We start from the raw sequence: 279,526 nt of genomic DNA on the forward strand, positions 1-279,526 counted from the left end.
TTACTCTGTATCAGTTACTGTGGGGAAAAAAGTGTGTATTTGAGTGCAGAGAGATCTGGTATTTTCCTCTTGGGCTGGCACCGCAGAAACAGGTAAGGCTTTGGCATACCACACTGTGCCCTCTCTTCTGTCATTTTTCCTTCCACTACAAAAGTGGCATCTTTTTCTTCTCCTTCCACTCCTTTCAGAACTAATAGTCGGTCTCCTTATTTATAGAAATCTTTTAGCTAAATTGCTGTACTTTCGTAGGCTTAAAACTATTATACGAACCCTTTTCAGATATTTGCTGTTCTCAGGTGTCACTCTGTTATGCTTCTGTGGCTGTGCTGAACTCCAGCTATTGAACTCAGCAGGACTGGATGAGCACAACATGGGCAGCTATTACAGCCTCCTGGAGGACTCTCAGGCTGACAGTGAACATCAGTCAAGGGGAAGCAGGAAAAGAGTAGGACAGGGAAGCCCCAGATATCCCTGGAAAGACTGCTCTTGTTAATGTATGTAGTATAACCTGGGAAAAAATAATTTAACACCAAGGTCAAAACTTGAAGATTTCTATTTGCATCTAGGCTTGTTAGGAGTAGTCTGGGCCTTGGAAAGCATCATTAGGACAAAGCTAAGCTTGATGAATTGGCGGCAAAATTGTAGATGAAGTACAAGCTGAAGTACGTTTACACTTGACAGCTAGGTTTAGACCTAGCTCTGTCCACTCAGGAAAGACAGCAGACACACTGGAGAACTAGTGACAAGCAAATTTTGCATAGTTAAACAATCTGTTTTACTGTGGCTTAGTAGGTTTACCCACCTTATTGTCACCAACCAGCCTCAAGAGATGTTTCTGCTGCTATGGTAAGGTCAAGCTCAGAAACAACCAATTTTGTGGCAAACCCTGCAGGGGCACCAAGAATTGGTGCTGGCTTCCAGCAGGAATCCTGTAATCCAACCAAAACATTGATGCTTGAGAGGATCTCTCTGCCATGGAGGGAGCTTCCTCTTGCTCATCCCTCCTTCCTTTTGCGAGTGGTGTCAAGCTGACTCTTTGTGTGGCCTCTCTGAAGGGTGGAAATCACTTAAGGAGGAAGGAACAAGTTGAATGATTGCATTTTTATTACACTTTTTCTTTTCTGAAATCAAAATTAGTTATGTTTTTAAAAGACAATAACCCTAAATGATGAAGAAGAATATTAGCTATGACATTAACCAGGAACACTTGTCTCTTACCACTTCCGCTAGCAAATTTGAAGGCCTGTGGAAGTGTCTCCTATTACTCCAGAGGCCAGTAGTACTTCTCTCCCCAGCGATGTTACAGAGACCTCCAACCCTCTCTGACTTTGACCTGGGTCTGTAACAGATCCTGAGACTGCCTTTCCTAGTTGCACTAATTATCATTAAGAAAATGATATTTTAACATAATGACTTTTTTTTTTTTTTTTTTTTTTACTATTTAATACCATCTTGGTGATTAACAAACATTCCTACCCCATCACCTTTTATTTTCTGAATGCTTCCTATGCTTTTGTACCCATCACAGTTATGACCTTGAAATTTGTTTTTGTTACCCCTATAGATTGCAAACTTACATCCTAAACTTACAATTGAAGTTCTTAAATAAAATATGATAGAATTATCAATGTAATGTAAATCCTGCACTCTATCCTGATGGATCCCAGCCTATATCCTGGTCATATTAGTCAGTCCTATTGCTAACTATATTGCCTACCTGACTGCTCTTCGCATTAATATTGAACAGTCTCTTTCCCTTTTTCAAAGGGGTGTAACTTCTGCCTACTCTGTATTGCCACATTCTCACTTAATTGAATCTCCCTTCTCTAGGTGATAAAAGATTAATTTATCTTGGTGCCTTTTTTTCCTTTTCTTTTCTACTTCTATCCTCTCAGCTCAAACTTTTTCATAGTCAGGCCACACTAAGTCCCGTAATACCAAAACCAAAAAAAAATCATTATCTGGCTTTTGACTAACCTGAAGATTCCTGTTTGGATTTGGTCTATAAATAGCTTTGTTCAAGCAAGATATTGTTCCATTTAGAAAGAATTGCAAATAGTAGAACAAATGGAAATTATTGTCTTATCTAACATTTGTGTCAATGCCCTAGAATTGGCATTAATCTAAATAAATTTAATGATAGTGCTGAGCTATCCTGGCAAAAAACCAAGCAACTACTATGAAGGAAATTGAAGAGGCAGGGGGAAAAAAAAAATTGCTCCAGTCACTGTGTGGATAGCTAGTAACTTGTCTATTGGGTTCTCAGTGCAGAAGAAGATTTTCCTTAGATTAATATTTCCATTGGAAAGAGTGAATATTCAAGTTTCTGCATTTTTTCAAAATCGGATGTCACTTTGTTATAATAGAACTTTTGTGACAGGAGTGTTTCTTAATAACATGTTTTTAGGTAACCACAATGAAACTGATAACTCTCCAAGTGCTATGTAATTTGAAGTTGTGTAATAAAAGCAATATATTTTAGAACTAAATCCAGGAATCTAAACACTGCAAGGATATCTTTCTTTTTTTATTCACAACCATGTCTAGTACGAATATGTTTTTATATCTCATGAGCATTTAAATGCTATGTTCCCATTTCCCCAAACACTACCAGTTTCTTTTTAAGAGCTATTTAACACTAGCCTGCCTTTAAGGATAATAAGATAATACAATATATAAATTGTTCTTACTGTTTATCCAAGGCTTCTAAGCTTTCTTAAAAGAACTGTGTTTCCCAGTGCAGTTGGGTGTTGTAGCCACTTGGGGACATACACTGAAGTATTGGAAAGCTGGAGTGGGTTGCCTGGGCCAGGCCACATGTCAGTGGGAGTGGAAGTCTTTCCCTCCTGGATGGGCTGTTTCAATGCACCTAATCCCCCATGTGGAAGCTGCAAATGCAAATCCAGCTCTAGACTTAAAGACGTTAAATTGAGAATTAATATTGGGGAAGAAAGGCTGTAAGGGGATTTTTTTTCATTCATGTGAAATAAACCCTCCATGCAGTGGCTGATCCAGCTTGATACCCTTAGCAGAAGGGCTGCTGAACAAGCACACTCACTGCTGAGACATTTCTAAAGTTGTTTAATTTTATCACCGGGCCCATGGAATTAGAGGCCAGGAGACAACTGTCAGCTGCTGCTTGTCTGAGTGCGAGCATCGTCAAGAATTGTATGTGCCACTGCAGCCTGTCTGAGCTCTGTAAAGATATGTCAGCTTACAGATGAAAATAATTTTAGCCTAAAGTCTGCGTGTGATGGTGTGGGGTTTGGGGATTTATTATTTTTTTGTAATGCTTCAGGACTGGGAAGGGAAGAAAGGCTGCTTCTTGATGGCATCAGGGCATTGACAAGCCATCACCAGCCGGAACAGTAGTTAGCACCTTTGCAACGCTTTTCAGCATTCAAGTGCTTTACACACATCAGTTAATGTTATTCACCTCTCTTGATTCAGCAACCCTTAATTTTCCTCTCCTCAAGAAAGGGGAACAATTGCCTGATGTGATTGACAGTTTCTTCAGAGCTAGAATTATCTGTACAAAGAGGGAGCTGTGGGTTGGGGTTACTTAACTAAACCTCTCCAATCGCGGTGGACTGAGTGGGCTGGCAGAGCCAGGGCGGCACTGCAACTAGACATGACAGTGCTGCGGCAAAGGCACAGGCAGAAGTTTATTTGGTGGTAGTTGCTGAAGAGAGATTTTAATGCTTTGCACGACTTGCAAAGTTCAAATAGAAATTGTCACTTTTTTTCACAATTAGCCAATGCAATTATATTTCAAGTAGGGAGTACGGGCCGGCCACATGTCTTTACATACTGAGTTAAACTCTGGGTATGAACTTCCTTTGGATGTGGCACTCCTGAAGATAATTGTGAGCTTGAACGGGATTTAAGTGCTGTCTGGAGGCCAAGTGTGCATACACCAATCTACATGAGCAGTGAAAGGGGAGACTGCATGAGAGTGGAAATGTCTGATGTTCTTTGTTAGTAAAAGTCTTGGAAAATTCAGGAGAATGAGAACATTTCCATAGGGTTGTGCTGTTCTGGTTTTTGTTGTTTAAACCATCTAATACAGCCGAGTGCAGAATAGTAGTCCTGCTAACAAATGTGGGAAGCTCAGAACTGAATGAGTCTTTTGTGTGAAATTGTACGAGTAGGTATCTGGTTGTTTTGTTGGGTTTGGGGTTTTGGTGTTGTTTGTTTTTTTTTTTTTTTAAAGTGTAAGCTGAATTTATACTTAGGTATACTATTGGACCATCTCTTACCGTTCAAACCAGTGAATTTTTAGAGTAATTTCTGTCAATTCCCCTGCAGTAATTTCACTCTATCCCTTTCTTTCATTTTTCCCCTGTGGATCTTATCTATAAAGGTACCTGCAGGAAAAATGATCAACAGTGTGGCTAAAATGTTTCTTGGCAGCATTCTTCCCCCCAGTTTTGCAAAAGGCAGTATTTTTCTACCATGTCATGAAAATTCAGGTCACCTGATTGATTACATCTCTTAAAGAACGTGCATTCTGCTTGATCAGCAGGAGGAAGAGAAGATAGTATGGCAGAGCATTTACTTGTGCATGTTCAAAGCTCCTAACAGAAATAGAAGTTAACTTGATTTGACACAATTCTTTGCTCTAGTGAAAGTTTTCCTGCCTGAAGGTTTGGCTTGGCACAAAGATGGGGCTTTACTCTTGACTTTTATGGGGCCAGAGAGGAGAGAAGGAAATTCTTGCAGTATAAGGAAATATGCATAGCTGCTATGTAACCATGCAAAATTAATTTTGCTCTCAATATTTAATACATAATTGGAAAGAAGTCTGCCTCAGAGACTCTGGTTCCCAAGTGGGTAAACTGAAACAACGAAGACTAATCAGTTTATTCCAATAAGAAAATCAAGGTACTCTGCAGAGCCAGATGGAACATGCTTCCTGATATAGTGATAATTAATTAATATTTCACACTTTATTTTCCCTTCACTTAAATTTATCACTTAGTTCCATTCCTTAAAAAGACTAGATATCTATCTGAACCATGTAACTCGCCCAGTGGGATTACTAACCTCATTTTGCAATGAGAAAATTGAGGTTCTCAGGAATAGTCAATGGCTTGCCAAAATCACAGTAACAACTCTGGTCACCCAAATGGCAGTACTGTTGTTTTCCCAGTTCACTTCTTTCTCAGCCTCCTTAAACCTGCTCAATAGTGTCCTGAAAAGCAAGCAGATGTGAGTGGAGTTCACTCTTTCAAGAGTGTGCATAACCCATGAGTTTATTTGCTTTTTAAAAATTTTGCACTTAAACATACTCATTAGAAGTCTTTGTATCAAAAGACAAAATGTCCTGCATTCCACCAGTTCCATCTCTTTCTGTTTTGATACTAATTTATAAAATTGTGTGCTGCTTTCCTCTGTTGATAGCAGTACACTTAATTCAGTTTATCTTTGTGCTTCATCACAGAGCAGCTCAGAATAAAGCCAGTAAATAGTGTGCCAATAAATTAGCCATGACGCCCGTTAGTTTCAAACCTTTTATTAGCAGTAGTCCCTTGAAATTCAGGGAGGGAGGAACTTTCTCCTTTCTGTTAGACGTTTTGTTTTCCAACAAGATTTAACTGTGCTAGGCTGAGGTTTCTCCTCCCTGTGACCTCTGAAGTCTGAGGCAAGTCCTGCCCGACTCCAGCTGATGTCCCGTGTCCCTCCTCCATCAGAACATCTGCTGACTTAGTGTCGCCTGCTCTGGCTTGTTTCCAATCTCCTTCAGCATCCCTCCTTCTCCTGGGAGCTGTCAGTCTGCTCCTGGCATCTGTCCCCTTTTCATTTCTGGAGTGGCAAAGCAAAATATGATATATATTTTTTTTTAATTATTATTTTATCAGTGTCTGCCTTTTGTCAATAAATGGTCCTTACTGAGTTTTAAAGGCATTGCAGCCTTGAAATCATAGAGTTCCCTTCTCCTAAGGAAGGGAATATTTGCTTTACAGGTCCTAATACAGTTCAGTAAAATTCACCCTACTATGTAGCAATTGTACCTCTGGGCAGGAGTGATTTTTCTCACTCTAGGAAGTGTGCCATTGTTTTCAGCAGTTGTTCTTTATTGCTGTATCTGGCTGCGGTTCCGCTGTGAGCTAGATGGGAATCGCAGCTTACAACCACAAACCAGAAGTGGCACTAATCAGTTAATACTTTTTAAGACAGCAGTCTGGCTTTGCCAAAAAAGTAACCTTGTGATTGGTCTAGGTTTAGGTTAGATAGGAAAAAGCCTAGCAGAGAGGCCTCCTATGTTTCTTTTCATTACTACTTTGAACTCTTTGCTTAACTGGTTTTGACCTTGCAACTGTAACGCATGGCTTCCTCTCACAATGCTTGAACCTTTTCTTTATGTTTTACTCATGTTTTCTTGACTCTTCATCATTTGAAGGTTGTTCATAACACAGGAACATAGTTGCTCGCTGGCTGGAACTTTATGCCTTCTTTACATTGCCTGTTTGCAAAATTGAAGACTGACTTTGCTCTAGCACAGCTGTTTTCCAAAGCCAGGTTCTGGCACTGTACTGTTCCTCTCCTCCTCCCTGAGTCTTGTCCTGAAGACCTTCTGCAGCCAAGACCTCCCATCATTTTGTAGATGCTGAGAACATAAGTGTGCCACTGATGCATGTTGCACCTGCCTTATGAATGCTCTTTGTGGTTCTGGTTGGCCTATATCAGAAGAAATATAGTGGAATGGAAATGGCACAGGGGTGGTGAGGATGATTAGATGTAGGAAAAAAATTTTGTAGAAAGAACTACTTAGGCTAGGAGTCTTCAGCCTACAAAAGATACAGCTGAGAGAAGGTACGATACGGGCATATAAAAGAAGTTGGGTGGAAAGGGGAAGTAGAGATCAGCTGTCCAGCACCCTTTCCAATACAAGGGCTAGGGGGAGTCAAGTGAAGGTCAAGTGGTGCAGGGTTAAAGCAAGCAAAAGGAGATGGTTCTTCACACATTGTGCTATTAAGCTGTGAAATTCCTCAACACAGGATGTTGATGCTAAAAATTTATGTGTTTTCAAGGGAAGACCGGAGATTTTCATGGAAAAGAAATCTATCAAAGGCTATAACCACAAAAACATTTTCTTTTGGGTCAGGTAGTCCCTGAGCCTCCATGTATTCAAGCCTGGAAGAATAGTCTGGGAAAGGACTGTTTCTTGCTCTATTCTTGAGCTGTCCTGTAGGCCTCTATTTTTGACTACTGTCAAAGCCAAGATACTGGGTGAGATTCCTCTTTGTTCTGACCTGTCGTTGTTTTTATGTTCTTAAGCATCTCAGCAATGACCCTCAGGAATATAAAACAGAGAAAATAAGCGTGGCATCTTTCTGCAGGATCATGGCAAATGCACAGGCAGTGTAGTTAAGTTTATAGTATCATAAACCAGAGGCTGTTTCAGTATTTCAAATAAAAGTCCACTGGGTCAAATGTTGTCCTGATAGACAGGAGCTATGACACTGAAATCCTTCAGACTGAGAAGGGGAGTAAGCCCAAATCTCTCGACACTCTTACTACTTCTGTACTATGTGAAAGGTGGGCAGTACTGCTGCCTTTTTTTTGAAGGGGTCAAATATTACAGTATTTGACTAGCTTGTTCAGCCAGAACCTGCCAGATGAGAGACTTTAGTGGAAAGATGCTTATAATAAAGTGTCAGGTCAGTAAGAGTGGAGAACTGCAGCACACCTGGGTGTGCAGTTCTAACACACCAGAAAGTTAAGGTTCAAAACCAAATATAATGTCTTGTACAGTTTAGGTGGCAGCTGAATCTACTCTCACTTTTTATTTTCTTCATATCTATTTACATACTTAGTCCCTATCCATACTTAACTTTCAACATTTAGTTTTATTTTATCTAGCTGTTAATTTATCCTAACCCCATTTTACCTGTACAGTTATACATATTTCAAACAATCATTTTAGCATGATAGCAGTTTTGCAATGTTTGTAAAACTGCTTTGAAATCTGATGGAAATGCTACAAGATTTCCACTTATGTTCAGACCATAATTTTTCAGTTAGTTGTACACGTTGTGATATTATTTTTGAACATCAGCCACTGTCCTGCAAGCCTAAGAGGTCAATATGAACTAAATATGGAGGAAAAAAACAAGAAAAAGGTGCCCCATAAGATAAATCTGAACCATTGACTATTAAAAATACTTTGGTGTAGATGGTAACCACTTAAAATGAATTTCTGGTGATGGAAATAATGTTAGCGTACTACTCATTTTATAGTGTTCCTTATGACAAGTTAGAGAAACCATTAGAGTTGTCTCAAACTATTACTTTATTGCTAGCTATTCTACTGTTCATTAATAATCTGGAACTTCCTGCCATGAAGAAATACTTTAATTTTAGAAAATGTCAAAGGAATGAAATTTGAAGCAATTCTTTTACAGGAGTTGGCTTTCTACATGGCAGTTGACAAATGATACTGTGGGATAATTTTTTTTTTTTTACATACATGGAAGTTAAAACCATTCATGAATATCTCGGGAGATTATTCTCATTTAGGGCATTTAATTTCTTCAGTCAAATTCAGAGCACTCTTTAAATGATAACTTGTTCCATAATACAGCTGAGGTTTTAAATATAGTGTATACATTTGTGCACTTTATATGAATATGCTCTTCTGTGCCTTAGCATTTAAAAACTGCAGGCACAGAATAGGATTGCAAAGGTCATTTATGTATAATCTTGTCATAATATACCTTGCAACATGGTGTCAGTCTGGAATCCTGCCTCCACAAATTTCAGCTGGCACAGTTATAAGGAGTCATTTGCCTGCCACTGTGTCATAGGTGCTAAACTAAATTGCAGCATGATTGTGTTTGCTTCCAGTTAAGCCTAGATAATAGGAAATTAGCTCTGCCTCAAAAAAAAAAAAAAAAATCTAATTATTATTATCATCTAAATGATTTAAGAAGCTTGTGGCTATACTAGGATTAAAACCAAGACATCTTGAATCCCCTTTTTCTCCCTTCCTTCCTCTCTGAGGTCTGTAAAGCTACCTGGTTTTGCAGAATTTCTGTTGCTGCATTGATACTGCCCTTTGTGTCTGCTAAAGGGGATTATAGACTAGTCTGCAGTTTGTGGAGTCAGCTACTTTCCAACAGCAATCAGTATGTTTTTAAACAGATGAAGAGGGCATTTAATTAAGATGGAAAATTCGTTGACTTAAAACATAGTCTGAATTTATCAATTGAAAGGGTGAAAATTGCTTCTTTTGATGCTAATGGCACAGCTTATATTGATTTAAGTAGAGCCTTCACCAGAGATGGTTTGTGGGTTTGGGGGGGGTGGGGTGGTTGGTGGTGTTTGGGGTTTTTTTGGTTTCCTTTAAATGGAGCTGATCAGAAGACATCAATTCCATTCTATGGCTATTGTAAGACTTAAGGATTTTACTTTTTTTCTGCAATGAGCAATCCATTTGAAGTGTTCCTACCTGTTTTGAAAATGTCAATCACTTTCCCTTCTTCCAGAAAATGTAGCTGGAGAACTTGAACTATGCAATTTTAACACTGTTGTATCTTCACTATATGATCCAATGGCAGAACCATTTCATCTAAAGTTTCTGATGGTCTCTAGTCTGTAATTCTAAAATACTTGCATATGAAGAAAAGGAAATAATTACACATCAAAAGCAATGGAAAGCAGTTTTGCTACCTGATTTTAGTATGACACTGCTAAGGTGGGCACATTTTCCTTCTTTTAATGTGTATTTCATTAAATAACTCATTTACTTCAATTGCTGTAATCCATTGCTGATGGCACTGGGAGGTCTGAATGTAGGCTTCTTTTTTTTAAAGCATTCTTAAGATGAGTGCATAATTACTCTGGAAAATAAAGATACGCATCTATAGAAAAGATGCAATGACACAGCTATAGTTCCATACTAAAATCTTGTAGATGTGGAATTGCACTAAGATGGAAAATACTTCAGAATCTATTGCAGAGAATTCTAGTCATTTAGATAATCTCTTATGATTGCTGTCAATAAATCTGTTCCGGTCATACTAAAGCTGAGAGCACAAATGTTTGTCGTACAAGTAAGGGATTTTTATTCTTTTTACTCAATGGATATGTGTGAAGTTGAACTATTATGATGATGAATCTTGAATTCCTTTATTTCTGCAGTACTATCCAAAATAGACATATCTTTAATCGCTGGAATCTAGCCCAAGGGTGTCACTGCAAATTGTAGTTTAAGTATTTTGAAACATTAGTTGCAGGTATCATTCTGAAAATAATTGACCTCTTTTCTACTGCTCTCTTATACCAAAATTTACTGATATCCTCCTTTCTTTCTGCCTTGTATTGTTAAAGTAAAAGCTAGAAGAGCAGAAGATAAAAAATAATATGTGGATGGGTGTCACTCAGTAAAAGATTTCTATGTCCAAAGCCAAATGATTTGAGTTGGAAAATCTAGAAATCCTTGCATTATCTCCTTATAGTTGACCTAATTCCAAATCGTACATTTGCAAAATGCCCATAACTTATTTTCTGAGTTTAAGTTCAAAACCAAACCAAGATGTGGCAGAAGAAATCAGCTAGCATGTTGGTAAGAGTAGCAAACATACACCATACCTACTCAACTAGCCAGTGCTTGATTTATCATTCTGTCAGAAGCTTCTTCAAGAGTATTAACGCAGATAGCCATACAACAGAGGTAGATGATTTGTGACACATACAGTTAAAATTTATACCAAAGTGTTTCATATTTATTCTACACCTCTATCCCATATTGATGATAAAGCTAGAACATAAAAGAGGAATTGAGGTTTCACTGGAGGAAATAGTTACGTACTCATACAGTAGAACAGAGTTAATGCATCATCTTTGCAGTGAATTTCATTCGTAGTCATCATGCAACTTCATCGCATCAGTGCAATGAAAACAGTAATTTACCAATTTAGTGGATAACCCATAAAAACTCAAAGGCTCAAACAAGATGTTTCATGTGTTGCATTATTGTCTTTGCTCTTATAGACGAAAACTTCGTTCAGAGTTAAATTATGACATGGGAATGAGAGAAGATGCATATTCTGCATAGAACTGAAGATTAATGGGGTTTCAGCTAAACACTGGAGAAAGTAGTCTACTCCCAAGAATATCATGTAAGGCTAATGGTTGCCTAGCATCATTGAAGACAGCTTTCTCTGAAACAGTAGAGGAATTGCAATAGCTGCAGTATTTTCTGAGCTTCAAACCAGGGCAGACTTCTATTCTAGCCATTACTTGCCATGAGCAGAAGTGAGTGTCATGCTTTCTCTTGGTTTGAGGTGCCTATTGAGCAATAAGCTGGGTTACAAGCAAGACAGTCAACATACTGGCTTAGTTCCCTTGTTTGTTGACTGCCACTGCAAGGAAATATCACAGCCATGATGTCATGTCCTCTTGAGTTGTGTACAGTGAAGGCAGGTACATTTTTTTTAAATATTGAAAAGAAAAACAGTGTTTCCTTTACACTTAGGTTTTCATAATAATGGCATTTGAAAATAATACCGTTCTAGTTTTAAGATGCTTTTTTTTTTTTTAAATCATGCCAGTCTTGAAGTATGACCATCTCAAACAGAATATATTGCTGCTATTTGTCTGGTCCAATGTACCAGAGCATATTCTATCCATTCTTTATATATTTCTAAGGAGCTTTCTTCACCCACACAATTCTTGTATGCTACTCATGGAGAAAGTTGCTCGGAGATCTTAAGTTTTATTTTCAAGTCTGAACAGACTAATAAATTCATGCTCATATCTGGATATTATGTGGGACTGGGAAGTGAAATCTGGTAATACTAAACAGTAACTACTAGAATGAATACTAGGATTTTAAATTGCTCTAATTTTGAAAACTTAGAAATGCTACAATTTCCCACATACCCCAATGTTTAAAAACAGCGTTACATATCCCTGGGAGTTGAAGTCCTTGACAGCTGGGAAAATAAGTTCTCCTCGACAGGCTGGAAGGAACCCAACAAGTGATGTGGCATAAGTGTGTTTCCAATGTGGAGATTTCTGCGTGGAGCCTCTCCACAAGTTGCTCCTGCCCTTGCTGAGAGCTGTGTCAGAGCAGGTATTCTCAGTCTCTTGTTTGACAAGAGGGAGGAAAAATCTAGCACCCATGACTGGGGAGAATAAATGAGCAAAGTTCTCTGTAGCGTTTAATATAATTACAAGAACAAAAACAAACCAAAACACCACCAAACAACCAACCAAAACCACAAAAACCCAAACAGTAGCTTCTATCTCTGCCTACTTTAACTTTTTATCTGTGAAATATAAAATACCAAGTGACTGGAAAACATCATAAAATATGAGTTACAAAGTAACTCAAGAAGAATAAAGCATTTATATACCTTAGAAATAGCCCCAAGCATGAAGTCTGTCTTTATAAATAAATCAGTGGTATTTTTCTTAAACCTAAATTTTAAAACACAGGATGGTGGGGAATCCTGCCAAAATTTTCCATTTACGTTGCCTGAAGTTAGGTATTTAAGAGTCATATCTAGTGGGCTGCTTTCTGGAAGTTTTGAGCTGTGCAACTCTCATCAGATTGGTCAAATGTACAATTTCAGCATTTGCTGCCATCCAAAACTTACTTTACTCGGAACTTGATTTGAAGAAACACCAGAATGTAGCTTGCAGATGCCAGTTATTGAGTAGGAAAAATAGTTTAAGGATCTACTAGACAGTATTTAGAAATGGCTGGCTCTGTTTCTCATACATCTGTTTTAATTATTATGAGGGGACCTCCTGCATATGTTCCCCCTGAAACTTAAGAATATTTAAATTTCTTTCCAAATAGACCCATGATTAGACAGACAATGAGATGCCAAATAAAGTGAATATTACTATATAGACTTTGCTCAGTCATAGATTTACCTAGAATGGTACCCAATTTCTTCATTTTGCTTCCCTTTTCATTCTCCTGTACAGCTTAATGGAAAATTTCCTGTATTAATCAGAGCTCAGTAAAATCAAATACTTCATCAAAAGATATGGTTCATTTCTTTAGTGAGTTATGTTGGTTTTGCTTGAACAATTCTAACCTCGGCTAAGGCTTAGAGATGCAAAGTATCTGAGAATAATTTAATATTGGAGCAGCAAGGGCTGTGTTTTAAATTAGTTCTGGATAATGCTGCATTCACTAACTATTTCCATCAACTTTCAGTTCCTCAGGGAAAGGGTTTACACCAAGTACAGTGCAGACCCCAAAAGCGTTGCATCAATTTGTAATGCTCCCACCTGAAGTGGGACTGAAGGGAATTCAGATTCTGCACTTGTCTGCATAATTAGAACAAATTTTACATTCATACATGCCTAATCTCATGAGTGCTATGTGCGGTCTTCCCAGCCTTCATCCTGCCTCCTGTATTGCTTGCATATCTTCTGTACATGTCCATGTGATTGTGGGCAGGGGGGTTGGATTTGTTTGTATGGTCCTTGTAGAACCTGGCCCAGAAAAGCACAAGATTAGAGAAAAGACTTCTGCTTTCTGTTTCAAAATATGTAATATCTACTCTTTTATTATTTCTTTACACTTAGTTATGCGTTGCTGAGCTCTGTGGTCTCAAACTAGGGCTTGTTTGTGCTTGCTACAGTGTAGGTACAGAGCAATTTAATGACCATAGCTGTCTTTTGCAAAAGCTCTGTTTCCATTTAAACAACGCTTCTGCTGAGTTTAGCTCCATCCAGGTTGTTCCTCACCACTTAAGCTCAACAGATGAGGGGCACTCCAAAACCGCAAGGAAACTGTTTACACAGAGGTGATGCTGTGATTCAGCTAACTCGTTTTTACATAAGTTAATACAACTTTGCTTAGACTTTGGTCTCCCATTTAAAAAAAAAATATGGAAAATGCTACTTTGACATACTGGATCCCTTTGGGATTTTGATATTCAGGGCAGTAGAGTCATTGAATGTTACCTCAGGTGCGAGGGAAACAAATTTGATATTCAGGGCAGTAGAGTCATTGAATGCTACCTCGGGGTGGGAGGGAAACAAATTTATCTGGAATGTACCCAAATGTAAAGAGAAACATGTCTGGTTTGCATTGATGTTTTATTTGATAAATGATCTGCCTTATCTCCCCATTCTTCTATTAGTAGGAAATCATTATCTCATGCAAATGTGTTCTTCCGCTGACATTATGGCTTAAGTAAGCTGGAGTTCATTTCAGATGGCTTTGGCATTTATTGCCTTTTTTACAGAAGTGAAAGAACTCTTTTAAAATCAATTGTTTTGCTGAGATGCACTTGGATTCTCAGCCTCTGAAAAGAGATTTTGACTTAAACTACTCCTGAAGCATTTAGTCTAGATTTTTCCTCTTACTACTTTAGGAATCCTTCATATTTAAAATGGGGTAACTGTTGGACTTGCTTCAGACCAGAGGTCAACCTCATCCAGTGTCCTGCCTGGCAATGGCTGTATCACATGCTTCATGAAGTTTTTCTAGAGTTATCCTTCCCTAGCATGTGGCTAAATCATGTCCTGAAGAGGGACAAATCTCTGAAGAGGGATAAGCATATATCTGTTATCTTAAACTGGACTGTTTACTGAGAAAATGTATTTGTTTTTCAGACTGAAGGAAATAGCATAATCTTAGTAGAAGTATTGGTCCCAGTGTGACATTCAGTAAGGGACGGTCTCTTAATATTAAACAAATGTACTGGACAGAGTTCATTTCCTTCATTATTGCAATGATACAAGCCTTGGATACTAGTGGTGTTCTCTTTGTGTTGTGCCATAGTTTAGGTCCTGTTCACTGACTTTTCTCTAAACCAGTTCCAAGTTAATCATATCTATTAAATAATTTCCCAAGTCTATATTGTAATGTGAGCCTGTTCTGCTGGGCTCATTACTCATTTCTGAGTCTCAACATGAAATAATTTTGTAATATTCCTATTTATATGAAGGATGTGAAATTTGTGTTTTATTTTCTGTATAGACTTTTTCATAGTTACTCATTTATAGTTTTTTTTGGCAAAGTGAGAGCTCTTCTTTCCATGTAACAGCAAGAAATGCATTTGTTCAAGAAACAAACATTTTTAGTTCTTATCTGTAGATATGATGTGAAGAAGCAGCATGCTGTACTAGTTGGATGTAAAATAGTTTTAGCATCATAGACCCTGAAGCAGAGATTTCCTCACCCTATATAAGACAAGTACAAGGCTAAATTCCAGCCCTTCCTGCTTTTAGGGAAAGCTGTAGTACCTTAGCACAGCCTTAAATAATAACTACGCAAAAAAGCAATGCAAATGCTTGAATAGGTAAGACCTAATTTTAACATACACCCATGGAGGCAAGCTTTCTACGCAGCCTTGCCAGCTGTACATATGCTTAGGTTGTCTGAGCACGAGGGAACTGCAGTAAAACTAATAAAAATTAATTCTACTTGATCATGCTGTGTTGATTCCAGAGCTGTCAAAGCCTTGAAAGGTGGCCTTTATTAATGCAAGAGGTTTCTGTTGATTCGTAGAGGAATCCCCAGGTGAGGATATAAGGGCTCTTATGCATTCTTCCCCAGTTGTGGGTTGTCTTTGAAAGGCTGAGGAGAACCTGAGTGGTAGTTTACCTTTTGAAGAGGAAGAGGAAAAAGTATTTGCCTGGGGGAAAGAAAATAAGTGAGGTGGGGCTATGTTTTCTGATTGTAACATTTAGTGCCGCTATAAATTACAGGTCAGATTAGAACATTAAAAAAAAAAAAAAAACAAACAACAAAAAAGCAAATTAAAAAAATGGCCCAGTCATACCTGGAGAAATGGCTTAAACCACTCTTGTTGTTTTTCTTTACTGCAGTTTAGCCTTTGTGTCAGTGTGTAAGCCCCTAGCATGCTTATGGGTAGAGTTTTAGACCTTGGGCTCTGCCACCTGGGAATGCTGATCCAGCAGTCCAGGCCAGAGTCCTGGTGCTCCTTCCTGCACTCCGGAATGGTAAATAGCAGCCAGGTCCTGAGTGGGGCATCGCTTCTTGCACATATGAAGTCAAATTTGGAAGGCAAGTGATGTAAGGAAACTATTCCACCAGCCATCCTCCCATCCTGCTCCTCTTTGTAAATAACCCAAGTCCCTAGCAGGCTTCTGCTATTTCACAGCTCTTCTAATTATTTTTAGTCTTTTTTTCCCATCTCCACCATTGCATTTACTGACAGCTATTTCACCCCAATCTGGCTGCTCAAAATAGAGCCCAAACATGCAAAGGATATTAACTTTAAAAACCTTCTTCCTGTCAGCAGATGCATAAGGTCTTAGGTGAGCAGATTACTGTTTTTTCTCAGTACTCTGTCATGTGAATTCACTGCATGTGATGAAGGAAAATGGGAGCGTACCCTCCACTCTCTTAAAGTATCCAGATGCCCAGCATGCTGGCTCCATCTCTATAAAAGAGTAATGTAATGACTGTCACAAGTAATAGAAGGTAAGGATGTTTTATGTGCTTTTAGTTAAAAAAAAAAAAAAAGTTATTAGAACACTATTAGAAATTACTTGAGGTTTGGGGAAAAACTGGCAGGGAATAGTAATTGTGGAGAAGAAAAAATAATCCAACTTTAATGCAGAAATAAGGTTGACAGGTGGGCCCTGGAGTAGAACTGCCCATACCAACTGGCTACATAGGTTTTGAGGTGGAATAGGATGGACACAAAGCACCTAAAGGTTTTCTAAGCATGTGTGGTAAGCATGCTGGTCTGCATTTCAGTGGTTCTGTAGAAACTCATCTTAAATGGTAAAAAATAAAGAGCAATAAAAAAAGCGGGGACATATCAGTCAGACCAAAAGAAGAAAACAGCATGACAGATTGGCTTAAGTTTAATGAGTTATTGAGAAACTCCTGTGGTAGTTATCACAGAGCTTCAAAATTGCTGAAATATAAATCATATACTGTTATTAATATTTCAGTTGTTCTCACAGGGAACAGGTCTTAATTTTTCAGCGGTGCACCAGTGAAATAGCAAAATCTATTAAACCCTCACTTTCGTCAAATCCTGCCAAAGAAAACCCAAAACACTTTGGAGAAATTGGCCTCTTAAATTTATAGCAAAAACCAATCACAGGAAATTGGCCTCTCTAGTGCTATACACATTAAATGTGTTATGAATCAAAGTCACTAGTAGTTTCTTTTTGAAATGTGAAAAATGCTGCTATAATATTGTGCTTAGAAAAAAAAACCTCAGTTGAAAAGATTCCTCCCTATGGGGAAGTGGTATTAGGGTGAATGTTTTGCTGAGACAGGTTTTACAAATTCTCACCAGGGCAGTAATGGGTTGGAATGAACTCTTGAGGACTCCTGAGAGTTCCTCATAAAATGCCATCAATTTTTAAAATAAATATTGGGAGTACTTCTTTCCCTGAGGTGGGTGGACTTCACTTTCCTAGCTGGAGACTGCTGGAGCATCCTCAGCAGAGATTACATCCCTGAACTTCAGTCTTTGCAGAGCGGCTGTTTGCCTTCAGTGACTTGTGCTCAGATAGCATGTGTTGCAGTGAAAAACAGCCCAGGCAATGAATCCCCCAGGTTCATGTCTATTGAGAGTATCGCAGAGAAAGCATGACAGTCTAAGCCGCTGCTCGTCCTAAAGGCTCAACCCAATAAAAAAAAGAACAAAAGAAAACAGTCCCAGCCTTCTCTTTCTCCCCAAAAGCATACATTTATGCAGTACTTCACATGCCTGGCACATGGCCACCATCTTTGGGTGGGGTTTTTTGTGTGTTTTTCTGTGTGGGGATATTTTGACTGCGTAAACTAGGGAGGGAGAGAAGAGGGTTGCAGCAACAGGGAGGCAGAGATCACGGGAGGTTCAATAGCTTTCTAATTTCTGCTTCTGTTAAGAATAAGGTAGGGTATTTTTGAGACAGCCCATCGGCACTCAGGATACCTAGTTGTCTTTCTGCTGCAGGTATTAGGCAAAGGAAGTTAATAGGAAATATTTGTTTCCTGCTCTGAAAATATTTGGCAGTTACTGCAGTTTCTCACTGACACAAACCTCACAGTTCTTAAAATTTCTTTCTCTTTTTAGTGATGAGAACCTTTTTCCAACTCCTGTTTCTCTACTTTATTGTATCCGTGCATAATTTGTCCCAAACCGGAAATCCACAAGTTAAGTAGATTACCACCTCGATGGTACCGATGAAGGGTCTTCTGTATGCTGGGAAGGAATGGGCTGGTTCTCCCCTTCAGGCCACCGTGTACTGCGAGTGGAGAACGTGAGCTGCAATGACTGAAACGAAACAAGCTTGTGGGGGCTAACCATAAGGGCCAAGCATTCATGCCTCCCAAAGTATCTGAGAAAAACGTAGGGAGGGTTTCTCATTGCTGAGAACAGCTTGAAAAGGCTCCTCTTCCCCTCAAACCAACAGCCAGAAAAATCAAGTCCAGATGACATAAGCCAGCATTTTTTTAGCTCAGATTGTTTTTCCTTTACAGCCTGAATATTTTTTCCCCTTTATTTCTTTACCACATTGTGTTTGCAACCCCAGGAGTTACTCCTGAATTAATATTTCTGTAATGGGGATAAGGATGAAATCCTCAGGATTAAGTATTTCCATTAAATAGCCTAGCAGAGATGCAGAGCTGTTGGTTCTGTTTGTTAGGATTTACATTCGTTTGCAGCAGCTCATGGGATAACATGGGAAGGCCCAGCAGAGCTAGATGCATAACAAAAGGACAGTTTGGATAGGATTAATGTCCCCTAACAAGGGGTGTGTTCAAGGGAGGTATCTAAATCTGAGCTAATCCTCTTAGGCCCCATTTACAGACAAAAGAACTTAAGAGACTTCAAGGCTATAAAGGAGCAATTCAGTTTCCATATTGTGATGGTTACTTTAGGGGGAGATGAGCTGCTGTCATCTTTTTCCCCCACTGACTTTAAAGGGAACTGAGAGCGACTACCTCAGATGTAAATGTTTATACTACAGTGTGTTCGTGTGGTGATATGAATACATGCAAAAGAATATTTTTTTTTTATCTTGGTAACTCTACAACTGTGTTGTTTGGGATTCATAGCACTTTAAGTGAGAGTACAATGTGGTTTTCTAGCTAAATTCTTAGTTTAAGAATGCTCTGTCCTTACTGCACATACCAAACCCAGTCCTAACCTGTGACTTGAGCTCCTGCTCATTCAGTGGTCTAACAACAGTGATAACAAAAAACCTTCCAAAAAGATGACTGTGGCAGATGGTTACACTGAACTAGTTTTACATGAAATATTTTCAATGTTTATTTTCTTTTTTGAAACGAACAAAACCATAAGTTTTTTTTTTTAATAATACTTGGAATAGGAGACTACAGAATCAGATGGCTTTCTTGCTTTTAAGTTCAAACTAGCTACTTCTAAGGAATTCTCTCTTGGATTTTCTTAGCTGTTTGTTTTGAATCAAATGATAACATTTTATTTTAAAAGTAATAAAATAAAAAGGAAAAAGTGTGGCTGTCAGAGTTCAGGTTGCTAATGCAGAGCTTGATTAAAGTACCACATTTTCTTCAGTCTGACACCCACACAGCCGTGTATGTCCCTGTGATGAAAAGAGAGACTATCAGCCCTCAGCTGGATTGCACAGGGTGCTTCTTCACCCCAGAATCTTCAAAAACAGAAGATGGAGAACAAAAAAGAGAGGTTTTCTCATCGCTTTGTTTTTCTTCTGCACTTTGGACTGGGTCTTCAGTCAGTGTAATGACAAAAGAGTTACTAGACACTGTGTTTTTCTTTTGTTCTTCAGTGAATGCTGCCTATGTTGCAGGCTTCATTTAACTAAAAAGTGTGTATGTTTAGTTGATATCATGTTTTAAAACAATTGCCTGTTTCAAGGTAGGAAATAATATGCTGTTTCATTGCATTCTTTAAAATGTGTTTCCAGAATGAAGTGTCGTTTTGCTTTGACAGGCACTAAGACCCACATTTCAGATCCTCCAGGATGGCAGCCTATGAAACACCACTGCAATTCTTCTAAGTCAAAGCTTTCCGGAGTAAATAGGCAAACAGTTTTAAGCTCTCTAATGGTTGCTGCTGGGATGGAGGAAGATCCAGGTTCTGAGTGGCTAAACACACTATGTGGCAACATCTTTTGTTCCACTAGTGGAAGAATGGTGTAGTTCACAACCTGGAGCAATGAGAAGGTAAAAGTCATTTTTAGTCTCTCTGAATACACGAAGGCATTCTTCTCATTTGATGAGTACTTCACTAAAATTTGAGCAAATACATAGAAGCAGCAGATGCTAAAAGCACAGACCTGCAGCTATTATGTATACGTGAAGAGATAATTTTCTGGGTGTAAATGGAGAGTGAGAATTAAATGCATGCCCAACTGTGTGTGTTAGAGACAAAGATGTACATCAAAAGTCAGCTTTATTAGTTAGAAATTGGTGTACCTGTTGTTTCCAGTGGAAGTTTATTTCACTTGCTTGTAGATTATGCTGGATAAGGATTTGGTTTGGGGTGTTATATACATGTTTAGCCCAATGTCTTAGTGAAGTGAGCAGATGATGATACTTGTAGGTAGATGAATATTGTTCCAATGTATAATCATCTTTAAGCTATGTGGGTTAGCATAGAAGAGGTGCTGCAATCATCTGGTAATCAGTGCATTCAGTTATGCATTGGTAGGTCCTTGCAGCCATGTATTGGCTATGTGCACAACGGTTTTAGGAGAGCCTCTTCAGTGTAGCTACCTTAGTACTTAAGATGTGGATTTATTCACGTTACTATAGTGTAGCATTAAAGTCAGACACCGTAAATGGTAATTATGCCCCCCATGCATCTCCTCCTCATACTCTATTTTCCACTTCATCAATACACTCCAGTAATGATATCTCAAGTAATCATTTCTTCAGCATCTCCGCCTGTTCAGCATGTCTAGGTTCAATGTCCTGCATACAAAAATCTGGTGAGAGAATCTGTTGCATTTTCATCTGAAGTGTTTCATCTGCATTATTAAAAGACAAGGTGCCTGCAAACCATAATTCACTGTAATGAAACTTCAGTTAAGTATTGTTCTTATAAGCAAACTACTGTCTTGGGGGACTATTTTAAACTATCTCTGTTTATTCCTGCGAAAATCTGCTTGACCTTTACTTGGAGACATCCCTTACCATTTGACCTGATACAGGCGGGGGGAATCCTGCGAAAAGTCACACTCTTCAGAGCGTGCATCTGTGGTGATCAAATAATTCACACCCTTTTCTCAGCAACAAATCAGTTAGTTGATGTTGAATGTGCCAGACCTATCCAGAGATTTTGGGTAAATTCCTAGACATATTGAAATCAAGGGCTAAGCTTCTTCCACTAACTTCTGTAGGACCAGATTTTTATGCTTGGATGTTCTTGACAGAACACTTTTTTTAGGTACGTGACAACAGTGACATTTAAACACCCGATCTTAAGATTTCCTTGTGAGTTCTCTAGCCCAGCCAACTCCTTTTCCTAGCCAAAAAAGCCTGTCATAGAAGTTAATAAAATATTTAAAGAATAAATGACTAGAGCAACTTACTTGTTGTGAAGTAAGTTTCAGAGAGATTATGAATCCTAGTTCATAATCTGGGTTGCTGCTGTTATTTCTGATTTTTAAATGGAAGACGATTAGCTTCTGTGGTTCTTGACAGCACTGAGAAATCCTGAAGTGTCTGAATGAATGAAGAGAATAGTGCAGTATTACACTGTATTCATTCCTCAGCTGTAACTCAAAAGCAACTTGATTATTTATTTTCCTACTTTCCTCAGGGAGGGGAGAATATGAAATTATGCTTATACCTTGGAAGCTACTAGTGGGTGAGTGATCTTGCCTGATCAGAAGACTGTATAGAGCTTCTAAGGTTCAGCTGTGTCATTTATGGCAGGCAAAATTTCTTGCTTCTCCTAAAATGTAGATAGAGAAGTGGCAAGAGGCTCTATTAGCTGGAGGTTGGGATGGTGTTGATGGCCAGTCTTATGATATATTGGATTTCTAATGCACCATGACATTCACATTTTTTTCCCTGACAATGAAAAGGCTTTTGTTTTTCCTCATGATAACTATTCTTAATTTGAAATAATTAACAAAATCAATGACTGCAACATATTCCACTATTTTTTTTCTCCTGAAATTCATATGAAAGAATATGCAGTTGACTAAAAGGCATACTGAGCTGCAATTTTAAAGCAGTATTAAAATTATCACTCATCTTTGTGTACTTAAGCTGACATCAAACCCAGGATAAGAGGAAGGGTCAATCAGAAAACTTCCAATTATAAAGTAACCTTTGACTGTTCAACTCAGTGAGAAATCTTATGCCAGTTTAAGGCACAATCTTTCAGCAGAATTGTTTCTTTTATTGGACTCTCTCTAAAAGAAGTTTATCTGGACTTATCAGGGAAGGTAATTTGGGATTTTTTTGTGACACATTGCTATTTAAATATACATTATCTGATGATTTCTCTTTTCCAACAAGAAGAGTGTTGGTGCTGTCTAATGTGAACATGATTGCATTGTGATCTGCTGAAGATAAGGTCAGATGCATCGCTAGTTTAGATCAGCACAGCTGTATTTGGCCCAATCTGCACAAGCTGAAGGTACAACTGAAGCATTTACTTGCCAAGTGACACTTCTTTCATCAAAACGCGTACAAATAAGTTCAGTTATGAATACACAGAATAAAATAAACATTGCATGCTCTTCTGTATTCTATCTTAACCAACAGTAAAAGTGAGTGACTAGAATGGCCCTGAACTGTAAATCCAAACAATAATGACCAAGGTGAAGACATGAGTAGGCATTACTTGCTAGCTAATCATCTCCTGAGGAGCTCTAGTCATGGGATGCCTTGGCCTGGAGTCCTCCTGATGCCAGGGGTAAATAACATATCCTGCAGGAATTTCCGTGACAGTAGCACGCACAATTTATGCTAGTCTGACAGCTTGCTTTATATATTCATTAAATGTGCGGTTACTGATCTACTAACAAGGCTTGATTTCCTCCCCCTCGCCCCCAGCACCCTCCCTCCGTAAGCTTTGTAGATCGCATCAGAAATCGTTATTTGCTGGCACAGGGGAGAGTCGGCAGGGATAGATATAAAATCAGGAAACTTGGATCATGCTAGTTTGGGATTTTTGACGTTCTTATGATGGCATTTCAATGGGAAATTTAGGGATGAAGGAGATGCTGAAGATCTGTTTATTGCTACTAGTGGTGCTTGCTATCAAGTTGGTGAGAGGCGGGTTTCTCATCTTCCAACTTTCTGCTGTTATGGAAGACAGTTAATTTCAGTGGTTTTAAATAGCTCGAATAGACTTGCCCAGGGCTTTGTATTGACTAGATTTTGAAAGGTTGATTGGCACCCTACTGAGAATAAAAGCCAGCATAAATGACGCGAGTCTGCAATGTAGCCAGCTGAAACAGACTTTCAGAGTCCAGTCGCTGAACAATCCTTCTGTTGTTGCTCAAGCAAAGAATTCACCAAAGGAGAGCCCAGCTCTGTTCCTAGTGATACAGGAGTGCTGGGCAGCCAGTCGTGGGAGGAAAAGGAGAACAGTTTGAGGAAATGAGCTACGCGCTGGTGCAAATTGGTGTGCTTGCACTGAAGCAGACGGGGCTGTAGTGATATCCCATCCACATAAGAGGGCAAGTGCACCAAAACCCATCAGGCACTCTTTACTGTGGCTTACTACAAAATGTGTTTCCTGCTCTGTTTGAAACATGCTGGCACATCTCCCTGATAGCACAGAGGAGTCTCCTTCCAGATTAAAATGTAGTCTTCTGCAGAGCGGCTGAGAAAATAGATAGGCTCTTGGAGAGCTTTGTCTCCTGGGCTGCTTTTGACCAAATGTTTCACTTGATTCTCCAAAGAACTGAAAAAAAACAACCATTCATCTCTATTTTAATGTTTTGTCTGGATACTTTGTCACTTAGTGTTCAAGAAAATAGCTCATCACACTTACATGTCCTTTTCTCCTTTCCACATCATATTACTTAACACCACTCTGAACCTTCTTCCTCACATCTCCCTCTGATTGGAAAAACTCCCACGGTGGAAGAAGAGTAATTTTTCTTTCTTTCTTTCTTTCTTTTTTTTTTTTTTGAGTTAGAAATCTTTGTGATTGTATTTATGCTTGCTTAGCTGTGCTCCCACTTTGTACAAATGTTACTGCCTGCAAGTGCATAGGCCACTGACTGCCTCCCTGTTTCTGCCCAGTGATTAGAGCTGTCCCAAAATAGATTTCTTCATGCTGGTGGAGCTGTGTGCACACAGAATGCTAGTTTGAAAAATTGGAGTTAACAGCACGCATGGGAAAAGACGGCAGCACACTTGACTCTGTTTTTGTGATCATGTGCAGATGCTGTTCTAAATAATGGTGATAATGAGACTAGGAGAAAAATAATGGTAATGACTGGAAACACAAGACCAGTCCCTTGTGTGCTCCCCATAGTAACACTCTTTGCAAACACTCTTAGAGTGTCAGTCTCATTTCTATACTGTCCCTTCAGAGAGGCAGCCTCATACCCCTTTGCCACAAGAAAACACCAGTGGTTTGTCATTGACTCTTCATCTAGCAAGCGCGCCAGCTATGTTTGCCTATTTTCTTCAACAAATGTTCTCCAGAGAGTAATTTGCTGCTGTGTGCATTGGGGTGCAGGGGCTTGGTAGCTAATGGCTGAGTCATGGTCTCAAGTGAGATTTAGGTTCTCGGCTCTTACTGAGCATCAGAGAGAGCTGAGCACCCAGCTGCCTCTTTTGTCCTTGCAAATATTCCCTCTTGCTAAATGATCTCCTCTTTATCCTTTTCAGCACATTATCATTTTTACTGGATTTTGCTGTGGGTGATAGCAGTTGAGCAGGGCAGGGCATAGGGACAGAATGGATCTAAAGTTAATCATCACATGTGGTCCCACAGCAGAAAAAGGACGAAGTCAGATTTTCTGTAGACTTGCTCCCTGTCACTTGAAGTCTTTGCTGTTGAAGGAGGGCACAATATAAAGTGGAAACTTTCCTTGCAGCTCTCCCACTCCCTGCACTCTCTCTGGCTGTATCTACACCAGTAAGTTAAATAGGACATGTTTCTGAGCACTTGGCCCCAATGGTCCTTGGAGGGATTCCCGTGTGTGTTTTTGACCGTGGCTGACAAAAGCTCTCCCAGAGGTTGTTCAGGAGTCAGTGCAGTACAGGGATCATTCCCACTGGGCAGTTCACTTGTGGGCACCATTTGTAAGGATAAGGGAGCTGAGTAGTGCAAATGGAGGCTGTCCCATGCCCACCGTGTCAGAGAAGAGACCCAGGCACGTCTTGTCAGTGGTGCCTGTGGAGGGCAGGCTGCTGTCTTGCTCTGGGGAGCCCATTCACGGTGTCTCTGTACCAGAGCCAAAGCCTTGCTAGCTTCACCAACGTTGCAGGAAGGGGTCTGGCTGGGTTAGATGAACCTCAGCCACTTCGGGTCCACGTTGTCCAGTAGTACAGGCATGACAGCTGCCCATGGTGATACCTCAAGGCCCATTAAAAGCTGAGGCCAAACAAATCATCCAAGTATTTTTTCCTTCCCTGTAGAAGCACTAATGCTACTAAGATTGCTACCCAGTGACAGCTTTGGCCACCAGATTTTTAAGTTATTGGGAAGGACTAGGAGAACGAAACACATACAAAGCGTGTCAAGTAAACTTTATTTCCTCAGGCCACTGATAAAACCAGAAAAGTTGATACTGCAGATTTATCTTTTAAAAACTCCAATAACAGTTGCTGGAGAAAATGTGCTGACAACTCATGGGTTTTTTGTCTATAATTAATTAGTGCCTAAGAACATTGTATTATTTTTGACAGTCCGCTGAAGTTCTTGAATTGATATTTCTTGCAAATAGCTTCTAAACAGAAGGAATGTATTTACAGTCAGAGTTGATGGATTTGAAATCATGATTAAAATAGATTATTTAATCAGCCAGCAGAAATCTTTTACGTAAATCGTTCTTCTTTTTTTTCTGTTTCATTTGTACTTGCTAGTTATTTTCCAGAAGCAGCATGCATTCTTAGGGCACACATGACTGTTCAAAACATGTTGATTTACAACTCAATAAAGCTTTTGAACTAAAAGCTAAGGTTACTTTGCTAAACTGGTAAATGCACATTATGTAATTGTCTGCATACTTTCATTCCGAATGAATGCATATTAAGTATTCTTAATTTTTAGTATTTTTTTAATTGGTGAGATTTACTGGATGGTTTTTTGTTTTTTAACCTCTGTCTCGTGTCAGACAATCTATGAATAGGAGCTAATGAAAGTGCAATTGAGATTCATGTCAGCAATTTGAATTGTTTTTATTTGATAAACTTAATAACATGCATTCTGCCACAGACAGAAAGTCCATTTAGCCTAGTCTCTTTTTAATACCACCTAATAGCTGATGCCTAGGAAAGAATATAATAATGAGGTAAGCATATAGTAATACTTCCCCAGTGCACTATACTGGTCTCTGGAGATTTGTAGCTTATGGACTATATGAGCCAAATAAGCTTTTCTATGTTTAATAGCCCCTGATAGATATATTTTTCCCTTCCGTTTCTTTGTCTGAATGCTTTATGAACTTGGTAAGATTTTTAGCATCTCTTCCCATAGCAAGTAGTTCCACTGCTGAACTGTGCATCGCATGAAAAAAGCCTCCTTTTGCTGTTTTTATCCTACCACATGCTGGTCTTATTGATTTTATTTTATTTCTATTAGAAGAAACAGTGAACAGTCATTTCCTATTGACTTTCTGCAAGCTAATGAGGATTTTATGGATGCCTGTCATCTCTCCCTCACTTATTTCTCTAGATCCTGACGAGTCCTGGTCTGTTTAATTGTTCTCTGTGTCTTTCATTGTCCTTTTGTCTTTGTCTGTACCTTTTCTGATTGTCCTGCATTTGTTATCATGTAGAGGGAACCTGTTTCACCACTGTTCAAGATGTGAGCGTACCATGCATTCATACAGAAAGCATTCTCTCTAGTTCTTTCTTCTTCTTTAAAGATAGCTTTATTTAATATTAGAGTGCTAGGAATTATTACAGTGCTTTACAGACAGAGGGGAAAAATAAGTTTACCAAAACATATTTTGTGTTCAAAACTAACTGATGCATTCAAGAGCTCAACTATAGTTAGTGAATTGAACTAGCAGTTTTTGGTCATGCACCACTCATATTTTTAGAACTAAAAGTTCTAGAAAAGAAACTTCTGCTGTGTTGTTTTTATATGTTTTTTTTATTTCCTCAAATCCTGGTTGATTTTGTTCAAAGCAGAATGAGTTAGCTTGACACCAGTAAAGATGCGTATGATTTTATTATGGGGATTTGTGTCAGAATGAACTTTTTTCACCTGATCTTTCTGGGAAACAAATGACACCAAGTACCCTTGGAAAGAAGATGCCAGAGTAGTAAGCATCATACTATAAAATAAAATGACAGTTTTCTTACTCCTAATTTCTTAATAGTACGAGAATTTATTCTAGCTCAACCCTGATGGGTCTCTATAGTCTTACTTAACAGAACAGTGTTAACATATCTTTATTAATGTTGCCTCTTTTTAATTTATTCTTCATACCATTAAAATTTGATGCACATGTCAGTATTCATAAAATGTCGCATGTCATTATTTTTAACTTTTAACTATTACAAAAGTCATCATTGCCTGGACACAGTTTAAATATATTGTAACAGTAGACACGTGAAAGCTTTTTTGCTTTAATAATCAATCTTACTAAAAAAAAAAGAAATAGCGGCATAATCTGATGTTCCCCTTGGCAATGAAGTTTGACTCATTTGTATTGCCATAATACATTTTGCAAAGGTTCATGATAGGTTCAGCCGTCTTGTTTTCTTAAGGTTTTTGACAATCAGTGAAATCTTAGCAACGTGATTAATTTTGATAGGACTTTGCACTGACAGAGCTGTGGTCAATGTATGATCTGTCACTAATAGCACCTGATCTCTTGCACGCTGAGAAGTCCAGTACTTACGGTTGTGATTGCTTTCTGTTTCGGTTCCTTAAGGCACCCTTTGCTCAAAGTGGTGCAATCAGTGATGGTGTGATTGCCTCTACATCTAATGAAATGAGAGTGCCAGCTGTATTGTTTTTTGAAGTTATTGCTGTGGTTAAGTAGTGATAGCCATGACAAAGCCACTAGATTTAATTTTTTTGTACCATAACATTTCAATGATGATTTTGTGCCATTGATAGGTGTCAGCTAAGCCTTAGGCAGCTAAGTCCTAGATGTAATAGTTTATTTCAGTGGAACTGTGTAATTCACATCATGTTTCTGGATTTTTTTGCATTGTGCAGCATTCCATCATACACAGCAAACAGCCAAAATCCTTGGTTTCATAGGAGTACATCCATTCCTCTAAACACAACAGTGCAAATATGAATTTGCTACAATCAGACAGTAGAAAGTGTAAAATCAACACTCAATTTTGTTTGACTATAAGCAAGGTAAGATTTTCATGGAGAGAAAATATTTTTATTAGATGAACAGAAATAGTTGTAAGAAACAGGAAAGCTTTCAGGCCCACAAGCCTTCTCTTCTCCTTTATCAATGTAAGAACCCATTGCTCCAAAAATCTCATCCAGAAAGACATATTACAAGCTATGTTACCAATAGGCATGTATAAAATTAAAAACAAACTATCAAACAGGTATTTTATATTTTCTTAAAGAAAATTTTAGCAATGCATTTCCTTTCCAAGGCAAAAACTTTGTATGAATTTTTATCCCTGGGGCAAACCTGCACCGTACTGTATTTAACAGTTTCTCTTTGAATGCTTGCCTTTCTTCCTATTTAGGCTGTGTTGTGCGTGTTAGCTTCAGCTGGGGATTTGAGCTTTGATTATATCTGTGGAGTGTACTGGGATCTACATTTCATCAGCTCTAGGTCACCATGTATAATGAGGGCATTTAGCTGGAGGGTGAATAGACAAGGGAGACAATGGAAAGCGACTTCACTAACCTATTGAATCAGACTGCAAATAAATATCAAATGTTTTGCAATTGTTTTCTTAAGAACTGTGATTATAAGAACATGCACTGGTTTATATCCTGATGAAAAGGTTTTAAGGACAAAGGCTGCTGCTACACGATATAATGGATGAAATATCTGATTTTGTTTCAGTCCGTTCCCATTGCTGGTCTTTGTAATTAGAACCCTGGGCATTGTGTAGAGAAGCTGACCATTTTCAAAACAAGCTGATGCATCTTTTTAAGCATATTAGAGAAGCTTGGTATGGCGTGAAAGCTAGGTATTAATAATAATATGAGAGCTAGATATTGTTATTAATAGTATGACTGTTTACAGTTCTCAAGAATGACTGGCAGGGACAGGTAAGTGAAGAAAGCCATAGCCACTCGCTTCTGAAATCTGTAGACACCTGCTTTGAAGTACCTTGCAGGAGCATCTCAGACTTGTCAGGCTTGCTCTCCAAGTAATGAACCACGTTTCAAGAAGACTGTGTTGAAATAAGGGTCTGATCAATAAGGAGAGTAACATGAATCCTAGTGGTCCGAATAAATTTGGCTTATAGTATTGCCCAGAACTGCCTGAAATACAAATCTCTCCCTTCTCTAAATCTGTCCTTCTTCCTTAGGTTTTTCCCATTCTTGTTCTGCTCTAGCCTTGGGAGCATAAGCAGCAGGATGCTAGAGAGCATGGCTATGTGTTTAAGATCCAAGTTAGGCTGTTTTCCTTCACAGTACCTACGCTGCTCCTTCCCACTCACACGTTGAATGCTGTTTCCCAAGCAGAGTGGCCAGTCCTGCCTACCTTGGGATTCTGCCCCACGATCAGGGTGTTGCTTTTGCCCAAGAGGTTAACAACCCATGCGTTATGCAGTATGGGAAACAGGCAGTGATGTGCTCCAAGCTACTCAGTGGGCCAGATTTATCCCTGCTGTTCCTCTGGGCTCAGAGAGAATGAATTCAGCCCTTTGCTTGCATGTAAAGTCATCAGCTGTTGCACAGGGGTTGCCAATGTCTCTGCTCCTAGTCATTTCAGTGGTATTTTCTTCCCTTACATCAGTCAAAGAATCATTGGCAAGTATTAAAGAGACAGCCCAGTCCCCTTGCCCACACAAAGGATGTCAATAATTAACAAGCTTGTGCATTGAAAGTGAAAAGAGAAATGAGAGGGAAGGAACACATTAATTAACTACCTGAACAATCACTTGTTAGAAAGCTGGATACTAAGGATTTATAAATTTGGCTAGCACCTTCAAGACTTTCAAAACAAAATGATAATGATAAATGAGAGGGACTGTCACAGGGTACAATTAAAGGGATGCAGAAGAATTGTGTTAAGTTTGTATGCGCAGAATATAAATTAGAGTTGTGACGCCATAACAGGTCTCAGTGTGGATGCAGGTCTTTGCAGATGGAGTTCTCTCTCAGTCAAGCTCTTTAGGAAAAATCTGCAATAGGAGTCCAGACTTGCTACTGCAGCTGGTGTGTGCCATGCTGCTAGGCAGAAATCGCAGTCCTGACTTAGGTGTCTCTTTTCCATCTGCTCTGCACCAGGAGCTTTTGGCACCTGAAAATGAGATGCACCAGAATTCTTGTTTTACTAAATCTTTTACATAAAATGCTTGAAGGTTGGTTGTCTAAGTGAGTGCTGTGGCTGCTGGGTGATGTGCTTATTCTTCTATTTCAACAACAGGTATATCTAATGAGGCCATTGAAGTGGGACAGTTTCAACTGCAGTTCAGTAATGCTATTGCAGAATACTCTATAGTGTACTCTTTCTCCAAGACAGATCACGTGCTGTTATTTTCTGCCCATGTTTCTATCTGCTATAGGTTCATTTGAACAGTTTCTTTATCTTCATTGCCATTTTCAAAAAAATTCAATTTAGTACTCTACACAATTTAATTGATAGGTGCTTTCACTCCGGTTTCCAGACCATTACAAAAGTGATAACATGCTCTAGGTGACTTCACGCAGATCATATCAATTGGCTAGGAAAACTGTTAGTCTGCTCATCTCAATGCAGATATATTACATTCGGTATATAAAACCTGTATTTCCTGTTGCACACGGTACCCTACTTAAGTCTAAATTTTGTTGTTTTTTTTTCTTTTGTCCAGCTGAGCAGTATTAATCTACAGCAGGCAGTAAGTAACGCCAGATTGCAGGGGCCCATTGCAAATGGACTTTGATTAAAGTGTGTTTTTGCACAGCCCTTTCACAAGGGTATGTGAAGAAAAGGAGCCACCAGAGGCCTGAATCTAAGGATACAGGTTACCAGATAACAGCCTGTTGCCTGCAAGAAGGAAGATTAGTGAAATAATTGTGAGGTTACGTATACACATTTACTTATTTCAGCTTCAATTGAGACTGCAGCCTTTCTGGACCTTTCATATAGTCTTGAAAAAGCAATACCACAAAGATGTAATAAACTTGCAGACTAAAGCCAAAAGATACGTACAACTTCCCACATCCTGAGAAAAACTACAAAGCTTAACATTTGTGGGTTTGTGGTTTTTTTTTTTTCCCTGAGGCATGCATTTCTCATACAGCCAAGGAGGAAAATTAGGCCACTGTAAAACTCGAGAAAGTATGGGTGTAGCAGAACCAGACAAGTCAAGCAAATTGCAGAGATAAAGAATTCGCCTAAGAAACCCCATCACCAGCAACTGACAGTGCTGTAGCTTAAGGCTCTCTCTCCCCTGACTCATGTTGGTTACGGAGGACAGTGGTTGTTGCCACTTGACAATCTGTCAGAAGGCCACTCTCAAAGTTAATTTATGGTCCCATTCAAGAGACCCATGTTGTCTCCTTAGAGTTTTGCATTTTAATTGTCACTCTTGCTGGAAGTTTTACCAGAGAAGCCAAAAACTAAGTGGACGTGGAGAGCGATTCTCCTCTCCTCCTGGGAACATTTACTCATGTTTTGGTCATAAGACAGCTTTAAATTTCGGGTTAAGATGTGAGCACAAGCTGGACAGGTGTTTGCTTGTGAAGGATATGGTGCATGTAGCACACACTGTACTTGTGCATAGGTGATGCATGTTTTACCATGACTCCTTAGGCTGTTGTGAGCTGCACCAGATGTTGCATTAGTTACATTTCACTTGCCATCTCTGTGTTCTGCATGGCCTCTGTGCTGCAGTTGGTAGTGCAAAGTTGCTTTCCTGTTGGCCATACGATGAGAAGTCTAGACTCTCGACCAACCACTGTTTGGCGAAGTTCTCCAAGTACTTAATTTCCTCCCTTTCCTTTCAAGTTTCTGAGCTAGAGTGTAAATGCGTGAACATGTCATGAGAAAAAAACCTATTTTTGCATTACTTCACACCCAACTAAAACTAGGAAGAACTAGCAAATCTTTCTCGCATGCACACACCCACATCCACGCTTTTCCCTCTCGTCCCTGTGTGCACACTCCTCCTTCGTTCTTGCATAATGCTCTTGCACTAAGAAGAGTGGGTGGGCTGAAATAAACTGCTTGATGCTCATCTGGCCTAAAGAGCTAAATCTTTCAAGATTTCCCATCCCCACTGCTTAATCAATCCACTATTGTTTGTACCACAGTTGATAATCATGTGTACACATCTGTCTTTTCCAAACTGCCCATTTCTGATGTTTACATCAAATAACCAAACCTTATCTGGTGAAGAATTGCAATAATCTTGGGTGTGTAATCAGAGATTTATTCTTCTCACGATCAGTCTTTGAGCAATAGGAAGAAACACCACCTTGCTGTAGCCTCCTAACAGAGAAGCTGCTGTGTCCTTCCACTGTGTGCAAGTATCCATCATACTGACTGTCACAGCAGGAACGTGCTGCTTACCCTCAGCACATTTGCCTGTGTCCTGGTTTCGGCTGGGATAGAGTTAATTTTCTTCTTAGTAGCCGGTACAGTGCTGTGTTTTGGATTTAGTGTGAGAATAATGTTGATAACACTCTGATGTTTTAGTTGTTGCTAAGTAGCGCTTATCTTAAGGATTTTTCAGTTTCGCATGCTCTGCGAGCAAGCAGGTGTGCAAGAAGCTGGGAGGGAGCACGGCCAGGAGAGCTGACTCGAGCTAGCCAAAGGGATATTCCATACCATAGAACGTCATGCTCAATATATAAACTGGGGGGAGTTGGCTGGGAGGGGTGGGTCGCTGCTGGGGCATTGGTCAGTGGGAGAGCAATTGCATTGTGCATCACTGGTTTTTTTCCTTGGGTTTTATTTCTTTTTTTTTTCTCCTTTTTTTGGTTATATTCCTTTTAATTATTATTATTATTATTTTTATTCTTATTATTATATTTTTTATTATTATTGTTAGTATTATATTTTATTTTACTTAAGTTATTAAACTGCTCAAAACTCACGAGTTTTACTTTTTTTCGATTCTCCTCCCCATCCCACTGGGAAGCGGGGAGGAGTGAGCGAGTGGCTGCGTGGTGCTTAGTTGCTGGCTGGGGTTAAACCACAACAGCCTGGCAATCTCGGGCACTTCTCTAGCAACTGGATACATACTTTTATAGAATGAAATCAACTCAACATATATTTGGCTGTCAAGTCTTGTGCCGACAAAAGGAAAATATGAATGAGCCCTCTGCACAGACATAAACAGCTTAGAAGGTAATATTTTCACAGAAAACATAATTTCAATAATTGTGAGACTTTTGTGGCCTCCCAGCTCTAAAAAACACTGGTAGTGTTTCTGGTTTTTCCTCCTACTCACTCCTATTTTTCAGTCGGAAGTCTAATTTGTACGATACCTGTAACACCTCAGGGCTCACTTCATCTTCCTTATTACGCCCACTCTTCATCATTCATGGGGGCTTCAATTATTCTGTTCTGTAGCTTACTACCAAATACAGTGCAAATTTAAGGATACCTGATTAAATAAAAATGGGAAGTGTAGTGGGCTTGCACTGAGCCTTGACAAGCAAAATAGATGTGTTTCTTTCTAATAAAAATACATATAGCCTGTACAGCATCTTCAAAATGTTTTGAAGGCTGTGGAACTTTCTCCTGTGTTAACAAAGGAAAATGTTTTTATCAAAAGCATTAACCATTTTTGAGTGAACATAGCATGTGGAAAAGCTAATGGCATCCCAGCCCTGGAAATCAAAAGCCTCTCTGGGAAACAGCAACACAGACTTTGTTGGCTGTTTTCTGAGGTGCTCAGATGAAGGATTTCCTGAAGTTAAATGTTTATTCTTCCTGCCTATTCTGAGTTTTAACTTCCCTACTGAAACTGCTACCAAAATGTGATAAAAATGCCTGTTGTGATGATCGTTTGGGGTTTTTGATCCTTATGAAGAGAAAAGGCGGGTAGGAGAGACTCTGGCATTTCTACAGCAGGTATGTGAGTGATTTAGATAAGTGTATATTTGTATTTATAAACAAGGATGATCTGCAACCCAGAACTGAAATACTAGTGGAGAGTAAATAGGGAGTTCAGGATTACAGGCAAGGATAGAGATAAAAAGGCATAGTTAAAACTGATGTTGAAACCCATAAGTACACATTGTCCATCCTCCTGTAGTTCAGAGCATGATCACCTTGCAAGATGGTAGCATCTTATAAACTTTCCTGTTAAAATAATATCTTTTCAACTGTGGTCTTTCTCAGTTTTACATCTAACAAGATTATCAGGGGTCTTGTGTGTGCAAAAAAATCTGATCACAAAGTTGAAAAACATAATGGTTGGATCTTGTTTGTTTTCTCAGGAAGCCTGTATGGCAGAATGACTGTTCATGAGAGCTGGATGTGTGTAAAAATGAATCGTGTCTTAAAGTGTGAAAGGCTGCTATTTTTACCTCTCATGCCCGGCATTCGAAGCCTGTTTGGTTTTCCTCCCTGCCACGCCAGCAGGGTCACTGGCCTCAGGGGAGGGCTGGGACATTCTGGGTACAGGCATAAGCTTTTTGGGCTTATGCACAGAGTCATTAGGGTTTGTGGTTTTTTTTCCTCTTTAAATATTACAGGTTTTTAGGAATGCCAGTTTATGGAAGAAGTTATTGAAGCACAGTGTCTGGTTTAAAGCCAGGGTCAATTGCAGAAGTCTGTCTTACCAATTCTTTTTATTTTACGACACCACTCACTTGTCCACCCTGCTGTCCCTCCGTAATGCAATAATCATGGCTCAGAAGACAGAGTAACCACTGCTTTTTCTGGTTAATTGAATCAGATGTTTTCCCCCAGTTGTTGTTTTGTTGTTGTTGTTTTGTTTTAAAGTACGTTAAATTCATTAGACCCCACAGAACATGTTTAGTAGAGGCAGATCCAGCTCAGACCAAATTGAGATAATCATACAGAAATTCTGCAATGTCACCAAAAAAACCCATCTTTAAAAAGGTATTTTAAAGGATTAAGTTGGCTCGTGCCAGGTGTAATGGCCTCTTGTGGGCCTGGACAACCTGCCAAGCACTCACTGCAACAAATACCCTGGCAGGTCACCACCATTTTATGCCACAAATTTAAAACTACTCAGACTTGTCTGTCTGCGCTCAAGTCTGATTTATTCTTTTCCCTCTGTAATTTTCTTCCCAATCTGGAAATGGGGAACAAAGCAGCAAATTTTCATATAATTTAGTTAGTATACAGAGAGATTGCATTTTCTTGAATGAGAAGAGAAAATAGAAAAATTCCTCTATTAAAAAGAAATTTGTCCCAGAGAATCTTTTTTTACAGAGATGCACAGAAAGAGTTGAATTATAAATTTGTCTACTTCGTGATGAATATGACCCAAGAGTACTTCTTCCGTGGGGCTTTAATTTTCGCACCAATAAAATTCTGATCTGTCTTCTCTCCTATATTTGCTACCACACCTTCATCCTTTAAAATGCTGTCTTGACCATCTGCTGCTTCTTTCTTGTAACAAAGAAACAAAGCTCCTTTCCTAGCTCAGGTTTCCAATGCTGCCACTGCACTCTTTGGATCCTTTCTGCTCAGCAAGTTATTTATCTCATTTTGGAGCTACTTTTTATATACCATCAAGCCATTGACCTCTCTCAGAACAATTTTTTTTCATGTGTTATTAGCCATGCTTATAACATGTGCCCAAGAGCCATGAAAAAGGGGTCTTATGTATGGTCAGCACTTTCAAAACAGAATAACCCAAAGAGCATCCAGGGTAAATGGGAAGATGGATACAGAGAGGAGGAATGGGCAAGCACAGCGAACAACATGATGGCACTAATGGGGAGGGTTTTGACATGTTTTGTGTTAAGTAGGGCTGCATAGGTTTAGCAGTCAGCTCCCCTGCTTTGGAGAAGGAAAGGTGGGCAACAGGAGGAAGTGAAATGGAGAGGGACAAGGAAACGGGGTGTCGTGGTTTAACCCCAGCCGGCAGCTAAGCACCACGCAGCCACTCGCTCACTGCCCCCCCACCCCTGGGATGGGGGAGAGAATCAGGAAAAAAAAACTCGTGAGTTGAGATAAAGACAGTTTAATAGGACAGAAAGGAATGAAAAACAATGATAATGATAATAATAATAATATGACAATAGCAATACTAAAAGAATTAAACTATACAAAGCAAGTGGTGCACAATGCAATTGCTCACCACTCATTGACCGATGCCCAGTTAGTTCCCGAGCCGCGATCCCCCCTCCCAGTTAACTCCCCCCAGTTTATATACTGGGCATGATGTCATATGGTATGGAATAGCTCTTTGGCCAGTTTGGGTCAGCTGTCCTGATGGTGTCCCCTCCCAGCTTCTTGTGCCCCTCCAGCCTTCTTGCTGGCTGGGCACGAGAAGCTGAGAAATCCTTGACTTAGTATAAACACTACTTAGCAACAACTGAAAACATCAGTGTGTTATCAACATTATTTTCCTACTAAATCCAAAACACAGCACTATACCAGCTACTAGGAAGAAAATTAACTCTGTCCTAGCCGAAACCAGGACACGGGGGAAGGAGCCAGCACCACCCAGGGACATGCGGGCAGACCTGGGGGGAGCAGTCTGAATTTCCACCCTCCTTGCCTGGCTGCTTTTGCAACTGCTCTTCCTGTAGCTGCAGTCTACAGCCAGACTTTCTCTCTCATCTGTCCCATTTCCTATCAAACGCCTCCACACTTTCTCCTCTGCTCTCCGTTATGCATAGGAGTGCTTTCCACGAAGCTTTGCAAAACTATTAGCGCTCTCCTCCCTGACATTTCTCTCTCGAACTTACCTTTTGCTTGGGGCCCACAAAATTCTTGCTGATTATCAGGCGTTTGGGGGTGCGCGTGTGTGTGCACACGTGTGCATTGGGGGAACAGGATCTCTTCTTGGCTTGAAATTTATAGTGGTTTTTTTGGGCGTTATCCGCAATTGCTTTCTGTATCTGCATGTTGTACCTCAGCTTTACTGTTGTACTGTGAACACTTGTGTGCACAGTGTTATAGTGCGCCTCTGCAGTGCTCATCACAGAGTCTCTCTAGGTACCAACGTACTGTTGTACCTCTAAGAGCTAAAAATTAATACATTTTTTGTCACCTTTTGAACTAGGAAAGATCTCCAGTGCTTTCATAGTCATATTATGCAGTGTAGCTAATCCCTGTGTGGTGTGGATTGAGCTCCTTATTTATTTTCTGCGGAATAAATATTTATCCCTCATTTTCTTGTTTTTACTACACAGCTTTTTCTTTCTTTCCTTCTCCTTATTTTCTCTCTTATTTCTCCCACTTCATGCTTTGACCCTCTTTTCCCTCATTGCAACCTTCTGGGTTGGAGGGAGAGATTTTCTTAGAGTAGTTGGGAAGCTCTTCTGAGATAAATCTGTTTTGTTTATCTTAATTTTAACTCTTCCATTCACACCAGCCCCTTGCCTGCAGGTTCACAAGTCTCCGTCACCACATTGAAGCCCACTTTGGTGGTCCCTCCGTATCATTGATGCAACAGTGTCAGAGAGACTATCTATGTGCTGCTCACTTCTGCCTGCACTCATTAAAGTTCTAATGGTGCTCGTCCATGCCATCTCTCACATCCAGAGGAGGAGGATAACTGATTAACCTGTTCATCCCTCACTAGCAAGGCCTTTCAGATGTGTGTGTGTGTGTGTGTTGGGTTTTAAAGGCTTTATATGAGAATTCCCCTGGTTTTTTCCTATGAAAATCTCTTTCAAATCCCTCAATTGCTAATGAACGTATTTGCTTAGGCCCGTCATTCCATGCTGTTTTCATTTTAACTAGTTGCCTTCCTCAGAGTTAGTCCATGTATCTCTTTGTGATGAAAGAACCTGCATTATATGAAAACTTGCTATTAAATCACATTTTTTGCATTTGAAACTTGATTCTATAAATCCATTTTCTCTGTGTGACATCTCATCTTACAAAGATTAAGTAAACAAGTCCTCCCTACTTTTGGCAAGAAGCAAGGAAAATCAGTGATTACTCAGAAATTCCCCTGGTTCAGGGTCTCCCTTAATTTCATCCCCATTGAATGGTGGCACCATCCATGACTGCAGAGCTCTGCAGTCTTCACAGCGTTTGTTGTGTTCCTCAGCCTCACTTGGTCCATAGGGTCCTGTAGTTTGCTTCTGCAATTGCAGTGCAAGAATTGGAGCCTTTTTTTATAACTATACGGTAGCATGCAATGCTAGAGAGTCAGTTATCTTGCTCACATAATACTCCCATGAAGACTTTTTCAGAAACATCAATAGCATGAAGGACTAGAGGTCAGTCTTATTAACAAAAAGTGTTTTAGTTTAAATCTTGACATGCAAATTACCACCAGCAAGCATGATTAAGCCAAACAAAGAAGGGGCAAAATACAAATATTTTGGGGAAAAAGCATGCAATCCACGAACAGTTGCTTCAGATCACACACATGTTTATATGGCTTGACAGTGGAAGTTCACAAAATATGTGGACAGTATTTGTGTATGGTGGTGTCCACAGTATATGTGGACAGAAGCCTTTGTGTATGACTGAGTTCTCTATTCTTCATTATTCTGTATAAAAGCAATCAGTTCTTAGAAGAAATCTTGGGGTCTTGGGCTTCTTCCTAAAATCCCACACAAAGCCTGATTTTCCTCCTCATGCAATTTTATACCGCCATAATTCCAGTGCTTTCACAGGATGTGATCAATTTTGTGGGAGATGGGGATAAATAATAACTACATCAATTAGATTGCGTTTTTAACCAAGTGAAATGAACCTGGAATTTCAGGTGATCAAGTGAGTCTATTCTTGGTGCTTAAATCCTCCTTAGCTTGCTAATATTTGATATTGGCTTTGAGGACAGCTTTATTTTTATTTTGAATGCAGTGTACAGCAATTCCCAGCATTGTTTTTTACTGGGAGATAAAACCAGCTAAAACAGGTCAAAGAGTCTGTCAAAATGGATAGATTCAGGGTTGAATCTTCCCTATACAAATTCTATCTCTAGCTTCAGATATCCGCACGAAAGAAAAATATGAGCCCTTCCTGACACAAGGTCTTATACCAGAACTGAAACTGCAGCTTCAGGGGTAGGCAACCTATCAACAAATAGACCCAGAGCACTAAGCTTAAATATAATGAGCTATGACATCTGTATCTAATAAGCGCTCTATATTTGTCATATATCGGAAGAAATGGAAAGCGAGACAGTCAAGTCTGAATAATCAAGACTTGGTTTATATGCATTTCATTAGTACTCATATGCAGTCACTGAGAGGTCACATCAAGTCACACTGTTCATCCTGTTATTGAGTTATGGTAAATATTTCTGGGGGATTACAATAAATAAAAGGAGCATTAACTTACGCTACATAGGACTTTGATTTGCATATTTAAAAGTATACAGTACATCTTGATCAGATTAGCTTTGCATGAAGTATTTTTCCATTAAGTGTTTTTTTTTTCTTGCAATGATCTGTCCTGTGAAATTAAAACTGTATTTCTAAGAATCAAGGTGAGAAACCAGATTTGAAAATTCTTGAAATTTGAAGACATTCACAGCTAAATGGGAACTTTCTAGCTCAGGCTCCTTGCCCACCAAATTAGATCTCATGTTAATTTTGCAGATATACAATACTTTTTAGTACTGAGAAACTTCTATACTTTTATGTTTTTTGTAAAATCTGGGCTACTGTATTTACAGTATCCAACATCCTACCGTGACTTGTAAAAATAAATAAATAAATAAAAAATGCACAAAAGTCTTGATGCTAACATCTTTTTATAAATTGGACGTATGCCTGGCTTGCCTGAATGATGGCTGTTGCTGACATGCTTTTTTCCCTAGTCTTTTGGTTCAGTAATGGCTCAATTCCACATCTCTTTCGTCTATAACAAAATCTCGATTGCCTGTTGCATGAGTGCGAGCTGGCCTCATCTCTCATACAGAAACACAACTTCCATTGAAAACGTGAGCTGTGCCCTGGCAGGGAGATAAGCTGAATGCAAACAGACTTCTGATGATTTCAATTCTCCACAAAACCTGTAGATCAAATCCAGCATGATTTTCATAGTCATGGTTTTCAGACTCATGCTTTTGGTTAAAAAAGGTTAAATTTCTCTTCTGCTTCCCTTCTCTTCTCCGCCCCCGTCTCCCCCCCTCGTCTTTTGTCTGTCTTGGCACCTGGCTCTTAAATGCAGTACATCAAACATCTTTTGAAGGGCTCAGAGATTAAAGATTGTAAGTTACAATTAGAACAGCTATAATGATGATCAACTCTTAGTTCCTGCATAATGAATAGGAAAATGAGTTACAGAAGACTCAACTCAAAGCTTTAGCCAAGATGTGAACTGAATCTTTTAAGAGTCACTTTTATATTGTGATTTTGGTTAAAAAAAAAAGAAGGGGGAAACAGCCTGTGATCCTCCTTTTTGCACACTGGACGTTCAGATGATTCGGAGAGTAGGCTCAGACTTTCAGGCGCTTACTCAACATGGAGCATTTCAGAGTTTTGTACTTTCTTACCTGAGACACCTTCAAACTTTAAAGCCTTCTGTCAAGGTGTAGTTAAGTTTTCAAGTGACTGAAATGCATTAATTAGGTATTAGATTGCGGTGAGGGGGAAAGACGTACATTTTTTTTTCCCCCACTGTGAGTGATGGCTGATTCAGGCATGTCAAGTAAGGTGGTTATTGTGAAGTGTGATTGATGTGTCTCGGTCTGTGTTATTATCCGCACCTATATGCAAAAACACGTATTTTGCTTTAAATAGCAAAGGAGAGCCTGCATTGTCACAGTAAACATGATTTTAACAGGATGATGCAGCTGCGTGAGCTTTTAAAGTAATTTTTCCCTCTGAAAAAGGGAGTATGCGTTAGTGTTTTAGGTGGTTTCATATAGCAGCCAACAGATTCTTTTAGCAAGAACTTCAGCTGGTGGCAGTGCTATGGTGTACGTCTTCTCATAAGGAAGGCCATAAGACAAATAAGCTTGCAAAAAATTTGAGTGTAGCTCTGCATGTGGCCAGCAGCAGGGTAGTGCTTGCCAAAGGCTTGCAGAAGGGTCAGCATCCCTGGCTGGAGGTGAGGCAGCAGAGAGTGCTGGGTGGGGGAGGATACCAGGGCCAGTTGATCGGAGTTCAAAATTGATCCTCAAAACTGAGCCAAGACCCATCTGTAATGGAAATAACCAGGGAGCTGTTGTCGTTTCTCACCAGGAAAAATGAGCACCCTTTGCTCTCTGAGGTATAGTAGTGTGTATGTGTCTAAGCCACCTGAGGGTTTTGTATCTGGTTTCCAATTGTGAGACCCCTGTTTGTTTTCTAGAACTACTCAGGACTTGTAAACTTGATTAGTGGTACTGTAAAATGACACCCCCTGTCTGCCCCCAGGAACTAAAATTATTTCAGAGCATTCTGGATATGCTCTGTTTCTTGTGCTGGTAGCTATCTCAGCCCATGTTTATTGGGGAAAAAATGCAGACTGAGTATTTAATATGAGAAAGAATTGTTCTCCCTGATGACTTGCCAGCTATTTGCTCTTTATGTTTATTTCCAGCTATAGCAGGAATGAAATTATGTAGGAAATGATTTACCAACTTTCTGCTAGCATCTGCATCACCTGCCAGCTCAGAGAAATATTTAGAATTACAACTCAGCTGTCCCAAGAGGAAAAACTATGCGTGTCCAAAAGCAACTTTATCTGATTATGGTGCCACTCAGTTTCACCTACAACGAGGAAAACAATTCTCTGCCCAGTTTCCAAAGCATATTGCAATTTTGGTCTGAGTTTTGATAAATGTAACCAGGTTATTGTGTATAGAGATTTTAAAGTGTGAGCAGCAGGCTTCTTATGGGTCCCTGCTCAGCTTTGTGTCCAGCCTTTTATATTTATACATGGTGAACCAGAATAATCTTGGACTTACAAGGTGATTGTAAACATGTACCAGTGAAAGATACCCTTTATGTATTGTGCAGGGGGAGCTTCCACTTTGTTTCCTGCATCTCTATACTAGAAAAGGATTTTCCCTGTCCTCATGAAATTCCCTAGTCTGCAGGAATCATTCACTTGGTTTCAGACCATTCTCCATTACTGAGTCCATGTTTCCATTCACACATCCTAGTTCTTGTACATCTGAATGACGGTTAGCAGGAACGTAAACATGTTAACACATAAATGGTATACCTAGAAGGATACCTCTGAAAAGTAGTTTGGGCTCACCTGTCAGGCACATAATGGATCGGTATGTGGTCCTCCATCTGCAAAAACTTGCCACTAGATTGTTACTCTGTCTGAACACTCCGTAAACAGCTTAGGGCACTTTAATACTTCTCATATTTCTCCCCATTTATGCCCATGTTATCTGGTATGATTGTGTCCCGCATAGCCTCAGTCTTCACTGCATATAATGCATATGATTTAGCCTGACCTCTGGGCTGAATATAAAGGGGTACTATAGTAAAAAATAGAGATTTTTCAGATTCAGGATACCACATTAGTACTTGTAATCCCCAAGTGCTCAAAGAGTAGGTCAATGCCTAGGAAAGGCCTTGAAGTCATCGCTTCTTAGTTCTTTATCTTTGCTGCTGGCACTAAACTGCATGGTAGGACCCCATCATGCACAACATGTGCCAGACTCCTGGTTCTTCCATGCAGGATGTGGCTTAATATTACCAGAGCCTGCATGCCTGGATTTCCTTCTCATGGAATTACAGGAAACCAAGGGATGTCTCATCCCACCATGGAATTAGGATATGTGCAGGTGCAAACCTGACACCAGGGAAGTGCTCACAGGTCGTGTGGTTTTAGACACAGCTTGTACAGCCTTGGGAAATCACCCCAATGCTGTAGAGGACCTGGGTCTTAATCCTTCTATACCTCAGTTTCCCTACCTGTTCAGTATGTGCACTAACACCTCTTTCCTATGTGTGAGGGAACCTCACTATTTAGATTGTGGAGTCCTTAGGTCTCCATCTGAGAAGAAAATCTTGCAATGTTTCTGAAAGAACTACCCACAGCACTGTGAGCTGTTCCTGCTCTAACATTAAGCTTTTATCTTACACAAAAAGGATACAAAAAAGGGGAAACCTATTCCCCCTGCAGATCCTTTCTGTTTGTTAAAGGTGCATCAGCATCCACAGCTCTGCAGGGTTGTGCACAGTAATAATCCTCATTGTGTTCAACTCCAATGCTGTGCAGGGCAACTTGTTGAATAATTATTCCTGAACTAGTTTGACATTTCAAGTGCACAGATTTAAAACATTCAGGAATAAGGAGATCTTTGCTTTTCTTGTCTACCAATTAATTATTTCAAGAATAATCATCCCCCAGAGCCAGGAGGGGGGGAACATAACTGATCACAGCTTGTTGTGCTGTATCGGTCCAGAATCCAAGGCAAGAATCAAAGACTGCTCCTGACACAGCGCTGTAGTCCTTTATTCCACCCTAAATGAAATCCCACTGCAACATCAGTACAATATTTACTTTGTACTGATTGCATCCCAGGCTGCCGAGCAGCGAGCAAGAAGCTAAGAAATCCCCATGCTGATAATAACCCTTGCTTGTCAATTAGATGGCATTAGCAATGACTGCACATTGGTACAATTCCGCTCTGGTCAGATTTTTAGTTTACTTTTTAAACTTCACCTCCATCTTGTGGTCAGGCTAGACATTGCATGCAAGATGGATTGCTCGCTGTTCTTGGCAGTTCTTAAGCCCCAATTTTTCAGGCCTTTTCACCACGCAGCTTGTATCATGGTGTAACTGTATCTATTGTAAATGTGTATTGTTGAGTTTGGGTTTTTTATTCTTTTTTTAGGGGTGGCTGTGTGGGGTTTTTGTTCACCAAAAGCTTGTCTGAGTGTGATACAGTGTCCTGCAGCAAAGCTGTTCTTTTTTTGCAGATGAAGTGAGGCAGACCATCACACAGCAGAGGGAGGTTTCCTGGTGCAGCAGAGCTAACCTAATGACTCTTTCCCACCCAAGCAGCATTCACACTCTTCCTTGTTGCCAGCTCAGACGTGAGGCCCTGCCCACTTCCTTTGTGATACCTTGGCTATTCGTAAGCTATTCATTTTTGTTATTGTAGCACTAATTTTTTCCAGATTAATGAGCCACACAAGAGAAGCGGCACGAGTGAGCTGCCCGCAGGGAGAAGGAGGAGGAGAAGGGAGATGGATGCCTTTTGGCAGCAGAAAGCCATAGTATTAGTTCAGGTGTTAAATGAGATCTCCGTTATCATAGCATCTCTCCGTGGGTCGCCACTGTCCAGTGTCGTGGTTTAACCCCAGCCGGCAACTAAGCACCACGCAGCCGCTCACTCACTCCCCCCCTGGTGGGATGGGGGAGAGAATCGGAAAGGTAAAAGTGAGGAAACTCGTGGGTTGAGGTAGACAGTTTGATAAGTAAAGCAAAAGCTGCGCATGCAAGCAAAGCAAAACAAGGAATTCATTCACTGCTTCCCATCGGCAGGCAGGTGTTCAGCCGTCTCCAGGAAAGCAGGGCTCCATCACATGTAACGGTTACTTGGGAATACAAACGCCATCATTCCGAACGTCCCCCCCTTCCTTCTTCCCCCAGCTTTATATGCTGAGCATGATGTCATATGGTATGGAATATCCCTTTGGTCAGTTGGGGTCAGCTGTCCCGGCTGTGTCCCCTCCCAACTTCTTGTGCACCCCCAGCCTACTCGCTGGTGGGGTGGGTGAGAAGCAGCAAAGGCCTTGACTCTGTGTAAGCACTGCTCAGCAGTAACTAAAACATCCCTGTATTATCAACACTGTTTTCAGCACAAACTCAAAACATAGCCCCACACTTGCTACTGTGAAGAAAATTAACTCTATCCCAGCCCAAACCAGCACATCCAGTGTTTGTTTTCCTCCAGCACAGCTCGCCACCTCCTGAGAAGCCAGTGAGCCCTCTGAGGGTTTCTGAAGGCAGAGAGAAACTCACTTTCCCTCACTTGGGAACATTGAGCCCTGTCCTTCAATATTTCATGACTGATGTATGGGTTAGGAAATTGCTTTTCAATAACGCAGGAAAAAAAGTTAAAAATTAAATATATCTTGTGACTAGAGAGCCTTTATTTTAAAGAGTTACCTACATGGCAGCCATGAAGAGCTATGAAGAGGTATATTTTTTCCATTAGCAGATGAGCTAGCGTTAATGGGTATCTAATTTCTGCTACCATTCTGTTTGTATAAAAGAAAAGTGTGCCTCTCCCTATAGAAAGGTGGTGTAGTCAGTAATTTGTGACTCAGGTTTAAAAAACAATTTTTTTCTCATCAGAAGGCTTGATAATGTAGCAAAAGAAAGGATCAATTAGTTTCCTGATGCTTTAATGATCCAGAAAATAAGATTTAATCAGGTCAATTTATCTTGTCCATGGGTTTTGATCCTGCACCATTAAAGTCAATGGCAGTTTTGTTACTGACTTAAAGATGTGCAAGTTAAAACTTAAATGTGAAAGGATGCCTTATAAAAGGATATTAAAATTGTGGACAACTCACTGAATTACTCATACCAAGTCTCATTAATCAAGTCACAATTGTTAAACCTTTCTATTATGACTGTTTTCTTTCCTGGAAGATTGCAAGTCATAGCCCAGTAACTCAGTTTATATCCTAGAAAATAAATTCTGTTAAAGAAACAATCAGTGTGAAGATGCCTATGACGGGTTGTATTGAACTTGAATTTATCTCCTCATAGTGGTCTATGAATTTATCCTTCCAGTGCCATCTGCATGTGCCTTCTGCAGTACCTGTTCTGTTTTCACTTGTCATGGTTTTAAGTGCCTTTAGTCGTATCTTATTTTATCGCAAATTTGAGGTAATTGTCTCCCTTACAAGAGGCAGTTGTATTTCTGAGAAAGACAACAGAGTATTTGGTTCATTCTTTGGATCTTTGTTAGTGCAAACCTGGCCTTTCTCTGTCAGTTTGGTAAAATGCACAAAATAAAGAGCAAGAATCTGAAATGGGTTTCTGAAAATTATGATGTGTAGTGCAGATGCCACGAGTAGTCACTTTATCGGTACTGTTCCGCACATCATTTTGTCACAATATTTTTAACCATCCTTAAGGAAGAAAACACTGTTCAACTTAACATGCTCAGCTGTTGAATTTGGTAGGGCTCCTTCACCATAACTTACAAAAAGATTGCTCTAAAAGTGAGCTCCAGTGCCCACATTATCGTTTAATTATCCTGAAATAACAGTTTTGTTACTAATTACATAATAGTACCATCCACCCTTTACTGCAATTAAATTTGTAGTGCCTGACTATTAGAAACTGTGTTGTCATAATAAGGGTAGTTTCCTTTATTTGCTTATGCTGAGTTGCAGAATCTATAATTATATGCACGGATCATCAATTTTAGACTTGTTTGTATAATTATAAAGTAATTCAACATGAAAGCAATTTAGGAATATCAGACTATAAAGTACTCTGTCTATTGTGGAGTTGGAATAATTAGTAGATTAGAGGGATGATTATCAGTTAAGAAAGAGCTTCATAATTTTGTAGTAATTTAAATATAAACAAAAAACCCACTTCATGAGTTCAACAGTAGCTTGCCTTGCTTACAATCAAGGATAGTCAGATTTTCAAAGTTACTCAGCTATGTGCACATCCAGAATGATTTTGGGTTGGTCTAGTGTGTTGATAAATTAGCACAGTAATTTCTCCCAGTAATATATTTTATGGACTCTATTCATTGCTGTGAATACAGACATTATTAAACTTATTAACAATACATTTTATTGCTAAAAAATGAGAGGCCAATTAAATATAAACATATATAATTTCTTGATATTCATTGTGCATAGAAGAGAGCTTCTTAGTGAAAGCAAACACTTTATTTGGAAGAACTTGCTAAAAAGCTTGGTATAGAGGAAAGCAGCCATTCTTCCACACATCAGAAAGGTATATCACAAAAAATATAGATATATGAAAGTACATACCCTTAAATGGTCTCAGATCAGACTGCTGGGCTAGATTTTCTGTCTCACAAGAGAGCAGATGCTCTGAACTTTGAGCAGGGCCAGAAGGGTCAGAGCCAGGTGCTTAGCTGGGTACATCAGAAAGCTGTGCCGGTGGGTCTTGCTCCCCATCAGGGCTACCGTGCTGTAACCTCTGGGGTCCCGCTGCTGCAAGCCAGCTGATGCTAATCCTGGCTGCAGAAAGGAGTTTCACCCAGGGCTGACTTCATCCTTCCCCAGCACTGAAGGCAGAGGCAGTGTCCTCTGCTGAGCTATGAAATGCAAGCAGCAACTCTGCTGGTGTCATCCCAAGCAAGTTGTTTGAGCGTTCAGATGTTTTTATGCATTTCCTTGCAAGGATGCTGCTGTTACAAGTCCCTCAGTGGTAGAGTGGTGGTCAGCTTGTTCCTCCTGATGGGGAGCAGAGGATAGAGACCTGCCTGGAAGGAAAAATAAGCTCAGCATTCAGGGACGGATCGTCTTCTCTTTTTTTCTCTTTTTGTTGATATTTCTGTGGCTGCCAGTTGTGGTAGTTGGGTATTCAGAGTGCTTCCCTACCAAAAGGTAGTGCTTGGAGCACACTGGTGCCTCTCCCCCTCATATTCAGTGAAGACAGCTGGGATGACTTGACTCCATTTTGGGGATCCCACAAACGGCTCTGATCACAGGAGACAGGTATTTAGGACCAGATTACAAAACTGTTTGAAGAAAGGATGGTTTCTGTAATTTCCACCTCCAGGGGTAGTGGCTGGAAACGAAGCGCTTCATAGAATTTCTTTTTTTCTCCCCCAAAAGGGAACCATCTTCTATAAGCTTCCATCAGCTTTATTTTTCTTACGTTTTATTTGTCTTACCTAAAATACATAAAAGCAATAAATGTTAAAAAGATAAGCAAATTTCCTTGGATTAATATCATGTTCTACCAACACTGAACTGAAAATTCAAAGGAGCAAAGTGAGCTAAATTCAGCAGAACCTGTAAAACATGGGCAAACATAGCACCATCTCCACAACACATGAAAGGAGATTTGCTTGCAGTGTGATCCATGGCTATTTTTTGTGTTGATGGTGAGATTTTGAGCCTAGATAGGTTATCGCCCAGCTCTGTGTGGTTTGGAAGTGCCACTATGTGCTGGTGTGCCATATAGTTTATGTAGCACTGACATCTAGCGGCAAAAGGCAATATGAACTCCAAGTTGCAGCCCAGCAAACAGGGCTGCAGGAATCTGCATGCTCTTCTCATTCGTAGTGTTTTCATGTATTTTCCAATAAATGCAACATATTGGAAAACTAAACAATCATGGAAGATTTTGGCCTTATTAATGCTGCCACAGGATAAATATTAAGTAATAATTAAAAGCTGATGATAATAAAAACCAAGTAGCAGCTGTTAAGCGGTAATTAAAGTTGAAGGGGGAAAAAAACAAAAATAAAGATGAAGATGCAAATTCAAAGCATTCCTTTCAGCTCTGTCATCTTTCCAAAGTAATTTTCAAGAAAAAATGTTTTGTATGTCCTGATAAAGTTATTGAACACTCACCAATACAACTTTCGGAAATGCTGCAAGGGAGAATTCTCTTCTGCTCTCTCCCTCTTCTAGTTAGAATTAAAAAATGTTAAGAGGTTCATCATCTTTCTTTCCTACCTCTGTTTTTCCCCTCCTCTTTTCTGCTACATTGCCTCCGGTGAGAGTCTCAGGCTTGCAGCTGGCTGTTGTCAGGGCGCTCTGATGATTCCAATAGCAGTACCAAACCCAAGAGCTTAAAATCATGGGACATCCCCCAAAAGACACTAAAACTTCCTGAGGTATTTTTAAATTAAATTTGCAATGCTTTCTATTTGCACTCTGGAGTTTGAGATGTGAGGACTCATATTTTCAGGACTATCCGTACAGTTCCAAGGACTCAGGTTTTGTTTTCTGTACTTTTTTTTCCTCAATAAAATTCAGTCCTGATGCGCTCACCTGGTTCCACAGGCTGGGACCTGCAGAGAGCTGCCAGCTCCTGGGAGAGTCACAGGAGAGCTGCAGCTTGGCTGCACTGAGCATCTGGAGAAATGCAAGTCTCCACACACCCAAACCATCTCTGTGTCTGTACCTTGGTGTTTAACCAGAACCTTGGATTCCTGTAAGAGACAGTCACATCACTTATGGCCCAAAATAACAGTGGCCCTTAGCTGCATCTCACTTTTCTTGAGTGTATGCATAAGATCTTCAGAGAAATTATTCACAGGATAATGTTTCTTATTATTAGTCTCAATAAGTAATAGCTTAAACTCTCTGTGAACTTGCCAGATTTTTATAAGGCAAAAGCTATTTCCTGACAGGCAGAGCTTGTAATTCTTTGATATCTGCTAGGGGGCAACATCTGTTAAATAATGTCATACTTTTCTGTGTGACTAATGCTAAGATCTGTAACAGCGATACAGTGAGGAGGAAGCATGTAATAATTACATACAGAACTTCTGTGCTTGTAGGAGGTAAATAATAAATAACACTGAGATGCATAGAAAGCCGGAAGAACAGCAATGGCCAGAGATCCTGATTGTATTTAGATGAGAAGATGCTAGCTTATAGCTTCACATAGACAAGTATTCATCTGGTAGATGTATGCACAGACAAGTGTTTAACTTTGTCATACAGAGTGCAAACGGACCACACAGGTAAGTCAAATTCTGCACGAATGTAGTTTCCATGCCACAGGCATTGCAGTAAACACTGCTGTACTGCTGCTGCTGCTCAGTGAAGTCTGGTGACTAAATAGCTAAGTCTTTTGCAGAAATTTAGTCTCTTCGCACTGGGTCTTGTAGTCATTTGAAGGCGTAAAATCATTCATTGTAAATGATTCTAATGAGTAAAGTAGGACACCAGAAAACACCTGTTCTGTGCAAGTAAAAAGGTGTTTCATGTTTATTGACCAAGCCATAGAGAGAAAGAGGATTTGTACCCAGGTTTAACACAAGTATAGATCTGATCACAAATTCAAGATCAAAGAAATAAAAAAGACTGCAAGTCTCTTCACAATTCAGAAACTTTATACATAGTAGGGTGCAACAAATGCATGTTAGGTAATACACTTCATTTTCTATCTTTATTAGCATCTTTGACCATTATCTTATGCCAAGCCTATTCTTATGTTTGGGTGATTGTAGCAGTTACAGTATGTCGTATTACCTTCCTACTCATGCTGAACTCCAGTGCATTTCACTTCAGGGAAACTCATAGATGATAAATTTGTTTGAAGTCATTAGACAGCATTGTTTTTATAATACTTGATCATTTATGAAATTCAGGAACACAGGTTCATGTGTTTGTTCTAGGATATGCTCACATGCTGGCAGATGGTTAGCATACCCATCGGGAACATATATTTTATGAGCACTAAACTGGATTTGCAAGAAAGAAAGAAATTCACCACGGAAATAATTCAAGAGAGAAATGGTAGAAATAATTCAGTTTCTTTTATTAAAAAACATTTATCACCACCATATCCTTTTAAAACTAATATACAAGTGTGGGTGCATTTAGCAAAGCATGAATTTTATAAAAGGCAAAACAGGTACAGACGTAAGTGAGTTCTTTTACTTGCCTGAGTAGTCCAATTGAATTCTTTACAGGATACGGGCCCTGGGGAGTGTGATGAGTGGTTTAATTAGTTTTAAACCATCATATTTAATCAAGCACTGTGCGTTTTTAAACTGCTACATTCATTCCACTTCTAGGAAGGCTGTTTCAGATCTTTTTATCGTTAGTAGTTTATGAGACTTTGGAGCACCAGATTCAGTGTGAAGCAAATCTTTTTAATTGAATCACCATGCTCTAAAACTAAATGATTATTCTCAAAGTCAAACCTTAGACTTAAACTCAGCTTACAAGAAGGAAGAGCCATTAGACATTTCTGAGCTAAAATTTTAATTGGGATATGGTTCATCTGCAAAGCAGCCAGAGTTCATTCCATTTATCCCTATGATAAGAAGCTCCAAAAGGCGTACATGATAGGACAGTGGGCAAAAAAAAAGGAAATATACCCATAACAATTAATTTCTTTTTGCTGAACAAATTTTTGAATCAGAGCTGCTATGGGACAACTGAAATGTTTGGTTTACATTTTTATAACTTCATTCATTGAGCAATTATCAAAGCAAAATAATGACATCTTAGCCTCTTACAGTTGTACTAAAAAAGCTTTGATCAATTTAAAGGGAAGAAAAAAGGAGATTAAAGGCTCTTGCTATGTTGTGATTTTTGATTAGATGCAAAGGAAAATACATAAATTACAGCTTTCTTGACCTTCTGTGTGGAAGCAGCACGCTTGCAAGCAAAGAAGCCAGTTTGGGCCATATTCTTTGCTGTGTTAAGCAGGTTTGAGCTCTGCTGATGATATAAAGCCAGTGGGGCAAAGTCTGATTCTTATTTGGACACAGAGACTCTGCTAGAGGCTCCCCACCACTCTCCCCACAAGATACTAAGAGGATCTGGAGCAAGTTCTGTGTCCAAGATTAGACTGCAGCTGTGTGGGGACAAGTAGCCCAGACCTCCTGCAGACCTGCTACCTTCCTTTGTTAGGTGTGTACCTGTTCTTCAGCCCTCCTGTGCAGCATCCCTTGGGGCAGCTCTGGGGCCCTGGAAGTAACCTCTTATTGAAATGATCTGGACATGTCACGTCTCTTAGTGCCCCAATTGTGCTGTTCACAGATTCAAGAAAAGGTATTGGACATTTGAGGTCAGTTTTGATATTCTCTGAAACTGCATGGGCAAAGTGCATGCTTTTTTAACAAGCATGGAGTTAATCTTAAAAATCACTTAATCTGCCTTTTTCACAAGAGGTTTGTATAGTGGATTCCAGGAAAAGTCTTTCAGGGAAGTCTCTCCTTGTTAAATAATGACTGCCACGAAATTTTGAAGCATGAGATCTTATGGTTTTAAAAAGTTTTTTTTTCCTTCCTATTTATAACAATTCTAAATAGCAAATTAGTTTTAAAGAGTCTGCACTGTCTGTAAGAGAAAACAAGAGGCAACTGTTTTTCTTTACCTGATAGATGGCATCACCACACCTAAGTACTTTGGAATGATGTATGGTTATCAGCCTTCAGTCTTTATTAATTGCAGTGGTAATATTATGATAAAACGTAGAAGTTCTGGCGATCTGGAACCTCTTATAGTAGCCTTAGTGCAAACACAGTCCTTGCCTTAAAAAGTTTAGAATCTAAATAGACAAGATGGCTAAGGAGATGAAGGGAAGTGCTTGCTGAGGGAAAGGTAAAGTGACTTGCAGAAAGTCACCCAACTCATTTATAATAGAGCTAAAAATGTACTTCTCGGTGCCCTCAGAACTAGGTGGAGGTTTTCTACCCAGTGACAGATTTAAGGTTTGCTGTCTCACAGTCCTTCTCATCTAGTCTCAGGATTCACAACATTGCAGTAAAATTTATAGTGATTGCTTATACCCCTGGAAGGACTTAAGGTATCGGATCTGAAAACTGCAGGAGTCATATATATGGGAAAGCTGTACTGGGTCACTTTTAGGTGCTTCTAAAATTGTATCAGTCAATTCTCCACCTAGTACATAGAACAGGATGAATAATTCCCCCCCCCCCAAACTCTTAAGCCACTTTGGGTTTTCTGTATATGTGAAATATCCAGTACATGATGGTATGCCTGTGGGCTAAATGTTTTACTGACTTTTGTTAGAAGAAATACAAAGTGAAAGCATCCCAGGTTCATGACTTCATGATAGACTAGCGAGAAGCTCTCCAGCAAAATGGTTTCCTTTTTTCTACCTGCAAATGCTGATTCATCAGAATTACAATATTCTTTGCAAAGAATTCAAAACAGACAAGAAATTACAATGTTCTTTGAAGATAATTCAAAACAGACAAGAAAGCAAGCAAACTTTTGCTGGAAATCTCTCTGGTTTCCTTTGCCTGGTTTCTCAGCATCCTGTGGTCTGCCTCTTAAAGGAGCTGAGAGCGTGGAGCACTGGCAGTGCTGGTTCCCCAGCTCCCAGGCAGGCACCTCCTCTGTTAATACTGCTTGCTTTGGCAATGGGTTATCCTCTCAGCTTATGGCGGGGATGAAGAGCACAGAGGAGAGGAGTGGACCCCCTGGCCAGCCTGACTGGGGGAAGAGGGATGTCACTTGCCTACAAATGAGTCTGTAGACAAGGAGATACAGATGTGTGCAGCAGAATTCTGGCCCGTGATCCTTTTTTTTCTGAGTTGCCTGCGTTCACTAATGCAGAACACCTTTAATGGTTCTTTTTTTGTGGAGAATTGGGGTTTGGGAGAATGAAATACTGGTTTTTTTCTTCCATGGCACAACAAAAGCATACATAAGAAACCTCCACAAGTTGAAATTAGCTTTTTCCCCCCCCGCCCCCGCCAGGGCTCTGCTCAGTGATACATTTACACGTTAGAAAGAGGAAGAGATGATACTCCAATATTCTTCACTCAGATGCAACTCTGGTAGGTGTTGGCTGGGGGAAGACTTTCAGTGTGAAAGATGCTTAGCAGCAGCAAGGTCTGGGACTTGCTGTCAACCACAGAAAAATCAGAAAAATGCAGGCTTCTGAAGAACTCAAAGTCTGCAGGGTGAGGCCCAAATGTTTCACGCTAGCTGCGGAAGGAGGCTTTCCTGAAATACAGGCACTGTGGAGCACGGCTATAAAGCGTTATGTCCTAATGAGCCTGTCTGAAGTCCTGACCAAAAGACCACAAAGGCTTGCTGAGACCAAGGCTACAGCTTGCAGTGCTGTGGAGATTTCAAGATAAAAGAAATCAGGTTTCTGCTGCTGTGAGCTCTCCATCCCCTGCTATGGAGGTACTTCAACCTCTCTTCTTTCCTAACTGGACAATCTATCCTATGCCTCTTTGAGGCACAGTACAGAACCTGAAACCTTTTTGATGTGGTTTTCTGTGTAGTCCCTTAATTTTATTTCTCTCTGAATGAAAACGTAGAGGCAATTTTTTTCCTTTATATATTTTTCTCCCCCAGGTACTGTGGTATGATAATTTTCTATTTAACAGTTTTGGCAACCACCTTGGAATATGCATCACTTCTGCTGTTAAAAAAACAAATCTGTCTTATTAGTAACAAAGTGATCTTGTGGCAATGAGTACAGGAATTCATAAGGCTAAAGTTTTGCTGCGAGGGAAGGGAGGTGACTCTTTGGGTTGACATGGCTGTGGAAGCAACCTCATCAAGTACAGAGCTCCAGGTTCTCGGTAGTGAATGTATAGAAGAGGATGGAGGTTGGGAGCTGGGGCCATAAACCGATAGATGTTTTGCCAAAAGAACAAATAACCCACTACTCTTCTTTGATGTTTAAGTGTTCCTGAGGGGCTTATCTAAAGGATTTGAGAGTCCATTTTCCTGTTGTGGCTGGATGTGTGAATGTGTGTCAATGTTGCCAGGCAAGATCCTTCTCTTAAGACAAGACCTCAAAGACCAAAATCCTTATGTTCATGGTCAGAGATGTTACTGTTTTTTAAAACAGGAATTCTGTACATCTTAAATTCTTGTTTTGTTTGATTTGTCTGGTTGGTTGGTTTGCTTTGACTTCCCTCTTGCCCTTAATAATTGTGGCTTTTTTCTTTGGTCACAGACTGGGATTTAACCTGGGAGGGCTGGCGCACAAGGAGCTTTGATCTGTTCTGTAGCAGCTACTCGTGCATCATACAGTTCTGCACTGTGTGAAAACCCCCTTCAGGGTAGAATCTAATCCTATGGAGATCCCTGCAGGGAGGTTCCTACAGCATCTCCTTGCACCTCCTGTGGAGGTGTGACCTTTTTTTCATTGACAATTTGGGAATTGTTCATATGTGTTGTCATTGATTTGTGGCATATTAGACATCAGCTGTGCAGCTGAATTTAGCTGAGTGGCTTTTTTTGTGTGAGTTCAATTTAGGTTTGGATTTTTTGTTTGATTTCTTTGAATAAATTTAGGAAACCAAAAACCTTAGTGTTATCAATAAGAGAACACTTTCTTTTTTTGAAGTGGGAACATTATTTCTTTAAATTTGAGATTAGAGAAGCGAAAAGGCTGCTTATTGCCAGGATATAGAAGACAAGATGGTCTCATTGCATTGCAAAGGTAGCTTTATGGACAAATTGATGAAGTCTGAGTATTGGTCAAGTTAGTCAGCTTTGACATTTTCCCAAGTGTTGTGCTAATTGTGAGGGTGATCACTGATGTGATGAGCACAGGCCCACTGATGCTGGAGCAATAAATGCTTTTTGACACAGTATTTCAAAAGAGTCACAGCAGGAGGTTGTGGATTGTGCTCTGATTGTACGTAGCAGATAAGGGAAGTTGGGTGGCTTTCAACACCTGAGCAAGGGTCCACAGAATCATTGAATCATAGAATAGTTTGGGTTGGAAGGGACCTTAAAAGCTCATCTAGTCCAACCCCCCTGCAATGAGAAGGGACATCTTCAACTAGATCAGGTTGCTCAGAGCCCTGTCCAACCTGACCTTGAATGTTTCCAGGGATGGGGCATCTACCACTTCTCTAGGCAACTTGTTCCAGTGTTTTCCTACCTTTGTCGTAAAAAATGTCTTCCTGGTATCTAGTGTGGATCTACCCTCTTTTAGTTTAAAACCATTACCCCTTGTCCTATCGCTACGGGCCCTATTAAAAAGTCTGTCTCCATCTTTCTTATAAGCCCCCCTTAAGTACTGAAAGGCCACAGTAAGGTCTCCCCAGAGCCTTCTCTTCTCCAGGCTAAACAACCCCAACTCTCTCAGCCTTTCCTCATAGGATAAGTGTTCCATCCCTCTAATCATTTTTGTGGCCCTCCTCTGGACCTGCTCCAACAGGTCCATGTCTTTCCTGTGCTGAGGGCTCCAGAGCTGGATGCAGGACGCCAGGTGGGGTCTCACCAGAGCGGAATAGAGGGGCAGAATCATCTCCCTCGACCTGCTGGCCACGCTTCTTTTGATGCAGCCCAGGATATGGTTGGCTTTCCGGGCTGCGAGTGCACATTGCTGGCTCATGTCCAGCTTTTCATCCACCAGTACCCCCAAGTCCTTCTCCGCAGGGCTGCTCTCAATTCCTTCATCACCCAGCCTGTATTGATACTGGGGGTTCATGCAACTTAAGAGTGTGGCTGCACATCTCAAAGGGCTACAGACCAAAGGAGGACATGTTAGAGCAGGACAAAAGAGGAATCTCATCTCCCATTAGTTCAGTGGGGTTCCCAAAAACAGTACTCCAGGAGGAATACGTGGGAGGAAGATGTTTCTTTCTAAAGTTGATACCTCCAGCATGGATTGCATCATCTACATTGCATTAATCTTAAGTGAGGTTTTGGTATTGTGTCAGGGTTTTGTATTTACTGGGGAAAAATTTGTGTGGGTTCTTTTGAACATTACTTTTGAAGCGTAAAACTGTTTTTTTTCATTAACTCTGTGCAAGTACTGCAGTCCGTGCTCCCTCAAACGTTAAATATGAGAATAAAAGCTTTTCTCTGAAAAGTTAGAAAGCAGAGATGTATTAAAAATGCCGTAGTATGAATCCAGCTTGGATCTTCGTTCTAAAAGAGCAAAAATTTCATTTTCTCCTCAGTACTGGCAATTGCTGATTCAGCCTCTTTCACCTGTTGTCTGAAGGTTTACTCTCTTTTTTAACGTTTTTTCCATCTTTTTCAACATTTTTTCCATCTTTTTCACAACGCATGGCACATATCTGAACAGGATTTTTTGAACGATTATTAGTTTTGATGTCCTTATGGTAATTTAAGGAAGTCTTAATAGTTTCATACTTTTTCTTCTTTGCTCATATGGTGAATTATTGTAAGTGGCAGTGTGATTATTCATTTCATAGATCAGTCTTTCAGATGGCCCTTTGGTGGGTGTTACGATGAAAAGTGTCTGCTTGATGTTACACTGAATATAGCAGAGATTACTTATGAGCATTTTATTGTGTTTTCTTAGGCATGATCCCTACAGTTTAAGAGGTGCATAAACTGAAAATAGCAAGAAGTGTACTAGGAGGTAGATTTTGCTTGAAGGAGTTGAAGCCAAATGAGCAAGATGGCAGAGGAGCCTGCAGGCTTATTTCAAAACCCCACCTACATCCCTTCCCCTTCTGCGTACGGATTCACACCTGGGATCGGACCCAGGCTCTGGAATTAGTGTATGAGTCAAATCCACGCCTCCTGAAACTGGAGTTCGGATCCAGCCCGTTGGATTTGTTTGTGACAACAAACTCGGCCAGTGCAGCGCTCAATTGCATTTCCATTGGTTACATCTATTCCAAAGGCAGGACACTCCCACAGACTGGCTTTCCAAAATCTCCCTTTTGTAGTGCTCAGATGCCTATTTTTGTCCAGTTAATGGTTGCTGGCTTTTGGTACTGGGAAAAAAAAAGCTTCTGTTCATGAATTTGCTAGAAGGAAGAAAAAAAATTGTTTGCATAAACATTTCTCGCCAACAATCTGAATGTCTCTGGGTACTTTCCTTGTTTAAGAAGCTCAGAGTGATTGGAGTGAGGCATCTTCTGCGCGTGTCTTCTGACAATCTTCTTAAATGGGGGGTGAGAAAAGATTATTCCCTTGATCTCTTTCAGTCCTTAAAAAACCAAAAGAATAATAATTTCTAAGGCATTTTGCTGCTGCACCCACCTGATTCCAGCTCTCTGAAACACTGACCCTCTCAATGCTCACAGCTCTTTGTCAGGTCGCTCAGGCCACAGTTCACAAACACTTAATTCTCCACGGGAGCATGAGATGTATGCAGGCACTGAATATTAAGGGTTTGCCTGAGTGCCATACTGAGCACAGAACTTAAAACCTGTATTTGGAGATTTATTTGTCTCTGCAGCTTCCTAAGCCCTCAGGAATGAGCTCTAACACACAAGGCATGTGTGCTTCACAGACACGTGTTTTGTGCAGCTATTCTCCCTGATCTTGCCTGGTATAGAAGTTACCCAGCATGCAATCAGGGCATGAGGGAAGACCCAGGGAACTACAGACCTGTTAGTCTAACCTCAGTTCCTGGAAAAATCACGGAGATTATACTGGATACTATTGAAAAGCATTTAAAGAATAATGCAATCATCAGGCACAGTCAACACAAAAGTTCACAAAAGGAAAGTCCTGTTTAACTAATTTGATATCCTTCTACGATATAAGGTCACCCGCCTAATGGATGAAGGGAAGGCGGTGGATGTAGTTTTCTGGGTTTTAGTAAGGCTTTTGGTACTGTCCCTCACAGCATCCTTCTGGACAAGTTGTCCAGCTGTGGGATGAGTGGGTTTACGGTGTGCTGGGTGAAGAACTGGCTGAATGGCAGGGTGCAAAGGGTTGCAGTGAATGGGGCTACATCTGGCTGGCGACCGGTCACCAGCCGTGTTCCTCAGGGCTCAGTTCTAGGGCCGGTTCTGTTCAATATATCAACGATCTGGATGCAGGAGTTGAATGCACCCTTAGCAAGTTTGCTGATGATACCAACCTGGGAGGTGCTGTTGACTCTCTTGAGGGACAAGAGGCCTTGCAGAGGGATCTAGATAGATTGGAGCATTGGGCTATGTTTAATGGGATGAAATTTAACAAGTCCAAATGCTGGATCCTGTACCTGGGACGGAGTAACACCAGGCACAAGTACAAATTGGGAGAGGAGTGGCTGGAGAGCAGCCCTGCAGAAAGGGATCTGGGGGTGCTGGTAGACAGCAGGCTCAGTGTGAGTCAGCAGTGTGCCCTGGCAGCCAAGAGGGCAAACCGCGTCCTGGGGTGCATCAAACACAGCATAACCAGCCGGTCAAAAGAGGTGATTATTCGGCTGTATTTAGCATTGGTGCGGCCTCACCTTGAGTACTGTGTGCAGTTCTGGGCCCTGTAATTTAAGAAGGATGTGAAGGTCCTTGAATGCGTCCAGTGGAGGGCAACAAAGCTGGTGACAGGGCTGGAAGGCATGTCCTGTGAGGAGCGGCTAGGGACTTTGGCCTTGTCTAGTTTGGAGAAAATGAGGCTGAGGGGCAACCTCATTGCTCTCTACAGCTTCCTGAGGAGGGGAAGTGGAGAGGGAGGTGCTGAGCTCTTCTCTCTGGGATCCAGTGCCAGGACGCGTGGGAATGGTTCAAAGCTGTGCCAGGGGAGGTTTAGACTGGACATTAGGAAGCATTTCTTTACTGAGAGGGTGGTCAAACACTGGAACAGGCTTTCTGGAGAGGTGGTCGATGCCCCAAGCCTGTCAGTGTTCAGGAGGCATTTGGACAATGCTCTTAATAACATGCTTTAACTTGGTCAGCCCTGAATTGGTCAGGCAGTTGGAGTAGATGATCATTGTAGGTCCCTTCCAACTGAAATAGTCTGTTCTATTCTGTCACTAGGAATAGCATGAAAGTCTATTCTATTTGACTTCAGGGGAGCTGTATTAGGCAAAACGTGGGCCCTGCATGATATTTTCTCTACTCTGTATTGGCTATTTCATTTCCCATTCTCACCTGTCCCCAGAACGTTGCGTTCTGAAGTAGACCATTTTCACCTGGGTTGCATTGCCACCATCCAAAAGAGTGAGCACCTCTCTTCAGCTGCTTTGTTTTATCCTTGGTCCCATTTAAAACCTCCCTTGTTTAACATGCAGCAACTTCTAAAAATACACATATCTTGAAAGGATGTGAGAGATACGGCTGTTTGTGAAAACCACCAGTACAGGCATTTCAGATGCTTCAGATGACCCCTGCATCCACCTCCATGTCAAAGCCAGGTAATAGCTTTGTTATGGTAATCCTGCTTTGCCATTCTCTCTCTCACTCACTACCTTGGCAGCCCAAAATTCAGTGGAACTACTTGCAAGCTAAGGTGAGAGAATTTAACCGAGGTTTTTGCATAGGCAGTTCCAGACCTTCAATGAGATGAGAACAAATTAGTCTGGTCTATATTTAGATTCACTGTTAGGGTAATGTGGATTTTCTTGAACCTCCTCTCATTACAAAGAGCTTTAGGTAAGCATCCCAGAGCTTTTTAAGAAATTCATTCAGTAAAGACACCATGCAAGTCAGTAGATCTACAAAGGGTTAAATTTGGTTCCCAGGTGCTGGCCAGAATTCCTAGCCAAGGTATGGAGATACCCACAGAATAATGAATTCTCCCTGTGGCTTGAACTGTTTTTCTACCATTGCTTTTACATTTGACCTTGATGCAAAGTCTCACCATCTTTGCTTCTTCCTCCTGTTCTTTCTGAATGCCACTTGCTTGGCTCTTGTGTGTCTACAGCCTCTTTTTATAGCAGTCAGCAGAGCTATTGGTCACATTTGATGCTCCTATCTCAAAGGATACTGAGGACCAGCAATCTTTATTCTCCTGCTTTTGTTATGGCTCTGGCTACAGCATCCAGATTGATTGGATGGGGGAGACCCATACATCGTCAAGACAAGCAACTGTGCCTGTACTTTTGCCCTAGTATAGCTGTCTGTGTATTAAAAAGGATGTCATGCACATTTGTGGTTGAACTATGTACTTATTCCTCACATAGACGCGTAGTTATTTCTCTTCTCCCAGAATCATGTGGCCCTTCAATATAGAGAGAGCTACTGCCCTCCTCATTGGGAAGGATTTGGACCAAGCTTGCATTTTTAAGAACTACTGGAATATGTGATAATGAAAATAACTATTCTGAAAATAAGACTGCTTGTATAAAGGGTGTGTGCCATACAGAACTTATGCTTCGCATGATCTGATGTGGCATGGCATCCAAATGCCTTCTGTACAGTATCGTGTCTCAGAGTGGATAGCCGAAACCATGTATGGTGCAAGACTGTGGAAAGTTTCATTTGTATTCATTTATACTACCCATTACATGAAGGTCTTTCTTTGTTAAATTGTTGTACTAAAGTACTGTCTAACAGCCAGGTGGGAATGGGGCTGCAGTGTGGTAGGTGCTGCACAGTGAACCAGCAAGAAGGGAACACCATCAAAACCCGTTCCAGTGACTAGACCTGTAACAGGACTTCAGTACGCACGTTTTTTAAAATTATGGGTTATTCATTAAGAATTATTTAAGATGTGGGTCTGGACACATGTTAGTTGTCAATACTCCTTTGATTTTTAGCCTTAGCTTTCCCTATGGCTTTAGCTGAATAATTTTACTATCCTACCTCAGTGGGCCTATCTGTAAAAGGAGAATTAGTAATCTATGAATTTCAAAGGACTGTTGTAAGGATTGATTGGTTACTCTTTCTGTTGAATGTTTTGGAAAATCAAAGATGTTGTATAGGTATTACTATTGTTTCCAAAGCATTTTTGTTTTGTGAATTTTCTCTGAAATACAGCATTTTTATGCTAGGAATATTTACATTATGGACTTCTTTTTTCTTTTTTTTTTTTTTTTAAACATGCATTTAAGTTGCCTGTGTGAAACACTACATAATATGAACTATATTAGTAAATTACTCAAAGTATTACAGACAAAAGACTGAATTCAGAAACTCGCTCACTATCTTATAGTCCCCTGAAATGCCTCATTACTTAGCGATACTTAATCAAATTTAATCTGCAGTAAATCTCTCTGTGTCATTAAAATTCTGCTAGGCATTACTTTCACATTATTTCTAGGGAGTTTGAAGTAGACAAGGTTTTGGATTTATTTTTTTTAAACGTGTTATACTCAGGAAAGGAAAAATAATTCGATGGGCTTGCTTCACAGAGATACAGCATTAAATATAAGTCTGTCTAGTAAAACTAGGATAAAACACTGCTGTCTCTGTTTCATATATACATTCTGCTATATCTCTACCATGCAGAAACAAAAGACAGTTAGTTTGGACACACTGTACTGAGTTCAGTGAACCCAGTGGAGCTGCACCAAGGATGATGGCTGCCCAAAATGTTCAGCCTTTCTGTGTGGAGCACAGCACGCGACTTCATTCCACGCTGCGGCTTCTCATGGAACCCCAGCTCCCCAAGTCATGTGAACATGCCAGAATCACAGCTGTTTGATGAGGTTTATTTTTAAAGCACAGAAACTAAAAAAAATAGACCAACCACATATAGTGAATCAAACTGCAGTCACACAGAATGCTCTTCTATATTTAGTATCTATAGACTGTTTTTAAAATATTAAGATTTAAGATGTGGGGTTTTTTTAGACTGCGCATGATGAAACCGGCAAGAGGAAACATCTGGTTCTTCAGTAAATGTTGATCCCCTTAATGAGAGTACACCTTGCATTTCTAAGCAGTTGCCAGAAGCAACTAACCTGAGTCACAAGGTAGATGAGGCTGCAGACTGAAAAATTGGGTTGAGGGGAAAACTTCTCTTTACTGGAGCAGACAAGCACAGGCCTCTCAAGATGAAACTGGGCAATGCTGTGTGTCTGGCCACCAAAGATGTTCATGAGATGACCATCAGATGTTGCTTTCCTAACTGTTCAGAAAGTACTCAGTAGCACTAGTCCATTTGACTTCCTGCTTCTTGTTCAGCTAGTGATTTATAGGGGGCAACTGTGGTACATGCTGCTGTCTTTTTCACAAGACAGGTAATAGATTTTGATTCAGATCCCCATTGTATGGACTTTACTCTGGTTTTAAGCTCCCCTTTTTCTCTTTATTGTAAAGGATTCTGTGCCAAAGTGAGATACAAAGTTAAACAAGTGCTATGTGTTCCTTCCAGAGGTCGATAGTTTTAGGACAGTAAAATCACAGAAATCAGTATATTCTGTCAGCTTTCTGCTTTAAGCCTTTTCATACATGCCAGTTTTCATTTAGGTTAGAGTCCAACACCAAATCCATCCCATCCCTGAGTCCCCCCTGAGTTTGGGGACTCCCACTTCCACACCGAAATTTCCAGCAACCCAAGTGGACTTCAATGGCATTTTCTTTTTTCCATTTTTATTGTGAATGTTAATTTCCTGTAGGTTTCCCTGCATGTGCTTTGCAGGGGGTAAGTGGAATGGGTAAGGAAAGGGCGGCTTGCTGGAGAGACGAGAGTGTCAGGGTGGTGTCACACCCAAAGCGGAAAGGTTTTTGGAGAAGAAAAAGGTGCAGGAATCCCAAGAGAGAGCCAGGCCCTGGGTTCAAGTGCTGTCTGCTGGGAGATCAACCCACATTTGTATCACTCTGACCACAGACTTCACCAGCTCAGAATGAGCAAAAAGGTCACGTAAATGGCAGGGTTAGGTATGCACCTTTCCCTCCAGCAGCACCTCTTTTTCCTGAGCTTATTTTCCAGGGCACTGACTTCTCTGGTCACGGCTGTCAGCTGCCCCTCAGCTTCCTCCTCAGTGGAGGATGGCAGTACATAGTGATTGGGGGGCACTTTGGAAGGCTGAAAGATGTGTATTTGAAAGTGCTCCAGGCTGGATTGGATCAGAAGGAAAGTTTCAGAGGGACAGATATCACAGACCAGAAGAGGGGCAAAGTGCTGAGGAGCTGCCCATTCATGCTGTGGGTCTGTGCACCTCCGTTAGTGCCTCTTCCAGCAAGATTCTGGTCTTTGGCTGGCTCTTGGATGGATTTTGGCAGCATCCGTAATACCCCTGACCATAAGGAGAATTATAAGCAAGAGCTGTGTTGTGCAGGGACTTGAATGCAGAGACAAGGCTGCTGGTAGCAGTATGTATTTGGTGTGGGGCATGGGGGAAGGGACATCCTGGGAAAAAGAGAATGAACAATTACATGAATTAATCTGTAAAATCAGTGAATTGGTAAAAATGAAACTGGCTACTTCATTACACGGCTTAAATAGAAAGAAAACAATTAATAAGCAAAACTGTGATCAGGGAAGAAATATTACAAGCAATTTGTGAAAGAAGTTGAAAGTCAGCTAGAAGCAGTCTATCAACTGAAGCAAACGTGGTCCTGGGGGGTGAGGGGAACCTAAGGAGCATGCCTAACCACATGTTGACAGGGAGGGCATGACAGCATCCACCAGAGATGGAGATCTTTTTATTGGGGCTCACATCCGAACACCACACCTGGCCGTGCTGATGGGACATCCAACCCATAGCGGCAGGAGTCTGTCATTACAGTCAGATGCACCACAGCAATGAATCCAAACGCTCATTAAGTTTGGGCAGGGAGGAGGAAGAACTGACTTGGGCTAGGTTTTAAATCAGACACAAACTCCATGGTTGATCCCACCACGACAAAGGCCAAGAGGTCTCTGTGCTGCGCTTGCATTTATAAACAACTCCATGCTAATTTTATTGCGTTCTGCACAATAAAGACTTTCCAGAGCATTATGATGGAGCTGGTCTAACCCAAAATCTCAGATCCAAATATTTTTATCAGATCACTTTAGACTTTATGAAACCCTGAAGTGTTCTCTTGGTTGTGAACAACTTGGAACCTTGGAGAAGGCTTGTATGGGACTTGAATTTGAATTTAAAAGTTTCAACTATTTTTATACTATTGAAACTTCTGGCCCTCCAAATCTGATAAACTCCCATTCATACATATCCTCTTCTCCCCAGCAGCCATTCTGTTATTGAGGGCATGTTGCAGCCTGTTTGCCTGCTTATTTCAAACTTCATGTACTAATGGGTTCCTTTCTAACTTAGGTGAGGCTTACACTACTATATAACTCAGAGTTTTTCTGTGACAGCAAGCCCTGGGTGAGTGCAGACTGGGAGAGTTACAAGCTGCTAATTGCACAAAGATAGTAGTTCCTTGTCATTATTTGGTTTTATTTATCTCTCCACCTCATATGATTTGCAGATCAAAACCCTGAAGAGCTTAGCATGGTTTGAATCCTGTAATTGTGCTGCTGGAGCCATGTGACTGCCTGGCTGAGTAATTCCCTGCAGAAGGAGACACACTGCATGTTACAAAGCTCAACAAATAGTGTTTAAAATGTGAACGAGTGGCAGTAGTATATGATACCCGTGCCACTTTGCCTGAAATCCCCTACTACTGCTGCAGCTGCGTGGAGGCTTGATTTATGGTAGTAAGCTTAGTGGTCTGAGGGGAAGAGAGCATGGGTGGAGAGGGAAGGCTAGCTGGACCTTTGGCTTGTTTCCTCTCCCCTTCGACTACCCTCTGTCTCCAAAACCAGTTTCATCTATCATTTATCAGAACGAATAGTTCCTCAGAGGTCTCAGTGAGGAGGTAGGAATCCCTGCCTTGTGGAGGTAAGGAGCAGTCACCTTCCCCACCGCCGGGGAGCCTAAATCCGTTCTTGCTGTTCTGCAGTGGTCTAAGAATAAGAAAGAGAAAGCAGCTGGCATAAAATATGCAGGGATCTGCTAAAGACCTTCTTCATTTATGGGTAATATATGGGAGGAGGGGAAAGGGCAGATAAAACCCGATTGTTCCCATTTTACAAAAAGCCTCGTGCTGTTTTCAGGATGGTTAATTGCATTGATTGTTCCAACCTCTGTATCTTCCTTTCATACGGGAGCTGGTCATTGAATTGCAACTTGTTTTTCGGCTGGCTGACAGCGGAGGAGAAGGGGCTGTCTGGCACGGCGAGGCTGGATGGGTGTGTGTAGAGCGTGTGCGTTTTCAGAGCACAACGCTTAGGAAGGCTGTTGCTCAGTTGCCGAAAGCACAGCTGTTGCAGAGTGAGGGAAGGAGCCTGGCAGCAGCCTTGTAATCTCTATCAGGTAGGCAAATGCGCAAACCATATGCTTATTCCTGCCTAATTTTATTTCTCAAAGTGGTGGTATTATTAGCGGGTAGCGTTTGGGGTTACAAAGTCCTCTTTTCTGCTCGTGGCAGTCAGATGGGGTTGATGAGGGCAGCTGGGTGTGTTTGCCCAGAAGCCGGTATGTATGAATGAGGAGATCAATAGCTGTGCTAAAAATCACTGAGCCATCTGGGATTTACAGATAGAGGATTGACTTGCAAATCCTACTGAAACTGAGATCTGCAGTAACTGCTGAATAACAGCACATGCGATGGAGGTGGTGTACAAAGTTATCTAGAAGACCTGAAATGGCCTAGTGGTACTTTTCTCAGCCCTCGGTTGCAAAGAAGCTTAGGAAAGGGTGAGAAAATGCTGAGGTAGGGGGAAATAATGTTCTGCTGCTGATTTTTTTTAATCCTGTTGTTGATATGTGATTTTGAACGTACTGCAAGATGATAGAAAATGCAGCTATATTTTACCAGTACCTGGTGGCTACCAAAACCAGTCTCTCTACATCTGCATGCAAACTGGGCAAGCCCATAACCAAGGGGGAGAGGGGGAGAACACAGGCGGAGAGAGGAGAAGAGGCTCATTCAGAAAGATGGCAGAGGATGCACTTGGAAATGGAGTTTAGATTTCAAGTCAGTTTTATGCTTATTCTGTGCTTTGTGATTATGCAGAACTACAGCAGCTGTCAGGCTGCAAAGAGGAGCTAGGGACGAACCGAGATCTGAGACTGGCAAGAAAAAGTGCAGAAACAATCATCTTCTACTGTAGGTGAAGAAGGCAGTGCATTCATAGCAGAGACTGGTCATCTCTCTAGTACCTTTCAGCATGGATTTTAAGTATGGAATTAGTCTTCCATTGATTAGCAGGGATGTTTGCCTGGTTTACTTCACACAAAAAAACTGAGGTACGGGAAAGTGTCCTGTGGGTTTCTGGTCAAGCTGTTCTAAAACATGGCCAGGAATGGAGAGGTTGGTTGCTGGCACAGGATGCCGTGATTATAGACCTGCATAACAGTCAGGTAAATAGATATTCATGGTATGGAGCAAAATGGGTATTCTGCTCTATGTACTTCTCTGCTGTCTTTCATCATGGACAAAAACAGATGTTGAAACTCAGCCATCCATAACCATGCTAGACATCTAAGTAGGAAAATAGTAACATTTGGAGCCTACAAAGACTAAACAACTTGGCCAATGTTGAAGAAGTAGTTTGGAAAAGAACTGGAAATGCAAACCAAATCCCCCAGTGTTTTATCCACTAACCCATTCCAGTAAAGCAAAATAACAGCTTTTCTCTTTTTAATTGTTTTTTTCCTGGCAAGGCATGACCTGACCTTATGTTAGCTTGGATAGTTGCACTGTCCTTCTGTGCTATTCTAGTCTCTAGTTTTAAGAGGTGGTTCTAGTATTTATTTTATGGAGTTGCTGTGTGTAAATTTACATCAGAGAGGGGAAGATTTTGGTGGCGGGTGATGTCATCTCTGAACTACGTATAAGCTAGTTTGTAAATAAACAGGGGAACACAAAATAAAATGTGGTACATGATTGTTAGTCTTCCCTAATAGTGGTATTGCTAACTGTGCTGCGTGTTCCGAGGTTTGTCAGTGTTAACAATATTTGCCGGATCTTTTCCCTGAATTTATTTCTCAGTGGAGATATTCACAGTAAAAAGGCTTCAGGTAAAACTTGGATAAGTAGAAGGCATCCTTCAAATCTGTAGTTGTCATTGGCATCACACAACAGATGTAGTGGTGCTGTGACCTAACTCTGCTGCCCTTGCTGATGTGTTAGCAGAGCTACGCTTACTGCACTGGCCATCCTAAGAAGCAGAGCTGGGCCTTTGTAAACTCACCTCTTTTATTGGGACTGCAACCCTGTTTGTTCTGCTCCCAAAATATAGACCATGGTCAGTTGAAATTGGGAAGCAGTTGGTCTCGTCTTTTGTCTTCTTGGGATGCAGCTACTGGAGAACGTCTCTTCTCCTGTGACTTAGACCACTGAATGGCATCACTCTGCAGGGCAATCTCCCCAGGTAGACACTTAAGGATATAGTCATCACTTGTGTAATGCCATTGTTCAGTGAAATTACAGGGGGCATCTGTGTAGTCAAATATGTTCACAGCTATCAAGGAAGCTCGCTAGACCTAGTCCTATAGATAGCTAAACAGCGTATCACTACAGTATCTTTCAAGGATATTGAAGAAGAAGAAGAAAAAAATATAATTTGGCTATCTTCTTACAAAATCGTTCTCCATGCTCCCCACTCCCAGGAGATCAGAAGTTGAATGATCTGAAACTTATTTCAGCGTAGTCACACTTATTTCCATGTATTACCTCCACTGAGAGCAATAAGAGTTAGGAGTAGATAGCTAGGAAAGCACAGACCTGTTGATTTTCATAAGGGACAGTCAGTCTAATTTAAGATTAGACTGTTAATCTCTGAAGGAATCGTCATGCTTTATTGGATAAATGGTCTGGAAATGAGAACTTTTCCAAGGAAACTGGATGTGATATGTGACAAAGGAAGAAAATGGTCCAACACAATCTTTCATACGTTGATTAGAAGAAAAATTCTGGCTCAACAGAGAAGCTAGGATTTGATAAATCAGATTGAGAAACAAACTAGAATTTACTCATTTTTGCCTTGATCTTCAAGCAATAGACTGCAATAGGTATGTGAGTAAAGTCCAGATTCCTCAACTTCTAATCCTACCACTATCTGTTCCACTGATAGTGGAACAGAAGGTGTCTTCAGCGTTTTTAACAGCCTATCAAGCTGGTAAAGGAGCAAATGTGCCTGTTAGAAGGTCTGTGGTTTAGTATTAACCTGAGAGGGTAAAACAAAAAAAAACCCAACAAAAAAAACCAACCAGAAAAATCTGTGCGGGGTCGTATTTATGAAACAGAATGAGTAGGGGAATCACAGAATCCACTTACAGGTGAAGCGCAGGGCAAACTGTAGCTGTAGCTGTGACACTGACCAGCATTGCAGTATTTCTGCCTCTGAGTAATTCTTGTTTCACCCAGTCTTGGTCTGATAGAGCTATGTAAAATGTCTGTAAGAAATGGCAAAATGTACATGGTTTTCTAGTTCTCTTAACCAGTTGTCAGATTGCCATAGATGCACAATGTTGACAATTTAAGAGAATGCTATGAAATTTTTTGAGTGCAGCTGTAGTGAAATAAACTCTGTTTGCAGGAAGAGAGAGCATTTTTTCAGAGATGAGTGTTGTTTACTAGTTGTTTCCCCTCCCTCATGACAGATGCAAAGAACAAGAAAGATGAGCAGAAGGCCGCACTATGGAATAAGTAATATTCTTGCTTGAAAATAATTTTTGTCACACTTTGAGTTGTTTCAGAACAGTGAAATAGGAAAAAAGTCCCATGTGGTTGCCCAGACTTTACTCAGTACCAAAACAAATTGGAGCATTACTCTCAATTTTCCATGCTGTTTTTCTAAATCTAGTTTTTTAAGGGTCTTCAATTTGAGTTAGACAACTTTTCCCAAAATTATTTTCCAACTTACCAAAATTCATTTTTGGGTAAACCAACACTACTTAGCATCACAGAATAATTTAGGTGAGAAGGGACTTGAGGTTGTCAGGTCACTGAGTTTAATGGTTTAATGTTAAAATGGTGCTCCATTCTGTAGCAGTTCAGTGTAAAAGTAGGCAAGACTTAACTCTTTGGAAAATTTAGATTGTGAGTCTTTAAAGCTGTAGAAGAGATTTGGGAGATTCCCCGTGAAGAGGTACTTTATGCAAAAGCTTTGGGTTTTTTGGGTTTGGCGTTTTTTTTAACTTACGCAGTGGGAAGCTCAGTTTTGCTGAACACTGCAAGGCCAGGCATTCCTAGAGAAATGATGTGTTTTCCAAAATACTCCACCTTCTCCGGATGTAATGGCAGGCTGGGCTGCAGGCCGTACTTTCCATGGTGTGTTTTGCCCTCAGGCACTCAAGTCTGACTGTTCAAGTGTGAATCTAACCCAAAATGTTTTGAAGCATGGAGCATTTGTCTTTTTCATTTTGATAGTTTATATACACTTAGAAATGTATTGGGAAAACACTTAAAAACTAAAAAGCAAAACCCCTTCAATATCCTGCTGGAAAATGATGATCAGGAGAAGCCCTCAGAGTCTGCATGGATTTGATATCAAGTCAGAGCCTTTCCAAGAATGAAAGGGATCTGCATTTGGAGTCAGCGCAATTACACAGGGGATGAATCTGTCTCCCCTTGTACCTTTCCCACCTTTTGCTTAATGTGGGGCAATGAACTAAAACTTGAAACTTGTAGAGCACCGTTCCCACTAGTAGAAATATCTGCAGATTAATCAGGCTGCAGTACTTAACATTAAATCTCACTTATTATAATTGACTGTTATGTCATGCTAATGAGATTTCTTCCAGTTTTACTGTCTGCATGCTGCTGATCCAGACAGCCAAGAGTTTTGGTATTATTTTATGCTCAACTACGCCTTACTGGCTTTTCTTTTTTTTTGGGGGGGGGGGGGGGGGTGGGGGACAGGGACGGGGACGGGGACGGGGACGGACGACGGGACAGGACATGGGCATAGGGAACAGTAGATGACTGTTGAATATTTTATCTGTATCTGAAACAAGTGAATAGGAAAGAAAGGTGTGTGTTTAAGCATATGAGGCTTCTGAGGCATCTTAGTTTTAATTAACAAAAAAAGAACAGAACCTGACAGTAGTGTTGTATCTTTGTTAAATATCCAAAATAAAAAATGACTGAGAATAAGGATGGGGAGTGGAGGGGGGAAGTATCACATTTTTAGGGAAGGAAGAAAATGAAGAAGCAATGGCTTTTTTCTCCTTTCATTTCTGCTACCGTAAGCAGTTATACAGAGTAGGGTGAAAAGATCCAAATGATGTAACTAGCCAAATGTACTTTCTCTGTTTCCCAAAGGCCAAGCTAATCTACTCACTGGAGACCTGACGCAGATGAGAGTTTTATCTCCCAGGGAAAACTTCAGGTCTTGAAATGAGCATTGAAGGAAGGTTGGTGGGATCATTAGCATTGAGAGGCCAGGCCACTCTCTGCCTCTGTGCCCAAGCCGTGACCACCCATACTTTAAATTTATCTGTTTTGCTCTAGTTTTTCATGAACATAATATAACTGCTCACCCCACAGCGAGAAAATGACCCGGGGAGATTTCATCTGTACAGACACGTTTGTGCTTAGGATGTGAAGTGAGCATAGTTCTTTGAGGGGAAAGACGGGCTTAGTGTCCAGGTGACTATTATTTGTTACTGCTATTTTTAAGACAGATCTCAAGTGAGAGTAAATGATTTAGCCATGTTAAACTCGATAGACTTAAGCTATCTCACACTAGCAGTGTATCAAGCTAATTAGTATGGTGTTCTGCATATTTATCTCAGTGTGAAAGAAGCTTTGTCCCATTCACAAGCCATGTAGATGCGGTAGCTCCGAGGCCTAAGCATATAGTCATGAGCAGCAGGAGTGACTAACCTCCACTTAAGAACCCTCCTTTAGGCCTGAGGTAGTGGTTTTCCCCCTTCTGCCAAAACAATAAGCCATCTGCAGAGATAAATAAGTGCTGGCGTCCTTATCAGTTATTTACAGATGCCTTAAATAGCAGAAGCAATGAGAGGCGTTCAGTCTGGATGCCATGGTGTTGAACGGTGATTTGCTAGGGTTTTCACTTAAAAAAAAGAAGTTAAGAAAATGAACCCACCACCACCAATCTAGAGTGGGCCCTAAGACATCTAGCCTTGGAGAACTGGCAGTCTAATGAGGGCAAGGAGAAACCATCTGACAACAATCAAACTGGCAGTGCCAGCAGTTATAGGGGCTGAACAGGGACATTTCTTGCAGGGACCAAACCAGTTTGAATGAACCATGTTTTGAGTCTCTGCTAGCCTTCATTGTAGGCACCGAAACTGCTTACCAGGTCCACAGACTGACCCAGACTACCCTGAGGGATGGACTGCAAACCGGGGGCAGCAAATTCACACTCGGATGGGGCACAGACTGTGCTGTCTGCCATACTCTTTCCTAGTTAGATCAGGATTGTGTCCGTCCCTCATGTAGGTTGCCCAGGAACTTATTTTGTAGGAGAAGTGATTAACTGGCAATCGGCCCTGCATGTGTTCATCTTTTTATTTCTGATGCATAACTTTTCAGGAGAACAGTGTTGGGTTTTTTTACAGCCATTAAAATTGACCTGTTATTTTCAAGTCTTTGAGAACTCCGAGTCATTTTGGAGTGGTTTTGACCTGTTTTGTGTCCGAGCTTTCTTGCTTACAAGCTGCTTTTCCCTGAAAAAGTGCTGTTACAATTGCTGCACTTGCAACCCTGTTTCTGTCGCTTATGTGACTCTCTGTCTCCAGGAGTCACGCTCTGCTGAAACAGAGCTGTTTCTCTGCTGTCTGGTTGTAAAGTCCATGGTGTCATTTCAGAAATTGTATTTAAAGATGGGATTAAAATCGATGGGGTTTAGGCTTACTTTTTCCAAACAATTGCTGTTCTGTTTGTTTGCTAATGTGGCCAGCTGGACACATCTTAAAGGGGGCTGCCTTTTAGAAAATTCTCACCTCTTGCTTTTGAAAATCTTCAAGCTAGGCCCCCATAGTCGCTAGTCATATTTGAAAACTTGGACCTTTGGATTGGCCTTTTTTATTTGTTTTCTTTTTTAAATCATCTTTCTTTGAGACCTCAAGGGAGAGGCAAATTAATCATAATCTGGTGACATTCCATTAGGGAAACAAAATTCTTTTTGAAGTCTCTATGCAATTATTACAGGGAAACTTTCATTGTGTCAAAACCTCAGAGATTAAATGTGATAAGACAGTGAAAAACAATATTCATTTCAAGAATGCAACAAAATATTAAGTTTGTGCTATGAACTAGTTTGTGATACACTTTATTCTCCTTAAAACAGATGCAAATTATCTAGAATGAGGTATTGCATCAGTAGACAAAAGGTATGTGTCTTTGTTTCTCAGGCCAACTTTCTGCGCTATGTGAATGTCCATGTTTGTATAAGAACATAGGTATGGTGCCTTCCTTGTGCTCCCAGCATCTGTAGAGTGTAATTGGCAGGGCACTGGAGAAGATAACTCATTACAACTAATGGTGGAAACTGAAGCAGTAGCTCAGGGAAGTGGGATATTGAGTTCTGCACTGAGTTTGGCACTGAAGGTTGGCAGGGAGGTAGTGAGTGTGGCTGGTGCTCAGAGTGTTTGAAGGGAGGGGACAGGTTGCTGCTGGCTTGCTTTCATCTCATTCCCTCAGGCAGGTAGTAGCATACCTGACAGCCATCTCCAAAGGAGAGTGATAACATGCCATTACTCAGCCTTGTTTAGGGCTCGGAAGAGAGAAATGCTATATTTATAGCTTTCCTAATACATGCCTGTTCTTTTTCATATGCCGGCTTGTCTTTTTTTGAGAGGCTGAGAGAATGTATGTTCTCTGAGCAACGCGCTTGCCATTTGGGGTGCCAAAATAGGGCACATTCCCTGCATCTGAATGGTGTGGCTGTTCCCTTGGTGAAGGCCCTCGCTCCAACCCGCCTGGAAAAGGAGACTCCAGAATGCATGTAAGCTGTTACATTTTTGTCAAAGCAGCAGTGGTTTTCTGACAGCTGTAGGTTGACCCTTCTGCATGCGTCCCAGCAACACAGATCTCTGCCACTTGTAATGAAATGCCCAGTTGCCAGAGGAAGAAGGAGCTGGGCACCAGTTGAAACTCAACAGGAATATTTTCGTTGGCTTTACTGGGCAGGATCTAGAAGTCTACAATCATTGCTTGAAACTGAAATTGCATTCTGGCAACATATAATTGAATGCAGACCTGAGCACTCTTGAGATGATAATGAACCACAAAAGCTTGAGGTACTAGATTATGATGCCAGCTCCTATGATAGGCATCAATTTATCAATTGTCTTGATATAAATGAGTATCTCATACCATGCTAAAATTGTGTTTCTGCAGCAAATCAAAGCTAAACAGTAGGATTCGTGTATAGATAGATAAATCATAGCTATGTAGCAATGCTCCCCGCCCATTTTTCCCCATATTCACAGGGACAGTGAAGTCATTAATCTTTGCTAGTAAGAAGCTTTAAACAAAGAGACAAAAAAGTTAAGGGAAGTATCAACAATCCAGTGTTCCAAGTGAAAAGTGGTTACTGACAGGAGTCCTGTCTTATTTAAGCCACTTCAAAAAGCCAACTGCAAAATGGCAGTTGCATTGCTAGATTGCATCTGCTGTAGTGCAGGGCATGCTTTTTGGCTGGTTAGGTGAGATTCTGCGTGCGGGAAGAGATACATTTTGAGCCTGATTGGGGCTTCAGGTCTCTTTTTGTCAGAAAAAGTGTACCCACAAAGGGGAAAGAGGCACTCTGCAATGCTGAGCCTGCTCCGGAGGGGCTTGGCAGCCACTGGCACTGCAGGGAGGAGTGCTGCTGGGAAGTCGTGCAGGACTTGGGCATACGCTGCCTACCCTGGTATTGTTTCTGCTTGTCTTTTAAATGAAAGTACTGCTTTATAGTTTTTAATGTCCCCCACCACATAATACATTCCCTGTGAAATGTAATGGAAAGTTACTGCTGTAATTAACTCATTGATTGTTTAAAACAATTGCTAATTGTACCTGGCTGGAAAGCTGGGAAGATCTCACTGTCACTAATGTGACTGGATAATTATAGATTTTTCTTTTCATATTTTTTCTGTAAAACATGTTTTCTTTGCAGGAGCTTTTCTTTCTGGCCAGCTAACTTTAAGTTCCCGTGAATGGCAGATGCAGGCTAGCAATCAGCCCTGGGGCAGCAAATGGGATGAAGATATTTCAGACCTCAATAACTCTGCTCCCTTAGGGACACTCTAGGCAAACAATGTATTCATTTTTATATGATGTAATGCACAGAGGCTACTATAAAGCTGTGAAAAACAAAGGTCTCTGCAATAGCAACGAAGTCTATATACCACTGGAAACATCATCTTTGGGAGGCTTCTTCTAAGTGCCAGAATATGGTTCAGTTGTTCTTTTTTAGAAAAGGGAAGAAATAAAGAAAACAAATATCCTGGAAAGCCACCTCTGAGATGCTGCTTCTGCATCTTGGCCTAAGAGCCTGTACACAGCCTGCCACAACCCCCACACATTCGGTATTTCTTTTCAATAGGCAGCGCAGTTGCTAGCCATTACTACAAATCCTGGGGAAGCTGGCAAATGTTAGCTCTTTCATCTTCTGCTTCTCACAGCCAGTTAACAGTATGTCTCCATGGCACAACGTGTTAGCACAGTACTTCTTCCAGATAATATGTTATGCTCCATGCATCCCTGTGCAGCAATGCATTGCTCTCTGTGGATATGTCTCTTTTAAAGCAAATGCAGGTCCTAGGCCTTGGAGTAGTAGCAACTTGCAGCCACTTCTTGCAAAGATATTGGGAGACTTTTTAAGTGAATGTGTCCACAAGGACTGACTGGAGCCACCATAAAAAGCAAGCTACGCTCTTCTGATGTCTATCTTGCAGCCCTATCTCAGACATGCCGTCAATTTGTGCAAACTATTTCTGTATCAGCTCAGTTATTTATCCACAAAATAAGTACCTGTTTGTCTGTCTGTAGTGGGACAAGGACTCTTTCTGAGTCTTTACTATAGTGACTAGCCCTCATATCTTTTCTGAGGCTTCCAGAACATATTGTGATACAATTATAAATAGTAATATTTTCTTTGGGGGCTCTGCGTTTGTTTATGCAGTTTAGCTACGCTTTAGTTATTGGTGTATCTTGAGAGATTTTGCCATTTCAGTGATGGCATAATAATCACCACTGTAATGGGCTTGTGCTACTTAAGGACTGAATTCAGCTATCCTTGCTAGAACTGGGTAGTATATTTTCGTCACTGTGCATCCATAAAATAATATTAACGCCTAAAGCAAGACGTATAGGATGCCTTCTTTACGCAATATAAACTTCAAGGAAATCAAACATTCTCTTTGAATTGAACTCCCCATAGTGTGGCCGGAGAGATTGTGAGTGTTTTTTTCTTTGAAAATTACATCTGTAGTCATGGGTTCACTTGCCTCATACTGAGCAATGCAAAAGACATTATACAACAATATTTGCATGTATTTGCATCCAGTTTAACATGGCAGGGGAGTTTAATTCCACATTAATCTGGGCATTAACTTTATAGTAGTGATTTCATAGCTTTATGGAGGAAGGCAAAGCTGCTGAAGAGTTGACACAGATTCAGTAGGATGTTCTTCCCATAAGATAAGGCCGAAGTGAAATTTCAGTATATACAGGAGGAGAGTTATCAAACAGAAATCAGTCTAGGACATCTGTTTTAGGAAAGGCCTCAAAGTATTGTGGTAAAGGAACACATTTTTGAGGAATGAAGTGTGCCTGGCTTGTTTGTTTGCTTTTCAGGGCGAATGGACTCATGGCGTAGCCTCAGAGCCTTGGCATTCTCAAACCTTAAGGCTGAGAACGCAGCAGCAGACGGGGTCTATTGGGCACAGGAGAAATGTTCTTTGTTGCATTTTTTCCATGAGAGGAAGTGGGAGGGGTTTGCTTATATATATATTATGTATGTATGCTTATATATATATTATGTATTATACATATCTTATAGCCAGAATTTGGTAGTATTCGGTTTTTGCCAAGAAAGTGTATTCTCCAAAGATGCCCAGTTTGACTTAGTTGAATGCATCTAAAAGACAAAATCTGTTGAATGCTTGTTTAAATAATTCTTTACCAGCTTAGTGGGTTGGAAGTACTCCTCCCATTTCCATTTCAATTCTGATATCAATGACTCCCTTTAAAAAGCCTAAGAAGCAACGAAGATTCATTTCCTTAGCCTAGATCTGAATCTAGCCTTAAATACTGTAAGTGTTTGTTTCAATCCAGCTCTGAGAAGAAAAAAGCAGAGGAAGGTATGAATAAATTCTAAAACTTTCTGACCATTTACCAACATTTAAATTCTGTATTTGGATCAAAAATCAGTGCTAGTGACCAGAAATTAAGATTTTAATGCTCTACTCTGAGAAACTACCTTGAGTACAATGAGAGGAAAAAAAAAATTTTAATTGTTAATGGGAGAAGTAGTGCAGGAGATGGTTTTTCAAAATAGCATTGATCAGGACTGTAATTAAATGGCATCTTACAGAAATTAAGAGAAGCTCAGCATAGATTTAGTTTTTAAAGAAAGCTGGGTTTAGAGTGCTCCAGATGTTTTGCTTCAAATACGCTTCATTGACCTGGAATATGAAAGTGTGCCAGCGTACTCACCGGAGCATTGTTAATGCCTCTGGTTGAGTTTGTTTCAGGATCTTTGGTTTGAATTTCAATGTATTTCATTTTGTGAGCACAGTGATCTATAGAGAACGTTTAATTTACAGAGATTAAAATTATACAGGTATACCAAGCATCCAAACACAAAACTTTGCATTATGACTTTTCCCTATTCTGTTTTGGTTTTAACTAAGTCATCCCAAGTGTGTAGATCCATTGTTTCCTGAAAACCTATTTTTGCGAGGCTTGCATTATCAAAAATCTTTATTAGGACAACTGTATTTGAAGAATGTTTTCACATTTTTAAAAGGCCTGTGTCTTATCTGATCTGTCATCCAGGCACCTTTAGTAGCCAAAGATATCAGAAGGCAATGCCTGAAACAATTGAAAAATTACCAAAACCCCTCTGTAATCATCATTAAAATGATAGTTAAACAATATTTTGTTTGTGTTCACCCTATGTACTTTTTTTACTGCCCATCCTGCCAACCAGTAGACAATTGGAAGTTATTCATTTACAGAATGTTGGCAAACAGTTTTAGACCCTTAGGACTAAAAGATGTTGATATTACAGTGTCTGTCATCTCAAACAGTGCCGTGCTTCTCGTCAACAGAGGCAAATGAGTCAGGCTTGCAGCACCTCCTGTGTCTACTGACGCATGGAAGAACCACCCTAAACTTTACAAGTATCTATTAGGCACAGGCAAAGTGTATTTTCTGAGTTGCTTCTGTGAAGCAGTTGAGCTCTGTGTTCTGTATCTGAATGACCACACTCAATTTCAAAACCTGTGAACAAAAACAAAGGTCATGGGCATTGTCCTTCACGCCTCAGGATCCTCAGGACCATGAGTCTTCCTTGCTATTTTCCCAAAAGCTAGCTTTCTCTTGGTAATTGTTTGAACCTGGATGATACGTCATTTTGTCAAACCTAGCATCACCAGCTCTGAAACTGGACAGCTGTAAGCCTTTGGATATCCTGGGGCTATGCATTAGAAATCTTGATGTTTGTAGAAGGGTCCCAATGTCAGCATTACTGTGCATCAAAAATGCTTTGTTACATGCTCAGAGTCAAATGTGTCAGGAGACAATGTAAGGATAATAGATTTATTCAACCCATGGGCTTTTAACGACGGAAGAAAACATCAGAAAGATAAGGTAACAGAACACAGTAGTATATGTGAGAGTAAGGAAGTTCCTTGACTGCTCTAGCAACTCAACTAGCTCCTAATTTTTTCTCCTGAATCAAGCTGCAATCCTTCCCCTTTCCTTTGTTGTCCAAAATGCCCGCTTCTTTCTGTTCTCCTCAGAGGATGGGGGAAGACATAGAAAGAAATGAAGGAAAAGAGATCACCACCCCTGTGCCATCCAAAGCTAGACTCCCTTTGTCTCTCCTTACAAACCTGTGCTTCTTTCTTTCTACCCATGGGGACATTTCCTTCCACCTCCTCCCTCAGATGCTTTGATTAATATTACTTGGTTGTACCTGAATTAGCCCATTCCTGCCTTGGAGACATTCACAAGTCCTGAAGACCTACTCCTAAACTCCATGCTTCAAACTTCTTATAATTGTACCTATTTTAACTTTGGGAGAATAGTCAAAATACAAAATCTGATTGTATGGACTGCACAGCCTAGAATGAGGAACTGAAGACTGGTTAGCCTCCCATCCACTCTCCTCCACACCATTGTTTGTGGTAGTCATTCTAGGGCGCCAAGGAAATCTGTGTTTAAAAAGTTTGCAAAGTCCAGTTACTCAACATGATTATACTGCTGTAAATGCCTAATGTGGTCCCATTGCACAGACTCAAAGTAGAACATGCAGTGGAGTAGCATTGCTTAGTAGTGTGCTAGGTGAAGCACTATGGTGCGTGGTACTTTAAATCCATGCTAGGTCAGTGAAAATGACAACGGACTGCATCACTATAACCCCACTGATGGGTCAGGTCACTGCAGTTTCTCTGGGGTCTCTGTGTATTAGCTCCCTGTCTCTTGTCCTTGTTTTATTTCTTCTCTTCTCCCAGGCTCAATTTAATTTCCTAGATTCCTTCTCTCCTCCAGCTTTCCTATCCCTTTTTGGCCCCTTAACTAAGTCTCTGTTCTCCACTACCTCTAACCTCTCCTCTTCTCATGTACTTCATTTACTGTTCACAAAATGTAAAAAACAAAGGATTCGTAATTCTGAGTTGCTGAAAAATTCTGGTAAGGAGCTGAACTACAAGTTGTGGCTTGCAAATGCCAGTGCTTCTCTGACGGTAACCCAGTAGAAGAGGCAGTTGTCCGTTGTATGAAGATAACGTTGTTTATAGCTCTTGCTAGCAAGCCAGAAGCTGATGCCGTTTCTTGGTACGAACTAACACGCCTTCTCTTTCTCACTGGGGGGATTTGTGAGAGCAGAAGCAGACTCTTGAAAGATGCTGATGAACATGGTGGCTAGTAAAGGGCACCTTATGTTCTTTGCTTCTTTATATAGACTGCAGTTTTGCCCAACAGGCACTGTGCAACTTCTAAATGCCCAGGCAGAAAGAACTGGCTTGTAATTGAATGTAGATTCAAATAAAGCTCTGGCACATACTTTCTGTAAGGCATTGGACAAGGTATGCCATCTTTCTCTTTGTCATATTTAAGTTATACTTTTACAGTTGTATCTAGTTGAATCCTAACCTTTTCAAGGCTGGGCTGTTTGAACAGTACCTTGTATAAAGCACCTCCTCATGCAAGTTCAGGTGCTTATTACAGATTATCACTTATGAATAAACCTTTGTCCCAAAGAGCTTACAAGAGACCAAGCTCATTCCACACAGCCTGATGAAATAAATCAGTTGGCATTCACGTTCAGTTGGTACTGACTTGACCTGAATTCAACCTGTCTGATATAAAGATTAAAATCTTTCCATATCATTATAAAACGCCTTCAACCATTCATCATCTCTAATTGGTAACTTCATTATCCCCTAGCTAAGCAGCAAGCCAACTATTCATAATAGCTTTATAATAAGCTGCTTCGTTCTCTACAACCCATATTCTTTGTTTTCTCACCTTCTTTGCTTTTAAGTCCTGCTTCGGTCAGAAGAACAAGAGAAAGAGCAAAGCAGACACTTGTTCCCCATTACTGGTCCCTGCACTCCCACTCGGAGGCCAGATTGGCCTCACAGAATTCCTGCTTTTCTCCCACGTGCAGCTGCAGCTAGTGCCCTATATTGTCGGGGGCTGGAAGCCTTTCCATTTCCCCCTCTGTGTGCTTCTGTGCAGACATCAACAGAGTGGTGCCTTAGGCAGCCAGAGCAGCCCTTTGTCATGTAATACTTCCTGTGTTTCCCAGGATATTTGTCTTCTGGCAACCAGAGTGTGGAGGTGACATTCCTTCAGATGGAGGTGGTTAGGAAGTGATGGAGGAACCTCTATCAGGAAAGGTTACAAAGCATAATTGCAAAATGTGCACAGTACAGGATTTCTCAAAGCGACTAGAAAAATGGCGAAATATGGCCAGAAAAAAAAAGCAATGCCTTGATATGAAAAGCTTATTTGCAGCTTATAGTGCATGAGGTCTCTCAAGAAGAGAAGCTGCAGGTCCCATGAGGAAGAAAGCCAAAAGGCTTCCCTGGAGAAAACTGAAAAGCTGTGTATATTCCCATGAGCGCAACTCGCCAGCTTCTCACCGAAGGGCTGTAGCATGGTCACATCCCACTCAAATATCTCATCTGAGTGGTTGAAAGCTGTTACCCTGACAAGCAAGCTTGGTCACTTTGCAGTTGCAGGGTGCAGAAATACACTCACACACCCCTGTGAGCTAGTCTTTGGCCCTAGACTGCCTTTGGTTGTTAGCACAAAGGTGTACAAGTCAGAAGAAGATATTATTGACTGAATGTTTTAGAATCATAGAATATTTTAGGTTGGATGGGACCTGCAGAGCTCAAAGCAGCTCTAGTTAGATCAGATTGCTTGGGGACTTATCCATTCCAGTCTTGAAAACCAACAGCAGATGGAGATTTTACAACCTCCTGGGGCAACTTGGTCTTATGCTTAGTTTTAAGTAATTAGTAGTCTCACCTGTAAACCTTAACCTGTTGTGGGGAGGGGAAAAAAATCTTTTTATGCGAAGCATCTGCTTCAGTGCAAGCATCACAAGAGAATGCAAACTATGTTCTCTCCTGAATCTTCTCTCAGTGTGTTCTTTAAATGCTGCTTATGAACAATAAGTTCTTAGTTGTTTGTGGTGATGTAAGGAACATAGATGTGTTTGGCCTCTTAGTATACATTTTTTTGATAGATTTCCAGTCATAACCCATAAAGTGATTGAAAGCTTCCATCTGCTATTGGCCTCATGATGCACTTAGAGTCTTACCAAAGTCTTGAAGCACCAAAGTCTTGAAGCTGGCATGCTTTAAGCTCAGAGGATTACTGCACTAGAGAAAACTTGAAGAAGATCATTAGGACAAAAAGTCTGTTAAAATGTCAGAGTGCATTGTATACTGCAGTCCTGAGCTCTGCTGGGGCCCCTTGGAATTTCTGTAATACAAAGTAATAAAAAATATCTGCAGTGGGTTTTGCCACTATTTTGCTGCATTTCCTCCACTGTGAATGAAATGCATATTGTACTGCAGGCTTTCTACTTCAGCCTTCAGTCACATGTTCTTCTCTGGTTTAAACCTTTGGTAAAAGCAAAATCCTGCTTTTTGTGCTACCTTTGTCCCCTGGAGACTTAGGTTTTGGCAGGTAGGCATTATTGATTATGCAGGTGGAGCAGTTGGATCTGTAAAACCTCAAAAAATAACAAATGTTAGGAGTAAGTTCTAATTTCTTATTAATAATTTGCACACATGATGGCTAAGATTTCGGAGTAATATAGGTATGTAGTTATACATTATGACAATGCATTATTGACAAAGCTGAATTAGATTTTAGCAGTTAATATTTCCTCCTTTTATAAAAGGCCCTGAAAAATTACTAAAATCTAGTCTGGATCTTGAGGCTTTATAATTATCCAGTGGGCAGATGTTAGAGCTCGACAAATTTCACATTAAAATATGTTCCAGGGTTTCAGCAAAACCTGATTATACAGGTATTTCTTCAGATCCTTTAGCACACTGCAGCTTCTTTTGTTGACTGCTATTCAAGGTTTTAGAGGCAAACAATGCTTAATATGGCCTTTTGTCAGCAAGATCTGTTGATGGCACATGTATTGTCTGTTGGTGTTGTAGAGACTAGCCTGGTTATGTTAAACTCTGGGGACAGGAGGGGAATGATGACGTGGGACTGATGCAAAGCCAAACTGTTCCCTCTGTGCTTTGTGCTTCATACCAGTCCACAGTGAAAGTACAAGCAGCGACTAAGATAGGCATCTGATGATGAAAAATGACTGGACTGCAGTAAAGATAATAGGGGCTAAAAGGAGGAGTGTAAGAATCCTTTTTTGCTGCCCTTTTTTGGAGAAAGTGAAAAGCTCCTCATGCAGATTTCTGTGCTGTTCAGAGGAGCCTGTGTTTATGCTGAAGGAGGAAAAGACTGAAAAAGATGCTCATTATATTGTCAGAAGCTTCTTGCTTCATTTCAGTACTGCAAGCTGCTAGCTCACTGGGAGATATGTATAGAAACTGCATGCTATTCCTAGGGATTTGTGTTGTCTTTTTTTTCTAATTTGAGAAAAATGTGAGTGGTTATTGAAGTGAGGAGATTGACAGTGTTTGCTGCTGTCAGGCCCAGTGGAGGCAGATGCTTATGAAAGCTTCCCTCTACAGCTTTGCCAGCGTACGTACCTTAATTGTCCTTTGCAGCTGCCCCAGTACTCTTGGTTCCTGCACTGTTCGTGTGTAATTACAAAGTGCTTTTCAGTGGTGGGGAAGCCTCTGAAGGTTGGGAGGGTCTGTCAGTTCAAAGGCACCCTGAAGGTTTAAATGTCTGTTCACAGCTTTCCTAGTTTTTTCTCTTTTCCTCCTCCTTTCCTTCATCTACTTTCTCTGCCGACTGAGCGTTACTTCCCTTCACCTCGTGTTCCTTTCTGAATCTCTGCCTGCCTGCCTCCACATTTGTACCTCTATTAGACCTCACGAACATTTAGCTTGCTCCTCCTGCTCCGCCTCTCGTCCTCCATCTGAGCTTGGTCAGGGTTTGACTTTACTGGACTTGCTGTCTGGCTTTCCCCACACATCCATCTTCCAAAGCTTTTGCATTTTATGACTTTCTCAGATTGCCTCAAACACAATGGTGCTGGAAACCACAGGAACCATAGCGAGCCGTTAAACTGAAATGAAAACTCGTTAGTTTTGTGTGGCTGACCCACTGGCCCACAAGAGACATGGCAAGTCCCAGGCTGTTGGCATGGAAGTCTGGGTAAGAGTGTAAAACCATGATGCTGCAAATTAGCTCTTTTGGGCCAAGTCTGCAGAACTTACTCTTCTTCATTTGCCTTTTCTTTTGTTGTGTGAAAGTGTTCCCTAAATGAGTGTGCTTCATGCACAGTCATATCCCTGACCTTCAAGTAAACTGTTCTGAACTACAAGCAACAGACTTAATATGAGTCATTTATAAAGGCAAAAAATCCAGTCATCCCTATTATGTGCTGATCGTAATTTTGTCCGCTGTAGGCTGGTGATCTCAGTAGCCAGTAGAGAGTTTCTGAGATAATAACTATCCATTTAATTGCTTTGAAATAAATCTTTTGGTCTGTCTGGCAATTTCAAGCCATGCTCTTAGTTATTTTGGATGTATTACTCCACCAAAGATTCCTGCAGTCTGATCCTTCTCCATCATTTTGGCCTGAGAAGCGACAATAAAAGTAAGGATTATCAGCAGGGAATGTTAGTCTGTGTATATTCGTAGGGAAGCCATGCTACTTGATATCCTCAGGAATTAATTTGATTAGTCATGTAGACAGAAGTGCGAGGGCAATTTGTGCTGAGAGCAATGCCTGTGCAAGCTGATTGACTTCATTGCAATTGCCTGTGATGGAAAGTTCAGTTTGACCTATTTTCTTAAATTTTCCTTAAAGCCAGATGACTCAGACCTTTATGGAGCCAGGGCTGACAGAGCACTATGTATGGCTCAGTCCTTGAGTGCCTGTGACAGGGAATGGAAAGTCTTAGACCTCTGGGATTTCGTGATATTCATGTCTATCCCACACACTGTAAAAGGGATAGAGTTTCAAGATATCCCAAGTGGCAGATCTAGAAAGACTGAGGTTTTCTCAGGTGTCTCAAGTTGATCACCCAAGATTTTCAGGCACTAGCAATTACAAGTAGACTTTTTCTCAGCGGTGTTTCTTTTATTCCCATCTTGAGACACGTGCAGTTCTTGACAAAATAGCAAGAAAACCATAGTGGCATCGTGAAAGATGATGACCGTGACCTGCTTTACTGAGCTTTCTTTGCACACAAGAGTCTCCAGAAAAGGCTGTTCCAAGTCGTCGGTTTGTCACACACAGAAAACTTGATTGGTTCCACAGAGTTTCAAGTTTCTCTGTTGCATGTTGCAAATTTGGGGCTTCTGCTGTATTTTCCATGTTATTTTAAGTCAAACACTTGATGTTGTGCAAATTAATATTCTTGTTATGAAACAGTTGTAATGCACATCTCTGGAATCCTCCTATTGACTTCTTTGCTTTGCTTTTCAAACATGTAGTTTTACTTGGAGCCAACAAAACCACAAGTGCCTAGTTTCTATACCTATAGGAAGCGGTATAAAACTAACCCATGATGTGGGAGCAGTTCTGCCTGTTTGCCACCCAGAGGTGGCCAGTACTGACTTTATTTACTCTAGAGGCTGGGACTCCTCCTCTGGACCTTCTCCCTCCCTTTTTCATGGCTAGGAGCATTTCTGACAAGAAGTAAGTCATATTCAGTTTTTCCTCCAGGGGCTTGCTAGACATACAGGCACACACACAGGCACACTCTGCCTTCTCCCCTCACTGAGCTTTTTTTAGCGTGCTGTGGAGGAACATAACCTTGTGAGGAGTTATAGATGCAGCTGGATACCTGACTGTGGGTTTGGTTTTGTGGGGTTTTTAAAAATATTTTTCTGCACCTATATATAAGACAGCTCTGGTTTTGATGGGAGGAAAGCAGAAAGTGCAGAGCTGTTTCTTTATTTATGAGCACAAGGAAAAAGGTATTTGGGGGAGGGGTGAAAATCCACTGTGTATTGGACTTGATTCTCTCAGTGTCAAGCAGGGAGTAACTAGCAAGGAAGCTGCTGCATGTTGTGAGTCTTCAAGTCACTAGTGCTATTGTGTTTTGGTATATGTTGAGACGTGCAGCCATGTGAATTTCTAAATTGGCCAGGCAGAACTTAATTCAGATTCCTCCTTGGTTTCAGTCTTGTAATTGCACTGAGGTTTTTGGAACTATTTTTTGTTAACTTCAAGATTGCAGCTGTATCTAAACTGAGGGTGCAGGAGTGCTACTGAGGCCCAATTCATGCCTCTGCTCTATCCTGTGTCTATTATCGAGGTAAAAATGGTGTAGGCTTCCATTCCTCTGGAAAGCCAGTTATGCAGGATCTGCCTGCTCCAAACAGATCACTAAAACCCCAGGGCATGCCACATCTAAATTAGATACAAAAATTCAGAGTGGATTTTCTAAGATGGGAGTTAATGACCTTGTTAGGACTATAGTGACTAGTGGCTCTGGTGCTAGGACTTGCAGTGACTTTGCTAGAGCTAGAACTTCACCTATAATTTCAGCACAAAGATTGTCTCTTCCTTTGAGCGTCATCTGATGCTAATGGTTGCTTGCTTAGCTGTTTTACAAATCCAGACTCCACATTGGTTCATTGCTGGTGTTTACCCTTAGCTTCATCAGGCCTTTGTGCATTAATTACACATACATGTTTGGGCATTCAAATGGCAGCTCAGCAACTTTCCGGCTGTCCTGCTGGGTAGGATGACATCTTCCTTTTTATCCTTAGAAGTCCTTTACCGTCAGCAGTTCTTCACACTTACAGCAAACAGGTGTTTCTAAGCTTGTGTGTTTTTTGTGTGTAACCTTTTCTGTTCATTTTTATCACACCATATGGTATCACATTGAAATAAAGCAGGGCTTCTCCTAAATAAGGAGAGAACTCCATCATGGCAAAGCATGTGCATAGGGTGTGGAGAGCCCTGCAAGTAGAGCAAGAAAAGCCGTGTGACCCTTCAGCAGCGTTGCTGAATGTAGGAAGGCTAGGAAAGGGCATTTTCTTTCCTTTCTTCTCCCTGCAGTTTGCTTTTGTTTGTGCGTCACTCATCACCTGGCTCTCTTGGGCTCCTGACTGCGAGGAGTAGCTGGGATTGTTGCTTAAGAATGTGTTTATAGCTGCAGAACTAAAAAGGTCATATTCTATTTTGGCCTGCAGGAGTCTCAGGCTGATTCCCCCTCCTCCTTGCCCTCCCAGTTTTGCTGATGTGCCGTGCAGTAAGCAGAAATATGCAGAAATACTGTCAGCCTAGCACCCTGGAGCCCCTGCCATGGACCAGAGTCCTGCTGCACTAATTGCCTGGCAAAGAGAAAATACTTGGGTATCCAGATTTGAGTTGTGGCTTGCAAGCAGAAGGATTTTCCACCTGGCAACAAACTCCTTTGGCAAATGTCAGCTGTCCTGAGGTGGCTTTTGGGGCATTTTTTGGCAGTGAATTGAAGATGCTACCAAAGGGAGTACTGTGTTAGTGGCCGATTCCTCTGTTGTAGTCAGTGGATCAAATTGTACATATTTTCCTCTTCACTCCAAGTTGATCAGTTTGTTTCAGTATGTGTAATACAACATCAATGTATGCATTAATCACCAGAGCAGCTGGTAATTAGTTAATTTATCTTTTATCTGTTTTTTATTCTCACTGGGATTCATACTACAGTGGGCAGAGGAAATAGGAAGGAAAGGAAAATATTTAGAAAAAATTGCCAAGTACAGGGGCATCCCTGCAATAACATCACTGCCTAAATAGACTGTAAAACAAGTGAATCATGGTGTTTTGGTTAGAAAGACTAAAATGCTGGGAAGAAGTGATGCTGCCTTGTTAGACTTGCGTTTGTCTAGCATTTTCACTTGGACAGTGCCATTCCGTTAGCCACAGCTTCTTCAGCGAAATGCTACAGCTCTCCAAGACAACCTTTGTATTGAAGAAACGTGGCTGAGAGGCTTCCACGTGATTTCTGATGTCCACCTATTTCTGCTGGAAGCAGGAAGGAGCCTGTCCTGCCCACACAGAAGCCTCCATGTTATTCACCTGAGGGGCTTAGGGCAGACTTCAGGGGTGTCCTGACGGGCATTGGGCATTTGCACAGTGCCACAGCTTGGAGAAAGAAGTAAGAGGAAATCTTCTTTTCTGTGGTGTGGAGGATGCAGCCAAAAGCTTGACTGCTTTTGGCTGCTTGGTTCCAGCATCACTTTTTGCTTTCACAGAGATTGTTTGAGGGCACAGTGTCCAAAAAAGACTCTCAGCCAGGTGATCTGTGACAGGGGGAGACATGGTCCAGGGGAAAAAATGGAAAGACAGGGTGGAGCCTCAAAGATTTTGATGCAGATATGAATCCATATCTCTGTAGTCATCTGTTTAAAGGGGATGCTGCTTTCACCTGTTCTTTATGGACAATGGAAGTGACACTCTCCTTAATGGCAAAGGCTGCGGGCAGGGGGGAACTGACAGTACAAGTGGTTTCCCAAGCTTATACAAGAAGCGAATGTGGGCTGGGAATAGGATGCAAGTTCGTTGATTCACTGTCAAATAACCAACTGTCTGACATCTTCATGGATTTTGTTGTCCACTGTGCAATAAAATTATGCCAAGGTTTGTAGCTGCGTATTGAGGCAGTGAAAGAGTTATTATGCTTTTTTTTTTAATTTATCTTTAAAAACAAGGCAAAGCAAGTAATTTGCTGCAGGAATACTGTAGTACATTCATTTTACATTATTTGTCCTGGAACTGATTAGCAGTGGCAGCTTTCACCATAATTACACAGATCATAATTAAACATATTTTTGTTTTATGAGCTGTGGCAAACTCAGATTCTCTATAAGGCAGCTCTTAGGAATGAAGGCAATTTGCATGTTATAGCACAGTGCATGTTACAAGAGACATACTAGCAGATGGCTTCAGGGCTTGTTTGCATTCAAAATACATAGCACCTGCAAGCAAAAATGCACTGGGCTTTCTTCATGATAATTTGGGGTTCTTATCCACATGGAATCAGTCTTACCCACTGGACCAGTTATTTAATTCCCAAATGTCCCCAAACGTGTCACAGCAGCTGGGCTTCTGCAGTCTCCTGGGATCTGCTCGCAAAAACTCTGTCCGTTCCTGTAATGTTTGGTGGTTCTTTCATAGTACGAAGTACATGTGAAGCTGGACAAAGTCACTAAAGAGCTTTCAACCTGACCTGTAGGAATAGTTACACAGATAGTCTCCTTCCAGTCTCTGCCTGAGAAAGTGGTTGCTCCTGTCCCTCTCTAAAAGTTGTTTGGGGTTGGGAGATAACAACAGAGTCACTAAAAATGCAAGGTTTTGGATACCAAGTCTATTTTCAGATCTGAGTTGAATTTCATGGTTTTAGAATAAAAAGAGTTGGAAGAGGAGGGATAAACACTGTTGAAACAAAATCCAGTGAAACAAAAAAGCTTAAGTTTGGAATGAGTGAACCGTTTGGACTAAGCCTGATGCAACATGTTTTTCCTGTTTCCCCTCTCATTTTGCTATAAATAGTAGATCTCTGTATTTGAACAGTCTGTGTAAGTGTTCCCTCTCCGTCATATACAAACACCTTTAGAGCACCTTGAAATATGATTTCATAAAATTTGTCTGAAAAACAGAAACATCAACATCACCGTTCTTTAGCCAAGGAGCTGAGATATCAAGACGTTGTAAGTAATTTATCCAAGGTCACAGAGCTAAACTGCAAAAGACTGATGACCTAACCCAGTTTTTCATGTCCTAAGTCCTACCCAATTCCTGAACTACAAGACCATTTGCCTTACAAGACCAGCTCTACTGGTCTTCAGCTCTGCTGAATATATCACTCTAGTTTCCTTTCCTAAAACAGGTGAGGCACAACACCCCAATACTGCCCCGAGACAGCAGATATGGTATTCCAGTTTTGAGTTCACCCCACATTTCATTAACACTTGTATTTCCCACATTTGGGGAAGTTCACATTTGAATGTGCTTTCCTTTCCTGACCCATTTCTATAATGCAGCAGTGCCAAGTACCAGCGACAGACAGCCGTGAACTCTAAGCAAGTTCAGAAGGTGAATTATGGTCATGTCTTCCACTTACCTAAGTATTTTCTGAATCACAACCAAACTTAAGGTGTTCTCAAAGGCAACAAATAATTTAGAGGGAAATCCACTGTTAGTGTCAGAACTGCTGTGTGACTGGTGGAGGATCAAACTCTTCTCAGCTTTTGCTTTCCAAATGTGTAACGTAGCAAACAATGTCTCAGCATCAGGCATTCGAAGGGACACCTTTTCAGTGCATTAACTCATAACTGCATGATACGCACATTTGGGGAATTCACCTGCTTGTTCCTGAATAATTCTGCATTCCCTGTTCTCTTACCACTTATATGAAATGGGTGAGAATTCTACATGAGCAACACATGCAAAATCAAGTCCTTTGGGGCAATATGTAACCTGAGGTGACCGACTCTATTCAGCATAAACGTATATACATAGCCCAGTGTGCAGGATGCTTTGTGTGGCTTAGTGAACAGCATGATTCTGCTGAGACCATGCTTCAGCCCGTATTTCCGTGAGATCTGATAGCACATAGTCTGATTTGTGAACACTGCTGAGAAAAGTAAAGCCTTGCAATTTTTGCTGTATGTGACATCTCAAGGTTTCAACTCCCGGGAGCGCCAGGTGAGAAGTCAGACCTGCATCAGAATGACGCAGAACAAGTAGGTCAGCAGTTTCATTGCATGCATCTTCTGTGTGTCTGTGCGCGTGTGCTTGCGTGCATTTGAGAAAATGGAAAACCACGGCACTGAATCCTTAAGTTTCTGCTCCATCTTTCTTTAGGCAAAAGTCTCACTGACTGTTTCATGTGCAGTTGAAGAGAATCAGGGCTGTTTGGCCTCTTGTTGCAGTAAAACATGTGGCAACAATGTGTGGAAATGGTAAAGAATTGCAGAATGAGTGGATTTCTTCTAACAGCGAGCAAGGGCTTTGGCTAAAAATAAGGAGAATGGTGTTATTCTTTGCCATGTTTCGTCTGCCCCAATTGCACTCTCTCTGCTTAGTGCCTGCCAAACTGATAGCTTGCTGAAGATTTAAAGGAGCAACACTCACATTCCTGTAATAGCTACCAGAATAGCTGAGGTTATCGTCTCTTCTTCAGGCTTTCCTTCCCAAAGCCTGCAAGAAGCAAGCATTGTCACCCCTGCTCCCCGCTTTCTCTGTGTCACAGGCACTGTCCTGAGCTGCTGCTTTGGCAGGTTGGGCAGCTTGGGCTGTTTACTGTGCCATGAAAACAGACGGCACATTTTGGGGGCAGCTGGGCAGCAAGGGATTGACAGAGCGTCTGGCCGGAGATTGTAATCCCCTTCAGGCTGGGGGAGCTTTGGAAGCGCACTGCCCAGGCTGCAGGTGCCCGGGGATGATAGATAGGGCTGCTCTCTGGAGCAGCTGCAATTTGGGTAGGAGGCAAGGGAGACAAATAAGGGGGTATTCATTCTTATCCCCCAGATAAGCGGTCAAAATGAATTCAAACTGTCTGCGCCTCTCCAGTCAGCCTGTCTTTGGTCAGCCTGACTCTGGTCAGCCTTTGCCTAGGAGGAGCAGTCCCACTGCAGCGGGGCTTGGGCTGAAGTCACCAGGCGGTGCCAGCCACTGTCAATGGCTGTCCTTGTGAGCCCCACACAGGCCAGGACAGGCACCTCCTCTGTCTTTTAAAAGAAGCAAACAGGGAGAAAAAAGCAAGAATGAAAAGCAGGAGGCGTTTGCAGGAGGGGAGTTGGTTTTCCTGAGGCAGAGTGGCCCAGTGCCCCCAGAGCTGAAGCCGCCTGCAGAGGTACAGGGTGGGGGCGGGGGGGGGGGGGGCCAGCCTGCTGGCAGCCTGCTCACAGGCTATCCTTTGTGTATAAAATATTAATTATGGCGGGACAGGCTGCCATGCCGCCCGAGTGCGAAGGCGAGGTTGCCTTGTTCACCAGGGTAGAGAATCGCAGCGCGTCCTGCCAAGGGACCGTGGCGCTGGCAGTGCCGGCAGCTGTGCCCGCCATCCCAGAGGGCTGTGGCCCGACGCGGGGCTCCTGCGGGTTTTGGGGGCTTGCCAGAACAGGGGGAGGGCATGGGACAAGAGGAGAGGGCAGGAAGGGAAAGTGAAAGGAGGCTCCGCGCTCCTGGGATGTGTGCAGCCAGCAAGGTAGCCAAAACTGTACCAGGCTCTGCTTTGCCACCAAAGATGCCTGGCGCCCGTGGCTGAGGGTGAGGCTCGTAGCGGGCACGGCCGGAGCGGGGACATGCTGAGCATCCTCCAGCCAAGCCCAAGTGGATTGGTTAAGGAGCAGGGTCGCGGAGGGCAGCAAGGCTCAGGCAGCGCTTCTGCCTGCTCTGCCTCCCGCCTCCCCCTCTCTCTCCCCCAGCCCTCCCCTTCATCCCTGTTGTGTGTGTGGCAGCTAAACACTGAGGCGAGAGGGAGCGGATGGCGGATTGCACGCATGCCAGGCAGCCTGGGATGCTTGCTTTTTCTTCTTCTGGCTGCAGGCAGGGCTCGGTTTCAGACATGAGTGGAGAGAAACCTAAAAAGAAAGCTTTCTACCTAGTGAGGATGAAGCCACTGAAGGAGCCCACCACCACTAACAACAATGTCTCTTTTGTGATACACTGTCACATAGGCAAGGAGATCAAACACATTTGCAGCAACTGCAGTCGCGGGGAGGAAGCCCGTGACGGTGAGTGCTGAGATCCTGTGGGTGTAGGAGAGAGGCAGGGGAGCGCGTTTGCTTGCATGGGGGGTTTGTGTACATGTGTGCGCTCCCATCGGAGGCTGGGATGCTCGGCTTGCCCCTCCGCAGATCCCAGGGAAAGAGGAAAGGGAGCGCGGGAGGAATGCGCTGGGCATCGATTCAGCCTGTCGATCAGAGAGATGCCAAGAGGGACAGGTCCCCTCATTTGCTACAGAAGCTTTGTGCTAACAGTTAAGGCACCAACTCTTTTTTTTTCTTTCCTTTTTTCCCCCAGTTGCTATAGAAATTGCTGTGTGTATCGATTGTGTTTTGTTCCCATTCCCGTGAATTTTAGATCAGGGTTTTCTGCCTTGATACATCAACTTTTTTCCTTGTCGTGCTGCAGTAGAGTTTGCTTGACTCAACTCAGTATCTGGAAGGACTGGTTTACCTGGAATCCAGCTAGTGTGATTTTCACCATGCTGTCAAATGCATGGGGGAAATTGTATTTTTATTGAAATTAATATAGTGCTCTTCATCAGACAACTGTTCTCATCCCTTCCCCCTCTCCTTTTGGGACTGAGCAAAACCTCCAGAGGGTATTCAGAGAGTGACGGTGTAATCAATCACAGGTGTTGCTACAGGTAAGTATATGCTTTTTGTGTTTCTGGGAATGCAAATATTTGAAGGGAACAATGACAAATTATTTGGATTTTGCCAAAGTCAGCAATTAGGAGAAGCTAAGAACTGAAAGGAGCTTAAAAGCATTCAGGCAAAAAACAGCCTCACAGATGTTACCCCGCATTCTTGTTCAATGTTGTATTCGTTTTGCTGTGTGGTTTTACATGTTACTTAGGACTGAAGGCACTCAACTTAGGACTCCCTGTTAACTGATGTGGTAGACAGATCTCATTTTCTGAAGGTCAAGGAAAGGCTTTTTTTGTGATAAATGTGAATATGAAATTGTTATTGTTTTCTGAGCTGAGGTTCTCAGTAGTTGTTGGCGCTTCATTTTTCAGCTTTTGTCACTGAGGCTGATATTATTATCATTATCATTATTATTACTACTACTACTACTACTACTACTACTATTATTTTAATTAACCAAAGCTGCTTTCTTTTGCTCTATGCAAAAGAACAAGGTATTATTTGGGACCTGATGGTCCTTTGTCAACCACAGGTCTGCAGTTTAATGAAGTAACTGTGGTTTTGCTAATGTCTCTTCAGAATTATCATCCTGCTAGTGTGATTATAGTTTCCTTTGATTAAAAAGCAGCTAAAGCTGAACAGAATTGCTTTCAGTGGAAAGGGAGAAGATAGCCTGAGAAGCCTGGAAACCCACAGTGGGTTAAGCACTCTTACTGCTTATGCCACTACAGCAGAGGGAAGAATCTGATGAATGCTGTGCAAAATGTTGAGTGTTTTCTTTCCTCCTATGTGCTGCTGGTGACAGCAAGCCCCACAGATATTAAATGAAGGGCTACGTGCAGCAGCAGCAGGTACTTTACACTATTAGCTTGGTTTATTTATCCTTAAAAGCAAATGAAGCCATTTGTTAAAAATATGCTATCCTAGATTAATTGAATTGACCTGAAACTCAATTGCATCAACATTGCTGGGGTTTTTTTGCAACCTTGTACTTGAAATCTTAGCACAGTAAGAAAAGAACATTGCTTTCCTCCCTTTTAATGCACACGTGTATGCATGGATGCTGATGAATGTATAACTCCAGTTACTTGTACCTCTTAACAGACTAATAGGTATGTATTTAAAGACTTCACTTCCTTTTTTATGTTTGATTATTTAGCTTCAAACCATTAGATACTCTGAGGGGAGGGTATGCCTCTTGCCAGGAGATAATCTAGTAACCCTAGAGAGGCAAAGAATAGAGCAGAGACGCTTGCAGCCAGGAGGCTTCCAGAGCATCTCATCGGTCCATTTTCACCCCCTCCTTCTGTGGGGCAGGATTTCATTCCACCTCATGCAAATAACTTTTACAGTCATCATTTAAAAAGTATGTAATACCAGTACAGCCTTAATCCTTTCTTTCCCACCAGCATGCACAGCTATGAGTTTCTTTCAGAAAGTAAAGAAACTGTAGTCTCAGCTATGCTGGCTGAGCACGCTCACTGGCTTGACTCTGACACATTTTTCAGAACTGAAAAATGCCAGTTTTTCGCTGGTTAATACCTGTTCTAGACCTTTTGGGGTTTGGAGGGAAAGAATGATATAATGAACTGAAACTATGATGTGATCATAATATCAGCAGGACAGATCAAGTAAATAACCTATGACCAGCCCAGGTATGGAGAAACCTGTAGGGATCTCGAGATGTCCGTGCATCCTCACAGTTGCACAGCCTGAAGAGCACCCAGAAAGGCTACCACGTAGTACTTTTTATAAGGGAAATGCACATAACTTTGCAATGTGGACACCTCCACCCTCCTATTCAAACCTATATATAGTCTATACATGGTCTTACAGGCCTGAAACTGCAGTAGTGGACCCAAAAGCACTGTGTGGGTCCTGTGACCTGAGCAACTATTGTATTTGTTGGAACTGTGTACAAAGACCAGGATTCAGTCCTTATAGCATAGGCGAGCCAGTGGGATACATTGATTTAATGCTGAAATACCCTCCAAATCCAGTTATGAGTCCTGGATTCTAGTCATCATCTTACTCTGCGTTCTCATTGTACTACTGCACTGGCAGAACTGGAGAAGGAAAATTCATGCTGAAACAGAGGGAAATCCTTCAAAGACCACTAACTAATCTAGCAGAAGTCATGACTAGGAGAATAGCAGAAGAGAGAGCTGTGAAACCAAAGGAAAAGACGGAGGCAGGTGCTGAGTCGTATGATATCTTGGAAGGGAGGTCATGTAATTCGGAGAGAAGTCGATGAAGGAATTTGGACATGCAGATGGGCTCACTGAAGTAGGGATAAAGGGAGCTGATATGGATGAAGCATTTTGATGAGGTAAAAAATAAGAAGTGAGAAGCTCAAAGAGACGCAGGAGGTTACAGTAACGCAGATAGAAGTGGGAGATGCTTTAGCCATTGGACTGAAAGGAATGGATGTATTTAATGCTTATTTAGTTGGAAAATAGAAAACAGAGAGACGGGTGTATAAAGCACCAATACCAAGAGTTTGGTGACAGAATAGCAAAATGGTGTTGGAAATGGAGAAGTAGTGAAACTGTATGTGAAGGAAGAATGAGGTGTGTGGTTTCATCCTGTGAAGTTTGAGTGGCCACAGGACATCCAGGACAGGATGCCAGAGAGGCAATCAGACATGGTAGACTGAACCAAGAGGGAGAGGTCAAATGTAGAAAAATATGAATCACCTCCAGGAATAAAAGAACAATCAAGGCTGAGCTCTGAATGCTGCCAGAGGAGGGCTGCGAGGGAGATGCTGGGACAAGCAGGATGGTGAACAGTTGCAAGAGTCCCAAGAAAAGACAGACAAGAAGTGAGGAGACAACACAAGTGGAGGTATTTTGAAAGTGCCAGAAGCATGAAGGGGAATGAAAATACTTTCTGAACGTAAACATGGGAAAGTGACTGATAAGCTTGTAGAGCAGAAGGAGCTAGAACTACAAGAGATCGAGGTGCACTGGGACTGTGTGATGCTAAACATCTCCTGGTATGTACAGAGCACTTCTCAATGTACTTATTTCAGTGTCCTCTGGGAGGGTTGTGGCGGTGCTGGGTCACAGCAGATGACATGACTGATGAGCAAGGGAACAGTAGTTAGAGGAAAAAATACAGAGAGAAGAGATTTGGCTGGGTTTTATTTACGATGTTCATACACTGAAAACTGACTGCAAATCTCAGTCTCCTGCAAAAGTCTGAGCCTGGATCTGGAACATGGTTTAGACGCATCTCTACTTTAGTGTCACTAGAAAGAACTGTAGAGGTTTCAAAGGTACCCCGAGATGACCTAACAGAAAGAGCGAGTAGAGCAGTTTAAGTAGGATACTTTTGATTTTTATGCAGAGGATCTGAGAAGAAAACTTCAGTGGAAAGCAATTACCTAACAGTGCATTGGAAGAGAGGGACTGCACAGAGAAAAGCGGTTTTTTATCAGTGACAGATGAGGGTTCTCAGCTCAGGGGTTCTCAGCTCAGTTCACACCTCTGCAGAGGATCTCCGCGCGACTTCAGACATGTCCATCCGTGTATCGCTCCAAACCGAAGTTCCTTGTCTGTAAAATGGAGACAGTGGGATTTCCTTTTACCTGCCTTCTGGTCTGTAAATAGACTATGAGTCCTTTAATGGGGGTAGGGAAAGGGCTGTCTCTTGCCATTTGTATTCCTAGTGCCAAGGACTGTGGGGCTCCAGGTTTTTGGAGCCTCTAGGTACAAGTGTAGTGGAAATACAAATAATACTAAGAATGAACATACCTGAAAGGTTTCATTCAGAGCTCAAACCCAGTCTGTTTATTGTATGCTCCTATACTTCAGGGTTTTGCTGTTTAAGCAGAAATGATTCATTATCTTATATGCATGAAAATCAGCATGGACTGAGATACTGTTGCTGTAGGAATTCCAACACTTGTTTTTCTGCTGCCATCCTTCTTCTAGAGCTTCCAGATAAATATCTTTTCCAAATGGAAAGGGGGATCTGGGGGGGTTGTGTGTGGTGTGTGTGTGTGAGTCCCACCTCTGGAATTGAAGACTCTCTTATTTTTTTCAACCAGGAACTTTGAGAATATTTACTTTATCATCACTTAAGAGATTGTCTCCACAGTGATTATTTTGCTTCCCACAAAAGTAATTATTAAATTAAATAGTTATCTTCTAGACAAGCCGTAAGCCCTGCAAGAGCCGTGTATAAAAATAAGTTTTCCTCCACTAATTCTCACATTATTTCAAATGGTAACTGCTGTTCCGTTACCATCTCTAGAGTGAGCGCAGTATGTGGCTATGAGGCATTGCAGTAATATACAATTGTACCTGTTAAAAATCCTAAAATATTTTGGAGGAAAAAAATTAGACTACACAGAATAGAAAAGTAGGCGAAAAAACAGTGTACCTGGTCCTGCTGTGAAGTGTGGGAAGCTGAAAAACATGTTTGAGGTTTCAACAGCTGATATAATTATGCAATGTGTGTCTTTAGTCTCTGAGGGATAGTTACCTTAAAGAAAGAGGTGAGGGGGGAAAGGCATGGGCTTTCATTGCAGAGTGAAATATGTCTTCTTGACAGCACAGATCATAAAATAAAATTGGTTTATTTTTGTCGGTTGAACTCTGTAGCGTTTGATTTGGGTGAATACAATGCTATGCCAGAGAAAGTTGGTGAGGTCGAGCAAAGGCTCGACCCACATCCCAACAGGCTGCTGGGGAGCCGGGTGGGACACTTTGCTCCCACCACCATCGCTTTCTGCTCGGGAAGATACAAGCCCTCAGCGTTTTGCAGGCTGAGAATAAATGTGTCCTTCTAGGAAGAAGGTGTGATTCCTACTCATGGTAACTTCCAGATGGCAAAATCCCAAGGCAGGCAGGATGCGATCATTTACCTTTCCTTTACCAGGGAGCGGGGAGGGTAGAGTCCCAGCACCCCGCTCCCATCAGTGTGTCTTGCACGTTAAGGACTAACAGAAACTCATCAGTAACCTGTGGTTTTGTCCTGAGATCCGAGGCTAAGAGGGCTGCACTGTGCTGGTGTGGCTGGGCATGGCCTGCAGGCAGGGAGGAGAGGGGGGAGGAAGAGGAAGAAAAAAGTCAATTCGGGCTATAAGAGGGCGTACCTCTGGCTTACATGCTAAGACTAGCAAATGCGAACGGCTGACCAGAGATATGTGAGGCTCTAGCAGTTTTTTCAGTTGGCTAGTCTGCAGTAAAAGGAAAGAGAAGGGATGGAGAAGGAGAGGAGGGATTACATCTTCTACCTTTCTGTCCCAAAATAAAGCTGAAGAAACACCACCAAGCCTGGGGCAAGTCATTAACTGCTTATGTGCATCTCTGTAGTGACTAACTCATATCCTGTTAAACTGCCTGTAGCAAAAACTGCTGGCCACAAAATAAGTCAGTTGTATACCATTCCAGGCGAGGCTGTGCTGGCAATGCGAAGTTCACAGCCAGGCTTGCACGGGCTGTCACCCAGCAGAGCTCCAGGTTTACTTTGAAGAGCCCTGGAAGATGCCTTGTCCAAAACTGCAACATAATTTACATTATTGACTGAAACTGTAGGAAAAATACAGGTGGTAAGCGAGGTCTTCACTTCGGTAAGTTAGATAGTACGAGGGAAAAAGGTGTACACAAGATTGGGTCAAGCTTACACAAACAGATGTCTAAGTAAGTCCTTTGTTTTCCAGTGAAAACTCCTGTGTCCCTACTGGAGAAATATTAGCCACCTTTTCCAGGAATTCTGTATATCTGTGTCATTGATTTGAGGAGGTTTAGGAATAAAAACAACAAAAATGATGGAATTGGTCACAATGGCTTAGCACCCTCTCATTTTTATTACACAGTGTTGACATAAGGACACTGATAAGAAGACACTTCAATTCTTTGGGTCTTTAGAGAGCAGATGGCTGGCCTGTTTCAGTCCTGTCTCCTCTCATTGATTTCTCTCCTTTTCAATGCTGTAACTCAGTTGTCATCTTTTGATAGCATCTTACCATCCTGCTCTCTATTCTGAGAACCAAGTTTAAAGTCTTGGGATATGTAAGCCTCTTAAATGCAAAGATTGGGGCAACACTGAACACGTGATGAAAAATCAGTTCCTTGTGGGGAGTTCAAAAAAGCAGATAAAGTGCCATCAAGTATGATGAAAGCAATACAGCGGTTTTCCTGTATTTAACAATAATGCTCTGCTCTAAGTATTTGTTGTCATCTTGAGTAGTATGCCTAGTTTTGATTCTTCTGTATCAAGTTAGATACGTCAGAAATACAAGACGGAACTATTTGATAAACCATGAAAGGCTGTAAGTTTTCCATGTGTAAAGGGGGGAGGCAATGCGTAAAAAAGGGGCAAGATGTGGATGATGGCATAGATCATGGAGGAGCAGGTTCTCGTTTCACTCTGCTATTACTGGAGCACTTCAAACCATCTGATATTGACCTGGCTGAACAAGCTTGGCTTTCTGTGCCTTTTTTTGTGTCATCCTTATGTCCTATTTTATGCTTTGATCCCTGCCCAGGTGGGCAGTTAGTTTCCATTTCTGTGTTTTGTCTTTTCTGAGCGCTTCCCTTACTTGCTTAGACATGATTCTCTTAGAGGATGGTTTGCACAGTTGGCCTCTTTCTTTTTTGAAACTTGAGATTCTTTAGAAGAAAATGAGATATATGGAAGTACTTCACTTTACATCCATTATTGGAATTTTATTCATTAATATCATCACTGCCTATCAGAGCTAAGCAGCAAAGAAGTACTGGGTATGTAGGGAAGAGATCGGAAGACTCAGTATTCTGCCGCATGACATCTCTTCCATTCTTCTTTTTTTGTTTGACTTTTTCTTTTCTTTTAGTTTGTAACCACTACTACTTATATCAGCTCGTGCTATTATAATACCTTATGCCTCTGTTTAGAAACAAGAATTCATATCATATCATATATCATTAAAAGCAGCAGAGTTCATTTATGGGCTCCTTGACTGATGAGCAAAACGTATCCTTTGAGTATACTGTTGTATTTATAACATTATCATTCATTGCTGCTACCTCAGCAAAAGAGGTAGACGTTCCACATCAATTTTTGTATTGTAAGGTTTTATTTCTGGATCCATTTCAGTGGCTGGTAGTAAATGTATAGCTATTCCTTTGTATCTCCTAAGATTGTCTTGTTTGTAATCAGACAATACCGAATTTGGCTTCCTGTTGTTGTCACCTTATTCAGCCCCCAATTAGCCAGAACATAATTTCAGGAGCACAGTATAAGTGTATGTGGTACCACCTTGCTAACAGTCTGCCAGGATGTCTAACATTAATTGGATATGTTTGTAGTCTGTTAAATCACTCATGCCAGGTCTCGCGCATCTTCCCAAATCCAATTGAAGGGCAGCACGAGAGTGTACAGTGGTTAAGCCAGCTCTGGCTGGATGTTGCAAACGCTTTCTTAGAAGCTGGACAATACTGTGATGTTTGCCATTATCTAAATGGATGCAGCAAAGCTGCAAAGGGGTGAAGTTTGGACATACTTGGAGGCCCCGTTTTTCCTTTGTGACTTTGATTTGCACACTTCTCAGAAAATAATCATGTTCTTGCCATCCCTATAAGCTGGAAAGCTGTCCTCTTGCTGTTTTTTCGCTCTTGTGAAGTGACATGAATCTTCACTGGTCTGTTGCTTTTAGTCTCCTTGTCTCAGGAAGGATTGGGCAGAGAGGAATAAGGTAATGTTTGATCTTGTCACTGTCATCTCTCCCTGACTTTCCTGGCTTTGGGTCCAGCTTACTGAAGATGAGGCAGATCTAGCAGAGCCTCTGCCTTTGGATGAGACTCTTAGATTCAAAAGAAGATGAATTATTTTTGTTGCTCTGAAAAACAATGAACACACAGTATAATTTAAATCAAAGAAAATATCAGCCATTGTGAAACGATCTGCTGTAGCTTCTTTGGAACCACTAGACGTATCATTCTGGCTTGGTTATGTGCAGGCCACCCTGTCTAAAAGATACACCCAAAATCATAGTGCCCATCAGCCATCATGAAGATGTGCTGTTGAGGGAGATCTCATGGACAAGCACTGTTCCTCCCTGAAGGAAAGCTCCGGATCCCAAGTGAGAAAAACCACAAATAAGAGGTGACCAGACCTGACTGACAGCCTCTGCAGATTTTCTCTGCATAGATAGTGGCAATTTTGAAGGTTTGAAAATATGACTTAGAAATAAAAGCCAAACATTTCCCCAGCTTCTCCCCCCCCGCCCCCCGAAAACTAAAATTGTGTCCAAAATTTCCAAAGAGAAGAGGAGGGCAGGTTTCTGCATATGTATGCTTTATAGTGTGCTACTCAGGACATGGACCAGGGTGAGAGACGTGCAGGCTTCAAGACCTTGGTTTGTGTAACTGAGATTACTGTCGTACCCATTTCTTTGCCCCTAACTAGGAGAGGTGTTCAATCTCAGCTACTTACTGAATCTCTGAAGCCCAAGGGTTGCAATTTAAGATGTACAACCTTTTGTGCAGAGACGGCCCAGTGTATCTGTTGCTTGGGACATTTTGGAAAGGGTTTAAGGTGTACTTCAAATCTTCTCTTTCCTTCCTCCTGCCCTGAGCTGTGCAGCCCAAGACTAGGATGACAGGCTTAGTGCTGCAGTTAAGCAGACGCCCTCCCCTATCACTACTTAAGAGAAGCATCTTGCCCTCTGTCATCTTTTGTATGACATTTTTCAGGCCATTAGTCTAATGGCTTTGTGCAATAGGAGTGCAGGGAATAAAATTAAAATGGATCCAATTATTTAATTTTTCTTGGGAGATTTTGGTAGCAGAGAATGATTTTTATTTCACCTTGCCTCCTAAGAGAAGTTGATTATCTGTTTGAAAAAACAGGGAGTAATGGTATTTTAAATCTTTCTTTGTAAAGGTCTGGAAGCACAGAAGTGTAATGATGGTAACACTGAGAATATCAGGTCATTTCAAGAAAGGCGTGTCTAAGTTTTGTTAGAAATGTTGATAACAATATTCTTTATATTCAGCAGTGGGCTGAGGGATTGTCCTGGTTTCAGCTGGACTCTATCCCAGCCGAAACCAGGACAGGGATGTACAGCTGCAAGACAAATACCGTTGTCCTGAATGTTAGTTATCCTTTTAACACAGATTCAAGAATCAACAGATGGAAATGTTGGTAAGCAGACTTGAATGCATTGGGGATCTTAAGATAAATAATTAGAATACTCGTTAACTACATCCTGACAAATGAGCCAGGCCTGGAAATGCCACTGTGGTCTACTGCATCCATAGTCCATGTATTAGCAAGCTTCTCTGGAGTGTTGGTGATCCATGTATGCACATCCACGTGAACCATAGCCATGGTCCCTTAATGTAAGCAGTCCATGTCATAAGGATTATGGCACTGGCTTTATCTCTCTTTACCCATCCATTGGGTGCAGCTGCTTTGACATTTCCGATATTCAGATACTGTCTATCTGATGCAGCACATGCGCAGCTCCAGTGTTTTTTTTTAACATGGAGACTTTGTCAACCTAGCTTTTGGTAAATAAATAAATAAAATCAGTAGAAATGTTATCTCTTCTACATCAGCTGAAATTGAACTGATATAAAGAGTATTCGTGTCATGCTGCTATAGAGCTTTATAGCATCTTATCTTTCTCATTTTACTTTCCAATCTGCTTAAAATGTCAACACTGCTAAAAATTCAGATGCACAAGCTGAACAGTCAGCAGTGCAAGTGCACAGACATGTGGATGGATGGCCAGATAGTGGAAGCTATTTGAACCAGAAATTGAACCAGTATTGAAAGACCTCTTCCCTTTCCTCCTCCCATGCACCAGCAAAACAGGATGCTCTCCTTACTCTAGTGCAGTGGTTTTACTGGATAAATAGCTTTGAAATTTGGGTTCAGCCTGAAGGAAAAGCCAGGTGCAGAGACTTGTGTGGAACTTATGCTGTTTGAATCTGAATTGTACCCTGTTGAGAAATAGAAGAGTGAGATGACTAAAGCTTTCATTAATATTTACAGCCCCAAAGTAATTGTCTGCTGGTTTATAGCCATAAGGGTGAGGGGTTGACTTCTAGCAATCTGCTGTGGCACTTAAGATGGGATTTGCTGCCTGCTCCAGCATCTGAATTGAGAAGAGCAATTTCTGACTGTCTTCTCTCTACAGCTTCCAGTCTTTGGCTCCTCTAGCAGCCGTTGGAGAGAATTAGACATGATACCTAAATGGGAAAGTAAGGAGGGATTCTTGAGGGTCAGTTATGTAGCTTCTTTTCCTTCAAAGTCCCTCCCCTAAGTCACATGTATAAACAAGCTAGAATTCAGGAGGTATTTTCTTTTCTCTTTCTTGTGTGTCTCATTAAAATAAAGACAGCATTTCTTCTGCATTGTTTGACTCTAGGAAAGTACTCAAGTTACTAATGTGAGTTTGGCTTTCTATGCATTTCTGTCATCTGAGTCAAACACCATTTTCCTTGTGAACTCAATATGCTTGTACTGTGCATGGAAACCCATGAGCCTAAAAGAAAATGGGGAGATCCTGTAGTTCCAGTGAACTGATCCTTCTTTCCCCTATTCATCTCAAGTTGGCAGAATGGCCAGTTCACTAAGCAGCAAGACAGGCGTCAGTTCACTAATACATTTTCTGGCATTGCATAGAGGCTCACAAAAGACACTTTGTGGCGATATTTTTCTTTGGGGTTGTTTTGTTTGTTTTTCTTTCCCTCAGCCTTCTTTGGACATTGGGCCCTATGTGATAAATAAAAAAATATTAAAATTGCAAGCCTATATGAAGATGAGTGGTAATTTTAGAATTCAGCTGCTCTGAGCTAGTACAGCTATTCCCTGTGTTTAGCAAACAAATGAAGGTGTTCTTCACCTGCTAGGATTCATTTATTTCAGATTTTTGCATTATTATTGCATTTGTTTTATACCATGCTCCATTTTTATATGTTTGTGTGTAAGTACCTGCAAGCATACCTGTTTTGTTTCTTGTTTCCTCCCTTTGTAGCAAAATACTTGGGAGATTTGTCATTCTGAGCACCATCACAAACCTTGTAAAGCTTGAGGTACTCAGCCAGATGTCATGGTTCAGGCCAGTCTCTGACTTGCAAATTCAAACCAAATGCTGTTTAAGTAAAGAGATTTTTGAAAATCAGGTTTGCATGGCAAAGACTCCAGTTCAATTGGAAGAGTATATGTGCAAGTTTGACATTTGACTTTACAGAAGGGGATCTATGACACTTGTAGGATGTTGTACAGATACTTTGTCCAACAGAGATCAGTACTTAAACTTGAGAACACTGTTCCCCATAGGTTATATGGACAGAGGCAATTTATATTGTCAAAAACGCTCAGAAAGGCTTGTGTTGTAGTTGTGTTTTGGGTTTTTTTATCTGCTTGGTAGCAGAATCTTGATAACTTGGAGAGGAAACGTTCAGCATTTAGGGAAGTCAGATTTCATCAGTTTGTAGCTTTGTCCAGTGCCAGCAGTGAAGGGGTGAAAAAAGATTACTTTGTTTTAATTGTAAGAAATGTCAGGTTTTGGTTGGGTTTTATCCTACTTCTGTATTGAAATGAAATCTCATGCAGATGCCTATCACAGTTACCTTCACAATGTTGCCAAATGAACTTTACTGCCAATTTCATGGTCAAGTGGCTCTGTATAGGCACACCCCATCGCGCTGCTGGGGCACTCCGCTCGCATTTGCGGCTCACAACGTGGCACTGGTTCCTATCTCAAACTCCACAGAAAGGGGTCATTCCCATCAATACAGAGGAAAGCACTCATTAAGACCATGCTGTAATGTCTTCTCTGCCAATTTCTTTTTCTGTAGGTGAGTTTTAACGTGCTGGAAAGGTCCCTTTCACAGCTTTGGCCAATAAAGTCCTCTGACATCAGTAAGGAGGCACGTTTTAGCATGCAACCAGCATGTCAACCTCATGTGAGAAGGACCACACATAATGCAGTTCATCTTCCCTCACTCCTCCTGCTCATCTCATTAGTCACAAGCAAAGAGCAGAGGGCCACATTTTACTTTCACTTGCAAAGTTTTGATAGCTCCGATATCAAAATATAGCTCCGATAGGGATAAAATAAATCCCTAATTCCCAGGATGGTCGTCCAGTAGCTACATGGCTTGGGTAAGGTAGTCGTGCTCCTTGTGACCTTTGCTGTTCACTTTGGTAGGGTCAGGATTTCATTAGTTTCTCTCTGCTAACATTATTTCCATGCATAAAGCTGCTGGAACTATTTCAGTAGCTTTTCCAATGATGGTATTTTCTTGGTTCCCTGTAGTATTTTTTTTTCCCCTTAGCTCTAATCTAAACTCTTTCTCATTTTCTGAGCTATTTCTGGTTGCTAGACTTGGAATTATTCATGAACTTGAAGCTACATGCATAGATCCTTCCTCTGACTGTAACATTTCTTCGGTAGATATACCAATTTGATTACCTGATGGGCTCCATCTTTTTTTAAAGGCAGCAGCTTTTTTAAAACTGGAGGCTTTCCTCTAAATCTACTGAGCAAGAGCAATAGCCTGCAGAGCTCAGCAACCATGAGACACCTTAGAACTTAATGCCAAAAAAAGAAGGTGAAAAAAAGTGAAATCATAGCTATGAAAACCACACAGATATACTCCGTGTATTTTAGCCAGCAACTCGCCATGCTTTATTCATGACTTCAAAGGAGTCATGGGTATTTTTCTCTCCTTCGAGTATTCATCTCTGAAACTCATCCCTCTACCATAAGAGCCTAAACGGATACTTCACCACAGCCAAGGGTCTAAACTAACCATCATTTGAATCAATAAAAGAATTCCCATTATAATGACAATCAGCAAAGACCATATGTAGCCGCACTTAGGTACTCAAAGCAGAAGTATTTAGTCCTTATTTTAAATTCCTGAACATGGATACAGACTGTCTCTTTTCAGAGTCCAGTGAAACTTTTTTTTTTTTGCTAGGCTGTTACTGACTTTTTTTTTAAACTCATATTTATGCTCATTATAAATGTGCCATTTGGTAGAATTACTCTTTTCCTCTTGGCCAACTTCCTATCAACTTCTTTAAAGAACAGAAATAGAAGTTTCTTTTTCCCAAGAGAAGCAATATAGAGTTTACAAGGGAATGGTTTGAACTTTATAGCACTTAAATGAGGTACTTTGTTCCTTTTCTCCTGGCCATTAGAATAACTAAAAACTTAATTTTTTATCTTTATGATGATAGTGGTGAGATGGTACCATTGTGTTTAGAAAGTTTAATGTTTGTAATGCCAGCTGTATCCCCTCCCAACTTCTTTTGCACCCCCAGCCTACTTCACTGGTGGGGTGGGGTGAGAAGCAGAAAAGGCCTTGACTGTGTGTAAGCACTGCTCAGCAGTGACAAAAACATCCCTGTATTATCAACACTGTTTCCAGCACAAATCCAAAACATAGCCCCATACTAGCTACTATGAAGAAAATTAACTCGATCTCAGCCAAAACCAGCACAACGTGTATTGGAGGAGTTACTGGTGTCGCCAGTGGTTGGTGCCCACTTGTAAGGCGACAGTCACAAACACCACTGCAACTGTTTTGCCTGATAGCATTTCGTTTGTTGCACATCATGTTAGAGCCTTGAATTGCCATAGTCCTGTAGATATGGCTTGTGCTCAACTTTCTCCTCTGAATTTTTTGGTATTGTGAGATTTAATCTCCTTCTTGTAGGCTCAGCAAAATACCTTTTAAGGAGGTTTAAAGAGTTGTATTTTTCTAATGCTGCGTGCCAGGGGACACAGCTAGTTGTGAGTAGGCAGGTCAGTTCCATCTTATTGACGGTTTGTTTTCAGTCTCAGAAGCTGAATGTGGGTTCATCCAGCTCCCAACATGTTTGCACTTAGAGGCTGCTCCCTTCCAGGTTGTGCTCAATGGGCTGGGGCTTTCCAAGAGCCTGTTTCTGTAATGATTAACTTAGAAAGGTTTGTTCAGTAGGTGAGTTGTTAGTATGGTGGTGTGATTACAGTATGAGAAGGATGCCTTGGAGGCAATGCCCTAGATGGGAAATTTTGCTTGTAGCTGCCGTTTGCACCAGAACAGGAGTTTTTTATGGCAGTTCTTCACAGGCTGAAACATGGATCCCTCTCACTGGATGCCTGGCCAGCTTTGCTAACGGGGCTCCATCTACCCATCCATCCTCCCCTGCTTTCTGGGGAGAGGATCTAGGAGACAGCGCCTCACCTCTCTCATCTCTCCCGTCATGCCTCAGATAGAAGATCCCCTACCAGAAGTGAAAGAAACAGACAGTGAGAGGCAGTATCTTCACTCCCCTTTATTCTCCTTTGTGCAGAACTGGACAGGATCAGGCTTTCAACAAATCACAGCTGTGACCAGCAGTTTCTTTCAATACACGAGTGAAGCAGAAGGAGGTTTGGGTTATTTAACCTAGGGTAAAGCCCAGGAATAGTCTTTGGAGAAGGGTGTTTGTGCTGACAGATGAGTGCCTTAACTATCATGAGCTTCCACTCATGCTTTCTTTCAGACTCAGTAGGTCTTGAATTCTTTAAAATAACACAGTTTTAGTAGGATAGATGGGGAATGCTCTCCCATCCGTCATAGTGTGAAGTGCGGTAGTGTTCCCAAGGAAAATGGGAGATGTGGGCTTGAGCTTTCTCAAGAGTAGGACGAAAGGGACCCTGTGATTCTCCTGTTTCCCAAATAAGTGCTCTACCTGCTCTAACAGAAAAGTCCTTGCATCTCATCCTACTTCCTCTGCTTTCTTAAAAGCACAAACTGTGCATCTCCTCCCTGCTTGCCATTTAGAAAGGCTAAAATTTCCCTTCCTTTCAAGCTGAAGTTTCTTACCGGAACAATTCCTGCTACTTGTGGAATTGTCTTCCTGTAGCCCCAAGAAAAGTAGGGTCTTTCCCCCAATCTGCTTTGCTTCTGCTGGCCCTGTTCTTCTCTTGGTTGGCTTTTGGTTGCGCTCCACTTGTAGTGGCTGCTCTGAGTCCCGTTTTGGAGCTGCTGAGTCTCCACATAGTGTGTGTGGTGCCCAGGACAGACCTGTGGGTTCTTCTCCAGCGTCCAGCTGCCCAAAAGTGAGGAGCTACAGTACTGTTTATTGGATTTAGCCTCAAATCTATATGTAACAAACACTTAAGAGATGGAAAACCCAGTGAGTAATAAGAGCAATAAGGAATACACAAAATAGCTGATATCAGTGAAATCTAACAATTCTTACTTTCTGTAATTGCAAAGTTTATAGGAAGAGATTATGTAGCTATTGATGGCATAACCTGATAAAGTGCTTTTGTTGCAAGTAAAAATCTTGTGTACTGTGTTACAATACAGAAAATACTTGGTGTTTTGAGAGATTTCATATCAATAAAGACATGTTTAGAGTGATGCATGCAGTGCAGTATAGTTTGCAGAGGTTAAAAAAATGGCTTTCAGATTGCAATCAGCATGAATAATTAACGTTTTAAGTCAAAATGTGGCGAAGTCGAAAGCAGGGTCCTAAAGGGATTTTACTTCCAAAGCTATTCTTTGCACTTCTGTTCTGACAAGAGAAGTAAATACACTGAGAAAGAGAGATCGCAGCAGAGAGCAGAGCGTACCACGGTCTGATACCTGTGCTGAAACGGGGAAGTGTAAAGGGTGAGAGATTCACTTTACGGATACAATGCAAAGTGCTACACACCTGGGGAGCAGGAATAATTGGCAGGGGTTTGGAAAATGTGAGTGCTGCTTAGCATGCAAAGGAAAGCTACTGACAGCCTCTTCATGGCTCATAAACCCGCTATGCCAACCTAGTCAGTGCCATTGCAAATGCATACATCCAGTGGGAGCTGTTGTCAACCGAAGAGGTAATCATCCTCGTTTGGCAAGACTGCATTTAGACTGCTGCATGCTATGCCTTGTCTTTCATTGGAAAACAGACCTTTGAGAAGTTAGGAAAAGTTTAAATGGGCGATTCAAATAGTAAAGGCAGGGCTGATGAAAATTAATTCCAGGTGCAAAGGGAAATTAAAGGGAAATAACAGAACAGATGATAATAGAAGAGCAGAAAATGAACCATTTTCCTGAAAGAAAAACAAGGTGGTTTTTTTAATTGAAAGTGTTCCCATTCAGGTAAAGAGAAGACATAAGTGCTCAGCAATTAGAGTAGTCGTTCAGGTTTCCTGTCATTTCAAAAAGACGCATGATGCGTTTACATCTTGTATTGAACAAAGCTGCTAGAATAAGGTCTGTGCAGTCTGAAGTTAAGGATATTTGGGGTGCTGAGTTCAAAAGAAACCTTGCAACAGGAGTTTGTTGGAAAATAATCTGCAGAATAAAGACTGGTTGGATGTGGATTGGGAATAAGGAGTATTATGTTGTTAATTTTTTTTATTTATATAAAGTTATTTTCATTAAATAAAATGGCACATTTAGAAAATTGCATCTTTAGGGCCAAGATAATTTTCAATCTGTTACTACAGATTTGTGCAAATAGAACAGAAAACACAATGTTGTGATTGGTGTTTCCTAGGAAGGCTTAAAATCTAACTTTGTGAAGTAAACTGCCTGTTAAGATAATCACGTGTCTGATTATGAACAACGAGTGTTAAGAAATGGTCTGAGGGAAAACCTAGTGTGATTACCGGTGAGGAAGGTAATATTAAAGGTCATGGATGGGATGGGTGGGCTTCAGCCTTCAGCGGTGAAATTGCTCTGTGTACCCAAATGTGGTAAGAGTGGGTTTTTTCTAAAATGGAAGCTGGGTATATTCTATATCAGCAACATTAATAGATGCCGTGATTCCCAGACAGATGTGGGAATGACAAAACTGGTTGTCGTTCTCCAGGAAAACTTAATAAGTTATGTTGTCTTTGGGAGGGCCTTTGATCTGCCTGCTATGCTTCTCAAATCCAAAAAGTAGGTGACCCCTATGTTGTCTTTTACTGGACCTTCTGGAAATCAACACCCTGCTGAAAGATGTGGAAAACTCATAAGAACAGACAGAACAGGTCCGAGATGGCCCAGCCTCTTTTCTCTTGGACTGGTAAATTGACTGTTTTGAAGAACTGCTTTTCGAACTGCTCTTCCTTGACTTGCTGTTTTTGTCCATGTCTGGTGTTCATGCAGTACATTACAGCCCACAAACCTCAAAGTGACTTTAACCAAAAAAAACTCAAACCCAGGGTTAGCTTCAAAATGAAAAAAAACCCAAGAGGGTAAGAGAAGAAATTAGCTTTTAGACCTTCTAGTGTTTTAAGTCTTTGTAGTATATTTCAATCATGTTTGTAAAATTTCTTTTACAGCACTTGGATGCAAAATATTTTGATTTGTGCTGCTTTTTGTCATTAAACCCACAAGTCTTGCTTAAGCCCTTCAGTCTATATGAACTTCAAATATCTTAAAGACTACCATAAAATCTTGAGAGCTGTCTCACAGCCAAATAGCCTGTGAAAAGCTCTCAGGTTTAGTTTCCCCATTGCTATTCTGGGATGACAGCTCGGACAGAAGAAAGTGGGAGGGGAGTGCATCGCCCTCTTGCCATAAGTGCAGGTCCCAGCGTCTCTGTGTCTCGGCAAGATCTCTCAGACCCTCGGAAAAAAATCAGAACAAGTTCCCAAAAGCACCGAGTATCAGCAGCAACTGTGACCCATAAACATCGCATTTGTGGCACCGGCCTCAAGATGAGACCTCATCAGTGCGACTACAGGCACTAATGCACATGGCAGTTCCCTCTCCCAGTTCAGCAGACTGATCAAGCTGGGACTGCTGGGACTGCTTTCCTCTTTGAAGGCAAAAAAAAAAAGTGCAAGGCTTGGATTGGTTTCCATTCGTGCAAGTACCACCTTTTTTGGGAACAGCAAGGGTGTGAAACCAGCCTACGGAGCCTGCTGTCAGCAGTGGGTGTCACAGCCCACAGCCAGTCAATAGTCATTAGGAGCCAAAAAGGCAGAGAAACCCGGCCAACTCGAGCGAAAGATGCAGCAGCAAAGAAGAGTGCAGAAATCTGGCGTTTACTTCTCGCATCGTGGTCTGCTTTTATTCTTGCTGTATTGAAACTGTCATGGCTTTACGCTAATGTGGTTCATTCCTAGCCAGTGATTATTATGCTTTGAATTAGCAGTGCTCTTGAAAGTATTTTTGATGAAAAAAAATGAGGCAGTCCTTCTGAGAAATAGGAGCGAGAGGGAAAAAGAGCTGTTACTTGCATTAGCTTGGAGCTGTGTGTGTTTGGAGAGGATGAAGAAGGGCCACGTTCATGGCTGATGGAGAGCACAGCAGGACTCCCGGGCACAGATCCATGTGAGAGACGATACTGAAATTCAGGAAAGAGCAATCAAAATATGGAAATGGTTTTGACGCTGTGTTTGGCTTTTAATGAACCTGCCCTTTGGGTAAATTCCTTTTGACTCCGGTGTTAGTTTTGCCTGACTGTGAATCCACACTCGTTTACCCTGAATGGGAAAAGCTTCCCCGGGGGCAGTGAGAGCGCAGCTGGTGTAGGACAGAGGGGGTGTATGTTACAAAAGGAGAGAATCTTTAAGGGATGTCAGTTCTCCAGGGAATGGCCTCAGCAGTACCAGTTAGGACCAGCTCTCAAAGGGAGTTGTTGCAACTCTGAGATTTAGTAACTAAGGCACCTGGGTAGCAGAAATGGGAGCTCAGTGATGGGGAAAAGGAGAGAGGGTGAGCAGCAAGAGGAATTTCATTACGTTTCAGCTGTGGGTTTATGCAGCAGGAAGCTTAATTCAGCAGCAGTAGTGTGTCATTCCCAGTTTGCTCAATGGGCCACTTCTACACCCTGTATCCCCCAAGTAAGGCAGCAAAGACAATACCAGCACATTACTTCTAGCAGCATCTCTAAAAAATCACAGCAGTGGAACACAGTGTGATCTTACATGCTTTGACTAGAGGCATCTTAAAAATGGAGGAGGAGGAAAAGGCATAGTCCCTTTAGATCTGTATATAGAGGGAGGTGGTCTGTACCCTGTGCTGGTCTTCAAAGCCCAGCAGGTTCCAATGAAATCAGAAAGTACAAGGAAATTTCTGATTTCCTCTTCTTTTTACCCTCACGGTTTGTTCAGCATAACCAGGCAATTTCCAGCCTCTGCGGCATGTCCCAGCCCCTGTACAGGACAGAGCCTTGTAATGGGTTCTCTGGATAAGAAGGTATTTCTCTAGGCAGTCGGGTGCAAAGAACTGGAACAGAATGAAGTGCTTTGGCCGGATTACCTTTTTTTCCTCTGCTTTAAATGGAAAGAAGGTCTTCTCAGAAATGTGTTTCTCTTCATTACCCCAAAGAATAGTTGTTTTTAACCATTTCCACTGAAACAGTTGGGCTCTCTGTATCTTGCTGGCTAGCTTTTTTTCCTCCGGAAGGTTAGAGGCAACTGTGTCTGGCAGTGATATTTTACAGGAAAAAGGATTGTGTTGCCAATGGTCAAAACAAACAAAAAAGCAATAACAAAATAACCAACGTTCTTGCAAAAACCTGAGGGTCTCAAATAGTATTTCAGTTTGGAGTTCCGATAATGAAACCTCCTTTGTGTTAGAAATGCGTCTCTGGCTGTTCCGATGAAAACTGACCTAAATTTGGCACACTTAAAGCCTCGGAAAAATTTCCATTGAGACACAAAAGAATTTGCCAGTCAAAATCTCTGGTGATTCTGTCAGTGTGGAGTGGGTGCACTCATCCCTTCAGAGCGATGTTCTTGCTGAGGTTCCTGAGCCCATGCTCATGGCTGAGGTTAATACTTAATATACTAGAGGTGAAAGAGAAACACTGGGCTGCTGTCTTCAGAGCGGGAGAGGTGACGATCTGTGTCCTGTCTTCATGAATCCAGACTCTGTGTGTGCAAACCACTCAAATCAGTTTCACTGGCAGTGTCGCTTTACAACACAAGCCTGGGAAATGGTATCCCTTAAAAAAAACCAAAACAACAAAACACCAACAACTTAAAAAAACGAAACACAAAACCCTTTCCTGTATGCTGACTGAATTACGCAGATGCTTTTTTAGGGAGAGAGAGTGCATGCTTCAGCCCAGGGCTGGGAGAGCTTATTGCAGCCCTGGCAGCTGTGGCATGAAGAGACCCTCTCTCCTGGGCTACTGGTATCTTCCCCCTGTCGGTGTTTTCCTTTGTGGTCCTGCCTTACCTCTCTCTGTGCCTCTAATCACAGGGACATTATTTCTCAAAACTATCAGCATACATTTTCCCTGCAAATGTGAGGGGGGGACACCATACAATGTAGCTGCGCCAAGTGACCCCCCCCAGACTTCTCTTGCTCTCAGCAGGGAGGAAGGATAATTTAAATTCTTCAGATTTTTTTTTAAGTATTGAGACTATCATGATGTATTACAGTCTAAAGGTTGCAGAAAGCTGATTTTTTTAACAACAGAAGCTCAGTGAAAACCTGTAAGCCCCCCTAGGGAATTTAGCCCTAAGTGTGGACTCTATTAAAATTCTCCAAGTCCCTGTGTTAAAAGGCAAGTATAAGAATTGGAGGGGAATGAGTGGGCAGAAAAGTGGCATTAGAAGGAACCTTCTGAATTCTTAGTACCCTGTCACTAGGAAGTTCCTAACGCAGCCCCTTTTGTAACCCAGACAGTTTTAATGGACATGGTAATGATACCAGAGGGTCATTATTTATCAGGGTCGTTGCTCTTGATAAATATTAGTTCATGGAAATGTCTTTTCCATTGCAAAAAAAGACTTGCAATATTTCTTTTAAGCAGTATTGCATCATTTTTTTGAAGCTTTCTGTCACCCAGTCTCTGTCACGCTTCCCCAGGAATGGCTGGCGGATAGACTGCCAGCTGTCTAGAGCGATGCAGAACAATTTGTTAAAGATTATAACTTTGTTATTGTAATAATCCATATTCCTGTTGAATCTGATTGTTAATACTGATCTTTACAGTAGATTATGGATTCCACTGAAAGAAAATAATGTTAAAATAATAAGGACTACAATTTTTTCCCTTTTTTACTGTTCTCTGTAACCATGGAAAATTTTGACCATCTGTGTGGTTCTCTGATAATTTATTAAAGCGTTTATTTCACTTCCCTCCCCTTTTTTTTTTTTCTCCTTCTCTTGCTGAAACTACAGCTGAGGAAGTGGAAAGACTGGCTGCAATGCGTTCAGATTCTCTAGTACCTGGGACTCACACGCCTCCGATCAGAAGAAGAAGCAAATTTGCTACTCTTGGAAGGCTTTTTAAGCCATGGAAATGGAGGAAGAAGAAGAGTGAAAAATTTAAGCACACTTCAGCAGGTAATAGTCGCGGTCGGACTGGTTTGTTAATCTGGAACTGTTTGCTCAACAAGGCTAAAAATCTGTAATGCAGCCCCAATTTATACATGTTTTTAAGGTTGTTGAAGCTTGGCTTGGAGAGATTTCTCAGCTTCTAAGAGATCTTTAACTTTGTTACCAGCTTTTTGTTTAAAAAAAACCCAAACAACATGTTGGATGCACAACAATTAAAGCGGCAGCTCACCAAAGCTGTATATTCAGGCTCTGCTACTAGAGCTAGAGGGTAACGCAGAAGAAATCTCGTTACACTGATTTAGCAGATTATGGGTAAAGGAGATGGCACTATGAAAAGACAACACTAGTGGAGGATTTGGCCACATTCAAACTCCTGTAAGTGCTAATAGAGGAGTGAGAAAAATGCATGACTAAGGAGTTGACATTGTATTGAGTAACTTGCGTAACCATAAATTATTTGTTCCATTGGGCAGGAAAGATGTGTCACTTCTTTTCTGAGAAAAACAAATCTCTCTTTCTGTCACACCCCTCCTTCTGCCATCGCTTTCTAACACTGCTGGTTTAAGACTCTTTTTAATTAAAAAATAAGTATGGAAAACTGCAAAAATGTGTTTTTATATTGTAAATTGATCTGAGCAAGAATCCCAGATCCAGGCACTGATGCACGTGGTAGAAGTTTGTACCTGGCGTGTTTGTTCTCAAGCTTTGTGATCTATTTAGAAGGTTTCTTTTCTTTGTTCTTCCATGATGACTAATAATTACTACATGTGGTTTTGCAAGTCTTGAGCCTGGATTGTCTGTGAGAAAACATGAATTTTCTTCTGATTTCTTATTGTTCTCACTAGAACTAGAGAGAAAGCAGTGAGGATCTTGCTCCTTTAAGTGTCAGAAGAGGCTTGAGTTACAGCCCAGTGGCTCTCTGACCTGTTTATTGCACAGTGGAAGCTTTCAGGCAGGACTTGACTGTACCTTCTGGCACCCCAAAGCCTGTACTCCTGAAAATGGCCCGTAATTGCGCGAGAAGTCTCATTTAGCTAAGCACGAATTCTTGCATGAGGTTAAATGCAGAATAAGATTTTTCAGGCTTCATACCTGAAGGTGCTCTTTACTGTGTGCTGTTTAAGCTGCTCTCTGATTCGTCGGGCAAAGACTAATGAACTGGAATTGATGGCTGTATTACTCTGAGTGACAATCGTATTTTTTGACTTGACAGCTGAGAAGCTATTGTCACCAAAAATTACGTGTTTCTGCAAAACAAAAGGCTTGTCTTTCATGTTCTGTATTAGTCATAACCATAGTGCAGTGTAGCAGGATTTCCATGAAAACTGTATAGCTCTTAGGGATACATGGACAGTGTGGTGACAGCTACTTTGAAGTTAGTTCCAGCATACTGGGTTAGTTGGTTACAACTAGGAGGATAACCACGGCAGTTCAGGACATACCATGAGTTGCAGAAGCCTGCCTAGTATTTGTTTGTGTGGTTTATCCAGCTCTGTGAGCTGGGGCTGAGCTGCATACTGCTGTGGTTAAACTGATTAGTTTGAAGCTGGCTTGAATACGCCTGCATAGTCTGCTCTGGGCATTACAAGAAGTGTTACGTAGATTTGCCCCATTTACCAAAATATTTGGAAAGTACACAGTGATTAAAACCAGAGTAAAAACATGTATTTCCTCTTCTCAGAAGAATAGGAAGCTTTACCAGACATGCCAGCGTATCTCCTCCCCTAGTAAGAGGGATTTCAGTGTCGAAAAACAGTTTAAAAGCTGGGTCTCCAGGTTGCAGGAACATTTGTCGATTGCAGTACTGGGTTTGATCTCAGTTGAATCCAAAACCTTTCTTTTAAAAAAAAAAATTTCGTTTCTAGTAAGCTAACAGCATCCTGCAGCTGCTCTGCAAAATTGGTATTCCTGTCAGCTCCCCTGCAACTAACTGCAGCAAAATTGACAAGGATGTCAAATTTGCTGAGCACCCTGTAGGAGGCAGGGGGAGAGATTTACTTCTGGACTGTACGAGAGCTGGGGACCCCACAGTTTCCATCATCCCCGACCCTGGGGAATGGGAGTCCACCAGGATCCTACCAGACCCCCCTAGCAATTCAGCAGCATCGGTTGAACCTAGGATGTGTAATACAAAAGATTTTGCGTGCAGAAAACTAGCATTTTTCTGCCAGCATTTCCATGACCTCTCATCTAATACCTCTGATCTCACTGAGAAAATATATTTAGTTTTTATAATAAATCAAAGGACAAGCATTTGAGATGGCATAATGAGAGCCAGCATGAAACTTCATAATACAGGCTTATTTTCTTCTAGTACACTGATAAATGTGATGCTTGGAAAAAAAATATTTCCCATTAGTGTCCTACAGGCATGCACCTAAGCTTCCCCACCTTCATAGAACATCAGTAATTATAAAAAAATAAATACTAATACAAGTATTTTATTAGGCTTTTATTTGCTGCAACAATAGATTCAATTATTTTTAATGTCAGAAGTGGTAAGGGTCAAAACACATGACCTTATCTGTTGAAACTTCCTTTGAAATTAATGGGAGTTTTTTCTGGGAGAGGACTGGAAGAAAGAGAGAGTCAGGCTGATGCTTAAGGTTGAAAGGTTGCCTTTTTCTTGAGATTTCCAAGTGCTAACATTTTGTATCCCTATCTTTATCAGACTAAAAGCTCTGATTATTTATTCAGAGATGAATGCTTTAAAATATAGTTCAGTGGGCAGTGGGCAAAAAAAACTTTTAGGTAATAGGAAAAGTTATTTTCTGACCCCTGGTAATTGCAGAAGATGAGATAGAAAATAATTTGATTGATGGAGGACCTTAACGTTATGCTTATTATATATGGTTCCTTTCAGCACATCAATACTCACGTCGTGATGTTTGAGTGTAGCAAGTCCCCCATCCTCTGTCTTCATTATTGTATTGTCACCGACAAGCAGAAGGTTAAAAGGATGCACGTGTTTCATATACTTTATATGTTTATAGGTTACGTTGGTTTTGATGTCCCTGTAGCGACTATGCAGAAAGGTTCAAAGTCTGACATTGCCGTGGTGCTGACTTAGTCATGAAGGTGAAAGTCATGGTTTTTGATGCAGACATCTGATGCCTTTGCCTTGCAGTTGGTCTGTCTGTGAGCATCATCATTAGGTATTTTGTAGAGCAGCCAGAGCAGGTAGGAAAGATCACACTATGGGGTGGTCTGTTGTTGCAGATGGTAAGTGCCACATGAGCCCGCATCTGGGGTTTGATTTGAGCGACCTCTTCTGCTGGAAGGCGGAGTAGTAAGGGGGTTGTTCAGGACATGCACCGTGAGTGACAGATGGGCTCCATCTATGGACAGGCTCAATCTCAGAGCAAACGGGAAAGGAGATTATACTGTGTGAGGGATGCCAGGGTACCACAGCAGGGCCAGAAACAAGTTAATTCTCACAGTGATCCTCCTCTTGGACAGACATGAAGCTCCCCCCAGCACAGAGCGTTTTTCAGTGTCAGGATTGCAAATCATTTTACCACAGAAGATTCTAATGAAAGTTCTTTGGACACTGAAACTCCCACAGCACAGTATAAATGCTCCTGTCAGTGAAGTTTTATATACAGGGACTTAGACAAAGCAATTAAACTCAGCCACAGTGTTATTCATGCTATAGTCAAAAGTGTGGTGTATTTTTTTTAGCTAACCTAAAATTTAATCTTGCACAGAAAGTGTGGAAACCTTTATTACCATGGAGGGCTGAGGGCCCCTCACAGCAACGAGCAGTATGATAAAGCTGACAACTCTAGCTTTGGGAGCACAGGCAAACTTCTAAATGGCAAGATTGTATCAGTTGATGGGACGGTTTCTTATAGCTGATAAGGAGCAGTCTCATGGCAGAAGCAGCCAGGAAGAAACAGTGAATTTTCTTTGCCCGAGCACATTTCCTTGGCTGGATGCAGCTGGGATGGCTCCAGCAGGCTGCACAGGGTTTTTAAAGCCACGCTGGGCTCTCTGGGAATCAGTAAAGCAGATAGTAAGAGAGAAAGCTGACTGTCTCCTCAGCCAGACCTTTGTCATTGTTTTTAATACCTTGATCTTGTCCTGCTTGCCTTGATGTGAATTTGAAAACAGTTCCTGGGTATGCTGCTGTTTTATTGCAGTGCCATACATGTGCTGGTGAAATGTCATTTCCTGGCGATGTTTTGGAGAAGGAAGTGCTTCTGAAATAAAGAAGCCTGAGGGAAGATAGGTTCTGGGCTTACTTGAAATATTATTGAAGTTTTTTGTCACTGTGTTCATCAAGAGCCAACTGCTTGCAACCTTTCAGAAAAAAGTATTTCAGCTGCTTGTAGGAGTCTGAATAGGGAAAAATGTCTTGTTTCACAATTTCACATTTCTGGTGACCTTCATTTTAAAGAATTGGTGCGTCCGTCTTCCCCATCCTTGCTCTCTGAGTTGCAGTGCTCAGGCAGAGGGGAGGAGGAAGCATGTAACTTGTACTTGGAGGAAACTGGTTGGAATGAGAAGAGGAAAGCAGGAGATGGTGAGAAATTAAGGGGTGTGGAGAAAGCTCAGCTGTAAGTAGGAGAGGCAAGGGATTCAGTGATGTTTGAGTTAGGTATATAGGCATCCTGTACAATGAGCAGAGAAAGTCCAGTGTCAGAAGAAAGCTCCAGAGCAGCTCTATTGCCAAGTAGATGGTTGTCTGAGACAATCAGTAATACTAAAGAGAGAAAAGGAAATCTGTTGAACTCAGCCTTTCCTCCTAGGTACTTTGAAACCTCCCTTCATTTGTGTCCCAGATACCCCTCCTAGAAATACTTTCAACTTCTTCCACAGGGCAGTGAGGATGGATCAGTCCTCTGGTGCCACAGCTCCCATCCCCAAAACCCGTGGGTGAGCTAGCGAGCCGTGTCCTGTTCTGTGGCCAAAGAAAGACATGACAGTGACTTCCTAGCCTCATGCTTGAGGTGCCCTCCTAAGAAGAGGGAAGACCCACTCCTGCTTCATTTAAAGCTTCGTTTGCTTATTGTAGAATTGTAGGGGTTGGTGTTCAGGAACCCGTCTCAACGTGTAGGACTGGGGAGTTTGAAGGGATAAAGACTGGGGCTGAACAAAGTAGACGAGGATATCAGAAGAGCCAAGAGGCAAATCAGTGTGAGCCAGGCATCATCAGTTGGGTTGGGAAAGGTTGGATTGGGGGCCTAGGACTTTCAGGGCAGGTTCATAGGTTGATCTGCTGCCCAAGGGCCTTAGGACCCTCTTGTTGTCTGTACAGAGGATGACAATCTTCTCTTGCTAGCAGTTACTCTGTTAAACTGGAATAGCTGAGGTCTGCACACTGGATCTAAAGATTGAAGCCCGATAGTGTAGGCAGTGCCATGGAAGGGAGCATCTGGGTTTTTTCAGTTTGCTTTTTAGGGAGGGCATACATGCTCTTCCATTTACTTTCACTCTCACTCAAGCCATTTAAAGAAAATCAAGTGTGCCAAAACAAAATCCACTCATGCAACTTTTAGCTGCCCCACTCCCAGAATCTGCATTAAAACAGCCATTCATTTTAAGCTCAAATGCTATTTTTTTCAGTTGCTAAGCCTCAGTGCTTTGGTTTTTCCAACCAGAGTTTTTTAAAAAGTGCTCTATAAAAATTCATATATCAATGTGTTTATATAAGTTAAGTCTCCCAGTCAGCAGAGGAATTGTTTAAATTTGGCAACACTTACAGGCAAGGACTTTCAATGTTTCTAATGAATAGCAAGAAGAAAACAAAATGTGGTAAATCTGTGCAATTAGAGGAACTGCTATTCATAAACTATACCCAGATCATTTTATTCCTACTGCCGATTATTTCTAATTACAATAGGTAAATATTTTGAACTTTGCTTTCCAGAATATTCCAATCGATAGAAATTCAATAATGTCTTGCCAGTGCTGCTCTTAAACCTTCCTACTCCCTTCTGCTTTGCCAGTGATTGCCTCTCGTGATTTCTCATGTAAAACTCTCGGGATGTTAAACTAGTTGTGCTATTTGGGCGAGACCTTTGCCTGGGAAGTGAAGGAGAAGTGCAACCTGCAGACATGCCTGCCCTCGCCTCTGCCTGTACTTCTGGGGAGGTGGTCTATGGGGGAGAGATTTTGGGTGGTTTTTCCAAGTGCCTACCAGGTTATTGAAATCTCTCCGCAAAGGTCCTATTTTCAGCCTGTACTTTGAAAGCAGTGGTTTTGTTTGGATCATTGGCTAACAAGGATAACTGTATTTTAAAGCACTTTATGGTCCCATTCTGTTCTCCTGAATTTTATTTAATAACTACTGTCATCCCATGTGAAAGGTATTAATATTTCAGTTACAATTCCTCTTATACTTTCAGGCCAGACTATCTCTAGGTTTAGGTGTGGACTGAGGTAATTATGGTTTTTCTTCCTTCACCCTCTTATTCTGATGACTTGGAAATGTAATTCTGAATTGGCGTTGAGAAAGAGCGGAGTCTCCCCTGCAGTGTACCTGAGTCTGAAGTTACCCTGAAGCTGAAATACCCCAAAGTCCTGTTCTCATCCGTGATGAAGCCTGTTAATAAGACTGTGTAAAATCCAACGGCCCTTTTGATGTGAGACAGTGAGCAGGCGATACAGACGCTGGTCCCAGCCAGGTATTTTTGCTGTGCTGGAGCAGCTTATAGAGCATTAACACATTGCTGAAAATCACTGATCATTTCCAAGATTTTGGGAGAAGAGAGGGAAATGGCACTGATGTAAAACTTAGTCCAGACTTCCAAAAAGGAGCTCCGGGTTTGTTAAAACCGAGCAATACAACCACTTTTCAGAGTTGCTGAGTGCTGCTTTGTTCACTGTTTTGTGTATTTTTTTGAGGGAGGTGCAAATTGTCATTATCTGAAGAGAACCGCCATTTTGCAGGAACTTGGGCTGTTCATGAATGCACCTTGACTTAAGCAAATATTTTTATCTGAAGGAAATTCCAGAAAATAAGCATATTAAATTGCAGTATTTTCTAGATGAATCTTAGAAGAGTTTTTCTTCAAATTTATATTTCCATTTCAAATTTGAACTAGATATTAACAAGTATAGCTAAAAATTTGAATTCCAAATGTAAAATGACCTGACAGGAAAACATTTGTATTTTAAGTCTGCTGAAATATTACACTGCTTGAGCTCAAGGACTGAATAAAAAATTAAAATCCATTTTCAGTTTTATTTTTTGCATTGATCCAAAGTTGCACACTTGATGTATTCTTAATTTTGGAAGTGAAAAAAAATTATATTCTAGGTCTAAATGCAGATTGCCCATAGCTTCTCTTTGCATGCACTAACATTTTCTTAATGTCTTTTGAGAAGCTGGCTAGAAGTTGCACCAGAATTCATGCAAAACTATAGGCAACTTTTAAAAAATTTGACCTTTTGCCTTTCTATAGGGGCAGCAAAACTAGCCTGTGTATCTGCTTACTGCTGTAGAACCAAAGATCCACAGAGATCTTTAAAGCCAGTGGTCATTTTCAACCATGCAATTACATAAACAGCCCAAAGCTTATGGTGGCAGAAGGTACTTCAGAGCAAGGCAAAGCAGTGGGTGATGTTTGCTTCTTTATTGCTGGAATTCTAAATTAGCAGTGGGTTTAGATTTGTCATTTTAAGCAGATTAAAAGAATTCAGATGCATTCAGAAGTTGCAGATCTGATTTGTACACAGAAGGCACTTAAAGCAGTTGTCTATTTTTATACTTGAATTGCCAAATGGAAGCTCCTGGTTCAAAAATGGGGGGTATAATCACTCCCCCAGGAGCGTGTATTCCACTACAGAGCGGCATCGTTGTGTCTTCCTGAGATCTGCTGCAGAATATTTCCAGGGTTTAAGAAGTGGACTTTGTTTAGCTGGACTGAAAAATGCGTTTTGGGATTGTTCTAGCCCCATGCCAGCTCTAATGGAACGTGTGAGACAAGGCCCTTAAATGTGTCTCTTCTTACAGGAAAGGGATGTTTAATGAGGCTGTTTGGTTTTTATGCTAATTACATTTCCAGCTGCTGTGAAGATTATACAAGGCCGCCCAAACTGTAATGCTGTGACATAATTCTATAACAATGCATTCCTGTTAAAATAATATAATAATACAATTAATCCATTAGAGAACTTACAGCAAATTTTGAGGACTGAAAAATAGATGCTGTTAATAGCATAAGCTTCTGCATGGTAAATGGATTAGAGAGCAACATTCATTGGAGATGTTTTAAGAAGTGTTTTACCAACAAATGAGCAATAATGGAATATCTGGTTGGGGGGAGAGAGAACGAGTGTGTTTGGAAGAAGCTCATTCTTGTGTAAAAAATTGTTATATATCCTCAGCTGCTATTGCCATGACTCATGAACGTATAATCTTCGTCAGACTGGGTCCTTACAGGTTATTTTAGAATGCTTTCATTTAACAACAAAATGCATTGAAGCTGCTTTTTATTTTTAGATTGCATTTGAAGCATGGAAATTAATTAATTTCTAATTAGTATTTCTCAGACTGCTGGCTTTTGTTCTTCAGGTTTTCACTGCCCTTTTTAAAGATACGAGGGAAAATACCAACATTTCATGGTGACATGGAGCCATGAAGCATCTGGTCTGTGATGAGAACAAAGACTGAGCAATAGTGGGCAGCTATAGCGCCAGGTTATCCCAGTGACCCAAAAAAGCTGCAGGTCCTTTCCGGCAGGATGCTGGCTGGTCGCAGGATCCTGCTTTTAAGCAACTCATGCCCTGGGTCATTTTTGTTATTCCGTCGAAGCAACAGCCATTGAATATTGCCGTGCAACTTTGTCATCGGTCAGTAATCTGTGTTGTGCAGGTGCATGTCTTGAGACTCAGCGGAGTCCATCGGTGGCACCGCAGAGGCCGGGTGCTTCAGCTGGGGAGACCTGCTCAGTGACTCCACCGGTTCCCCCGTGCTTTGGTCAGACATCAGCGTGGTCCTCTCGCTCCCAGAATGACGGAGAGGAAAACCTCCCCTGCCTTTCAGAGACTGCTGCCGGGTAGTTTCCGAAAGGGAAATTTATTAGATGTCTTCACTTGGAAGCGCTGTTGAGGAAGTTTTATTCCTAGAATACTGTTTTGCTCTCGCTCGGTGTTTCCCGTGAAGGGGAAATGAAGCAGGAATCCCCGAGGCCAGCATGGCGGTACGTCGAGTGAGCCCTACTGTGTCAGTGACCTGATTGATGTCTGACCCATGTTGTAATTGGGAAATGGGTTGGTATGGTAATGTGAACATGCAGCCCAATGACTCTAATCTGATGGGATATTTTAATCACAGTAGCTGCCCTTTATTTCCATGTCTGTGAACTGCATTAAAAAGACACATACAGCTAGATGTATAGGGTATTGGCAGCAGGGATGAGAATCCCAGGTCCACGGGGATCTGAAACACGGATGGCAGTCACCCAGACAAAACCATTAGCTTCATGAGGTCTTTCCAGGGCTGCTGGGGCTAATATGTTGAGGAATAATAAATAGCTGCTAGAAAGAGAAACTGAATTGCCCTGTGAACAGAGGTTTAATAGGAAAAATCAGCTTATGAATTGGGAATCAAAGATAGCTTGATGAAGAACAGTTTCTCAGAAATCCTGGTCTAAGTCTTATTTATACTAGGGCTTGTTTATACATTGTAACTTGAATTATTTAAACCGTAAATATAAACAGATTAGTTATATCACCATAAGCCCTTGGGTGGATGTTTATTCAGTTCATAAACTCATTCATTTTATTTTAATTCATTAAGGCCAATTCAGTTCTGAATTAAAATGTCCACGCAAGTGTTTAATGTGGCACTGGTGATCCTCCTTGAATTACTTCATTCAGATTGCTTTTCCTGAGCGCCCATGTAAGTAGCCACAGGAGCTAGTGTGCAGGAGAGAGATGATCAGATAACTACCTGAGCTGCCACAAGAGATGGGATCTAGAGGCTCTGTTCAGTGAGAGCTACACCTGGTTACTTGGACTGACCCGAGGGACTAGGCAAAAGAAGTCCGAGGTGGTGATTAGAGCATTTAATGAAGAGAGAAAGCTGTTGTGCTCTCTTCCAAATTCTGCTGCTAACCCATCCCAGTCTTGTTGCAAACAATGCCTATAAATTATTACACTCCAAGTACTGCAGGACTTAAATGCAATTTCACCAGGTCTCCTCTTTTTTTTGGTCAATCTGTCCATGTGTAGGGTCTCTTCAGAACTGCAGCTCACTAAGTCAAGTCATTCAGAGAGAATCTTGGATTCCAGTAATAAAAAGGATTATTAAAAACCCCATGTGACTGTAGAAGAAAGTCTTGGAAACCAAAAGCATGGAAAAAAAAATCTCAAATTCTTGTTAGAAATTGAACTCACTATTTTGAAGAAACTTATGGATTTTCTGAATATATATAATTTGCTTTATTGATACCAATTACATTTTCAGAGGAATGTTTTGGTTCTATAGTATGGTGTCTGTATAAAGAAGATTGGAGTAGGTAAAAATAAGACTTATTTTGGTTTCCATTTATTTGTATAGGCCGAAGATATAATACTATCTGTTGTTAACTACATTTGAGTTGTTTATTATCTACGGGATGTCCCACGCTTTTAGATAAAAGTAGTGGTAGAATAGATCCATGACGCTGAATATCACTCGCTATTCCTTTTGTTCTTGCTGGAGTAGCAGGTATATGTTTCTAGGCTGAAAAATTGAGTATCTTGGTCTCTTATTTTGCAGCTGAATATATGCATGTAGATTTTTGAAGGAACAGACCTTAGTTCCTCTTAGAAAGGTTTTAATTTGATAATTAACACTCTTGGTCCTTTATATCTTCAGAGCTCTATATACATCTCTCCAAGTTAATCAGGCAATCACAAACAATTCTGTTTATCAAAACAGGCAGTAAAAATCATCCTTTTGCTATGGTGAATCACGCTTTTTCAACTTAACCAACAGCATTATTTGCCTATTTAAAAGGAGAAGTTATTAGGGAATTTATGTTTGCTACTAGCTACCGCTTGAGTCTGAAAACACCAATCCCTCACCTCCCTATGTTTTGCAGGAAGCTCGTGGTCTCCATGTGCTCTTCATTAATTCCTTAGTTAAAAGTAGCATGGGGCTGACAGCTGAATGTGCATAGATAAGCAGTACTCTGAGGAAGGTCCAAAGAGTGTCCAGATACGCTTCTGGCTGAAGGCAATGACATGTATTTGTGCTGAAAATGGTTGACAATGGGTTTGATTTTTGTCCTGCTGAAGCTGATGAATTCTCCCCCGTCTTCACTGGGCACAGGGTGCCTGGCAAGCAGTTGCTGAATACCAAAAGCCTTTGCACGTACAGACAGGCCACAAAGGCTTCTGCCAGCTGCACAATCTCCCTTCTGAGGTGCTTTGTTCCCAAAAGAAGACCATGGGACTCGGTGGGTGCTCAGCTCTTTGCAGTAGTAAGCAACGTGTCTGCAGGCCAAAATGTTTCCAGGATGTGCACATGTACTCAAAACGCACCCTTGCAGCCTTTTATATTTAAGTTCTGCCTCAAGACACTTTGAAGCCCATGAATTTTCTATGACCATCATCAAGAATCAATACTGCATTTACACTTCTGTGCTGGCACTTATATTTTCAAAACTGTACATGTACCTCTAATAGCCTGTGTGCTTTATGGACCTGATCGAAAGCCCCATAAAAATGATGGTTGGATTCTCTCTGGTTTTCATGGGCATAGGATCAAGCCTGTATTAAGTAGTCATAGTAGCATTCCTCCCAATTTCATATCTAATGAGAAAATATGCTGTAGGTAGATTAAACATCAGTTTAAAAAAGATGTAGTTGGCTGTGAGTGAAATATTCAGATGGCATTTGGACTAAAGTTTAGATATGCCTGAGTGGTGGTGTTTTTTCTCACCAGCTAGTGGCTTCTTGTACATCATCTGTGGAAGATTTTAGTTTATAGTTCTGGGGAAAAACAACGCAATAATTCGATGAGCAACAGAACTTATGAAACTCAATTTTGTATGGGTTGCTCTTTCCTTCATCTTTTGCTGTTTAATCATGAGCCTGGGAATGGCAATTGGGATCAATTTTCTCTAACCAGCTGCCCAGTTTCTCTGAACTTTAGAAACATAACAAATTTATGGTCTTTCGTCCTGCCACCAACGTTGGCCAAAGTTGGAAACAGGTATTGAAGTTGTCATCTAGGGTGGAACAGAGGCACGACAACTTACTCATTTCTTCTGATTTTTCAGTTGATCTCGAGATTTGTACAGAGGCTGTGCAACAGCATCTGGAACTGTTTGTGTGATACCCCTTGCTTACTGATAAGTAAGTGAAAATGTGTTTCCTCTGTCTTCTCAGTAGCTTTCATAAGGGGTCAGGCTTTGGCCATCCTCATCCAGGTTACCTGGGACAGTATCTTGGAAATGGTTATTTTTATAGTTCTGTGGTTTACTTTCAAGAACTTACAGCCTGTCCCATTAGCTGGGAAGAGCACAAAATCAGTCAAGATCTAAGATTCTGAATTCTACAAATAGATGACATTTTGCAATGTTTGCTCCTAATAGGTCACAAACCTCAGTAATTACTCTTTCGATCGTGTCTCATTCAGCCCTTGAATTAATAGTATTGGAAATACTGTGGGTGCCCTAATTAGCTTGGAATGAACAATGGCAAAGGCAAGGGGTATCTTGGTTGTAGAATAAATAACTGGTGTACTTGTTTTTCACAAGGCAGGTGAATGCCCACCATAACCCCTGCCAGTTGTAAATCCCCTACTGCTGCACAGATGTTGTGTTCTCTGATGATGATCCATAAGTGAAAGTCTCTGTAAATCTTTTCTGGCTTTTATTTACTTATTAACTAGAGGATAATTATAATTCTTTATCTCTGTATTCTCATTCAGCTTGTGCCACAGCTACTTTTTTCCTCTGAGTGGGAGTAATTCATGTATGAAGACCTCTTAGACTACCATCATCGCCAGGAATGGGTGTACTGTAATGGCCTCAATCCATCCTAGAAGGGGAGCTCTATGCTATGGAGAAAGGTTTCCTTCCGCCATAACGGGATAATTCACTACAGTATGCACTGGCCTCTGCCAGGATCTGGTCCATGTTGCATGTATCTCTGCAGAGACAGAGTAGGATCGGAGGCCCTACTACATGTGCTTGCAGTATTTCTTGGTGTACGTATGCACCAGTATACAGCATGTGTCTTGGTAATTCACAGAACCCTGTTCAGTGCAAAAGTGAAGATTATTACAGTAAATTCATGTATATTGGTTTATAAATTAAAAGAATGAAGTCAGTGACAGCTACTCTTCTTAATTAGCAATGGATCTAAACTGGCCTTACAGTCAGGCAGGCAGGCAGGCATCCATTGTTATCTTCATAACATGGAACTCTTATCATGTTGGCAGAACTGATGCAGGAGCTCTAGCACATGTACTCATCCCTTGTAGTAACGAAGTCCATACACTATCTTTTATTTAGATGTGATGTTTATGCCCCAGAAAGCTTGTAGTTTGGAATGGCTACCTCTAAATATTAATGTTGACTTTTTGCACCTGAATCTGCAGAGGCGTTGTGCTGAAACGAGAGGCCAGTGACGCTGTGGTATTTCTGGCATTAATGTGCAGACAACATTTCTGCAGGCTAAAATGCACTGCAAGTAGCTGACAAAACCAATCAAAATCCCCCCATTTGTTAGTCTAGCAGATTAGTCCGTTTTCTGATTTCACTGCAAGGCTTGTGAGACTGTCTTAACTGCCCTCGTTTGAGTGACTGCAGTTAGATCAAGCCAAGTCTCAGCTGTGTCATTCATAGTGTCGCACCTTTTGAACTCATGCAGCTGAGGCTTGAATTGGTGCCACTGAATTAACAAATTTAATGCTAATTCACATTTTGGTCAGGACGTTTTAGGATTCTTGCATCTGTTGAGAGCGAGTTAGCTGAGCTCTTCTTGCAGAAGGTCATGAGCCAGCCCCCTGCCACTACCTCCCATCAGTCAGGAACCACTGACAGCATCCCATGGGCTATCCCATGTGCTGACACCTGAACTTCAGTTTCCAGAGGACCAGAGTCCCTGCTGCCAGTGAAGAGGTAGCAATTTTACAATTTCTTCCTTGTCTTCTGGCACTGGTTCATTTGCTGATTTGAGCTGGCTCTGAGCTCTTCAGGGCAGTCATGACATCTTCCTCCTGGGGTCCTGATCATCAAAATGACCAGTGAGAAAAAGAAGTTGTATTTGACCAGGATCTTGAGGATTAATCTCTGGAATTATGTGCCCTGAGGGAAACACTGGATTTTGTGTGTGGTATCTGTTGTCTTGGTAACATGGTTTCATCCAGGAAATACAGTGTGCATTTGAGCACCCTTGATACCCCACACTGCAATATGAGTTATATTGGTCTGTTTTCTTTCCTTGCATCCCTAGAAGGGGAGACCATAAAAGTGAACATTGCGAATACACAGGATAGAAAAGCCACAGGGGAAGAGAGCTGAGACGCTCCCCTTCTGTGCTAATTGAAAATACGCCAAATCATAGTTCACTGCACAGATAAACGGGAGAAACAGAAGACAGACTTTGAGGATTGCACTATCTAATAAAACCCAGCAGTATCTCCAGAAGAGCAGAGCTCTCTCTTAGCCAGTGTTAGAGCAAACATGGTACCAGTATGCATATTATGAATAAATTGGTGTGCATCCTTGATCTGAAACTCCCTGTAGATTAAGATGAACAAAGCGATAGCTATTCCAAGCACATGTGGCAAGTTATGGGCTAAGTGAAGTACTTGTGCTGCTGGTCTAATGATGTCTCTTGTGCTGCAGAGAAGCTGGATAAAAAGAGGGCTGATATTCAGGAGCCCTAGATCCATATTATAGTTGATTTGTAGCAAGTAGGGTAGAGTCTCCCTATTCATGTAACACCTGCTAGTTCTGTACAACCTTTATGTATATATGCTTATGTCCTACTTTTTTCCCTAGAATCTATACATGTGTTTGAACGCTGTCCCTCACTACATTGCCTCCCCGCAGCAGATGATGTAGGGCACGCTTTTGTCTGTTAAACTCGTTGGTAAAATCTCATCACCTTCAGTGACGACAGGCCTGACCCTATGTAAAAATGTAGTGAAGGCAGGAGGCTTTCTGCTGCATATCTAGGGCACTCCAGTTAGTGAGAAGACCATTTTAAGTAATGCTCTCAAGGAAAGAAGAACACAAAAAATGCATGCACATTTATTAGAGGAGATAACTGTGGAACAAAATTATGTTGTTGAATAACAAAGGGGAAATTGTTTACAAAATGCTGATTTCTGGGTCATCATTTGCTTTATTTTTCCTCTTTGCTTTGCTTGAATAATGAAAATGCATTGGTCCCCTTAGTCTCCAGAAGATCTTTAGTCATTTCCATTTGTTAGTTGCTCATGTGAGTGTTTCCCAAAGTCTTTTGAAGTGGGACTACCTCTGTGTAGGAAGAGAGTCTCAAGAGCCACCTCTCATCCTGTTCCTGACTCCGTGGCATCCCCATGGTAATCGAACCAACTGCTTATGTCGAAAAGTAATATGAGGAAACCACTGAGGCAATTTTAGCTGTCTCTTAATGAAATGTAACAGCTGGAAATCAGGAAGAGCATGAGCATCATGGGACCAATCAGCCCTCTATGGAGAAGCAGCAAGTGCTGTGTAAACCACAGTCAGTATGTCTCTGACGAGAGCAGCGCTGTACTGAGTGGGTAGCTAATACTATGGTGGAATGCTTAAATCCAAACACCACTTTAATTAAATTTCACAAAGTATTGGGCTAGGAAATATAAATTAAGATTTTAAAAAATTGGAACCAATCCTGGGCTGACGTGAGCACACTGACCTGTGTCTTCTTGCCATCTGCCTGAGATCATTTTCGTGCCTTAGGATATCTTCTCCAGCCAGTGATCCACTGTATTTTACTAAAACCTGGGCTGTTTTCCATTCTTTCAATACTGTCTGCTTTGAGATTGCTCAAAGTGTACCCCTGGTGGATTTTGCTTCGTTTTTCCATACTTCATATCATGGGAAAATCCTTAAGTCAGATAGCAGCTTCCTCAACACAGTGCAAGATGGGTCTCCAGTTCTTCCTGCCAGAGATGTCCCAGACAGATGTCGATGGTGTCGTGTTCGCTGCAGGAATTGACAGCAGAAGATGACCTTACCCATGGCAGGAACAGAGCGTGCACAAGAGACATGGGGTGGTTCATCACTTGCATTTCAGCCCTTTTGCATCAGGTAGAATGCCTACAGAAGTCCTGGATCTGCCCAGAGAATAACTCCCACAGTGAAGAAACTGTAAAAGACAACCAGCAGGGCCTCGTCCAAAGCTGTGCTTGCAAGCGCTTGCCTTTCCGTATCTCAGGCAGGCAGCTAGGCCAGGCCCTTGGCTCACAGCATTTTCTCAGCTTGTCTTCTGTCCTGCAGCCCGGTGGGCAGGCTAGGAGAGGATAAAAAAAGCACAGATTGCCTTCAAGTCATGCTAGCCACAGAGCAGTGCTAGGCTAAGATTTCACTTCATTTTATTTTGCAGTGTCCTTTACGACAGCTATGTGTGATCTTTCCCATTTTTTTAAGTAGTTAGCACCAGTGCCATCTGGATAACACAAAGCAGCAAATAACAATTGACTTTTTCTTACATAAGATCAAGTTGTACTTTGCTTTACACCTTTATTCCAAATATCTCAGGTCAAATTTTGCTTGCAGTTATGTCTAGGTATTTCCTGTTAAATCCATCAGGTCGGGTAACATTGGCATTGTAAATAAAAGCATAAATTTTGCCCCAAACTGCGTTGTTCTTCCAGTCCGTTTTAGTCTGTTCAGTTACATGTCTTTTAATTGTCAAGCTAACTCCTAAATTGAAGTGAACCTGTGCTCAGTGCTTGAAGATAAGAAGCATGGGGCAGCCAATATACTACTTATAAATGAGGAACAAAGGTAGAGGCTGAATCAAGACGGCAGGAAGACAAACAAGGCATGAATAGGTGTCTAATGTATATTTGTGTGATTATTGCATACTTACACATGCTCACATGCACTCATTCTTACTTTCCTCTTTCTAGTTTTAAAAACCTAGTCAAAATCCATATGCTGAAGATTTGTAGCACATAAACTATATTTTGACAGCACATGCGAGGTGTGGATTGATGTGGGCAACTACTCTATGAGGTTAAGTGTATTAAGAAACATGTAATCACTCGACTTAGGGAGTGAGCCATCCAGAGCAGCTTATTCAAGGGCAATATATATATGTATATATATATATATTAAAAAGATACTGCGTAGCTCAGTAAGCTGGAACAAGTTGGACAGGCATAAAATGGTGTATGTTCTAGTTCTTACTATTCATGTTTTATTTTAATTTTTTATTTTTGCTATATAATTTAAAAGCCATTCCTGTTCTTGGCCATTTGTAGAACATTTTTAGCCTTGGTTATGTAAACATATGCATATTTTATATTACTTTTAAATTGAATTTATGGATTGGATGACCCCGAGTAGAAGTAAAGGCAATGCGGCACATAATAGTAGTAGGTTTCTGTTTTCAGCTTCTTCTAGCTTTGAAATGAGACATGAGTAATTTAGGGTCTTTTTTCTTACTTGATTATTGCTCCCCCAAAATATAGACAATGAGAAGTCTCTAACAAGTAAAATGTTTTGCTAGATTTGCAAAACATAGGGCTCCTAGTGATATAGAAATAGCTGAGATAATAACAATAACGAGATGTAAAGTGATTGTGTAGTATCTGGGCCCTTACAAGAAAGCACCTAATTCTTCCAGTCTCCTCATGTTTCAGTATGTGATTCAGCAGGGATACCGTGTTTCCTCCAGCTGTATATTAATGTGCACAGACATATGCTATTTCCTCCTCTCTAGGATTGTCAAAGCCCATCAAGAGTTTCAGATGGACAATTCCTATTGGAATTAGTTGCAACTGAAATGTTTAGTGGCCAGGAAGCTAAGGAGAAGTGAAAATTTTCACCACAATTCCTGGTATTTTGCGTATCTGGATGTTGCTTCATATCGCAGTGTTCAGAGGAGCCCAGAACACTCCCAGGCATTCTCAAGCATTACCGAGTGAAGTGCCAGAGCAATGCAGATGAACTGGGTTGTGAATGACTTCATACCTTCATGGGAACATTCAGGCGGGTGAAACCGCACAAACTGGATCTGACAGAATAACTTTTCAGACTTGCACACTGCTTTAAGCTCAAGGAGGCTTCGTAACATGGAGTGGCATGGTGGAAATGGAGGAAGTCTGTGGAAAATAGTCAGTATTAAAAAACAGGCAGGCACCATTTTCAGTGCTGCCAGCACCAATCCATTACAGAGACAGAAAAGAAACACTGAATGGTGGCTTTCTGGGAAATGCAAATCCTGATCAACCTATTTTAGTGCCTCTTGGATGTTTTGATGGTGTGTGCATGTTTACATCCCATTTCTGCTGGCTACTATGTGCCACTTACAGCAGTGGGCCAGTTTGAAGTGATTCTGTTTGTAGTGAAGTTGTGGCTATCTAAACGTGTTCCTGATGACTCCAAGGCAGGGGATAAATTAACAGTCTGCCATTGTCTCAGTGAGCACAAAGGTAGACAGGATTTCAGGAGCTGCCAACCCTTTGGCAATTTTAACATTTGAACTGCCTTCCTGTTTGAGAATAGCTGGTCTTTAAAAATATACCCCTAGGTGTGGTTTTGTGGCATCAGTTTTAGAGGTATATAATGTAGGTATAATTAATTAGATCACTTCAGTGTTAATGAAGTGCTTTTGAAATTCTTGGAGAGCTTCACCTATGACAGTCTGGTCAAAGTCATACGTGTACCAGGTATGTATGAATCAATCAAATTTATTAAGATGAGAATAGGTAAATTTGATGCTCCATCAAAAAATTCATTATGATTTTTCTGAGTTGGGTTTATCACAATGCTAGCAAAACAATTCCAGGGTTTCAAACATAGTAACAGTGATCTTATATTTGTCATATCCTTTCCCTACTCTGTTCCACTTAATTACAGGAGAGTAAACTGGAAATACTGTCTTTGTTTACATCTCCGTGTTCCACTTGAGAATAAAGGGATTGCTTTGGTGTACTGAAAGCAGTATCTGACCAACAATGGCTGTAATACCATCTGCTAATTAGAGGATTTGGCAAAATAATTGCAATTTTCTACTTAAATTAGAAAAGTACTCTTAGTAGAATCTGTGATTCTTCTTCAGCTTGGGGGATATACAGAAGGCTTGCATCAGGACAGGCAAATAACCGCTTGTTAACAAAACAGGCTGGCGTCAGAAAGACAAAAGCCACAGTTCTTTATAAGGAAAAAAAATCCAGCACTTCTCACCTGGGACACATGATTCTCTCCACCTCTCTCTCTCTCCCCTTCTGTGTATACGTGCACTGCACAACTCTTGCCTGTTAACTGTGTTATTTTAATATTAGTCAATAGTATTCCACAGCACAGCAGCAGTAGGGTTGTTTGAGAAAAGGACAAGACATATTATTGCAGCATTTTATGAAGAACAGCAGGAGATCACAAACCACTTAATTTTCCATGCCACAGAAATATGATTATGTATTTATAAAGATTAATTTTTAATAATGGTGTTAGCTACAAATGTGCCTAGATCACATGTTTGGGTACAAATATTCCTTGAACTCTGGTGAAGTTCATATCTAAATTCAGAACAATGAAATATGTACAATATTTCAACTAGGTCTGGAATGTATGAAAATGCTGGATATTCAGTTACCATGAAGTTTTCATACCCGATTGAATATTACTGGAACTTCTGGTGCTTGTGTTACAACTATGCCCATCGTTCATTTCTTTTGATGTATAGTCAGGATAATGCTGATATTGCAAAGAAAATTGTAGTCCTGTTGTTTTAAGTGTGTAACTCGTGACAGTGCAGAAGTGGTATTGAACAAACCAGAAAAACAAATACTCGTAAATTCATATACTGAGCATTATCCATCTAAGCATATTTTCAGATAAAAGCATTATAATCTAGGGACTGAAAACCTAGCAGCAGTACCAGGATTGGACTTTGTAATATCTTCATCTAAGCTTCTGGAAGCTAATGTGCATTTGCCTATTAAAACTGCTCTGAATCTTGTGTGGAGAAACCTCCATGAAATTCAGAGCCAGGAGCACCAGCCTTGCAGAACTTACTTACCTTTCTCAAAGAATAAATTAACTGGGAAAACTGTTACCATCAGTGGACACTGCTCCCTATTGCTGTTCATTTTTAAGTGAAGGTCCTCTGTGGGGACTTTTCATTAATGAAGTCTCATGCTTCAGATGTCTTTTCTCCATATAAGTTGTTGGTTTGGGATGGGCAGCCTGGCTCAAGTCACTGTTTTTTTTTCAGAGACTCCTGGTGGGAGCTTGGACAAGCCACGTTCAGTAGCAGCTGTCCCACACATAGCTGCTATGGTTGAAGCCATAAAGACGGGTTTTAAAATGTTGTCTGTTTGTATATGGGTTAATCTTTTCCGTATAATGTTTTCATAGGTATGAAGTATATACTGCGTAATATTAGACATTTCTCAAACAAGATACTTCAGAGCAAAGCTATTGGGAGAGCTCAGAGACATAAATGGAGCGAAGTTGGAGGGTGAGGGGAGAAGTGTTTCTGCACTGAGGAAAAACTTTTGATCCAATCTTATCAATGGGTTTTGACATTGTTTTGGTTTTACAAATGGCATAGGAACTTACTTGACACTAGATTAGACGTGACTGACACAGACAGTGTAGTATGTAAACTTGAGAGTTTTGCGCAGAACATGCTATCAGTTGGCTGCCATTTCCAAGACTATTTGCACAATGTTATTGCAACCTGGAGGAAAAAACCCAAGATAATGTTTATGTTGTAAGTTGTACTCTGTAAGGTCGGCAGGACTAATACCAATATGGGGATGAAGAGGCTTCAGAGGTTCTAATGTAAGATCCTCCCAGGTTTTGCCGTTTGTCACATCTCATCTATACAGTAGGTGCCTCAGTATGTGCCTCCGTTGAGCAAACAATGTCAGCTTCTATGTTATGAAGAGGCAATCGCTTTTAGTGTTTTATTTTAGCTTTAGTAATCATACTGTTATTTGTCAGAAAGCACATGGCTGGCCATATCAGAATATGTAATCTCCTGTCTATTTTTGGAATAAATTTTGTATCTGCAGTTATTTTGCTGGACACAGTAAATCCTGTAGTGGTAAGGTGAATTTAAAGTAAAGCAAGTACTTCAGAAAATGCTTTCTGCTGTTGAGTGTTGTTTCCAAAACTTCTGCCTCTGCTCTGCTACTTCCTCAGCACAGCTGGCTGGGCTCCCTGACTCTGCCCATCTGTATCGTTATATTCTGCTATATAAAAAGCACTGGAAAACTCAAGTTCAGGTGTCTCCATTCTGGTTCCTCTGAGGAGGCTGGAGCGTTGAACTGCTTGTTGCAAGTACCGTCTAAGCCTACCTTGTTCAACTCCCCTGTATCTTTAAGTAATATATAATGAACAGAAAATAAAGAGCACCTCGTGTCATAGACTGCCCATCCTTTAGCATATTTTCCTGCTAGCATATTTTCCCAAAGCAGAAGCATAAGCATAGATATGTTACTTTAGCATTAAAATTTAGCATACCTAACTTTCATAAATATTAGTCTGGAAAAACATCTCTGAATTTAATCTTGAATTTATTTCAGTCATGCATATCTGCCTATTGGCATTTTCTTTTCATAATATTTGCACAGTCAGGTTTCACTCATGATTGCCCATAAAAAGCACAGTTAGCTGGCTGGATGACGTGTCCATACTTTTATATGGGAAGAGATGTTTGAAGTAACATAAATGGACAGGGTTTACCAAATCCTGTCACCAGAGCCTTAGCCTGATTGAACGAAGATCTGATCCTCACCTAATATAATGCAGGCCATTTGAAACAAAATTAAGTCTTAACTGTATATTACCAACATAATTCATAGCTCAGCCTCATTTTTGTAACGGCCCCTTTGCTAATGATTGTGTGACTCAACAGCATTTGGCTGGTGGGACCAACCACAGCTGACTACCCCAGCACAGACTGTCCCAACACGCGTATGCAGTGCTCTGGGTCAGCTCCTCCGTGATTTACCTGAATAGAGAATGAAGACAGTGGTGGAAGGGGGAAGGTTGACTGAGCTCCAGTCACACCAGTTCAAGCATGTTAGACTGCTTCCATAAATTTATTAAAAAATAAGTGTGCATATTTTGTTTGCTGTGTTTGAATATATAGGAAATATTTGTAAGCTGTAGAAATAACCTAACAGTGACAAGCAAGACTTTCTAAATCACTGGAGATATTTTTATTGCCATTTTCCAGATACGTTTTCTTCTGCAGGTTTTAGCTAGGCAGTACATGATAAGTGTACAGCTTTCTGTATTTAAGAAGTGCTCAGCACAGAATATAGCTCTTGAGAAACCATTCATCTTAACCAGATTTTTTTCATGTAGATGAAATTCAGCAAGGAAATCTCCTTCAGATGGTGATGCTAGTCATTAATATTACTAGTTCATATGGGAGCCCAGGAGAGCAGTAGACAAGAAGAGCAGTCAAAGCCAGAATTGGGACCCTGCTAGTGGCAAACGGAGGGTGATCAGGACACCGCACACAGACTCCTATGCTGTCTGAAAGCTCTCCTTCCTCTTAAGCTGAGCTCAGTTATTCTCGTGCATAAGGAAAAGGTGGTGGTCTAAAGTGTACTTGTTTGCTCCCAGGCTGGGCTCTGGTCAGCAGATGCTACCCACACACAAAGCAGTAAGAGGACTCTTTCACCTGTCATTTCCCTCTCTTTCTGCAGGGTTTTCACTGTCTACCCCAAAGGCTTTTTCTCACAGTTACACAACTACTTAGATTTGTAGCTGAAGTTCAGTTTTGGCAGAAACTGCAGCAAGGGGTGGGACTTATTTCTGAATTTTGTTCACCATTGTACTTCGAAGTTGATTAAAGTTGGAGTGATGACTAAGCAGCTGAGCTGGGAATCAGAAAACCCCATTATGCTCTGAGCTCTGCTGCCAGTCTGCTGTGCAGTGCAGAGTGCCTCTTCATTTCTGCAGATACCCATGCGTGCCGCCTACCTGGCATAGGCAGCGGCTTTACTGTATTGGTTATCAGTGGGGTATCGTCCTGGGACTGCACGCTTACTGCTTCCAACATCATGTACTGCATCTGGTTGGAGATAGCAGTGCCTCTCTGCAAAGCAGGCTCCTCATCCCCAGCCTTCACATTATCCTTTCTGGCCTTTCAGGACTTGCTAAGTAAACCTTGCTCCTCAGCCTTGCTGCCCTGAACATTAACATAAGCCTTCACCCAGTGATTTCAACCTGCCCTACAACTGAAAACAGCCGGGTAACCTCCCCTGTCAAAACTGCAAAACCTGGTCAGGCTCTGTTGAAGCTGGTTAAGCGCTGGTTGAGTTGCTCAGTCACTGAGCAACTCTTTGAAGGCCCAAGGGCTTCTCCATGCTGGAATTACTATTGGTAAAAAAAACTAGCTATAGGCAGCTGGCTATAAAAATCATGAAGAACATGCCCATTAAATCAAAAGTTATTTCTACTTGGTCCCATTTGTAACTAAGTTAAATAGAGATTTTTTTGAACTGAAAGTTTATGTCAAAATATGAGTGTATGTCCTAGTTTTGGCTGGGATAGAGTTAATTTTCTTCTTAGTAGCTGCTACAGTGCTGTGTTTTGGATTTAGTGTGAGAATGATGTTGATAACACACTGATGTTTTAGTTGTTGCTAAGTAGCGCTTATCTTAAGGATTTTTCAGTTTCCCATGCTCTGCGAGCAAGCAGGTGTGCAAGAAGCTGGGAGGGAGCACAGCCAGGACAGCTGACCCGAACTAGCCAAAGGGATATTCCATACCGTAGAACATCATGCTCAGTATATTAACGGGGGGAGTTGGCCGGGAGGAGCGAATCGCTGCTCGGGCATCAGTCAGCGGGTGGTGAGCAATTGCATTGTGCATCACTGGGGTTTTTTTCTTTTTTTTCCTTTTTTTCCTCTTCTTTTTTTGTTATATTCCTTTTCATTACAATTAATTTTATTATTATTACATTTCATTATTATTATTGTTAGTACTATATTTTACTTTAGTTTTTAAACCGTTCTTATCTCAACCCACGAGTATTACCTTTTTTCCCAATTCTCCTCCCCATCCCACTGGGAGTGGGGGGGAGTGAGGGAGCGGCTGGGTGGTGCTTAGCTGCTGGCTGTGATTAAGCCACGGCAGTATAAAATGACTTAAGACTAAAATATTTGGCATGATGATATTCAGTGCTTGAGCCCCAGACAGAAAGAGAGGAGAAGCACGTAGGCTCTGGGAACCTTGTCAGCAAAAACCTTGGTTAACTTCCCCCAGCCCAGTTTTATTAGTAAGGCATATGAAAGGTCAAGCAGATTTCTTGTAACAGCCTAGTTATGCTATTTATTCTAAGGAGTCTGTTCTCTATCATTAAAGTAGCTTTAATGCAATTAAATGCAGACAGTTATCTGCAACCCACCTCTATCTTTTCATATGCCTGCTAAGTCTTACAAAGAGAGGACTTTTATTTGCTGTGATCCCATAACAGCAAAATAAACTGACAGAGTGTTCTCAGGTAGTAACAAAAGATAAATTAAAAACTGCGATGAAATAAAGCCCACTGTTCAATATGTTCATCACATAAAATAGACTTGACTTTCAAATTCAGATTTTCAGACTCTATTCTTGTCTAGCATCTGACAAGAATCAGGCTCAAATTTTATTTTGACTTCAAATTCGAGCCAGGCAATTGCCTCCCCCATCTTGAGGTTGGCAACAAGAGATAGTCGTAAAGAAAATGACCAGGTGGAAGAGTAAAAGCACAAAAAGAAATTGGAACTTTTTTTTTTAAAGTATTGATCTTAAATAGAGAAGTTGTGTTTACTATAGCTTGAGGCTTTCCTTTCTCTAAAAATAACATTAATATTGTAGGCATTGGTTGTGACAGCAGGGACCAGAACACCTACAAGGATGTGACTTGTGGAAATACACGGTAAAAAAATAATGTTTTGAAATGCCTTACTTCTTCCACTGTAATGGCTCAGATTCCTTAGCTGCCTGACTGGAGAACCAGGAAGGCACGTGAGTGGTTTTCCTTAGGCACCTCACCAATTTCCTTTGCTTTATTCATCACTTCTTCAGGAAATCCACAGCATGGCAGCGATGTGTGCTCTTCCTTAATGTGAAATGCAGGCATATTAGGATTAGAAATTTATACACAAAAAAACCTGTTCATGTTACTGAAACTAACCTGAGAAAGCCTTTTCTTCATTTCATACTTAACCTAGCTGGGCTTAAAAAATTACATGAAAAGCCTGTGCAAGCTTAGAGGTTTCCTGTGGAGCCTTTGTCTAAGGTTAGCGCAGAATAGCATGTTGGGCAGAGTCTTGTGCCAGCGAGTGAGTTAACTGCATATTGCCTCACCATTTCAAACTGGGCCATGAATTTCCCTTTGGCTCTTCCTCTTGCTTGCTTTCTCCTCTCCGTTTCCTCCTGTGCATGCTTCCTCAAGCAGTTTCTCCCTTTCCTCCTTCGTCCACAAAAATGCCTGCAGCCCTCCCCACTCCTACACCACAGAAAACATTAAACCAGCAGCAGCAGCAGCAGCAGCAGCAGCAGCAGCAGGGGAGTGCCAGCCCGGATCAGGGCATGCAGCTGGGTCATCCCTCTGTGCCTGTGCCTCGGAGGCATGTCCCAAATTGGTGAGTCTCACAGCTGAGCCCCGAATACCCAGAAGTGTAGGTTAATAAGAATATGATAACCTCCATGTGAGTTAAGAGAGTGGGAAACTTGACTGCCTGAGATGTGCTCTTAGCAGAGAGTTTTTGCCCTGCGTTTATAGAAGGGCAAAGTGAATTCAAGGGGACAGTTTTGTCCTCTTACAGCACTTTTCCCCCCTTAAGGCCAGTAACTCGTATATTTAAAATTCAAAGGGCTGAACGCAGCCCCCGCAGCTACTTTTCCGGGCAGTAATGCACTTGCCGCAATGGACAATAAAAATAGGCAAATATCCCCCTTTACTCCCCACTGCAGCCATCCTGAACCTCTTTTGGTAGATCCATATCTCAAATTGTGACTATCGTTCACAGAATAATAACATCCAGTTCAAGTTTCCTCTATATCTGTTTTTAACTCATGTTTAGTTTATAATTAAAAACTGGCGTACCGAAAGAGAAATTATATCTCTCTGCTTCTTTCTCACTGGTTCTGTTCTGGCCTTAGTCTTAGACCGTTGCAGCAGAAGAGCTAGGTCTTCCTGAGTGCCCTGAGGCATCTGTAGGGGACTAAAGTGTTTCCCTGACAGTTATAATAATTCTGTCACTCTTACCAAAATTACTGTTTCTGCCGCACCCCACAGGGAGATCATGGTGTTGAGAGCTGGCTTTGGATGTAATTCCATTACATTTTTCTTCACTTCCTAAAAATAAAACTGAAATGCATTTTCTCTGGAGTGTTGTGGTTTAGGTTTTTTAAAATAGTATTTTTGAGTACTCATATTTTGTGAGATGGCTAATCAGAGACCTTTATAAGACTCTCTGTAGATATTTAGTACTTTTGTGAAAGTTAAGACCTTTTAAGTTGAACAGTAGAACCAAGAAGCACAGGCTACGTGTTACATCGCTGTATTTTAACGTTCTGAAAAGCACTGAAGTGAGCCTTGATTTTAGGTGGTAGCATTCAAAGTGCAAGCACACAGTGACAGTACTACAACAGCAAATATTAAAATGAGAGATTTCTCTGAGGGAATGCTTAGTTGTAGCTTATATATGGAAAACTATTAGCTAAAAATAAACCTTAAAAATAATTCTTAAATAGACCCACAAGGACATTGTATATATTTTTCTCTCATTAAAATGAAACCTTTCCTGTTGTCTAAAATTATCTTTAATTAGGATTGCATAACCTAACAATAAAACTGCTGGGGATTAGAACCAGCAGACACATTCAGCTCATGGCTTTAATTAGATTAAGCTCTTCATTGCCAGAAGAAAGAGATGGAGCGTTAGACCTCTTTAACATTTAATCTGGAGAATGCTTTATAATTGTATTTAATATGGTGAGGCAAATGTTTACAGGGGGAAAAAGGCAATCTGCCAACACCTTTCTATGTAATGCTTGCTTAGCTGTTTGTCATATTTTAAAGACAGATTGTTTCAGGAAGGCATACCAAGATAGGGAGGGGAGGTCTCACATGTATGCACAGTCTCATAGAAGTCCAGATTGCCTCTAAAGTAGTTTTGTCAGTAGCTGCCTCCCTTTCATCCCTACTTAATCCTGTTTTCTTCAAGACCTGTGGAAAACATTTGAAAAAGAGTAAGTCAGTAGTGTTTCTAGTAAGTCATCAAATCCATGATCCGTCAACCCAATGGGTGGGATCACCAGTGCAGTGTGCTTTATGTTGAAATGCATTCCTACTCAGTATGTGATGTTAGGTTGCTAATAATCAAATTTATTAGCCTTCTCAGGGCTGCAGACTGCAAATTCCCAGTACAAGCATTGGAGACTCAAAATTACAGCTCCCCTGTCTGCACCAGGTACCAGGCCATGATGATCCAGTAACAGAGTGAAGATTATTTTACTGAGCTTTGTTGTAATCGGCGCTGTTCACCTTTCAACTACTTCTCTGAGACCCTCAAGAGTATGGGACGGAGCTCATCTCCACTTTCTTAGCGGCAGATTCCTGACGTGGACTGTGGAGAAGATTATTAGGGTTTATTTGCTTCACCAACTCAACTGTGCAAGATTTAGCCACTTCTTTCCTCTCTGAGTCTGTACCGCAACAAAGCCCTAGAGAGAAATCAGGTCTGTGACCTCCCTCCTGCAGGAGGTGCACACACTGTTTCTTTCCTCCTCACCTATAAAGCATAAATGTCTAGAGAAGAGGACAAAGCTGGACAGATGTGCTTTAGCAGTCACCAGCTAGCAGGGAAAAGGCAAAAGGAGCATCTTTGTATAAAGGTAGTATTCAAACTTTGCTGCTTAGGACAGGCTCAACCTGGCTGACGAAGTTTGAAGTTCTTCTTGGTCTCTTCAGTGCCCTCTCCCTGTTTTCCAAAATTTAGTTCTGACCTACACAGCTCAGTCCAGAAGATAAACGCTATGGTGTTTAACTGAAAGATGTCATTTATAATTAAAATGTGAAACCAAGCTCCTGAGCCCTTAAATGCCTCTGTGCCAGAGATGTTTTGGTAAGATTTTGGGAAATGTTGTCTCTGGAATTTCGAAACATTCTGTTTTCCGGAATTCCTTTATTTCAACAGAATAGAGGGATTGCAACAGTTGTGTTGATGTGAACTGTGTGACTCCATCAGGAAGGATGATAATAAAGTAATTCAAGATCGAATGGGTTTTAAGTTGATAATAAGTTTAAGATATTTTTACTAATAGGTACTAAAGTAAGGCTAGGGGCTGCAGCTAATAATCAGCAAGTTCTGCTGTTTCTAAGTGAGCAAAATCATAGGTGAAGTCAGTTGAAAGCTGGGTTTGGTTATTTTTGTCTTGGTGTACTTGGATCCTGGTCCAGTTGAACGTGGTTGTAATGCTACAGAGTATTTCGGTTAACCACCCCAGTAATACCCCTACAGATAAGGAAATAATCAATGCTTTCTTCCCAGTGAAAGGAGGGTGCCTTTAAGGAGTTCGACCTTCTACCACTTTACAAAATGCCCTTGATGAACAGAGTTCAGGTAACTAAACCTGTCTAAAGGTTGTTCTGCTGGACTAATAAAATCTGTCATTATTCAGTTCCTTAAATTCAGTAGTAAATTACATTTTGGGAGCATTTACCGTGAGCGTTCATACTCAGACAGAGAGATGTGACATGGTCTTTTTAAATAAAAATGTTATATGAAGGCAATGTGATCTTAAGGGAAAGCAACTCCTATTAGGTCAATACTCTACCTTATCTCTTGTCTCATTTAAACTGGGTTCCTCTTAACTGAACCTCTCATTACAAACCTATCTGAGGGAATCACTATGATATGCATGCTTATTTCCAGGCAGAAAGGTTAATGTTTCTAATTAGAAAGAGGCTTGCTAAGGTATTTTTAAATCAACTGTCTTTGATCATAAAGGCTTCTTAGACATTTTAAACTTTTTATTTATTTATGTTGAAATCATTTGTTCCTCATTTAAATTCTACTGGAGAAGGCAGAGGCATCACAAATGCTAGAGTGTGTAGGAAAGATGGTAGTTTTCAGCTAGCTGAAACAGAATTTACTAAGGTTACAGGCTTATTTGCCTCCCTTAAATGAGTATTCATGTGAAAAACATCATGTTTCAGTTTTCCCAGCAAGCTTTGTGTTTTACTTGTACATTTAGAGATGGCATTTGTAATGTTTTCAGAGTGATCCTGATATTTTCACTTACCAAAGTTGGATTAATTTCAAAGGACACAATGCTTTCATTTCAAAAGAGTTAATCTTGCAATCCCTAAGTTTCTGCGATGTATATGGAACTAGTTTTGTTGGAGATGCAGGTGCTATTGCTTTTTTAATTATTGGCCAGCTTTATGGATACAACCAACAGAGTTAACCAGATAACGATGGTAGCCACTCAACCAGTACAATCAGTTCCTTCATCCACAGGAAATTATGGGAGTCACAACTAAAGTTAAATTATCATCTGGGAGCAGTAGTAAAAATATGAGTTGTATTCCCACTTTCTAAGCAATGGAGTGCTTTGTGGGGGGCAAACATATTGCGCAGTGATCCTGTTGCGTATTGCTACAAGAACTATGGGGCGGAAGGGCAGTGATGCTCCATCCTACAAGATCTGTGGGGCAGAAGGGCAGCGGTGCTCCATCCTCCGGCATTAGCTGTCCGAGGGTGGTGAGGGAGCCTTATCCACGGATCGAGCACCAAGCACAGATGTGGAGTTTGCCTTAGATTTCCAATAGGAATAGTGCCAGAGAGAGAGGATGTTAAGACACTACTGTAATATTTGAGCTCTTTGATCTTCTTTGACAGAAGCTGCTGTTGCAATGCAAATGATTTATTAATTACAGCACAGCACCTCACGGGGTGAGAATTGGGTTGTGCTGTAATTTATGAGTCCAGCAAAACGACCTCATGAAACTTTACAGAAACTGGGGAGCCTGGGAAAAAAGTGAGTACTCAAGCCCAGATGTAGCAAAGCAATTAAGCAGCTACTTTATCAGCCTGGCAAAGCAATTGTCTCCCCTCTTCTCCAGTCACCCTCTGTGTAGTTACTGCATGTTTCCAGGGACTGAAGGAGAAGAAGAGAATCAAAGAATGAGAAAGGAAAATCTTCCTGGAAAAAAGTACAAATTCAGCAAAGAGAGAAGAAACAATGATTCTTCTTGGGTGTGGTTGTCTCCCCTGGTAAGAAGATGCTAGCTTGCCTGGGATTTGTTAATTTTGTTTGGATACAATTAGCCTTTGAGCCAGACTCATCCCCCTGCTAGGTTCCAAAGCTGCAGGATTTTACAGTTTAAAGGGAGTATTTTATTGTATTCATAAAAACTGGCTTGAGGAAGTATTTTTCAGCAAAACATTGAAAGAATTATATTTTTTAAAAAAACCACAAAACTATTGTGATACTATGGAAAACATCACCTCTCCACTCTAGGAAGCGTGGTTAAAAAGCTGCCAGTGTTGGTGGTATAAGGAGGCTGGCCCTACACCATACCTTTGTGGTTAAGTTAGTGTGATGTGAACAACTCTTTCATATTCTTTTTGCACCCCTTGTCACTTCTGTGAAATAAGCAGACTCCTGTTTCTCTTTTATAAAAAAACTTGAGAGTTACCAGTAGTCCACAGTCAATGAACACCCATTGATGGCAGTGCTCTTCATTCATTACTTCAAATAACATTGCAGCACACAGTTCCATGTGAATATGAGGATATGTTTAGTGGACTATAGCAGTGCAAAAAGTGAAATACTGCTATTAGCAAAATTGGCCAGAAGGAAAATTCCCATATTTATATATTTATTTATTCATAGTTTCTAGAAAGCTGAATTCTACATATTTTCCTACACACACACTTCAGGAAAAGCTAGGAAAACTTTCTTGCATTATCAGCTATTTGCTTTGCAAACACAGTAAGCTAATGAATTCCATCAAAGGCAAATTCATAAATAATGAAGACTTCACCAAACAGGCTTAGCTTGTCTCTTTTCTCCATGAAAATTCATGTACAGCTTTTAATTTAGAAAGTTCTTAAAAATATCTTAGCCAGAATTGGTCTTTTTTCCCAACTTCTGGTATCTGTTCTGTGCACTTACCTTTGTATGTCATGAGAGTTGCTATGAAAATTTCCTTTGTAGCTGCTGTAAGGGTACATGCCCAGTCCTGGAGCAGTTTTGTTCGGGGCCAAGCCATAGGGAAGAGGAGCGTGGTCACCTACTTCGACAAAGCAATGTTATGATGCAGGGTCTGTGCTTCTCTGAAGGAACATCTGGGTTTCGCTCTTATTGCATAGTGAAGGTTAGGTTGTTCATGTTTGTTTGTCCCTTGTGGTTTACACCCTTTCTAGGGAAACCAGCAGAGCTGTGGAAAGTGTTACTAATTGGCTACAGGATCCACTGTATTCTCTAAACTTAAACTATAGCTTTACTACATCACTAAGGAAAGTCACACTGCTAAGGATTATGTTTCAGAGGAAGGCAGGCATTAACAACTACTTGCAGTCAGTGAAGATACCTTAGAAATTTTCACAAGAACAAGGATACTAACTTAGCCTTTGGATCAAGTTCCACCTTGGGCAATTATTTCAGCCTTCCCCTTTCATACTTTGCCCGTGCAGTTTCAACTGATGATGGTTTTTTTGCATTCCCTCAAGAGTCACTGTGCTGTTGATAACACATCATAATTATTGCTTCCCACCCCAGTACTGGCAGCACTTCAGGGGTGGCTGAGTAATCTGTTTATGTAGGCTCAGGATGTATTACCGTCTTTCTGATGAAAGATGTAATACCAAAAGCAATTTTAATGTGACAATTTATTTTTTTTTTTTTTTAAGTTTGATTTGGTTGTCAGAGCCTGTACCTAATGCTTATGTTACTGTGATTGCTCTTCTTACAGCAGGCCAGGCCAAAATAAAGGGATAGAGCAGAACACAATCAAAAAGTCACTTAAAAAAAAATTGCCTGTTCTTTGTAAAGAATGTGGGAAATCAAATGCATCATAGATTTTCCTTTGAGTTCTGGTGTCTGATCTTTGGTAAAAGTGACCTACAATGGGAGGAGGACTTCTGTTTCCATTTTCTTACATTTACAAGGAAGATGGAGATTATTATGCATTTATATTTGCATTTTCTCCTGTATTAAAAATGCAGATTTTATCTGCCCTGGAAGACACTTATCCTGAGTAGTTCAACTTATGTCCTGTCAAGAACAGAGTGGCAAAAAATGTTTATCAAATCTGTTCAAAAGTTTGTTCTTCGTAGCATCAATTAAGCATGTATGATTAACTCTTTGGGGAAAGAGAACAGTTTTACAAAGTCCAATAGCATTGCACAACAAATATCATTTCAGTCCCTTAAAAGTTCATTAACAAAACTAGAGATAACCAAGCATTTCTTTACCTGATATTTCTGGGATGAAATGAAAACAACAGTATGAAAATACCAATGAATGACCTCTGTCTCTTTTCAGGCCTTTTTATGTACCAAGAAAAAAAAATTAAATAGGGCAAGCAACAGGAATTGTTTTAAAAAAAGAGATTCTCCCTCTTTAAATTATTTTTTGAACTGTCAACTTACACCATTGTTTAGAGTAATTTAAGTAATGCAAAAATATGTGCACCCTGCTGCATCAATTTATATCTGCAATAAGCACATGAACTCTAGTGAAATTTCATCTAAGATTTAAAAAGGTAATGAGAGCGGGATTTGGTTCTGTGATTGTAGTAATTAGTTACCTAAATAGGGCCTTTATTTTTACTCTTGAAAAAAAGTCAGAACTCACTATAATATGTTGAGATGGAGGGAAGCCAGCTGGCATGTCCATACCTATCCATTGACTAAATAAATACAGTGTCATTAAATAATTTTCTGCAAATACAAAATCATGATTATTTAATTATCTTCTGCTCTTTGCCAAGGCAGTAAGCCTGTTGTGAATATGCCTCATTCCACTCCATATATAATACTGATTGAATATTTTCCTACAGTGATACTTAAGAGTCACACCTGCCTGACTCCCCCTTGATATCTAAAAGATAAGATAAAAGGCTATTTGAGCTCCGAAATATTCAAGATAACGCTAAGCAGATTTTAAGTCCTGCAGGGGTTTACTTCTTAAGCATTACACAAGAGAAGCTTGCAAGAAGAACCCACCCAGTAACTGCTCAGTGGTTTTCATACACTCATCTCCTCCACTGTGTTTAGCCCTTGGCTTTTTCTCAGATACAGCCTTCAAAACCCTGATAAGTCATCTGAATCCCAGGAAAAAAAATCTTTTTTTGATTTTCTACTTTTCCTTTCTTTTTTTGGGGGGGGGGGGGTATCTTTTCATTCTGCATTGTTTTATTTCTTGGTTTCGTGGATAATCATATATTTCTGTGGTTGGTGTCAGTTTGCGTAGTTATTATTATGCATATTATTATGCATAGTTATTATTATGTCAGATACCACAAAGCAGTCTGGAAATCCTGCCCATATTCATGGGCGTGTCTGGACTGTTTGACCGAGCTAGTACCTTTGAAGCTTAGAAATACTACGGCATTGACATCTCATTTATTTTCAGGCAGTACCTATTAAGTAAACAACAAAACAGGAAAAAATATGACAACTACTTGCTACTATTCAGCAAATAAATCCCATCCCAAAGGCAAGAGAGACTACCTGAAAGTCTGATGCTCTTGAGCTTTTCTTAGTTTCTTAAAGTATTTCTTAAAGACTGCAATGAAATCTGAAGGGTTTTGGGGAACAGAAAAAATAGTTAGTTTACTTAGTCTAGGGAGCTGCACTTACAGGTCTCCGGGCTTTCAAAGCTTCGATAGATGCCAATGGGAGAGGCATCTGAAGAAGTATACCAGGGCTGAGACCCAAGTTCATAATAAGTTCCTGTTAATCCACATGGCTTGCTTACAATACGAACAAGTATACTCTTTCCAATGAAACAAAGATTTCCTGAACCTTGCCCTAAGCTTAAAGCCCAACAGACGTTTGCCTTTCATTCAGAGAAGCTGAAATAATGTATGTCTTTTGTTGTTTTCTGTTTAGAAAGTCTCTGTGCTTCCTGGTCCCATTTCCTTGTCTGGTCACACAAGGGTGCCTGAAATCTTAGGAGGGACTGAAATCTTCTCCTCTTTGAATTCTAACCTCAGTCAGTTATCAGTTGTGTTAATTACTGTATCTATAACTGGGAGGAATTGCCAAAACTTCCGAGTTCATGACTTGCAAAATATATGGTCACCTCCATTGACCTAGAAGTATCTAGACCATTGCTTCTCAGGCAATTGGTTTTCAGATTGGCGGTGACCACTGTTCTGAGACTTAAAGTCAAAATGCAGCTGTATTGTACAGCTGCATAATGCAAATATGTTTTCATATGGTAGTGGCTGTGAGAATTGCTGGGGTAAATAATGTCACAAATTAGTTAAAAAGAAAAACTAAAGAAAGTGTATATTGATACAGAAATTAAATCCAGGGAAAAACTGCAGTGCAAAGGAGAAGTCAGTGTGGGGAGAACTCACTGCCGAAGCACCTACAGCTGTTAAAGGAAGGATCTCTCTTATGATGAAGAAATAGCTCACACGTAAGAATTAAGTGACATGATCCCAATTAACTATTTACAGTATCAGACCTGTACCAAGTCTCACCCATTCTAGGAGATTTCAGTGCAAAAGGTATTACTCCTTCATTGCTGCAGAAAGACGTTCAGGAAACTGCTGCCTGAGTCCATGGAAATTACACAGCTGTATCACCTCACAGATTAGATCGATGAGGAGTAGTAGCGGTATCCATTTTCAGGAGCCGGTTGATAACTTAAAGATCCTTAAAGGAGTTGTTTCCTATTGCAAGCCATACTAAGCATTTGTTACTCACACCATGTGAAGGTCAATGTTGGTCTGAAAGCTTTCACTGTTGATTTCTTCACTCCCTCATCAAATTGCTTATTCTGCTGCATGACTTCATTTATTGTTAAAATAGCAGCTTAAGTCTCATACTAACGAACTGGGCTTACACTTGGCTTAATTAAAATTTGCAATGACTGAGATGTTTTCATTTCTAAACATTATGCATACTCTGCTCTAAAGATTATTAACTTGGAGTTCCTATAAAGTGTCACTGGATTGTCACTATTGTGTTCAACAGGGCTGCTTGAAAGGACAAGAGTGATGTGTGGTATGGTGCCTTCAGGATGCATATGGTATGCTGCAGTATCGCTGCAGTGCAAGGAAGGGCTCAAACTTGAAAGAAGCATAACTTCAGTTGATTTCAGTTGGGATGAAGTGATGTGCTTTTGTTTGTAAACAAAGAAACATAAGGTTAGCAGTGTGGCTTTTAAGGCTTTTACCATTTTAGTGCAAAAGCAGTGGAACCTGTCGGATGTCATAATGTATACAACAGCAGTTAGTGGTATCAGCATGATCCATCAGTGTGGCATGTCCCTGCGTGCTCCAGCACTTTTAATTTTTGTTAAATAGAAATCATGGACTAATATAGACTGGAAGATATCTGGAGGATATCTGGTCCAACCTTTGCTGAAAGCAGGGCCATCTCTGGAGTTGCAGTAGGTTTCCCAATCAACTTTTAAATATTACAAGGGATGGAGACTCTGGGAAACCAGTTCCAACATTTTACTATACTTAGCGTGAGGACTTACTTTGCTTGCATCTGATCAGAATTTCCCTTGCTGCAGTTTGTCCATTGCCTCTTGTCCTTCCTCCATGTAGTTCCAGGAAGAGGCTGGCTCTGCCTCTGCTGTACCCACGCATTAGGTAGTGACAGACGGCCATCAGAGTCTTCCTCAGCCTTCACTTCTCAAGGCTGAGTAGACCCAGCTCCCTTGGGCCCCTCTTGCACATCATGTTCAGCTGTCCTGGTGGGTTGCTGCTGGACTTGCTCCAGTTAGTCAGTGTCTTTCTGGTGCCAGGGAGCCCCAAACTGGACACAGAACTGTACTAGTATTTCTCTATTGATATGTAACAGTAGGAGGCCTATAATTTTTAATGGAATTGGAGGTATAAAAAGTTCTCAGTAAAACTTGATCTTTTCTCAGTGTTACTAGAGCACCCTCAGACCCGTATTGACATGTAATGCTGCAGTATGCAGCTGTGCATCATGGTTTTATGTAGCGTGCAGAAGTAAAAGGTAGACACTGCACATCCTGCCCAGCCTTTATGAGAGGATGGGAGATGTGCAGTCTCTACTTTGGCCAACACAGAGAAGAAAATTTCTAAACCAGATGCATTTTCAGTTTTATATTTATTTGTTTAATTGCCTGCTAAGCAAAGCCCTTTAATACGTGCAAACAAATCAGTTTAAAAGCAAGAGGGTTCACGTCAAATTAGCCTAATTATCAGGCTACCACATCAGCAACAGTGGCTTGAAAAGGTACAATAAATGGGTAAGACAGCAGGTGAGCGTATTTCGGGATTTGCCTTGCAGCTGATGCAAACTCCTCTCTGAACATCAGGGTGGGTCAGAATGGGGTGTACTGGTTCATCTTCACACAAACAAGAGATCTTTCCATTCCAGTATCTTTGAACTCAGAAGGTTTGTTGATACTAAAAACACTCAGTGTTTGGTTGCTCAATCAGTATAAATCCACCGATATTCTGAGGCTCTACCATCCATAGGTCATAGGCTCTAGCATCCTAAATTATCTTTATCATCTTAATAAGATGCCAGGATACTTGTTTGGTGTTTAAAAAGCTATCCAAATAATGGCACGGAAATCTTGGGAGTATAATTCTGATATCAGTCACTCAGCTATGCTCAGAGAGAGAGATAAATCTTGTTTTACAAACAGCTGCTTCTCACTTCCCCTTCATGTTTCAGAATGCAGCAACTTACCTCTGAACAGCAATACATAAGAGAGTATTTAGCTCAGTCAAGCTTTAAAAAGTTTGTTTCTTCATAAAAGCATAATTTGGGGAATCTTTTTTTTTAATGCAGGCCAATTGCTTCATGCTACTGAGGCAGAAAAGGCAAAGCTTTGATAATGCTGTCATTTTGGAAGTGCACACAGTGGCTGTATAAAGGCAGCATCATTACACATAATCAGTTATGCAGCCCTCGTTACACAGTTGAGGTGCAGATTGGAGTGCCAGCCAGCCCTACAGCAAAATACGACATAATGCAAAGGAATTCTGTTGTGAAATAGTACATTTAAATTTTATTTTTGTCTACTTTGTCCTTCCGCCCTCCAAGAGGTTCTTTAGTCTCCAGTGAAAGATGCAGTTTGATTCTTGCCTTTTAAAGAACTATGTCAAGGGGATAATTCTAGCCACTTTTCATGCAGATACTTGAACACCTGTTTCTCCTTCATTTATCTGCCAAAGAATATTAGCTCAGGATAACACCTACTGATTTTATGTACTACTGCTATGGCTTTTTTACCTCATAGTAATAAAGGTGAATACCCTAAGTGGCTTTTCTGTAGGCCTTAAGCCAAATTATATGTAACAAAATCATAAGATGCATGGGTTGTATGATAATTTTGCTTTAACATTAAGGTAAATTTAAGATGCCATCACATGTAACTGTCGTGTTTCTTCACAGTGTATTCATCTGAAATGTACACCACCCCCATATTCTGTGAGCCTGCTCTTTACTATGGCAAATTCAAATATCTTGTAGTTAACTGGTTTCAAGGAACCTTGCAATATTTGCAGATTATCAGTGTCATCTTTTCCTGCTGCTTATTCCTCATTTGCAATTATAATAATCCATGATATTTCAGCCATCTTCACAGCAACTAATTATGATGGCAGAAATAGACTGACATCTATTGCTATTATGGAACAGAAATAAGTGAACTTTCACAAAAATAAATCATCCAAATCTTACTGATGTAAAAAAAGACCAGGATAAAGTTGGAACAGAAGAATATTTAGGTAGAGTTAATCATTAAATTGTATTATTTCTTCACTTACATCTGAATTTTGAAGCTACTTCATGAATATTTTAATTAATGTATTTATAACAACATAATGGCATTTTGATAATCTTCAGAAAAATGTTTCAAGGTAGTGTCAACTTTTGTCAAACTTGTAATTGTCCATGGAGGAGTGATTTGCAGACTCTCTGTGGTTCTTTTGTGAAGCATTAGTCAAAATCTGCAGAACAGCTCGGCTTTATTCTCTTTGTTAAAAAAACATCTACAGTCAGGTCATTACCTGACACTGGGCAGAATTTCAGATTTCAGGTTCGCATTCCATTGGCACTTCACGTACTGCACTGTCAGAAAGCAATCAATAATAATAAAGATTTGTCCAACACGAAATACAGCACACACTCTTGTACTTCCTAGATCTGAAAGAAAAAAAGCAAAAAAAAAGTCTTAGCTTTCTTTGGAATTAATGAATGAAAAATCCTGAAGCCCATGTTGAAAAAGGGTTCTATGCCTGGATGCCACACAAGCTAGTAAGCTACTTTTGCAATGAGCACTACACAGGCCATGAAACCTGAACCCATTTTTGTAATTCTAGATGCCAATATGTTGAACTCTGTATTACTTAACAGGTCTGGTTTAACCACACAAGAAAAATCCCCTGACATGCATGGTAAGGAGATAAAATTCAGGTTCCTTTCAAAGGCAAATTAGATGTCTTTGCACATTTCCAAGCAATTAGATAATTGAATACAGTGTATAGTTTTGTGTGTTGGGATCGAGGGTGTTTTCTCCTGATTCATTAAACACATCCTTTAAAGATAAATACACTCAAGGACAGACATAGTAGATCAAACTGAAGTCCGTGTAGCCCAGTATCTTTTGTTGCAGTCAACAGTTATCTTTAGTAAAAGCATATGCAAGACGCAGGGTAAGTATGTATTTATCTGTCCCCTCACATAACAAATCAGATTGCAGCACTCAGAAATTCATAAGCCAAAAGCTGCATCCAAATTAAGGAGCCACGTGTGGATTTATCCTCCATCGCTTTGTGTCATTTGAACCCAATTACACTTTTGGTCTTAATGGATATCTCTTGCAGTTAATTCCACAACGAAAAAAGACATTGTACACAAAAGCACCTTTTTTTTCAGATGCACCCTGATCGTTTTGTTGGGTGCTCTTTATTTCTTGTGTTTTATAAATGAGTGAATGACTGTTCTTGGTGTTATAGACCTCTGTTGTATTCCCTGTCACTTGCCTGTTTCCCAGGGTGAAGACTTCTGTTTTGTAGTTTGCTGTAATGGTGCTTGCTCTAGCGTGGTCTGCGGTCCTGAGGGCAGGTGATGCAGACTGACTCGCGTCTCTCTATGTTATTATGGCCCCAGATCTGGAGCAATGGGTCGTGACCACGCTGCATGAGAGCAGGAGCTCACACTGCTGCCAAAGGCCACTTCGTGCATTCAGAAGGCAAAAGCCCTTCTGGCATGAGCTTCCCCTCATCTCTGGGTCCGGAAGAGTGCAAGGGCTGTGGGGATGGGAGGGCCGGGGGATGTGCCAGGCCAAGGGAGCCCTGTCTGGTGCAGCTCCCACCAGAGGGTATGTAGAATATGTGTACTGATGTTGGCTGTCCTGTTTTGTGCCTTGATTTGCCTTCAAGGGAATGATCTGGTTCATGCAGAGCACAGCCTAGGTGACAGTTACCATGTATTTTTGTGAACATCGGGGGACCAGGACCTTGGTATAAAAGAAGAGATGACAAAAAAATGCAGTATCACCATTACTCTTTACTCCTGTACAAGATACCTCATCCCTTTAATCATTCTTTTTCCATTTTTCCAGAACTTTTTTAGTTCTGCTGTATCTTTTTGGAGATGGATAACCAGACTTGTGTTAGCTGTAGACTAGTCCACTAGCACAAAGGTGATGTATTTATTTCCTAATAATTCCTAATTTCTGTTTCCTTTTTTACTGCCCCAAGCATTAAGATGATGTTTTCAGAGAATTCTCTGCAGAGTTTCCAAGCACTGTCTTCTGAGTGGGAATGACTAATTTAGCTGTTATTAAGTGCGTATAGTTAGGGCTGCCTTTTCCCAAATGTCTTTTTTGCTCTTATCAATGTTGAATTTCGTCACACGTCATTTAGTATCATAAGATCTTTTGTAGCTCTTTGCAGTCAGCCTTAGTTTTGACTGCAGTCAGCAAATTTTGTCATCTCCTTATTGCCAGCCTTTCTAGAATGTGTCTGTGAAGAAGAGAGCAGGTTGTACCACATCCCTCTGTTTTATGTATGGGGCATTCCTCCTTGCTTTCTACATGTTATTAATCCACTAGAGGATGCTCACTCTTATCTGTCCTGGTTTCAGCTGGGGTAGAGTATATTTTCTTTTTAGTAGCTGGTACAGTGCTGTGGTTTGGATTTAGTGTGAGAATACTGTTGATAACATGCTGATGTTTTAGTTGTTGCTAAGTAGTCACTTATCTTAAGTGAAGGATTTTTCAGTTTCCCATGCTCTGCCAGCAAGCAGGTGTGCAAGAAGCTGGGAGGGAGCACAGCCAGGACAGCTGACCCGAACTAGCCAAAGGGATATTCCATACCATAGAATGTCATGCCCAGTATATTAACAGGGGGGAGTTGGCCGAGAGGGGTGAATCGCTGCTCGGGCATCGGTCAGCAGGTGGTGAGCAATTGCATTGTGCGTCACTGGGTCTTTTCTTGGGTGTTATTTCTTTTTTTTGGTTTGTTTTTCCTTTTCATTGCAATTATTATTATTATTAGTTAGTAGTGTATTTTATTTTACTTTATTTATTAAACTGTTCTTATCTCAACCCATGAGTTTTACTTTTTTTTTCCTCCTCCCCACCCCACTGAGAGTGGGGAAGGGGAAGCAGCTATGTGGTGCTTAGTTGCTGGCTGGGGTTAAACCATGACATTATCTCATGCAATTTTAATTCTTTCAATGACCTTAACGTAGGCGTTTTGGAACTCTGAAGGCACTAACGGGGAACACAGCATCGTCATTCATTGACTACTATGAACTTCCCTGCCTCAAACCCAGGATGATTCTTCTCCCATCTCTCTTCTGTTCCCCCCACTTTTCTATCTTATCTAGGTTATATGCCACGCTTACTAGTTTGTATTTGATTTCCTGAGGAACCCTGGGAAGAAAACTGCCTGGTCTTGGCAGTTTACTACTCTTAATTTTATTGATTTCTTTAAAAAGTTCTCCAAGTGACACTTCACGTAGAAAGACTTCCACAGCTCCTTATAAAGAAGAGTTTCACTGCAATTCTGCTGAAACTCTTCAGGATTAGCACTGCTGTGAAAAATATTTGGCTTGTTTACCATGGCCTTTATCCTTCTGGACCATTGCTTTTAACCTTAGATCATCTATGAATCTACCAATTTTCTGCTTGGTTTTCTACACATTTAACAGATAAACTTTATTAAGTTCTGGACAGTAGGGACACTTACACTGGAATACTGAGATATCAGAGTGCCATTATACCTTTATTTTATACAATATTATCTATATTTATAATGTGATTACACCATAAGAAATGTCTAGGCTACTATAATTTCTCTTTCACTTCACTGTCCTTCCTGCTTATTATTTTCCAGATTTGCTTCTTATATCAGTACTTCAGTTCAAAAATGTTATTGTCTAAAGGTGTTTGGTATCTTCAACTCTGTCTCCCCATCCCAGACAAGCACCATAACTATGTTTTTGCACACAATAAAAGCACTAAGGTAACATATAATACTAAAGGCAAAAATACCTTATTTTGTCAGATAACTTCAGTGCTTGCTGAAGAGGAGCATAAAACTATTTTGTCATTGGTGGATTTTTTAAAAAATAACTCCTGTTGAAATAACGGAATAATTCATACTATGAGGCAGGATGGTGCATGCCAAATTCTCATGAAGCTATTCTGCATTCATGTTACTGTAACTGAAATCCCAGTCTCATCTTTTTTTGGTCTGTTGATTCCAGAGGACTGCCATGCATAGTGGAAAGTTTCCCTCCATCTGGGAAAGTTATCTTTTCAGCCAAAAAAAGCAAAAAATCAGACCAATACTCTAAATACGTAAAACATACTGAAATTGCATATGTGGCTTTACTGTAGCTTGAACTATTATCAGCTTCCAAACCAGAAAGTAGACTGCAGTATTTTGGGTGATAAGACAATGATGTTAAAGACACGTTGGGGGTTTTTCAGCGTTAAGTCTATTATGTACCAACCAGCTAGTGCCATTGCACAAGCTGGAAATATCATCCAAAGATAATTGCTGGATGATGTGACAGCTGCAATTCAGGAATCTTCTTGTTTTGGAGGAAGTGTCTGTTGCTTTGTGATTCAGTCATTTCTATAATCAAGTATTAAATGAATGATTTCCTGTTTGGCTCCTGTCTGTGTTGAAGGGTTGATGGCAGTTCATTCCAATAACAAATGCATTTTTAATTTGTGTGTGCTTAGCTGAGGTTTTCTGGGTGTACCAAAGTAGTGACAGTTTCCAAGAAGTATTTGAAATCTTAATAGCTTCTCTCTCGAAAAGGTGCTAAGCCAACTTCGGATTTAAGTAGGTATTTCTTAGTTGCAAGCTATGCTTTGTAACATTTATTTTAAATAGGTGTACATGTGGACACAGATACACAACTATCCATCTGCTTTGTGTGTCTCTTTGGGAGGCTGCTGTGTACTAATTATTCCAGTATAAGTGGAAGAACGGTTTCCTAAACTGTAATTTACTACAACAGTGTTGTATGTGTAAATACACACTTTGGGTAATGTGCGGGTATTTTTTAAGTTCTCCCAAATCCCTATCTGGTGAAATAGAAGCATCCAGCAGATCAAGCTTTCTTCACTGTAGCCAAAATAAGATTTCGTTACGGAGTAAAGCACTGTTTTTACACGTCTGTCTGGCTGTGGGTACCAGGCAATATATGTTTGTAAAGTTACAGCTGTAAGGTGAACTCAAGCTGTAAAACGAACTACGCAGCAGTTGGCTGTTGCTATAGAAAGAGTTGTGCTGCTTGTCTTACTGAGTACAGCTCTCTTTTCTGTCAGCAAGGTGATCCTCCCAGCTGGTAAACAAGGGGACCAAATACTGGCCAGTAGTTTGGTTGTCATCTCCTGGTGGTCTGTCTGAGCATTCCTCCTTACTTGTTATCAGCCTGCCATTGTTTTAGTTCTGTCTTGATATTTTTCCCCCTCCTTCTGTCCCAGGAAAACTGACTCCTTTACCCTCTAAAAGTTACACTGGAGAATCCAGTTTCCTGACATCTGTTAGACTTGTTTCTGTAAACTGTGCTCTGTATTTTGCCATCTGGATGTGTTCTCTGATGAGGAGCAAATCCAAAAGCAGCAGCTTGCCTGGTTATTTATATGCCATGTGTAAACTCTGTTCTGGAGAGAATTCTGTTCAGCTGCTAGAGAGTCACAGGAGTCGTTACCTTATTCTAGCAATGCCCACCATGTGGCTGTTTTGGTTTTTGCTTTGAGGAAGGTCCCTTGAACTGTTATGCAGCAGAATATTGCAAATAGACATTTCTGCTATTACAGATGACACTGCAGATCCCTACTGCAGTATCGTCTGTCTGGGTACCATCTTCTCAGGGTAAAAGGGAAACACACTGCAGCTATCTCACCCAGCTCTTCACTAATTTGCTTTTAGCATAGTTGTTGCTTCTTCTATGTACAGAAATCTGAGACTTCAAGGTGCCTAAAGCAAGTTGAGTAACTTGTAAAAAGCAACTGTTCTTTGGGATGTACAGCTGCTGCTGCTGTTCCTACTATTTCTTTCAGATGGCATCACTCATCTTGTCTGGTTGCAAAGGCTTGATGAGTAGAACCCATATTCTTACTGTTTCTTTGATGCTACGTCTTCTGCATGCTGTAATGCAGAAGCCTGTAGGAGAAACCATCATTTCATCTGCTAGTGGTCCATGTGAAAACATGAATGGATCTCCTATCATAAGGGTAGTGTCAGCTGCCTTCTGGTGACACTTAGGACGTAGCTTCATTGCAGTAAGAACTGTGGTGGTAATAGCTATGCTCAATTTATCTTTAATCTAGCTATAGCTACTTAGGGTGCTGGTAGCAGTATGGACTTCAACATGGGCTGTTCTAGCCCGCCAGGTTTCTTACTTGGATGAAAGCCTTCGAATAAGTCAGTACCACCCCCTCATTGCTGTTTTTGATGCCTAAATTATGTATACTCAGAATGCCCAGGGTATGGCTTTCTGTGCTGCAATCACACTGTAATTGCAGAGCAGGTGTACTCTAAGATATGCTATGTTACCTTGTTGCAAATTTCTTTAATTAAGCTACAGAGCCTCATTTTGCATTAAGTTGTGGAAAACAATACTTGTTGGTGGCTCAGCTGTCCAGTTCTTGACCTAGTATTACCTAGGAATTCATGAAAATGCTGTGCAGCAGTTCAGAGGGAAGAACAGGAGGAATGTATTTTCTTCATTTTTTTCAATATTCTGGTCAGCTTTCTGAATTTCTCCCTAACTTGCTGTACAATACTTTTCAAGTGTGACAAGAAAAGCAATTATGTAGAAAGGGGATGAAAATGCAAGTCTTTCCAAAATACTATTGATAGACTATCACAGTTCATTGACACAGTGGAGTTCTGTTTTGCTGTTTGTTAGCTGGGAAGTTGAGAGTGGTAACATTTTTCTTAAGGGTGTCTACAGTCTTGTTTTCTTTTTGCTTCCATTTTCGTAGATTTTTTTCAAATACACACCTTTGTTATATTTGTCAAGATTTCTTGTTTTATCTCCTGTTTTCATGTATTTACCTTCTGCCAGGCTTGCTCTGCTTGGCCTGTGAAATCCATTATGTGGGGTTTCTTTGGATCTAGCCTGAAATTTAGTTCTTTCCCTAGGAAGGCAGCTTCTTTGATTGATTTTTATTCAGTCCTTCTATATGAAAAAATTAGTCCATCTACTCTTGGATTAGATTTCTGATTTCTTTAGTTCAGTTGTTTCTGTTAATTATGGTAGAGTTGTTCAGATTTTATTTCTCTGCCTTTCCTTGTGTTTGCTGAATTCTTGGTTGTATGCTGCGTTTCTGAGTTGTGTTACTGTATTGTGGTCATCTTTGCTTAATGTGGTTTGCAGTATTTTGATTAGCTCCTGCAATTCTATATTTACAGATTTGACTTTGCATCCATTTTCCTCCCAAGTCTGTCCTCTGGCAGTTTACGCGTAGTAATGATCAGTATAAATCTAGAGTTTTCTTAAGGCTGATTTCAGCTTCTTCCCCAGTTTTACTTTCTTTCACCATCAGTAAGGAAGAGAGAATTCAATTTTTATCTGTAGTTACCAGGTGTGGCAACTGTTATACCTGCTAAACTCTTGTGGTTGGTAACTGGGATTTTAGGTTTCATCTGGCATTCTCAAAGGAATTATGGCGGGTTGACCCTGGCCGGATGCCAGGTGCCCACCAAAGCCGCTCTATCACTCCCCCTCCTCAGCTGGACAGGGGGAGAAAATAAAACGAAAGGCTCGTGGGTCGAGATAAGGACAGGGAGATCACTCACCAATTACCGTCACGGGCAAAACAGACTCGACTTGGGGAAAAATTAGTTTAATTTATTGCTAGTCAAATTAGAGCAGGATAATGAGAAAATAAAACCAAATCTTAAAACACCTTCCCCCCACCCCTCCCTTCTTCCCAGGCTTAACTTTACTCCTTATTTTCTCTACCTCCTCCCCCCCCAGCGGCGCAGGGGGACGGGGAATGGGGGTTTGGGTCAGTTCATCACACGTTGTTTCTGCTGCTCCTTCCTCCTCAGGGGGAGGACTCCTCACACTCTTCCCCTGCTCCAGCGTGGGGTCCCTTCCACGGGAGACAGTCCTTCACGAACTTCTCCAACGTGGGTCCTTCCCACGGGCTACAGTTCTTCACAAACTGCTCCAGCGTGGGTCCCATCCACGGGGTGCAGTCCCTCAGGAACAGACTGCTCCAGCGTGGGTCCCCCGCGGGGTCACAAGTCCTGCCAGCAAACCTGCTCCTGCGTGGGGTCCTCTCTCCACGGGGCCACGGGTCCGTAGGTCCTGCCAGGAGCCTGCTCCAGCGCGGGCTTCCCACGGGGTCACAGCGTCCTTCAGGCATCCACCTGCTCCAGCGTGGGGTCCTCCACGGGCTGCAGGTGGATATCTGCTCCACCATGGACTTCCATGGGCTGCAGGGGGACAGCCTGCCTCACCATGGTCTTCACCACAGGCTGCAGGGGAATCTCTCTCTCTGCTCCGGCGCCTGGAGCACCTCCTCCCCCTCCTTCTTCCCTGACCTTGGTGTCTGCAGAGTTGTTTCTCTCACATCTTCTCACTCCGCTCTCTCTGGCTGCAACTGCAACTCCCCTGTAACTTTTTTTGCTTTTCTTAAATATGTTATCACAGAGGCGCTACCACTGTTACTGATTGGCTTGGCCTTGGCCAGCGGCGGGTCCGTCTTGGAACCCACTAGCATTAACTTTATCGGACATAGGGGAAGCTTCTAGCAGTTTCTCACAGAAGCCACCCCTATAGCCCCCACCGCTACCAAAACCTTGCCACGCAAACCCAATACAGGAATGTATATATTTTACTGTGTAATTTCAAAGGCTTGCCTGTTGCAGATGAAGATTTACCATGCTTCTAGTCCAGTGCTTCTAACTGGTGATGGACCGGTGTCTTGAGCTGATCTGAATTTGAGTGGAAGCAAGATGCCCTAATATCGTCTTCTCCATGTTTTAAGTAGTCATAATCTAACATAAATCCAGTTGCACTTGCAAGACTGGAAATAAAATAATAGAGCTTGGTTGTTTTTTTTTTTTCTTTTGGCCTCTTTTTCCTATTATTTTATTTGTCTTAATTATAGATTAATAAATTTTAAGTCTAGAAGGATCATTTCCTAGCCTAGCGTGTTGGCCACTGGCCACAGAACAGTTGCTGTTAATGCTTTGCTACTGATCTAGCAGGTGACGAGCCAACTTGTTTCAACTTGTCTGTACCTCACTTTTCCACCTCTATAATGATAATAATGATACTGGTTTGCTTCTAGAGTGTTTTGAGTTACTCCTCCAGTGTGGCATCAATGCCAGGTTTTGTTCCTGTTTTATTAGTTTGTCATGTAGCACGTGCCACAGAAGTTTTCCAAACGATTCACATACTGAAAGGGATTTATTTGGTCGACTGCTGTAGCGGCAACTGATTTGGAGAGGTATTTGTAATTTTTTTTTTTAAATCAAGCTTAACTTTTAATACCCACACATCTTTCCCCCACTGATGTTCACTTATTTTGTAATCTCATAGAACGGGAGTGCTAGGCTACAGTTAGAACTAGAAATGTCATGGGTGGACTTCACGGACAAAAAGGGGCTCCTAATCCTTTCTAGGCAGTAATCTGTCTAAGTCAGATTTTGTAGATGGTACTGTTACAGGAAAACCCAGGCTGAGATTAGAGAGACCCAAAACTTCTGTAAGGAACTTTAAATCTCAAAGATTCAGAAACCTGTTGGAATATTTTTTCTTCCCTCAGGCTTCAAGAGACTTACGAGTGTTTGAAGCCAAGCAGAATTCATATTTAGCACTGAGCAACGCAAAACAGTTATTTCAACCAAGCTATGTTTTGACGTTGGTCAAACCCCAAGTTCACAGCAGCAATGCTGGGTGTCATGCCACAGCTATTGAAACAATCCCAAAATTAATGGAGCTTTGCGTGAACTGACACATCTACATTTTCCTCAGCTCTGTCTGAGACTTTCACCTACAGGAGCATTTCTTTTCTTAAAACTACCCTCTTCAGTCAATTTTGATTTCAGGAGTGGATTCAGCCCTAATTTTATGCATCTTTATCTCAGCTCCTCACCCTTAGCTTCCTTAACGGTCAGTAAAGACTAACAGGCACTTCCAAGGTGCAGTTCAGCCTGTTTTAGATGCTTACATTAGGCTGAGGTAATCATGCCTGAGACTTGCTCTTAATATATATGGAGGCCAACTCAGAGGCAGAAGCCCACACTGTAAAAAATTGTATCAGATGAATCCTGCTCCATTTGATTATCAAGAAAGTCTACATAGTTCGAAGAATTTCAAGATGATGTAACAAGTTTTGATACATAATCCATCACATCTGAAAAATCTCTCCTTCCTTACAAGTCTAAAGGAAATATTGATGGTTGTTTATCTTAACACTGTGCAAAGCAATTCGTTTACTTGTTTCTAATTATTCAGATCTGAGTTATTAGCAAAGCAAATTTCTGCCTATTGAATCCAAATATAATTGATGCACTAGAAAGCTTCTGCTCTAAGCTCCGTTCCTGTAACGACCTTTGCTTCCTAAAATCATCATGAAAATTATAGTGGCCTTTGAAAGGAAGAATTCATGCAAAGCAACCCCCAGTGCTTTTTAAGGTAAAGGCCAAGGGCAACCTCAGAAACAAGTGATGTTAAGATTCAACCGGCTAGCACGGACTGGGGTTTAGTTTCAGTTGTCAGATGAAAAGGGCAGGACTTGTTTATTTAGTCTGCCCCTTGGTTTAAGCAGCAACATGACAAGTTATGCAAAGGAGGCCGGTTTATTCTCATATAGATGCAAGTTGGAAGACTTCATCTGAGATGTTTTCGTCTTGGAGGGAAGGATGGGAGGGACAGAAAGGTTACACATCCTGACTACATAAACAGCTCTTTGGCTGGTTAATGGAGCAGCAGAAGCGCTTGGCACAGAGGCAGCAGCGAGCTTCACCTTCTCAGCTAGAGGAGCAGCCCACAATCACTGCCGTCATGGAGCGCAACGGCTTATTAAAGGAATAAAGACAAAACTGTACTTGATTTCCAGAAAGGAGGGGCAGGAAATCCTCCTGACCCTGTCAAGGCTTTCCTGATCTTAATGGGTCTGCCACTGAGAAAAGCTCTGCTTGAACAGTGGAGGGGTGCTGCTCCTGAGGGACAAGTTCAAAAACACCCACTCAGAAACATTAATAAAAACATTTCCCACTGTTTCTTCATCAGAGCTTAAAAGAAACAGCGTACTGCAGAGCACACTGGCAGAATCTGTACGCTTGTACCGTAAAATACACATATGCTCATTTCTATAAACTAGTAACTGTGAATTTGTTAAGATAACCAGTTTCTGGCATAAGGAGATGCCATAAAGAGGGCTTAATGCGTATTTCTAATCTCCTGGAAGATTGTACAAATGAAAAAAATTAGGTTAATCGCCAAGGAAAATCACCAATGAAGTAATACATCTTTTGTTAAACATTAATTATATTTAATTTTTCCCCATCACAGAATTTACAAGGTTCTCATGAATCAAGGATTAATTCAGAGGTTTTTATTTATCCTCTGCTGTGAATGGATCCTTTCTCAATGGAGAGTGAATGAATTTATTTTGTATCAGCTTTCTGCTTGAAAAGAAAATCCTTCGTAAAAGAACTGGCAATCTTTGCCAGAGAAATCCAGGCCGAGTAAAACATTTCATTGTTCAGGCTGTTAGATCCTAATAAGTTCTGCATCTAAGCACTTGTGATTTTTTTCCATCTGATCCAGCAGTAGCATAGCAGTTTATGCACTTAAATGTACGAGACTTGTTTGGGAGAAAGATTTGTATTAAAGGAAGACGGCATGTTCCATAGTTTTAGTATAACATCTGTTATTATCATTCAGTGCTGCTCTTAGCCCAGCATGCCCTTCCTCTAAAGATCTTATTAATTAAACTGGCTTAGTAGGAAAATAATTAATACTTTAAGTCCTGTAACTACTTAGAAAGGATTTAGAAACTGAAAAAATTGTTTTAGTCTGAGCTTCAAACTGGAGGGTTGTGGGTTTTTTTCATTCTTGAGCAGAATCAGATTACAACTAAAAGGGAGTATCTGAAAAGCCTATGTATATAAAGTCTTCCAAAAATATATATTCTATCTTCAAAATTCTGCTAGACTGCAAAAATAGTCTGTGACTTTGAGAAGTCTTGGTCAATACTTGAGTGTCTTCCCCAGCAACTGTTTTGGGAGAGGTACTTCTGCACTTCTTCAAAATGTCCTGCTAGCCCTATTTAGCACTTGATCCCCCAGAAGCCTTAACTCCAATCCACAAAATTACCGTGTTTCTTACCGCTACTTTAATAATGTGGTGGGACTTCCTAGCCATGAAGTCAGTAGTAATGCTGCTACCTTGCATAGCCAGCTGTTGACTAGGCAGGAGGGTGAGACGGTGAACCCGAGTGGGTGCCAGTGAATTTGTATGTAAAATGTGGATCTGTTACTTAGCTATTTATGGTAAGGTACAGAAACAGCAGTATTTGCCCGTGTCTTTGTTTCGTGAGCAGTGCTGCTGTCTATATGCAGAAACTGTTGCTTTGCTGCTGTTTCACCCAACTTGATTTCCCACTGAAGAACAAGCTCAGACAGACGGGGTGCTGTCGCTGCTTACGCTAACAGAAAATAACACTTTCTCAGACCTATTGGAAAAGGTGTTGGGTGCTGCCAAATTGCTCTTTGAAGTCAGTCAGCATTTTAACAATTTCTTTGGTGGGAGAAAGCTCGGGAGTTAGCTGTAGCTTGTTTTGACTCTTTTTGGAGGGGCTGAGGGCAGCTATTCTTAAGGAGGAAGAGGAAAAAGCTTTAAATGCTGTACCAGAACAAGGCCCCTTCAGCGCAGGGAAAGGGCAGCTTGGGGAGCAGTCTGCAACGTGACTCCAGAGTCTGATTGTTGGGTATTTCTTTTCAAAAGCATATTAGAAACTTAGAAATCGAAGTTTCATTGAAAATCAGTGAGGTGCCTAAAGCGCTTCTTCATATGGGGCGAAGGCACTCTGGAAAATGCTGTGGCTGTTATGTAGCAGCCTCCAAAATAAAACTGTACCATGTGGCTGGCTAATGGGTATGGGGTCTTGTGCCTCAGCAAAGGGACCTGCCATTAATTCTGATTGATGCTAAAGTTCAGAGGGTGTGTTCAGGGGAGACCAGAGTTTTTATTAGCTACTGACTGTACCTACTGGCCATCTTTGTCCTGAAGAATACATGTTCAAAACTGATTTTAAAATTGGCGAAACCTAAATTTATCCTATGGAAAAGAGTGAAGCAGAGCTGGCCTTGTTCATACTAAGCCTTAAGTATCTGACAGCAAGTAAGTTGCAATGAGTGCAGTGTGTGAGTATAAACACAGCTAATTTACCAAGTATGTGTGCCCTTGTGGGAACAGCCAACATGCAGCAGTGCCAGAAAAGGTTACACCCTCATGTTTTCAGGGATGGAGAGAGGGTTTCGAGGCCTCTTTTGCTTTAAATCTGCCTTGGGCAGACTGGAGATGCTAAGCCCCAGTTCATTTGTGTGTGCGTGCGTCTGCTGGGTCTGATAGGGGAGCATATGGCAGAAGCAATTCACCCTTGACTGTGCCTCTTTTTTGGCAGGCACAGGCTTGTTTCTCGCAGAGCACACACAGTCGCAGCCACTCCTGCACATCACTTCTTGCGCCCCTTGCTTGCTGGCTTTCAGCTCTTTGCCTGAATGCATGTCCTTTGTGGTGTTTTGGTTAATTGGACATTGTTTTAATTACTGCTGAACTAAACAAACATGGAATTTCTATCTGTTGTTTTGCCGCCCCAGTGACCACGGTCTCCAAGCAGCCAATACAGGACTCGGGCTGTTCAGACCTGGTGTAAATTGCAGTGACTCTCATGGAGTTTCCCTCATTTACACCTTTTTGGGGAAAACACCCCTCCAGGAAGGAGAAGACTCCATTAAACAGCTCTTTTTTTGCACTGTCCCGAATGCCTTGATCTGCTCTCACTGGAATTAGTGGCAAACAAAGCCTTGGCTTCAGGGCAGCAGAGGTGGCAATCCTCTTCCGTGGCCTGGGGACAGTCCATGGCCCTGTCTTTCATTGGTGTGATCCTTCACGTTGCCTCCTTTCTTACCTTTCCCTCTCCAGCTTCTGCACTAATTGCCTTTTTCTCCCTTTGCTGTCTCTAATTCTCCACAGAAATGCCTGGGTCATGTGTCAAAATTAAGCGATGTGAGGGCAGACGTGCCCTCAAATCAGTCAGTCTATAGCCATTTCTGTCAATAACAGCCGCGCTACAGCAGCAGGCAGATTCTCTGGACTGCCAGTAGCCTTTATTTTGAGATGCTAATTTGCCACTGACTTGAAGCGGAGGAAAAGCATTTTTTTAAATGCTTTAAAAGACACAGAGCCTTTTAAAACAATCGTTTCCCTTCTTTTCTGTTTATATTGACCCTTCTCCTTTGCTTACAGCTTTGGAAAGAAAAATATCAATGAGGCAAAGCAGAGAGGAGCTTATAAAACGAGGAGTGCTGAAAGAAATTTTTGATAAAGGTAAGTGTTCTTCTTTTCACAACATTAAATTGACATCCCATGTAGTTTTATGGCCAGATACTACATTATTGTAACACTAGGAACTGGGAATACAGTCCTGAATTGCAGGACTGTGCAGAATAAGGTCTCCAAACATCTCTTTTGATTTCACTGTGGGCTGGCCCTCTCCGTTGGATACATGTGATAGTTACCTAGCAAATAAAACTGAAAACTAATCAGAAATGTAAAGCAGTAGAAATATAAATCACAGCAACGGGCATTAGTCACTTGCTGCAAAACAGCGAGGCATCCATACTGTGGGGAGATGGAGCAGGTCCGTGCCTGCAGGTGTTATCATTGTCTGGTTGAGTCACTCTGAGATTAACTATTGTGGAAAAGGGAAACGTTTAAAGGTTTTGAATCCTGACGAGCACAGAACAGTGCACATTCCCTTGAAACAGCTCAGAAGACATAATAATAATAATTCCTTGTTCAGGATAATTAACTTGTTGAGTTAGTAATGTATTATTTATGCAAAACACCATTGTTTACAAACACCATTGTTTTACACTGGTAATGCAACACGTATTTGACATCTATTATGTATGTGTCAATCTTTAACCACAGCTTTTATTTGTTTTGCTGCTTCCCTTGTCGATAACTAAGGGAATGAATTCAGCAAATTATATAAAGACATGCCAAAGTTGCCTCTTAATTTCAATAGAACTTATGCATATGCTTTAAAGCCTCATTAATTCTAAGTCTAAAAGTCTTTAACGATAGCAGTACAAAACCTGTTAGAAGTCAATAGAAGTTATAAACTTTCACAGATATTAGAAGTAGGGTCTACTTCATAAAGCCTGGAGCATTTAAATCTGCTACCTATTTTTTTAGTCTAGCTTATTGGGAATTTAAAAATTTCCTAACTCGAACTGTTTATTTTTTTAAGTGAAAAAAATAAAAAACATTGCAAAACCAAAGAAATATGCTGCTTGTCATTAAATGTTACAGTTTTTACCCATTACGTATTTTAGATGCTTCTGATCCTTTAGATCTAACACTACCTGTGCTCTCACTATGACCTGCTGGCTTGGAAGACATCCTAGATGCAACTTCAGGATAGTAACAACTCCTGGCAAAAGGTTTGCCCTTCTCACTGCTTTGGGTTGTCCACGTTTTGGAGTGTGACTCAGATTGGATACGCAGCCATGAGGCAGGCATCCCCGCAGCCAGCGAGGCACAGTCCAGGCTGTCACACCAAGCGTGTCGCAGCCCAGGGCAGCCCAGGGCATAGCTCCCCGTTCAGTGCCCTGGCCAGCTCAGAAGTCAGGCTTCAGTCACACCTCTGTCCGGGGTGTGACCTCCTTCATCCCTGTCTCACATCCCACAGGTAGCTGCTTTCTGACCCACCCCTACATGCACCTAAAGGCATCCCCAGGAAAAATCTTTTCTATGCAGCCTGACCCTGCCTTCCACGTTGAAACCTGGGGAGATTCCCCCTGCTTCACTACCAAAGTGCTACAGCTTTCTCCGTTCATCAAACAGTGCTGTAGTTTGTAATCTTCTATGTCATCTTATGAAGCAGATGCTAAGCCGCCTGGAGGTCCTCATCTGAAAAAAGAAATTAATTCCTCTTTACAGTAATTTTTCACCTTTTCATATCAGAATAAAGCTGATATGAAACACATGCTGCTTCTTGCTATTTTCAGTGCAAAAAGCAGAGACATTGGACTTTTTCACTGTCAGGTGCCACTAAAAGGGAAACTACAATGCAAAACAGCTGGACTTCTTATTCGGTATCCTACATTATTTCCTGCTGGTTGCAAACACAGGAAGCTACGAATTGGTACCCCTTCTTGAAAGAAAGAGGTAGGGCAGAGAAGAAAGTGGTAATGCACAAGAATAGTAGCAGTGATCGAGGTAGCTTTGATGATACAAGGATATGAGTAAGGCAAGATGTGTAGAGCAAAAGCAATTATTTTCTTCAGTGGTATAATAATCTGAGAGTAATTCTAATAAAGGATATTATATCTCACTGCGAACCTTAAGTGGAAGTAACATTTTCCTTGTAATTCCTGTTAGGTAATCTCTAATCCTTCAAGAAGACACAGCAGATTTTAGGACTTCATAGCAGAAGGCTTTATTTGATGATGGTAGCACCTTCCATGCCAAGAGACATCTTGCACAGAAAATAGGTGTAGCCATAATGTTAAATCTCTTTGTCTCCCTTTCCTAAGAGGTGGACAAAGCAGACAGAATCAGCCTGTGAGTAATTTTGCCTTTTTCTTTCTTAAAAAAATCCATACAGATCAAGGAAACTTAGCATGGATAGACTGACCCAAGAACAAAAATTCTGGAGCTTGCAGTGTACGTAGTATTGGTTTTGTCATATCTTCTATGTTGAAGAAAAACAGAATTAGCTAGTTTGTTTGCCTGCTCTTTAAAATGACACTCTGACCTGTTTGCTTCAGGATTTGCTGGCTTTTCAGAGGACTTTGTGTCATCCAGCAGGTGAAAGTTAGCAGAGTGCAGTAAGCCACAGTATTCACATACAGGAGAGTCACTGCAGTTCAGCTGCTGTGTTTGGGAAACAAGAAATGCTTTTATCACTTCAGTGACCCCCACGCTTAAACTAGTCAGGTGAAACCACTCCAGACTGAACTGCAGAGAGCTCTTTTCTCGGCAAGGGCCAGACTCATGACCGAATCAGTTTCTGTCATCTTCCATTTCCAGGGTTCTGTGACTTGAGTCTTCTGAAAATGTAGGCAAAGGTTGTAATTTTTTCAAATACTGTGTACTTTTGGAAGAATAGTAAGTTGAAGAAGGATCTGATGAGGCACCTGCTGTTCTAATGGTTTGTGGGCAGGCAGTGCCAAGAGGTTAAAAATACAGCTTCCACCTGCAACGCAGAACACACCACAGCATTTAGAAGAACTCACATTTTTGCTGTACCATTCCTCCTACACATAGATAAACAGCTTTGATTTTCACATGAAGGTGTAACCGTCCCAAAAGCATCTGTCTTTAGAACTGCCCACTGTTCCGTGGTGCCGGTCAAAGAATTGAATCTACTTCTTGTATTTTGATACCTCTTCTTTTATCTGAACATAGATAAGATTGCCTGTAGTGAGAATTTTTTAAATATGAGTGTGTACTGATTGCTTGCTTCAGAGGTGATGGTACAATGGTTCTTCAAGGAAGCATGGGCAGTCTTCATCTTTTATACTTCTGTATTTTTATACTCTAATCAAAATGATGGATTTAGACCTAAATTTTAGGTTACCTAAATCCTGACAGGATTTGGACGTGTTGCACTTATGTGCTAAGGCAGGTTTTGTGGCAGTATGTGAGCATAAGTTTGAAGAAGTGGCTTTGGTAATGCAGCAAGGAGGAAGGCATGGCAGCCACCAGAGAGCCAGTTGTGCTGCAGTGAAATCATACATTGAAAGGTTTTGAATTCCTCCAGAAGCAGGGAGGACATCCATATTGTCAGCCTATCTCAAACTCCATGGGATCCCACAAAATCAGGGGTCTGCTTAGAGTCTGAAGTCAAGGAGGATCCTAGCCACTGTGCTAAGGTAGCCGCCAAGGCTAGAAAACAGCCTTAGGGACAGGTCTTGGCCACATACAAGAACACTCAGTTTTCCATCCCCTAGCCCATAGGGGCCACGGCAGAGAAGGCCATGAATTTTTCTCTGCACTTCTAGCCTTTGCCATCAAGAATGCTTGCCTGGACAGTCTTACTTGAAAGCAGAGAAGTACTGAAGGAGACAACCCAAAGTGGAAAATAACCCGGGATTTTGAACTCTCCTCATCATTTTGACTTCCATAGTCATTTGTCCGTGGAAGGAGCACATGAGCGTCGCACTTTTCAGATATGCAAGAAGTTCTCTAGTCCAAGGTGTTCAGAGTGAAAAGGCATGGTGAGAGGGTAGGCAGAGCTCCGACTAGTCCTTTTGTTGTTCTTTATGTCAGAGCTAAGGTGAATCAAAGTGTCTGGGTACAGTCCTCTGCATCAGAGAGTTTCCTCTGAGGTCCTCTTTCTTCAGTGACTTCAGGTGTGCAGAGCCTCCTGAGTAACAGAAGAGCAGCCTTCATGTGCTCCTGTTGCTGCAGAGGTCAAGCTACTCTCTCTGGTCCCGTCCAGATTCACACTCAGCCGGCATTATCAAAGCTCTTGCATTTAGGGGAAGTCATTCTCCAGTAAGTAGCAGCACGCTCTGTGAAAACACAGCAAAGGATTTAGCGAGTGTGAGAACAAAAGATTAGATATGTTATCACTGTGCAAAATTAACTTTAAACTCATAGCCAGTTCCTGAAGACTAATCGATTTGTCCATGTATATGTAATAATTACATTAGCAGGATTCTTTTCATTTGTATGTCAGCTAACCAGAGTAGCTTTTAGTACTTTAAAAGTAATAAGTAATTTGCCTTTTATATCTGGTTGTCAAGCATGTCTCTCATCCAGGATTAATTCACACTAAGATTTTCTTCACTCTACAAATTATTTAATCCTCATCTTTGATCTGTTTGCTGTACTTGAGCAGCTCCCCATGTAGCTCTTCTTTAAGCGAGATCTGATTTAGGGTGTATATTTCAGTCATGATTCTGTGTCATGTCTGATGATTTCATTCAAATCCAAGGACCAGTTTTAGAGTCTAAACAAAGATTAGAGATATTCAGAGGTAAGATTAAAAGAGGTTATGCTGTCAGTACAGAGAGCTGTCATGCTTGTTATTATGACAAAAAGTAAAAGCCAAAATTTTATCTTACATTTTACTTTTTTGCAGTCGTAAACCTTCAACAGGTCATTTGAATGCTATCTTCTTAAATCGTGCTGAGTATACCTTGAGAAGCACAGAGTGCACTTAAGACAGTAAGATTTCAAGATGCTCAGCATGTTACGATAGGCATCCCACTTCATTAAAAATGTGTAGACATCCCTCCAAAAAAGAAATGTTCTGGTTTTATCCTGCATACTTTTTGTCTGCTCACAGTTACAGTCAAATTTAGTCCTGCCCTGAGTTAATGAATATTGCTGGACACAATCACTGCCTTTCATCCAAGAAACAGTTGCTCTACATAAGAAACAGTTATGCTCTTTCATGAAACCAAGTAACTGAGCACCTATCCCAAACAAGTGTAAAGGTGTGTGTTTATAAAAGGGAGACAGAGCAAGCACAGAATACATAGCATTTCCACCCAAACAGCTAAGTCGAAAAACATTCGGCTTAAATACTGGCTGAACTGTTGTTTGATTTTTGCTGCCTAGGGAAATAAACGGGTTTGTATTGAATGACCACAGCAGTTAGAAGGAGACTGTGCTGCGAACAATTGGCCAAACGCTTCAGTTTTGATTAATGTTGCCACCTTTTAGCCAGCTCAGTTGATTGCTCTGAAAGCCATGGGTTGGGTTTCAGTCTAGTATGATGTGGCTGTGTACCATAATAGCTCTCTAGGTCTTCCAAAAGCCTCCCAACAAAAACAAGAAAGTCAAGACCTTGGTATTTCTAATAATTCCAAAATAAGCAGGAGACCATCTTCACTCGCCATAGAGAAGCTTTAAAAGGCAGAAACATAATTCTGAATACTTATCAGCTAACATACTTTCAGACTTGTTAATTGCTGTGTCCTGACGCTTAAGTGAGACTTAAATTTTCTTCTCTTTTCGGTATTGTTTTCCAAACTGTTTTGCACATCTTAGCCCTGTGAGGGGAAAATGTGCACTCACCTCAATGATGTACATCTCTGCTCAGTACATTGAGCAGTAATACGGCTAATCAGAGGTGCCCAAAAATCAAGAACCAGATCCTGAAATCCTGAGTTTGACTTAAAAAAATAATTGAAAAGTGTAGTAAAATTAAGCTTCATTTATTTGCCTGCTGGTTTTTAGCCTTACAGGTCACATTCTGGTTATCTTTTCAGGTTTCCACTCGTAACGATAGGGGCTGAACACTTTCCTTTATGAAATTGTAATTGAGATATCCATGTAGTCATTGCCTCCAGGTACCAGAGTGCTGTGCATAACAAGTTCTGAGATAAAAATCATGCGGGTTGACACCACAGAGAATTATCTGATCCCTTGCTTCTGTTCTTCATTATTTCTAATGTGAAGTGGCGTTTGATAGGAAAGAAACTACCAGCTGCTGTTACAGAAATTTTGCTCAGATAGAGGAGGTATTATTAATAACTTTAAAAACAGGCTTTCTAAATGGAATCTGCTTTATCCCAGTATCAAGACCTTACACGAGGTGACTATAAAAATTACTCACTCCCTTACTTAAAATCTTGATGCTGGGAGCTGTAATGTTTTTATTTGTGTGTAAAATAGAGACATACTTCTGTGATTTTGCTTGTGTCCCTTACAGCATAAAAATTGGTGTAAGGGAAGAGAATAATTCTTGTTATTATTATTAAAATATTATAAATTATATACTGTGTATATTAGTATTCTTTAAGAAAGCTCCATAGCTTCAGTTCTAGCCCATTCTCATTCCTGACTTCCCAGCTTCAACAGAGACAGAGGAAAAACAGATTTTGTGGCCCTGGATGGGGCCGCATGGCCCCATGGGTGGAGGATGGTCAGGAACCATCCAGCTTAGACCATGGATCATAGTGACCATCCTAGGGTAAGCAAAGGATCAACACAGATATTTGACAGATCTTTCCCAAATATTAATAACCCCTTAAGGCAAGTGGAATGCTGTCAGACTTCTGTGAAACTGTTGTGGACAGAACATCAGTCAGACATCTCCAAAAATTGTTCTGCACAAGTTGTATTTTTGAGATATAAACCATATTGGTTTGATCCTTATCTCTGTGTCTTCTGTATACATGAAGGATCTCAGTTCAGGTTCCTACTTTGCAAGCAAGCTAATGGAGATAGCAGATTTCATTTTAAATTCTTTCTGCATCTTATTTACATGTCTTCTGTTGTCATTCTGCTTTCCTCCAACTATGAACAGATGGGGAACTTTCCATACCAAATGAAGAAGGAGCTTTGGAGAATGGGCAGCCTCTGGGCTCCGGGCAAGTGCTGAGCTCCAGCCAGGTATCCCTGCCAGCCCTAGCAGAACTGGAGTCAGGTCCACCATCTGGGGAACCCTGCTCATATGAGGTGCTCCCAACCACAGAGATCATGGATGGGACAGGTAACATCTTGTTTACATTATGATGTAAGCTGTTTGAAACAAGTTTTTGACTTCTAACACTTGGTGTCTAGCCCTGAGAAGTCCTCATCAAAGACGAAGGTCTTCTGGTGGAGAAGGAGGTGATAGCATACAGATTGTCACTGGATGCTCCATGAGAAATTTTGACTGACTGGGCGTAGAAGTAACCTCTACTTCTACTCACTCGTTGTGAGTAAGGCAAAGTCCCTGCACTTTGTGAACTTTTAAGAGTAGATTTTCTAACTCTCTGGCTACATCTCAGCTGTGCCAATGAGGTCTAGAGCAGAGAGCTGACAACATTTTTAAACCCTAGGGTACAACGTCATGCCCTTTAGCTGCCGTGTGGTGTTGGGTGGTGTTCACACCATGCATCTTTCAGTAGCTAACACAGCCAGCTGCCCTACCTTAGGTGAGACTCTCTGCACTTCTTCCCAGCCCATGCAGAGAGACGGTAACGCTGTATGTCCAGGTTACCTCCTCTTTCTGCATCACTTAATACTGAGAGTTGTGGATGAAGGTCGAGTGAGGAAAAGTGACTGGTAGAAGTGTTCATCCATGATCCTGCACAGCTATGCAGCCTCTTTGAAACAGAGCAGGCCCTGTGAGGTGCTTTTACATTTATAGATTAAGTTTAGAGACCACCTGCTAACATATCTGGTCCTGAGCAAGCTGTGGTGACAGACCGTCTGAGATGTGACATTTTAAGGCTCTTGATTTGTGTTCAAGATGTGGGAATACGTCCCAGCCTGGCATAAGGGAGCTGGCTTCTGTCAGAGGTAATGGGAAATTCGGCTGTTGTGTAGATGTGTGTTACTCCTTCTCTTTCTCTTTTTCTCTCTTTCTTTCTCTCCGCCTTTCTATGTTATATGATGTTTGAGTGAAATCTATTAGTCGTTCTTAATCTGCATTGCTGTGCTGCTTTTCTTGTCTTACTACTGCTGTATCCACTGCTGCTTTGCTCGTAACGTTGTTGCGTCTATGATGTGGTTGTGTCCTCCAGTGTCTGAAGAGAGCCCCACATCCAATGAATCCGGCATCCTCCTGTCCCAAGATCCTACAGCTAAGCCAGTCCTGCTACTTCCCCCCAAAAAATCTGCTGCTTTCCCTGGAGACCATGAGGACACCCCAGTGAAACAGTTGTCCCTCCTCAAACAGCCCCCTGCCCTGCCTCCTAAACCTATTGCCAGGATTGCCAGCCACTTAACTGGTAAGTAGGTGTTCCCGGACCCTCAGCACCACCATCTCCCTTATAGGAAAAACCTACCCTTACAGCAAGGTTCTCGATGTCCTTCATCCTTCTGTAACACTGTTTGCACATGTTGTTGTGTGTACTGGTAATGTATCTGTGTTGTATCTAGGGCAGGGATCACGAAGCATCTTCATACTATACCTTCATCAAGGTTGCTTCAGGGCACTTCCCCTCTCAGCTGTAATTACCTAAGACCGCCGCTGCATTTCCTAACCCTCCTCGCTCTTATTCATCAAGACTTACCATCACCACAAAAATTGCAGGATGCGCTTTGATGGGAAAGGAAGTATCAGGAAAATACTAGGATATCTTTAAATGCCTTTAATGAGAAAAGGGGTGAGAGTGGAGGGGAAAGGGAGAGTTTTGCTTTCTCCATTTGCCCTTTGTTGCTTCTCCCCTCAACTGCCATCTGGGCAGGTCCCCCTGCACACACCCTGTATCTTTCCATATGTTTGTCTTTTAGTTGGCCCCCTGATCCTTACACAGGCCATTCTGTCCCATGGTTCATTGCCATTTTGCTTCCTTGCTCACACTGCCTGCCTGACTGCTCCCCGTTTCCACCCCTGCTCTGACTGCTCCCACTGGTGAGTCCTGCTGATGATGAGCAGCTCCAGGTCCCAATGACCAGGATTTTGGTGTCTGCAGTTTATGCCGCAGTTTATCTCTCACTACATGGCAGCTAGCAACAGTAGACAATACAGGCTCCTTTTTCGTGTTCTAGATGTTTTCACAAGTGTCCAGGCTCTTTGGGATTCAAAGCTCTAGGTACATGTGGAAGGAGGATTGGTGGGTCTCCTCTCTCCAGTCTCTCATTTAGACCACTAAAGCAAAGGATGGCTACATTTACGCAGACCAAAAAAGAGTCCCTAAATGCTTGCCTGCACCTTTTTGAACAGTCTGCTCATAATTGCAGCTGCCGCCCAGGAGGCAGCACCTCAAAATCCTGAGTTCAGGACGAGGTGTGGTGCATCTCTGTACTGGGGCAGCTACTGGTCTTGTCACTGGGTCGGTCGTCTTGTGTTAATTCCGCCCTGATCTTTTCACGGCTGATGTGAGAAATGCTCAGCCCACGTTAATACATTCTAGATATTTTTTTTCCCTGACAGTTAATACCCATTTCATTTGGGTTAAGATATATATCAGGAGAGAACATGTTCTGGTTCTCTCTCACATCTCTACATAGTCTTTTCATGTTCCTGTTTGGATGACCACACTTTTTTGTTCTGTATAGTTTTGTTCATTTTATGTGAAATCTCTTTACTTTCTTGCGTGCCAAAATCTACACATAATGGTTAATATTTTGCCTTGTACTGTGAACTGAATGGGCAATTCTGCAGCCTGCAAAGCCAGGCAGCAGTATTAATGGCTTCAGGTGAGGACAAAACCAGCTTCCTATGATCTCCCATAACACTCTGTCCCAATTACAAGAAGCTGCCCAGAAAAGAGGCCAACAAGGAAGAAATAAAAAAATAGGTATAGCATAGGAAAAAACTCAGGTACTAAATGTCCTTCATTCATAATCCTTTCTTTTGTAAGAGATAGCAGAAGAATCAAAGGATGAGGGCTTCTGGTGTTTTTTTGCAGCTGGAAATTTTGTGTGAAGTAGAATCAGGCTCAAGCTATCAGCATAAGTCAATTGCTTGATGGTGATGACTTTCCAACAAAAGTGAAACAGAACTGTGACTTCTCTTACTTTGTGGTGGCCTTTAGTGGTCTCTCATCCAGTCCTAAATAAACTCTTGTATGTGCATATAGACAGACTCTTGCACATGCATATACAGAACCCTCAGGGAAAAGGAACAGAGATTCAGATTTAGTCATGGGCCCTAATTTAATTGACAATTTTTCCTGGTGGAACTGAAAGCCTCATTTATACATAGCTTATAAATAAAAAGTATTAAACTTATTCTTAAGGGTCCATTTACTTTGGTGGTCTAAAGGATATACGTGTTGTTCAGTGCCTTGTGTTCTCCACCGGTAATTATTTTAGCTGTGTATAATCTTTAGAAATGAGCAATCAATCCTAATGAAGCACCCTCATCAGTGAGAAGCAGAATTAATGCTATTCTTTTACTAATTACTCCAGAGACATCCTCAGCTTGTGTGTGAGAAAACAAGTCAAATCTGAATTCTGGTGTTCGAGGTGAAGACTTTTCTGTTCTTGTTGCATACCCATTTTTCTACTGAAGATTTTGTGAGAAGGTTGAAGGACAAATTAAGACATACTGGGCATGGCTAATGGAGGGTGACAGTGGTTTAATGGTCTGGTAGCTCTGTTCAAGAAGACTGCGAGGGGAGATGTGATCTTGTGAAGGGTTCAGGTACACATCTGAAAACGCAGAAGTACCTCAACTTCTGTCTTAAGATATATGTATGTTTATGTGTACATATGTATATTTATTTAATAGAAACGTGTTTTATACAAACATATATTATAAAATCACTACAGGCACGGTCAGCAGGGGAGGGAGAAAGGAGAAATATTTTAAATACAAAACTTGAGGAAAGAAAAGCTTCCTTTGAGTCTGCCCACCTTCTTGCTGTGAACTCATCCCAAAGTTCTTCAATAAAGGCATGAAGACTGACTTGCAGGGTTTGGCAAAGGACTTAATACAGGTTTTAGAAATGGAAAAGAAGCATTCCACACGTCTGAAAGCATTTGTGAACCATCTCAAACATCTGTCTGCCTGTGCCAAGACAAAGATTGGCCTTTCCCTCGATAAGAAACACACATAAAAGAGCACGCCTAAAATAAACATGTAAGAGCACATTTAATTTTGTGGAGAATGAAAAGAAAAAATCTGTTTTAAAGGTGACAGGAAGAGAGAATTGCCTCTAGCAAATATAAATCACACAACCTTGGCATGCTTATTCTTAAGGCTGAGGTACTGTGGGGACAGGACAGTGCAGGAACGGGGTCAGAGCCAAGAGCAGACTGCAGAGCAGCCACTAGGAGTGGTGCCACCACCGCTGCAGAAGATGCTCCATGCTTTCCCTCATGCCATCTCCCATGCTCTTGATGATGCTGCTTCCACGGGGAACGTCCCTATCACAGCACTGGGTGTGGAAGTGCCCATGCAGCCCTAGAAGACAGGCAACCCTGGGAGAAAAACCTGATCCTTAACTGTTTTGATACTGTTGTTTCACTGCTCTGCATTTGCTGTTGGCCAGTGTCGTGGTTTAACCCCAGCCGGCAGCTAAGCACCACGCAGCCGCTCGCTCACTGCCCCCCCACCCCTGGGATGGGGGAGAGAATCAGGAAAAAAAAAACCTCGTGAGTTGAGATAAAGACAGTTTAATAGGACAGAAAGGAATGAAAAACAATGATAATGATAATAATAATATGACAATAGTAATACTAAAAGAATTAAAACTATACAAAGCAAGTGGTGCACAATGCAATTGCTCACCACTCGTTGACCGATGCCCAGTTAGTTCCCGAGCCGCGATCCCCCCTCCCAGCCAGCTCCCCCAGTTTATATACTGGGCATGATGTCATATGGTATGGAATAGCTCTTTGGCCAGTTTGGGTCAGCTGTCCTGGCGGTGTCCCCTCCCAGCTTCTTGTGCCCCTCCAGCCTTCTTGCTGGCTGGGCACAAGAAGCTGAAAAATCCTTGACTTAGTATAAACACTACTTAGCAACAACTGAAAACATCAGTGTGTTATCAACATTATTTTCCTACTAAATCCAAAACACAGCACTATACCAGCTACTAGGAAGAAAATTAACTCTGTCCTAGCTGAAACCAGGACAGCCAGTCACCTCCTGGTGAGCCTTTTACTGGTTTTCAGATATGATTATTATTAGACAACGTTCATGGACAGAATTTCTTTCATCATTTTAATTCTCCAATATCCACATGCAGAACCCAGGCATTTAGGACATAAATCAATAGCCCCCTGTGTTGAAAATGTGGGAGGAGCCTAATTTAAATGGACTGCTGGGGTAAAGTCCCCAGATTATCATAAAATCTTTAATGGCCAAAAGTAACAAGAAGACTGGTCATATCTGATTGGATAGACAACATACCCCAGTGGTGTAAAGCTCCTTTTGATCTTGATTCACTAAGCTGTTACTTCTCACCCACACAGATAATGTTTTCTGAAATTAATTAGATATTTTCCATTCAAACAACTGGATCGCCAGTAACCCATGAAGTCCCCTAAAACATCAGAGAACAAAATATATGCCACTAAGCTGGGATCTCAGCAACACCTGAGTGTATTTGAGCCCAAATTTAGACTAATATTACAGTAGGGTGTAGCCTTGGTCGTATCTGGCCACTCAGCTGTTGTATTTAAGCTTTGAAAAACCTTTTGCATTCTCTTGCTTTCTTCATTCAAGATTTTGAGGAGAGGCATAGCACATTTTTAGTTCTGAGATTGTGCTTTCTAGTTATGTCTATGTAGAGTAAGAACTAATTCATAATTAGAGGCAAACATTTAACAGGGTAGGAAATATTACAAGTCCCCAAAAGTTACTTCTGATAATGCAGACAAGCCAAGGGTGAGGTTTGAGAACATGGATGCCTGGTGTCCTGCTGCATTGCCGCAACACAGCTGGTTGTTAGTTACAGCATTAGAAAAGTATTTACAACTACAATTTATCCAATAAATATTCTCTGCAGTATTTTATAACGCAACAGTCACACATGTCTCAGAAGGCTCCTCTGTAGATGAGCCCAAGACATTCTCCACAAGCGTCCTCCTCTGTGACGTTACCTCCTGCTGCCTGCTCTGGCAGGCTACATTCATGAAGAAAGATTACATTCATGTGGGGGCAATGGACAATTCTCTTTTCACTGTGTGCTTGAGGGAGAAGCAGTAGAGCAAAAGCAGCTCTCCTTCACCAGCACCCCCAGATTCTCATGGGAAACTGGACCCTGATGCAGTTGCTCTTTCCATACTTCCTCTGCCTGCCGCTACCTGGAGGGGAGTACCTAGCGCGTATAGGCAGCAGGAAATCTTTGAAACCCTCTTCAAGGCTCTGCACAGGAATTCATGCAGAGCTGTACTTTTCAACCTTTAGGCTAAGCATGCTTTGCTTGTGTTCTCCAAATTCAACTTGAACCTTGGATGCATACATGGTGCAGAAGAACAGCAAAGAATTTCAGTCTCAAATCTTCCCTGAAGACATGGCTGTAGATCTTGCTGTAGTCAGCAGGAGATGCACGGCAGATCTTTCAGAACAGTTTTTAACTTGTCTTTATGAATCTGCTCAAAAAACTCATTGAAAGAAGAAAAGAGACTCTCACTGTTCAGACACAAGTGATTCCTGGCAAGAAGACCTGAAAAAGTAAAAAAGCTGCTTGTCTGAATGCTACCAGCAGATATTAGGCACATCACCTCATTTCCACTATGGAGCTCCCTCAACAGGCCACGCTGGGGTTTGCACATTTTTTTTGCACATTACTTTACAGAATTAATACTTGGATGGAATTTAAAGAGTAACTCGTTAACTTTATGACAAGTTGCATTACTTGTAGTTGTATATAGTACAGCAAAGGTCATAGTATAAGGTCGTTCAGGTGGGAAGGAATCTCAGCAAGTCTCTAGTCTAACCTCCTGCTCAAAGCAGGGCCAGCTATGGGATCAGACCAGGTTGCTCAGGGCTTTGTCCAGCCGGGTCTTGAAAACCTCAAAGGATGCCAGCTGCACAACCTGTCTGGGCAAACCTGTTCCACCGTTTGGCTCTTCTCACAGGGGAAAATGTTTTTCTTATAGTCCTGTTCAGAACCTCTCTTGTCTCTTCCTCCCACCATGCACAACTGTGAAGAGCCTGGCTCCACCTTATAGATAACCTCCTCATAGGTACTGGAGGGCTGCTGTTAGGTTCCCCCCCACAAGCTGTCTTTTCCCCAAGCTGAACAAGCCCCCGTCCCTCAGCTTCTCCTCGCAGGTCACGTGCTCCAGCCCTCAACCATCGTGGTGGCCCTCTGCTCAACTCATTCTAGGTTTTTGATGTCTCTCCTGGGGGGCTCAAAGCTTGACATAGTAATGTAGATACAGTCTAAGGAGTGCTGAATAGAAGGGGAATGATCCCTTGATCTGCTGGCTGTGCTTCTACTCATACAACCCAGGAGGCTCTTGGCCTTCCTTGCTGTCAGGGTGCAATGCTGGCATCACAAGGAGTCAAGAAAGAGCTTTTCTCCCGCTGGCAGGATAGCAAACATAGCCAGCTCTGCCACAAGCCCAGGATTCCCAGGCATGCCCTCTTACTCCATGCAGTAGTTGTGCTGGGGGAGGATTTGAGGATTTTAATGAGCTTTTCTAGCAGCCCTGCTGGAGCAGTATTTGCTGCCATACATCCAGAACTTCCTGGCACTCTATCTGCAACAGGTGTATCTGCAACATGTTACTGACCAACTCTCCAGCCATGTTCAGTGGCTGGGAAGCATCAGATTTGGTGTAGTTAGCATACAGCTTCAGTGTACCACAAACACATCAGAAGAACCATACGTGGGCAGACCTTCTGTGCAGTGAATAAAAGTATATTTATCTATCTCCTGAAAAACCCAAGAAGAAATGCAGCAACTGTAGATATTAGCAAAATGATCTATATGGAAGGGGTAAGGGCTGACCTGTTTGTCATAGGTCTGATGTGCAGAAAATATTGTAGCATCCTCAAATATCTTTTAAGTTATTGTCATGAGCAGTGGGAAGGTTTCTATGTCTAACATCTCTTTCATCAATTCTGGCACAGTTATTACTTAACCATGCACAGTGCTGAGTGGTCACAACCCTGCTGGGAGCCAACATCTTGCGAAATTGCTCATTATTCTCTTGAGCATGAAGAACCTCAGCCAAAAGAGATTAATCAGACTTGCACACCTGGCTTCACACAGTTTGCTTCTCTTCTGTCACATGAGTGCTTTGTGCAATGATTTAAGACTCTGGTAATGTTCCACTGAGAAGACACTTAGAACAGATTCCTTGTTCATATTTCCACTGTCCAGCTTCTTATTCATCTACACATGTCCATGTCTGATGGATATTCCATGCTGGAGACAATAACCGTTTCCACCCCTGGTTCGTACATCACATACATTGTGAAATTAAAACAAACAGAGGAGAGAACTGCAAAATGCAGTCATCTCACTCTTACATGCAGGGACAAGTTGTTCTCTTGTTTACTCCAGATGATGGTAGCGCAGTTTCCAACAGCATGCCTGGAGCCCATGGATTTGAGCAAGGCCCCATTTGTTCAGCACACTCACTGATCTGACCACACAGTAAAACTTGCAATACAAGGTCTCCGTTACTGATGTCAGTGAAGATATACTGATAAGTTTCTGAGCGAATGGATCGAACTCTCTTCCCATTGCAGTCATTCTCCTTTTAGCCTTTTTTTTTTTTAACAAACAAGTAGAATTCTCCCAAAGGTGAAGGGCAGACAGGTAGATTTAATGCCTCTGGTTCATTTTCAAGGCTCTATTTAGGTCTTAGGGCCATATTCAGACAGGCTCAAGAACTTGGGTGAAACACAGTTGATCTGAATACAGCCTTACGTTAAAAATAATGGGCAAGATTTTTGGCAGGTGTCCAGTGGAGTCAGCCAGCACTGATAACACTGAAAACATGTTGATGTGAAGGATTTCTTTAAATTTAAGTGGAAACTAAAGGTCCATACCTTTGTCGTGAAGAGTGGAAACTAGAGTATGCACATCTGATTCATGATGGAGTATGTGGTTACTCAGGATAATTAAGCTAGACTTGTTCTCCTGTGCAACTCCAAAGCTGCAGTGCCTCTATCACAACTCTACTAGATGAAAGCTTGCATGAGAAAGGAAAAGAAATTTTCACTGTATTTTAGAAGAAAGATGGAAGGATTCCTCTTTGCTTTATACCTGATCCATTTGGCATGTTACACTCACTCCCAACATACAATATTGCTCTAATATTCAGGATCACAGAAGGCAGCAAACCCAGTTGATACGTCCAGTTATTCTTTTGTCAGAAGCAAGAGATGCCTGCAGTTGGGATCTGTTTGAATTCACCATTAAGAATGGTGAGTCCAGGCACAGGCACTGTCAGATGAAGACATTAATTGAGATACAGCAGAAAAGGATCTAAAACCAAGTCAAACTTGCACTTTTCAAAATGGAAGTGCAGATCTCAGTGTAGTCTTTGTAATTCAGGACCAGCTCTAGAAATGAAATTGCCTGGAGCACAAATGTATGAAAACACTTTGTTACTACAAATCCCATAGGAGCCTTATTCTCAGGGGTCTATACAATTTGCTCTTTATTCTTTCTGTTATTTATCTTCTATTGAAGATGGTGTGTTCTTTTATGCAGGATACAAAGAGGAAATACACACAGATAACGTGTATGTAAGAAAAACACAGTAACTTGGAGACCTTCCTGTGCTTGAATAGAAAATCCTGAAAGTATTTTTTTTCTACTGTACAGAAGGCAATCTGCTTTAGAGGAGAGGGCAGTGCCCTGTGGTTTGGCAATCCCATGAGTTAGATTTCAGCCTTGGTGGAGCCATCAGAAGAATTTTTGCCTTCAAGAGACATGTCAAGTGGATATGATGTTGTATAGAAAGCTGAAAGATTTGAGTTCTACCCTCTGTAATTCTCCCACTCTGCAACATGGAAAGACCACTTTCTCCATGCTTCTGTTTCACCTTTGTGCACCCTTTGCCTCTTAGGTCTTTAGCCTATAAGCCCTTTGAAGAAAGGGAAGACTTGCTGGCAGTGTGTTGTTCCTAGTGTAGTAAAAATGCTAGTATCAAATGGTTATTGTGGATGCAATGAAGCTACCACTAGCACTAAAAAAAGTCTAATGTCATATCTGAGCTTGGCTGCATGCATGGTCTTTTTCCACATTACTGTCCTTAATCATTTTCAAGAAGTGTTAGTGCTTGGAAGTCCTAGTATCAGCCTTGTGCACCCTGGCTAGCAGATATGGATACTAATACAGGCAATACCCAGAATAGGCCAGGAGAGAGGAAGGAATAAAGGGGGCAAGGAGAAGGATAGTTAATGCTAAAAAGAACCATCCAGAAAAGTACTTTAGAAATCTGATATCGCTCAGGAGGGTGATGACCTTTGAAACGTGGAGGGCAACATCTTACTCCCAAGCTTTCTCAGGTCAAAAGAAGATTCTAGCCCTTCAGTTCCTTTACCATGTTACAGCAAGAAGAGTGAACTGAAGAAACAGCAGGTGAAAGAGTGTGCAAGTCTTGCCCGCAGAGCTGCATTGCAGAGCCAAATGTCTGTGGTATTCCAGGCTGGAAAGGGCTTGGCCTTCCTCCTAAACACAAACTCACACTTGCAGCTCACAGCATATATATTTGCTCTCGTTTTTGCTCTTAGCATACATGGTGGCCATTTTCCACACCCATCTTGGGAACTACAAGCCCTCCCATTAACTTCTTTTCCCTTCTGAAAACATTTCACGGTGCAGCTCCAAAAATCTCCATCCTGCGATTGAGTCCTGGCAGGGAGATTTGTTTGTGGACCTTTCATTGATTTCCTGTGGAAGTCAGGGGAGTCTTTGCCTGGCAGGTCAACTGTGTGATTCAAGGAACATGCCTAGAGTTAAAAAGGTTAAAATTCAGTGCATGAATCCAGAGAAAAGTGCCTGCCAAGTCTTCTGTAAAAGAATACATTAATCCTAACAATCCTGTGCCCTTTATCATTTTCTCCTCCTGTACCCTTCATTTTTCCAGACCACTCCTATTTAGTATTCAAACCCTATTTCTTTTCTCTCTTGCCCTGTAATGTAATTTTTAACACCAGATGTTTTGCACATTACAAAGCTGTAAGAAATGTGACTTGTAGTAATTGCACTGTAGTGGCTGAGAAGGATCAGGAATCCCTGAGCTTTTGCTCCAGCAGTGATGGTGGTGAGTCATCCTGTGACTTCAGACACCAAATTGCTCTCCCCCTATTTGCGTGCCTGTTAAGCGGGAGACATTGCGCTTACCTCACAGGGCTGTTTTGGAGGATTAGGCTTTAAAGCGTCAAGTGTGCCACAAGCCTTGTTAAGCATTGCTTAACGTGTTTATTAAGGGGCGTGCACAGCCCTGGGATGTTTTTTGTGAGACTCAGAAGTGCTGCAAAACAACAGTATTTTTCCTGAAGACGGTGCTGAGCACACACTATGCAGAGTTGTCTGTCGCAGCAGGGAAGGGGTGCACACTCCCGTGTTGAGTAGCAACCTCAGTACCTGCTCGCCCAGGCAGATGCTCTGATCTCCATCTTACTGACATGAAAATTAACACCAGGGCCTCTCTTTCTTCTGTTTTAGATCCTGGCGCTCCTGTGAAACTGCCTTGTATGCCAGTTAAACTGTCACCTCCACTACCTCCAAAGAAAGTAATGATTTGCATGCCTTTAGGGGGGCCAGACCTCTCTCTCTCATCCTATTCCACGCAGAAGAGCTCCCAGCAGCCTTTGACCCAGCACCATCACACTGTCCTGCCATCCCAGTTAGCGGCTCACCAGCACCAGCTCCAGTACGGCAGCCACAGCCAGCACCTGCCTTCTGGGTCCAGCACGTTGCCAATTCACCCTTCAGGGTGCCGGATGATAGAGGAACTGAACAAAACGCTAGCCATGACCATGCAAAGGCTAGAAAGGTAATGGATCAACTTTTAAAATTACGTATTGATGTGCACTGTTTCCTACTAACCTCAGTATCAGTATCACCACTTGAGTTATGTTGATAGTACTTGAATGAGGCCTCTCCTCTGGGGTCTAAGAACTTCAGGGCAGAGTCATTGCTGGAGAAACAGAGACAGGGAAAGAGCCTTTCCAGGCTTGTTTGACAAGTTAGTGGCAGAAAGGAGAAAAAGACCAAATATCCTGAGCCCAATTGTCCTGTTCAAGGAAGCAGATAATACAGCCAGTGGAGAAGATTTTAATAGGATATGCCTGGCTTGCAATATATACTGCAGAGTGAATAACTGCAGAGCTCCGGTTATGTGGAGGATTGCCAGAAACAAGGAAAGGAAGTGGAAGATTCAGAAAAGAGCAATAAAAACCAAATGTGCCGCTCAACCAGGGTATCTGATTAGTATTACCAATTAGCTCAAAACAACCTATGAGGACTTCCTACAAGTCACTCAGAGGGGTTTTAATACACTATTTAAATTATTTCAATTAATTTAAATTAAATTATACATTTGATCTTAAAATAAGTACTTAACCCATTCCACAGCAGCTACCTTCTTAGCCATTTGCATCTGGAAGAAGGTAGTACATTTGATCAGAAGTGCCTTACCCACCTTGGGGCTGTTTTTTATTACTGCCACTTGTGAGTATCTCTGAATGCTGCTCCAAATAGTCTAAGTAAGTGAAGCATGTTGTATAAATGCAAGCTGTCCTCATAGACTGCAAGATCAGCAAGCTTTGGAAAATTTATTTCGTCTTGTAGAGGAAAATTGAGCAAGTCCCAGAATAGGGAAGGTAGTCCAAAAAATGACATATTCTATTTAGTACCAAGGGTAGCTTTGTAGCCAGCTTGTTCTAGGAGCATCAGATCAGCCTTCTGTTAGACAGGAAGCTAAAATATTTGGTCTAACAGACAAAATGCCTAATGATTTGCCCCGATACCTCTTTGTGATAATGTTACCTTCGTTATATTGCATAGCTGAAAATAATTCAGAGATGGCAGAATCTCCTTACTGCATGCAAAACAGTCAGGGGACCAGAGGCTGTCACACACTGCCAGCTTATTTTAGTACCAGGATAGCGACACCTCTGTGGTTACATCAGAGAGGCTAATGTTTCTGCAGCATGGGGGAATTCTCTGCTGGGGAAAAACTGCTAGGGCTATGAGGGAGATTCCTATTCCCATCAGTAAAAGGGCTGTAGCAGTAGGATTGGAAAGAGCATCCCCATTCTCCCCTGTGCCCAGTGACTGCCCACTTACCTCTCACATTGCCGGCAGGGCTGGTCAGATGCATATGCATTAGCCCAGAGCTTGGTGCACCAAGCACAGAGGGTAGCTGGTGTCTCCCAAAGGCTCCTTTGGGGCTGCGCTGCCCATGCCGTTCCCAACATAGGTCAGATGTCTTACTGTCTGTCTCACACTGCATGCAAAAGGCACTTTGTTATCCTGAGCCCAGTGACATCTCTCAGAGTATGACTTCATTGTGGCATCTGTTGCCCCACAGCGATGAATGCTCCAATTTCTAGGCATCAATCATGTTTATGTCTACGGATACGTTTAACTGATTTAAAGAAGGTGATGCTGTTTGGTTTTAACTATTAATTTGAAGCTGAAGCTCTGCTGCTTATTAAAAACTGAATAAGCAAGGATTCATTTCCCTATATGAAGCAATTGCCTCCCTTTGCAGAAGAAAGTAAGAAAAGGTTGTGGCACTGATATTTCACATTGAAAATGAAAATGAATCCTAGTGCATGATATTGCAGATGGCTGATTTTTCATAGCCTTTTTGCATTGATTAACTATTATTTCAATCATGAAATAAAGTATTGAGTACTTCAGTTATTCTCCTTGTCAAAACAAATCAATAACTTTTGCATTCACAAGAGAGAAAATAGGTGATGACTGTTTCCTCTGCAACAGCAATTGTTTCTTTCATAGTATTTAGATGTAAAAGTATTTCAAAGTATTTACAGGTCTGTGGAGTTGACACTTGCTGTTAAATTCTTAAATTGCTTTTTCAAGCCACATTGTGATCTTAGTAAATTTGCTACCTTTTCTTGAAGATTTGTGCAGATTTTTAAAATACATGTATTTAACTTGGGAGAGGATTATTTTCACCAAGTGCCACTGTTTTCTAGTGGTTTTGACAGTAGTTCTTTTCGCTTAATTCTATAAAATCTGGATTAAACCCAATGGAAACCATACTGCAGTATTTGTCATTGGACACTTCAGCCCAGAAGTCTTGAGGGCCTGTTAAAACTGCAAAGATCCTGTATCTGCTTTCCTCTATTTAAAATTTGGTAGTGTGCTCACATCTGTTGCATGCATAGGATATGCAGTGACAACCTGAACTTTACTGTTCCTTCCAAGATTACAATGTACTGGGTCACTGCTGTTGGGTCGTAATCTTGAGGAGATGAGAGAGCCTGACAAGTCTCTGAGGCACCTTCTGGGGAATGCCAAGTTCATTGGCAGCATTTATTTTTGCTGATCTCAGTCTTTATCTCGAAAGAATCCTACAACTTTATAGAATAGTTGCCATGATGCTGCAGTAATAATGCTGCCAAGTCTGATAATTTGGAGGATTATTTAGAATAGTATTTTGTTTTTAATAAGGGAGGATTATGTAGACAAGTGCAGATCAGTTTTCTGCTCTTAAGTTTTTTCTTTTTTTTTTCTGTCAGGAATTTTTTTCTTTCTTTTTCCATCAGGAATTTTTTTTTTTCTTCCCTGTGTCTAGTTTCTTTGGTCTTGGTGCAGTGGAAGTTCCTCAAGTCTGTTAAACTCCATTGATATTCACTGAATCCATAACCAGTTTGTATCAATTCCACATTTTGCCCAGTAAACTTTTCTTAGACCTCACAACTCTTCTCTCCGCCAGGACTGTGAGTGTGGGCAGGAACAAAGAATGAAAGACTAAAACATCTCCTTCCTCTAGCAATCTGGATTTTTTGCTTTCACAGATGAGTTCTCTGGAATTTGGATAGTCTAACAACATCTGAAGACTGATACTTTAAATCAGTGCTTTGCCAATGAGCCAGAAGCTTTCCAGAGGAAAATGAGCTGTCCCTCTGTACCAGCCTGGAAGCCAGAAGTTATTTTGCTGTCTTTGACCTTGAGAAAGCTGCTGAGCTTCTCTACCTCTGTTTTCCCATCTGCAGGAGTGGTTGCATGTTACTGCCTCACCTAGATCTAGTGCATATTAATAAGTTAATGTCTTAAGGTACATTAAAAGCGTGTAATAGCTATTCAAGTCCCAGTTGTTCTTATGACTTAAAATGGCAGTTAATTCCTGGATTTTTTAATTCAGTTTTATTACAGACATTATAGAACATTAAGTTCATTTGCACACTTAACACTTCTGATTGCAAACATTTTCTGGTACTTGTAACATCTATTCATAACCTATTCTCAGAAGGGCAATCTGTCCCTTGTCATAGTATGACTATTATGACATGTCATTTGTGCTGCCAGTTAGCCTGTATTTTCCCTGATAAATTACCAGCTTTATGATAGGTTAAGTTGAAACAGAGAAGAGTGTAATTTCCACATAACCTTTTTTCTGCAGCCTCTGTTGCCAATTTGTGCCCTACTGCAAATGACTTTCCCCTTCAGCCCAAAGGGTATGTGTCAAGCATAAGTAAAACTCTAGATTCGGGCATCATTTTTTACCATTTCAGAATGTATTTTAAGAGTTGGTGAAAATCTGATAAGCCCTGCCACCAAAATCCGCCGAAGGTTTCATCCTCCTGACTGAAATGAATTTGGGAAGAAAGACCATGCCCAAAAGCCATGTGTCACGAACAGCAGCAAAAGAAGCTTTAGAAACCCTCTTGTGCCACTAGAATGTGTCTTTAATTTTGACTTAGGGAGGCAACTTCTTCATCTGAAATAGCCTTATTTTTGCCTTGCCCATATAGTTCTCAGTCTGTCTGGTAAGACGACAATTAATTTCAATTACTCTGTGGGCTCTTGTACACTAGCAGCTGAATCAAGGCCTCAGTTTGTTCAACATATGTACTAAAGAGCTGTTAAGTGGCAATATCTCACTCCGGCTAGAATTGCATCTGTGGCAGAGCAGTGAAAAATCACTGTGTCCAAAAAGACGGTGTGTGAGACCAGTTCCTCTGGGACACCCAGTTCAGCTTCAGACTGTAGATTTATGAAATGAAATGCATTAGACATTCCTGCCTCTTGTAAATCTTATGAAATGTATTTGAGTCAGAAAACATTTATCTTCCATAAAACCTGTCAAGAGAATTGCTTTTTGTGTAAACTTTAGCATTGCCTAAGGATAGAAACAATATTTATAGCTCTGCCTTCTCTCTCTGTCTCTCACACATATGCCAGTATTGTAGAAATGTATATACAATGGTTTGAAGTTTTTTCAGATTTTTGTTTTAACTGATAAGTACAGAAGAGTGTACAGTGGATCTGAAAACATGCTGATAAAAATGTAGCTCTTTATTCCAGAATCAAAGAGCCTGGGATGACAGATGAGAAGCGTGCGTTTTTTTCCCACTAGATTTTACAATAGGGATTTCACTTCTTTCTTTTTCGATTTTGTCTGTACCATGAGTCACTCATATGCTTAAATTCTGATTTTTCATTAAAATATTTTCTCACTAGAAACATTGTAAGCTATAGTGGTTTAACTTTTTTGCTGTTTTGATCATGTAAAGATGATGCAACAGTAATTGCAAGTGTTTGTACTAGTCAGCTATGAATTATTCAAATCTATGTGTTAAGATACATTTATCTTCTCAAAACAAGTACTTGCTTAGCTGTAGCTTTGTTCTCTAATTTTGTTGCAAAACACGAAGCTGATTTAAAATGGACTGTTTGAAACAATAGTGTGCTTTTTGGTAAATAATGCTAAAAAATTTTGTGGTGTAGACCACATGACCATGTGGGGTTTTTGCTAATGACCCAGAGGAATTTATACACAATGGAAATATCCAGTGACCTTGATTTGTCTTTCTTAAGTATACTGCAGTACTGCATGTATTTCATAAGTGCTTTGCTTAGACAGCTGACTTAGTCAAAATGCTGTGGAAAAGGCTGATTTTAATCAAGAAGAACACAAAACACCAGGAAAAATGAGGAGCTTAAAATAGAAAGTGGTGTTATCAAGAAAGTGGATGATTCAGAAAAATTACAATGAGATGAGAAGCCACCTATTTCTAGATCACTAGTTCAAATAAAGATCCTCTGTGGTAATTTGTAAATCTTGTTGCCATCCGATACCTGTAACCTAAATTGGTGAACCACTTTGATATCTGCTACGCTGTGTGCACGCCCATAAGGATGCATCTGTAGCCTACATACATCCTTCACAGAACAGGGAAGCACCAAATGGTCCTGAATGCTGAACTGCTACTTTTGGCTCCTTTCATTTGTACTTCCAGAAGGGACTTAGTGAACTTGTACTTACTCTCTGTGTATGTATTGTTTTAAAATTAAAACGGAATGATCCAGTGGTTGTGTTCACCACTGGAAGTTTTTTATTTCTTTTTTTTTTAGCAATGTTAACAGAATTTCACAGCATTTTAGTTTCTCTTGGAAATTAATTCCAGGCTTTTGAATTTCCTACCTTTCCTCTTAAAAAGAGTTACACAAAAAATAGATTACAGAGAAAACATTTAAAAAATGAAGTTCATAAAATTAAAATTATTAAAGCGTATCAATAAATTAAAAGTTAATTGAAAGTTTGTAAAGACTGTAGTGCATTTATGTGTCATTAGGAGAATTCAACTGATGAATTTTAAAACTACTTCTGGGATAGAATTTTTTGGGTCAAACTCATTGAAGTCTAATACAAAAATTCACAAGCCAGTTCTCCACGAATCTCTCTTACTTTGTGGTACAAAACATGTAAGAAAATTGAGTTCCTCTCTTCAGGGCATCCAGTAAAGCTATACATCTCATTGTTGGTTAGTCTGCAATAGTAAATGTTGCAATTAACAAAATTATTTCTTTGAAGACGAAGATGATAATAACAGCATGGTATGCTCACAGGATCTGAAGCCTTTTCTTCTCCTTAATCCCTAAGCACATTGTAGACTGGCATTATACACCTAGAAGTACATTTTTAAAAGTCTTTCTGGGATGTTATCTGGCAGCCATTTAAGAGTCCATGTCAACTTTAGGGTTAGAAACAAAGAGAAATGTTTCAGGTTGACTCAGTAGAAAATCATTTAAAGAGAAGAATACAACATTTTTTCAAGATGCAGAATGCCTCTGGTATTCTGAGCAGGCTAAAATATTCAAGGGAATTGAGGCTACTCAGCACTCGGTAAGGTCAGACCCAAATTTGTGTGCCTCAAGTGCAACTTGGCCAGCACATCTGGTTTCACACCTGTGTTCTTCTGGAAAGTAAAATGGGAGTTTGACATAAAGAGAGTGTCCAACAGGCAAATGTTTCCCACCTTTCATATAGCTGTTGCCTCAGCTGGGACTTAAGAGAGGGGGCAGTTTCTGCTGACTCACAAATAAACCTGAGCAGCCATCATTTTTGCCTGCCAGTCTCTCGTTCTCATTTCACATTGGAAAAGCAACATAAGCTATTAGATAAAAATGGGTTGGGAAACCTGGTTCTGTTCCTGACTTTTCCTTTCACCTTTTGTTTGACTTTGATCTTCACCTTCTCATGTTCCTGCTTCTCTACTTGCATTGATATGTTCCTTAGTAGAGGGCTTTGAAATCAACATATAAACAGAGCTAGATGGTAGCAGTACTGACCACAGGTCTTAACCTAGTAAGCTGCAGGAAATGATCAATCACACTTTATGTGACAAATAAATATGATGTTACCTCCAATTCAGATGGATCTCCAGCACCTGGCTGGAGTGAGGAGCCGGGGCAGGAGAAGGGATATCGTCACTGCAGCCCCCACAACATATAACTGTGCCATTAGCAAATAAACCTCCCAGGTTTTAGGTCCCTCCCTTGTTACTCTCACCAGCTCCCAAAGTCTCTTTTCTCCAAGCCCAGTTTCACATGCTCGGCCCCCTGTGCTTCAGAGAGTTGTGCCCTTGCCTTCCCCTCAAGTCAATCAACATCATCTTGCCCAAGGAGTGCAAGTCATGGTTTCCCTCTGCCTTTCTGCAATCCTCTTCTACAATCTATACCTTTCTTTCCCACTCTCTTACTCCTCCTTTTGCATTCAGGTGAGACATTTTCTCCTTACTGCCTGCATGTCAGTGGAGAGGTCACACAGACGCCAGGCTGAAGACATGCTTATCACTCTGAGTAGCTAGTGCAATTCTCACTAAGCCTTGAGACTGTATTGCCACAGATCTTTAGTTCTCACTCCTGGCTGCCAGTATTTCTGCCTGTGTGCTGCCCTACGTCTCCCTAACAAGTGTTGTACCTTAAATCCAACGTGTACTCAGTTTAAACTCATTAGATGTCTTGCTGGTCATGAAGATCTTTCTGACCTCGTTTCTTCTCAAAAAGGGATGATAGACCACTACTTTCCTAAATACCGTAAGAGAAGCAACTCAGTCTTCCAATGAGCTGTTTCCTTTAGTTTATTTATTTGTTTTTCTTTCCCAACAGCTCTGGTTTACACACAGGTGACAGTGTTACAAAAACAGTACCTGGGGGCCTTCCAGACATGAGACAAGTGCCAACTGTTGTGATCGAATGCGATGACAATAAAGAAAATGTGCCTCATGAAACTGACTATGAAGATTCTTCCTGCCTCTACACAAGACAGGAAGAGGAGGAAGAGGAAGATGAAGATGAGGATAACTCATTATTTACAAGTAAGACTCATTCCATTTTTCCTTTCTCATTTATTTAATTTTTACTCTGAACTCTCAATACACAAGGGAAACAGAAGGCCTGTGAATTTTCTTTCTTGACCGTGGCTTTTGCATCTCTCAGGGCTTGACTACATGGGGATGCTTGGTAAATTAATCCAAAATAACAAGTAGTATGAATTTATAGTGATTTCCCTAATCCACATGAATCCCTGCCTGGGTAGCTCTCAGACAGAATTCAAAGGACTGTTTTTGGCTTATATTAGTTCACTTCGAAATTGACTTTTGGATTCACTTTCCCAAGTCCGTGGTGTAAAGAAGCCCTGCCTTTGGCTTAAGTCAAGATCAGCTCAATGGAGTTACTTCAGCAGGGTGAAATAAGTGCCACCAATAGAGAATCAGAGCTTTTATATATAGTAAGTATTAAATCATGTCAGAATCGTAAGTCTTCACATACTTTGAAAGGGGTCACGATCACAGAATTGGGCTCAGATAAGAAGAGAAGAGGTTAATTGATAGCCATATCACAATTACAGTCTGGAGAGGGACCTGTGGCCCCTTCCTGACCTCTCTGAGAAAACCCATCTCCTGCTTCGGTGTGGCATCATAGGACTCTCCCATGAAGACAAGATACAGTACTTTGCGTATGACAACTGCTTGTCATCCTGCAGGCCAAGCTGAACTTTCAGGCCCTTGGATTTCTTTTCTTCTGAAAACTGGGAGCAGTACAATCAAACAGCACCCTTTTTAAAACACACACAGGGAAAATTCTAAACCAGGCATATTTAATCTCCTCAGAATCCTCCCTTACCCTGCAAGTGAAATTAAGCAGTCTTTGCTCTTAAACTAAGAAACAGAGCAGAACTGCACTATCTCGCACTCTCCTGCCAAAGCCCAAAATCTCTCATGGGTTTCTGTCTTTCTGTCTGCTTGTGTCTGTCTTCCCTGCTCAAACTGCTTTGGATGCAAGCCTAGGAAAGCAAGCTTGAGCCGTGAAAGGCCACTGGTTTTCACAGTGTCTTTGCTACTGTCACTGCCTGAGAAGCAGTGTCAGAATGTACATAGAGATCTGTGCTGCTTCTGATTGACTTTTGATTCCTTCTAGTGCTAGCTTGGATGTCTTGATATTGCATTGCAAGAGAGAGGGATACCTCTCTCTTTCCACATGCTGTAGCTCTGCTGCCTGCCCAGATTCTGAGGTTGAATTATTCATTCCATTACATGGTTCAGAAACACTGTGCTAGAGAAAGCTACAGATGCTACTAGCAATTCTGAAACAAGCCCTTCTTCTCCACTCCCCTCTATGGAGCAATATTTATTTTCTTTTTCCTGTATACCTACCAAATTCAGTTTTCCTGTATTATGACATGAATTGAGGTTAACTGAGCACATGAAGTTAATTGACGCCCCTTTTCCCAGAATCCATACCAATGTAAATGAGAGCCTAGTATCCTCCCTTGGCTAGTAGTTGTCTGCTGCATGCTGTAAAGAAATGATGACACCTCCTTTGGCAGAGCCTCTCCTCTCTCCCACAGGCTCCCTGGCAATGAAAGTCTGCAGGAAGGACTCTTTAGCAATCAAACTAAGCAACAGGCCTTCCAAGCGAGAGCTGGAGGAAAAGAACATCCTCCCCATGCAGACTGATGAAGAGAGGCTTGAACTTAGGCAGCAGATTGGGACAAAGTTAACAAGGTAGGACACAAACATTTTTCTAACTCTTGCTTTTGGAAATATGTGGTGGGATGCAGTTTTTATCCTTAGTCTGTAAACATCTGAGATCTGTGTGTTCACAATGTTCAAGAGGAAAAGCCATGGGGGGGGGGAAAGAATCTAGACATTATTTCTGCTCCAATATAACTTCCCATACAACACCCCATTTCATTTTCCTGTCATATCCTATGGGATCTTTGGTTGTGTTAAGTATCAGCATGAACTATGTGGATTTGGTTGATTTTGGTGCACTATTGGGAAATGCTCAGCTTTGATAACATTTTGGACTGTAGCTGCAGGTGCCATTTGATAGGCTATTAGTTTGGCCAAAGGGCAGAGGTATAATTTTCTCTTCTGACTGCATCTCCCGTGAGTAGCTGAGTCTTTTCTGGATCCAAAATACTTACGTCCTTCAGTACCTGCTTTTGTTGGGTCAGGTTGGACAGATTTACCCTGTCTAGACTTGTTCTTCTTCATAACAGTGTTACTCACCAGCTGTTCTGGTTTTCTGTATTGCAGGAGGTATAGAGGGGTGGCCATTAAGTGTGGAAGATTTCTGTCAAGAATTAGTAAACTGAGGTCAGGTAGAAAAGTCTAAGAACCTCTTATGCTCCAGTCATGATTTCTGTAATCAATTTAATACTGTTATGTTATCAACTTGGTGATATGCAGAGCTGGTGAATGCTGTTAGTTGCCTTCCAGTGTGACTCTGAGAAAACCACAAGGAGAAGACCAGCTGGTTGTTGGGAATTTTGTGGGTTTTCTTTTTTTTTTCTTTTTTTTTTTGGTGAGGGTGATAAGGGAGGAACACCACTACCATGTTGTGGAGACAGGAAGAATAGGACTTCCTGGCAAATACCTCTTTCAGCATCTTATCTACTTTTTTTTCATGGCCTCGTTTGTCACCTCTTTGGAATAAACTTCACATCTTTCCAGTCTGTCTTTGAAAGTCTTTGTGCTGAATCATGCTTAGCCTACTCCAAGACCTGTCTAATTCTGCAGTATTCTTGTTGAAGGGCCTCAGCAGTGATGCCCCAAGTATGCAAGATGGCGCTGCACTGTTGCTGGTACTGTGATTTTTCAGTCCAGTCTTTATTCAGCTTAATAATACCTTGTTAGACTGCAGCTGCACATGGAGCTCTGGGTCCCAAAAAGCAGCACATGTTAGCAAGGTCCTAGTGCTTATATGATTAATTTTCAAGCCTTTTGAAGCATGTGAAGAATTGAATTTTTTGTCTCTTAGCATATCTTACTGTGCACTGCTTGACCTTGCAACGACATTGAACAGCATTTCCACTGTGTCACCCATTTGCCTGAATTACTTAGGTCTCTCAGAAGTTTTACTGCTCTGTCTGATGAAGGTAAATAGTGTCATTTGCAAACATTGACTCTGCACAGCTCACTGTGCCCCAGGTGTTTTTTATTATAAATATTTTATATCTCACCTCTCCAAAACCTGCTTTTTCCCCATTAAAGAATCTTTCTTCAGCATATCTCTTTTTAACAAGGAAAACTAATTTCAGCAATACCCAGAACCCTTCCTGTGTAAGCCCCATATTCTCACAATGTCATTGTTTGTTTCCCCGGTTGCTTCTCTGCTCATTCAGTCTGAGGTATAATGCTTGATCTTCTCTTCTAATATAGCTAGGACTTAGGGGCAATCACAAATAGTTCAAATAATTAAAACTGTGTATATACTCAAAAAACAGCTGAGCCACTGCTGTTTCATTCCCATTTTACACCAGTGTAACATCACTGAAGTTGGTAGAATTTCACAAGTCTTGTCTGGAATAATATAGTTGCCAGTCTGACCTTTTAATTACTAGTATTTACAGCTTAGTATCTCATCCTTTTGAGTAGTTAAAAACAATCAAGAAATATGAGGAGAAAACAACTTTCCTCATCTCTAACATGCAAAAAGCCAAAGACATTTCAGCAGCAAAAAGGAAGGTACCTGTCTTACCAGTGCTTTGTGTCTAAATGTGATGTATCCATGTGCACAGACTGATGAATATTAGATTGAAATAGAGAGAATATTTCCATTTGGACAGTATTTCTTTACTGTCCAGACTTCATTACTGAATCCATCCTTTGCCATTGCTCAGTAATTGTCACACGGTGATGCAAATGCCAAGCAAAATTAAAGTAGTGAAGCATTTATAGTCCTTAGAGAAGATGCTAGATGCAGTCTGTAATTGCAGCTGGCAATTTTGGATTTTAGAGGGATTTGTACTGTTCCACCAATGGTCCCCTATGGTTTAAAATAGCCAGCCAATGAAATCACATATGCTACTTACAGAAGTAAAAAATGCAGAATAAAAACTTCAGCAAATAGTTATTGTCTGTAATGGATCAATTAATTTTCACCAAGAGGCTGATTACGGTACTTCAGTATTTATGCATAATCCTCACAGTATCTAGTTTGGGCGAGCTCATTGGCTGCCACATTTGGCAGATCAGAATTTAGTACTATGAAGAGAACGTCATTTTTAAAGACGCTTATAGCCAGGCATATTGAGAGATTGACCATTGACATATTGTGTGGGACCAAAATCATCCCAGGTGTAGTTCCTCCAGCCTTATTAGAGTTGCGCCAGGAATCAATTTGGCTCAGAACTGTTTGTTCAGATCCTGTTTAAATGTAGCTTGGAACCTCTGAACCTCCAGTTAGTCCCGGAAAATTGTTATGACTTTATTATTGCGTCCGCCAACTGGTAGAGGGACTCCAGAGCAGTCGACTTCACCATGTCGCCAGTTTCCCATGCTGGGAGAATAGTGCCTTGACTTACACCAGACCAGTTGTAAGGGTGAGGCTGCAGAGACTGTATCTTATAGCAGGATCTGGTCCACTACACACCTGAATATTAGCTCAGCCTTCAGACAAATTAACACCTTTGTGCCTATCATAGAAACACTTCACATGAATGTAGTGCTTCACTGGTGTGTATCCTGTATCGTGGCTCAGCACATGTAGATCCAAGCAAAAATGCAGCTTTTTGCCCAAGATGGCAAAATGTGTCCTAGCAAAGGCAGGAGATCCCACATCACATGAATTCCAGCCACATGAATAGGCCACTGCACCATAGACTATTTCTGGGCAGTCTTTACACAGCAATTACAGCAACTAATTAGAAGACCTCCTCCTCTAACCAAACCAGAATGGACTACTCCAAAATATGATACTAACTATGAAGCAAGGAGCAAAATTAGTGAATTAAGATGCAGAACTTCCAGCTCATAACCACATGTGATTTGGGGATAGGAAATGGATACTGGAGGCCATATTCTTGGCTGCTAAAAACCCTTACAACTCCATTATCTTCTACTCTGAAATGCAGACCTTCTGTGCTAAGTAAATCTTTAAGTGGATATGTTTGGGGTTTTTTTTCTGCCTGCTCAGCTTCTCCCAAACTCCTCCTCCATTTTATCCCTCTGGTGCCTGCACAGTTTCACAGCTGCTCAAGAAGTGTGTATAAGTGACCGTAAGACAGAAAGCAGAAAACAGGAGGAAAAACAGGACTCTGAAAGTTAACAGGCACAGGGAAAAGACAGACTTCTGCCTTCTGCCTGTCTCTCTGGCTGTGTTGGACCTGCTGGGAAGTACTGGTCCCCTGGTTATTCAGGTTAGATCGAGGGGCAGGAGGACCTGGATTTAGCTTTCAGTGGCTATCATCAGGGTGAGAGGAGTGGGGCGTATCTGGGGTATTACTGTGAAGCGAGGACTGAGGCTCTGGATCTGAGCTTGGAGGTTCACCCAAGGGCAATGATAAAGGCATGGCCTATCAGGAGCCCCAGTGAGGCAGAGAGCCAGCACTGGTGGATGATGCACAGCAGAGCCGCATGTCTCCCAGAGACTGTGGGACTGTCCCCTGGTACTGAGACACGTGCTTCAGTGCCGGTCCTTGCACTTCTGTTTCACCAGGGAATCATAATGGTGGTCATAAGAGACCACACAGACTTCCTCAATCAACATATTATTTAGTAAGCACAAGAGCCCTATAGAGAAAATGTATCTATATATTTCTGTATAGCTATACACTACACCAGACTTTGCTGAGGACTTTGCACTCCCTTGAACTGGGAAGACCTGGTTTCTTTGCGTGTCTTTCACAAAGTCCCTCCCATACCTTGAGACAACGTGTGTCTTTAGGCTATGGCTGATCTGCCACGCATCCTAAGAGAGAGGCTTTCTAAAGCACTCAAGTCTTTTTTGAGTCACTTACTTAACCCCCCAACTCTAGTGAAGGTGCTCACTAGCAATTAGATACAGGAGTATTAAAGCTGAGATTTTGGTCCACTGCTTTGCAAGAATGCATGGCACTGTCCTTATCTGTTTTCCCTGAATTGCTTCCATCCTAACTTTTCCCACCTGCTGAAATAGGATAATCTAATCATACAAAAAATCTGATAATCCAGTATTGTTATCATCATGTTGCTAATAATCAATGTTAAGGGAACTTCTTGATATTCACAGTATTATTACTGGTCAGCATCATGTCTGTCTCATCAGCACACTCCTACCCACCTCGGGGCAGAGGGCAGGCTGGCTGCAGGTCACAAGGCAGGGGAGATGATACATAAAGGCTGTCCACAGGCGAGCAGTGCGTGTCAGGGGACTGCTACCCATCACTGGCAGGTGCCACAGGCAACCCGATAAGATTTTGCAGCCCAGTAAGATTTTGTGCTGTGCTGCTGCCAAATGCTGTCAGTTGTAAGAGTCACGTTTAACCCAAGACCATGCCCGGTGTGAAAGCAAAGAGAGATGAGGTGGGGGAGCAGCCCCTGCACATTAACTAACTAATTAAATAGAGAATAATTAAATTAGAAACAAATAAAGAAGAAAGTAACTTCTTGCAGTGTCCACACACTACCTTTTGCCTCTCTTGTGACTTTGAGTGATGGACATCCTATTGCTCAACTGAATATTGTGGGTATGTCACTGTATGTGTTCTGCTGGCTTTAAAGCAGTGAATCAATGGCAAGCTCCTCTGTCAGATATACAGTAGTGCTCTGCATTGTTTTTTGTATAGCCCTAGATTTATTCACTACAATACCTTATGGGGTGCTGTCCTTACACCAGCAAGTGGAAAATCTTGATCTGAAGCAATATAAATAATACATTGCAAGTATCACGAGGCAAAGGATAGGAAGTATGAAAATAGATCACAGCAACACTGTCTGTGTGCATATGGCTGTAAATATATACACTTGAGATACGGACATGCATACCTGCTAGATGTGTTTATAGTCCCATTGATGCTTTGGAAATAGTACTGAGATGTCTGTGACTGAGAAATGTAGCATGAAAAGTCATAAATCTTTGTTATGGAGCAGCAGGTTTGACAGATGATGGTCACCTACTACCTCGATCAGAAAGGTAATCTACTCTACACATTCCCTGATCAATACTACGTCTTCCTCAGCTGTACTGAAAAATACTGCCTAGAAACAGAAATCCTGTGATGAAATGAACTTGGTGAATTCCCACAAGTATAAAAAATTGCCATTGATTTTTAAAATGTCATGAGGCTGCTGTGAGGTTTTTGGACTTGTTCACATCAGATGCTAGTTGTCTGTGTGTCCTTCTGCATGAGGGAGAGTACTCAGGAGAAAGAGCAAGAGTATGTTTGTAAACAGAAGGAGAGATGTGAACCAGAAAGAAGAGTAGCAAAATTGGACAATTTGGGAAAAGGATTGCGTCTTCAGCATCACCATGAAGGTGACAGAGATATTACCAGTGCTGAGGAAGGGCGGGTCTGCAAGGCTTGCACAGTTGTTAAAATGCACAGCAGTTGCTTCAGAGGCTTGAGGGGCCTGAATAGTCCAAAGTGATCATTTTAATTTTCTAAAAATTTAGGCTGTGAGGAGATTCAACTTTTTGAAATGGTTCATTAATTAAACAGCTTTGCAGTCCCATTGAGGGGAGGGTTTATTCAGCCAGAGGATGGCAGCAAGATGGCCCCTGTCAAGCACAGCTGAATCTTCTCATGGCTGTTCCCCATCCGGCGCTGTGGAGAGCATTTTGTGCCCTCCCCATCTCCAAGTCATTTAGGGATAAAAAGAATGGGCAGACAGCAGGATTAGGCTTTATTCACAGACCTCATTTTGTTGGGTAACGTGAAATAATTTCTTCCTAATTACCTCTGACGTCTGCAATCCTCACACTTATTGTTAGCTTCCACTAATGAGAGAAAAGCAAGTGCCTAAAGCAAGAGCTCATCCCCAAAGGCAGGGCGCACGCGCGTGTGTGTGTGTGTGGAGCTTGCCTCTTCGCATGTCGGGTGCTGGGGATAAATCACACGGAAAATGGGATTGTGGTAAACAAGCTCATCTAAATCCTGGATTAGAAGGGACGATGCGACAGCTCTAGATGCATGAATGGGGGCGACTGAAAAAAGCCGCAAAGGGCTGAGCCTGACTTTTAGCTGCGATGGTACCTAGGGAAAAAGGCATTTTTTTCCCTTTTAGTTTAGCTTCGTGAGGAAGCTGTACATTTGTGAGAAGCCCTAAGGGAACTATCTGAATTGCCCTTAGCATCAGGAGGAAGGCAGCAAAAGCAGGTGATTATCTATGGGCGACAAGCTGAAACCGAGTTATCATTACACATCTGGGCTCAACCATCAAGAATAAATACTCTGAGCAGAACTGATCTGGGTTCTGTGTGGGGATACGGATGGGAGGTGGACTCTCAAGGCCGTTGTCAGCCCTCTTTTCTGTGATTGATGTCCTGGCAAGCTCTATTGCACTGAAAGGAAACCTGGCTTTGTAGTTAAAATGCTCTGGGAATGCTGCATCTTCCATGGGCTTTCTGACCTCAGGCAAGCCACTGAAAGAAACGCATGCGTGCGCATATATATATATATAAGATATGTTGGGGTCTCCAAATGTACATATGTGCCTATGAACTTTGGAAAATTCCACTAGTTGACAGACTCTCATTGACAGCAAAGTTTTTGTGCTTTCAAAAAAACATTCAGATATCAGGATCTCTTTAGACATCTAACTGTGTTTCAGTAGGACAAGGATCCTCATTTCTGAGCACGGTTTGGACTTGTCTCTTTATATTAGGAATTTTCATATCTAACATCATCATTCACCACAGAAAAAGACAAGTCTAACATCACGAATCATGCTATTACTATTGTTTTGATACGAGTTTCAACAACTAACAGCATGAATTTGCTTCATCTGAGTAATTTGCTATGGCAAAAGGTCAATGGAGCAATCAAGGGAAAGGGGAGATGACAGTGGATAATATCACCACAAAACACATCACCTCTACATGCTCCCTCGTTTGTGGGATGAACAGTGTCCTTCACCTATGATCCGGATGGGCCCTGGCAGTGTTATCTCTCCGTTGTCACAGCTGCACCTCGGGACAGGATGAACCCCTGCCGCCACCAGTTTCACTCAACGGGGGCCAGCAGATGTTTTGCTATGTATGAAAGCAAAGCCTCGCAGAGTGGATGTAGTCTGTCCTTGGGCAGATGTGTCTCTCCATGTTAGAAGGTGGGGCCCCAAATGTGCAGAGATAATTTATTTATGTTACTATAAAGGAGGAGGAACGTTGTGCTGAGGAGAGGAATGCTCTTAATGGTAGGCAACAGGCAGCAGGATGCAGCATTTGAGGGCAAGGTCTCCCCAGAGGCACCCGTGTGGCCACTAATGAAATGGAAAGTGTTTTCTCCGTGTCAAAAGTTCATTTCAATCAAAGATGTCGCCAGCCCAGGAAGGTATTTGTTATTCCTGGGGTCTGTCACTGCTCCCGTTGCCTGCTCTCATGGAAGTGGTGCAAGTCACTCCGCACTGTCATTGCAACATCTGTTTCTCCCATCCTTTCCTGCAAAAGCTGTGGCAGAATATCTTATGGGGTTACAATTTCCCCTTCGTGCTTCCCATCCTCTTCAGCCCCCTGACGCAGTCTCTATTTGACGTCTAACTCAGGCTGTCAGCACAGCCAAGACAAATATATTTAGTCTACCTTAGTTTCCTTTGCAGTTTCAGCTGGGGTGTGGTATCCTTCATTTTCTGCCCTGAATTGATTGCAATGTTGCTTTTAGTTGTCAAACCACTGTCAGCTTTTACCTCAGAGGAAGCCACATTTCTCTGCTGGGCAAAATAATTCATGGTGATATAATGCAAGCTTGTGGCAGTAATGAAATAACATATGTCGGTAATAGAAATAGTCTTTTATTTCTCCAGTAAACAAGAGGCCACGTGGAGGCCACGTAGTACTCTCTTTTGAGTAAAAGAATGACAAATATTAATAGAAACAGGTGAAACAAACAGAAGCAAGGAAGTAGCTGATTCAAAATATTATATTCTGGCCTTAAAAGAAGAAAACAAAGGTGGTTTGTTTGGTTTTTTCTTTTGCTGGTTAATGCTGACAAATTTAGGGCAGCTTCATTAAGAACGAGCTCATAAATTTCCACCTTGAAAAAATCTAACCATGAATCTTCATGTTTTGTGTCTGCTGATTGTGGGGAGTTAATCACAAGCACAACAGTTGCTCAGCTTGGATGACCTTGTAATTTCCGTAAAGGAAACAAACAAGATGGCAGTACAAGTAGATAAAAGAAGCAGACTGGCAGGAATAAATTTCACTTTATAGGCTGATGATTGTAAAATGGAGAAATTGCTTTTTAAGCAAAATGTTTAACCTCTCTCAGAAGTTACAGTTTGCATTTTTTTTCCCCTTCAGTGTATTATCGCCTATTTGGCAACACATGTGCAGGAGATTAACATAGATAATCCTTGTAAAGGAGTCAAACACATAAAACCAATTTTTTATCCTGACTCCAATCAGCTTTTAAATATATGTGTGCTCATATATGTGCACTGTGACTATTACTGTGAGCACAAGTAGGACTGCTAGAGAAGTAAGTCTAACTTGTGTGCATGGTCATCTGTCTATGTCCAGAAACGCAGGAGTTTCGTATGCAGGTTATTGTATGTGAGTAAACAGAGGTGACTTTTTGAAGAGTTGGCCCTGTAGTAAATAGGATTTAATGTTTTATATAGGATTAAATGTCTTTTGGACAAATGTATCAAGAAAGCGAATATACTTACCATTACACCTCATACAATTATGTAAGGTTGGAATTTTGCATGTTTTCCCTAAGACATAGTGTTAACACGAGAGATGGACAGGGACTTTTTTTGCATATGTGCAGAAAAGTTACAACGGGTCTTTTAGAGGCAAGCACGGATGAGAATTATGCCCATATTTCAGTGCACAGGGATTCATAAGCACTTCACAGACCATATGTAGGGATTAAACTAAGTCCTTAGCCTCAGACCTGACCATGTAAAACTACCATTTATGTTAATAACATTAGTGAACAGGAAGTGTTCTCATGTGCAGTAGACCATATCAACGTGTCTCTTGAGTATGCAGCCTGTAATATTCATTGCTTGCCTTTCTGATGATAAATAATTTTCAAACCAGCAAACTACAGGGAAAGCACATTAGCACCAAGGTAAATTCAGTAACCTGGTTCTTCACTGACATCCCTGAATTCAGGAGGCAGCAACACTAATGGTTAATGAGTAATTAATAAAATAAGCATTCAATATATTGTGTTTGCTAAATGATCAAGCACCTATAAAGTCAGGCTGGACTATTTATCCTGCAGAATATCCGAGTTTTTCAGCATGCAGGAAAAGTCTTCATGATTTCCTTTGTTGAAATAATCAAGACAGAAACGGTCTTCTTGCCTCTCTGCAATCAACTGGCTTAGATTTAAAAGCTAGCCTTGCAAGCAGGAGACCCTAATCTCAAACAGCAGGGGCTGCAAAGGCGCCAGCCTGCTCCTTCAGTGGGGAACAGGGACGCTGCCTGGACCAGGGCCCCTTCTCCTGCACATGCACGGGGACCTCAGTTACCTGGTGAGGTGGTGGATGGCAGCATTTGGGGGACCTCAGTCACCTGGTGGGATGGCAGATGGCAGCTCGGTTGTACCCACGCCCTATGGGGGAGTGCGCAGGGAGATGTAAACTGCAAGTAAATGCTATCCTTAGGAGGCCCTCACAGAAGCTACAGGGAAAGGTGCCTGGCCATCTGCCATGGAGGTCTTTTCACAGCTCCATCAGCTGGCCTACCTCCAGCTAAGCCTGTGAGCAACATGAACAATGAGCTCCTTTGGCCTGTTTGCACCGGGAAGTTGGAGCACCCAAATTCTGGTCCCTGGCTTTCCTAGAGCACTCTCTGCCCCAGTGCAAGGACTTCCCTGCCCCAATATCCAGGTTCCAGCAGTAAAAGAAAGAGGGCAGGCAGCCCCTCTGACAGGAATCGATGTGTTTGGAGTCAGGTTTACAGACACACTGCAGCTGCACATCAGTCTCAAAGTGGGGAGCAACTTCCCTGACGGGAGTTTGGTGCCTTCTTGAGTCTCCCCAGCAGGGCATTCTCCAGCTGATCCCAAAACCTCCCTCTGCTCCTTTCAGGAGAAGGAGTGGCTGATGTCCCAGGGCCAGAACATCCCCAGAGACTCCTTCCCTTTTCCCAGTTAACAACTGAGTGTAAAGTCCTTCACCCTTGGGTTGGGCCAGAACCTTCCTTTGTTTGCCCTTCCCTTGTTTGGGCAGACATATATGCTGAGATAGAGAGACCTGGGCAATTGCAGGGATCATAGAGCTATGTGATACTCTACCATCCATTTCATCTTCCCCCTCAGACTAGCAAAGAAAATCTAATACTCTACTGCAGTTACAAGAGCTGCCAGCATTTTGCACTGCACTAATTCCAGCCAGTTAAGGATTCCGTCATGTTTTCTAACGTAACATGACAGATGAAAAAAGACTCTGCAGCAGTGAAAAGATACGGTTTTTGCCTCTGAAACCCATCATGTGTGACACATTTTTGGGAGGTACATTTATTTCCCTTTGTCTTCACTAATTCTTCTCTTCAGAGTCTTTATTCTGTCTTGTTTCTCCTTGCATTTCAGTAGTGCTAGTAGTGCCGCTCCACACCACCCTGGTTCAAGATACTATACAGCACTTGGCCTCAGTCTGAAGGATTTTGGAGCAGATATAAAGACAGTGATGGGGAAATGCAGGACATCAGTGGGAGAATACTAGGCATCACAGCTCACTTGTCTCAGCATCCTCCCTGATAGTTGCGCACTTGACTGCCTCAGATTTGATTCTCCCAGCTGCCCATCACTGTACCTTGCCTTTATCTCAGTTCTGTGCACTTGTCACTAGACATGTCATGTTTTAACAATTGGGGCACATGTTAAAATCTTCAAGAGAGAACAATGGTGCCTCACTATTCAGTATAAAAGTATATCTGAAAGGATGAATTTGACCCAGCAGTACTAAAGATTTAGCGCCATCTTTATTTTCTTTAATGTTTCTTTGATCAATCATGGCAACTGGGAGAAGTGCCCAAAGACTGGAGGAAAGCAAATGTCGCTCCTATATTCAAGAAGGAGGACTCATGGAATTAAAGGCTGGTCAGCCTCACCTTGATCACTAGGAGGGTGGTGGAGCAGCTAATCCTGGAAACCGTATCCAGGCATGTAAAGGACAAGAAAGTCTTCAGGAGTAGTCAACATGGATTCATAAGGGGAAGTCATGCTTGATCAATATGATGAACTTCTACAATGAAATGACTGGCCTGCTAGACAAGGGGGGAGCAGTATATAGTGTCTATGTAGACTTCAGTAAGGCTTTCAACATTGTCTCCCATAAGATCCTCACAGTGAAGTTGTTGAAGTATGGGCTGGATAGGCAGATGGATTGAAAACTGTCTAAATGGCCGAGCCCAGAGTCTGGTGATCAGTGGCACAAAGTCTAGTTGGAGGCTAGTAATTAGCAGTGTACCCCAGGGGGTCAATACTGGGTCCAGTCCTCTTTAACATCATTCATTAATGATCTGGGTGATGGGCAGAGTGTACCCTCAGCAAATTTGCTGATGACCCAAAACTGGGAGGAGTGGCTGATGCAGCAGAGGGTCGTGCTGCCATCCAGAGGGACCTTGACAAGCTGGAGAAATGGGCTGACAGGAATCTCATGAAGTTCAACAAAGGCAAGTGCCAAGTCCTGCACCTGGGTATATGCAGGGGGCTGATCAGCTGGAGAGCAGCTTGACAGCTGGGGGTCCTGATGGACACCGAGTTGGACATGAGCTAGCAATATGCCCTAGCAGGAAAAAGTAGAAAAAGTATTGCCAGCAGGTCAAGGGAGGTGATCCTTCCCCTCTGCTCAGCACTGGTGAGGCCACACCTGGAGTGCTGTGTCCAGTTCTGGGCTCCTCCGTACAGGAGAGATATGGGCATATGGGAGAGAGTCCAACAAAGGGCCATGAAGATGATTAAGGGACTGGAGCATCTCTCCTATGAGGAAAGGCTGAGAGAGCTGGGACTGTTCAGCCTGGAGAAGAAAAGGCTCAGGGGGGATCTTATCAATGTGTATAAATACCTGAAGGGAGGGTGCAAAGGGGACGGAGCCAGGCTTTTCTCAGTGGTGCCCAGTGACAGGACCAGAAGCAACGGGCACAAACTGAAACACAGGAGGTGCTGTCTAAACACCAGGAAACATTTTTTTCACTGTGAGGGTGACCAAGCACTGGCACAGGTTGCCCAGGGAGGTTGTGGAGTATCCCTCCTTGGAGAAATTCAAAAGCCATTTGGACACAATCCTGGCTCTAGGTGGCCCTGCTTGAGCAGGGGGGTTGGACCAGATGACCTCCAGAGGTCCCTGCCAACCTCCACCATTCTGTGATAGCGCAAGGTATCAAAAGAGCTGACAAAGTCTTTGTGTATTGGCAACATCTTTGCCTTTTGAAGTGCACAACGTTGTTGGCTGATTTTTTGTGTGCCTTTGGCACTGCAGAGTGGCCAAGTTCTGTCTCAGATCTTCCCAAATCCTGACTCCCTTTACTCCCCCAGTCTAAGGTTACTGTGAATGTGTCTCATAAAGCTATTCTGATGCAATGCTTGACAAATTTCTCCTGCTTTGGGTTATTGCACAATGACTGTGCCGGCACAGACAATTTAGCTGGGTCACAAGCTCTGACAAATGCCTGTCTGTGACATGTAGACCATAAAAGTCTCTAGCTCACTTCAGTTCCAAGAGAGTATGGGGTTAGCCCTTGAGACCAAACTCCTTGTGCTCCACTCCATGGAAAAAATTACCAGGATTCAGTTTCTAAACAAGAAAATCTCACGGGCACACTGTATTCACATGGAAATCAACTCCAGACACCCAACTTCCCTCAACGAGCATTTCTCTCAGCCCTGCACCTCCCCATCCCCTCAGTCCACCTCTGCCATAGCAAAAAGGAACCCCAGAGTCCCCGTTTCACTTCCAAGAGTTTTCAAATTCCTTGCACCCTTGTATAGCTCTTTTCTCCTTTTCTAGCTATCCGAAGCAGAACCTTAAGATCTGCCTTCAGAACTTTCTGTCTCTGGGTGGATCCAGAGAGAACAAACAGCAATTTATTGTTCTTTCTCAATTTGGGGAATTGGGAGCTTGCTCCCCTCAGAAATGTCCCAGACAGCCTGCAATGGTGCTGTCTGTTGTCTGTACAACAGCAGTGATCTCCAGTAGTGCAGAGTACAGCAATGGTCTAATGGCTCTAGTAAGAAAATAGGATTGAAACCTGTATTTGATGCATGTTTTGCCAAAAACACTGCTCATCAGAGTTTGAAAAGCTGACAGAGTGTAGTAGTTGTGAGACATTTTTTTTCCCCTCTTCCTTAGCAGCTGGTGTTCATTAGCTGGGCTCAGCAGAGCACCACTGCTGTCAAGCAGGAGCAAAGTTGTTATTAGCACTAGATAATCTCCAGTCATGAGAGTGGGCTTAACACCCAATAAACTATAAGATACAGATGTAAATTCAGTATGCTTGTAAAGGAAAACACAAGTCCACATGGCTGTGGCTAGTGGGAGCTGGAAGGAGGGGCTGAGAGATTGTATTCTTTTACTTCAGCTCAATGCTAATGCGTGAGAAATTGCACGTTTTAAACTAATAATGAAGTTGAGCAGAACTGGGAAGCAGGCACTGTATCTGTTTGCCCAGGCCATCCTAGCCAGCATGTTTTAGTACAAATCTGCAGCCTCTCATAGCCGTAGGTGCAGTTTCCAATTTTACAAATGCTTTGCGCATCATCGGTACATGTTCAGAAGGGATTTTTGTTAGGGTGACTGTGCTGGTTCCCTTTTCTACCTCTCTCCAAGCCCCCTCTCCTTGCCTTTACTGCAGCTGGATATGCAGAAAACAAGTGGATGCCAGAAAACCAGGGCACTGAAAGCCCAGGACAGAGGTATTTCAGTCCTGGCATCTGAGTATGCCCTGCAGGGAAATCCAGGCTTCTCCTATGGCGTGTGAGCAGCCATGGACAAACATACTTTGCTTGTCTTGCATACAAAATGTTTTAAATATTAACTCTCTTCAGCCTCTGTGCCTGAATGCCAGCTACATAAACTATTCAGACCAGTAAGGAGCTCAAAAAACAATCACCAATTTAAGGCAATCTTTCTTTAGAAGACAAACAATTGCAAAAATATGGGTTTTAATAGCACCCTCATGTGAAATGTCACAGGGAAGACATCTGCAACACTGTCCCAATGGGGTTTAAGAAGAAGTGTCTGAAGTGTAAAGGAGAAAGGACTCTTCAGGTCAGCTGGGCAAGGAACAGGTTTCACTCCCATTTTATATAAGGAAGATGGAAGATGTCATTGAGCATTCTCTCCTCCTCCACAGTTCAACATCAGCTCTAATTAAGGAAAAAAATAATGAAAAGAATACTGGTCTCCCCCCAGCAGCTAGGTTGTGGTAATGAAGCAGGTTTTTACATTGATAAAGCGTCAGGGGGAGCTGGGGAATGTGCAGGCAAGAGTGCAGGCACCTGATATTAGTCGGAAAACTAAGAGTGGATAAACTTCAGTAGGGGTTGAACTGAGCCCTTGAAACTTCAGGGAGAAGATGTAAAAAGCTGATGTCACACTATGCAGAAGACGAAGAGAAAGGCTGCAGCCTGTTCAGCATAGCACATAGGGTTTGAATGTCCCTCTGGAAGTGTTTTGTTTCATGGGGGTTTTTTTGTTTATTTTGAAGTTAAGAGCATTTGCCTGGAAATAGGATCTTTGTTACTTTGGAGATTATTGATTCCTGCTGCTAATTCCTTATTTGATGTAATAAGCCTCTTTGTAACATTCCATTTGTTTTGCTGTGGAAATACTTATGAAGCAACAACAAAAAAAAGATTATCACTTTATGGTCCAAATTTAGCCTCGAGGTAATTATGAGCATCTCAGTAACTTTGAGAGAAGAAAATGCAGATGGGACAAGAATTCTCCTGAGTAAAAAATGTCTTGTCATGCTTTTAGGCCACTAGATTTAAACCTAAAGGTGATGCTGCAACTGTGAGCAAATCATGTCTAATACCTTGTCAAAATAACAACTGTGCAGTTTCCTAAGGCATGGGGTTTTTTTATTTTAACCAGGTGAATAATTTCTTCTTTTTTTTTAAACTAGACATTCTTGGTATTTTCTGTCTCTGGTGCAGCATGTTTTCACTGATGTTCCATGAGATGCTACAATTTAAAAAAAAATATTTCTGGACTTTGCTAATGCATAGAGGCGGAAGTAGGCTCTGGCAATGAAGGTGTTTGTTAAATACACACCAACTGGAAGGGGACAGGTTGTGTTCTTGAAACAGGTGGGACTTTATACAATGGGCAAATCTCTGGGTAGGGTGGTGAAACATGAAATTCTCTAGAAAGGTAAGAAATGAATTCGCAAACAGTGATGCAGATACAAAAGGGTCAACATTGTAAAACGTATGCAAAGACCCAGTCTGATCAGCAGGTATCACAGATCCAGATATGACCATTAAATGGCTAGGAATGACCCAGACATCAGCACTGCAGCTGGCAACACAGCTACTGGGGAGACCTCTCCTTGTAACCTGCTTCAGTAGGTTTGTGTTTGTAATTACCATAGCAGTTACTGCAAGAAGAGCTGTGTCCACTGGAGCTGACTGAATAAGGGATTTTTTGCATTTGGTACTCAAATGGAACAAAATAATTAACAAGTGGGGTAGGGAAAACTGAATAAAAATAGCAAATTGAGGCATTAAATTTTATTACAAAGTGAAAACTAGCATTTCAGGTCAGAATCAAATATTTTGTCAATGCATTTTTTAATGCTTTTTAATTTTTTTTTTTTTTTAAGAAAAGTATTTCTAGTGAATTGTTTTCTCAGCTGAAACTACTCACTAAGTTTGACCTCACCTCGCAGATAGTTTCTGACCTGCTGGAACTCAATTTTTCGGCAATTTCACTGTTTGTCACAAACGTTTCTCCAGCCCTAATTCTTAATCTTCAAGTGAACATTTTACACCGCAGCCCTTTGCAGTAAGTCACTGCTATTTATCACCTGGCTTTCATGCAATCTAGAGGTCTGAAATCCTTCTGGCACAAAATAGTTAATCACTCTTAAAGCTCTCAAATTTGTTCACTTCCAGGAATTTTCCACTTCAGTAACAAGACAAAGTGTGGGCACCATGCTATTTCCTATGCATCTTTTCTCCTAGAAACTGAATTATCGTGGTTTTGAATTGCTAACACTGCTAACTTCTGTTATAAAAGCGTTTATTTGGAATTCCTGTATTGTGGCTGTTCCGAGTCACTGAGTATTTTAGCTTTTGATTCATTTCTCAGAAAGTGGATAAGTTGCGTTTTTTTTACATTACCAATATGAAGTGCCTGTTTGGAGATGAATTTGATTTCTGCAGTATTGTTTGTTTGCCTTTCTTCATGCTGGCACTGGTAAAATGGTCTATAACAAACTAACATGGTTAGGGGATATACATAATTCCTCTTTCTCTGTTCTTTGAGTGATCTGTAGCTCCTGCAGTAACAGAGGAGACTTTTTCAAGTTGGCCATATAAGTGTTGAGCTTGCCATCAGCAAGGTGGTGAAGCTCCCCACCCAAGTTTCCTTCGTTAAAACCAACAGCTTTTTGCGTTTTGGATTGAGATTTGGCATGATGGTCACAGATTATTTGGACTGCCAATCAAAATTGGTTGGTTTGTTTACGTGTTTTAAATGTCCCTGGCTTGATATTTTAGGATTACAGTTCTGTTAGTGCATATGTGAATAAGAAGATAGGGTGCTGTTGCTTTTTTAATTAGACAAATTGCATACTGGCAGTGCTAGAAGTGTAAGATACGTGCTAATGCACAGGTTATGTACATACAGTCACTGTGGTCCATATATAATCACCACGTAGTCACTGTGGTCCACAGAGGCCCATCAGGAGGTCTGATCTTCATGCTAGCTGAATACAGGGAAGGTGGTTCCTCCATTATGTGCTTCAGCCCTTAACCCATCCTCGGAGCCAGCAGCTGCTTCTCAGCGTAGGCAAGATTTAAGTTTGTGGCAGCAGATTTCTCAGAAGAGGATCCTTAGAGGAGAGGGGTGCTGGGAAAGACCAGTGGGATTTTAGAGGGTTGTAGGAGGTTTGGGGAGTGGGGCAGTGCTCTCGTGTAATCCCTCAGCCTCCCTCTGTGGTTTCTTCCCTGGCCCCACAGACCTTCTTCCTGCCTAACGCATTGCTTCCTCTCTCCATCCCGAGGCCACCACACGTGCACAGGAATAACTGCTTTATTCCTATATCAAACCATGCTCAGCCATGCAAGCTTCCCTGAGCACCAGGAGCCGGGGCGGAGGGACATGCCAAGAGGGAAGGGGGCTCCGCTATTCTGTCTCTTGCTTGGAGATGGCTCTGCTTTTAAGAGTGTAATTTTTATGGTAAGAAGCAGCCATGTGCTGGAGACTAGAGGGATACTCCAGATTTGTTTAATCCAAGTTGCTAAAAACACCAGGGGGTGGTGTCACAACTCCAGTCACAGCTGGCTTGGTTGGGTGACAGAGAGCTGAAGGGGTCTGGGCTCCTGCCTCAGGTCTGTTGTTTGGCAAAATGGTCCATAGGGTAGTCCAGGAAGCCCTTCAGCAGCAGAAGATTGGGGACACCTTTGCAAATATATTAATGGTGATCTGGTCTCCTACAGATCTTCCAAATACAAGGTTACACCTCAAAACTGAGTAAGTGCAGAAGATGGCAGGAGAAGCCTCCAAAGACTAGTGTTTTGAAGGAAAAGAATATTGTATTTAACCAGAAAAAAGTAACTTCCTACGAGGAGTAAGGCAAATAATGTTTCTAAGGTTTAGCATCTAGAGCTTTCCTTCAAAAATGCATCTTTAAAGACTTGTTACTGTAAGTATGTTTGTTCACAGATGCAAAACCACATTACTGTAGAGAGAAGAGATTTTAAAACAAACCAGACACAATAATGCCTATAGATAGCAAGCATATCTGTTCAGCTCAGATGATTGATTTTCTTGGTGCCATTTTATCCAAGTCATTCATGGATTGACCTTGAACTGTGAATTATGATCTCTTTAGCTTTGTAAAATCAGCTTTTGGTTCAATATTATTACCTTTGGAAAAGCAAGTGTCTTCTCACAATGCTGTACAGACAACAGAAGGACAATCACTAACATTTTAGAACATTTTTTTCTTTATTACAATGGGTCCTAACATCCATCTGTTTTTTCTGGCATGCTTTAGATTTTCAACCAGCATTTAGTACATTTTTCCCTCTGGATTTCTAGTAGTCAAAAATATCCCATTTTTATTGTTCCAAAAATATATTCTTGAATTAGATACATAGTAAATTCCCTCCTCTAAAAAAGATTGTTCTTTGTTTCCTGCTGCAGTTGTTGGATATTTTGTTCTTGGGATTAGGGATAAGAGATTTGAGAATTAATGCTGCAAAGCTCATGTGGTGTAACTATCTTAATTCCACCATGCCCTTTTTTTTTAATCATTTAAACTTGCATGATCGTATTTTATGTGAACAGCCAGCATTTGGCTAAAAGGTTTGATGTTAATGAAACAGTACAGTAATGAAACAGAGGAGGCTCCATTTTAGAGCTTGAGGTGTGAGACATGAGCTTGCGTGATCTTGCAATGTTCCACATATCAGTAGGCATTTTGCAGTTAGTATTATTGAAAAGGGGGCCGAAATCTGAATTTGTGTGTCTAGCACTACTTGGCTTTATCTTTAGGAAAGAATAAGAAATTAAGTAATTCCTTGGGAAAATGCATGTGTCCACATTGTGATACTGTGGTCTAATGAAAGATTGATGACTTGGGTATGTCGTTATTCACACTGTTTCTACTCAGATTCAAAGGACTATCTAGTCATTCCTTTATTTCTTTTAACAAAATACAGAGTTCCCAAGATGATTCTGCTTTATCTGGGTATTTTAAAGAAGTATGTTCTGTATATGATAGGCAAGATTTTAACTTTATGCAGACGTAATGAATTGTTGAAATCTACATTTTGAATATGATTCTCTTTCCCCAGGAGACCTAATCTGGGCAGCCTGTTCTTTCTTGGGGAGCTTTTAACTTTCCCAAGAGTGAATCAAAATCATAATAAATCAATCCCTCAGTCAGCTGAAACAGAAAAGACTGCATTATTTGAGCTATGAGTCAAGAATGGATTCACATGGGCTAAAGAATGAGAAAACAAATTGGTCAGGTTTAGAGTTTTAAACAAAGGGCCAGCTTGGTTATATTTTTCACTGTCCACAGATGCTTGAGCAAGCAGAAATTTTGCTAATTAGTTTTGCTAAAAATCCTCACCACAATCTAGACTAGGCAGAGCTTTAAAGTTTATATTGAAGCTGTTTCTCAACACAAAACCAAGTCTGGGATAAGCATAATTTTGGGGGGTAGTAAAAGACTGCTTAGAGCCTAAATTAAAATCTGAATAATTTTAGTTGAAAATCTGATTTTCCTGCAGAGCCCAGCTGGATACATGACTGTACATGTGTTACAGGAACTATTATTTCGTTGGTTCACGTGCCAGACTGCTCTGTATTTCTTGCAGTGCACTAGGAAGAACTGCTGACGAAAAAAAAGCATTGCCTCTCTCCTCCAGGACATGGGACTGGTGTAGCTATCCTGGACCAGGCAGTCCAGTCCAGGGAACAAACTGGGATGCTGAGGCAGCAGAAATACCTTGCCAGTAAGGCACCATCAGAAAGTACTCAGATCTTCAACTGATACTTATCAGTTTTTAAATTTTCACCAAAAGCAAGCACTTCCTACCAAAATTGTCTAACTAGTTCTCGTCCCAACTGTGTCTCAGTGGTGCTTCACCCATTTTCCCAGGGATGAACAGGGGTCTCTGCCCACTTTGGTGTGCTCTAGTCATTGCCACAGGCTTCTTTATAGCTGCAGAAGCACCACCATCTCCCAGGGACTGAATGTTTAAAATCAACAGGGAAGTGGAGAGCAGTCATTACATGGTAACTGAATCGTGGCAAACACTCCTTATGGTTTTATTGCCTTAATTTCTCAGGAAAAGGAGTTATAAGGCGTATTATCATGACTGATACCAGGAGACTCGTCACACAGGAAAGAGAGCTTAAAGGAAGAGATAATGTATCTTACAAATTAGCCAACATCTTAATGGAGTCTAATACAGGAATTTTAATGGTGTAAAACTCTTACATTTGCTTCTTTAGGTAGGGATTTTCTATTTAACACACCTTCAGTTTATTCACTCATTGATAAAACTGTATTTAATCCCATTTTATAAATCCTGTTAGGAGAAAGATAGTTCTCTGTAGACTCTAAAGTCTGGCTGGCAATATCTGGGCTGATATGTCAGAGAAGGTAAACCTCCAGGCTTACAAATATTTTTTGCTCGTTATGCAGTGACGTAAGGAAAGGAGGTAGTTCATTCCTGCTGTCTGCTAACAGTTAACTGGCAGAAGCAAATACAAGATTTTCTTCTCCTCCATTTTTTCTTCCAATTTTCTGTGCTTGGCATGGGAGTGCAAAGAGCCCCTGGTAGCCTATACTTCATCAGTATTGCTTTGCTATCAGCATTATTATTGTGAAAGGCAAGCTAAATTAAGCAACAGTAAGACTCTTTACTCCCATTGAATTTTCCTCGTGTCGAATTATATAGCTGATGTAAATCAGCGCAGTTCTACTGGCTTCAGTCGTGCTCATTTATGCCAACTAAAGAGCAATGTGACAAGTAGTTCTTTGTAGCAGCTGGCTTCTCACATGCCCAGCTCAGATTTACTCCTCTCTTCGAGCAGTCTCTAGGGTGGTATGAACCTAGTTGCAACTGAGTAAAAAGATTTGCATCTACAGAATAAATTCAGGAGTTGCTCCAGAGGTTATGCCCCACTGTGCTCAGAAGTTATTTTATATCAGGGTGACTTCAGTCACTAGGAACAGCTGTGTGAGCGTGGCTGGGCTCAGAGATGTTTTGGTGATGTTCTGGACACCTCACCATACTGCTGCATGCCCTGTTGTGACCACCCGTGACCTGTTCGCCCATCAGTCCTGCTCTTGGGTCACGCACACCAAATGTCACTGTTCAAGGGCTGGAGAGCTGCTGGGTTCTGCCTCTTCTATCTGCAAACACTCAGAGTTAATAAGCCTGGCAAGTATACGGGACATCATCTTCCAGCAAGCCCTGTACTATATCCAGCCATTATACTTACAGATGACCCCATACTCAGCTCTTAAATTTTCTTTTCCTCTTGGCAGAGGCAAAGATGAATTCTTGGTACCCAGAAGACACATATCCAGCACCATCCTGTTCACATAATGACGAGCTGGATGGCATTAACCATCTCTTTCTCAGAGCCCATCCACAAAAAAACAAGAGATGAAGGAGAGAAAACCCATGACTCCTAGTAGGGGACAGCCTAGGCAGCCAGGAGCGCCTTGCTTCAAAGGTGTTATGAGACAAAAGGGCTGCAAGAATCTGACCCTCAGCCCCACAGCTAGTTGGCCACTGTCCTGAGAGCCCTCTGGGTATGACCACACTGCAGAGCAGGGTAAGCATCACTGTGTGGGCTCTTCATTTAAGTGCTTTGTATTGCCTGGGGAGATGTACAGCCACTTTTTCCTTTTATTGCTCCTGCAGGACACTGCCACATGGAGCAGCAACTTCCCATTCTGAGTTCTCAGTTTGCTGGGCAGGCTCCAAACAGTAGCATCCACCAGTGAAAATGCTGCCTTTCTTTCCTCTGGCTCCCTGAAGAGATTACACCCCCACCAGCCAATGTTTTAGGTCTACAGCAATTGATTTTGCATGATATTGTCCTTCCTGCCCCCAAACGCCTACTCATCCACCATGACATGCCCAGCCCAGCCCAGAGCAAATTCAAACAAACAAAAAAAAACCCAACCCAAACAAAAAAACCCCACCACACAATGCCCTTACGAAGAGCTGCTCAGCTCTTGTTGTATAGTTCTAGCACAAGGAGTGTGGTGCATTTTGATCATGCAGGGAATTAATTCAGAAAATTGGTTTGCTGTCAAGTTTATCTTTGTAAATGTGAGCAAACTGTTTTATTTTTCACTGACAATCTCATTTGGATATTATTTTTTCAGCAAAATTCTAGCAAGGCTTTCTTTATGTCACCATAAATCTTACAAAGGTTTCTTTGTAGTAAAAGCTTTGTCAGTGTATTTGCAAAGCCACTATTAACAATATTGCAAAAACATATGAAGTATAAACCAGGCAATACATTGCAAAGCACAAATTACAAAACCCCAAACTTTCCTATCCCCTTGAATGCCTGAAGCTTATTGCAAAACTGCATGAATGGCACAGTGAAGGTCAAGCATGTTCACACAAGAGATTTTAGATATAGAAAGTGCTGTTAAAGGTTGTTACTTTTTAAGGCCTGTCTTGCCTGTTCCTTGGTTGGACACCTATGTTCATACAGCTCCATGAAACAGCCAGAGTTACCTTTCTGATCAACAGCAGCACCACACCTCCCACTCGATTCTTACCGTTTTCAGAAGCAGATCTGTTCTTTGCTGTTGCACCAGGCTCCTTCCTCACCTCCATTTGCTCCTGTTTATTCTGATTGTGCTGCTAATGAGACACTTGTTTCCTGACCTCTGGCCTCTTGACAGCCTCATGCAGCCCCTGTGATGTTAAATGAAATAAGGCACAGCGGCAATCCAGCAATCAAACCACTGAAATCAACCTCTGCAAGCTAGGTGTGCTTCATTAATACTTTTTTATGCTGGGCAGCACAGGAGGGAAGGTAGAAGAGGGGAGGTATCACGCCTGGTGTTTGCCAAGATCAGAGCGGAGCACTGGAGATGGTATACTGAAATTTGGTGTGAAAAAACCTGTATCTTTGCAGCCATGCTAACAAACCAATAGCTGCTTACGTTTCTTGATTTACATGATCTGTAACTAGTATCAAGATTTTCAAAGATGGTAACGTTAACAGCTGTTCAACATCTGGCGAACCTAGAAGTTAAGAGGCAAGAAAAAAGAACTAAAATGACGCTGTTCTGAGGAGCTGGTGGAGTTTTTTGTAAAGCCCAAAGATAGTTTGGGGGCAGAAGTCACTGTAGCAGCAAGAGAAGAAGTGAAATGAAAAGAGCAAGAGACCAAGAAAAGAGATAATTGTGAGAGCTTGGAAGGGAAGGGCTGGGGAAGGGCCTGGGTTTGTTTGAGGAGCTCATCAAGGTGGGACTCGCAACGAGGGAGCAGGAGCAGGCTCAGTCAGTCCAAAAGGATGATGGAAATGGGGATGTAACAGCAGTTCATGGAGATGAGAGCAAACACGGGTACTGGAGGCCAGGAATCTCCACAGCTTCTATTCATTACCTTCTTCATCCTGCAACTGTGCTTCATTGCTTGTGCTGTAAGGACTAGTCATGATTTTGTTCCACTACAAGGGTACCTTATCTTTTCCTACTGCCTAAGTATTGCTATTAAAAATTCTTGGGTTTGTAAGAGTCCAGAAGCGATCGACAGCCCATGAATGCAGATAGCTTCAGATCTCCAGACTGAATCTATCAAAAGTGTGATGGCTTTTTCTGCCATGTAAGTGCATCGCTTGAAAATGGTGGTCATCATTTAGGCCGGAGCACTCTGCAGCCTGAAAAGGGTGGATAATGGGATGTATAAATAATTTGACTCTCAATGGGGAACACAGGTATTCTTGGCTGGCTTTCACTAGGGGCCCTACCAGGCAGTGTGGAGAAGAATCCCACAGTCTATAGGTCTCTGGCAGCACAGGAGAAGAGGGTGCATATAATACCAAGGGCATACTTGGAGGAAATCTCTGTCCTCTTGTGTGGAAGCAATGACACAGTGAAGTGAAAGCCTTGTTTAAATGCATCTACTTCATAGCAGGTACCCCAGTAAACGTATGGAAGACTTGGTCCTTTTTTTAAATCACCTATGTAGATAGATAAAACTTCTGCCTTTTGTTGGAAACGCTCCAGTGTGAACTGTTCTTGACAGAATTGTTAGCTGAGTTCTTCAAGCCCTGTTTTCTTGGAAAGGGGAGGACCTCCTCAGGAGCATTCTCTTCAGACTAATTTCTCCTTTTACTTGTTGTGTGACATTTGTTTCTATGGAAGCAGTCGCCCACTGGATGGCTGGAGTCCATCCTTAACATCCCTCTCATGCATCCTCTTGAAAAGCATCACGGTGCAGTGGGTTAAAAACATTGTATAACTCAATTCCTGCAGACACACATGGTGGGGCTAAGAGTGACAACTTTTTCTCTTTGATTCTCACGTGCTACTAGAAATAAAGTAGTTTTAATTGCTTCATAGTCCTAAGGTGAAGTCTCCCATTAGCAACAGCCACTGTATCTTGAAGATGGTAATAGCAAGCACTTGAATAGCAGTTTCTCTCTTCAAAGTACTTTGCAGACATTCTTTACTTCTGAATTAAGGATGAGTTTCTGTCCCTTTCAACACTTTTCCAATGAGATAAATGTTCAATCTGCCATGGGAAAGAGACAAAGCTAATGACTCCAAATTCTCCACTGGAATAGAGCCATGTTCTGCTGTTTTGTTTTCGTGGTGTAAAGTGGCCCCAAAGGACATATGGCTGGTATCACCTCTGCTGGTGGAAATCTTCAGGCTATATGAAGTCAGATGCCTGTAGCGCTTCTGCCTTCATACAGCTAGTGTAGGGGGTGGGCTCCTACGCACCCCATGCGCTTCAGCTGTGTGCACCATGCACGATGTGAGGGGCAGGGGTATTGAACTGGTGCACAGGCGAGCTCCTGGCTCTGGAGAAGGCTGGGGATGCATGCGCATCTCTGAGCAGAGGCTCAGCCCCTGTGTTGTGAGGAGCCATTGTCAGACATCTCTCGTCCAGCCTTGCAGAGCCAGCCCCGTTTCAGTGAGCTTCTGTGCCCCGGGTCGGGGGAAGCATTCATTGCAGATGAAGCCATGCAGCCGGTGCTCGTATCACGTTTCTTATCAGTAGCCAGTACCTCGCAGGGGAACTGATGACCCAACTGGCAGAGACTGAGGCCCCCAAGTTGGGAACGTCTCTGAATGACCATGTCTGAAGGAAGAGGAGACTCTGTCCTGTCACTGGCATCATTGACAAAACTCCCATTGACTCGGAGGAGGGTATGAGGAGGCCCAACAGTGCTGACTTCTGATGTCATCTCCCTGGTTTACTTTGTTTTCCAAAGACCCCTTTGTGCTTCTCTCCCTTGCTTTGTATTCTGAATATTCAGACCATTTCTATGTTCAGGGTCCCCATTTGTAATTAGATTGCATTTTTTGTGACCCTATTACGTACAGGTTGACTAGCAAGTCACGCTGATCCTTCAATATAAGATTTAATAAAAGCCACAAGAGGAGGAGGAGGGAAGTGAGGGTGCAGAGGAGGAGGAGGGCTGCTATTGTTCTGCCCTCGGCGCTGCCAAACCATCCCTTGTTTTTTCTGTGGACTGCCTGTGTGTTCAAACACTGTTTGAACAAACGGGGCGCAGTCAGGAGGCTGGCGAGAGGGCAGCGAGAGGGTTAGCTGGGTCTTAGCTAGAAATACTTGCGCGAGTCAGGAAGCAGACATGGGAGGAAGGAAATTAAGTGGAGACATCTGTGTAGCTTAGCTTTCAGCAGCTCTGCCTGGGGTAGGGGTGGGAGAGTCATGCCTAAGATGACATAACGTATTTTGTCTTTTGTGAGTTGAAAACAGAGGAAACTGCGAAAGCGAAGCATGGTCTGTGTCACGCATGGTCCGGGCGTACCAAGTACATAATGGAGCAGTGTCAGTGCTTTCTGCTCTGCCTTTCACACCCCAAAATAACTCTTCAAGACAGAGAACTGAGGAGAATGTGATATGGTCCAAAAACTGATCTTGGACTTTTTTCGCAGACGACTGAGCCAGAGGCCAACTGCTGAAGAATTGGAGCAGAGGAACATACTGAAACGTAAGTCCTGATACTGCTGACATTTAACCTGAAGCCAGCTAGTTTGGGTTAGTTTAGATGTATGTTGGGTGTTTTTTATAAAACATCAACTATTCTGTACGTGCATCATTAATACTAATAAAGTGCATCATAAACGCAAATAAGCGTGCAAGTCTGTAGCAACGTCTAGAGCTGCAGAAACAACTCTTTAAAATCAGAGTCGGTAAATTCACAAGAATGAACAATCTATGGGGAAAAAAACCCAGACATTGAATCTCTTTTTCAAGTCCTGTTCCAAACAGAGGGTCGGTCATTCTGAAAAGCCTTTATGCAGCTCTTACACAGATGAGCATCCTGTTATAAGTTAGTAAAGACATTAGGGCATGGCTTGATTAGTTTTCCTAAAAATCTTCACAGCAATCTAGGCTAGGTGGAGCCTTTATTCAATTTAAAAAAGAAACCAATATGTGACTTTTAGTTTCTTTCCCTGAAATGTTCCCCTGAAACTCTTCCTTTAAATCAGCCAAAAACTTGCTGGTAGATCCTCAAAATGTGAAATTATATTTTAAAGGGACAAAATACCATTTAGAGACCCTGATCTGAGTTAAGTTAGTAGATACATTGCCCAGCTTCAAGGGAAGCAGGACTGAGTCTAGCACGAACCTCATAATCTCATGAATAAATAGGAAAAAAATGACAGTTTCTTTACTCACATTGAAATGGTTTGAATATTAAAAAAAAAAAAGCTGTTTATCTAATTGTTGTTACTTTGGAAACAGAAAACAAAAGAAACAAGTTCTTCCCTTTTTAAGTTAGTAAATGCATCATTTCAGGGAAATTTTAAAAAATTACTACTGAAAAAAGTATTCCTAAATGTTACCTTATACATAATGTCTCCTTAGGGAGGTCCATAATTTACCTTCTCTTATTGTTCAAATAACTGCATTGTACAGAATCATAAAAATGTGGTAGCAGAAGATTACTTCTCTGAAAATTAGCAGAATTGATTGATTAAATACTTCAAAATCAAATTCCTAGCAAGTTAATGATAGTGTTAACACTCAGCAGAGTTTTTTCATCTGTTCACGTTATTACAAGTGGCAGACAAAGAGAGAGACACCACTGTCAATGCAAAGAGGAGAAAAGACTGGACAGCAGAGCGGCGTGGGCGAGCCCAAGGCTGCGAGAAAAGCCGCTTGTTTGGGGCCAGCCCCCTTTTGATAGCTGTGCTCCTACCGTCTACTCCTAACTCCTATGACTGGCTGCTGGAGGAAGTCGGGGGCAGAACCTGGGGAAATAGGTGGCACATCCAGATGTGATTGTCTCACAGGGGGGTAGCAGAACAGCTGGAGGAGGGGGAACCCGCGACGTGACTGATGCCAGGCTCAGGCGAGGAGGGACAGAGGCCAATTCTCTGGGCAGCTTATGTTGTCATCCCGGGACTTATGAACAAACGTGTCATACACCACCTGGCACTGCTGCGTGACCAGTAGACACTGCCCTGGCACTGGTGAGGGTGGCTGGGGGAAGGTGGGGGTCTCAGGCAGCTGCTTCGGCAGCAGTGTTTGAACCAGTGTCAGCAGAGAGGCAGCATCTCCAACGCTGGGTGCCTTGCAGAGATTCCTAAAGGTCACGTTGCCAAGCTCAGCAGTCACGTAGCAGCCTGAAGATGTCTTACATTTCAGAGGAATTATCCCCTGAGTGACATTAGTTTCTTTTTGAATTGAATAAAAGCTCTTAAATGACATGGATGTGTTTGAAAATATTACCCTAAATCCAGAACTATATTGTATTTCCTAAATGGAATTTTTGTAGCTTGGTTCCTAAGCACGGATCTGCCCCAAAACATGTGTGTCTTGGTAGACAAACAACTTCACAATTACAGGAAAAAGTAATGTGGTGTTTCCAAAGCATCCCAACTTTTGGTGAAGCACAGCGGGAAAGGAACAAAAAATTAAAATAGTTACATAATTTAAAAAAAGAAAGCATAAAAATGCTCCACCCTTAAACAAGTAAATATAAATAGTGTGTGGTTTGTACATCACTTTGTGTCCTTTCCCTAGACTTCTGAGAAGGAGAATTATAATAAATATAATGAAAAGAGTGTAAATTCTCTGCATAAGCAGGTCAAGCAATTTGCAAAAGCCCAGTTCAGAGCGCACACGCGTGCGTGCGTGCGCGCGCACGCACACACACAAAAAGAAAACCCAGCAAGCTCCCAAGCAGACTAAGTAGGATTTCCTCTGCAGTTAACGCTGAAATCTCCGTGATGCAAATGTCATGTCTGGTACCATGATGTTCCTGTTACATGTGTAACCGCATTATTGACTATTCTGATGGGAAGAAGTGAGGCAAAATGTGGTTGGACAGCCAATCTTTATACATGAAGTGATCACTTCCTAGCTCCGTGCTGCTGCAATAATTATGGGATGGTCATCTCTATTGAATTACAAGGGCAAAGCATCTATTGCACAAGTTGCACTACTTGCTGGTAGCAACAGTAAGATTACAGCAGCCACAGCAAAGAAATGGAGAACAGGGACGCTGCTGCTTGAAGGGTGTTTCGCTGAAGTATACCTAATTCACTGACTCTTATTTAAGTCACAGGCATATAGTGAGAGGAGTCCAGACCTGCAGGGTTAGTGCGAAGACTAAAGAACACTTTTTGCAGGTAATACTTGCTGGCCAAGTTTATGAGGAAGGATGCCTCAGTCCCCCTCATGCACCACCCCTGTGCCACTTCTCAGATGGATACAAGTAGTTCAGTTGTCAGCCTGGCACATTCAGGGTTGCATAAATTCCTCACAAAAATGATGGTTACGTAGGCTCTGATGATCTCAGACTGTACTGAGGGACATTTCACACTCGCACAGAAATCAGGCTTGAAAATCGCACCCACACCCACCCTCACACACACAGGTCTAGAGAAACAGAGCATCTGCTGAACGCGTAAGATAAAATAAAGCAACGGTTTTGTAGCTTCACAAGATTGGCATGACTTAATTAACTTTAAAGAAATAGCTAAAACAAAGTCACTTTCTGGTTTTGGAGGAGAATGTATTCCTAATTCCCAGCTTTTACCTGACCGAGGTCTTCAGCCTGCCTGGCTGTCCCTGAAGGTGGGTGGCTGGGCTGAGAAGTGAGGAGAAAAGAAAGGCATCGTATGCCAAGTACAAAAATGAATGGCCAGAACTAAGTTTTATACATAACTCCTTGGCTGCTTGCAGTTCTACCCTGACTCTGTGTGGGCTCTGTTTAGCACTGTGTCTCTCTGGCTTAATCTTACAAGGATTTATTAGTGGCTCTGTTTCTGAAAGGCATTTGCAGGACCAGCTCCTCCAAATTTGAGAGACAAAGGGAAGAACGAAATTGCTAGAGGAGCACTTGCTAGAAGAGAATCCAGCCCAGTAGCGACAGGAACCATTGAAAGAGGAAAAATATATTTATCAGTGTGGGTATTCCAGTTATCATAGAAAAAGCCTTTTGTGACTCCCTGCTGTCTTCTGTTCTTTTTACTCCAGTATTGGTTTCCTTCCTCCTGAAAATGTAAGCCATATTTTTGGAAAAATGACATTTAAAGATCAGAAGCATATTGTAAAACATCATAACGTTGACTGGCTCTTTGTCCACTTCAGTGGAGATTTCCCAGTCCTGCCGAAGTCAGTGAGCAGTCGTGATAGACCTGTCAGCTCTACTGTCCTGAGCAGCAAGAAACCTGGCTTCCAGCCTAGCCCTCCTCACCTGCTCAGAGACTTCTGTGGTCTCTGAACCTTAGGTCTTATTTCTGTGTGAGGAAAGCCCCAATTTTGAATGCATTGGTTTAAAACATTGCATCTCCTCAGCTGTGGGCAGAATTCCATTGGGTTAGGGCCTCCTTATATCATTTTTGGCTTGTCCCAGTTGGTTAGTGGGAGTGCTGACCTGTGCTGTCATGACTGAAGAAGTTACGGCTGGAGTTTTGTTACTGCCGCTCTGCCAGAGGTGCCTGCTTCTCCTGCAGGATCAGCGGAGAGGAACGTGGGATTCCCCCTTGGGTTTAATTCAGTCCAAAGTTGGACGATTTAAATCAAGTCACCTATCCCAAACTGGCCTTTTGAGGTCCGTAATCTCCCCTGCAGAGAGTTATTCCTACCTGAGCTAGTTCTATCTGAGTGAAAACCAGATCACACCAGGGGCACAAAGTATTTGTTGGAAAAGCTGATAAGTTGTGTTTGCCCTTGTCTGTTACGCGTGGGCGTGATTGGAGTAAGGAGCAGTTCAGCCATCAACAAAGCAGTGGAAACAGATCCTAACTGATTGAGGAGCTGAGTACCTAGAAACCTGGGCCTTTAGTGACTTTCAGTAAAGTTCAGTGCAAAGAAGACTTGCATGACAGCCTGCTCCTAAGTTGAAGAAGAATTAGTGTACTCAAATGTTACTGTCCTCTTGAGGGATAATGGTTGAGGCTTGCCCTGGTAAGAACTTGTAACATGTGATCTTTTGGCTTAATGTTGAAAGTGAATTGCCCTAGGATGTGCATTTACACTCCAGTGTGATGCTGTGAAGGCTCAATGATGGAAGGACACTCTCTCCTTACTCTGCTCAGGTCATGGGAAGTTGCAGATTTTGCCTGGCACCCCTATTCTGAATTTTTTTTCCATTCTCTCCAAAGAGTAGCTGCGAGAAATTATTCTGTAGATGGAAAAAAAAAAATGCATGTGTTTCTTTTCCAACCACTGACCTTGCAGCCTCGCACAATCCGACCGTATCGTAGCTGAACCCCCTGAGGCCACCAGGCCTGTGGGCAGGGAGATAACAGTTTCTGAAGAGCTGGCTCGCTGCCTGGCCCTTCTAGAAAGTGACACACATGAAGAGGTGCCAACACAGGGAAAGGAAGGAGGCTGTAGATGTTTTATGAATTGCGTGAAGAAGCACGGTAGCTACAGATCGAGGAAGTTCACCAGGCCCAGAGGGACGTGCTGTGCATCAGAGAAGTCCTGAAACATTAATATACTGATGGAGAGGCTTATTTTGTTGCATACTGTGCATGCCTGATGAGTCCGCAGCCTGAGATCCTTGTAAATCTTTTACAGCCCGGAATGAGCAAGAGGAGCAGGAGGAAAAACGAGAGATAAAGAGAAGATTAACACGTAAGGTGAGAAGCAACTTTGATCCTATTATGACACTACTGTAACTTTCTCCCTACTGCACAGTTGTTTGCCTTTTTCCTTTTCCTCAGCACCATTTTCAAAAGTACAGTGTGAAACAAGTCTTAAAAGAAATCTTTAAAAGAAATAACCAATGTTGCAGGATGTAAGTCCACAGAGAGTGAAGGGAACCACTTTGCAGGCTATTGCTGGTAACGTTTTGAAACAGGACAAAAGAAGATCTAGTCTTCATAACCAAAGGAGCTTTGAAGAGTGAAGGATAGAGAGCCTAGCATTGGTCTAACCCTGCTCCCTGTAAATGTAATGGCTTCTGCAGCCATTACGAAGAGAGCAAAGTTAAAACAATGATGATTGCATTTGAAAATTCCACCTAAACAAAGCATAAATCTGGGAAATAGACTTTTTCTGGAAAGGGAGATTGTCACTTGGGGCATTTAAACTAAATAGAGACAAAGCACTCACAAAATGGTATATAGTGCAGAAAACAATCTTGTATTGGCAGGGAAGGATGAACAAAACAGCATAGTTTGGGTTTGGTTTTCCTCCCATTTGAAAGCCATTTACTCTTAAAACTGAAGAACAGTCATTTCAGATACACACATTCAGTTTCGCAGTTGGTGTAAATGTCTACAGACGCCTCAACATACATAGCCAACGATCCATCCTGTTATTGCAGATAAACTTTATTTCACCACTGACATATTATTTCCTATCTCCAGAGGTGGAGAAAGCCCCCTAAAAACTCACATACTTGTGAAGCAGCACCAGTCCCTTCCGGTACGTTTTTAGGTGGCTTAGTCTTTTTGACCTATGTGATCACAAGCTTTCATGGTATAAATAATGACAAGGAAAGGGCTCTAAATATACAGGGAAAGGTTACATTCAGAGAGCTGGATTGCTTTCTTTCATGGTTAAAAATCTCATGCCTTATTCTCAGCTCACATAAATCAGCAGAGTTCTCGGTCACCAACGGGGGGATACTGCTGTTGCCTACAGGAGCTAAGAATGTGGCCCAGAGAGCTGTAATATTATTTTTAAAACACTTAAATTCCTGACAACAATGGCAGGGATAGTCTCGTATCCCCTCGTAGCACTGCCTGAAAGAAAAGATCCTAACTGCATTGCAGATGTTTCATGGGACTTATGCTCCGCGCAAAGGCTAGAAATACCGTTTTACCAGGCTTTCGATTTCCCTGTACATTGAAGGGTAAACACGTACAGGAATCCAATGCAAAGCTTGATGCCATTTGATGAAAGGCTGTAGTAAATAAAAAGCAAAGCTACCCATACCCAATCTGCTGCCTAAGAAGTGAGGGCTTGCTAACTCAGCCGGCATTGTTGCCGTACAGTTCTCATCCTCCACTATTTTGTAGGAAAGGTACAAAGCACATGAATTGTCTGTTGCAGGCAGAGGCCACAGCCACATGCTCAACTAAAACGCCCAGGCCGCTGTAGCATCGCAGCAGTGTCTGCTTTCTGAGACCTCAGCAGTTTTCTATGAGATTTTCTTCTTTGTCTTGTTTGCACTTTTAAGTAGGAACAACAGTGAGAGCAGCGTCAGTCCGAGCCCCTGGCAGTCGGCTCTGTAATGTTCATACCCCTGTTCCCAGTCACATTCCTTTTAGCCTTTCTTGGCTTCTTCCCTGGTACAGATTTTTATCCCCCACGTTTGTGAGGTTGGTAGCAACATGACTTAGCTTTGTTTGATTTTGATCATCTTTTTAAACTGTTGTAAATTGTTCTAGTGACACATGTAATTTTAATGAAAGAACCACAGGCCTGGTCTAACGACACATTTTGTTCTCACCTGCCAAACATACTGTCACAAAAGCTCGGAAATCACTAGAGGGAAGAAGTGAATAAAGTGTGCAAGTGGATAGATAACAACTAGAAATGCCAACCACCTAGTGAATCCTGCAAAAATTGTTGTTATTCCCCAGCTCTGTCTTTCATGAGCATGTCCCAGATGTGTCATTGCATCTACAGCAGAGTGGCAGACTCCTTCTGTCGATTTGTACTGAAGTCTTATTACCGAAGCATTCTAAACCTCAGATCGAGCAGAAGTTTAATTGAGCACAGCAAGTGTTTTGCCCAGCAGACCTTTCTGTTTGCACTGAGTTTTAGTGCATACGCATGCTCACAGGGTAAATTCAACATAAGGGAAGTACGCCACGTTGCCTCCTTGTAACCATGTGTAGTTGGTAATAAGAAGGGAAGGGGGTTCTGCAGAAGCCGCTGACAAGACTTTTGACCTTGCACTACAGAAACTGGTACTGTCCCCGATTTTTTTGGTGGCGTCATTCCAACTCCAAGGGAACAACCCACTTCATCCAATAAAAAGCTGTTCTTAAAGTTCCTTCAGCGCTGACATTTTGTTACAGTATTATGATGATAAGTTGTAACATGACATACTGTAATAAGTAAGATTACCTTCCTGGGTCTAGATGCCTTATTAAAGTCAGCAATAAATAGCCAGTTGAATTCATCATCTGGACAGGCAATTTCTAAAAAAAAATTTTTTTTAAATCAGGTGACCTATAGCTAGCTGCCCCTTTAAGCACTCTTCATCCTCTCAGACTCATCTAACGCCAAATTAACTGGGGATAGGGAATAGCTGCTATTCAAAGAATAAAATGGAGGCAAATGCTGTTTGGTACAGTTTCTGTGTAGCTCATGTCCCTCCTGCCCAAGGAAGGAGAGGTGAAGCGTATTTGCCTGTCACCTGAGATGCCCGTGGATGGGTTCTGCACATCCAGCCACCCCTGTGCTCCCTCTCCCTGCCCCTCGGGGCCCAGTGAGCAGCTTTGGGCGCGTGGACTTGCGTCATTTGAGTGGAGGGACATATGGATTAGGAAGGGTTTTTCTCTGAGCACTGGTCTTGGCCCACACGTCCATTCCAGGAATATTAATGTACAGAGGCCCTCTGGGAGAAGTGTTGCAGGTGGGTCCCCTCCACAAGGAGATCTGGTCCCCCAGGAATTACTAGTAAGAATTTGTCCTCTCTGAACTGTGGTGAATTTGGCCGAGCACCAAGGCAATTAACACAAGCCTGAACTCCCCCTGAGGACTTCCATTACAGAGAGAGAGTCGTAGCCTGGCTTAACAGAACACGTTGCAAATCACTTGCAAAGAGGAATAAAACTCCTCTTTTCCTACCTTCTTTCAAATAGCATCATGCTCCCCGCTCCCCAGAGCTGTTTACTGCTTCCTGTCCCCCACTGTCAACAGCTAATTTTTCCCGGAGGTCTAACTCCAAAACTAAAAATCTCATAGCTGTAATATGGACAACGAAAATGATGAGGTGCGGCTGTTTCTTGAAATCCATGCAATAATCTGAAATCTTTGCTCCCATTAAATTCCTGCCCTGGTACAACTTAAATTCTCTGTTCAGTGGTGCCTCACTGGGAAACATCTTGCTGTTCAGTCTTTTCTTTAATTGACCTCCACTGGCTTGCATCAGCACAGGCTGTTCAAAATAATGAACTCTTGAGAGAGGTGGGACTCATCAGAGGGAGGTGAGAGGGAGGCAGGGCGGAGGGGAAAGGTCAGAGAAGAAAAAAGGTTAGTGGCTTATTTGGATAAACGGCATTTATAGTCAGAGGGAAAGGTCTTCGGGGCATTTTCATCACATCTTGCTCCTATGTCTTACCACAAAAGGTGGGGAGCAAAGGAGAGAGGGAGTTGTGTGCACTGCTAGTTAGAATCTGCAATTTTTCAGCTTGGTTTCTTCCCTAAATAACAACCATAACATTTTAACGAGGTAACAAAGCAGGCAACGATGGAGTGACAAGACAACGAGCCTCATTGTGACTGAAGTGGAGCAAACTCAGCATTTCGCATTTGACAAATCCCAAGACCGGACTGGCAAGACTACGTCCCCCTCCACTTTACCTGGTGGCGGTGCTTGGGTTTGCTTCATTTCCCATGCTGAGAACAAAGAGGTTTTATCCAGAGGAAAACTTGACCTCCTGTGATGAGACATGGGAGTTCCTGTTCTCATTCACGCTGCTTTTGCATTAATACAAATCCATTTACTTCAAAAGGGATTTTTGCCCTGGTTCACACTCAAATAATGAGGTCACTCGCCATAAAGTTATCGTGCTCCCTCAGCTCACAAATCTTCACAAACAGTTAAATAGAAATGTATATGCCCAGGTAGCATACCCAGAAAAAGTCCAGACACACACATGCACATCCCTTTGACATTAACAGGAGTAAGTAAAAAAGGGTCCAGCTCAGTGAGTAAGATCCCTTTCTTCCTGCTTGGAGCACCGCCACCTTGTGCAGGCAATTGCATTGTGTCCTTGACCGTGTCCTTTTACTGTAAGTTTCGAACATGCCCTATTCTTTCTGCCTGTTAGAAGAAGCAGAGCACATTCTCAGGTGTTGCCCAAGAAGGATTGTGTAGCATTAAGCAAGTTTGACCCAAGAGACTGCAGCTCACAGGTCATAAAAATAAACTCCAAGGTGAGATCTCAGGTGAGCTGTGCCCTCAAAGTGAACAGACATCGAACTGACACCTACAGGGGAGCTGCTTAGAGTCTGTTCTGCAAAGCTGTTTCCCCAGCTATTTAAGAGTTAAGGGTGCTCTGGGTAGCGCAAACGTACTGAGAGACCCTCATGCTTAGCAGCAATGGCGTGAGAAAGAGGCAGGGCAGTTTGTTAACCATTCAAATAATGTAGCTTTAATTAATTGCTTTTAGAAAACCACTCAGTGTGGTTGCCCCTCTTTTTACATTTAGTATGTCAGATTGGCACTTTAGTTTAATGTACTGAATAATTTTGTGTGTGTGTATTTATATATGTAAATATATGTAGATTTATGGCTACACATGAACTATGTGGTATAAGCTACGGATTTCAGGACTCTCTTTCACAGCCAGAGCACTGGCACGAAAGTCAGTGCATCTTTTTTCTGTTCATAGCTCTGCCCCAGGCCTCCTGGGTCACCTTGAGCTGGGTGCTCAGTCTCTGTGCTTCGCTTGCTCCAGCTGCTCTGTGGGGATGGAGACACTGCCCACCACTCTGATGGGGTGTATAAATACCTGAAATTGCACTGGTTGTAGGTTTCTGAAGCAAAGGCAGGGCATCTAATAAAAATAATAAACAGTAATAGTTGTATGGCTTCAGAGGAAGAGAAGAAGCAGCTTTTAGTCTGTCTTAGGTTCAGGTGTTGCCTAAGAATGAAAAATGCACATTAACACCAGAGTTTCATAAAGCGCTTATGTCCTTGACATTTTTTCACGTATAATTCAGTGCACTGTTGTTCACACCCACCGAAGGGTTACAGTGAGTTTCAGTGGTGTAAAATGTGCAGGTGATGCACCTGATTTGATTTTTGTGCATTTGCAAACATGAGAACTTACCTCAGATGTGTCTCATTTCATCACATGACCCTTAACATTTACTGTCGTTTCTTTGATTTTAACTCGCACCCAGCGCACCAAGGAAGCCAAATTAGCTGTTTTAAGACCCAGTGCAGCATTGAGGTAAATCCCAGCAATGAATTCACATTGCTGGCAGAAGCACCACCACCTCTGTGGCGTCTGATGCTCTTGCCTTCTTGACACCACCTAAACAACAGCCTGGCACGGCATGTTTCAGTGCATCAACAGCCACCTGCCTTCTCCTTTGTACAAACTTGCTAATCACTTCAATTAGCACAAACGTGAAAGCCGGCTAATGTCAAGAGCTGACAGAAGCTGTGAAATAGAGCCAGTCGTTTTTTGAAAGTTCTCTTCCAGCTTGGAAAGCTCCTAGGAGTTCCTGCTTCCCTTGTAGCCATTTAGAAACACAGAGTTTAATTCACAGGATTTCATATTTTGTTGGTGTCATCATACTCCATGTAATAAGATTTTTTTTTTTTAAAATTCCATTCTAATCTGAAACAACATCTAGGCTGTGTCCTAAAATGATAACAGCTGAGAAATGTACAGATAATATTGGTGATTCATGCTGTTGTGAGAAAAGAAGCAGTTGATGCAAGTAAAGATGGAGTCTCACCCTTATCTTGGAAATTTTGGGGTGTAGTCATAATATTACTTCAGCATAAAGATTCTCTATTCCCATAGTCAGGGGTTAGATTTTAAATAATCAGAAGCAAAACTCTGCTGTGCTATCTGAGTAATAATATATCAGTGCTAACAGACCTGTAGCTCCTAGTACTAGGGCTGCTAGAAAAACCTACCAATCTGAAATCACATTCAAGGTGAGTTGTAGGACAGAGAGAAGCCTCACTCATAGTGTAACTGTGATTATACTCCAAGTGTGGTACAGCACTTTTGTTTTCTTGCTTTTGTTAAAAGCCTGTCTATTAATTGCAGTGTGTATTTGGCTTGCAGGTGACTTAGGTGTAGGTATCGGGGCTGCAAGCGGAAGAGGCAATTCTGTTCCATTAGAATGAAAAATAACATTTTAAAATCTGTATGTGTTTCAGTCTACTTTATTGTGCCCTCTGGCTTTTCTGACATGGTACCTTCGCCCAGAGATATGTTTATCCTGTTGTCTAAAAAAAGCCAAAAAAAGTTACACCTGCTGTGTATGCATTTTGCTTTTCAAAAAAAAGGTCCCCAAAACATGTAGTCTGAGTTCAGAAAGGCATGCTTCTTGCTAACCTCACTGCATACATGCTCTTCGGCTGACCTGAGCATGGCTGGCCTGAATGTGGGTATACGAAATGGGGCTTTTCTTGGAAGCTTTTGGAAGAAATAGGAGGAATGTTGTGTGACAACCACATGCAGAGCAGCTCGCCCCAGGAACCTTCATGCCTCCAATAGAAGAAGGTGGGTGTGAGAAAACTGTCTAGTTCTAAGATCTTTGCAATACTCAGAAGTTTCAAAAAGTTGTTCTTTTTCAACCCAGCAAGGAGTTTTTCCCCCTATTAAATGTCATAATTTACCCTAAAATGGCTTTGGAGACAACACACGAACTGCCGAGCTGCGACTTGACTGATGCCAGCTGTCCTAGGCAAGGGCATTACGTGGCAGAGTGTAGAGTTGTGTTCCTGGCTACACTTTCTTTCCTTGATTTCTCTGCCTTTGGTGTGTGCAAAATGGCTGGGCTGCAGCCAGGAGAACCTGATTCCTGTCCTCCTGAGCATCTCACAGGTGGGGCATTAGCACAGCTTTGCAGACTCTCTGCATGAGGTGTTTGAACCCAGTTTGTGAGTGCATGTTCAGGGCTATCAGTGTAAGGAGAGCAGCCCCACTGTCACCTCCCGTCACAATCAACTTTTCTAAAAAAAGAAGAGAGAGGCAACCTTCCATGCCAAGAACAAGCACACAGGGATTTAAAGCCAGAGGCAGGATGGGGCGGTGGAGCTATCTTGCATCAGCACGCAAATGCTGGAGAAAGGTGAGATTTTTCACCCCCCACTTAGCATCCTGGCTGTTTTGAATCTTAATTCTCCCTGGAAGATGGAACGCAGGGAACTGAGATATTCAATTTGGGAGGAAGGTGGAATTTCATGTCAGGATTCAGGAGCCTAAATAACTTTGCAGAACAGAGTCTCAAGCATTTTATGAAATATTTAGACCTTTCGCTATTCACAAGGGTGAAGTATTGCAAAACACACCTATTTCTAGTGAGCGGGAATAGCATGATATACTGTGTAGCTAATTGTTAGCAGGATATTTTTCCAGATGTATCATGATTACAAATGTTTCACTCTAACAGTGAAACTTTTGCAACTAATGTACAGCCACATGCACACATATATGTAGCACCTTCTTCAGAAACAGTTGTGTATTGCTTTTGACATTAACCAGCATGCTGTGCATCCGAGGAGAATTGATCCCTGAAAGCCAGTTCCTGTCCCTAGCCACATAACTGGCTGTACGATATGTGGACTACCAGCACACTACTGTTTCTAATTTGAGAGGAGAGTTTTGACTGTGGCTGCCTATTCTGCTGTGGAATTTGCAAGAAATGCTTTGGAACAATGAAGATGCTTTCTTGACATGATACAATCCACCCTTGCAATTTTTTTTTTTGGCTTGTAGTATGCAATGTAAACTATTAAAAGTCAAATACGCTGTGACACAAAATAGAGCTGCAGCATACAGTGAAAAAGTTCAATGAGCACTAGTCATCATCCTGCCTGCCTTTTCTGGAGGTAAGGACAAGTCTGCAGAATATCAGAATGGTAAGGAAAGTTGTTTGTCGCCTTTTACACATAATTCAGGGCAGGAGCTGCTCGGTGCCTTTGCCTGACTCTTCCCAGGCAGCACAGAAGTACACAGAGCAGCTCAAGGCTGGCGAGCGTACAGCCTGTGCGGGTAGTTTTAACGTTGTGTTGTAGTCTTTGTCTCTTCCTGAGACATCGGTGCACTAGGAGACTTTCTTGCATTACATCTCATTTCTGCCAGGGGTGATCAACCTCAGCCAGGGTTTGGGGTCTCCAGCCACAGCTGCTTCCCAAACAACAGTGGGCTGCTCTGGCAGCAAGGTGGGATGATATTTAAGGTGCCATAACAAGAGGTTATCTCCCAAGTAGCAGTTCTGTGAAAAGTTGATAAAAACAACGGTACTGGGAATGTCTGAACTCTCTTATTATCATAACAATGGTTGTAGTAAAATAAATCCCCAAGCAGCACTCTGCAGGGAAAAAGTGAAGTCCTGATGTCTTTTTCCACTCCTTCCTCAAACCTGCAGCTGAGTCAAAGGCCCACGGTAGAAGAGCTACGTGAGAGGAAGATCCTCATCCGCTTCAGTGACTACGTGGAAGTGGCAGATGCGCAGGACTACGACAGGAGGGCGGACAAACCCTGGACACGACTCACAGCCGCCGACAAAGTAAGTGGAGCAACTTTGGGAAAGCCATGATCTGAATAGCTAGAGCATGTCATGGCAAATGGCATCCCTCAGGTCCCACAGGTCCCATGGCCGTCAAAGGATAAACCTCCACCTGACGTCCCTTCCCAACACACCTGTGGTTTCTTCCCATTTACAAGGTTTGTTGTTTGAGTCATATTTCTTTGGCAAGAAGGCTCCTATATGCGTGGAAACCAGGAGCAAGCTTAGCAGCATTACACCATTTAAACAGAGAAGAGCGAATATCAAGCCCTTTGAGGAAAGGTCGTGATGGCAGCCCTGCTATTTGTTTGTTGGTTTTGGTCTTGCCACATAATGCTGCCAGCTGCGAGCTCTTGCAAGACTTAGCAGAGCAGTGTGACAGCAGCACTTGCCAGAATTGCTGTGCCAGGACGGAACAGGCCTGGGTGCAAAAATGCCAGCAGGTCAAATTGGCAAAGGCACCTCCGTCCCACCGAAGCCAGGTAACTTCTCTCTAGTGTGTTACAGCAGGGGCCTTTACTCAGGATTTCTGCCACAGAGTATTTTAAGCACTAAACTGAAATCGCATGAGCACTGCGGACGAAGAAAAGACGCGCGTTTGGTATTCACGGCGCTGTCCTCTGAGCACCGGTGGGACTTTCACTAAGTGGTGTCGGCACTGGTGGCAAAGGGGTTAAATTGCTGGCAAATTATATCAGTCACATCCTGATGGTCTTAATGGTGCCTCAGGAAGATTTAAATGTTTTATGGCTGCTGTAAGAAAAGAGGACTATGAGGCTGATCAGTGATTCCCATGCTTACAGTCACTCTATGATGCCCATGTAATTTTGAAGACTTTCAGGTACCTGAATTCAAGCTTTGACTATTTCTTTCCTGTGAGACTCATGCAGCAATGGAGACCATGATGTCCAATGTTTAGAGACAGGAGCAGGATTTCTGGCCATGCCACTGATTTATGGTGCTCTTGGTTTTATTCACAGAGGAAAGAGCAGCCAGTTATACTTGCCTAATTTAACCAAAGGACTTGTATAGTTTTGTGACCACTGGTTTTCTCCTTGTCAGAGGGGTTTTTTCAGTATAGCTTTGGATAAGTTAACGTAGCATAAACTGATATGAAAAAAAGAAAAACTTCCTCTGGACTGTCCACAGACCATAATATATTCGGTTAAATTAGCTTTTCCCATTTTATCTCACCATGTTGGACAAGATCTTAGTCAACTAGTCCCAATTGGTAGATGAGGGAGGGAATAAATCTCCAACTCATTCTACAGCCTTTGAGAGATCCCTGCCTGGGGTGAAAGGCATGGAGAAACTTCAGCTGGGAAAGGAGAAGATTTGGTGTCCAGAGAGGTCCTTCTTCATCCTGTGGCTGTGAAAAGAACAAGTATTAAATACCACTATTAAATGTAGCTTGGTAAAGAATTCAGTATTAAGGCAAAGAATTTTGAGGTCACTTTCTTTTTTATAATGCGTGTGCAAAGTCAATACTCAGAGCAAAGGGCTTAAGTTCTCCAAATGAACCTTTTCTCAGCAAAGCAGAAGAAGAAGAAATGTTTGTCATTCTAATATTAATGCCCCTTATGGCATAAGAAGGAAGCAGATATATTCTTTTTTGGGGTTGGGTCCTGTGGGCAGTGTTCTGATTTCTGCCATTCAGATGACCTGCTTTTCCCCACCGCTGTGTCCACTGTTGGAAAAAACAGCCAGACAAATTGGAATCAACTCTAAAATGCCTGACAAAGCTGCAACATCCTATAAAAGATTATTTTCTTCCAGAGCTTTGATTCAATAACTGTCTTCATTGGCCAGCACAGGCTAGATTTATTGCAAAAATAGATTTTAGTGATGGACTTTTCTGTTTGTCAGTAAATCAGTCTGACTTCATCTTTACCAGGTCAGACCATTAGAGGAATAAAAAGGGCACTTTTAAATCTCTCCAACAGATGAGGGATGCAGGGGGGAACAGGTTTCAGACCTTGTGGGAGTCAGCAGCCCGTGTGGCCTCCTTCACAGTCACTTAACTAGCAAATTGGTCTGCTGAAGGTAGGCCCTTGAGTTGCTGCGTTGCCATCACTCTGTCCTGATAGATGGCAGAGCCTGACAGACATTTCTAATGTAAATAGAAAACCAAAGCTGTGCAGAAAGAGCACAAGGGGCCTTTTCTGTAGATCACAGTCACAAAATCTATCACTTAGGGCTTGTCAAGGCAAAGGTAGTTGGTGACGGGATCAGTGGCTATTGCACTAGAGTTTGGGCTCATGCTATTCGTACTAGTTTAGATTTCCTTCATCAAGAAAAATTCCTGACAGACACAAGTACTGCCAACTGGAGCAGCCACTTACAGCCGCTGATGCTGATCTTTTCAGCATCACATGGAAAGGCAGTGGCACAAACCTTGGACCCACGGGAGCGTTCAGCCACAGCAGCCACCTTGCGTGTTCCCTCCAAATGCTCACAGTGAAACCCACTTGCGAGCTACAAATATCACAGGGCTGTCAGAAGTCTTGACTTTGGGCTTGGGACTTGAGCCAGTTCTGCTGAGCACCGTCTCTGCAACGAAGCTGAGTCCTTCCAAGTCACCCCCTCTGGTTTTTTATTCTTCAATATTTCTCTTCCTGCCAGTCACCCCTGGTTTTCTTTTCCCTGATGGACAAGCCACAGAGGCTGTAGGTAACTGGGTCTCCTGTGGATGCTGAATACAACCGCCTGTGGCTAGTTTTCTGCTGGATTAGTGTGTTGAATCGGTTCAATAAATGGCACAGCTGGGTCAGAAGGGAGGAGGAGGGCAGAGGGGCACAGCCCGAGGCAGAGCGGAGGGCAGGGAGCCAAGCATCCCTCTTTCCCTCCCAAGTAAGCTCAGCCACTTTAGGTGACTTCATCCAAGGAAATTCAGGACCGCATAAGGCAGGAGAAATCTCAAATATGAGTCTGGCTGGATCCAGGCCCAGTTTACTCACAGTCCAGCTCTGAAACAGCTCGCAATATTTGAGAAACTGTGGTGCACATTTTTTTTCTCATGCTTATGCTAATTTGGATTTTGTACATGAAAGTGTTTATATAATAAGCTGGAATTGGGTTCTGTATCTGCATTGTCTACGATACGTTTTCAAATTGAGCCGTTCCACCGAAGCATTTATCTCTTCCCTTTATGTGATTTAGAACGTTTATCTCTCTTCCTTTTCACATTTTAAAGTCTTTTTTATGTTTTTCTTTCTCTTTGATAATGTTATCTATCATCTGCTTCACTTTTAATATACTGTTTTGAGAACAAAGTGAACTTGTTTTGATCTCTCTCATTTATACATTTATGAGTTTATTTGTCCTTTGCAGGCAGCCATTCGAAAAGAGCTTAATGAATTTAAAAGCACTGAAATGGAAGTTCATGAATTAAGTAGGCATCTAACAAGGTAAGCTGAGATTAATTTTTTAAGACTATCAATGAATACTGTTGTTTTAAAAAAAAAAACAGCAGCTGTTTCTCCAACACCCACTGAACACACCATGAGGTCTAGACAACATTTAGAATGACAGGCTGTAAAAGAAACTCGCACAGATGAACTCATGCTGCCCCATTACATGGCGGTATGCAGGCACGTGCCATCTGTTTAATAGAGTGTAACCGCCTTCTATTTTATTTTTTAAATCATCACGCTCTAGCTGCATGTCTGTTCTTCTGATATCAAAAGTAAATAGTGTTGGTGTCTGAAGGAGGACAGGGAACTCTTTACAGCCAGCACGTAATAAGGTATGAATGAGTGTACACTCAAACCCCACTGAGCATACGGCCGTTCCATACTACGCACGCCCCACACACAGATCTCTCAGTCCTGTCCTCCACGTCCTGCCATAGGCGATGCAGTGGGGAAATAGCAAGATCAGCATTATCAGAGAGGCACTATTTTTCACATTTTCAGGCTTTTTTTGATTAAAAAGGTAGAGACTGAATGAATTATCCATGACCCCAAACTAACAACCCTCCTCTCTGACAGGCTAGGGCCGAGGCACGCTGGGAATTCAGGGCATGTTCCCTCGCACAGCCTGCGCTGAGTCTGCTCTGGCTTTGATGCTGAGATGAGCTGAACTCCGGGCATTTCAGCTGAAGTCAGGCCTTTGCAAATCAACATTAACCCCCACTCATTGTTAGACATGAAGGACAAGTGTTAGGTATTGAAGACAAGTGACAGTGAGATCTGGTGCAAAACTGGAGCTGCCCTTGTATTAATACGTTCATCAACTAGGTGCTCATAAAAAATGCAGTCAATACTTTTAAGAAAAATACAGAAAAGCTTAAGGCAAAATTAATTTTGTATTAGGGGATTTTTATGTGTATAAATTAATAATTATATTAAAATTCATCACATGTATTATGCATATATTGCCTTGCAGAAACACTCTCCCTTTTACTTCCTAGCATGTGCTAGGATAGTTGCACTGGGGTTTGTAATAACGGAGTGCTGCTAGAGACAAGCCAGCTGCTTTTGAGCCACGAGGTCTGGAAGAAGCTTTAGGGTGTACAGTTGGCCCAGATCTGTTGACCCCGGTGACTAAGCCTTTGAGGGACATTTGGCTCACTCCTCCAGGAGAGTGGTGACAAATTTAGAAAGGATGAGGCTGTTTTAAAGGGGGTGTTGCTACAAGGAGTTGAGCTGCATTGAGAGCTCCATTGATTTCCATGAGGCCTTTAGCATCCCACAAACATAGAGACTGGTTTAGTTTTCCAGAAGTCTCTCCAGCTGCTTGGCTTTCGCAGGTTTCTGGGCAGTATTTTGCTTCTCTTCCGGTGTTGGGGTGAGCAGTGACCCTCTGAGGTGACTCAGTTTGTATCTGAAAGCCACCAAGTGGCTTTGACTCACTAAGTCTGGGCCAGGCATACTCAGAGGTATAGCTAATATAATAGAAATTGGAATAAGGGTTTGTCTGAAGTTCAGCAGGACTTACTGGTTAGACAAGTGGCTTCAGGAAATATGCACTTGAAGGAAGCATGCTTAAAAAAAATAGAGTAATTCCCTTAAACAAACTTAGATAAATCACCATTATAAAGTCATTAGCAATGTAATGAGCTATTCTTGTCATTAAGCAGTGGCATGAGCTGAGCAAAGAATATGAGTGTTGCTTTACTAGTGGGACACATTAATTAATTCACGATAGGGTGAAAACTCAAAGGTTAAAAAAAAAAAAATACATTTGCAGAGCTGACAAACCCAGGCCTCCACAGAGTGCACTTGCAGAAAGGGTGGCCGTTTTAGCTCTACTTGTCTCTTTAGCCTCCGACATTAAGGAATAATCATACTTGAACTGTATGTAAATCTTTCTGGCTGAAGAGCGTAAGGTTTGTCTAAACCAGACAATTTTTGTGGAATATCAGGCATGGTGTGGTCTGAAAGAGGACTAGCTGATCTGAAATAACTCACTCGGGGATCTGATAGGATGGACCTAAAGCGTATCAGTGTCTTTGGTAGATTTTGGTGCAGACTGCTTATGCCTATGAACTGTGAGTCTGGCGAGGACCAAGGAAGTGTGAATCTCTGTTCTGGGTCCGCAGTGCCAGCATGGCTGATGACAATGCTGCAGGAATCAAGCTGCCTAATTGTGTCACCGTAGCAATTAGTCCTCCAATTTTTTTATGTACAATATGCATGTGAGGATATTATCTCACTATTTCTCTTTTTTTTTTTTTCCCCCTTGGGTAGGTTTCATAGACCGTAGCAGTTCAATTCTACCTGACTACTATGCCGTCTTCAAAACATAACTAAAAGGAACCATAAGTGCTGGTATTATTCACTTCCCTGTTACGTACAATGTAAATCTTCTGAACTGCCTTTTTAAAAAAAAAAGAGTAGAAAAATAAATATAAAAAAAGGAAAATTGTATTTACATGTAATGGGTACTGCAGCATCATCAGACCTGCTGGTTCAAGCTTCATTAACAGAAAATACCCCTGGTGGGAATCGTGCCAAGACTTGGCGTCTATGTATAAGACTTTCCTGGCATGTGGATTTGCCATACATGTTCAAGCCCAGCTGGTGGTGCATCCATTTCGTCTTCAGGCACCCCTCATCCTGACAAGCCTCTGTCATCAACTCGAGAGAGCCCTGAGATGGTGTTCAGGGAATCACTGGCCTGGGTGAAGTCTCCAACAGATGAGCACCTACGGCACTAAAGCACTTACACCAAACACTCCTTTCAGGCTGTGAGCACCTTATGAGGACGGTGAAGGAGCAAAACTACTCTATGGGCCAGCCCATCTGTGAGTATCATCTGACTAGAAAGGCGTTTCTTTCCCTGGAGAAGTTTATGGCCAGTCAAAAGGCATTGTTCTGCTCCCAAGCAGAAACAGGCATCACCTGTAAAGAACAAGACTCCCTACTGAAGGTTGGTTCCGTTCTAGCAACTGTTTATTTTTCATCTCTTTCAAGTATTATTTTCTAAACCCAGTTGTGAACCCATCAGCAGTAAGCGACGAGAATGTTGAGGACAAGCAAGCAAAACGCATCTCTTCATGGTCACCGCATGGCATTCGCTCAGCTTGTAATTTGTTTTTACACCCAAGCCTCGTGATTGTGTGAGAGCCGACGCACGCCTGGCAGCAAGAAAGGCTGGGATTCCCACCGGCTCTGCAGAGGGACGCACGACAGGAGGAACTGGGGGTTCGATGAGGGATATCTATCCTCTCTGTATCAGGTGTTTCAAGAACTGATCCTAAACTCCTACTGAGAAAAGCATGACAGATTGTGTTACCTGGCCTAACAAAAGGAGTCTGGTGCATTGGTGTGGATGGTGGGACTTGTCACCAGTACCCACAGCTGAGGCGTAAGGACAGCAATTCAGAGGTGTTCTGTTTTGGTTTTAATTTATTTTTACTATAGTGGTTTAACACACAAACTGACCAAGTAGAGCTCAGAGAGCTGGTCACTCTGGGCCTGGTTTACCTGCCAACTTAAGTATGTGCTTAACACTAAGTAAGCATGCAAACAGCCTCACTGCATTCAAGAACATGTCTGACAGGCTTAATTGAAGCTGAACACATTTAAGTGCTTTTCTGAACTTAGGCCAGCACCTTCCAGAATCAAGTCCTTAACTAGTATAACGCCAGCAAGCTGGGGCAAACGTCGTCTAGGATTCCTTTCCAGCTCTTACAAGAAACTATTATGCCATGTTTTGGGCCAATGGCCCAAAGCACTGTAGCAACATTACCGTAACAAGTTCCAGATTATTACTTCGGGACATCTTCTTTCCTTCCATAATAGCTATTTTGATTTGACAGTTTGAACAGAGAGGCCAAAGTTTTTTACTACAGTATTGTTATTTCTGTTATTATTTTATTATTTTTTCCTTTCTCACTGTCTTCCATGTATCTGTCCACTCTTCTGTGCTCCCTCTCTACCTCCCCCAATGCCATGCTAACATTGCCCTTCACTGACTGCAGGCTGAGAAGCCCCTCACACGTGAGCATTTAATGGCCAATGCTGCATAGTGCCAACACTCCTGCCTTTTCTCAGGCCTCCGCCTCATTCCTCTGGTCGCAGGAGTAAAGCAAAAGGACCTGTGCGTAGCCCATGGGAGTTGCTCTAGCATCCAGCCTGCCCAAATGACACTGGCAGTGAGGCTAATGCACTCCAATTATGCTTAGTGGTGGTACTCAATACCTCACAGATTTTCTCTCCATCAGAGACAAGCAAAAGCATTTCATTTTCTCATCTGTAGCCATCCTTGCAGTGCTATGGATTATTAGCTATTAAATAAGAATTGGCTGTTGTAGGATGGAAGATGCTACAAAGGAAAGTAAAAACCAGCTGGTTTCTGGTGCCTCATTTTTGAGGCATCATGCCTCTGATGTGATATGCTTCCCAGACTGGGTAATGATTCCCGAAGAAACACACACAGCGATCCCTGTATCACCAGCTCACAGTTGCTTTAGATGACACAAGTTCATCAGTAGTGCAAGCCTTTAATGTGCAATGTTATCAGCTCAGTGCAGCAAAGACAGAGCACTTAGGTACTAGCCAGGACTACACTGCTTTGGGGTTATTTTCCTGAAAACCTGGGGTTCATATTTTTAAAATCATTCACATACACACACATGCATAACAAGTCTGCATCACAGCTTTAAAAAGGGAAAACAAAACTCCAGGCTTCTGACTATACACACATTGCATTAGGAAAGGGCTCTGCAACATAGCTTGTTCTGAAGAGCAACAAGACCTCGTGTTCCCAGTATGGATCCCACACCTGCCCTGGCATCGTTAGCTTAGAGGTTCAGTGTGAAAGGGAAGGAGGCCATTTAAGGAGCAGCGGTGACAGAAATCACAGGACTCAGTAGGCTGGTGGGAGGAAAAGGTGAGATTTTTTTTTTTTTTTAATTTTATGATTAAAATGAAGAGGAAAGAGGTGGAAGTAGCAAACTGCTGCTGTCAGTCTGTTGTTAGTGCTAGAGTCCCCAGGGGAACTGGTAGTCTGTGGGCAACGTCACTCTGGGTACTGCCACTGTCCCTCATGGGCACAGACCCCAGCACTGCCCGCGCCTGCCAGTCTGGTAGCCTAAATAAACCCTTGGGCAGCGGTTGAGGCACGTAACAGCCGAGTCCTGGGTGACGGCCAGACGTTCCCCAACCACCCTGCCTTCATCTAGAGGGGCCCAAGGCAGGTCCCTGCTGACCGCTTAGCAAGCTGTCGTGCTCAGCCTGCCTCAGGATTCATGCTGTCCCCAGGGCAGCTACATGTGGCAATGCTTTTCTTTTTTTTCCTTTTTTTTTTTTTTTAAATGTTGTTAACTCCTGGCTGAGCAGACACCAGGATGCAGTGGAAGAACTGCCATATTCCTCGCGAACTGCAAGTAGAGTTATTACTGAAAAGGGGAAGGGGCAGGAGAAAGAAGCCATATAAAGTGTTTGGCACCGTAGTAGGCATCGCAGAACTGGCACTTCATCTGTTTTTAGCTTCAGTGTAATAGTGGGTATTTTGCAAAGTTACTCTTTGGCGAGGCATTCTTCAGCAACCTTTCGGTGCCTAAACACTGCAGCGCGTCCTCAGTTTGCACACCGACCTCTGGCATCCATGGGAAGTTGCAAGCAGACTGGGGAACAGCTAGTCCTTTTTTTTAAATGTTTTCTTCTCATCTGTGAAAGCCATCTCTACCACAGTAAAGCAGTTGTGATTCTGTTGGGGGTGAAAAATAAAACAAACAGTCATGATTTCCCCCCCTTCAACCTGGATTACGTGCAGGATGTAAAGATGATAACATTTCTGCTAAGACTCAGTTAACACCACAGTTAACACCAGTCATCCTCATTTGTATTAGGAGGAGATTAATAGTAGTAATAAAGAAATTACATCAGGTTTAGAGAATGGAAAAATGAACGCAGAACAAAAATGGTTGTTCCAATCATCCATCTCCGGGGCTGATAATGGGGATAATATTCTAGAGTCAAGGAAGAAAAACATTTTGGTTATAATCTACTGAATCCTGATAGGTTATTCATACTTAAAATGTGCAAGTACTGTGACATCTGTTCTACTGCCTATGGAAAGATGAAGTGGAAACTGGGGGGGCTGGGGAGGTGGCAGAGACTGGAAAAGCAATTCCAGAACGTCTAGACAAAAGTTTTGATTGTTTGAAAAAAAGCGATGGTGAGGAAACACGATGGTGGCATCGCCCTCCCACCCACACCCTCGCCAGCAGCAGGCTGTAGGGACCTGGCGATGTATTTATGACTAACGGGGAAGGTCAGCGCTGTGGCCTTTCCCCGCCCTACGCCCTGCTGGTCAGGTACTTGCAAGCTGAAGAAGTTCCAGGCTGCAGGCTTGCTGGGACGGGGCTCGGGCCAGCTGTTGTGTCTAGACAATTCCTAGTGCGCACTCTAGACATTATCAGAAGAGAAGGAAGGGGGAAAAAGAATATAATAGACTTTTAACTATTTTATGTTAAGTGAAACAATTTAGTGAGCCCATTACACAACTCTATTTCAGCCTAATACTTGTATGTAACTACAGCACTTTGTCGTCACTGCAACTAGTCACCAAACTCACCCTTCGTTATCTCTACAGTGCCGTCTGTACAGTGGAAACACTATAAGCCAACGGGGGGGGGGCACTTCCAACATGCCTAGTGAAAGCTTGCACTCATAAAAATAGATGGGCGAGACAGAAACCCATAGTTATACATGAACGGGGGCCCCCTAACGTGCCTGCAAGTAAAATCACTTTGTACAAATAGCCATGGGAGATGACTAGGCTAATAAAAAATCAGGAAAAAGGGGACAAATTATTTTTCCCAGGTGTTCAGTCTGCTCGAGCTTGGAACAACTTCTGTAAACAAAGAGGAGGTGACGGGCACATTACCTGCGTTCCCATGTGTCCCAGTTACTCCTGCACCAGTTGCATTTTCCAGTTGATATCCAAGTGTATGTATATAGTTTGTCTTTGTATAGGAGTGAGTGTGGTGGCTGTCAATCATGTGCTCTTCCAGTATTGTAATTTAACAGATTATGGCTGTATGAAAATGATGTAAATAACTAGAAAAAAATTAAACTGGATCTCTACGTCCTAGTTTTTGTACATACTGAAACTGCATGGTATTTAAATTATTGTTTGTCTCTGATGTATGCAGTTTCTTAAAAAAATTCATTTAAAAAAAAAATGCATTCCTGTGCCTGTGTATTTTATCACCCTCTGTCCCAGTGGCTGACACTGTAACAAACGGATGCAGTCGAGGACACCCGCCCTCCTGCTGCCCGGCTGCAGTGACACAGTGCGTGCCCGCAGCATCCCCACACCTCAGCGGGCAGCAAAGCGGAAGAGCAAGACTTTACCAGAGCAGATCGATGGGACGCGGTGTCGGCTGAGCCACTTGTGCCATCTCTGGGAGCCGGTTCAGCGAAGGTGTGCAAAGGAAGATGGCTGGTACCTCAGCTGCTAACGGTGTACCCAACACCAGGCTAGGAAAGAAGGAAACCAACAGTCTGCACTAGACACAGACACAGACACACACACACATCCACAAACACAACCAAACCCCACCTCTCGCCACAACGTCGGTACGGGGTACACTCTGTCAGGTGCCTACTGCCAGAGTCAATGTGCAGCATTTGCCAGCTCTACTCTCCCTTCCCTGTTCACGAGTCTTTGTGCAATATGCAACACCCTGTGGTTAGAGAAAATGCCACTGAGTAGTACCAGCACGTGCTACTGCCGTTCAGCAGAGGAGCCGTACCTGCACATCCAGCCACTTTCCTATCACCTTTTCATCTTTTTCTCCTTTTCTTTTCCCTGAGTGGCTTCAGTGGTTGCACAGCATTTCAGGTGGTGACAAGCTGCAGCCTCTGTGTAGCGAGAAGGGGAGGAAAAACCTTCTTCGCAAGAAAAACCTTCAAACAGTCTCACTAGCCTTCTGCAGAAAGTACAGAAGGTAACAGCTCTGCTTAGGCTGTTCAGTTTTCATAACTGATGGTGCAAAAATTCTGACCCCAAAGAGGCAACTGGCACCCAGCATCCTCTGTAACTGGCAGGTGGGAGCAGCTCCCCCTCCCCTGATGCACACAGAGGCTTCCAATTACACAAAAATGAAAGGTCCATATACTTTAACTGACCAAATTCTCCTCCTTTCCATTGCTGATACGGAGACACAACACGATCAAAACTGGTACTGGGCTTTTTTGTTTGTTTCCATTCGGGTAAGCTTTCACTGACCTCCTTACAATCCTTGTTTGTGTGTGTTGGTATATATTTTCATTCTGGCAGCCAACAGGTTTGTAGCTATCCAGTGAGATTTGGATAAATAGGTGAAGTAAAAAAATCCTAGTTTTTTACTTCAGATCCCCCTCCCCTACAACTAGCTGCAGCTTCTGTAGCAGCATTATATAGTGTTTTGGTTACATACCGTTATTTCCATGCTTTAAAAACGTTGGTGAGGATACATTGTAGAGGGAATGTGAGAACGTAGCCCAATCTCTTGTACCAAGACCCCTACACAAGGGCTATATTTTTTAACTGAAGCATTTCATAAAACTGGTCTAAGGAAAGAGACACGTGTGTCTTCAGTAAAGCCCATGTAATTACTAGCAATCAAATTGCAATCTAATGCCATCTTTAGGCAGGAAACAGAGAGGAGGCCTGAAAAAAAACCAATTCGCCATTAAACAGGCAGCCCCTGGTGACCAGCTCAGCAATACCGATTGTGCTACCTTTACCAGCTGCTTCAAACCACTTCAGAAAAACTTAGGAGAGCAGACCCACAGGAACAACCGGTGGCAGCCAGGTGCACCCTGCAGTCGCTCTCTTGCAACATTCCCTGTTAATGGGACGTAAGATACAACAATCTGTATTTTAACATCTCTTTGATGAGTGTCTTAAGTTTTACATACATGGATACATGAACCCTGAGAGGCAGGAGACAGACATACCTGTTTCGCGAAGCGTTTAGAATGTAAAAGCTAGGTCCATGCACACATCCATGTGCACATGCGCCCAAGAGCTAACCTTCAGTCCAAAATAAAGGCCACTAGGCATCTTATTTTGGGGGGGGGAAGGAAAAGGGAAACATGCTGATCCCACTGAGCAAATCCTGCAAAGGCGCTGGAAGCCCCATGCTGCCAGACGCAAGCCCAGCAGAGCACTCACTGAGCAGCGCGCGTGCACGCACACAGACACGCAGCCACGCGTGCACGAACACACTCTGCGGCTTGGCAGTGCCTGGCTAAGAGCTCGGTGCCCTCAGCGCAGGTACGGGGTGAGCTTGCTTTGCCATCATCTTCCTCACCCCCATTTCTCCCCTTCGGTTCCCAGGCAACCGAGTCCGAAAACAACAGTGTGGCCATTGCGGGACAAAGCGGCCGCCCTGCTCCTGAGCCGTGTGAGCTGATAGCTTCTGGTGTGCGTACGGACACCACCAGCAGCCGTTAAGCAGCTGTCAGGGCAAGACGCAGGTGGCGCAACACCACCCTACGCCCAGGCCAGCAAGCGCTGGCTACAAATTGTACAAAATTGCTTACAAAGTTCTTCCCTGAGTGGCAGAATGAATGAAAGCTTGGCTTTTCAGTAAATTTGTGCCGCATGGTTAGGAGCTCTGGTGTTCAGGAAGACGTCATCTTCAACTGAATTTGTCCCATGTGTCCCATGGGGCGATGAAAGTTGATCTCATCTCCACAGAAACCTGCTCTGTATCACTGTTACTTCCTCAGCCTCTGAATTACTCTATTTCAGCCACTTTTGTCTCCATACTCCCCTGCTTTTCTTTCCATACTCAGGCCCCTTACTGGAGTTCAAATCACTCATCATTTTTCAGGCATCGTCCTGTGACATCTGCCATTACTTTTCTTATCTGGAGTTTCCATCACATTTGGACGTCAGCTGGAAAAGAACTGGTGCATGCAACACGGGAGAGCACAGACATGTGGCATTGCTCTAAACCTCTCTGGAGAGAAAGTACTGCTTGAGGGGAGAACTGGACCAAATTAAGCTTATTTTTCTTGTTTGCAAAGCCCATGAAGATATTTGGCAGGGGGAGGCTTGGGGGGGAGCTTTCACTCTCCGCAGTGAATGCTTAGTGTTGTTTCTATTATCTCCAGGGAAAAAACAGAAGGAAAAAAACCAAAACCACCAAAACCCACTCTTAGCAGCTAGTTCCATATGAACAAACAAGCATGCAGCAAGCAGTTACATACTTAGCCAGTCAAGGAGAAATAAGGTAAATAAAGACAAAACATCTCATTTTCAAGCTTCTCAGGAAGAATGACCATCAGATGACTTGTTACCACACTCCTCCCAAATGACATAGAGGTAACAGAAAACAAATAGCAAAAGTAACCCCTTCCCCGCATCACTTAGCCAGGGATTTCAGTAGGAGGCTCAACTATGTGCAACTTCAAAACAATCTGTGTAAGGAACTAGCAGTCCATAGTAGATAACTGGCCAAACTTGGGCCGCCTGCTAAAAGTGCCTAGCTGGACACTACAACTATTGCAGTGTTTCAGCTCAAGAGGTCAAAGAGCAAGTGTTAGCCACACATGCCAAACTCCAGGCTGATTACAATCACTGGAGGCGCAGACCAAGGCTTCCCAAATGGTGGACTCCGCTCCAGGTTGGGACTTTAAAGGTATCTTGCCTCAACCTCACCTTGATCATCACACGCTGGGGACAGTGAAAGCTCACATTTTGCTGTTCTGCTCTCTTGGGAAGTAGGTCTCTGAGCTAAAGCATTATGTTCAACTGAGCAGACATCACCAAAAATTAACTGAGCAGAAGTTAGCCAGATTCATACTTTCAGTCTTCTGGGAATTCAGTAAGTTTTCTGCATAAACTGTATCCCTCATAAATCCACAGTGAAAGCTTGGAAACGGATCCATTAAGATACATAGAAGTGTCTCTTACCAGATCAGTGAAGGAGTTAAACCACCATCTGTTCTCTAGAGAACTCCCCTCCTTCAGCATAGCCCAGAATAAATAATGCACTCCATTAAAGAAACACTCCTGTTCTTTCTTTGTACATGAAACTGAAAAAGCTGCACACGAACTTCAGCTGACATAGAAGTGGAGCAGCATTTGAGGATCCATCCCACAGACACTGAAATGTTTAAGTAAAATTGCTGCTGCTCATGTGGAAACACGAAGATTTTTACTGTGAGGGTGACCGAGCACTGGCACAGGTTGCCCAGAGAGGCGGTGGAGTCTCCCTCCTTAGAGACATTCAAAAGCCGTCTGGACGTGGTCCTGGGCAACCGGCTCTAGGTGGCCCTGCTTGAGCAGGGGGGTTGGACCAGATGACCTCCAGAGGTCCCTGCCAACCTCAACCCTTCTGTGATTCCGTGAAAGTAGATCTCTGTCTCTCATCTGTGCAGCTCCGGGGCCTGCCTATTGATGGAGAAAGGCTTTTTTAAATTAAAAACTAAACCAAAAAAACATTTGGAGCCTTCAGTCAAATAGAGATTGGAGGAACACTCACTGGCAAGTCTGGAAGCAATAACACTAACTGGTACTTCTAATGCTGATTCAGTGCATGTCTCTTCACAGAATATGAGTTATTGATTCCCTTTCAGGACTGAAACTGCTAAACACCTTCACTGTCATCAGTGCTTGTTTTTTTTAATGCGTAGGTAACTTTGGGGTTTTTGTGAATAAGCTGTGCAGCCTGAGGGGAAAATGTTCAAATGGGTGATCTCTCAGACTGAACCCGCAGCCATTATTTGAAAAACCTGTGCACTGCATGTTACAGAATGCAGTGCTGTTATTCACAGAATGTATATGCTCTTCCCTATCCATGTTATCCAGCTCTTATGCCTACACTAGGAAAACAAGCTCCTATCTGAAGCGAACTAAATGGACTACACTACAGTGCAGACACCGCAATGGCTTTCAAAGCAGACACAAACATGCTTTTTCTGAACTGGGCGAACTCAGGCATTTCAGGAACACTAACAGCAGCATCTCAGAATCCAGCATAGATAATCTACCCAGGTTTTTAGGTGTAATCTGAACTGAGTCCCAACCTTCTCCAGCTAATGTGTCGGAAGGTAAACCTGACCTAGTTTAAAACAAAAGATAAGCTTCTAAAGCATTTCAAGTCTGCGCTACACTGAGTGCAAGCTCAACACACTCCTTCACATGCAATGAGCATACCTGGCACTTGGCATACTAAGCATCAATTTGAGTCAAGTAACAGCTAAAAGCAATACATTTTTATATACAATTCCCTGGTCTATGCAAGATTTAGAAATAGAATTTTACACTTTTACAAGAAAAAGATTAGTTCTCCAGCAAATCTCTACGTACGGCTAATCACTCTACTTTTACTTACATCGTGAATTACATTTCTGTATTAAATTTATTTTGAAATCTAAACCAAACAGGAATCAAATTACAACAACTTTGAGCCAAGCATTCAACAGAGGCATTGTTTATTACTGGCCTGTAATTCAGAATTATATTGACTCGTCCCACTGATTTTCTCCATACCTGCCCAAAGTTACATTTTAGGATAGGATAGCTCCACCTTCCTAGAGCATCTTCCATGAAGAACAAAGAAGGAGGTACAGCCATAGAGAGTTGGCTGACAGATAAAAAGAAAGTATTTTAAGACACTTTAGAAAAGCACATCACCCCTGGTCATTGTGATGTCCTCTACTTCAAACTTGTGATGCCTCTTCCTGAACATTTACCTGAAAATTTACAGTATTAATAGAGTACATTTACATTTCTAGCAAAGGCATGCTTGTTCACCAGAGAGTTCCAGCAGACTAACATTTAGTAAATTCACCTTAAAAACACCTCCAAGTAGTAACTAGTTGTATCAAGTATAAGCTGGCATACAAAAATATTTTTAAATTACAAGTAAGTCTATTTACCTTGCTTCAGGAGTTAGATTTACTTCCCCAAAAGCCAGAGAGCATACTGTGCAATCAGAATACTGTAGCTGGCTGGCCAAGAAACACTCTGGACATGATCACACCACCACTACGTATCCTCATTCCATCTGTATTTATTGAAAAATATTTACATATTGATCACTATGCTATTAGCTGCTTTAATAGCATTTTTACATAGAGGAGGTAATGAAGAACATCACACCAGGATGGGGGAAGAGTGGTAAAATGTCTTTTCAAATGTCTTTTTTTTTCCCCCCAAGCTGTCATAAGCAAAGAAAGTTCTCAGACTGAGTGTGCTGGAGTCCCACAGTGCGTGCGCCACAGATCAACAGCTTTGCTGACAATAGCATCAGTGTTGTCTTGAGGAATCTACAAAAGATCAGGGCAAGATGCCTTGTCAGAGTACTTTATTTGGACTGTTTTGTTTCAAATAAAGATTTTAAATTTCCAGCTCAGATTTTATCTCTTTATAAAAAAGAAAACAAAACTAGAATCCCATCTCCCTGCCCTACCATCCCACCATCCCTCAGTCCTACGTGCGCCATATTACCTCCAGGTTTTAGACAAAAAGCTTTTATTTACAAAACGGTAAGACGACCACCGAGGCATCTCACACTTCACACATCCCTAACCCGACATCAGGCAGAACTCATACTGGCCATCCATGACCACAAATGTATCTAATCTAACTAACCGAGGTTACGTTGGGATCCTACAACCCTGCTGTGATGCTTGTTACTATTCATAGAAGGAAAGTTCAGGGTCAGGTTCATGACCCCATCCTTACATCAACAGAAAACATACCTTGAGTCTATAGATTCACTCTCAGGCAAGGAGCAAAAAAGGTGCCAGAAACCAACCGTCTAAGGAGCTTCCAGAAAAATTAATCTAACATCATCTGCACTTACTTTCACAGAAAAACCCTTTAGTATCACAAGGGATATTGTCAAATCTGTACAAACATAGATAACACATTCCTCAAAGCCTAAAAATCATTTCATTCTATGAAAGCCCTACCTCCTGATAGAAAAAACTATTATTCTCACCCCTGCGCATTCTCTCTTCACCTTGGTACTACTACACCATTCTCAGTAAGTAATGTAATAGTATCTTACGGTATGTTTGCAACAGGCAAATGACTAAGGCTGAAACACACTTTTATAAGCCATAAAAGGTAATGCAAAGCACAATAGAGTACTTACATTTTCCAAAAACTGTGTGATCTTTTCTGCAGTATTCAGTGCTATTATCTTCATTTTAAAGGTTAATAATATCTCCACAGCGACAAAAACGAGAATCTTGCAGGACCCACTAATAACTTTGTCCCAAACTCTGCAAAAAAAAATGAAAAGGAATCACTAAACATTATTATAGTGCTTATCTGCTTATTTATCTGCTAGAACAGATAAATAAGATTGTACTGTCTTCATACAATCACCTTCTTCCGGATTATTTTTCTGAGTAACAGCAATGTATTGAATTATTTGGGTCAGTAAATAGAAGACATTTTATCAGCTCCTAAATCTGTACAGAGCGGAGTGATGGCAAGCAGTAATGTATTGATATAGTGTGTTCCTGTTTAGAAATGGAACTGTTTACAAGCTCAAATACAAAAAGCTAATCTTGTTTTAATAGCCTGAACTGTGACAACTATTCTACAGTGTATGGTAAAGGTGAGAATTTTTCCTAGTGCAAAAAAGGAAACAAACTTTATTAGCATGTCTAATAAAGACACTCTTCAAACAGTTAAGTAGCTGAAAATTCAAAAGGACATAATACTGAACTACTACATCTCAAGAAGCTAAATATTCCAGGTCATTGCTGTATGAGATACAAATATGATATATCAGCAGGATATAATCCATGATGTTTAAATTAGGCACCTATTAAGTCTTGAATCCATCCCACTGTGCACAGACTCTCTCAGAATTACCTAAGCACTCCTACCACTTGTATGAAACTGTACAAGGACCTCACACTTCTAACAAAACCTGAAGAGCAGGCCTCCAAAGGCTGCAAGTACTTTAGCAACAGAACTTTGATGAATATTAAAAGGGATCCACACTACTAGAACAGCCTGCAACAACTTGAAATCATCCTTCATCCAGCAGCTCTATCTCAGGCCCAACTCAACAGACTCGGGATGAAAGATTATCCAAAACCAGTGTGAAACCATCTGTCAGATGGCAGCTTTTATGGGCTTGCATTATTTTTAGTTCTTGAATTTTAAGAGCTGTGTCAGAAAGACTTTCTGAAGATTACCGTTCTTGCTCCTTCTGGGCACTTGTTAAAAGTGCTTCTCCTTCCAAATAAAAACATGGGGGACCAATATCACATAATATCCTCCATAATCTCTGAATACAGTAACACTAACTGGAAAACATCTTCTGCAGCCCACCTATAAACTTGGATCTATGGGTGTGCTTCTTCCAAAGACAACTCAATTTTTATATGACCTTGTCTCTCAGAAAAGCTTGCCCTTCAGCCTGGAGTGCCAGGAGAACACAACGCAGGCATAAAATGAACTTTGACAGCTGAAGAGTAGGTATCACACCTTTAAACAAGGAGTTAAGAAGTGAGAATCCAACAAAGAGCCATTAAGATGATTAAGGGACTGGAGCATCTCTCCCATGAGGAAAGGCCGAGAGAGCTGGGATTGTTCAGCCTGGAGAAGACAGGGCTCAGGGGGGAATCCCATCAATGTACATAAATACCTGAAGGGAGAGCGCAAAAAGGATGGAGCCAGGCTCTTTTCAGTGGTGCCCAGTGACAGGACCAGAGGCAAAGGGCACAAACAGAAACACAGGAGGTTCTCTCTGAACATCAGGAAGCACTTTTTCACCGTGAGGGTGACCGAGCACTGGCACAGGTTGCCCAGAGAGGCGGTGGAGTCTCCCTCCTTGGAGACATTCAAAAGCCGTCTGGACATGGTTCTGGGCAGCTTGCTCTAGGGGACCCTGCTTGAGCAGAGGGATTGGTTGGACCAGATGACCTCCAGAGGTCCCTGCCAACCTCAACCTTTCTGCGATTTTTTGGTGAAAAGCCTTTATAACTCCTAATGTGGAATGCTTGCTGCTGTTACACAGTGCTTATTTTTCACACTGACTCAAGTCAATTCTTTGTCAGTTTCTTAACCTTCTATTCACATAACTCTTTTGACACTATTTTCACGACCTCTCCATTCATCAAAAAATTTAGACTAGAATTTAACTTATAATGAAGAAATGCGGAAAAGAATACGTAAAATCCTCAGGACTATTCTTAAAAAAGAAGGAAACAAAGAAAAAACCCACATGGACAGATGGGAAAAAAGGCACTGCCAATTTCTTTCCCCTTTGCAATTTAGTTTTAATTCCCTGCCTCGCTATGACTAAAAAATGAATATAATTCCCATATGGACAGGAACAATAAATAATCCAAGATGAAAATGTTACTGTTTCCTTTGTGGTTAAAGCATCCCAGGACAAGCGATCACTGTAAATATTACACTGATGTTGAAGTCAGGTCTCGAAGCTTTAAGCAAGGCTATGAGAAAACTGAGATCACATTCCTGTTCCACACTGTACAGGTCATCCCTCTTCACTTCTAATACATTTTCCTTCACAAATGTGTCTGTTTAGAATGCAAGAACAGCTCCCCATGTGTTTCATGGGCATCAGAACTGTAATTATGAATGACAATACAGAGAGTAGCAAACCTCAATAACAGGAAAGAATTTTTAAAGTTCATATTAAAGCTCATGTTAATCTGAATACAAACTTACTAATCCTAATGTAAAATACCCAGCCTTCTTTCATTATTTTGCTTTCAAGTCTCCTGACTTCAGTCTCAATAATTACATTACAGTAGGTTACATTTCACACTCAGAAAACACTCTGTTTTCCTGCATTATTTAGTCTGATTCCAGAACAAAAGTTTTAACAATAGCAAAACAGATGCAGTATCTAAATCACCAGTGTCTAACAAGTTTTGAAAGAGGGTGCATAGCAAAGTGGATGAGATGTCAGCACTAACCAGCTGTGTCTGCTGCAGTATTCTTCCCCTTAACATTTCCAGCTATTGTTACTCTCAATGCAACTCCACCAGTGACAGCAATAGGGGAATGACTGTGTGACACTGTGATAAACAGACCAGCAGTCAGCACCTTGTCTATACCAGTAGAGCCAGGAATAGCTACACAAACTGTGTCAGAAAATTGTTTACTTAGAATGGAAAAAAACTCACAGCTGTTTCAAGGAAACACATATTTTGATGATTTTATTCTAATGTAGCAGCCTCTATACATTGTATCTCTATTGATGATAACATTATGTATCCTACTTTCACTTTTTAAATAACAACAAACACTTAAGGATCAAGTATACTGTCAGAGATTGCAACTTTTTACCCATTTTTTGATACTCCTAGAGATGGGAAAATTCTAACAGAAATGCCATGCAACTGTGCCTACAGCCATGGCACCTACTCAGGAATGCTAAAAAAGAAAGTATACACTAAATTCATTATGTTTTTTGTGACTATTATCCTCTGTGAAATATAACAGTATTCAATTAACCACAGGAGCACTCTTGTAGGTATTTCTTGAACCGTGAAATGGTAGTAACAACCACATGGAAAAATAAAAAGAAACAGGAAGCTAGGAAGGTAAAGAGCATGCCAAGGACTACGCAAATGAAGCCATTTACTTTTCACTGAGCTTTTTCTGTAGACAAGATACGACTTACTCTGTGTGTGCATGTGTGTGAAGGCATGGCATTCTCAAGGCAGCTTCTCAGCCTCTACACTACAGTGCAGTAGTATACAAAAAGCATCACAGCATTGCTGCTCTCTCTTTTTCTGTAATATTATCATTAATCTCACAGCTTTCTCCCCTAGGCTGCACAGTAAGCACACTCAACCTTATTCCCCGGTTCTGGTCCTCCAGTCATCCAGGCCAGAGATATGTAAAGAGAACCAATGCTTCCTCCTCTGCCTGCACTTCTGGGTGTCCTTCCACTGGTAACTGGGCATGGAGGGACATGATGAGGCTTGCACAAATCTCATCCTGATGTCATGTCGTGATCTTGTGCCTATCTGTTTCCAGAGCTGGGAAACAGCTCAACTACTTAGACAAAGGCAAATCAACTTAAGTTTCTCTATAGTAGTAGCCCACATGCACATTCTTAGGCCCTTCCGCTCCATAGTAAATTTAAGGCATTTTTCATATTTCTGTGGTTTCTACTAACAAATTACTTATTTTTAGGACGAGATGTAATTTATGCAGGACATGGAGATCACAGATGTAGAACTATAGAAGCCATATATTAATACAGGAGGTAGTGCCAGTTTGAAAGGCACTAGATTTCAGGAGAACTACCAAATACTTTGCCACAAACAAGTTACCAGAGGCTAATAACCTAACACCACCCCATCAGCTATTACAGTCCTGCTAATGCCAAGTCTTCAGTGCAGAATACAAACAATGTTAGTCAGGGGCATGATATATGATTGGCAACATTAGACCATAAAAAATGCCTGGCTTATTGACAATTATCTCCACAAAGCTGCAGTACTTCTGTTGTAGCTAGATCATCTGGGGTGACAGTGCTGGAATAAACTGGCAGACAAAGTGCCATTTTGCCTGTAGAGCTGAAGCCACAAACGGGACACCAAGCTTTAACAGCAGGGCTCTCCGGCTGAGGGCCCACACAGCACCATTTGAAAGTTCTTCATGCATGGGGCTTACTGAACAGATGACTAGATATGCTGTTGCAGAAACTGAGCAAATAGGGCAATGGTGAGTATGAAAACAAAGGTGTGATCTAGTTCTCTCCCTGTTTCAGAGACAAGTAAGCCTTTCTGTCTGTCTTGAGCCTGTGCTACAGGCTGGTTCATGTTCCAGGAAGCACCCTGTCTATATTCCAGGTGGGATACAGAGCCCTGAGGATACAGTGCCTTCAAAATGGCCAGCCTGCTCCTCTCTTTTACCAATGTGGCACCTTTAAGAAGTTTGTCAAGAAGCTTGTTGCATAATATGTCAAGTGTATTAGGGCAAGCAAAGACACTGTGTAAGCTCAAAGGAAAAGTTTCTACATGAAACCTGTCTATATATGTTTTCCAAGCCCATTTAAACTGATGCATAAATTTTACCTATGGTATAACTAGGAGAAGCGTGCTATAAAAGAGCATTTATACTGAATGACAAAGCCTGTGAGCAGTAAAGCTGGTATTATGCAACTTCATCTCACCATTATTGAATAACATTTCTGCATAGCATATACAAATCTTGTACACCTTAGAGAAAAAAAGAAAACCATGAAATTTAGATTTAGCTGCCTGGCAGAGAAGACTACAATTTATAGAAAGCAAGCAACCTCTCTAAGAAATACAGTGCTAAATCATAAGTTAAATTAAATCATAAAAGATAGAGCTCAGATCATCTCTCACTTGACAAAAAGTAAGTAAAACTCACAGGAGAATTGGAGACCTGTTTTCAATTCTCAGCAGTTCCAACACTGCCATTTGGATACATTTCAGATAAGCATTCGGGCTTCTAGATTCTAATCCAAACTGAATCTCCAAGCATTAATTAAGTTCATCTGTCACATGCTACCCATGAAGTATGTTATTTCCTTAGCAAATGAGGCCATTATGATTACAACTGAATAATTCAGAAACCTAAACTGGCAAGAAAAAGTGCACTTTTATCGTGTTCCCACAAGAACTGTTGGGAAAAGAGATTGCTGTGCCATCAGAACTACCAACACTGAAATTTGTTTTTACTCCAGAGTGATACAAAAAGCCAATATTTTGACCTTTTCAATGAAAAAAAAAAAGTATTTAAAAAATTCCAGGTCATCAAAATATTCTATTTCAGTAAGGTAAAACAGTATATGAGAATGCTAAACAGTACACTAACTAGACAAAATATTTTATATAAATGAACTAATTCAAAACGGTAGAAGTCTGAATCTAAAGATTCTGACAAGATGAAATATGAAATCAGAATCCTTCATCTACCTTTCTTCTTTTACACTATCAAGATGACACAGCTCCATAAAACATTCAATTTTCAACAGAAATTTAAAAAAACCCTGAATCTTCCAATAGCAAAACTGCTCTGATGCAAATTGCTCTTTCAGCTCTAGTCCTCAGCCATAAGACCTAATAGCAAAATTACATCACATAAGCTCTAAATAAAAATATCTCCTACAAGACATGTAAAGAGATTTCTAATGCAGTAGTTTGCAAAGGCTATTTCAGATCACAGAAGCCTACAGAAAAAAAGGCCTCAAGAGACTGGCAAGTCCCAGGTAGAACAGTCACTTCTACTGAGAGTAGTTTAAGTTTTGTGGCATTAAGTTTCATACAGAGAAAGCACAATGAAACAAGGTCAATCATTATCCACTGAAAGTAACCTACAAATGCAAATGTGAAAGAGATGCAGGCAAACCATACGTGTTCAATTGCTTTTAAGGATGTAACAAACATTTTATACATAATTTCTGTAGCCATAAAAGTAGTAAAAGCTTTTAACCACCACATCATGCACAACCACTACACAGAGATGACTATTTTGGAGCCTTATAGGTGCTTGATGAGAAGAACTTGCCATGTAAAAATTACCGTGCTGCACACAGCATAACACCTAAAGGTCTACTACCAAATCCTTAAGGTTTGGTTCAAAAATTTTTTTCTCTCAAACATATTCCCTGCCAACAGTAACACATGCAGAACCTCAAAGACCGTGGTATGACAAGACTAGAAAGCATGATTTCTAATCTTATAGCTTGTTCCCTAAAACCCCCTTATTTTCAGAAGGGCAAATAAACATTTTTAAAAACAGCTGTTTCCCACTTTCCTTCATGAAATGTGAAGTCCCAGATAAACAAGCAAGATTGCATTCACTATTCAGATTATGACCAACTTTACCACCATAAAGCATTTTCTACAGAGCATTTTACAAAGCTCTCTGTTTCCACGCTAGGTTCCTATACTAGCCACTGAAGTCCTGAAGGTGCTGGAGTAAAACTTACGTTGAACGTTGTTACTTCTCAAAGTTTTCAGGCAGCTGAAAATGAAACCATTGTTTTCTTTGTGCCACTTCCTGCTGAGCTATTAGCAACTCTTGTTAATGCAGAAAGGATAAGCTTCTCTACATCTAGCTTGAATTTTCTGCTTTCCAAGAGTGCTCAGGCAGCAAAACTAGAGAAATCACACAAGCTTCATTTCAAAAGCCCTTCAGTGAAGTGCCATGCACAAGAATTTTCATAGAATCATATAGAATCATAGAATGGTTTGGGTTGGAAGGGACCTTAAAGATCATCTAGTTCCAACCCCCCTGCCATGGGCAGGGATACCTTCCACCACATCAGGCTGCTCAAAGCCCCATCCAAATTGGCCTCGAACACTTCCAGGGATGGGGCATCCACAACCTCTCTGGGCAACCTGTTCCAGTGCCTCACCACCCTCACAGTAAAGAATTTCTTCCTTACATCTAATCTAAATCTACCCTCTTTCAGTTTAAAGCCGTTACCCCTTGTCCTATCACTACACTCCCTGATAAAGAGTCCCTCCCCATCTTTCCTGTAGGCCCCCTTTAAGTACTAGAAGGCCCCTATAAGGTCTCCCTGGAGCCTTCTCTTCTCCATGCTAAACAACCTCAACTCTCTCAGCCTGTCCTCATAGGAGAGGTGCTCCAGCCCCCTGATGATCTTTGTGGCCCTCCTCTGGACTCACTCCAACAGGTCCATGTCCTTCTTATGTTGGGGGCCCCAGAGCTGAACGCAGTACTCCAGGTGGGGTCTCATGAGAGCGGAGCAGAGGGGAAGAATCACTTCCCTCAACCTCTTAGCCATGCTTCTTTTGATGCAGCCCAGGATGCAACTGGCTTTCTGGGCTACAAGCGCACATTGCTGGTTCCTATTCAGTTTTTCATCCACTAATACTCCCAAGTCCTTCTCCACAGGGCTGCTCCAAATCCACTCATCACCCAGCCTGTATTTGTGCTTGGGATTACCCCAACCCATATGCAGGACCTTGCACTTGGCCTTGTTGAACTTCATGAGGTTCGCACAGGCCCACCTCTCAAGCCTGTCAAGGCCCCTCTGGATGGCATTCCTTTCCTCCAGCGTGTCAACCACACCACACAGCTTGGTGTTGTCAGCAAACTTGCTGAGGGTGCACTCAATTCCACTGTCCATGTTGCCGACAAAGATGTTAAATAGCACCGGTCCCAACACCGACCCCCGAGGAATGCCACTCGTCACTGGTCTCCAGTCAGACATCGAGCCGTTGACCGCAACCCTTTGAGTGCAACCATCCAGCCAATTCCTTATCCTCCGAGTGGTCCATCGGTCAAATCCATGTCTCCAATTTAGAGACAAGGTTGTCATGCAGGACAGTGTCAAATGCTTTGCACAAGTCCAGGTCCGCTTTTAAAAACTGGACAACCTATTTCTACCTGTAGAATCCTGATATAATGCACTATTTCATTAACTTTGTAATTCTCAACCTGCCCTAGTACTTTTTAAAATAAACATTCTGTCATGGTTTAACCCCAGCCAGCAACTAAGCACCGCACAGCTGCTCACTCACTCCCCGCCCCGCAGTGGGATGGGGGAAGAATTGGAAGGGTAAAAGTAAGAAACAAACTCATGGGTTGAGATAAAAACAGTTTAATAATTAAAAAGAAATAATAATAATTTTTTAAAATTGTAAGGAAAAGAGGGAAAAAAATAACAAAGAGAGAGGAAAATAAAACCCAAGAAAGACAAGTGATGCAAATGAAAACAACTGCTCACCACCAACCAACCAATGCCCAGCAAGTCCCTGAGCAGCGGCCCCCCTGCCAACTTCCACCCCAGTTTTATTGCTGAGCATGATGTCATACGGTATGGAATATTCCTTTGGTCAGTTGGGGTCAGCTGTCCCGGCTGTTTCTGCTCCCAGCTTCTTGTACACCCCCAGCCTACTCACTGGCAGGGCAGTGTGAGGAGCAGAAAAGGCCTTGACTGTGTAAGCACTGCTCAGCAGTAACTAAAACATCCCTGTGTTATTAACACTATTTTCAGCACAAATCCAAAACATAGCCCCACACTAGCTACTATGAAGAAATTTAACTCTATCCCAGCCAAAACCAGTACACAGTCCCAAAACCTTTTTCATCTAATGATAATACAGTATTATAATCACTCCCTAAGCAAGGATTTTGGTTAAAAAGCCTGAAAACTGACTACCATTCAGCTATCTATCACTAAGAGGGGATCTGGAGTTTTAACTCCTAGGAGGTATTAAGTGTCTAACAGAATCAGCCGCTGTATTTAACTCCATTCTTTTTTTATTTCAATGCGAGAAATGATCACACAGAGATTATCTTGCGTCAGTAACAAGTAGAATCAAATCCAATTTTATCAGTTCCAAGTCAACAATAAAGTTAACTCCATAACCTCACAGATAAAGTAAGGAAAGCTCTTTGCCTGCTAGTGATGACAAAAAGCTAAAACTACTATGCAGTTACAAACAGAAAGAAACAAAAGAGAACTTGCCTCTGTAAACTGGACTCAGGTAAAGAGCCCGCAAAACACTTTTTAAACCAAAGATCGTAAGGGAGTTTGCTCATTGCAGCACATGCTTTCAGATGCATCAGGAGTCTGTTATCTTCAATGTTCAAATACTGCTCCAGAATTTTTGGCTGAGAAAGGAATTGGAAAATTTTAGATAGCTCACATCACAGTACCCTCCATAGTTAACACACACTGTAAGACAAGAAATGTCTTAAAAATTCAGTTGGCATAAAATAACATGTTAAAACAATGAACTTGCATTGTTTTAACTAAAAACATCATGTTCCAAAATGCAAGTGTTCCTGATTTTTGCAATTAGCTAATTAAGTACTTAACTAAACAAACAACCTCAGGCTCCTTAAACTGCTGACCACTAGCAGAACTTCCAAAATATGCAGTATTCCCTAATGCAAGGAGGTGTTTGAGAGCTTAAGGCAATGCAGAGATTAAAGAGATTAAACACGCACTAATTACTGCTACCTTCGCAAGTAAAATTGAGTTTCATTCACCTCAAACCTAAGCGCCTTAGCACACATCAAAAAAAAGTCTACACACAATGCAGCAAAACCCAGAAAATCAAGTCTGAGAGTAAATCCCTGTGCAACGTATTAAAAACTGGACATAGATTTCTTGCTTGAAAATCCAAAGTATTTAGAAGCATAAACTTGTGGATAATTATCAACATAAAAATGTGGATAATTCTCATTTTGTTTAAATTCTAATGTAACACAATACACATTTTCATAAATTCAGGACTACCTATATGCTTTTTGTCATAATTAGGTAAACAGCTAATGACTTCAGCTGTCAAAGGGAGAAAACACTTCCTTTGTCCATATTCGAACATCCAGAGTCTTGGTACAATGTTTGTATTAAAACAAAAACTTAGGGAGGGCAACACTTGGCACTCTGTATGTAGTAAGAGCGCACACTTTCTTTAAAAATATTCCTCTGTCCTTTGAAAGGAATTACAGAAATTGGTACAGTTGAATGTATCGCCTCCAGCAACAGGAGGTGGGTTTAAAAAGTATTTCTTAGTTCCAAAAGAATAACAAAGGACATGCATAATTTTCTCCAATGAATTTTCATTCAGTGATTGCTAGTGCACAGGTACTCTGATACTTTTATCTCAGTGGATATTGTTAACTAAAAGTTTCTTATCTGTTAAGACTATATGAAGAATTACAAAAGCTTTTGTAATTTTTATAAGTATGCATTTTCTTTACAATCAAATTTTAATTTTATAAACGAGACAGAAATTCAAAATTAATATTCTATGACAGCATTTAAATGATCAGTGCCAAAAGAACTCTATTCCACTTTTTATTACAACTTAATTTGCCACATACTATTTTTGTGAAGACATAGTACCCTGCTCCATTTATAAAGCAAAACAATTGTGCTTTGTCTATCATCCAATGAGCAGCATAAGGATGCCAGAGATGCAGCCTAAAAAGCAGCAGACATGCATCAAGATGTTCTTAACTTTGTGACATTTTTAATTGTTTAAAATAAAGAAAATTCTTAAGTGACCAATTTGTGAGAAATATAATTCAACTAGATACAATGTAAGCTTTAGCTAACCTAAAAAGAAAGTAAGATGTAATTGAAAACTGCCATGTAGCAAACAAAAACAATTTCTAATGTTATGTTAGACAAAGTGTCCTACAGGACAGCACAATCACAACGCAAAAAGCACTCCTCCCATTTTCTCAAAACAGTTGGTGGAACAGAATCCAAGGGTGTCACCTCTGATGCTCCAGTTGTCTCCATATATTAATGCCTTCCATGACTGGCTCTCTTCACACCAAAAAAAAAAAAAAAAAGAAAAAAGGAAAAAAAGAAAGGGGGGTGGGGGGAAAGGAAAGGAACGAAAAAAAAAAGAAAAAAGGGTAAAAGAAAAAAAAAGTGTTTTTTCCTTACCAGTTGTTGCAATGAATCTTTGTGCTTGCTGTTCAGCTGATTCACAAAGCAACTGACAAGCCAATAGCATTCTATAGGATCCTCCACCATTTCCTCCATTGCTTTAGCAATAGCAAGAAACACTTCATCTTCAGGTTCCTGGAAAACAAAGCCAAAATGTGAACTACACAGAAGTACTGGACTATCTGATTTAAACTATTCTTATATTCCTCTTCCCTGCTATTTGGGAAAACAAACTGGAATCAAGGTACACAAAGAGCTGTTCTGACATTCATAAATAAAACATCGGGCAGCAGCTGCCTTATGGTGACAGATACGTATTAAACCAGAACAAATAATACTTGTCTTGCCTTTAAAACCAAAACATACAACAGGAGTTTGGAACAACTCTGATTCAAAGTTCTCAAATGCTCTCAAATGAGATAATGTTACATCCTAACAAGGTAGCGATAATCTTACTTCTATGCCCCACATTTTTATACTGCATAGCAGCAGAATTTTTCATCCTATTCCTTGCTAAGGGCCAAACAGGCCCCTCAAACACCTTTGTCATGGATGTTACAGTTACTGAAAAAAATAATGCAGCCATGAGCTGTACGCCTACCTTCAACATACAGAAAATCATTTGGTTTGAGATAAACATCTTCCTGGAGACAAATAAATACCTTTTCCAGGTGATGAGTATCTTATTCCCACAATACATGACCTGAAGCATGCGATGGGCATGCCGTCATCTTTTCTCCTAAGGATATACTTTCCTAACAGAAGTATCAGCATGCCTAAACCACAGCTAATGGTATGACTGCACATAGGGTAGATGGAGGTGAATTAACTCTAAACCAGCTAGACCTCATGCCAACAGCTAGCTCAGGAAGTGCCTAAACTGGTAAGATGCACAAGGAAAGGCTCTATATTTGCCCTGTTTCTTACAGTCTTCCTTATGCAGGCAGTACTGACTACATTAAGAGGCAGGGTAACAAGCCAGATGTGTATCCACAGTCTGATCTACTGTAACCATCAGCAGCAGTAAGCTATAGTATCACAGGCTTTTGCACAGATTACAACTCAGGCAAAACATGTGGATAGTCTAAATATTACTGGGATATACCTCTGCTACACAGACTGCTGCAATACACACATACCCCTACTTAAACTCTCTGCTTTCAGATGCACAAAACATTTAGCAGACTTCTGTGATTTGTGACTCAAACATTTCAAAATATTTAGACCAATCCAACATCATCTTTATACTCCCTCTGCCTCCACAATAAAACATCTGCATTACTATCAAGCAGTAATCTATTGTAAGTTTAAGGGGACCATTACTGCACTAAAAACAGGCTGGCATAGAGAACAAATGCTTTCTGCAGCAAAAAAAACCCGTAAGTTAGAGGACTAATAACTGTGGATCTGCTAAACACCATCTCTATGAAACCCCATCGCAGTACTGAGAGTAGCTAGTGCTCTGGGATGCACTGACAAAACACTTGCTCAGAAAGCAATACCGCTCTAGAAGGGATGAATTTTCAGCCCACTGGGTCACATGCCAAGATCAAGGAAATTTCTCTACAGGAAACTTGCAGGGTAGGATGGCCACGTTCCTAGGCAATGGTAAGGGTGAGAAAAAACTCTCCCTCCTCCAACAAGAGAATGTTGTATATAATCCTCCAGTCCAAAATATTACTGAATTTTCCACGTTAACTTTGTTTAACCTTTTTTATTATTATTTTTAACTTTAAGTTCTTATGTCAAATTTTGTTATTACAGCTGAAAAATAACAAAGTAAGCTGGGCTAGAGTGAACACGGATAAATTAACATTAAACACAGGATAAAACCCACTTCAGAAAGTCCCATGGCTCCTTTCATCACCTCCTCTTTCATAGAGGCTTATATGTAAGATCCACACATTGTTCTTATCACCACACTACAGACTTACTATCAAAACACAGACTCATTTAACCATATGTGAGTACACTGTAAGCTAGAGAGTACATGCATTACCTGACAGAAGCCTGGATCAGTTCAGACTAACAGAAAAAGGAGGTCACTACATTAAAGTCTAGATTTAAAAACAAATAATTTAAATATATGATGTAATTTGCAATAAATCGCTGCTCGTACTGGCTCTGAATTATCCTTGTTCCTGGACATTTAAGAATCTATGAGTTCTGATAAGATATGTCACTTTCATTTCAGTGCTATAAAGAAACTGAAGTGTATTAGAGTACAAAAGGCTTGAAGCCTAGCAGGCAAAATAGACAGAAGAGATTTTAAGGCATAAAATCTTACATAAGTACTTAGGGGAAGAAAAAAAGAAAAGCACTTATTTTATATTAGTACTTCTCTGTTTTCCATTCACCTTACTTTGTCTATCTACATGCATTTGTGGGGCTACTTGCAGTTCAGTTTCTCACAGGTTTATAGTTTGAAGTTAAATAAAATACTGTATTTAAAAGACTGTTAAAATGACAACTGACCAATGGAAAAGCCACGTTTCGAGGCAATTTTCCTGATTCCAGTTGATGTATGCGGAGGAAAACATCTACCTGTGGGGTAGAATCATTAATAAAACGAATTACACGAAGAGCATGGTGTACATCCCAGTACTGATCCTTCCGGTACTTCATCACCAAAGCATGAGATTCATGGTGAGGAGGAATAATTCCTAAAAAAAAAAAACAACAAAACCAAACAAACAAATAAACAAATCAGAAAAAAAAGATAAGCAACTGTAAAGAGAAAAAATAGAGCACTCAAACTCCCTTTCCAAGAGATCTGCCTAAATTCAATTTCTACTGCAACTCCAGCCTACAGAAATGTAGGACCTGGCACTGCAGTTTGTTTATAAACTTGGTCAAAGAATGCAGGGAGAAAATTCTACAAAATTGGAAGTCAATGGACCAACAAAGCATTTTAGCATTATATTTATAAAAACAAATTTCATATGTTAACTGAGTATAGGCAAAATCTGCCCTTAGACTATTGTTTCTCAAGCTCTTCTACAAGGTTTTCAGCCAATGAACGCTAACTCTTTTGTATACCACATCAGTGTGCTGATAAGAAATGTCATTGTTGGGATAGATGAAAAATAATTTAATTGGTTTATTCTCCCTCTCCAACAACCCTTCTTTATTTTTAAATTGTGAATCTTACTTGTTTATATCTACCTGTAGTTTTTAATACAGTACTAGTTGTGTATTTGTGCTCAGCTTCCATTTATTTTGAAAACAAAGTGGATGCAGAATGATTTTTATATACGTTAGCTCTTCATTTTCTCAAATTCTACACTTTGTCTGAGATGACCAGAGAATATATATGTGCAATTAACTAATGCAAAGATACTGTACATTCCAGTATTATTTAATTTACTGTTAGATCTCTGCCGGAAAATTCTTTACTTACTGTATCGTAGACTAATCCTCTCTAAAACAACATTCAGAAGCAAAATCAATCACACAGGTTGAATCAGTTACAGAGTAAAACTTAAGAATACCACCCAAACACTTTGCAAGGTAACGTTTTTTTACTTTCTTAGCACAACAAAAATATTTTTTCTAGTTTCCTAGGAGGCAAAATAAAAAATGAAAAAAAGTATGTAAGTAGAGAGGCAGAGAAAATCAAGCTGTTTATGATCTCCAGAAGAGATGCTCAACATTTCACTCAATCCTTCCCCTCACTCAAGACTCAATCTTGCCATGCACTGATGTTCACAACAAAACTGTCACAGGCTTCAACAGAAGTAAGATCTTACATACACCAAAGCAAAAAAAAAATGCCACTTCCATATCACTAGTGGAGCAGAATTTTTCCTGTTGTAGAAATCCATGAGAACAAAGTATTCTTCAAAAATCAGTTCTGAAACAGGCTACCTGCTGCTTTTATCTCTCATTTAAAGAAAAAAATATTCCTGCCAAGTGTTAAACCACGAAATGGCTGAGTTTTAGTAGGAAGCACATCAGACAGAAAATTATCTTCTATTTTCCAACTGCAAACCTGTCTGCATTTCAAAAGCTGGGACACAGCAAGACATTTTTCACGTTATGCAAAAACAGAGTCAACATCATGACTTTGTATGTACATACTGCCAACTGCCTTCCTCAAAGACAGAAGACTACCTTAGGCAGACAGAAAAGAAGCTTGAACAACACAGGGATGTCTAGAAAACATCAGGAGTCATACTTGAACAGGAAGTTAACAGAGACATCGCTGACATGCCATGTAACCTGGGACAGCATCAAGCCTTGGTATGTGTACGAGATAATTTTGCTGACAGGATAGAATCCCTTTTGTTAAACTAGTAACATTATTTAGAGGAGATGTAACACCTCCCACCAGAAACGGACTGGGCTGTTGTTCCAATCATTTAGGGAGAGATATTTTGCATTGCCCTTCTGAATATCAGCTTTTCTAACGAGTGTTAACACTGAGATGCAGCATAAGAAAAGTCCTTGTACCTCTGTCCACGCAAGGAGTATACAGAATGACAGTATGCGTACTTGAAATAAATCACTCTGGGTTTAAAATACAAAATCCTTTAAAAAAATCAATATAGTTTTCCATACAGTTAACTCAGAAGGTGTTTTGTGTTATCATATGATTCACCAATCATCCTATCTAGAACAGTCAAAGATAGACCACTGGCTCTGCAGTGAGCTACAAGTTTGCCAAGAGACTGTATTTTGCTATTATAATTTTGGCTGAAGGATCTTGTACTGAGTTACTTGTCTGAACCTCCTACACTACATTTCCTACTACTAATTTTTTAAAGGATGCTGACTACTTCACCAGGGCCCAGGGTACAAGAATCTTTTTCATCCTAAAATTAGTACTCTAATGGCAGAGGCTTTTATCAAGTAGGATTACTCTGTTAGTTCAATGATCAATACCAAGAACTTCACGTTTTATAATTAGATCTTGCACCTTCTGCACTGTTCCTTTACCACCTCTCCAGAAAAAAAGGCTTACAAATCCAAATAATCAGGAACATGAAGCCACAATTTTTAAACTGCAGAAAATTGGAGGGAAAAAAAAGAAGAACAAAAAATTAAGAATGTTTAAAACTCAGCTAAAACTTTCTGATACATTACTTCAAACTCCAGACACTATAGTGGAACATGGGGACCAAGAAGGGAAACAGAAGACATTTACTTGAACATTGTTCAAGATCATGGCACAGCCTAAGATAAATAAACATCATAAAACAGAGAAAAACTGTTCTGTAAGATACTCATTCTGAGGTAGGAGTCACCAATCTTCCTGACGCTGAATCACATGCCAAAATCTTCATATAAGAGATATATATGGGCTCTGTATCACATATTCTGGAAAGCCAAAGGACAAAGAAGTAGGAGGATAGCTCACAGACAGCAAAAGACAGCAGCTTCCAAGCCAATCTGCAGACTAACACTGCTGGTCTCTCCCTGATGAAACAACATTTCCAATATCAACACCCTTCGTGCCAGCACAGCCCTGGTAACACAAGACTGAGCATGGGAGCCACACTCAAGCTTTTCAAAAGTGGCACAACGCTCCACCACCAACAGTATGGCAAATCACATTTCTCTTCCAGAGATTCAGTCAGATGATGTACCTTCACACTCAATCTGGCAGTGTTTCTCTACATGCAGCAACTCTAAGGGAAACCCCAGATACCTTGTCAGGGTCAGAACTCCTGGACCTTCCACCACTCCTCCTGTCTCCAAGTGACATGACCTCGCATCTAGTAAACCCAACTCACTTGACCAGTTACTATAAAGTCATTAGTACTTTTGAATTAGTCATCTGACTAACGCACTTCAAGGAAAATAGAAACTATTAATGGTGGGTTTTTTATGGTTTCTGGGGATACTGTAATTTGTCTCTGGCCTCATAACTCCTTCAATCACAAATACAACTTAAAGCCAGAAGGAAAACCAAAAGAAACCAAGATTTTATAGAACACAAAGCTTCTCTTTAGAATAAACATCCATTCCATGCCTTGGCCAGTTTTTTTAAGTTTAATCATAGCTTTACTTCAACTTAATTGTCTGTTACTTTAGGAACAGAACTGAGTATCTTATCAGGAATCAGTGATTTATTACAATCCACCTTTCAAACCCATTTTATAAATTTACTTGGATAATGTTACAAAGTTAAATATAGAAACACACTCTTCTAGGTACACTTCAGCAAAAGTTCTCAAAAACTATGCATGGAATACTGTTTTATAATTGCTGTTGTGCATCCTAGGTGGATACAAAAATAGGCTAAACATGTATCCGTAGGCAAGGTAGTACAGAATAATCCATGTTATTAACTCTCTAAAAAAAAAAAAAAAAAAACCAGAAAAAATACACCTTCCTTCATACTCATTTCTACAGAGGATCACAGATGTTATATTTCATACCTAAAAGCACTTTCCACACCAGTATACGATACATGGATGGGAGAGGAAACCTTTGACTAAATGTGCAAAGCTTCTCAATATCTGTAGAGAAATAAAAAGGGGAAAAAAAAATTAAGGTAAATTTAAAGATAATTATAAATAGGTTTGAGTCTCTGATCTACTTCAAGTATGACAAATCCTTAGCTGCAGACTGAAATCCCCACTTTCATCACACATTATCAACAAATGCTTTTACTGCTTCAGTTGAGAACAGAATGTGCCCTATAAACTGCAACAACTTTGAAAAATATAGACATTGGCTTGATTTACAATAAAACTACCCTAGGTTTCACCAGGAAGAAACTGTGCCATTTTTATAGACCTTTTGTAAATCGTGTTGCTATGTCAAAACAATTAAAGGCTTTGTTAAAGGGACAACATTTATCTTTCTGTTCTGTTAGAGATGTGGCACTCCTCAGGGACCAACAACAATAACAAAATCTTCATTGTTTTGAGGTTAGATGGAATTAACAGCATGAGACGATATATTTTCAGATTAAAACTGCTTTCATTAAAAAACTTTTAGTTTCTTGGGCATAGAGAATGAGAGAAGGAAAAAAAGAAACAAGCAAACAGACATCTTTAATAGTTTTAAAAATCAGATTTTCAGATCTTCGAAACTCAAAGGACTACTAGTAATAATAGAGATTAGTGGTAAAAGATGCAAAACTTAAATAAGCACTAAGCACAGCAGCTAAACATTTTCTATTATTCCCTCCCCAGCCCCATATGACCAAAGTAATAGAGGAAACAGTGAAATCAACTTGCCCAACCGGTCATCTTTTAACAGAATTTCCAGTGACTTCTTTTCTTCAACTCCACGAAATCCCACTTTTTCATAATACACTGAGCGAAAGTTTCTCTGAGAGTCATCAGCCATGATTGATTCCTTTTGGAGAAACAGTAATCCCCCTTAAGACTTACAAGAATACATTCCTATTGTGTTAAGGTCAAGCATTTTTGCACACTGATAAAAGCTGACTGCCTATGTTTCTATAGTATTAATAAACCCTACAGAATATGAAAATCTTCCAAGATTTTTTTCATCATATGCTAACAGAGACAATCATAAAAATAACTGAATCTAAACAAGGTCTAAAGATATCCAATTTCCAAATGAAACACAGGGATTTTTAAAATTTTTTTGTTCCTGTAGTAAATTATACTACTTTTCAAAAACTTTCAAAAAACAACAACAGAAAAAATGCCAGAGAGGAACTTAGTCTTTTATGTGATATCGTCTATTTCAAACCCAATATAAAAAATACAGTTAAGAGTCTGACAAAATTTTGGCTACAGAAACCCTCATCAAGTACAACTGTTACCCAGATAAGTAAAATCATCAGGTTTCATACTCACCAGACAAGGTAACCAGAAGCAAGGACAAGCCAATGTTGGCCTCAGTAGCACAGGGGTGACAGGAAAGAATAAGGCTAGGTATGTAGGTTTGTTCTTAAGCTGCAGCTTTGAATTAAATATTCATGTTGTTATCAGGTGCTGTAACAGCCACAGTCGTGAGCTTGTTATTCCAGTACTAAAAAGAAATAAATGTCTCGTCCCTATACTGGAAACAATGGTAAATTGCAGTGAGTACTCTATGTTTCATAACAAATGTAATTGGCATTTCAATTCAGTTTAACAATCTAAATATCAATTCTCTCTCCTCTGCAGGCTTGCAAATATGAGAAAGTTCTGTTTTGTAACTCAAAGGACTAAAATAAATCTTAACTTTTATGCTCAGTGACAGCAGCAAAATTTGGAGAAAACTAATTTGAGTGAGGAGCAATGGGTGAATGATGCATTGAAAAGCTTTTCTAGTTAAATTCTTCTTTTCCTTCCTGAACCAAAGTACGCATCAGGAGCAAAGCACTTGCAGATATAAACAAAGGCCACAATTTTGCAAAGAATGCACGTATTTAAATTCGTATATCCACTAGGCCTATTTGCGTTTCAAATTAAGTCCATTTTTAGTGCTTTGTAGGATCAGGGCCAAGACCGGACAGAAAAATATAAACCAGCAAAGGACTGAATTAATGCTTTCTGAGATAGGTCAAATACTATCTCAAAATCAGAGAAAAAATATTTATATTACTTGCAAGATATTCCAGTTGTGCACTATCCTTATGAAAATGACTGTGATGTTCATGTATTGTGCATTTAAGGGTCCAGTGATCAGTCTTTACTACTTATATCACAGCTGTGTCTAAAAGCAGATTTATGATGCTATAGACACTCAACTACATTTAAAATATTTGAAATTTTTTAACTCTGAATTTAATATGTGCTATTCAGAAAACTTTTAGCCTGTACCACTTGTGGAAAGCTGACAGTAGAGTCACAGAACAGAAACAGTATCATTTGAAAAATAACAGCATGACCTGTAAGAAAGGAATGCTATTTTAATAATTTTAAACTATCACTATACCAGCATTACATTTTCTTTACTCAGTGGAAAAAAGGAGGAACACTGTTTCCTCCCTCCCTCCAAATTTAGGATATATATTTTCATGTTAGGCAAACAACCAATGTTCCAATCTTCACAGATATTGTCAATAAACTGGAAAAATGAAGGGGGAAAATAAATCCCTAGCCAGTTCATTGGAAGCGTTCTGTACAAAAGAGTACAATTAACTCATCCTGTCTTCAAAGATTAATGCATTTTCGGCCTTAATAGCACTTTTCATCATATTACTAAATTTCACGCCAGGTGATTTTAACAGCAGTAAAGAGCCAGACATGACGCCAACGCACTTCTGCCCATTTACAGAGGGCCCTCCCTTGCACAGACTAAGCTAAACTTTGGGCGCAGCCTTTGCAGGCCGAGCAGCACCGCTGGCACGGCCGGCCTCGCCGGAGGGCAGCGACAGCCCTCGCTTACCCCCTACCCGGCCCGTACAGCGGCCTCGCCACCGTTCCGGGCTTTGGGGCTGCAATACCCGGTCTTTGTTACATTTCTAAAGGAAAACACGGATACATTTGGGCGCAGGATCATTTACCCCCCCCCGGAAACCAAACCGCCAGCTTACGGCCACCCCTCTCCCCACACGCACACGCATCCCCCCTCCCGTGGGCGAGGCGGGGCAGAGACAAGGCAGAGACAGGGCACCCCACACACCCTCCCGCACGCCCTCCCTCGCCCCCTCCCTGCCCGTGCACACACGCTCGGGGGCAGAGGCTCCCCACCGGAGCCCCCGCGGGCGGTGGCCAGGGCGGCGGGACGGGCTGGCGGACTGCGGAGAGCCAGCGGCGGAGGGGGGGGGGGGCAGAGGGGCCGTGTCACGGCGACCCCGCGGCAGAGCCGCGCCGGGAGCGACGGCGAGGCCCTGGGGAAGAGCAGGGGCTCGGGAAAGGGGATGAGAGCGGCGCCGGTGACAGACGCCCGCCCGCGAGCACCGGGACCCCACCGCCGCCCCCCAGCACCTACGGCAGGCGGGCGCGGCCCGCGGCGGAGCGCTGCGCGGGCTCGAGCGCATGCGCAGGCCCTGTCCCGCCCCAGCGGCGGCGGGCGGCAGCGGCGCGGGGCGGAGCGCTCGGCAGCCCAGGCCCTGCCGGGGGGGTGGGGCCCCAGCTCAACGGAAGGGCCACGTGCTCAACGGTCGGGGCAGGCGCCGGCGGGCGGTGCCGGTTGCACCCTGTGCTCCTTCCTGACAGGGGGCGCAGGCTGTTGGAGGCGTTGGTGCTGTCTGTCAGGCTTCCCCGGTCTCTCGCGCATCTCGGTCGTTCTCCCCCTCAGTGCTGGCTTCCCCCTCCTTGCTCCTCCCCACATTTCATGGGGCGGCTTCGCGTACGCTGAGGGCTGCCAGAGGAAAACAGCAGCACCTCCGGTACGCCTGTGCCAAGGTGACACCGGAGGTCTGGGCGCTTTCACAGAGCAGGCTGTGCCTAGTATGGAGTTACATAGAGCAGTGATCCCGAAAGTACAGTGCTGCACAAGACCCACCGATAATGCTCGTCGATAAGGGAATAACTCTTAATGCTGAGGCCATGAAGAATAGCAAAGAATGATATTGCTCGCACTGTATTATTTACTGTAATTGGTATGCTTAGCATTTTGGCCCATCCACTGTGACATCTAGGGACATTTTACTCAGAATAATCTCTAGGAAGCTAAGTGCATTTTCCAAAACCAAGATTTGCTCTGACACATGTGAGCAAAGTACTTGATGCTAAAACTCGCACCCCTCAAAACAGATAAAGGAGCTCGATCTCACTGTTGGAAGCCAACACGCAAAGATCAACCAATGCTGCCAAAACCATGGGACGTCAAACTAATAGTGTGGTTTTATTTGGGGTTTTTTGTAGTTGGTGGTATATTTTTATTCAGCTCTTTGAGATCTTGCCAGCCTTTACCTGTACGATTGCAAGGACTAGGCAGCTGCTTTTAATAGGAGCTGACTTTTCAGCTCATGGCCCCTTTCCAGGAGCAGAAGCTTGAACAAGACAACCATCAAACACCTGATTTAGCAACACCAAGTTTTCAAAGTACTAGAGCCCTCCACGACAGCTTCTTAGGTTAAAAGTGGCCTATTTTCAAATGCACAGAACATCCCATTATTTTAATCTTGCCCAATGCTTTTGAAATGCCAAGGGGAAAGCACGCTGTTGCAGAATGGACAGGCTTCTGTTGAACCCAATTCACACAGGAGTGTTTCTGTTGAGTCAGTGCAAGGCCTAGCAAATATGTTTCTTGAAGTAATTCTGTACAGCAGCAGGTGGCAGGCTGGTGCCATTTCTTGTCATTTTTGGCTTCTTCAACTCAAATACGTCTTTTCTCGATAGATGGCACTTGGCTCTGGATGAGATCTGTTTGGTGCTGTTGGGAGCTAACCAGTATCACAAGGTTCAGAAAACAGCTACTGAAATTCAATCAAATCGCTATCATTTTTATTTATTCACTTTTGGCCTTGTCAAGATGTATTATGTAGCTATTGTGGTGCTCTAAAAAAGGCTGAAGGTAGCACAATTTATTTTAGCACTAATTTATTGTACAGCAGATACAGAAATATTTTAAGCAGTTGAGCTATCAGACACTGTGCTATGGATTTGCATTGTATTAATGTTAACAATTATGGCATTGCTAAAAGTTCCTAATCAAAATTAGGGTCTGAAAGATTTAGCTGCATAAAAATACAGCATAAAAACAATACCTGCCCTGAAAAACAATAAAATTAATGCGCTCCCCCTAGCAAAGTTTCTAAACCGCACATATAGAAAGCTTCTTAATCATGTTACTAATACACACAGATTTTCTTAATGGTGTCTGTAAACAGTTTCTAACATATAGATAATAGGTTATAGTGGGATCCCATCCAAAGTCAGTTGTAAATATTACTACCGGCATTATATTTAGGTCAGTGGTAAATGAATTAAAGAATTTAATTTGAGACTTTTCAAACAGCAAATGAAATTAAAAGCATAGGTTGAGCATGAACTGCTAATGACTACAATGATTATTATGTGGTGACACGTACACAGTGAAACAAAGATGGCTAACCTAATTTCTTAGAAAAACAGCCATGCACAGAGTTGGACTTTCTTACTTTAACAGCCTTATTTATTTTAACTGCCCTTCTACGTCCACCTGCAGTGAAAATAGCTAAACGACTCTATATGCTGTAAATCGGTGTTGTAAAGCACACAGGTGACTCCCTACTTAAATATTGCATTTAAGAAATTTTACATTTTCATAAACCAAATAATGACCTTATTTTCCTTTGTCTAGGGACATAAAGTATCTTCATTCCTATCGATGGAATCTCTTTGTTTCCACCGTAAATGAAAGCAGAATTTCATCATGAATAGGTGCAGGTGTCAATCAGCCAAGTGGAGGACTGTGTTTAGAATAAAATTGATTGATTAATACATCATTAATCAATAATACCTGCCTAGGCATCTGTCCAAACCATGATAGCCTAAACACTGAATTTTTAAAACTGCACTAACGTCAGAAAAGGTAGCACAGATAAAAGATAAAAGGGAAACAGGTTTGGAATTGACTTGGGATTATCTGAGATAGAAGAGCCAAACTAATTAGTATCCTGCTAGCATACTGCATCTCTCATTTTTATCTGTGAATTTGAGTATTACTGTGTTTGTATTTTGTAGTGATATGTTTATATTGTACAAGTGAATTACTCACTGACATACAAAGACACATGAGAAGGAAGCCAAACAGGCATTGCTAATGTTTTTTATTGCAAAATGTGAACTGCATTGTGTCCATGTTTTTTCATGAAAATCAATGCTTTTGCTATTAAAGCTGGAATAATTTTATGGGAGCGATGTGCTGCTGAATATTACAGCTCTTGGAAAGTATTTAGGGTCTTGGTCTCGCCTGTACGACTGATCTGTCAGTGGAATTACAGATGATTATCGGAAGCACACCTTGTTATGTGAATCTGTCAAAAGAAGTTGAAAATGCAAAGCCACAGAATGTCGATTTTACGCAGCTTGGAGGTCCATATTTGCATGGCACTATAACACGTTGTAACACACAAAGAACAAGTGCAGTTTTCAGGTGGGTTTCATTTGCTCTGAACTGACTAAAGATGCACTTTCTTTTTTTCTGAAAGACAGTTGTCTGATAATATCTTCACAATGTATCAAAACCAGTGTATACTTTCTGCCTGCTAATGCACCATCCCTTGTTCCTATCGCAATGGGAAACGATTGATGTTCAGGAAAGGAGTTACAAGTTTGGTCATTTCAGGTTTGCTAAGATAACCATCTCCTGTTTCTTCAGAAGCATGAATAGTTCCAGATGGTGAGTAGGGCTGTGTTAATGGAAAGGACAATTTACTTACACATTGACATAACCTTTTCATTATGAACATCGGCAGATCTAGAAAAGCTTGGCCCCATTTCCTAGCCAAAACAGCATCACTCTGCTGTTTACATTCTACCTGAGAGAAGAATGCAAATGTTGGAGCTATAAATGTTCACAACTTAATCCCTTGTTGAAGTGAGGTGGAAAAAAAATAACACTCCAGGGTAATAAAAATACCATAAAACTGGCAGCAAAAGGGAATTCAGCCTTTCATTTTAGCATGGCAGCACAACAGGCCGGTCTGTCTCCAAGCAGACCAAACAGTGTCTCTGTAATCATGAATACACATCCCCAGATGACAGCAAGGAAAAGGCTCATGGGGCTGAAAACAGCATAAGGAGCGGCCGGACTTGGAAAGCTGAGTTCAGATGTGTCCTACTTCTCTGTTTTCTCATCCTGCCAGAGAATGAGAGCGCTTCAGAGGTGACATGCTTTCTCTGCAGAGATATACAGAAATCGCAAGACAATTACGAAGAAAATAACAAATTGCAGTTGCTTGCTCCAAACGTAAAGGCAATAGGATTTGTTTAAAGATTATGTCAGTGATTTTTTTAGGATAATGTCTTCTGGATTGTAGTCATAACTTCGATTTGTTGCTTAACCTCAGATATCAACTGTGCCTGCCCTAATTATTCTTCTACCAACCTGATTGGTAGCTGTGTTCAGGATAAGATTGATGTTTTTGTCTGAAAAAGGGTTGCGAGTTTTTAAATAGCACCAAAAACATGTTTTGTGCTGTCAGTGAGCATGGCACATTTGGGGCACTACACAATAGTTAATAAATAGTCCCAAATAATCTTGTATCTCAGTTGTGTTACTCTGTAATTGAGAAGTGACAATGAGACAAAGATTGCTCAGTTTAGGGATGGTGGGAAGATTAAATTACACACTTTGAGAATCCTAATCGAGAGATTTGGTATATGGATGAGGTATAGTTATTATGATCACTATATATAGTTAGAGACGGAGCAAAAATTGTGGCAATATGCAGGTATCATCTGCCACAAAATGAGAAAGCAAGTAGGAATTAGGAACAGGTTTCAGTCTTTGCAATATTTCTCCTTGTATCAGAGCCACAAATGTGCCCAGAAGCTAATTCAAGGTCACAAGCTGGATATGGTAGTTAGATTCTGTATTCCTCACTCAACCAAGCGTCCCCAAAACTTCAGGGCCTGGGCAAACTGCACAGTGCAGTGGACTGAAGGAGGAGTTGCAAAGGATTTTACTCCTCTTGAGTCCTGTGACCCAGGGTGGAGATGGGGACAGTTCATTTCAGTCCCTGGGCGTATTTGAACCAGACATTCTCTAAAGCGAGCCCAGCCAAGCCAGAGTTTCAAGGCATCGTTTCAACGGCCAGGATTGCAGAAGCCGATCAGGCGTTGCTCACCATTGCCACCCTCCTTGGCCAGGACCTGTGCTGAGAACGGCACCCGGCTAGCTGCTTGCACATTTGGCCGTAGAAACGAGTTCATAGCTCCGACCTGCTCCCTAGGCTCAAAGGCAAGGGCCTAACCCGGTGGCTTCACTGGGACCACTAATGTAAGGGTGAAAGGATCGGATCCAACCAAAGCAACACAGCAGCCACAGCACTTGTACCTCCAAAGAATAATTTGTCACTGAATCACCTTCTTTCAGAAAGACTGCCTACCAAGGGGGAGGGGAGCCTTGTACACAAGCAGGCTTTTGATCTCGGTGGAGCTCAGAGGGCTTTGCTAGTGCATTCATTTAAAGGATTGAGCAGCAACTAATTAATTGCTCTAAATTATATCCGTCATGGTTTGGAGGCTTGTTTTAATATATGAAGACAAGCTGTTAAACTGGAATGGCGGACTGATGTTTATTTTGTGGTAGGACAAAGTAGTCTCACCTCTCTCCTGATTGTGATTTTCTATGTCTGCTTTCTAGGTCTGCATTTCTGTAGTCATTAAAGGTGCTGCTGATGTCCTGCTTTCTGGTTGTTGTTGTACAAAATAATGGAAAGCTGTAAAAATCACAGAACAATTTACCTCATAAATTTCCGAATTACACTAGGATGATTATCATCTGCCTCTCCGGGTAACGATTTGCAGCCATTACCATTGAGAACTTGCCAGTGGGAACTGAAAGGAGCGTTCTCTGAAGGGTTTTGGACCAGAAATCCTTGCCAAACTGAGCAGCGTGAATGATAGGGTGCAAGCAAATACACTCCTCTAACATCCTCACTCGAAACGCACAACAGAACTGCAGCTTTGTGCTAACTGACTTGGACTTTTTCAGGCTGATTGATTGTTTTAGTGGTCAGCACATAGATCTGGTGCTAGTTTTATCAGCTTGGGTTTAAAATCAATGCATGGAGAGTGCAGTGTCTCTCACCTTCCCCGCCATAGATGGAATTACGCAAAATGTATTCACTTAGATAAAGCTGTTGGTATTGGCTTTGGTGTTGCTAGCACTTTTCTAAACTGATGAATTTGAACTTAGACTGTGCAGACAACACTAGCTTATTTGGCATTCACAAACTGCAGCAGCATATTAGGCATTAATTATATATGACTAATTATATTAATTATAATGAATGAGAATTAC

The 279,526-nt window shown here is 41.5% G+C and overlaps 2 protein-coding genes across 3 annotated transcripts; one reads left to right on the plus strand and one right to left on the minus strand.

The window, feature by feature from the left end:
* Positions 1-91,707: 91,707 nt before the first annotated feature.
* On the plus strand, positions 91,708-240,836 carry PHACTR1 (phosphatase and actin regulator 1). The gene is made up of 16 exons (XM_050891272.1): positions 91,708-91,957; positions 113,647-113,811; positions 166,120-166,200; positions 173,147-173,332; positions 174,351-174,557; positions 184,860-185,190; positions 188,306-188,319; positions 190,212-190,229; positions 190,413-190,419; positions 192,786-192,994; positions 194,527-194,683; positions 220,914-220,969; positions 226,021-226,082; positions 234,748-234,888; positions 238,219-238,295; positions 240,579-240,836. The coding sequence occupies exons 1-16, from the start codon at positions 91,708-91,710 to the stop codon at positions 240,592-240,594; spliced, it is 1,977 nt and encodes a 658-aa protein (XP_050747229.1). The 3' UTR covers positions 240,595-240,836.
* Positions 240,837-251,338: 10,502 nt separating this feature from the next.
* Positions 251,339-272,230, minus strand: TBC1D7 (TBC1 domain family member 7). Of its 2 annotated transcripts, XM_050891098.1 has the most exons (8): positions 271,495-272,230; positions 270,904-271,024; positions 270,097-270,177; positions 266,189-266,376; positions 263,711-263,848; positions 261,770-261,915; positions 252,446-252,575; positions 251,339-251,612 (listed from the first exon to the last, which is right to left on the minus strand). In XM_050891098.1, exons 2-8 carry the CDS (start codon positions 271,013-271,015, stop codon positions 251,526-251,528), a joined length of 882 nt encoding a protein of 293 aa, XP_050747055.1. In that variant the 5' UTR covers positions 271,016-271,024; positions 271,495-272,230; the 3' UTR covers positions 251,339-251,525. The 2 variants fall into 2 exon arrangements, with proteins under 2 accessions (XP_050747055.1, XP_050747056.1); XM_050891099.1 differs by lacking the exon at positions 271,495-272,230 and having other exon boundaries at positions 270,909-270,977.
* Between the last annotated feature and the right edge of the window lie 7,296 nt (positions 272,231-279,526).

This window comes from Gymnogyps californianus, chromosome 2, assembly GCF_018139145.2.
Source record: "Gymnogyps californianus isolate 813 chromosome 2, ASM1813914v2, whole genome shotgun sequence".
Lineage (NCBI taxonomy): Eukaryota > Metazoa > Chordata > Aves > Accipitriformes > Cathartidae > Gymnogyps > Gymnogyps californianus.

Excerpts from the sequence above, each read along its gene's own strand:
- PHACTR1 (XM_050891272.1), top strand. The coding sequence starts at position 91,708 with ATGGCGGATTGCACGCATGCCAGGCAGCCTGGGATGCTTGCTTTTTCT. Across the intron at positions 192,995-194,526 it reads GGATAACTCATTATTTACAA|GCTCCCTGGCAATGAAAGTC; the intron begins GTAAGACTCATT and ends TCTCTCCCACAG. Across the intron at positions 234,889-238,218 it reads GACTCACAGCCGCCGACAAA|GCAGCCATTCGAAAAGAGCT; the intron begins GTAAGTGGAGCA and ends TGTCCTTTGCAG.
- TBC1D7 (XM_050891098.1), bottom strand. The coding sequence starts at position 271,015 with ATGGCTGATGACTCTCAGAGAAACTTTCGCTCAGTGTATTATGAAAAA. Across the intron at positions 266,377-270,096 it reads GGTGTGGAAAGTGCTTTTAG|GAATTATTCCTCCTCACCAT; the intron begins GTATGAAATATA and ends TTTTTTTTTTAG. Across the intron at positions 252,576-261,769 it reads CCTGAGTCCAGTTTACAGAG|AGTTTGGGACAAAGTTATTA; the intron begins GCAAGTTCTCTT and ends TTTTTTTTGCAG.